Raw genomic sequence first — 220240 nt, 5'->3', positions numbered from 1 at the left:
CTATATTTTCCTGATGAACTAAACTTTTTATCAGTATAGAAGGTACTTATTCTATAAGGTCCCTCTTCTATAATGCTTTTCGTTGCCTAAAAGACTATTTTCATCTGATATGAATGCAACTTGGGCAACTTTCTTTTAGTTAGAATTTGCCTGGTATAGCTATACTTTTTCTTTCTTTCTGTATCCTTGTTCTAGATGTTTCTTATAAGCAGCATATGCTTGGACTCTTGTTTTTTAATCCACTTGACACTATTGGTCTTAACCAATACAGTGTGTAGTCTGTTTATATTTAATGTAATTACGGAAATATTGGTGTTTAAATCTACCATCTTGTTTTGCGCTTTTTGTGAGTCCTATTTGTTGCATATGATGTGTTGATTTTCATTCCATTCAAAATATTTTTTCTCTTGTGATTTCTTACCTGACTCCAGAAATATTTATATATTTGCTTAATATGCAAATAATTGGGTATTTTTTAGTTATCTTCTTACTGATTTCTTTTGTTTTGTTTTTGAGACGGAGTCTTACTCTGTCGCCAGGCTGGAGTGTAGTGGCACGATCTCAGCTCACTGCAACCTCCACCTCCTGGATTCAAGTGATTCTTCTGCTTCAGCCTCCTGAGTAGCTGGGATTACAAGTGCCCACCACCATACCCGGCTAATTTTTGTTGGCCAGGTTGGCCAGGATGGTCTCAATCTCCTGACCTCATGATCCACCCACCTTGGTCTCCCAAAGTACTGGGATTACAGGTGTGAGCCACCGTGCACAGCCCTTTTTACTGATTTCTAGCTTAGTACTTGGAATTATTTCTATCCTTTGAAATTTGTTGAGGCTTTCTTTTACCCATATATGGTAAATTTTGGCAAATATGCTATGTACATATGAAAAAAAACTCTAAGTTATTATCATTGGGTACATTGTTCTAACTTGTCAATTAACTTTGTTAGATATGTTCAGATTTTCTATATCCTTCCCAAGTTTTTATCTGCTTGTTTTATTAGTATTGTGTGAAGGGTATTAATTCTTCCACTGTGTTTATGGATTTGCCTTTTTCTGTCTTTAGTTTACTCAAAGTTTAACTTTATGTGTTTTAAAACTAAATTATTGGATATATTTCGATTTAGAATTACTATATCTTCCTCAAGGATTGACCCTTTATTATGAAGTGTATGTATTAATGCCGGTTGTTAGAGATGACATCTCTATCTGATATTAGTATAGCTATACCAGTTTTCTCTTGGTTATTGTTTCTTTTGATTAAATATCCTCCTCCACTATTTTACCGTCAACATATCTGTGTCTTTATTTAAGGTGTGTCCCTTATAAGCTGCACATATTTAGTGAGCATGTTTTGTAACTCCAGTCTGACAGTATTAGACTTTTCATATATTTAATCCATTTGAGTTAATAGATACCATATATTTCTATTTGTTTTCTGTTTCATTTTCATGATTTATTTTTTCTGTTTTTGCCTTCTTATGGATTAATTTAAAACTGTATGATTTCACATTTCTCCTCGTTACCTTTTTACTACCCTCCTAGTGAGTACCTTAGAAATTACAACATGCGGCCGGGCGCGGTGGCTCAAGCCTGTAATCCCAGAACTTTGGGAAGCCGAGGCGGGTGGATCACGAGGTCAAGAGATCGAGACCATCCTGTCAACATGGTGAAACCCCGTATCTACTAAAAAAAAATACAAAAAATTAGCTGGGCATGGTGGCGCGTGCCTGTAATCCCAGCTACTGCAGAGGCTGAGGCAAGAGAATTGCCTGAACGCAGGAGGCGGAGGTTGCAGTGAGCCGAGATCGCGCCATTGCATTCCAGCCTGGGTAACAAGAGCGAAATTCCGTCTCAAAAAAAAAAAAAAAAAAGAAATTACAACATGCATACTTGACTTGTTATTATTATTATTTTTTGAGATGGAGTCTCGCACTGTTGTGCGGGGTTGGAGTGCAATGGCGATCTTGGCTAACTACACCCTCTGCCTCCCAGGGTCGTGCGATTTTTCTGCCTTAGCCTACCGAGTAGCTGGGATTACAGGCACACACCACCACACCTGGCTAATTTTTTGTATTTTTAGTAGAGATGGGGTTTCACTGTGTTGGCCAGACTGGTCTTGAACTGCTGACCTTATGATCTGCCCACCTCAGATATTTGACTTATTCTAGTCTAATACAAATTATAATTGTACTACCCTCCAGATAATGCTAGACCTTTACAACATTTCTTTATTTTTCTTTTTTGAGGCAGGTCTCACTTTGTCACCCAGGCTGGAGTACAGTGGCATGATTATGGCTCACTGCAGCCTCAACCTCCCCAGGCTTAGGTGATTCTCCCACCTGAGCCTCCCAAGTAGCTGGGACTACAGGCACTTATCACCATGCTTGCTAATTTTTGTGCTTTTTGTAGAGACAGGGTCTTACCTTGTTGCCCAGGCTGGAACATTTTAATTCTATTGTATACCTTTCTTTTGAGTTATTGGTGTCATGTATTTTAATTCTGTATGTGCTTTAAACTCCACAAATATTTTTACTGTTATTATGTAATACCAGTATTCACCTTAAAAACACCTTTCTAGTGTTTTTGCTTCGTGTCTGCATTTTTGTATTTCCTTTAGGATAATTTTTTCTTTCTTCTGCCTGAATAAATAAATACTCCCTTTAGTATATTAGTTCAGGTCTGTTGGTAATGAATTCTGGTTTTGTGTGGATATAGCTTTATTTCATCAATATTTTGGAAGATGTTTTTTGTCTTTTCTTTTTTTAAAGAATTCTACTGTCAGTCTTATTGTTCTTCATTTGAAGATAACATGTTCTACCTCCTGCTATTTTAAGGGTTTTTTTTTTTTTTGAAACAGGCTGGAGTACAGTGATGCAATCACAACTCACAGCAGCCTTGAGCTCCCAGGCCCAAGTGAGCCTCCTATTTCAGCTTCCTGAGAAGCTAGGACTCTAGGTGTGTACCACCATGCCCAGCTAATATTTCAGGGTTTTTTTTTTTTTTGGTAAAGATGGGGTCTCACTGTATTTCCTGGGTTGGTCTTAAACTCCTGTAATCAAGGGATCCTCCTACCTTAGCCTCTCAAAGTGGATTACAGGTGTGAATCATCTGGACCACCACGCCCAGCAAGGATTTTTTTTTTTTAACTCTGATTTTTAGCAGTTTTATTATGATGATATGCCACACTGTGGTTTTCTTTTTATTTATACTTGAGGTTCTCTGAGCTGCTCGATTCTGTGTGTTGGAGGCCGATTGTGTTAATCTGAAAAATACACAACTATTTTCTCTTCAAATCTTGCTCCTGTCCAATTTTTCTTCTCTTTCTGGGCCTCCAGTTGTACATATATTGGACCATTGGGCCTTTTCACTGTGTCTCACATGTCCATTACACTCTTTTTCATTCTTACCATTTTTAGTCTCTGTGCTTTTAGCTTGGATCTTTGTTACTATCTTCCAATTCACCCATTGCTACTGTGTCTATTGTTATCTTTTGAGTTTTAATTTTAGTTATATTAGTAACATTTTTTAGTTGTGGAATATACATAGATTTTTAAAAAGTAAATTCTACTTCTCTGAGGAACTACTTCATCTCCATTTATTTTTATGTTCTCCTCTATATTCCAGAACATGTTAACCAGAGTGGTTTTAAAGTCCTTGTTGTCAAACTATAATGTCTGAGTTGTAGGGATTTCTCTCTGTTGCGTGCAGGCTCATTCATTTTTATTGCTGAGTAATAGTCCATTATATCCATTCACTGGCTCATGGACATTTGGGTTGTATCCAGTTTTTGGCAATTATGAATAAAGCCAATAAAAACATTTGCATACAAGATTTTGTCTAGACAAATATATTTTCATTTTGGAGGGATAAAACACCTAGGGATGAGATTGTTCTGTCATATGGTATGGTAAATATATCTTTAACTGTGTAAGAAACTGCCAAACTATTTTCCAAAGTTGCTGTACCATTTTTCATTTCCACTAGCAATGTATGAGAGTTGCAGATGCTTTGTATCCTCACCAGCACTTAGTCGCACCAGTTTTGTTTTGTTTTTAGTGATTTTAAAAGGTTAGACATTGTAGTTTTCACTCCTAATTAGTTTAATTCCTAATATAGTTTTAATTCCTACTCAGTTTTCGGTTCATCAGCTATCCTACTACATAGCTTTCACGACTTGCTGATGTTATTGAGCAGCATTCTCTGTGCTTATATCCTCTTTGGTAAAGTGTCTTTCCAAATTTTCTGTCCATTTTTTAAAATTGTATTGTTTTATTATGATTGAGTCAACCTTTTGTGTTTTGAATACTAGTCCTTTGTCAGATAAGTGTTTTGTAGATATTTGCCCAGTCTTGTCTTCTCATTTTTTAATAATGTCTTCCAAAGAACAGAAGATTTTAATTTTGGTGAAGTCTACATCAATTTTTGTTTTTATGTTTTGTATTATTTCCTATTGCTGCATAGAAATTCACAAACTTGGTGGCTTAAAACAACATAAATGCATTATCTCACAGTTTCCATGGGTCTGTTGTCCAAGTTCGCTGAATTCTCTGTTCAAGATCACACCAGGATAAAATCAACGTTCCAGGTGGGCTGCATTGCCTTCTGGAGCTCAGTGTCCTTTTCTAAGCTCTTGCGGTATTTGGCTGAATTTAGTTCCCTGTAATTGTAGGATGCAGGTCCCCGCTTTCTTGCTAGCCATCAGCTAGGGCTATTCTCAGCTCCCACAAGCCACCCACCATTTCCTGCTACATAGCGTCCTCCTCAACATGACAGTTGGCTTCTTCAAGAACTCCAGGAGAGTACCTGCTACAGCTTTGAATCTCTGACTTTTCTTGTCTCTGACCTCTAAAACTTCATTTAAAAGGGCTTACTACAGTAAGTCAGGCCCATCCATACTCAAGAGGAAGGGTTATTTACGGCATGCACACCAGGGGGTAGGAAAGCTTATGATTCTGACTACTGCATGGTTTATACTTTTTTGTGTCTTATCTGAGAAATTATCACCACCTTAAAGCTGTGAAGATTTCCACCTATTCTCTTCTAGATGTTTGGTAGTTTTAGGTTTTCCATTTACATCTATGGTCCATCATGCATGCTTGTCTATATGCATGTATACATTTCTTTGTTGATTGTATTGGCATAAAATTCATCTTTAAAGTATACAGTCCCATTTTTTTCTGTGTGTACAAATGCATCTTGGCTTACAACAGAATTATGTCTTGAAACCCATTGTGAGACAAAAATGTTGTTAAGTTGGAATGCATTTAATAAACGTAACTTACCAAACATCTTTCTCAGCCTACCCTACCTTAAACATGCTCAGGACACTTATATTTAGCTTATATTTGGACCAAATAATCTAACAGAAAGCCAGCTTTATAATGTTGATAATGAATTTTGAACCAAAATTTGAAGTACAATTTCTACTGAATGCATTTGGCTTTTGTATCATCATAAGCTAAAAAAAATAGTTAGGTTGAACCATCTTAAGTCAGGGATAGTCTGTATTCAGAAAGTTGTGCAACCACTGTCACTATCTAATTCCACAGCATTCTTATCACACTTACAAGAAACCCTGACTCCACTAGCAGCCATTCCTTACTTCCCATTCCACCCAACTTGGCAACTGCTGATTTACTTTCTGTCATATGAATTTGCCTGTCATGGACATTTTGTGTCAATATAATCAATAGAGTATGCAGCCTTTGTATCTGGCTTCTTTCACTAATCCTGATGCTCGCAAGGGTCATGTTGCAGCGTGTATTAGCACTTCATTCCTTTTTATGACACCACATTTTGTTTTTCCATTGATCAGTTTATGGACATTAGGATTGTTTTCACTTTTTGGCCTTTTTTTTTTGAGACAGAATCTCACTCTGTTGCTCAGGCTGGAGTGCAATGGCACAATCTCGACTCACTGCAACCTCTGCTTCCTGGGTTCAAGCAATTCTCCTGCCTCAGCCTCCCGAGTAGCTGAGGCTACAGGCACCCGCCACCACATCCAGCTAATTTTTGTATTTTTACTAGAGACGAGGTTTCACCATATTGGTCAGGCTGCCTCGAACTCTAGACCTTGTGATCCACCTGCCTCGGCCTCCCAAAGTGCTGGATTACAGGCAGGAGTCACTGTGCCCAGCCCACTTTTTTGGCTATTATAAAGAATGCTGCTATGAACATTTTCTTTCTTTTTTTTTTAAACTAAACTGAGAGGAAGTACCAACATCATTACCTTTTACCCTTAAATTTTTCAGCATGCATCTTCTAAGTACAAGTTTCATAACCACAGTGTAGTTATCACATTTAGAAAATTTATCATTGATAGGATACTGTTATCTAATATGCAATCCATATTCAAGTTTCACCAATTGAATTAGTTTTTAAACATGTAAGACAACTACCAGTTTTATTGAGGTGAAATTCACACTGTATAAAATTAACCAGTTTAAAGCAAACAATTTAGTGGCATTTAGTATTTTTGCAATGTACAGCCATCATATCTATTGTTCCAAAACATTTTCATCACTTCCGAAAGAAATCCTTTACCCTTTAAGCAGTTGCTCCTTAGTCCTCCGTCCCTTCAGCTCCTAACAATCGCCAATCTATGCCTTTTCTATAGATTTACCTCTTCTGAATATTTCATACAAATGAAATAATATATGTGACTTTTGTGTCTGGCTTCTTTCACTTATCATGTTTTTGAGATTTATCCACACTGTATCATGTTATCATTAGAGCATTACTTTTTAGGCAGAATAATATTCCATTGCATATGCGCAGTTTGTTTATGCATTAATTGACAGACTGACTATTTCGTTTTCTTTTTTTTTCCAAGATGGAGTCTTGCTCTGTTGCCCAGTCTGGAGGGCAGTGGTGCGATCTGGGCTCGCTGCAACCTCCTCCTCCTGGGTTCAAGTGATTCGCCTGCCTCAGCCTCCTAAGTAGCTAGGGTTACAGGCATGCATCACCAGGCCCAGCTAGTTTTTTGCATTTTTAGTAGAGACAGGCATGTTGGCCAGGCTGGTCTCGAACTCCTGACTTCAAGTGATCTGCCTGCCTTGGCCTCCCAGAATGTGCTGGGATTATAGGCATGAGCCGTGGTGTGCAGCCCTTCATTTCTAATATATATAAAGATATATAACTTAGAGGGTAGTGAGAGCAAATATTACTTTGTTTTTGGTTTCTAGTGTCTCAGCATTCAATCTTTCGCTACTAAGCATAAAGCTATCTGTAAATGTTTCATAAATGTACTTTACTAGGTTGAGGAAGTTCCCATTAATTCTGAGTTTACCTAGAGTTTTAAATCATGAATAGGATTTTAAATTATGTCAAATGCTGATAAGATTTTTTAAACACCTGAAATCATGATGTTTCTCACAATGGATGTCATAGTTCATTGGCGGGACTCTTTCATTTTTAATGGTGCATAAAATAATGTGTATTTTATAATTGCTACCATCATATATGTAATGAAAAAGCCCAAGCTGGAGTGCAGTGGCATGATTTCAGCTCAGAGCAACTTCCCCCTTCCAGGCTCAAGCCATTCTTGTGCCTCAGCCTCCTGAGTAGCTGGGACCATAGGCAAGTGCCAGCACATCTGGCTAATTTTTTTGTATTTTAGTAGAGATGGGGTTTTACCATGTTGCCCAGGGTGGTCTCCAACTCCTGAGCTCATGTAATCCGCCCACCTCCACCTCCCAAAGTGCTGGGATTACAGGCATCACCTACCACTCCCAGCCTGAAATGGCATCTTTTGATAGGTGATAGTGCAGGTGTTTTGTCTGTTTAAAAATTTTCCCGAGACAGGGTGCAGTGGCTCACACCTATAATCCCAGCACTTAGGGAGGCCAAGGCGAGGAGATCACCTGAGGTTAGGAGTTTGAGACCAGCCTGGCCAACGTGGTGAAACCCCATAACTACTAAAAGTACAAAAGTTAGCTGGGCATGGTGGTGTGTGCCTGTAATCCCAGCTACTCAGGAAGGAGGCTGAGGCAGGACAATTGCTTGAACCTGGGAGGCGGAGGTTACAGTGGGCTGAGATTATGCCACTGTGCTCTAGCCTGGGCAACAGAGCAAGACTGTGTCTCAAAAACCAAAACCCAAACAAAACCAGAACCTTATGCCTTATGGGATATGCAAAAAGCAGTAGTTAGAGGGTACTTTATACCCATAAATGCCTATTTTAAGGAAGAAGAATGATCTTAAATCAATAACCTAACCTTCAACCTCAAGACACCAGAAAGAGAAGAGCAAGTTAAATCTAAAGCAAGCAGAATGAAGGAAATAATAAAGATTAAGGAGGAAATTAACAAAACAGAAAACAGGAAAAAAATAGAGAATATCAATGTAATCGAAAGCTTATTCTTTAAAAAGATAAACAAAATTCATAAAACTAGCCAAACTGACCAAGAAAAAGAGAGACTTAAATCAGAATCAGAATGAAGGAGTAGACACTACTACCAACCTTCCAGAAATAAAAATGATTACAGAGAATACTGTGAACAATTGTACACCAACAAATTAGATAACCCAGATGAAATGGCAAATTCCCTGAAATATACAAACTACCAAAACTGATGCAAGAAAAAATACACAATCTGAATAGACCTGTAACGTGAGGAGATTGAATTTTTAGTCAAAAACTACCCAAAAATAAAAGGCCCAGATATCTATCTTCACTGCTAAATTCCATCCAACATTAAATGAAGAATTAATACAATTAATACTAATTTTTTTATGAACTCTTCCAATAAATAGAAAAGGAGAGAATATTTCATGGCTCTTTTTCTTTCTTTTTTTTTTTTTGAGACAGGGTCTCACTCTGTTGCCCAGGCTGGAGTGCAGTGGCACAATCTCCACTCACTGCAACCTCCGCCTCCTTGGTTCAAGTGATTCTTGTGCCTCAGCCTCTCAAGCAGCTGGGATTAAAGGTGTGCGCCACCATCCCCAGCTAATTTCTTTTCGTATTTTTAGTGGAGATGGGGTTTCACCATGTTGGTCAGGCTGCTCTTGAACTCCTGGCCTCAAGTGATCTGCACCCCCCAGCCTCCCTGAGTGCTGAGATTACAGGCATGAGCCACCACGCCCCGCCCACAAATGATATGAGGCCAGTATTACCCTGATGGCAAAATCAGAAAGTGACATCATAAGAAAAAACTATAGAGCAATATTTTTAATCAATATGCTAGCAAAAATCTTTAATGAAAACTATTGACTGGGTGTGGTGGATCACGCCTGTAATCCCAGCATTTTTGGAGGCTGAGGTCAGTGGATTGTTTGAGCCAGGAGTTCAAGACCAGCCTGGGCAACATGGCAAAACTGTGTCTCTACAAGAAATATAAGTTAGCCAGGTAGGCTGGACGGGGTGGCTGACACCTGTAATCCCAGCACTTTGGGAGGCTGAGGCAGGTGGATAACCTGAAGTGAGGAGTTTGAGACCAACCTGACCGACATGGTGAAACCCTGTCTCTACTAAAAATTCAAAAAGTAGCTGAGCATGGTGGTAGGTGCCTGTAATCCCAGCTATTTGGGACACAGGCAGGAGAATCACCTGAACCCAGGAGGCAGAGGTTACTATGAGCTGAGATCATGCCACTGCACTCCAGCCTGAGCTATAGAGTGAGACTCTGCCTCAAAAAAAAAAAAGAAAGTTAGCCAGGCATGGTGGCTCATGCCTGTAGTCTCAAGCTACCTGGGAAGCTGAGTTGGGAGGATTGCTTGAGCTCAGGAGGTTGAGGATGCAGGGAACCATGATTGAGCCATTGCACTCCAACCCGGGTGACTGACTGAGTGAGACCCTGTCTCCAAAAAAAAAAAAACACCTCAGAAACAGATTCTATTGATTTATTTACAGTGTTTGAGTACATTGCTTTGTATAGTTTGCTTAGATATTGTTGTAGGTATTACAATATATGTATATAACCTGTCCCAGTCTAATATATAACCTATCCAGTGTTTTACCAAGTTGAGTGAAGTGTGGAAACTTTTTTTCCATGTAGGTCTCTTTGTCCTCCTCACTTTTTAAATATAACTGTCTTAATATTTCCTCTAAATGAAGCTACTCCATTTTAGTGGAACTGGAAGTGTATATACTTGTCTTTTATCTGTCAACCTTACTAATTATTTCTTGTAATTCTTCCTTGAGTTGTCTTAAATTGCTATATATAGTCATATATTCCACAAAATGACATTTTTATCCCTTCCTTTCTTATGTCTATACCTTTTATTTTTCTCACTACAAGCAGAAAAAAATTGAGTATGGTTTTCTGTATCTTAATGTCCATAATAAATGTATGTATATTTTTTTACTTTTCTTATATACAATGAGATATTTACATTTTTTCTCCTTCCCTGCTTCTTAGTTTTTGTGACATAATCCAGATGTGTTATGTCTCCATTTTTATCTGACCATAATTTTCATTTTTTATATGATTTTCTTTTTTTGGAGACAGGGACCTGGACCTCTCCCTGTCATCCAGGCTGGAGTGCAGTGGCACAGTCATGGCTCACTGCAGTCTCAACCTCATGGGCTCAAGTAATCCTCCTACTTTAGCCTCCTAACTAGCTGTAACTACAGGCGTGTGCCACCACGCCCAGCTAAATTTTTTTTAAATGGAGACAGTGTCTTACTATGTTGCCCAGGCTGGTCTCAAACACTGGACTCAAGTGACCCTCCCACCTCAGCCTTCTAAAGTGCTGGGATTATAGGCATGAGCCACCATGTCAGGCCTGTTTTTTAATACAATCTATCTTTACCTACTTCTTCTCTCACTTTGTGTCCTGCTCTTCCCCTCATTCCATCTACTTTTAGCCTTAGTGGTACTTTTGCTCTTCCTTCAACAACATATCCAACATGCTGTGTCTCAGGGCTTTGCATTTGTTATTGCCTCTGCCTGAAATGCTTTTGCCCCTTCCCCCTAGATATGTATGTGTCTTTCTCCCTCACTTTCTAAGAGGTCTTTACTCAAATGTCACTTTCACAGTGAGATCTTCCCTGATCATCCCTCCAAAATTGTAACCTGTCCCGCCACCCATCAAATCCACCATTCTTTTTTCTGTTTTTCTTTTCATAACACCTATGATAATACAGCATATTATTTTATCTACTAACCGGTCTAGTTTATTTCTTTTTATTAGAATGTAAGTTCCATGAAGGCAAGAATCTTTCTCTGTTTTGTTCACTTCTTTTACTTCCATTGCCCAGAATGGAGCCTGGCACATATAGGTACTCAATAAATAATTATGGAAATAATTAATCTTTGTGTATTTAGTATTTTTCTTCCTCAGATTGGGACTACTGAGCTCCAAAACAGTGAATTTTTTTTGAGACAGGGTCTCATTCTGTCACCCAGGCTAGAGTGCAGTGGCACGATCATGGCTCACTGCAGCCTCAACCTCCTGGGCTCAGGTGATTCTCCCATGTCAGCCTCCTGAGTAGCAGGGACTACAGGTGTGCACCACCATGCCTGGATAATTTTTGATTTTTTTTTTTTTTTTTTTGGTAGAGACAGCGTTTTGGAACCATGTTGGTCAGGTTAGTCTCAAACTCCTGAGCTCAAGCGATCTGCCCTCCTCAGCCTCCCAAAGTGCTAGGATTACAGGTGTGAGCCATTGTGCCCAGCCAGCAGTGGATGTGTTTTATAGTTCTTTATACCTTTGTATGTAACTTTTTAGTTTTAATTCTTATTTATTTGTACCAGGTAATACTTTTCCTATGGTTGAAAATTCAAATGGCTTAAAAGGGTTGTGTACAAAAGTATTCCTTCCACTGTCATATTCAAACACCCCATTCCTCTCCTCAGAAGCAGCTAGCTGTGTCAGGCTATTTACTCTCCTTTCAGGGATATTCCCATATAACTTCCTGAAAAGTTGATACCAAGTTATACTATAGGACAAAGTCTTTTTACAATTATATCTGTCCAGAATAGTTTCTTGTTTTGTGTTTTGTTTTTTTTTTCTATGTACTGTTCAACCCTCCTTGGATACCAGCATCAACCATTGTTTAGAGAATGTTACTATCATACAAGCCATCAAGGGAGTGCTATAATGAAACACTGTTTTGCCCATGCCCTTGAAGTTCAAAATCTAGGTGGGATGAGAAAGTATCTACACTTAATAAGTAACAGAGGTTTTAAAAAGATCAAATAAACTATGAAATGTCACAAAACATTGAATAATTCATTGTTGAAAGAGATATAGGTAACCATGAAAGTTTATCAAAGCAGAGAGTGAGTATCATTTATCAGGGAATGTTTCACAGAAAGAGAAGACTATGATGGCTTTGGATAGTCTGAAAAGAATGTAGAAGGAAAGAAGTATATTTTACCTTCTGTGTGTTCACCAACGTGTGATATTGAGCAATATGATCCTACAAGAATATATTTTTTATGCCATAGGATTTGATAGGCGTATAACAAAGCCTTTGTCTTATAGAACAGAGACTATATATATATTTATAACAGAGTTGGAAGAAATACTATAAAGAGTTATTAGGTTCAATGAGGGTTCAGAAAGCAATCATAGGCAGTTGGGAAAACAAAATTTTTTTTAGGGAAAGTCATGTTCAAAATGGAGCTTAAGGTGGGGCACAGTGGCTCATGCCTGTAATCCCAGCCCTTTGGGAGGCTGAGGCAGGCAGATGGCTTGATCCCAGGAGTTCAAGGCCAGCCTGGACAACGTGGCGAAACCCCATCCACACACAAAGAAATGCAAAAATTAGCTGGATGTGGGTGGTGCACACCTGTAGTGCTAGCTCCTTGGGAGGCTGAAGTGGGAGAATCATCTGAGCCCAGGAGGTGAAGGCTGTAGTGAGCCATGATTGTGCTATTGCTCTCTAACCTCAGTGACACCATGAAATGCTGTCTTAATAAAAAAAAGATGAAGCTTGAAAGAAGACTCAGGATTTTTAATGGGCACAAATGGAAGGATAACATGGTGGCAGGGAACTACTGCCAACCAACTGTTTTTGTGAATAAAGTTTTAGTGGCACACAGCCATGCCCATTCATATATATTATCTGTGCCTGCTTTCATGCTACAGTGTCAGAGTTGAAACATTGAGGCAGACTATATGGCCTGCAAAGCCTAAAATACTATCTGGCCCTTTACAGGAAGTTTGCTGAGCCCTGCAAGTAGATAGGATGTAAGTAAAGCATTACTAATAAATATTGAAGAAAGGAAAATGAGATATTTATTAGAATTGGGGAGGTTCAGTAATAGAAGGGTGATTGGTTGAAGAGGAGGTTAGTTTTGAAGGAATATGATAGGGAGACCATTATAATAGAGAGGAAGTGAGGGGCCATTCCAGGCTGGACAGTAGTAGTTCAGTAAGGCACAGAGGTGGCTTACTCTTAATCATGCTTTTCTAATCTTTTCCCTGCTAGCCAAGAAGGATCAAGAAGGTGGAGAAGAAAAGAAATCTGTGCAAAAGAAAAAAGTAAAAGAGTTAAAGGTGTTGGATTCAAAGACCGCCCAGAATCTCTGTGAGTATCTCTTGATCCCAACTATTTGAAATGTGAAAGAGTTCTTTTAAGAACTTTCGGTTCCCTTGAATCTGTGGTCCCCTGATGTGGAACTTTAATTTGTTGAATTCCTGCTGTATGCCAAGCATTGCACAGAGAATATTCAGTATCTTATTTAATTTCTTCAGTAGCACTGCAAGATTTTTAAGTATCCAGTTTTATGTCAAGGAAACAAGCTAAGATTTTTAGGAATTTGCGTAGTCATAAAGCTAGTAAGAAGGAGGTCTGGGATTTGAGCCTTTTTTTTTTTTCCACTCTGTTGTTGCCCATGCTTGAATGCAGTAGTGCAATCACAGCTCATTGCCACCTTGGCTTCCAGTGCTCAGCTGATTCTTCCACCCCAACCTCCCAAGTAGCTGGGACTACAGGTATGCACCACCACACCCAGCTAATTTTTTGTAGAGATGGGCTTTTGCCATGTTACTCAGGCTGGTCTCAAACTCCTGAGCTCAGGTAATTTGTCTAGCCGAGCCTCTGACTTTCTTATTTCAAAGTCTTTAGTATGTCCATTGCATTCATAGGAAGTCTGCCACAGATGGTCTAGCCACTGTACATTTTCTCTTTCCCACTTTTGCTTTTTTATGAAATAAATAGAGAAGGTGTCTTGCCATGTTGCCCAGGCTGGTCTTGAATTCCTGGCCTCAAGTGCTCTCACCTCAGCCTCCTAATATGTTGGGATTACAGATGTAAGCCACCATGCCCAGCTTTCACTTTCTGATAAGTAAAGGTACTAGCTTGGCTTCGAATAAATCTAAAATTACTTTGTAATTTAAAATTACTAAGGTAAATCTTGTACTTCTCAGAGTAGGATCTGCAACTCCAGAGAGGAGTTCTGTTCTGAACTTTCCACCTATATTCATAACTGTTTGGTAGCAAAATTTCAAGTAAGAAATTCCTCAGCAAAGTTGTTACAGGCAGTACTTATTTGATGATCAGGACAAATGTTAAATTTTTGTTAATTTCAATTATTCATCTGCCTACTTCATACTGAGTAATATAGCCTTAAATATTTATTTGACAACTATTTTAGGGTCTGCTATGTTATAGGCTCTATTAGGCACATACTAGGTATGTGTTCCAGAGACGAAAGGGTATGTTCCATAAAACCTACTCACCGTCTTGTAATACAGTTCTTGTCCGTTTTTCCAAATGAGAAAACCAAAGTCGAAATGATGTGAAGTGCCCGGATCACACAGCCAATAAGTACACATACCCATAAGTAAAGTCCGTGATATAATGAGAGCAGTAAGCTGTCACACACTCTTGACTATATAATCTTAAATTATTGTCCACAACTATTACTAAATAGTATCTGTGGTGAAGTCCTTTTATGGAGACTAAAGTAGTGTGAGTCAGTTCCTCTTCCCAAGTGTATCTGTAGGAGCATAAGTTATGAATAATTGTTGTTTTAAAAAATGATACAAGGAAAACTATGGTGTAGGACATTATGATTTCTAGTGGAATGATATTGATATGGAAAACAGAATTCAAGAAAAGAAAACAGAAAGTAGTGTAGGGTAGGATGGTCTGGAAGTGGAATTTAGTGATTCAATGATGATTAAATGTCTCGCATGTGCTAATGATACAAAGCTGAATAAGACATAGTCCCTATTTGCATGAACCGTGTGCCTGGTAAAGACAGAAAGGCAGATGATAACAGCACAGATTGATAAATGCTATGATGGAGGTTTGCTAGAATGTTTATGAGAGTACTGGGAAAGGAGGCATCTAAATCAAGTGGGGGCAGTGTTGGAAGGGCAAATCCCTGAAGATATTCTGAAGAAGGTACTACTAAAAGTGAGTTGAAAGAACAATTAAGGATTTAAGGAGTCTGGGCTTGGTGGCTCATTCCTGTAATCCCAGCACTTTGGGAAGCTGAGGTGGATGATTGACGCCAAGAGGTCAAGAACAGCCTGGGCAACAAAGCAAGGCAACAAAGCAAGACCCCTTCTCTACAAAACATAAAAAAATATTAGCTGAGCCCAGTGGCATGTGCCAGCAGTCCCAACTACTCAAGAGCTGAGGCAGAAGGATCACTTAAGCCCAGGAATTTGAGGTTGCAGTAACCTGTGATTGTGCCACTGCACTGCAGCCTGGGCAACAGAGTAAGACCCTGTCTCAGAAAAAAGAATTAAGTGAAGGCGGGAGGGTTGGCTTGTTTCAGGAGAGGGATCAGCATGTATGAGAGCATGAGATAACATTGTGCACCTCAGGAACTGCAAGTTGTCGAATACAACTGAGTATACCTATGGAAGTTAAAAAGGGAATTTTAATCGGGAAAGTGAGTGAGATTATCCTGCGTAATTTTTAGGAAGGCAGCTGTGGCAGTGATTTTGAGGCTGGATTGCTAAAGTCAGGGGACACTAGAGGCAGAGGTGAGTTATGTCAGTGGTGAGACGTGATCAGGGACTGAAACTCAGTTGATGAGAATAAGAGAGGCAGAGGATATTAAGAAGGTGGAATTAAGCTAGGTACAATGGCTCATGCCTGTAATCCCAGCACTTGGGGAGACCGAGGCAGGTGGATCAGTTGAGGTCAGGAGTTCAAGACCAGCCTGGTCAACATGGTAAAACCCTGTCTCTACTAAAAATAGAAAAATTAGCTGGACGTGATAGAGCATGCCTATAATCCCAGCTACTCATGGGGCTGAGGCAGGAGAATCACTTGAACCTGGTAGGTGGAGGTTGCAGTGAGCCAAGATTGTGCCACTGCACTCCAGCCTGGGCAACAGAGGGAGACTCTGTCTCAAAAAAAAAAAAAAAAAAAAAAAAAAGCCAGATGTGGTGGCACATGCCTATAGTAGTCCCAGCCACTTGGGAGGCTGAGGTGGGAGGAGGATTGCTTGAACCTGGGAGGTCCAGGCTGTAGTGAACTATGATTGTACTACCACACTCTAGCCTGGGCAATAGAATGAGAAAAGGTAGAATTAATGGAGTTTAGTGATTGACTTGGGATAAAGGAGAAGGTGTTTTGAAGTTTAGGTCACTCTGCAGAAAGTGGTACCGTTTACCGAAATAGGAAAATTCAGCAAGAACAGATTGTCTTTTTGGGGAGGTAGATGTGAGTGAGAGGTAGCAGGATCGTATCTTACCTGAAGTATACACTTTTTAAGAGGCTGCCGTCTTTTCATTGACTTTGTGGCAATGGAATAAATCAGTCGTGTAAATGAGAGATAATAGGCTATTTTAGATTGCTATAAAGTGAAAGAAAGAGAAATGGGTAATTTAGAGAGGAACATGGAACATAGAGTAAGATAGGAAAACCTTGTTTATGCACATATGCTGAAGGGAAAGGTGTGTGGAGCTGCCTCTTCTGTTGACACATGAGGAAAGGATGAGTACATCAGGGTATATATACTTATACACAAATCCCTATATGAGCATATGCACCAATTAGCTTACAAAAGTGTTGGCATAGTTTTCTTCCAAGCCATTCCAAGAGGCTTATCCAAGTCTTTTCTAGTCTGATTCTAACCGAGAGCCCTAGTGCTTTATTTTTAAGTAGGATAAGAGAAAGCTGAGCAAGTAATTTGACCAGTGGCTTCAATTTTTCTCAGTGAAGAGGAGCAGAGTCTTCTTGGAACAAACGGGGAGGTGGTGGGGCAGTAGGGAAAATGGGAATATGTTGGAGGACCTGCCAAGAAGGGTAAGAGAAAGTGCAATAGAGCCACATGGAAGAGAATTGCTAACAGTGCTGAGGCCCCAGTTATCATTGGTGCAACTGCAAATTCATAGACTCCAGTCTATATCAGCCCAGCTGTCAGAGTAGGGAAATGAAATGGCTAGACTGACCAGGGACTGGAAGGTGAAGGAAGCAAAAGAACGGTAATAGTGGTAGTAGTAGTAATACTAATGGGAATCTTAGTAGAGAGCAAATGAAGTGATGGTATAGAGGGTCCTGATGAAATAGGAAAGGCAGAGTACAACTGATGTATTCACAGAAAACAGAACAGTCAGGAGAGTGGAAAGAGACGTCCTAATAGGGTTGAAGAGTAAAGCGAGAGATTAGAAAGGGAGAGCTGAGGGCTGGGCACAGTGGCTCGTGCCTGTAATCCCAGCACTTTTGGGAGGCCAAGACAGGTGGATCTCTTGAGGTCAGGAGTTCGAGACCAGCCTGGCCAACAGGGTGAAATCCCATCTCTACTAAAAATACAAAAAGTAGCCAGGCATGGTGGCACACACCTGTAATCCCAGCTACTTGGGAGGCTGAGGCAGGAGAATCACTTGAACTTGGGAGGTGGAGGTTGCAGTGAGCCAATATCATGCCACTGCTCTCCAACCTGGATGACACGAGACTGTCTCAAAAGAAAAAGGGTGGGGCAGGGGGAGCTGAAAAAATAGGAAGTGTTTATTAGGGGATAGGATATGGCAGTTTAAGGTCAAGGCAGCTTTGAGGGTCAAGTCCTGAGACTGGGGAACTAAAGTAGAGTGGGGTGAAAGTCTTTGATGTATGTCGACTTTTTGAGGTGGATCTCACTTGTTGCTCAGGCTGGTGTGCAGTGATGCAATCACAGCTCACTGCAACCTTGACCTCCTGGGCTCAGGTAATCCTCCCATGTCAGCCTGCCTAACAGCTGGGACTACAGGTGCACATTACCATGCCTGGCTAGTTTTTGTATTTTTTTTTTGTAGAGATGGAGTTTCACCATGTTGCCTAGGCTAGTCTCAAACTCCAGAGCTCAAGTGATCCAGCCAACTTGGCCTCCCAAAGTGCTAGGATTATGGGCATGAACCACTGTGCCTGGTCTAAAGGAGCCCTGTTAGGAAGATTATCCAGCATAGGTTTGCAGGATGGGTTGGAAACGGGAACAGACCGAGAAGAACATGTCTTACTATTTCATTTTCTGGCAGCAATCTTTTTGGGTTCCTTCCGCATGGCCTATCAAGAGATTAAGAATGTCATCCTGGAGGTGAATGAGGCTGTTCTGACTGAGTCTATGATCCAGGTAAGGAGCAAGGTGGTTCTGCTGGAGCGGGTTCTTCTGTGTAGCTGTGCACTGGCCTCATCTCTGTGGAGATGAAGAGGATCCTCCTCTAGCATTGCTCACTTATCAATGCTGTCTTTTAGAAACTGCCTTTTCTCTGGTGGTCAGGCTATTTCTGGCATATTTTGCAAAAGTCCTACCATTTCAGTGCTGCCTCTCCTCTCCCACCATGTTTCCTTTGTAATGGTCCTCGGGCAGTGTGTGGGACTGACAACAGAGTAAAAATTTTGTTTAGCGTTGAGTTGTTAGCAAATCCCTCTCCAACTGAGATGTCTCTTCTCTCTTTCAGAACCTCATTAAGCAAATGCCAGAGCCAGAGCAATTAAAAATGCTTTCTGAACTGAAGGATGAATATGATGACCTGGCTGAGTCAGAGCAGTTTGGTGTAGTGGTGAGTGAGGCCCTTCTCTGCCTCCCGTATTTCCCTCCCCTCTAGAGAGCAGCCTGGGCATTTGCTCCTTGCCTCTTGCCTGTTTTTGAACCTGTCTTAGTCTCTCTCTTCTCCCTGCTCTGGAGCTCTGATCCTCCCATAGGAAGCTCAAGCCTGTATCTTTTTCTTACTTCTCTGTGTTTTGACTGTAATGGAACTGCTTGTATTCTCTACTAGATGGGCACTGTGCCCCGACTGCGGCCTCGCCTCAATGCCATTCTCTTCAAGCTACAATTCAGCGAGCAAGTGGAGAACATCAAGCCAGAGATTGTGTCTGTCACTGCTGCATGTGAGGAGTTACGCAAGAGTGAGAGCTTTTCCAGTCTCCTCGAGATTACCTTGCTTGTTGGAAACTATATGAATGCTGGCTCCAGAAATGCTGGAGCTTTTGGCTTCAATATCAGCTTCCTCTGTAAGGTGAGCTAGAGTAGGACAACACAAAGGAGGCTACAGCCTCCAGGAGTTCAGTGTTGGCAGGAGGCCATCTTAGACATGTCAGGATTTAACAGTTTCTCCTCTTGCTCTAAGCTTCGAGACACCAAGTCCACAGATCAGAAGATGACGTTGTTACACTTCTTGGCTGAGTTGTGTGAGAATGACTATCCTGATGTCCTCAAGTTTCCAGACGAACTTGCCCATGTGGAGAAAGCCAGCCGAGGTGGGGCAGTTGGGGATGAAGTTAGAAGGTGGTTCTAAGCCCAAAAATCTTTGCATGGGGAGGGAAATAAGACACAGTCTAGATTTTAGAGCATTTTCAGTTCAGACTATTTCAAGTGGTTATGGGATAGGATTTAGGCATGGTGCCTAAGCCACAAGGCAGGAGTATAGGGCTGAGGAGACATCTTTATGTGTAGAAATGGGAAGCACACTTTCTCTTCCTAGGGGAACACCAAACACCAAAGCACAGCTAGAAGAGCAGGTGTTTTTAGTCTAGGTTAACAGTTCTCCTCTTTAAGAAAACAGACTAGATTAACAAAAATTAGACCTCACTGTCCTGGAACTAGACAAAGAAAAAGCAGCATTCATTGGAAATCAGAACAGATTTCTGCCCTGCCTCTATATTTCTATGTAAATCTCCTCCCTCCCAAACCCCGTTCTGTAAAATAAATCAGACCAAGATCTCAGGGGGTTTCATAGATTTGTGTTAAATTAAATGAAACCTCTCTTCTGTTCCTAGTTCTGCATACCTTGTGAAGGCTGGAGGTTCAATGATCAGATAATTTATAGTCTCACTGGAAAGGTGAAAACTTATGTGATACAACTAAAGTACATAGGAATTAAAATTAAGTTCCTAAATGTGTGTATAGACTGAAGCTGTGCTCCAAAGGGTGAAACTAAGGGGTATTGAGGGTGGAATTATTAGTAAGCTCTTGCTCTCTGCTTTTGTGGTTGTTTTTTTTTTTTTTGTTGTTGTTGTTTTTTAAGTCTCTGCTGAAAACTTGCAAAAGAACCTAGATCAGATGAAGAAACAGATTTCTGATGTCGAACGTGATGTTCAGAATTTCCCAGCTGCCACAGATGAAAAAGACAAGTTTGTTGAAAAAATGACCATATCCTCTCTTGAAAGGAGGGAGTTATTCCCTAGGAAAGGAAGAAAACTTCCTGTAATGGGGAGAAAACAGGATAGATAGGGCAATATACAACTTTTTCTCTCTTAAAAAACTCTTTTTCATTAAATACATAGTATTTTGGATTTGTAAGTATTTTGAAACAGGCTTTCACTGTGCCATCCAGGCTAGAGTGCAGTGGTGCCATCATGGCTTACTGCATCCTTGACCTCCCAGGCTCAAACGATCCTTCCCCCACCAGCCTCCTTGGCAGCTGGGACTACAGGCATGTGCCACCAGGCCCAGTTCAACTTTTTTTTTACATTTTTTTCTTTAGAGATGGGGTCTCACTTTTGTTGTCCAGGCTGTATAGTTCTTAGAGCATTCCATTATTGTGGAGTGGAAGCAAACCATGCAGATCAACTGAAAGTCTCCCCGATTCCCCTGCCTATACCTCATCTCTGCTGCACACAGTGCCTCCCTCTCCTTCCCTCCCCAAAGGTAACCGCCACCACTGGACTTCATTCTGATTTGTACCTCATACATTTATTTTCAACAAAAACTGCATTGTATTGCTTTTTGCACATAATACATCTTGGCCATGTTTCCGTAGTAGTAGTATTTATAGAACCCTTTTAAACTGCAGCCTTCTGTTTTATAGGTGTACCACAGTTCATGGTTTACTATTCCCCTAGGGTACCTACCTGGCTTTGTTTTTTGCTGTTATAAACAGTGCTATATTGAACATCCCCATGCATGCCAGTACTCATCTTTGAGTAATTCCTTGGGCTAGAGAAGTGGGTCTGCTTCTTGGTCTTGGTCCTTTACTCCTTGTCTGCACAGCTTTGTGAAGGATGCCCAGGAACAGTATAACAAGCTGCGGATGATGCATTCTAACATGGAGAGCCTCTATAAGGAGCTGGGCGAGTACTTCCTCTTTGACCCAAAGAAGTTATCTATTGAAGAATTTTTCATGGATCTTCACAATTTTCGTAATATGTTTTTGGTGAGCAAGGGACACTTGCTGACTGAATCTTTGGTGGGCATTTCTCACTGTCCACTGGGTTCCTGTTAGCTGTTGGTAGGTGTACAATGCCCATGTGTTCCTTCCTCCCCTTCCCTGCCCCAGCAAGCAATCAAGGAGAACCAGAAGCGGCGGGAGACAGAAGAAAAGATGAAGCGAGCAAAACTAGCCAAGGAGAAAGCAGAGAAGGAGCGGCTAGAGAAGCAGCAGAAGAGAGAGCAGCTCATAGACATGAATGCAGGTGAGGAGTGAAGAAGGGTTGATGGGTTGAGACAGGAACATTTGGAAGACTTCTCTGCCTAGAGTCTAGAGGCCAGAGAGAATAGCTCATGCCCGAACTCACCTCCTGGCAAATGATTTTTGACCATCTTCTACCTCCAAGATCCTGATGCTGGACTTTAACCCAATTCAGATATACACATTCCAACTTGCCCTGCTAAAATCCTTCTCTCTCCTTTGCTGGCTCTTGCATTCTGTCTCATCTCTCCTGTGATTTTAGTATTGCTGTGATACATACTCTTTTCCTTCTGCCTGTCCCAAGTTAGCTCTGGCCTGTTTTCATTCCCTCCACTAAATCTTTTGGGTTTCTTTCTCTAAAATATTTTCCTGACACGCCTCCTATCTTTTAATTATGGTGTGTTTCTGCTATGGCACAAAGTACTATGTCCCTAGTACCTTACTCCAGTTGTATACACAATTAGATTGTAAATGGATTGAACTTTTGGAGGGGGATGGGGAGCCGGCTACCCTCTTCTCTTTCTTCAGCAGAATCTCTATTTCACTACTAGAGCATGTCTTTGTTGAAACATATGGTTTCAATTACTGGCCCTCTATTTCCTGTCTCTGCTTCTTTCCTGCTGCCGATTCCCTACCCCTTCGCCCCCACTACTCTCTCTGTGGGCAGCGGAAATACAGCATATGCTGCTCACACAGCACTGAACTGATGCCACCCTCCTCCGAACCTGAGGGGCCACGAGTCTTCTGCAAATGGTGTTCACAGAGCTGCTGAGTTTGTTAGGAATCAGTATTTTACAAAGCAGAGGCACAAGGGCTGCTCTGGTACCTCTTGCTACCAGGAAGTTTTCTTTATATTTTTCTGGAAAGCAGTATCCTTGTCCTTATCCCAGTTGTAAGCCACAACTTTGTAATGCTATTAAAGCTTATACCAGATATTTTTCACCTTCTCCTGGGACTCCAGCATTTGTACCCGGGTACTGGCTAGGCTTTAATGGGGGAAGGTGGAATCCTGTTGACATGTGCAATGAAGGCTGCACCCGGCCAACAGGTGGCGTAATGGACCGTGCCGAGTTTACAGTACCCAGGTCAAGAAAATGAAGGTAGAATGTAGGTCAAATGCAATGGTGATGCTCAGCCAGCAAGTGGCGCTGGGAGCAGTGAGCCCCAGCCTTGAAGCTGGCAGCCTATCAGCTTTTTGGGATTTCACAGTTTCAGATTTCACTATCCTAAGCTGTTGCCATGGAAACTGAGCCAGGCTAGAAGAAGGATTCTACATTAACTCTTTGTATTCCAGCCAGGCTGCTCCTCTTAGATGCAGAGGACTTAGACATTCAGGAAGACATAGCCACAGGAGGCAGTACTTCGAGAAAGTGCCCTCTTGATCATTGGTCTTTCCTCAGCCCTGCTCTGAAGCCTAACCAGTCTTCATAACTGGTCTTGGAGTTGGACAGTTCTGTAATTCTGTTGCTAGATACTTTTCTGCAATTAGGGATGGGGTGGGGAGGATGGCATTGCAGAAAAATATTCCAAGGTTTGCACTGGATAATAGGCAATAAGATCTTTTGTTTTAACCATTTGTAAGCAGGTACAAGGAAACATGGGCTTGTGAGACTTAAGGTTAAGTTTTCTTTGTCTCTTCTTAGCTGCCAGCTGCTATGCAAGAAGGGAAACAAAGCAATAGCAATGCATTTAGTGTGAGGCTTGATGTTTGCCATGCTGCTCTGGCTGAAGAGTTCACATCTCCATCTTGTTCTTTATAACAGAGGGCGATGAGACAGGTGTAATGGACAGTCTTCTAGAAGCCCTGCAGTCAGGGGCAGCATTCCGACGGAAGAGAGGACCCCGTCAAGGTAAGTAAGCACATGGAGCTCATCCTGGGTGTCAAAGGGGGTGAGGCCTCTCTACTCCTGCCAGAAGTTTAGGAGTTTCTAAACTGCTTCACAGAAGATGATTAGAGCATCACTATTAGTCTCTGATCTGGAGCGGATTATCTAGTCCTCTTCCTCCCATGTTCAGAGTAGTGAGTTAGAAAACTGGGGTTTGAGGGACTGACAATAAATCAGTTACATTGGATTATGGCGTATTTCCCCCCACTTTTGAAGCAGATATTTGGAACAAGGGAACTGTGCTGCAGGACACAGGGATTTGAGTGGGCATTTGTGTGTATGAGCAAAAGTTGATCTAAATACAAAATGTATGTTAGGTATAGGTTGAAATTCAAAGACAAAATAAGTCAGAGTCCTTACTCTGCGCTTCACAAGCAGAAGACGTACATAGAGAAAATTAATAATAGAAAGTATAAAATTTCGTAGGGAGGTTAGGCATCATTGTTCCCAGGTAGAAAAATATAGAGGAGCATCTCACTGAAGGATTATGCTGTGTCTGAAAACTCCCTTTTTTCTTGAGTGCAGTTCTTCTGTTGCCTTTGCCTTCCCCCCTTCACTGTCCTGCAACCTCCTTTCACACGCTTTGGAAGATCTAAGTGGATTACACTGAGCTAGAGATTCTAAAAAGAATTATGGAGCTAGGACAGATGATCCAGGCATTAGTATGGGGAAAGATTAATGAATGAGTTTTCCTTGAGGGCAGCCAAGAGACTAGTTCAAAAGAAGGTGTAGCCAAGGCTGCCCCTCATGTGGAGTTGGCCTGCATCCTTATGTCTAGTGAAGGTCTTTTGGGGCTAGGAGTGGTGGCTTCTTTCCTAATTTGAAGAGTGGGAATTACAAAAAAGGCAGCATTGGCCGGGCACGGTGACCCAAGCCTGTAATCCCAGCACTTTGGGAGGCCGAGGCGGGTGGATCGATCACGAGGTCGAGAGATCGAGACCCACCTGGTCAACATGGTGAAACCCCGTCTCTACTAAAATACAAAAAAAAAAAAATTAGCTGGGCATGGTGGTGCGTGCCTGTAATCCCAGCTACTCAAGAGGCTGAGGCAGGAGAATTGCCTGAACCCAGGAGGCAGAGGTTGCGGTGAGCCGAGATCGCACCATTGCACTCCAGCCTGGGTAACAAGAGCGAAACTCCGTCTCAAAAAAAAAAAAAAAAAGGCAGCATTAAAGGTTTCTACTTCAGAGGGACTTAAATCTATGTTCCCTATTTCCTGGCTGTTGCACTATATAGGCCCATTTGATAGTGAGTTTTACTTTGAGATTATTGTAAAGAGAGGGAGTTATAGAGCTTGCTTTGGCCAGTGCTTAGCTATTAACTCAGTGGTATCTGTAGGGTGTGTAGTACCTGCCACAGCCTGGAAAGGGGGAACTTAGAGCATGTCAGCCTATATAAAGTCAGTATCCTGGCCCAACTGTTTTGATCAATGTGAGTTTCATTTGTAATGGCTGACTGCCCATTTCTACCTATACTCTGAATAACCAGAGTGATACTCCCTTCTGAAGGTTCTCCTGTAGGACTTCAGAACCTTCCCCAAACTGAAAGCTTGCAAGTCAAAATTCTTATCCATTTTCTGGCATTCTCTGAGTACAGGCTTTATAAAGGGAAGAGAAGTAGATATAAGAGCTGAGTACTCTCTGAACTAGAGCATTTAGTCTTATAGGTAGGTGTTTGCAAGGAGAGTACAGCTAGTTGTACTATTACTCCTGTATTTAGTCTTTATAGTTCTTACAGCATTGTTTCCTACCAGCCATATAAGGTGATGTGGCCTTAACACTAAGCATTTCTAGCCTTACAAAAGTACATTGCATCTCATTGTTTTTCTTGACCCCATCAACTAAGTGCTTTTATCAGACTTTTGGTGGGGAATTCCCTTTTAAGCCTCTTCCGGTGGAACTAGAATCCCAGATGCTTCCTGTATACAGATAGCCAAACATCAGTGGATTCTCTCTGCTGGGGAAGCCCCGTTCTTCACTTCTTTCCATGTGGAAAATCAGAACTCACAGGTGGAGGAGGGAGGGATTTTGTTGGAACCTAACCTTCCAGCAGAGGACTTGAATTATGAATTAGTCAAAGTACTCTTTCCCATGCAAGAGGGAATAGGAGGAGACTTATACTGGGAGATGTTGAACTGGAAAGTAGATGAAATGACAATTACATGTCTTTTAAGTGGCTCCAGCCTATAAGCTTAACTTTCTAGGCTCTGGGTTCACTAAATACACTTGAATATATCTGCAAGAATCGCAGGGGAGACATTCATACTTGTTCAGTAACTCTTTACACCTTGGTGCATTCACATCATGTAAAGTGATGTGATGTGGCCTCATACTAACATAAACAGGAGGATAGCCATCAGAGTAGATTACAAAGAACATAGGACTAGGTAGGGATCAAAAGTCACCTCTAGTTCTGATGCTGTCTGTGTTAGCCTAAGCAAGTCACTTAATGTTTCTTGGACTCAGTTCTTCAGGTATAAAATGAGTGCTGGACTAGAATGAATGGTCTCCAGGGTCCCTTCCAGCTCTAATATTTTTTTATGCAGTGACAATACGATTAAGAGGAGAAGAGGAGAGAGAGGCTGGGCTTAGATGGCCCCATTCTCTAACTACAAAGGCCCCAGTGGCTCTAGGTTTCTCTCTGTGGCTACTGGATTTGGCTGTTCCACCCCTTGCCTGGCTGTCTCTGACTATTCCTCCTGACTGATTGCTTTGAGCCAAAAAAACAGAGGCACTGTCAAGCATATCTGCCTCACAGCCCTCATTATTTCCAGAGAGGCAGCTGTCCCTATTCAAAGACACTAGCTTTTTACCTAGAATGTAAAGGAATGTTGAAATCTTCCGGTCTCTGGAGATCTCAGGGAGTGACCAGTATACAAAGACTCATTGAGGAGTTGGAAGAGGGGAGTTACTATCAGGGTCAGTTCATTAAAAGCAACATGTAAACTGCTGTGATCTGCAGGGTGTGGGAGAACAATGGTTTGAGTGTCAAGGGGAAGAATCCATGTGATTGTATTACGGCTACTATTTCAGGCCCATGATTGAGTCAGCTTGTGGTTTTAATGACTCAACTTTATCTCCATGTCTGAATTGTGGCCTCTTGTATACAAGCCATTTGCTCGCTCACTGGGATAAAAGCCAAGGGAAAAAAGAAATTCATCTCTTTCTTCCTTTCCTTCCCTCTACCATTTCCCAGCTTCCCTATAAGCTCCATCCATCTAATAGAACCAGTGTTGAAAAGACTCTAAAGACTTCTAGTGATTAGTATCTAACCTGCTCATAGGGGAAAGGAATTAAAACCAGATAAGGTCTTGCCCAGGTCTCCATGGCTGTCTAATGACAGAGCACTGTAGCCCACTTTTGTGACTCCCAGTCCAGGGCTATTTCCACTCAGCCTGCATGACTGGAGAGGAGATGGCAGTGACCCCTCAGTTATGGGCCAGAAATATTCTTTCATACAAGGAGCATCTTGGACATGATGACATTGCTTCAGGGAGGTTCTCTGATGACCACTCGTGTTAGTCTATTTTGTGTTATAAAAGAAATATCTCAGACTGGGTAATTTATAAAGAAAAGGGGCTTATTTGGCTGACGATTCTGCAGACTGTACAGAAAGCATGGTGCCAGCATCTGATGGTGAGGCCTCAAGAAGCTTCCAATCATGGATCCACCCAAATAGGGAACAGGTGTATCGCAGGGCAGGAGAGAGAGAAAGAGATGCCAGGCTCTTTTAAACATTCAGTGCTTATATGAGCTCATTACTGCGGGGGCACCAAGCCACTTATGAGGGATGCACCCCATGCCCAAGCGCCTCCCGCTTGGCCCCACCTCCAACATTGTAGGTCACATTTCAACATGAGGTCTGGAAGGGTCATACATCCAAACCATATCACCTCCTATCTAGAGAAGGTTGCTAAGAATATTTCCTGTACCACTACTTATTCTGCTCCCACTTTTGTAAAAATAGGACAGGACGCATAATTAGGAGAGTTTGAGACAATAATGAGTGATTTAATGTGGCAATGATTGCTCCATCTGTCCTAGTTTCCTCTTCCCTAAGGAAGCTTATTAATGAGAACACTTCCTCTTTAGTAATGGTTCCTAGCCTATGTTTTATAAAGGTCTTTTTTCAAGTTACTAACCTTTTTAAAATTCAGCTGCACTTACGTTATATGGTTGATTTTGCTGGTGTTTTTATCATAGCCCACCCCTAACTTCTAGGAATCTGGCCTGAGAGCTTTCAAACCAGTATCTCAAGATTGTTCCCTTTTCCCCTACGGCCTGTGGGACTATTTTGTTGGAGTTAATTATCCTCTCTGATCGCTTCTAGTCAAAATATTTATCTGGTTCTATGGCTACTTTTCAATAGTCTTAACAAGTGAGTAAGCTGGGGGAAGGGCAGAGGTGAGTTTTTCTTCATTTTTCAACCTGCTGAGCATAATGGTGACCGAGTAGAAAGCTGGGAGACCTGTTCCAACAGGAGCTTTCTCATCCTGACAGGCCACATCATATCCTCCCTGGCGTACAGGCTTTCAAGGCTTACAAGAGAAATTTTGATCTTCTCCCTACCTACTCTCTGCTCCTGGTTCTATGAAGTTTGTAATACCTCAGAAGTTTTTTGAGCACAGAAAAGTCTAGAAACACCACTTGGTAAAGCTGGGTGTGGTGGCTCACAACTGTAATCCCAGCACTTTAGGAGGCTGAGGCAGGCGGATCACAAGGTCAGGAGTTTGAGACTAGCCTGGCCAACATGGTGAAACCCCATCTCTACTAAAAATGCAAAACTTAGCCGGACATGGTGGTACATGCCTGTAATCCCAGCTACTCAGGAGGCTGGGGCAGGAGAATCACTTGAACCCGGGACTTGGAGGTTGCAGTGAGCCAACTTCACGCCACTGCTCTCCAACCTGGTGACAGAACGAGACTGAGTCTCAAAAAAACAAAAAGAAAAAAAAGAAACACCACTTGGTTAGGTACAACTGGTATCTTCTTATTTTTGGGGAAGAAGCCACAGAAAGAAGCAGCTTAAGACCTGCCACACAGGAACTCTGCTTTCTCCTGTGTTGCTCAGGACAAGTGGCCCAGTGTGTTCCTTTTCCCAAGGTCTGGAGTCAGGAGTTATTTCAACACATGTGCACCACTAGAGTCACACACACAGAGTTGCGGTGTCTTCTCAACTGCTGGAGACTGAATTCAAAGGAATAATAAAATGATACAAAACTACTACCCTTCTGGACATGAGAAATGGGGTCTAGAGTGGGAGTACTTCAGAAGAGAGTGGGAGCATTTGCAGGAGGCCTGAGGAAGATTCTGGTGGTAAGGACAGTATGAGAAATGTATACATTTAGACCATCATAGTCACACTCACGTGGTCTTCTTTTCCTCTCTTGTCAGTACAGAGGCAGTAGTTATCTTCATAATCCAATAAGTGGTTTTGTAAAATTCCCACAGTCTTGGTCACATACCTTTGATCTATAATTAGATAAGCCCTCTGGCTGTCAATCAGGGTCTTCACTATTCTTTCTCCTCTTAGTAGACAACTTCTTGTGCCCCTGGGAAATGGAGGAGGAGGAGGAGGAGGAGGAGGAGGGGGGGGAGGGGAAGGAAGAGGAGGGAGGAGGAGGAGAAGGGGGGAGGAGGGGGAGGAAGAGGAGGGGGGAGGAGGAGGGGCGGGGGACGACCTTTAAATTGGTAACCTGTGTGCACGCTGTGTGTTCCCTGCTTTAGCGATGGGCACCCTCTCCTGGGATGAAAACAGTAGCTCTGGGTCATGACTCCGCAGGGAAAGAAGGCCTGGTTAAGACTTGGGCTTTGGTGGGGCGTAGTAGCCCCACCAAAAAAAAGTTACATGTAAATCCCAGAACTTTAGGAGGCCAAGGTGGGGGGAATGCTTGAGCCCAGGAGTTCAAAACCAGCCTGAGCAACATGGAGAGACCCCATCTCTGCAAAAAATACAAAAATAGCCAGATGTGGTGGTGCATGCTTGTAGTCCCAGCTACTCGAGAGGCTAAGGTTTGGTGGATTACTTGAGCCCAGGAGGTCAAGGCTACAGTGAGCTGTGATTGTGCTGCTGTACTCCAACCTGGGCGACAGAGTGAGATTCCATCTCAAAAAAAAAAAAAAAAGCCAGGTGCAGTGGCTTACACCTGTAATCCCAGCACTTTGGGAAGCTGAGGCAGGTTGATCACCTGAGGTCAGGAGTTTGAGACCAGTCTGGCCAACAGAGTGAAACCTGTCTTTACTAAAAACACAAAAAAATTTGCTGGGCATGGTGGTATGTGCCTGTAATCCCAGATACTTGGGAGGCTGAGGCAGGAGAATCGCTTGAGCCTGGGAGGTGGAGGTTACAGTGAGCAGAGATTGTACCATTGCACTCCAGTCTGGGCAACAGAGCGAGATTCTGTTTCAAAAAAAAAAAAAAAAAGCAGGTGGGGTAGGGGGGCTGTCTGATCCCGTTTGGCTTCTGCCTACCTAAGGCTTTCTGCTGGTCCAACGAAGGCGCTTTGTTCCAGTTGTACAGCTGCCCCAGTCTTGGTCTTCATTTATGAGTGCTCAGCTCTTTTATCTGGTCCTGCTTCTTTAAGGTTCTGGTACTGCTTTCTCCACCTCAGCTTTCCCAGATCTCCAGGAAATCTTTTTTTTTTTTTTTTTAAATTGAGATACCATTTACATGCCTAAAATTCACCATATTAAAATGTACAATTCAGGGGTTTTTACATTATGCACAAGATCATATAACCATTGCTGCTATCTAATTCCAGAACATTTTCATCATCCCCATAAGAAAAACACCATAATACCCATTAGCAGTCACTTCTGATTCTCTCCTCCCCTTGCCTCTGGCAACCAGCAATCTGTTTTCTATCTCTGGATTTGCCTGTGCTGGACATTTCATAGAAGCTGACCCATAACATATGGCCTTTCGTGTCTGGCTTCTTTCATCCCAGACAGTTCTTTGTGTATACACAGTCGCTCCTATGCTGTTCTGGGACATGGGAGGAGGAGACATCATGAGATGGCATGGTCCCAAGGAGCTGCCTTCCTGCTGCAGATACTGGGGCCATAAGCCTGGATGCCATAAATGAATATGAGAATCTTGGGGATGAAACCCAGCAGTTAGAACAGAGACTCATGGATTGATTTGCTTCTTCTTTTCCAATCTGGGATGACAGCCAGAACGTGACCATCCCGTAGCCACATGGGCTGCGATTTCTTTGTAGGGGTCCTCTCCTGGCCATCCTTGATTCCAGTTCTCCTTCCCTGACATAGCTTTTATTACTACTTCCCCCCGTCCCCCCCGCCACATATTCTGCACGCCTTGTAGGGCCCTTGGCATTTGTATCACAGCTGCTACCTTGAAAGAAGTGGGAAAGAGCTAAGGTATGTGGGCATCTGTTGTTGGAGGAACACGTGGGAGTGCGATGCCAGTACCTGGCTGCTGTTCCTCTTTGCCGGGGTCCCTCCAGCCACCTACTGAAGTCTGCCTTTTGCTAGGGACAGCCCTCCCAGGGCTGACCGAAAAGTGTTTTGGTCTAGAAGTTTCCTGGGATCTGTCAAGCAAAAATAATACTGTGTACTAAGCTCAAGCCTATTTAATTCCAACATCCCTATGAGGAGAAAAGACTTGGAGTACTTCATCTCTCCCTAAGTCACGTGGCTAACACTTCAACCCAGTTCTGTCTGTCTAGGTGTGTTCAAATTTTTGTGCTGTTTGCACAGAGAAGCAAGGGGGCGAGGCTTGCTCTCCTGTTGCACCACCCAAAAGTATATTCCACATGCTGGATCTCTGCCCCTCTTTCTTCAAAGTAAAGGCCTCTGTGAACTGGGCAAGGTAGCCACATCTGCATGGCTTACAGCTGATTATCTTCTGTAGAATTTGAAAGAAATTAGAAACGAGGCCTTCCATGTACAGAGTCTCTCATGTCTTCTCCTGCAGCCAACAGGAAGGCCGGGTGTGCAGTCACATCTCTGCTAGCTTCGGAGCTGACCAAGGACGATGCCATGACCACTGCTCCTGCCAAGGTGCCCAAGATGAATGAGGCCGTCCCCACAATCCTTGAGGAATCCATGGAGTTGGTTGGCCGTGCAAGCTAATATGAGTCTGTGACCATGGCAGCTCCTCAGTGGAGCCCCAGACTGTCCTGCCCTGCAGCATGTGCCTAAAAGCTCAAGGGGATATTCCTCTGAGGCAGCCACTCCCACCACCCTGACCCTGTCTTTCTCTCTGGCCTGCTGCTCTCTGAACATCACATACAGCTTCAGCTTGCCTAGAGGCCAGAAGGAAAGGGCAGTGTGGGGGAGGCCTGAGACCAACCCAGCCAGCCCTGGCTGTTGTATTACCAAAGCAGGGTCCGTGTTTGCTGCCTTAACCCTGTCTCCTGTCTAATATTCAGAGGGCCTCATCTCAGACAAGGCCCAGCCTGCTTTTTTTCAGCCCTGACTTTTTAATGGGCTTTCTCCCTAGGTCAATCCTGCTGGATTTGTGCTTTTCTTTTGTGGTTTCTCTGGCCCTAAGAACAGCATGGAGCTTGCAAACCTTTGGGCTAGATCCTAACTTTCATTGCTGTCGTCTCTGCTCTTCCCTCTCCTGGCTGTGGTTATTTATTATTAGTGGTGTGGCACTGGGAGATGCTCCTAAGGAAGCAGGGAGCAAATCCCACCTTTACCCCACCTTCCTGGGAAAGGCCTCCAAAACAAAGGATCAGGACCGCTTTCCCTGTTGTTTTGTGACCCAGGCTAGAGCCTTTGGGCAGGCAAGCAGGGCATAGCGACGGTGTGGGACCTGCCCCCAGCGTCTGCCATGCTTTATGCCCTTGCCTCTCTGGACCCTCTGCACCAACCCCAGGCTACTGAGCCACGCTCCCTCCTCATGCCTCCCCTGGAGCTTTGGTGCATCTCATCTGGACTATGGGTTGTGTTGTGACCATCCCAACCCCTCACCCTCTGTCTACAAGGAAATGGGAGGTAGAGCCTCCTGGCTGAGAAATTGTTTTGCAAATGGATCTATTTTTGTATGAAAAAAATTTTTTTAAAGAAAACTCTTCCTTCCCCCTTTCCCTTCCATAATGTAAGAAGCTTTGGTGGCAGGTTCCAGAGTTCCTGGGATTTTTCCTCACAGGCCCAATCCTGAATGTGCCCCTGGATCTTCTGGACCCTTGAGGCCAAGGCAGATCTTCTCTCCCAGAGAATCTGGGGCAGAAGGAGCTTCCCCTTCTCTGGTTGAGCTGGATCAGGCCTAAGAGTAGCGGGAGCTCTAAGACCAGAGTTTTTATCAATGTATAAATGTATCAAGCCAAATGTGCAGATGCTAACTGAACGTTCTGGGGAAGTGGGCACCAGGAGTGCCTTTGTACACTGCACCCCAGCTCTCTTCTAAAAGAGAAGTGGGTGGGCACACTGAACTGTTTGGTGGCTCCAACATAGGAAGCTCCAATTCTCTGGCGTAGGGTGACAGTTTTGCCCTCCTTGTGCTCCTCTCAGCTTTCCATCCCTAGCTAGGAAGAAAATGGCACTCTTGGGCTTGGCCTAGAATTAGAGTTGTTAGGGCCAGAGGAAGCTTAGGAAACATGACGGTAACTACAGTGAGGCCTTACTGCCAGGAGCGCTTGTGTATAAAGGGGCAACGGCAGCTCCTTTGGGCTATTCCTGGGAAGACTCTGATGCAGGGCATCTGTTGCTCCCCTGGGTCACCTCCTTCTCCCTGCTCGCTGACATCTGGGGCTTTGACCCTTTCTTTTTTAATCTACTTTTGCTAAGATGCATTTAATAAAAAACATAAAAAGTGAAAAAAAGAGGGGTGGGGGACAAAATGCAAGTTTATTTCCCTTGCCTCTTAGGGTTCTGGATGTCATCACCTCCAGTTTGTTGGTTTTGTTTCCAACTGTTAATAAAGCATTGAAACAGCACTGCCTTACAGCTTCCTGTGTGAATTTCTGAGCTGTTTTCTTTTCTCTCTAGTCCAGGCTCCTCTAGTCTTTCCTGCCTCAAATCCCTGTTTGACCTGACAAATCACTATGCAGAAGCTAAAGGTGCCAGACACTTCGCTTGTGCACAGGGCTATAGATGATGAATACATGGTGGCTTCTGCCCCACCGGAGCTCACCTCAGGGCCGTTTGCCCACAGTAGAGGAGTAGGCACCTGGTTCAGCTCCCTGACTCTTCGACATTCCTGCTGCTTGGCTTGGAGCCCTTTTTTGGAACTCAGTTTTAACCCTTCATACCCCCAGATATCATACAAGGTTTCCTGGCAGTACCTGTGTCTCACTTAGGAAAGCATCTGACTCCCATTTTCCTGTCTCCTCTGCTCTGTTGGTGGCCACAGACCACGTTCCAGACTAGAGGGGCTAACCCTGGAGTGGAAACCTGAATCTGTCCAGCAGAGGTTGGGAGCCTGAGGTCATGCTCCAGATGACTTGCCACTTGGAGCCATACTTGTCTGAGTGCCTTGTGACCTACACATAAAGCCTGACCAGCAATGAGCAGGCCCAGGATAGACAGGGAGGGGCCGGGAGAGGACCACAAACCCAGTCAGACAGGCTCTGGAACTGGAAATAAAAGCCTTTTAAATAGCCCTGTACTAGGCAGCTGCTTCCCCAGTATGGCCTGAGGTGTGGGGATGGGCTGCCTGCCGCCTCCCTCCTGTCCCCCTGAGGCCACGCGTTTCTGGTTCAGAGCTTTATAGGCACACATACCAATTAGGGGACCAGCCACAGCTGCTCACGCGCTCTGCCAGTCTGCTGGCCGTGCCTGGAATAGAACCCAGGCGCCCGGCACCGCGCCCCTCCTCCGCCTGGCTTTGAGAAACAAAACCCTGCTTCCATCTCAGCAACCGCGCACACCACCCTTCCTCCCACGCTAGAAAGTCGCCCCCAGATTCTTAAGTTGGAAGGTTTGGTTTCCATGACAACAGATTTGAGCTGGCAGATTGGGTGACCTGGCTCTGGGAGGCTCCGCGGCGCAGAGGAAGTCGCATACCCTCGCTGACCGGCCAGATAACCCCAGTAGCTCTGTCTTTGCTTTCTTCGGTCCTTCCGGGTAATCCCCCCCGTTTAAGTCCCCCCTCCACCCCCAGCTGCAGCAACCTCGGAATCCCACAGTGCTTCGAAGAGGCAGGAGGAGGGGTCGGGGAGATGGGAGGGCAGGCGAGTGAGTGGAAAAGCACTGAGAGGAAGGAGGGGAGCTGAGTCTGCCGGCGATCCCAGTCCTGCACGTCCTTTCAGACCCTTTGACCCCCGCAAGAAAAGGATGAGCCCTCAGATTTCTTAAGCTTCGCTGCGGAGAGGTCAGGGGGGAGGCGAAGTCCAGATGGGGAAACTGAGGCTCGAGTTTCAGACTTGGCTTTCGAAGAATCGCCTCCCGCATTCCCTCCCACTCCCGCAGCGTTCCCAAAACCCCTAGGCAGCGGGGGTGGAGGTGCGGGGGCAAAGGAGAGTCTACCCTCCTCCCGCGAAGCCCTTCGGGGCGCTTCGAGGAGGTAATTTTCGTTGAGAAGGGGCTGGAACTAAGGAAACATCCTTTGCCACTCCCCCTCAACGCTGTTTGCCCGGCGCCAACCCGCCCCCGCTCCCGCCCGCGCCGGGGTCTCCTCTTCTGCCTGGAGACAGCCGCAAGCGTAGACTGCACACTCAGTTGCACACTGACACGCCTCAGATCCCCACCCCCACAGCGGACCCGCAAGCCGATCACACAACGGCACACGGTTCACAGATCCACAAGCACAGTTACAGTCAATCACACACTGTCTCATAGGCACAAGGGCATTGCAAGTATACGCAGCCATATTGCAGTCATACACACGCACACACACACAGGCAATTCGGAAACATTTAGACGCGCAATGACACAAAGTCACCTCCCGATTCCGCTCTTCTTCCAGCACCCACCTCTCAGCTCATCACTTCATGCACATATGCCAGGAGCTTCCATCGCTTACACAGAAACGTTCAGCCTTTCAGAAGAAACCTTTTTATTATGTTTTTGTCGAAGAAAAAAAGCCATATAAATATTAGAGTATAAAACTTGCGTGAGACACAGGAAGAGGGTGGGGTGGGAGCTACGTGACTATGCGAAGAGAAGTGCTTATAGGAGTGAGTACGGGGGAGGGGGTCGCCGCAGCGCGTGGACACAGCACAAAACACAACACGGGCCGCCGCGGGCAGATCGGACAGGCGGCTGCGCGGAGCCCGCCGCCCGCTGCCCACCCGCCATCACGTAAAAGCACACCGCACTACACTACTGGCTATTCTACACCAGCCGAAAGAGGGAAGGGGGGCTCTACACTACTGTAAGGGCAGGTCTGGGGCTCTCTGGCAGCCCCGCTGGATGGCCGGAGCCCCGGGGGCAGAAGCGGGTGGGAGAGGAAGGTCTATGCACAAGGAGGCACTGGGGAACTTTAACCAGGCTATGGCCACTAGGGGGCGCACTGGGGGCCTGGGCAGTGGCCTTCACGGAGAAGAAATGGCACCTGGTAAGGTGAAGGTCAGAGGCTTGAGGAGGGCAGGGGCCCTGTGGAGAAGCCCCATCCTGGACTGAGACTTTCTGTTCATTTGGTCCCTGCCCTAGCTCCCTGCCTCCTAACCCAGGGACAAAGAACGGCCTGGCCGGCCCACCCTTCCTGCTGGAGCTCCACTACCCCTCCACCAGTGGTACCTCTGGAGTACCCAGCACCCACAGAGGTTCCTCTGACCTCTCCAGGGGATCTGGTCCTAAACCTGCTTTGAGCTTCCTTATACTGAAATGCCAGTTTAATCCATTGGTCCTGGTAGCTCAGCCCAAAGCTGGCTGCCTGGGCTGAGCCCTATATGTAGTGGGGAGAGTCCAGCCTAGTTCTTGGTTTATGGCTGGAATTTGGAGGATCTTGTCAGTCCCCTGTGGACATACAGAGCCTCCTGCAAGGCCCTGATGCCGTGATGTGTCAAGCTTTGTCCATGCCCCCACCATCCACATCCACATCACTGCTTTATCTTACCACCCCATACTGTCTTGAAACATGCAGTCGAGTCCCTTGTTTGAGGAGGAGTGGGGGAAGTCACAGCATGCAGTGGGAATGTCAAACAATGAAAACCAAAACAAAACAGAAGACTGGTCCCCAGGCATTGGGAAGAGGCTTGGTAGCAAAATGCCCTCCCTAAATCCAGCAAGCATCTGTACCATGGGGATGGTGACCATGTCCTCCAAAACATGAGCATTGATCTCAGGCTCTGGAAGGAGGTGAGGGGGCTGGCACCAAACCATGCTTTGGGGGGAAGACTGAGAATCAAAAGAGAGGCCAAGAGGTCATGATGCCTTTCCGACTCTTCAGCACTAACAGCCTTGTAGGTTACCTGGTACCTCAACACCCCAACCACCTTACTCGAGAGAGGAACTGTTGGAGTGGGGTAGCGTGGGGAGAAGAGAGGCAGGGGATGGATGGGCCTGATTGATTTGGAAGATGGAGGAGTTCAGCTGTAACCAAAGGGGGTGTGGCAAATGGTTCTTGCTGTCTACACTAACCCCACTACCCCCATGGGTACAGCAATTGATTGGATGGGGGTTCCCAGCAGAACTCCCTTTGCATATTCAACCCCCTGGGGGTAAAAGGGGGTGGGTGTTGACTGGGCACTTGTTTCTGTTTCCCAAGGGGAGCATGACCTTGGCCCCTACCAGTTTTCTGGGGGTGAGCCCTGAAACTCTGAGGCCTGGGTACAGGTAAGGAGAAGCTGGGCTGGTTGGGGGGAGGCTGCCCTGTGGCTCTTGGCCTGGCCTCCACATTACTTCTTCTCCTTCTTGCCCGACTTCTTCTTGTTGCCATTGCCACCTGCTGGGGCCTTGCCATCCCGCTTGCCAGCTGCGTTGGTCAGTGTGGCATTGCTGCCTGGGATGTAGACGTTCTGGCGGTAGTCGGGCACATGCTGCAGGGTGAACTGGGGCCCATAGCGGGCGCTCAAGCCCATGGTGCCGGCACCCCCTCCCAGGGTGGAGCTCCCATCAGCAGCTTCTGCAGAGACAGAGGAAGATCAGGTGGGGGCTAAATCAGCGTTCTCAACAGTCACTTTCTTATACTCCCGCAGTTAATGAATGCCTACACGGCACCCTGGGCACTGACCATGCTGAGCTGGGAATACAGGGGTCACCAAGGTAGACTCTCTCCACAAGAGCTGAGGGTAGCGGTTAAGAGGCTCTGGAATGAAAAGTCTAGGTTTGATTCCTAGCTCCTTTCCTTACCCACTGTGATCCCAGGCAAGTCTACCTAACCTCCCTGTGCCACTTCAGTTTTCTCATCTGCAAAATGGGGATGATAATGGTCACCACCTCTTCTGGTTTTAGGGAAGGCTGAGTAAGAAAATGTATGTAAAGTACCTAGAGTAGTGCTGGTGGATGGAAGTGCTCAAAACACATTCGCTAGTATTTCTCTCAGGGCTGTGACACAGGCTCTCAGTTCCTTGCCCTGGTCCTTCTCAAGGGAGCCTCTGATTTCTCACACTAGACCACAGGCTCCTGGAGGGCAGCAACCATGGTTTGTACATGTCCCTAGCCTTTGCCAAGCAAGGCCTGGCACGGAGTGGAGATTCAGTAGTTCTGTTAGTAATTGTGCAGGGTGGGGGTGAGGGGCATTCTTCCAAGCCTCCATTTCAAAACAGCATTTTTTTTTGGATACAAGGAGTCCTGCTCTGTCACCCAGGCTGGAGTGCAATGGCACAATCTCGGCTCACTGCAACTTCCACCTCCCGGGTTCAAGTGATTCTCCTGCCTCTGCCTCCTGAGTAGCTGGGATTACAGGCAAGCGCCACAATGCCTGGCTAATTTTTGTATTTCAAAACAGCATTTGACCGCCTACCCTGTGCCAGGCACTCTGCCAGATGCTTCACATGCATGATCACTTTTAACCTCTGCACCACAGCCCAGCCAGATATGTGGTATGACCCCCATTTTACAGATGAGGGAACCAAGGCTTAGAAGGACCAAGGCCATACCAGGCAGCACTTGTTAAAGGGGGACTCGGGCCCAAGTGTACCTAAATGCATGCTGGAAAGGACAGTTAGTCACCACTACTAGGAGCAGCTTGGACCTTATCCCTGCTCTGAGTGAATAGGAGATAGACAGAAGATGGAGAAGAGTCCTGTTCTATGAAGCTGAGGAGATGATGCTCTCGGGGACTAGACATCTCAGGAACACTTTAGGCACAGGCTCAGAGTGTCACAGCTAGGTGACATCAGAGAGCACCTCAGGCCCAGCGTCCCACTGTACAGAAAAAGAAACTGGGGGCCAGAGAAGTCCACACTCTGGCCCTGGCTCAGCGTCACCCAGGAACTTGTTTAGAATGCAGCCTCTCAGAGTTGCCAGCTGATTCGTATGCACTGTAAAGGCTGAGACGCACTTTACTACATGATAGGGTTGCTGTGAGGACTGAATGAGACGTGCTTTGTCCTGTGCAATACACCATCATCACCATCATCATCCAGCATGTCATCACCTCTACCCTTCACCTGCCCTGACTGGGTGGGGGTGGGAGAGGAGGACACAGGATATTGCCTCCTTGGGGCTTGCTGCTGGAGGCCCTGAGATCCTCTGTGGCTGGGATGTAGTTAAAACCTCAGGGATGCCCAGGCCAGCCCAGGCCTAGCTGGCAAGAGAGCTTCCCTCCCAGCCTCCCTCTGCCCCCACCCTGGACCCTGGGAGTGCGTACAGAGAGTGACTAAAGCCGGAGAGGCTGAGTAATCCTGGGACATCAACCAGGGATTGAGAAATAGAGAGACAGGAAATATTTTCAAGCCAGCATAAGAGGGGGAGGGCACATGGGAGGGGGGAGCCGGGATGCGCCTCGCTTTTCCTCTTCCACGCAGGAGCGCTCGGTTTCTCCAGCCTCCATTTCGTGTAGCAAATCCCCGGAGCTGAGAGCCTTCTGGGGGCGGCGGGGAGAGGGGTTGGGTGGGAGGGAGCAGCTGCCCACTTCCTCCTCTCCTACCCCAGCTGGCCCCCACCCCTAGCCCTTTCATTCCGAAGACATTTCTCTGTTTTCCCTAATTAACTCCAAAAGGGAGCCAGGTCCACCACCACCCCGCCCCCTCCCCTCCTGCCGTCAGCCTCTTCCAGCTTCTCCTAGCCGGGGAATGGAAGGGGTAGGGGAGGGGTCCAGATCTGTCTTCAAAGAGCCAGGATTCCAGAGTGATTTAGGGGCTAGAGGGGAGACCTCGGAGGCGCCAGAGAAAGAGGAGGGGTGGGGGGTGGGGTAGTCTCCAAGCACACAGAAAAGAATGAGGAGGAACTTGGAGAAGCAGGGAGAAGGGAGGTAGAAAAAGAATGACAAGGGCCTGACTTGAGTAGCTAAAAGCTCGGCCCACCCACATCCTATGTGCACCCAAGGTCTCTGAGAAGCACCCCAAATGGGTGAAAATGACAAAGGCATCCCCCACCCACCTCATGGTGGATGCCCTGAAGTCAGGCTGGACTAGGAGGGAGAGAAGATATGGAAATCAAGAATGTAATAGAAAGAGATATCTGCCCTGCTCTGCCACTAAGGACCTGTGTGACCTTGGTCAAGGCCCTGCATGGCTCAAGCCTGTTTCCTCATTTATGAATTTGAGGGGAAGAAGTTGGATTGCAGTTGTCCAGTTCTCCAGTGCCCCTCCCTCTACACCCCACTCCCTGAAAGGCCCACCTTGGTCAAGGGCTGGGATTTTCTCTTGGTCCAAGGAGAGGCAGACTTAGGAGAGCCTCAGAAAGCTGGACATCTTCTGGCCTGGACAAGCTGGGGGTGATGCCTCTTCTCCTGTGCCAGCCTCTACTCAGGGAAACTCAGCTCACAGCTCCCTGACCTCCCAGTGTCCTCTTAACCCACCCCAGCCCGGGGCTGAGGAAGCAACTCCAGAGTAGCCCAGGGAGGCCTGATTAGCTGGAACACAGCTGGCTGGGCTGCAAACCGCAGCCTACTTAACAGCACCTCTCCCCCAGATGTTTATTTTAAAAGCCTCCTCCCAAGTGTTAGTTCTTGCTCTCACTCTTACTTAGCCCCCCTCAGCAGCCCCACAGGCTTGGCAGGGTTGGACTTCAGGAACCTCTCCAGTTTCAGGGCTAGGAAGCAGTGTGAAAGTGAGAGCAGGGCCTGACCCACCACCTCCACCTCCCCCAGGGCCCAGGCTTAGACGAGGGTCAGGCCCTGTGTGGGCCAAAGGAGTGAGGCCTTGACAGGGGAATGAGCTGCATGACCCGCTGGAAGGGTCTGGGGCCATAAATACTGATTTCACTTCTGTTTTTAACATCTGGATTTAGGCTAGAAAGCTGCTTCCTGGCCTCAGGGCGCAAGGCCACAACAGCTAAATATACCTGTTTATTTCCCTCAAGAGCCCAATTTGGCATCTCCTGAGACCCAGCTGCCTGCCATTTCATACTCAGTCTCTGGCCTCTCTGGAGTCATAGCCCCACCAGACCTGGGATAGCTCTGCCTCAGGAGGCTGGCAGTCCCTGCCACCTCTCTCCATCCCTCCATCAGCCACAGGCCTGGCCCCACTTAACCTCACAGACAGCTGGGGTAGGGTTGCCAGATTTAGTAAACAAAAGTACAGGGCTCCCAGTTAAATTTGAATTTCAGGTAAACAATGAGCATTTTTTTTAGAATATTATGTCTCATGCAACATTTGAGACTGACTTATGCTAAAACAGTACTTGCTGCTTATCTGAAATTCAAATTTAACTGGGCATCCTGTATTTTATCTGGCAACGCTGATCTGGAAGAATAAAGCAGAGCTTGAGGAAGAGATTAGCCTCCAGCCCTGCTCAGCTAATAGGAAACCTCAGGCTAGATCTAAAGGCAGTTGCAGTTCCTATAGCAGAAAGGGCATAAACTTGGAAGTTGAGCCAGGTTAGAACCTCAGTTTGGCAGCTCAAAACTGGGGACCCTGAGGCAAGTGCCTTCTCTGTTCTCTCATCTGTTAAATGTGAGAAATCAGACCTGCCTTGAAGAGCTATTGAGACGAAGCCCATAAAGTTTGTTTAGCTTGTGCCCAGGTGTGATGACAGTGCCTCTTGTGATTTCACCTGGTTCTCTACCCACCAGTCCTCCAGTCATGCTGGAGGGCAGGGTTCTCAGTTCACAATACAGGGCAATGCCTTAATCCTCTGCCAGCCTCCCTATAAGCCCAGGATTTGCTGCTCCAGAAGCTAGTCTTTATTAATAGGCATTATTCTAATTCTGCTTTTTACCCAGTAAACAATGGGCTTGGGTCGGCAACAATAATAATATATTGCACCCTTACTTTCTGCCAGTCCTGTGCTGAGGGCCTTGCATTTGGCCCTGGTAATAGCACAGTGAGATTTGTTAATACTGTGCCCATTAATAGTAAGTGAAACTGAGGGGTTTAATAACTTCCCTAAGGACTCATTGCTAAGTGGTGGCACCAGGATTTGAATCCAGATTGGCCTGCCTCTAAAGCCTGTGCTCTGAAGCAGGAATGATATTCTTCTTCCCCTGCTCTGAGCCCTAGTGACTTTTCAGGGACAACCACCATTGGCTGAATCTCTGTTATGAAGGAAACTCTTAGTCAACCTTACGGGAAAACCAGAATCCTACCCTGGAGTTAGGGGCAGCAAAAGAGGAGCCTTGCATGAAGAGGAGGTGTTCTGGCTGCTGAAGATTTCCACACCTACTTTCATTGCTTGAAGGTTTGTAAGCACCAGGCCCAGAACTCTATGGTGTGGCCTTTGTGCTAACATCTTATTTAATCTCTACAACAACACTTTGGGGTCCCTGTCCCCATTTTTTAGGCTGAGGAAACTGAGGTTTAGAGAGATTGAGCAAATTGATACAAGTCCCAAGGATAGCAGTAGTAAGTGGCAGAGCTAGGACCCAAGCTACGTTATCCCATTCCAGAGTCAGACTTGTGACCACTGTTCCCTCCATGAGTCTTTCCTTGTTTGCTCCCTTCCGGGTATCCCAGGACCCCCAATCCCTTTGCTATTCTTTAGCCACAATTCCAGGCTTTATGTTTGGAATCGTGGGTCCTCTCAGACCTGCCGAAAGATCTGGAGAAACTACACAGGCTTGATATCCAGTCTGAGGGCATGGTGGCTGTGGGATGTACCCCAGAACCCAGGTCTCCCACTCTCCCATGCACACTAGCACCACTTACCACTGGCGGACGCCAGGATCATGGCTTGCAGCATCTCTGTGTCGAACTGGTTGTTAGGCCAGGTGCCAGTGTCATCGCCATTTTGGGAGCTGGGGAGAGAGTAGGATGGTGAGCACAGACTCCCAGGCTGGCACGGCTCATGCCCCGCCTGTCCTCTCCCAGGGCTCCCAAACCTAGTACCCTATCCCTACCCCATGCTTCTCTCAGCAAGGTAAGAGGCACTTCTACAATCCTTCAGAAGCCAGAATCCCACAAGTCAGTCCCCCAAACCAGCTCTTTACTGTCTCTGATGCATTTTTTTCTTTTTTTGATTTAGGGTCTTGCTCTGTCATCCAAACTAGAGTTCGGTGGCACAGTCTTGGCTCACTGCAACTTCTGCCTCCTGGATTCAAGCGATTCTCATGCCTCAGCCTCCTGAGTAGCTGGAATGACAGGCAGTTTTCACGATGCCCAGCTAATTTTTGTATTTTTAGTAGAGATGGGGTTTCACCATGTTGGCCAGGCTGGTCCAATGCACTTAACATGGTGCATTTCTCCACCCACCATCAGACAGCCTGGCTTTCTGTCACAGGGAGATCAGACCCTCTCCAGAGGACTGTGAAGGTGGGAAATGGAAGAGAATGTTCCAGAGCTAGAGAAAAAGTAGGGACCTAGGAACTACCTAGGGGGAGATTTAGGAGGCCCCAAGAGACCCTGGAGCAGGGAGAAAAAATTTCTTTTCTTTTTTTGAGACAGAGTCTTGCTCTTGTTGCCCAGGCTGGAGTGCAATGGCACAATCTCGGCTCACTGCAACCTCTGCCTCCTGGGTTCAAGCGATTCTCCTGCCTCATCCTCCCAAGTAGCTGGGACTACAGGCACGCACCACCACACCCAGCTAATTTTTGTATTTTTAGTAGAGACGAGGTTTCACCATGTTGGCCAAGATAGTCTTGATCTCCTGACCCTTGTGATCCACCCACCTCCGCCTCCCAAAGTGCTGGGATTACAGGCATTAGCCACCATGCTTGGCAGGGAGAAGAAATTTCTAAAATTCAGTGGATTTCTAAGCCTGCAGAATAAAATCCACAGGCATATAAGAACCTGCCCCTCCTATTTTATAAGAACTTCCCAGCCCCACTCTCAAACACTCTATCATCAAACCTTCTCCCAGGTGCACTTTCCTATCCCTCAAGTTCCCTCTTGCTGCAGATCCTGGGCAGACGGTGTTCCCTAAAATGCCAGTCCGCCAACCTTTGCCATGGTGATACAAATAAAATTTATTAGAGGGGATCTCTAAATCTACCCAGACTGGGCAGGTGCCTCCCCTGTACTCCCACCCCACTGGCTGCCCCACGTGGCACTAGTCACACTGCAACTGCTGTCTGCTCCTCCACCACACTGACCTCTGTGAGGCGGGGACTCCCCCTGCTTCCTACCAAAGCATCTAGCACCAAGCCTCGCACTTGGACCTAATTGAAACTTTTGGAAACTCTGAGTGTTGAAAAAACATGAAATGATTTATAATTTTTTTTTGAGACAGAGTCTTGCTCTGTCACCCAGGCTGAAGTGTAGTGGCATGATCTCGGCTCACTACAACCTCCACCTCCTGGGTTCAAATGATTCTTCTGCCTCAGTCTCCTGAGTAGCTGGGACTACAGGTACACACCACCACGCCTGGCTAACTTTTGTATTTTTAGTAGAGACAAGGTTTCACCGTATTAGCCAGGCTGGTTTCGATCTCCTGACCTTGTGATCCACCCACCTTGGCCTCCCAAAGTGCTGGGATCACAGGTGTGAGCCACCACGCCTGGCCTGATTCATAATTTAAAAAAATACTAAACTGTAAGAAGAAACCTCTACTTCTCAGAAGGTTCAACTCTACTTGGGTATTTCCCATAGTGATAATTTCCATGTTTTTTGAATTTCCAAGGATTACATTATTTCAATTTTCAGGGGAGTGTTGGTGGGAAACAGCCCTAGCACAAACACACAGTCTGCCCTTTAGGTAACTGTTTGGCACCATCTAGCTCAGAGAAGTTTTTCAATAAATATTTTTTGCCTGCATGAATGGGAAGAGGCTAGCAGAGATAGTTATGTGACTGTAAGGTAAGTAGAAGGGTTTGGCACCATGGAAAGGGCTGGAGGATAGGTCTTGAAGGCATGAAAATGTGTGTGTGTGTGTGTGTGTGTGTGTGTGTGTGCGCGCATATTTTGTCATGGTGAGTGAGCACAACCAAGAACTGCTTTACAATTTTTCAAAGGTCTCTCCCTGCTTTTGGTTTTGCCCAGACTGGGATCCCCATCCCTAAGTAGGTGAATTCAGCCTAAGAACAGACACAAGGCTGCCATGGTGACCTCTATACCATCACAACGAACACAAAGCTACGGCTGAAGGGGAAAGCAGGAATCTCAATTCTCCTTCCCCAAAGTGGGAAGAGTTTTAATTCTGTTTCCATTGATTCAACAATTATTTCTTGAACAGTTACTATGTACCAGACACAGAGCTAGGTGCTGGGGTAATGGCTGTGAATACGACAGAAATAGTCCATCTTTATGGTGCTCATGGTGGCACTGAGAGGCTGATATTAAATAATTACACAATACGGTAATTGCAATTGTGATACTTGCCATGGGTTGTGTCAGGAACTACCAGAGGGTATAAAGAGAGGTGGGGGCCGAGCATGGTGGCTCACGCCTGTAATCCCAGCACTTTGGGAAGCTGAGGCGGCAGATCACCAGGTCAGGAGATTGAGACCATCCTGGCCAACATGGTCTCTACTAAAATACAAAAAAAAAAAAAATTAGCTGGGCATGGAGTCATGCACCTGTAGTCCCAGCTACTCAGGAGGCTGAGGCAGGGGAATCCCTTGAACCCGGGAGGTGGAGGTTGCAGTGAGCCAAGATCGCACCACCGCACTCCAGCCTGGTGACAGAGAGAGACTCCGTCTCAAAAAAAAAAAGAGAGAGAGGTAGGGTAAGCAGCTTGGCCAGTCTAGGCTTCCCTGAGGGAAAAGACAGTGCATTTAAATATGAAGAAATTATCCAGGTAGTTTTCAGAAGAATACCAGCAAATATATGTAGAAGAAACGATAGAAAATCACTGATTTGTAATTGCTAATGTTGAAACAGACACAGGCAGGGATCATCAGTGAATACTAAAATTGCATGAAGGGCTGCCGCCTATCTCAAAGTATCATCTACAGATTACTTCATCACAAATATTTAAAAATATCTTTATAAAAATGCATTTTTATAATGGAGAGATCTGGGACACTGTTTTTACCACGTGGACAAACTCAGCATCACTCGTAGTGTGACAGGCGACGTTAGATGAGTTCCAGTGTAATGCTGCGGGAAGGATTCCTACCAAGGTGTGTAACCTGAATCTAACCATCGGAGAATAGCCAGCACATCCAGATTAGGGGACATTTTAAAGGACAACTGGCCTGGACTCTTTAGAAATAACCATGTCATTAAAAACTTATAAAGACTAAAACCTGCTCCAGATTAAAGGAGAGGAAGAGGCGTGACAACCAAATGCAATTTATGCTCCTTGATGAAATCCTGTATTTTTAAAAAAAAAAAAGGCCAGGCATAGTGGCTCAAGCCTGTAATCCCAGCACTTTTGGAGGCCCAGTGGGCAGGCCATGAGGTCAGGAGTTCCAGACCAACCTGGCCAACATGGTGAAACCCCATCTCTACTAAAAATACAAAAAAATTAGCTGGGCATGTTGGCATGTGCCTGTAATCCCAGTTACTCAGGAGGCTGAAGCAAGAGAATCGCTTGAACCCGGAAGGTGGAGGTTGCAGTGAGCCGAGATTACACCACTGCACTCCAGCCTGGGTGACAGAGCAAGACTCTGTTTCAAAAAAACAAAGACAAAAACAAACAAACAAAAAAATAAAACAGGATAAAAGAATACACAGAGAGCATTTATGAAAATCTGCTGGTGGATTTTATATTATTGTGTTAATGTTAAATTCCTCAAATGTGATCATTCCTTTGTGATTATATAGGAGAATGTTGGCCAGGTGCTGTAGCTCATGCCTGTAATCCCAAACACTTTGGGAAGCTAAGGTGGAATGATTGCTTGAATCCAGGAGTTCAAGACCAGCCTGGGCAAAATAAATAGTGAGACCCTGTCTCTACAAAAAAATAAGAAATTACCCAGGCGTGGTGTTGCGCACCTGTTATCCTAGCTACTCAGGAGACTGAGGTGAGAAGATTACGTAAGCCCAGGAAGTCAAGTCAGCTGAGATCATACCACTGCACTCCAGCCTGGGTAACAGATTGAGACCTACACACACACACACACACACACACACACACACACACACACACACCAGAGGGGAGAATGTTATTGTTCATAGGAAACATATACTAAAGTATTTCAAATGTTACGATGTTTGCAAATCACTCTTAAATGGTTCAGGAAAAGGACTCTGTGTGTGTGTGCTCGTGCACATGCACAGAGGGAGAGAGAGATAAAGATAAAAAGTGTGAAATATTAACAATTGATGAATCTAGGTAAAAAGAGTAAAGGTTACATATTTGGATATCTATCATTCTATTTTTCAACTTTTCGATGGGTTTGAAACATTTCAAAGTAAAAGGTTAAGGGGTAAAATTAAGTTACCCAGGAGAAGTGCAGTGTTGTGGGAGAGGGCTTTCTGGGAAGGAGTAACAGTCCCAGGCCCCTGAGGCTGGAAGGAGCTTGGTGAGTTCAAAGGACTAAGAAAGTCAGGTGGCTGCCACAAGGGGAGGTGGTGATTTTGGTGTCATCTCAAGAGCTCTGAGAAGCCACTGAGTTATCTGAAAAGGTGGTTGTCATGACTGGATTTAAGTATTTAAAAATCACTCATGCTTCCATGAAAGGATGAAGGGTGGGAGTTTCTATGGGAGAATGGCAGCCTCTGTCTCCATGACTATTACTTCCACCTGACTTGAACTCTCTCTGGGCCTAGCTGAGGATGCAGGGCCAAGGCCAGGTGGTCCCAGCCCCAGGGGAAGAGGCCTAGTGGGAATAGAGTGGGGAGAGCAGGCAAGCAGGGATGGGTTGCTGGGAGGAGAGTGCAGGTGTTGTCAGGTAGACCATGGAGCCAGATGCCACAGGTTAGGGGGATGCCCTGTCATGGTGGGCAGTGGTGTTGAGGGAATAAAACTGAGTGGAAAGGTGGGCTTGGAACCATGACAGTCAGGACTGTAAGGAGGAGTCCTCGGAAATGGTTGAAGGTTGAGGGCCAAACACGTGGGTGGGCTGCCAACTATGTGAAGCTGGGTGAGATGAGCAGAGGGGAGAGACAGAGACCTCTTTTTTAACCATTTACTGAGCTTCCTAGTCTAAGCTGACTGGGTAATGTACTTGTCTTTTTTTATCCTCAGAACCACCCTGAAGATAAATTATTATGATTATCTATATTTTCCAACAGATGAAAACAGGGCTTAGCGAGGCTGAGAGACTATACCAGAGTCACACAGCTGAACCTAGCAGACTTGCAACCTGAAAGCCAGCTTAATATGACTCCAGAGCCTATGATCTTTTTTTTTCTTTTTGAGCTGGAGTCTCACTCTGTTGCCCAGGCTGGAGTGCAGTAGCACAATCTCTGCTCACTGCAACCTCAGCCTCCCAGGTTCAAGCAATTCTCCTACCTCAGCCTCCTGAGTAGTTGGGATTACAGGTGTCCACCACCAAGCCCAGCTAATGTTTGTATTTTTAGTAGAGACGGGGTTTCACCATGTTGCCCAGGCTGGTCTCAAACTCCACCTACCTCGGCCTCCCAAAGTGCTGGGATTACAGGCATGAGCCACCACTCTCCACTGCCTATTATCTTATATACAACAACATACTGGGCTTCAGCAGGGAGGCCTTGGAGCCCCAGCAGCAGATATAAGGGACTCTTCCAGGATTTGGGGAATAGTGAAAAGTAAAAGTGGAAGAAATGGACTACATTTAGTCAACCATTTACCAAGCACCTACTATGTGCCAGTGCCTGTGACAGGTCCCAGGATTTAAGAAATGATAAATACGGTTCTTGCCCTACTGGGTTTAAGGTGTGTGTGTGTGTGTGTGTGTGTGTGTGTGTGTGTGTATCAGGGAGTATCCCATAGACTGGGTTATAATAAAATACTCCCTACATCATGCTCAAAAAAATCTAGGAAGTCACGCTGACAACAGCCTGAATTTAATTGTGTTAAAATGTAAATGAGGCCAGGCGTGGTGGTGCATGCCTGTAATCCCAGCACTTTGGGAGGCTGAGGCAGGCTGATCATGATGCTGACAAATCGAGCCCATCCTGGCCAGCATCATGAAACCCCATCTCTACTAAAAATTAGCTAGTCGTGGTGGTGTCCGCCTGTAGTCCCAGCTACTCAGGAGACTGAGGCAGGAGAATCACGTGAACCCTGGAATTGGAGGTTGCAGCGAGCCGAGATCACACCACTGCACTCCAGCCTGGAGACAGAACGAGACTCCATCTCAAAAAAAAAAAAAAAGTAAATTAATGTGTATGTTTTCTAATGTAGCAAATGCCTATTAGCATTAGAAAAATAATATGTATATTCATATGAGGGGTTCCGCAACAATCAAATGACTTTTGAAGAATTTCGAAAGAAATGGGGGACATTCTCATGATACACTGCAAAGAAGAAAAAAGCTGTAATTCTGATGGACAGTATGGCCTCAATTGCTACTAAAAAAAAAACAACTGGTAATAAATGTACCACCTGACTGGGAATAACAGTTCTTGACATGTGAATAAAGTGTCACGTAAAAGTGTGACATGTTTGTGAACAATTTATTTGTGAACAATTTATCAACATGTTCTTTGATTACACAAAGAGTTTATAAAGACATATATGAAAAGGTAATGATTCAACAAATAAATTGCAAAAATGGAAGATGGAGGGGAAGTTTTTTACATTAAAAGAGCTTAAGATACTTAAAAGACACACCCAAATATAAAATGTGGACCTCATAAAGCAATCATCTGACTGGGCATAGTGGCTCATGCCTGTAATCCCAGCATTTTTGGAGGCCAAGGAGGGTGGATCACTTGAGACCAGGAGTTCAAGACCAGCCTGGCCAACATGGCAAAACCTTGCCTCTACTGAAAATACAAAATATTAGCTGGACATGGTGGCATATGCCTGTAATCCTAGCTACTCGGGAGGCTGAGGCATGAGAATCATTTGAACCTGGGAGGTGAGAGCCGCAGTGAGCCAAGATTGCACCAGAGCCTCAGCAAGAGAGGGAGACACTGTCCCAAAAAAGAAAAAAAATCACCTGTTAAAGATAGTGGAGACCCAGATGAAATTAGACGTCTGAGATTTGCTTCAGAACAATCCAAGGAGAGCATAAAGGTAGGGTTATGGGGGAAACGAGGTGAGGCATTAGTTGAAGCTGGATGGTGGCATCATACAGGTTGACACCATTCTCTCTACCTGTGTACATATTTGAAATGTTTCATATTAAATTACTAGTTGGTGGTGGTTCTCCCTAGATTGTAGAATGATAGGTGGTTTTCCTTTTAATTTTTTTTTTCTATTTCTCATGTTTCTGTAATAAGCATGTACCTTTTTTTTTTTGAGATGGAGGTTCACTCGTTACCCAGGCTGGAGTGCAATGGCGTGATCTCGGCTCACCGCAACCTCTGCCTCCTGGGTTCATGCAATTCTCCTGCCTCAGCCTCCTGAGTAGCTGGGATTACAGGCATGTGCCACCATGCCCAGCTAATTTTTTGTATTTTTAGTAGAGACAGGGTTTCACCATGTTGACCAGGATGGTCTCGATCTCTTGACCTTGTGATCCACCCGCCTTGGCCTCCTAAAGTGCTGGGATTACAGGCTTGAGCCACTGTACCCGGCCACATGTACTATTTTATAAGCAGAAAAAAATTAAGTTGCTATTTGTTTGTTGAATGACTGCCCAAACAGAGAGAGAGCAGGGATATTGTCTCTCGGAGGAGGAGGGATGGTATTGTGGAGCCACCAAAGAAGAACAAGCTGGGGACCGGGGGAAGCCGAATGGAGACTTTGCGCAGAGGCTGGGGACAGCTGCAGGACAGGGCCAGGGTAACAGCCTGAGAAGGGGGAAATGGTTTTTTGGGCTCAGAGCTTGAGACAACAGCTATTGGGATCAGATGCCCAAAGGATGACCTGAGAAGGGATAGTGGTGGGGAGGAGAAGCATGCGGCAGGCAGGGACTTAAGAATATAAGTCTTCTTCATTTCCCCCCCTTTACGTTTCTTTCTTTCTTTCTCTCTCTCTCTTTCTTTTTTTTCGAGATGAAGTCTTGCTCCGTCACCCAGGCTGGAATGCAGTGGTGCGATCTTGGCTTACTGCAACCTCCACCTCCAGGGTTCAAGCAATTGAACCTCAACCTGCCTCAACTTTCCGAGTAGCTGAGACTACAAGTGTGCACCACCATGATAGGCTAATTTTTGTATTTTTAGTAGAGATGGGGTTTCATCATGTGGGCCAGGCTGGTCTCAAACTCCTGACCACCTCAGTCTCCCAAAGGCCAGGTCTTCTTCCTTCTGTCTAGGTGGTGTGACCCAGTACTGACTTGAACTGGAACCAAGGTTACTGGAGAACTCAACACCAGCCCTGCTTTGAAGCTGGTGTGCCTGACCAGACCAGGCTGGAGGGCAATGGGCAATGTGGTGGGGACGGAGTGAGTCAGGGAAGCAGCAGAAGGCTGGAACCAGGGTTACACTGAATAAAACAAACCTCTCCTCTTCATCCCTTCACTTCAATGGCAGCAAAGAGAAAATTCCCTGTCATTCTCTTGATCCCAGGGGGCCTCACCACAGAGCTTTTGCATAGAGTTTTCCCCCCATCTGGAATGCTCTTCCTTCTGTGTCGGCAGTGTGACCCAGTGCTGGCTTGAACTCGAACCAAGTTTACTGAAGAAGTCAACACTAGCCCTGCTTTGAAGCTGGTGTGTCTGACCATCTAGAACACTCTTCCTTCTTGTCTTCAGCTGGTTTATTTATATTCATCTTTCAGATCTCAGTACAACTTCATTTCCTCCAGGATGTCCTCCTACCCCCTAGGTCAAATACCTATTATACGTGCTCACCACCAGGTACAATTCTTCCTAGTGCTTATGACAGCTTCAGTCTCACACTTATTTTTGTTATTATTTGGTCAATATTCATCTCCTTCAATGCACTATAAACTCCTTGAGGGCAGGGGCCTCCCACATCGAGAATACTGCCTGGCCAATAGAAAGTGCTGACTGACCATTTGTTGAATGAAGGAAGGAGAGAAGCTGAAGTTACTGGACTAGATCCTAACACTTATTTCACCTTGGCCACTTTGGAGCCACTGAATCAAAAATGTTGCAGCCAGGTGCGGTAGCTCACGCCTGTAATCCTAGCAATTTGGGAGACTGAGGTGGGTGGATCACTTGAGGTGGGGGAGTTCGAAACCAGCCTGGCCAACATGGTGAAACCTGTCTCTACTAAAAATACAAAAATGTACTGGGTGTGGTGGTGTATACCTGTAGTCCCAGCTACTCGGAGGCTGAGGCAGGAGAATTGCTTGAACCTGGCAGGCAGGGGTTGCAGTGAGCCAAGACTGTACCACTGCACTCCAGCTTGAGTGACAGAACAAGACTCTATCACAAAAAAAAAAAAAAAAAAATGTTTGTTGCATCCCCCACAAGTTAACTAAGGAAGCAGAGAGGGGAGAGAGAGAGAGAGAGAGAGAGAGAGAGAGAGAGAGAGAGAGAGCGCGAGAGAGAGCGAGAGAGTCCACACCTTCTCCTCCATATCTCCAAGAGCTCCCACATGTATTCCAGGCCACTAAGCCTCTCATTTGTTGAAAAGGGAGTTGAGACATGGGTAAGGTGCTCACCCCAGAGGACACATGAGAGGCAGTTGGTGGGGCTTCCAGGTTCAGCAGTGAATTCTGCTTCAAAGACAGTGTATGGCCTGGGGTGGAGGTAGGTAGGGGGAAAATAAATGGCCTAGAACTTCTCATTGTCACCCCCTCCTAGAAGCCTTCCCTGATCCTCCTCCTCATTACACTCACATTGTTCTCTGCCTCTCAGAACTTACTATGATTTATAGCTAGATTCTTTTTTTTTTTTTTTCATGATCTCAGCTCACTGCAACCTCTGCCTCCCCGGTTCAAGCAGTTCTCTTGCCTCATCCTCCTAAGTCGCTGGGATTACAGGTGCCTGCCACCACACCTGGCTAATTTTTAGTAGAGATGGCGTTCCACCATCTTGGCTGCCAGGCTGGTCTCGAACCCCTGACCTCAAATGATCTGCCCACCTCAGCCTCCCAAAGTGCTGGGATTATAGGTGTGAGCCACAGCACCCAGCATTTGTGTGTGTGTGTGTTACTTGTTGCAAATTTTCTGTCTCCTCTGCTGGCCTAGAAGCCTATGAGTTCTGGGATCACATCTACTTGCTCACTCTTGTTTATTTTGTTCTTGTTGTTGCTGTTTTTGAGATGTAGTCTCACTCTGTTGCCCAGGCTAGAATGCAGTGGCACAATCTTGGCTCACTGCAACCTCCGCCTCCTGGGTTCAAGTGATTCTCCTGCCTGAGTCTCCCCAATAGCCGAGATTACAGGCAGACACTACCATGCCCAGATAATTTTTGTATGTTCAGTAGAAACAGGGTTTCACCATGTTGGCCAGGCTGGTCTTGAACTCCTGACCTTGTGATCCACCGCCCTGGCCTCCCAAAGTGCTGGGATTACAGGCATGAACCACTGTGTCTGATCTACTTGTTCACTCTTATAGCCCAATGTTTAGCACAGGGCCCTGCTCATAGTAGATGCTCGATAAATATCTGTTGAATAAATGAATACATTAATGACTTAATGGATAACTTATGAGAAGGTTGGCAAGGCCAGCAGGGAGAAGGGCAACAGGTGGGGTCAAAGGAGGGGCAAGGGCAGTCCAAGACTTTTGATCTGCTGCTTTGTAGGGGCCTTCTAGAGAGCACCCTGCATTCCTAAAACCAGTGACAGGACTGTGCATGCCCAGGAGCTGCAATCTCTGCCATACACCAAGGGCTCCTGGATTCTTGTGGCAGCAAAGCTTTGGTTGGTTGTGGAATGGGGAGAGAAGATTCTTGGACGCTCAACATCTATAGTAACTTGGCAAATGTGGACAGCAGTACTCAACCATCGAGGAGGTAGGGTAAGGTGGCCTAAGCTCCTGCTTCTCTCCCTGGCTCCAGGACTCCTCCAGGCTCCTGACTTCTATCTGGGAGGCCTGGCCCAGAGCCTATCCCACTCTGTTCAGACCAACTGAAGGTCTTTCTGCTAAGTTTCCCTCCCCTTCAGCCCGCAGGGGGTTCCTGTCTCAGCAGGAATTCATACCAGATTGAAATGAGCAGCTGGGGCTGCCTGGATGGGAGGGTGTGTGGTAGAGAGCTGCGATCAAAGGCTCTGTGTGTGAGGGGCAAGGGAGGGAGAGAGTGTGGTGGGGGTGGGTGTGTGCTAGCTTGCCCACAAGTACAAAAAAATTAGAGACAGAGACAGAGGCTCAGAGAAAAAGACATGATAAAAGAAAGAGAGAGATAAAGAGTAACAGAGAAAGAGGCAGAAAAAGACAACAGGCACAGAGACAGAGACAAAGAAAGAGACGCGGCAAGGCTGAGGACAGAAAGGAAAGCAGAAATAGTGAGACGGAGAAGCACAGAGGCTGGAGATGGAACACAAGGGCACTGCTAGGAAATGGCGAAAGGAGAAACAGACAAGAGGTTCAGGACAAGGACAGGGAGGCAGAGACAGAGAAGGAGACTGAGTCTGAGTCTCGTGTAGCCACTCACTCCACATGTATTGAGCACTTATGCCATGGTGGGCACAGTGGGCAGCACAGATCAATGCAAGTAGACAAATGACAGGGATGGAGGGCACAGCAATCAGGACGGAAGCTGAGACAGAGATAGAGAACAGCGGGAGAGGCAGAGACTGCAAAGCAAGATAGAGACTGAAGGAAGGACCCAGAGGTAAGAGAAAGTGGCAAACACAGAAACTCAAGAAAAAGGGGCAGAGACATGGAGACCTCGCAGACAGAGAGGGCAGGACAAGTAGGGGTAGAGGACAGTGGGAGCAGGGCCAGATGAGGGAGGCCTGCTCCGTGCCCCGCCCAGTCCTTCCTCAGTCCTGTCCCCAGCTGTGCTACCTCCACTCTACCTGGGCTCTCGGCTCTGGAGGCTTGGGAGGAGGTGCCGACTGCGGACGTCCTCCTTAGGTCAAATGTTTTTCTGCCTGAACTGGGGGTCAGAATAGAGCCCAGCTCAACTCAGAGGAGGGAGTTAGGCAGTACATGGGTATAGAAAGCCTTGCTTTCACCCAGAGACCAGCTTAAGACCATCCTTTGGTTCCACAGAGCCCTCAGGGGATAGGAAAAGGTGCAGGTGGTGGGGAGGAGGGAAGGGGCAAGTGTGTGAGTTGAGTTCCAGAACAGTCAGGGCAGGCGCCTCTTCCTCCTGGGGTCTGTGTGTCAGCCCCCCACACACCAAGATCTCCCTGGGATCTCAAACTGAGAGATAAGCCATTTGTGGCAAATGCTGAGCCCTCCCCCCATCTCCTCCCACGTCATCCCTGAGAAAATGCCGCAGAGAAGAGGGTGGGCTGGAGAATCAGTCACCTACCCGCTGGTGCCGGGCCTCTGGGCCTGAGAGAAACGCCAGTCCGTGTTGGGCGGGGCTTGCTGTGGAGAAAACAGAGGGAAAGGGGCTAAGTACCTGTGAGAAGTCAGAATGTCACCCGAGCCCCTGGGGATGGGCTGGGAGAGAAGGAGGGGAGAGGGGCACAGAGAAGAAAATGGGCTAAGAGAGGGCAAGGGTGGACTCATCTCCAAAGACAAAATGCATCTCAGGTCTTCGTGGACTGAGGAACCAGAAACAAAGAGATAAATCACATTTCATCTGACTACAGTGAGAAAGCTCGGGCTCCTTCCCTACAGAAATGGCTCCTTCCTCCCTGCCCCCAGAGTCAGAACTCCTGAGCCAAAATTCAAGGACTGAAGGCATCTTCTGTGGAACTAGGGGAAAAGATGCAGAGAAAGTCCCCTAAAGTGGCAGAGGAGGCTTTTCAATGAGAATTCCACCAGCCCTAGAATGAATTTATTCAACTCCTCAGCTGGGAACAAAGCATCCTCTGCAGCAAGATGGCTGCTGCTCCGGGTAACCCTTTTGGTGCCAGGTTGTGCAGTGCCACATTCAGAGGGACACCTCCTTCAGCCCCTTGGCTCTCAAGGATCTCTTCCCACAGCTAAATACATTATTAATTTAGGAGTCATGCCAGACCGGGCTTTTGCAGGGCATCCAAGTCCCGGGACACTTCTCACTCCTAGAACTCTGTGCCAGACAATGGTCTGTGACTAAGGAGAACAGAACAAGGCTGCTCTGTCTGAGACAGAGAAAAATGGAAGGGCTGCAGAGGGAAAGGATCCAGCTCCCACAGCCTCCAAGCAGGGCCAACTAAGTCTCCAGGGGTCCCAAGAGGCTGATTTGTGGCCATCTCCCACCTAGCTGAAGGTGCAGGGCTCTGGCCAGCCACTTTATTCCCAAATCCCTCTGGTCTTTCCAGGGGATGTGTTATCCCATCACATTCTTATGGAGCACGGTAGAGCCATCTCCTCACTGGTTCTGCTGTGGGCTGGTAATTAATACTCACACTTGCTCCCAGAAGCAGAGAGTGTGAGTATCTCAGATTACTCCAGGGAGAAGGAAGCTCCAGAACTGCCAGTGACTCACTGTAAGGCTCACAGGTGGCAGTGATGTGAGCAGAATCCAGAAACCTGGCATTCCAGGTGCATCAGGAGTCACCAGCACCATTCTGGGGCTGCCACGGAGAAAAGCACAGGGATAGCCAGCCCTCAGCCACTGTATTCTTAGACACAGCAGAATCTAGAGATGCAGCGATTGTGACAGCAGGAAAGGGAGCTGGGGGAATCTCAACCTACATAAGGACAACTGGGCCAAGTTTGCGCTTCGAGGGCTGCTCAGAAATGAGGAACCACAGAAGACTTTCCCCACAAGTGATGTCCTAAAAGAGAAGGAACTCCACCCTTGCCCCCTCCCAGCAAAAGCAAAATCCCAGCAGAGGCAAACCCCCTCCTCTCCTGTCCTTGAGCTTTTAAAGTTCCAAGTGCCAAGAAATTCAAAGCACAAATTCTGGAGTTAGACAGGGGTTAGATTTAGATTCCCTCTTACTTGTTCTGTGAACTTGAGCAAGTCACTTAACTTCTGTGAAGCTGTTATAAGAGACAGATGTTAGTATCTAGCCAATAGCAATGCTAGGAAGAGCAAATGAGATGAGGCTCTTAAAGGAGTTGTGTAGTAAGTTTCTCTCAATCAGCTATCAAAATCACCTGGGGGTGTTTCAGAATACAATCCGGATTCCATAGGGGCCGAGTTAGGCATAGATATTTTGAATAAAAGCTCCTGGAGTTGGGGAAACTTGTGATTTTTACTATTATAGTTTTCTCACACATAAGGGCACCCTGGCATCAGGCAGAGCCTGTAGCTTTCCATCTGCCAGAGGAGACAGGACTTGTTAGAGTCTCAGATACTTTTGGTCACCTCCAAATCTCTGACCCTAGATCGCTGGGCACATTGTAATCACGACGGCGCCAAAAGCCTGTATCTCTGGGCTTTGAGAGCCAGGGCGCTCCAGGTTTCCACTTCATAGAGGAAGGGGCCGCTGGTGCCACTGGAGTCCCAGGCCTGCTGTCCTATAGAGACTCACTCACTTGCCCAAGACCAAGCCCTGCCGCACCTCGGGCTACCGGGCACCTCTGCCTGTCCGCCTGCTAGAGGCTTCTGGGTTGAGGGGTCGCCACCCTCGAGAGGAGCCCCGGGCTCACCTGGACCTTGGGTCGTAGAGTCCTGCCCGGCAGGCGCTTAGAGCGCTTAGTCGCTCCAACGGTCTCAGCGCCGCGCCTTGCTCAGGCCGCCTTCAGGCGACCCAGCCCAGCCCAGGGCGCGGGTGGGAGAAGTGAGAGACTCTGGAGTCCTCACCTGGACCTGGGCAGCCGCCGATCTGGGACCCTCACTAAGGCGGGCACAATCAGCTATGAGTACCCCTGAGCCCGGCGGAGGGAGCGGCGGAGGGGAGCTGCAAGTGGCCAGGGACAGGCCTGTGAAGTGGGCCGCGAGCAGGTGGGAGTGAAAGCTGGTATTCGGGTAAGCCCAAGTGCGACGGGTGTGTGCGTGCGTCCGCGCACGTTTGACGAGGCGTGGCGAGCCTGTGCACCGTGTGCGGGCCGTGGGAGTGGCCTGCAGGGAGGACGCGCAGGAGCCCCGCGCGCTCACCTAAGTCCTGGAGACAAATGCAGTTGGGTGATGCAGCGACAGGGAGGGTAACGGCGAAATCACAGATGCTGGGAGTTGGGGAGAATCCGAAGAGGAAATCTAAAGACCCTCAAGCAAGCCGGAGCCGGAGCCTAGGAGGCTGGCTGCCGGGGTAGAGAGCCTAGGAGGCTGGCTGCCGGGGTGGATCTGTGACTGCCTCCTCCCGGGACCCCCGACACCCGCGGAAATCGCCTGAAATTCATCGGAAGTTCGAAGGAGTCCCCCGCCTTTTCTGAGTGTGAGAGTGGGGGTCAGTCCCACCTCCCCTCACCCATAGTCGCCACCACCCCCCGGTGCTCGGAGCCCCATCCCTAATTCGCCACTCCTCTGGTTCCGCGCAAACAGTCCAATGGTCCCGAGAATCGGGTGGAGCTCAGCCAGCGGCCGAGCAGGCCGGAGAGGAGTGGATGCAAGTTCAGTCCTTTAAGAGGACGGGCGGCTTCTCCAGTGCCGCCCCCAGGGGTCGCCCGGGGCGGCGCCGAGCCCCTCACCTGGCTCCGCTCCCGCAGCGTATTAGAGCGGGACCGGATGGCGTCAGGCTCCAGCGCCAGAGCGGTGGGCTGCTGAACGCTGAGAGGTCTTAGAAAAGTGAAATCACTGCCGTCCGAGGCCGGTGAAAAGCACGTCCTGTAGCAGTGGCTCTGCGAGTCTGTGGGCCGCAACGTCACCTCCATGTACTTGAGCGTGCCGTCCGAGCTCACCTGCAGGTTGGGGCTGGACTGCTTATAGAAGTCCCGGGACGGTGAGTCCTGGCGCCTGCAACACTGCCCTCCACCCCCGTCCTCCTCTGCGTGCCCCTGAAGGCACTTAGCTGACAGAAAGGTGAAAGTGACTAGGGATAAGAGACTGACGGTGGCTAGAGCCACAATGAGGTAAAGGGTAAGGTCTGAACGCTCAGGAGGGTGTATGAGGAAGTCACTGGATTTGGGCATTTCCCCAGGGTCCTCATCCTCCAGAACCAGCAGCACTGTGGCTGTGGAGGACAGTGAAGGATCACCATTGTCCCTCACCAGGACCACCACTTGCTGGGTGTCAGAATCATCCTCCAGTAAGGCCCGGGTTGTGCGCACCTCACCAGTGTGTGTAGACACAAGGAACAGTCCTGGGGCTGTGGACTGTGGCAACAGTGAGTAGGAGAGCCACGCATTGTGGCCTGCATCAGCATCCACAGCTGTCACCTTGGTGACCAAGGAGCCAGCGGGAGCAGAGCGAGGGAGACGCTGAGGGGCTGAGTGTTCCCAGCCTGGCCGTGGGTGCAGCACAGCTGGGGCATTATCATTCTGGTCCAGGACAAACACGTGTAGAGATGTGTTGGCATGCAATGGTGGAGAGCCGGAGTCTCGAACCCCCACCACAATCTGCAGCATCTGCAGCAATTCATAGTCAAAGGTACGCTGGGCAAAGACCCGTCCATCCTCTGGGTTGACATACACAAAGGAGGAGGCTGGGGCTCCCTGAATCTGATTTCCTACAATGGAGTAGGTGAGCCGGGCATTATCCCCAGTGTCTGGATCTGAGGCAGCCACCGTGCAGAGAAGGGAGCCTGGAGGCCGGTTTTCTGGGATGTAAGCAGTGTAAAGCTGCTGGTTGAAGCGCGGTGCATTGTCATTAACATCTGAAATGTTGAGCCTAATGGTGAGACGTTTGTGCAGGGGAGGTGAGCCAGCATCGCTGGCCAGCAGCTCGATGATATAGTGGGATGTGGCCTCCCGGTCCAAGGGCTGGCTGGTTAGCATCGAGTAGTGGTTCTCAGAAGGCTTAATCTGAAATGGCAGGTCCGGAGAGATATCAAGGCTCACTTCACCATTTCTACCTGAGTCTCGGTCTCGCACATTGAACAACCCCACTACTGTGCCCACTGGTGTGCTCTCTAGGACAGGGTTGGCCAAAGAGGCTAATAGTACCTCTGGGGCATTGTCATTGACATCCCCCACATCCACCTGAATCACACAGTGGCCCTCCATGGCAGGCTGTCCCTGGTCACGGGCTCTTGCATGAATTTCATAGAAACTCGACTCCTCAAAATCTATGGGACCCAACACATGGATTGCTCCACTGCTGGGGTCTAGGCCAAAGAGGTTCCGCACTGCCTCAGATGTGTGGTCTCCAAAAGAATAGTCTAGTTGGCCGTTGGTGCCCTCGTCTGGATCAGTGGCATTGAGGCGGAGCAGCAGAGTACCAATGGGTGCATTCTCTGGGATTCCCACACGTAGAACTGAGGATTGGAAGACTGGAGCATTATCATTGATGTCCAGCACAATGACAGAGATAAGGGTGGTTCCTGAGCGAGCTGGGGTCCCCCCATCCACAGCAGTAAGCACCAGCTGATGTCTTGCCTGGGCTTCACGATCCAGCTGCTGCTCTAGCACCAGCTCTGGGAATGGCTTCCCATCTTTTAGGGTTTTCACATTCAGAGAGAAGTGGCTGCTGGGGCTCAGAGTGTAAAAGCTCACAGTATTGGTGCCCACATCCGGATCCTGGGCACTGTCCAGTGGGAATCGTGCCCCAGGTGCCGCTGATTCTGATATGCGCATCTCTCGCTCAGGGGTGGCAAAGCTAGGAGAGTTGTCATTGAGATCCAGGATCTCTACCTCTACACGGATTAGCTCCAGGGGGTGTTCAGTAACCACCTGTACTGGCAGCAGGCAGCTGGTGCTGGCTCCACATAGGCTCTCTCGGTCAATCTTTTGATTCACTGCCAGGGCACCACTCATCAAGCTCAGGGAAAAATAGCGCCCATTCTCCTCAGAGCCCAACTGCAGCCGGCGGCTCAACAGATCTGTCATCTTTAAGCCCAGATCCTCAGCAACATTCCCCACCAGCGTCCCCGGCTCAGACTCCTCCATCACAGAGTAACGAAGCTGCCCAGACACCCAGCCCCAGCAGCACAAGGACAACATGCACAGCACTTGCCATTTCCCAGCGAGCTGTGGGGGTGTCTTGGGCCCCATGACCCAGAAGTCCCTTCCTGGAGAGTAAGTCTGTGCTGTCCTGTCTCCAAGGTAGACCCAGGGCTTGGAACACAGCAGCTGAAGTCTCTTATGTCTCCTTCTAGCCTCTTAAAAACTGCTCGGAGGTTTGCCTGCCTGCAGCAGTTCTTCTTAGTCACTGAGTGGCGGGGGTGGGCAGGGGGGAGGGAAACTGAATTTGAGTGGAGCTGGGGAACTGGAGGAGGAGAGGCGGGCTGGAAGAGCAGATCTCCCACCTTGGCTCTGAGTCTGATTGGCCAAAAAGTCTGTTTGCTTTCAACCAATTATGAAGTCTCCTCAATCCTGGAAACCTTGGGAACACAAGCTGCAAATCTGTGTCACAGAAGCTTCCTACCTCCCCACTCATTTCGTGCTGCAGGTTGATTCAGCCCCCTTGGCAGCAAAGTTTGACAGCTCAGATGGTGCTCAACAGGGAAGACAAAGTGATACAAAACTCCTCAGCGTTCTGTCCCAGCAACCTCCTGCATGACTTCAGAAGCTTCCACCACTTTGCTTGAACCAGCAAAATCTTGTCCTTCTGGGAGAGGCAAAGCCCATTTATTCCCCCTCCCTCCTCCATCCTTCTGAATGCTACTAAGGTGAGAGAAAAGATTAGTAAGACCTTCTAAAGTCTTGCCCTGACTCTCCAGCAATGCTTTGTGGAAATCTCAATGTGAGCTGTCATAAGACAGCTTTTCTGACACCCCAGACTCAGAATGTGGAATGAGTGTTAGTTTTTGGGCTGAATCAGGTCACCCAGGAGGGTGGTCAGAGGCCAAGCATGGATGGTCTCTAGATTTCATGGTTTCACCAAATTCAGGAGAACTCTACTTAAAGATGCACAGAGTGGCTCTTTCTATGAATTAGCCAACTATAAACCAGTTTTCTGGCATAACTGATTTCACTTACTGCTTTTTTCCAAAGGTAATGACTAATCCACCCCAGCCTTCTAATGTACATCTAGTTCAAATACCCAGTAGGGACTTGAGCGGAGTCCTAAAGACCCAGACCAAAAGATCTGTGCTACCACTCTGATGTGTGCCTCTCTATTCCCTTAGTTCTCTCCTCTTTCTGCTCTCTGCTATGTTTCAAATACAGAGGTCCCTTCACAGTGTACTAGATACTGTGAGACAAAGATTTTAGTTCCCCTCAATCCCTAGGGAATTGGTAACCTAGAGTTAAGGTACTTCAGACCTGATCCCATCCTTCAGGAAGAGTAGAGAAAACAGACACCTTTGTCCAAGTGATTGCCTGGTGCACTGTACCCTGTGCACTGTAGCCTTCTGTGCTCCCACAGTCCATCAGCATGCTTCCACAACAGCCTGACTCTTGATCACCAATTTCATTTCTTGCTCAGATATGGGCATGGCCCACCCCCAATGCTAAATTGTGACAACTCTGGTTAATTCAGAAAACAGTTACAAAGCACAGCATCTACCACATAGTTACCTCTCACAAAAATGGTGACATCACTATGGGCTCTTACAGAGAGGCCAGTACTCTCTAGGAAATGGCCCAGCCCTATGCCTGGATCAGAACAACCCTCAAGCATTGGCTGAGCCTGCAAAGGTCTCACCTCTAGCCCATAGAGAAGATCAGAGGGTGGGCAGCTTGGGCGAACAGGCTCCCCTGCCATAGGTGCACTGGGTGACTTCACCATCATGAAGCTATCACTCCGAGTGGGTGCAGAAGCCAAGGGTGTACAGCCATGAGAGTGGCCTCCCACATCAACAAACTTGATAGGATCATCTGACCCTAGCTGGATTCGGAGGATCCCATTGGAAGGGGGAAGCCCCTCCCTCCTTCGAGATCTGGTGAGACAGGCACAGGTCCCAGCAGGAAAGCAGGTTACTCCACAGGCTGCCCCACGAAGACACTTAGAGAGTAATGCCACGAATGAGCCAAAGGAGACGAAGCAAATTGCCACTAGGGACACAGCCAAGTAGAGGGTTAGACGAGATTCTCCTTCCCTTGGAGCTGAAGATTCTCGAAGATCTGGGACAACTGGATGAGTGTCTTCCTCTAAGGACACTAAGAGAGTAACAGAGGTAGAGAGTGGTGGGCTACCACTATCCTTTACCACAATGACCAGCTTCTGCGGTGGGAGGTCAGCTGGGATGGGAACAGCTGTCCGCACCTCCCCAGCATATCGAGAGACTGCAAACAGGCTGGGATCTGGGGCCTCCAGCAGCTGATAGGAAACCCAAGCATTGTAACCTGAATCCAAGTCCACAGCAGTCACCTTTGTGATTAGGTGGCCAGCACCAACCGATGGAGGCAGTGCTTGGGGACATAAGGAACCAGGCCGGGCTCGAGGACGGAGCACAGCTGGGGCATTGTCATTGAGGTCCAGCACGAATAAACGAACTGTCACCGTGCTGCTAAGGGGTGGGTTGCCCCGATCCCGTGCCTGCACCTCAAACTGCAGTGTCTGGGTTTGCTCATAGTCAAAGGATCGAGTAGCATGAACAGCTCCTGTCTGGGGGTTCAGAGAGATGAAGGAGGAAGCTGACACATCTCGATTCCTGGGCTCTAGGAGTGAGTAGGAGATAAGTGCATTCAAGCCAGAGTCTGGGTCAGAGGCTGCAAGGGAGCAAAGCAGGTCCCCTGGGCGATTGTTCTCAGGAACAAACACCTCATGTGACCTCTGAAAGAAAGAGGGTGGATTATCATTCACGTCTGAAATATTGAGGAAAATAGTTCTGTGGGTACTCAAAGGCGGGTTTCCGGCATCAGAAGCAGTGACCATGATGTCATAGCTAGATTTGGCCTCTCGATCCAAGGGTCCAGCAGTCACCAGGGAGAACTGGTTCCTGAAGGCGGACTTGAGGGCAAATGGCAAGTGGTCAGGAATGCGTAGGCTCACATCTCCATTTGACCCTGAGTCTGGATCCTGCACACTGATAAGTGCCACCACAGTGCCAGGTTCTGCACTCTCAGGGAGGGTTCCAAGCTCTGAGGTCACTGTGATGTAGGGGGCGTTGTCATTTACGTCCAGGAGATCCACTCGAAGGCTGCAATGTTGCTCCATGGCTGGAGAACCCCCATCTCGAGCCCGCACATCAAATTCATAGTAATTCTCACTCTCAAAGTCTAGTGGCCCCAAAAGAGTAAGCTTTCCCGTAGTGGGGTGCAAGCTAAAGAGGTTTCTCACACGATCAGGGGTATGACCACTGAAATAAAAGGTGACGTTACCACTGGGACCCAGGTCTGGGTCGGAGGCATTGAGCTGGATGAGCACCATGCCCGCTGGTGCGCTCTCCAACACACTAATCCTGTAGCTGGATTGCTGGAAGGCTGGGGCGTTGTCGTTTACGTCCAGCACGGACACCCGGAGCTCTGCGGTGCCAGATCTCGGCGGGTTCCCTCCATCCACAGCAGTCAGCACCAGGCGGTAGTCTGACTGCTTCTCCCGATCTAAAGGCTTCTCCAGGAGTAGCTCTGGGACTAGGCTGCCGTCGCTGCGCTTCTTCACATCCAGGGCAAAGTGTTCATTGGAGCTCAGCCTATAGCTGCTAATGGAATTGCTTCCCACATCTGCATCCTGAGCCTTTTCCAACGGGAAACGCTGTCCTGGAGGAGCTGCCTCCCCAATTTCCAAGTCCAGCTGCTGCCGCGGAAAACGGGGGGCGTGATCATTCACATCTACGATCTCCACCTCTGCTCGGTACATTTCCAAAGGACCTTCCGTAACAAACTCCAGGGGCACGATGCAGCTGGCACTGAGCCCACACAGTGCCTCTCGGTCGATTGGGTTCTTGATGAGCAGGGCTCCGCTGTCCAAATCCACACGGAAGTGTCTTTGGTTCACCTCTCCAGCGACCTGCAGCCTGCGAGCTGACAGACTGTCCGTATCCAGCAGGAAATCTTGGGCGACATTCCCTACAAAAGTCCCTTCCTGTGACTCCTCTGGGACCGGGTAGCGGATCTGCCCACAAACGTAACCCAGGTGGTAAAAGAGGAACAAAAGGGTAGCCCCCCGCCAGATTTCTGCCCAGCTTCTCACCTTGCGGAGCATTGCTGCCGCCGCTAATTCTTTACTTGCTCCTGAGACGCGGATGAAGCCGACCCGCCCCAAACAGCCACAGCAGCTGGAGACACCTATCTCCCTTTCCCAGCGCCAGCTCTGGCGCGGCTCGGCCGGCGCCGTAAGGGTTACGCGCCGTTTTTGCTGGTGGCGGGGTAGATTTGTCTGCCTTTCACCACCGGATTGGCAGACAGCGGCTCCCGGGCTCAGCCAATAGGCTAAGGAGAGAACGTCCCAACAGCAGCAGGGTTAATGCGTCGCAGCACTGTGGGGGGAAAAGCCCACCCTATCCTCCTCGCTCCTCCACCCCCCAAAAAAAACCCAACCTATCTTTTCGCCTTCCTCCCGCTCAACGGCATGTTTTTTTACGGATTGTTACCTCTGTGGAGAGGCAGACAACATATATGGGTTTTTCTTTTTTTTTTTCCTAACACACCAACTGACCCCGCCCCTTTTCGGCGGGGAAAGCAGCCACAGCCTGAGCCCTAGCAACCTGCGGCCCACTGAGAGAGAGAGAGAGTAGCCATTGGAGAGTGGTCACTTTGTACAAGCCAGTGTTGTCATCAACCAGTATTCTAAATGAGTAGCTTCCGTCTCAGTCCGATTGTATTGGAGCAACTGCTAATTAGAACCACTGCCATATATTCAAAACTCTGCCCTTCTGCATATTATTCAAAAACGGATCCATCTCTTTGCAGAAAAGGCTTACACATTAATGTAGATCATTAAATTTATGCAGTACAGGTTTTCATTGTAACAGGAGGCACGGTGGAAACCAAACCTCTCTTATTTAGACATTTGCTAGTGATACTCTGGATACACTAAATTACCATTCATTGATTTCAAGGACAATATAGCACCACGGTGAAGGAAGCCGTGGAGGGAGATGTTTCAAAACAGTAAAGAATCGGTGTGTCTGTCTAGGAGGTGCTAAGGACCAGATCTCATTATCTGGCAGAATGCTAATGTTCACAGATTTAACAGCTTCCTTGAATGATTGAGATCAGCTACTAACAGCATCGTGCCTACAAATTCCCTTAATTTGACACCAAGGTATTCTTGATATGTTGTTCATTACCAATGGAGACCGTTTCAAAAAAGCAAGCTTTTCACTTCGCCCCACGGGACCTCTTGGAGCTGGAGACTTGATCTCACCCCACCCCCACCCCCATCCAGACCTCCCAGCAGCCTAGCTACTCCCCTGCACAACAAGCACAGAAACAGCACACTTCACACTGTAGGTATGTGCAAATTGCAATCTGAGTGGCAAACACACCAGAGCACACACAGAGAGAAAAATCCAGCCCGATCTGGAAATGAAATTTCTTAATTCAACCAAGTCCTTACCTAGGTCACACTGGCTGCCAAAAACAGCAGCAACCACTGGAGTTCTTATCTTCCCCCATTTTTTTTCAAGCCCTGGATCTTCAGGAATATCCTTTTGACTATGGTGGGAACCAACATTCTGGTCTCAAAGAGAGGGATCTGGTTTTTTTGTGTTCTTTTACACACACACACACACACACACACACACCCCTAAACCTTCTCCCATGGGAATAATGGAGATATAAACCAGCCTGATCTATTAGGTGTTTATGCCAGAATTCACTATCTCTATGAATGGCCCTGTCATCTACCCAGCTGCCTTAGTCAGAATTTAGGGATATCAACCTTGACTCATCCCTGCTCCTCACTTCCTATATCATGTCAATCAACAAGTCCTGATGATTTTATTGTAGTCATCTCCCTTCATCTGAACTGCCACTGTGCTGGTTCAAGCATTTATCAGTCTTCTCTTCAAATATCGCAATAGCTTTCAAACTGATCTCTTTGCCTCCAGTCCCAATGTCCCCAGTCCATTTCACTTATGACTGACAGAAAAATCTTTATAAAACAAACAAAAAACCCTGATGATATCATATATATGTCAGTTCAAAATTCTGCAGTGACTAGCATCTATATGGAATAAAATAAAAACTCCTTGGGATGGCCTAAAAGTAACTCAGGATCTAACTCCTGCCTACTTGCTTTATATCATCTCCTACAAAGACTGTCTGTTTTACACACACACCTTTTTTTTTTTTTTTTTTGAGATGAAGTCTCATTCTGTTACCCAGGCTGGAGTGCAGTGGCATACTGGCTCACTGCAACCACCACCTCCTGGGTTCAAGTGATTATCCTGCCTCAACCTCCCAAGTAGCTGGGATTACAGGCAGCTGCCACCATGCCTGGTTAACTTTCTGTATTTTTAGTAGAGACGGGGTTTCACCATGTTGGCCAGGCTGGTTTCAAACTCCTGACCTCAAGTGATCCACCCACCATGGCCTCCCAAAGTGTTAGAATTAAAGGCGTGTGCCTGGCCACACTTTAAGGCTCAGTGATACTGAGATATCATAATCATTCTGCATGGAATTTCTTGCAATGGCCCTTCCCTGCATTGTCCTTTCCCCTTTACTATTTGACAAACTACTACTCAACCTTTAGTTCATAGCTCAAGCATCACCACCTCTATCATTTCTTCCTGATTTCCGCAGGCTGACTTAGGTGTTTCTTTCCTTTTGGTCCCACTGCATATCTCCATTATCTTTTTTATTTTTATTTTTTGCATGTCTATCTCCTATGGTATTCTGGGTACCAGAATGACGTCTTTTAATTGTTTACAGTGTCTGGCACATAGGGATACCAATAAATGGTGAATATTGATATTATTTTTAGTTCAACAAATAGTTATTGAGTACTTGCTCTGTACAGGCACTTCATACGCATTACTTTTCACTCTCACAACAATTTTGCAAAGTAGATATCCTCTTTATTTTATAGGTGAGGAAACTGGAGTCTAAAGAGATTAAGAGACCTATCTAAAGTTAAACAACTAATATGTGCAGTACTATAATTATATTAGCAAGTACACATCAAAACAAGTATCCAGTCTGTTTTACTAGAACTGAAGCATCATAAAGCTTTAATCCTACATATCTTTGACTTGACCTTTTTTTATTTTTATTTTTTTTTTTGAGACAGAGTTTCGCTCTTGTTACCCAGACTGGAGATCGTGCAATGGCACAATCTTGGCTCACTGCAACCTCCGCCTCCTGGGTTGAAGCAATTCTCCTGCCTCAGCCTCCTGAGTAGCTGGGACTACAGGTGCGCACCACCATGCCCAGCTAATTTTTGAATTTATAGTAGAGACGGGATTTCACCTTGTTGACCAGGATGGTCTCCATCTCTTGACCTCGTGATCCACCCACCTCGGCCTCCCAAAGTGCTGGGATTATAGGCGTGAGACACCGCGCCCGGCCGACTTGACCTTTTTATGCCAGCCATATGAAGCTCTCCTCTCTAGATTTTTTAAAAATTTTTTATTTATTTATTTAGAGATGGAGTGAGTTTTGTTCTTGTTGCCCAGGCTGGAATGCATGGTATGATCTTGGCTCATGGCAACCTCCTCCTCCCAGGTTCAAGCGATTCTGCTGCCTCAGCCTCCCAAGTACCGGAATTATAGGCACCCACCACCACACCTGGCTAACTTTTGTATTATTATTATTATTATTTTTTAGATGGAGTTTCGCTCTTATTGCCCAGACTGGAGTACAACGGTGTGATCTTGGCTCACCACAATCTCCACCTCCCAGGTTCAATTGATTCTCCTGCCTCAGACTTCCATGTAGCTGGGATTACAGGCATGGGCCACCACACCCAGCTAATTTTTTATATTTTTAGTAGAGACAGGGTTTCTCCATGTTGGTCAGGCTGGTCTTGAACTCCTGACCTCAGGTGATCTGCCCACCTCAGCCTCCCAAAGTGCTGGGATTACAGGTGTGAGCCACTGTGCCTGGCCAACTTTTGTATTTTTAGTAGAGATGGGGTTTCGCCATGCTGGCCAGGCGGATCTTGAACTCCTAACCTCAAGTGATCTACCTGCCTTGGCCTCCCAAAGTGCTGGGATTACAGGCATGAGCTAGTGTGCCCAGCCCCATCTCTAGATTTTTATTGAGACATAATTCACATACCATATACAAAGTGTATATTACATATTTAAAGTGTAAAATACTGGTTTTCAGTATATTTACATATACCAAAACGATGCAATCATCACCACAATCTAATTATAAAACAATTTTGTCACATGCCTCCAAAAAGAACGCAATACCTATTGAACAGCTGTAGATGTTTAGAGAACAGTTGCCCAGGTGCTAGTGGTTTAGGAAGGTTTTTTCTCTTTAGATGACTGAAATACCATTTTATGTTGTCCTACAGTGATCTTTTAGAACTATTCTATGTAATACTTTAAGGCTGGGAGACATTACCATGTTTTTAAAAAAAAATTGGGCCTGGTCCAATAAAGTTGGATCCTGGTTCTATGAATACCAGAATAATACTTTGCTTCACAAATATGCTAAATGATGGATTGGCAGGTTCTAGAGTAGTGATTTTCAAATTTGTCTGCATATTAGGACAAATGGGGGCCTTCCAAAAATTATGATGCCTATGTCCCAACCCAAGAGATTGCGCTTAATGGTGGGGGGGCGGGTAGCATGGATTTCAGAATTTTTGAAAGGTCCCTAGGTGATTTTAATGTGAAACCAAGTTTGAGAACATTGTTCTAGGAAAAAGGCCAGTTGTTGTCAAGGCTGACCAAAAGAGCAGCAGCTGTTTCTTGCTGGCTTTCATCCTTTTTTAGCCTTTTCATATGTGCTTCTATTTTGGCATTTTTGGTTGTTTTCATATGCTTATTTCAAGGTGTGTTTAAGATTTTAGGTGGGTGAAGAACTACTAAAAATAAAAATAGTAATAGTTAATAATTTTTTTTTTTTAGACAGGCTCTCACTCTATTGCCATGGTTGAAGAGTAGTGGTACAATCACAGCTGACTGTAGCTTCAACCTCCCAGGCTCAAGCAATTCTCTCACTACAGCCTCCCAAGTAGCTGGTACCACAGGTGCATGCCAACACGCCCAGCTAATGAAAAAAAAAATTTTTTTTTTGAGACAGGGTCTCTGTCACCCACACTGGAGTGCAGTGGCGCGATCTTGGCTTACTACAACCTCTGCCTCCTGGTTCAAGTGATTCTCCTACCTTAGCCTCCTCAGTAGATGAGGTTATAGGCACATGCCACCATGCCTGGCTAATTTTTGTATTTTTAGTACAGACAGGGTTTCACCATGTTGGTTAGGCTCGTCTCGAACTCCTGACCTTGTGATCTACCTGCCGCAGCCTCCCAAAGTTCTGGGATTACGGAAGTGAGCCACCGTGCCCAGTCCCCAATTTTTTTTGTTGGGGGGGAGTAGAGACAGGGTCTCACTATGTTGCCCAGGCCGGTCTTGAACTCCTGGCCTCAAGCAATCCTCCCACCTCAACCTCCCAAAATGCTGGGAGCTGGCCAATAATTTTTTAACAGTTACGACATGCCAGGCATTGTGCTAAGCACTTTGCATACATACCATGCATTAATCTTATAAAACACTTATTATTCCCTTTTGCATTTTTGGAAGAGACTTAGAAAGGAGATCAAGTAACTTGGCCACAGATTCATAGTATAGTTGTTAAGTGGTAGAACTTCATTTATCTAACTGCCAAATCCAAGAGTTGATAGCAATGATGCACTGAGTAATAAAATAACAGTGGTTCTCCTATAGTTGAGAGTATGTTGAGTATGTTTAGGGTTCTCTCCAGGGCAAAGGCCTTGCAGTCACCTTGCAAGAATACCGAGTCTTGGACGGTATCCTTGCATACCACCCTAAATGAATGCTTTCCCTTTCTAAGGATATGAATTTATCCACCTTTCACATTGTACATATACTTAAGAAAAACAAGGCTGGAAGGACAGGGACTGACACTGGAGGCATCAAAAAGACTCTCCTTTGTAGTTTCTGGGTTTTTTTGTTGTTGTTATTGTTAAAGAGACAGGGTTTCCCGATATTGCCTAGACTGGAGTGCAGTGGCTATTCACAGGTGTGATCCCACTACTGGATAGCACAGCAGTTTTGACCTTCTCCATTTCCAGCCCAGGCCAGTTCATCCCCTCTTAAGCCACCTGATGGCCCTGCCTTCCCAAGAGGTCACTGTATTCATTCTGAACTTAGTGCAGACAGTGGATTGATCAATAGATCAGCATAGTGCACCACATCCCAGAACTCCTGGGCTCAAGCAGTCCTCCCACCTCAGCCACTGAGTAGCCGGAACTACAGGTGTACACCATTGAGCCTGGCTACTTTGTGCTTTTTGTGTGTGTGTCATCCAGATTTATTTTCAAAATAAATTATTATTTTTATAATTAAAAGTGGTTATCTTTGGGTTCGGAGATTATGGTTTTAATTTTTTAAATACTTTCTGTATTTTCCAGCAAACATGCATCACTGTTATAAGGTAATTTGTAAGTAGGGTGCACATTATTTCCAGTAGAGTACTTGAAATAAAATTTAAAGGATGCCCAGAATTTCATTTTGTTCATAGAAAATTATCTGAGAATGAGATACAGGATCTGTGTAAACAAAGAAAAATTATTAAAAACTATTAGTTTTAATACAAACATCACAATCACTTGAAAGGTGGGGGAATGACGTGGTTTTTGTATTCCTAGAAGCTGCCACCGGTTAGAGGTATCCAGCAACTTATTTAATTTAAACTATACCAAGCCAAACTCTGATCGCTGAGATCTTGTGTTTGGCTGAACCACCCCTTAGCAAGATTGGACAGTCGTGATAGCAAATGAGTGCTGAGGATATGAATTGGGTCCACAGATGAGTCAAGTATCTCCCACTGAAATGCAGGCCACCATTTCACAAAGGCACTAAATTTGATCTAGGAAAAGTCAGGTGAAAGTGTGAATGCATAATCAGCAAAACCTCTTCATCGCTAAAAAACAGCTCCATTCCTTCCTCAATATGATGTAGAAATCTAAAAGCACTAACAGGGTCAAGCATGACTTGCTAATCCTTACCTGTCCGGGAGGGGCGCTCTCTGCACCCAACACCTGCCTATAGAACACCGGGTCGCAGCTCCGCAGCGTGTTCTGGCGGCTGGCCAGTGGGCTGGCTGCACCAGGTTTCTTCAGCAGCGGGTCGCTGCGGCGAGAATCCGTGGTGAGATACACCTGATGGTAAAGTTGCGGCGACATCAGGCCTCCCCGCACGGCGTCCGCGTGCAAGGAGGGCCCTGGTGTTCGGTACAGTGAGCTCACCGGGGTTCGGTATAGGTCTCTAGACTGCTTCCACTTGTATATTTTGAATATGATTACTCCGAACGCTGTGACCACGAACCCCACAGAAACCAGGATTAGAGAAAGAAGTAGATAAAAGGTGAGATTTTTGTTCGGCTCCCGGGGGGCAGAGCCAGAGGGGAACTCGGCTCGGGCCTCAGGAGAGTCCTCGGTTACTGACACAGTGAGGGTAGCAGTGGTGGACAGCGAAGGCTCCCCATTGTCTTTGATCAAGACCGTGAGAGTCTGCCTGGGTGAATCTGTGTCCTGGACTGGACGGGCAGTGCTGATTTGACCAGTGTGGAGCCCTATGGCAAAAAGGCTCTGGTTAGGGGCTCCCAAGAGACTGTAGGAGAGCCAGGCATTGTGCCCTGCATCTGCGTCCCAGCCTACCACCCGTGACACTAGGTGGCCTGCTGCGGTACCTCGAGGCAGCATCTCCACCGAGCTCTCACCTGGCCGAGGATATAGGACCTGGGGGGCATTGTCATTGCGATCAGTGACAAATATGTTCACGCTGATGTTGGTGGCCAGGACCGGGGTGCCCCCATCGCTGATATGAGCTGTTAATTCAAATTCCCGTCGATCCTCGTAGTCTAGGGGCACTAAGGATGACACTATGCCATTGTCACGATTTATTGTGAAATAGCGACCCACTAGTCCGGTTTCAGCTCCTTTCTCCAAAAGAAAGAAAGAAAGCCGAGCATTCTGCGGGGCATCGGGGTCCCAGACACTAAGGTTTAGTATTGGAGCCCCTGGGAGGTTGTTTTCTTCAATGTAAACGTCGTAGGAAGATTGGGAAGATTGAGGAGGGTTGTCATTGATGTCGGACACTTGAACACGCACTACTGTAAGGGCTGAGAGGGAAGGAGTTCCCGCATCTCGGGCGGTGATGCTGAGGTTGTATTCTGGCACAGTCTCCCGATCCAGGTCTGCACTGGTTTTCAAAGTGAAGTAATTCTTGAGGGAAGAAGTAAGGCTGAAAGGTAGACCTGGTGGAACCTCGCAGGTCACCAGCCCGTTCTCGCCAGCATCAAGGTCAGTCACACTGAGCAAAGCGATGACAGTTCCCAGAGGGGCATCCTCGGGCACTGGGCTATACACGGAGGTGACTGTGATTTCCGGGGCATTGTCATTCACATCCACAACTTCCACCAACACTTTGCAATGTGCTCCTTCGGGATTGGCGCCCTTGTCTTTGGCCTGGATGTAAATCTCATGGAGTTTGGTGTCCTCGAAGTCCAGTCGACCCTTGATTGTCAGAACGCCGGTTACAAGGTCTAAGGAGAATAGTTCCCGCACGCCGGCGCGGTTGTGGCTGCCGAAGGAGTAAATAATTTCACCGTTGGGGCCTTCATCCAGATCCGTTGCAAGGACTTGCACCACGCGCGTGCCGGGGGGTGCATCCTCCAGGACGCGCGCCCGGTACAAGGACTGGTTGAAGACAGGCGCATTGTCATTCGCGTCCAGCACCGTGATGTGGATTGGCAGGCTGGCGGAGAGAGCCGGGATTCCTCCGTCCAACGCGGTCAATACTAACTGGAGACTAGGCTCTAGTTCTCGGTCCAGGGCGCGCTCCAGCACCAGTTCCGCGTACTTGGTGCTGTCCTCCCGCGTCTGCACGCAAAGCGCAAAGTATTCGTTTCGGCTCAGCTCATAGGTTTGTAAAGAGTTGCTTCCCACATCGGGATCGTGCGCGCTCTCGAGCGGAAAGCGCGTCCCCGGCGCCATGGCCTCGCTAATCTCCAATTTCATTTCCCGGGTAGGGAAAGCAGGATTGTTGTCGTTGATGTCCTGGATCACCACTTCCACGCTGAACAGCTCCAGCGGGTTCTCCACTACCAACTCCAGAGTTACAGTGCAAGAGGGCAGTGTCCCACACAGCTCCTCTCGATCCAGACGGTCGTTCACGAACATCTCTCCGGTCTCCCGGTTCACCTCAAAGAATTTTCGGCTAGCTCCAGACACCACCCGGAGCCTGCGAGCTGACAGGCTACGGAGATCCAAACCAAGGTTCGCGACCACATTGCCCACAGCGAAACCCTTCTCTCTTTCCTCCAGGATCTCATAGTGAATGACGGTGGAAGCCTTGTTCAAGGCACTAAGCAGAAGCAAAACTCCCACTACCCTCCCGGTGCTTACCAGTCCTCTCCTCCAGGCCTCTGGGACCATCTCACTCAAAAGTAGTTCCTCTCAGCGGGGTCCAGATCGTCCCTGCTGTGTCGCTGAGAAACTTTCAGCGGGTTAGCGCTTGGGCGCTGGGCGCCGAGTCCGACATGGCTTTCTGGATGCCGTTGATTTGCTCGCCGGCTGTTCAGTCTCTGCCTCATCCCGGGGCGCAGAAAGGGGACGGGCCGGGGCCCGATCTCCAGCGTCTTCATTGGCCGACAGCGGCACACAGAGTCCCAGCCAATAACTGCACGAAGAATGAGCTAGCGCCGGGCTCTCTGAGCAGGACACGCGCTAGCGCCAGGAACTTCACTTTCCTTTGGCTTCTTTCCAGAGTTTCCAGTCAAAACGCCTTGCCAGCATCTGTGCACAGGAAACCTACCTTAGGGAAAGCCAGCCGCGGGGCAATGAGGCTAGCCGTTCTGCAAGTCTCCAGTTCAAATCAAGGCACATTAAACACTTGAATCGCTTTCTTTGACCACAGGAACGGGGATAGAACCAAACCGAAAACGACACAACGTTGTCTGGGAAAACATCAACAAATCTGGTTTGGTGGAAGACAGACCATTAGCCGAACCCTATCTGCAAGGAGGCATTTAGCATTTCCGTGGAGACATTAATAATTTCAGTTTTATCTCTTACCAAATGAAACTAGCATTCCCTGTCATTTCCTCACTTTCTGGAGCTACTATCAAATTAACAGGAGTTACTATCTATTGGTTTAACTCTGTCTTATGAAATTTAAAAGTACAACTCAGATTTTATTTCTTTTAAAACTGGATGTCATTGTTAGCTCTTGGTTTTTAGGAACCAGGGAGAAATTAAAATTTTCCCTACCCTGTCTTTCACAAGGAGCATGATCTCAATCGTAGAGCATAATCTGTTGTTTCCCTTTACTTGATCAATCCTTTTCCCAAGATCTTGGATACTATAAGCCACAAGAAGTTGCACTGCTAATGAGGAAGAAGACAGAGAAGATTAAAAAAAAAAAAAAAGCCCCACCTATTTACCACCTAGGATCTTTATAAAATTATTGAAATACTGGCAGCAATCTTCACAAATCTTTAGAGAAATACAAAGCCTTTAGCCACAGAATAAAGAGCCTTGAGTTTTCTGGATTTAGAACTGTAGTCACCAAACAAAATGGCAGTGATTAGGATAGTGAATAAGAGTCCAATGTGATATAAGCCAGAGTTGAGATGTGTATCCTTGAACAAGAAACTAGCCTCTAAGGGTTCCTTCTATTAAATGAAGAAGTCAGGTAAAGAGCTTGGCACAGAGTAAGCCTCAATTAATGATGCAAACCACCCCATTAGATGTAAAGTGTTAGAGCCTCATACTATCTCTGTATACTTGTTTGGACATCACTTTGATTGCATAGAGTCCTTTTGAAGTATAACAGAACCTTGAACAGAACCTTGAACGTAGGTGGAGAGGTAGGCACATAGGTTAGGTAGATAGATAAGAAGTAAGGATATATAGGATATTTCTCGAAGAGATAAAAAGCCATATGTGATCTATATTTCCACGTCTTTAACACTTCAATTCATCTCTGAAAACCCCCAGGTTTAAATGCTCAAGTTTGATAATTAGCCAGACCACCAAGAGGGCTGATAGGCATCAGAAGATAGAACACATTTAGAATTTAGAATATAGAGTATAGCCCAGTCACTTGCTACTCAAAGTGTGGGGACCAGTGGTCTAGGCAACAGCTGGGGAGCTTGTTAGAAATGCAGAAATGCTCTCCTTCAGACCCACTGAGCCAGGATTTACATTTTAACAAAACACCAGGGTGATCTGAAAACACATTAAAGTTTGACAAGCACTGATCTAGTGGGTTATTCAGAGATACACTGGTTTATCAATCTTTTTTTTTTTTTTACCCCATTCAGCATCACTTAATTCACAATCTGTTTTTTGAAAATCAGCTTTTAAAAGTGTAAGCAGTTTTCTCAATAATAAGGCCCGTCATTTTCTTGATAATAAGACATGTAGTTTTCTGAGGCTTTTGTTGTTGCTGTTGCTTGTTTTTTTTTGGTTTTTGTTTCGGAGACAGGATTTCGCTCTGTTGTCCAGGCTAGAGTACAGTGGAACAATCATAGCTCACTGAAACCTCCAACTCCTCGGGCTCAAGGGATCCTCCTACCTCAGACTTCTGAGTAGCTGGGACTACAGGCATAAGCCACTGCACCCATATCATCATAGTTTTCCTTTTTAAATTTTAATTTTTTTTTTTTTTTTTGAGACGGAGTTTCGCTCTTGTTACCCAGGCTGGGGTGCAATGGTACGATCTCAGCTCACCGCAACCTCCGCCTCCTGGGTTCAGGCAATTCTCCTGCCTCAGCCTCCTTAGTAGCTGGGATTACAGGCATGCGCCACCATGCCCAGCTAATTTTTATATTTTTAGTAGAGACGGGGTTTCACCATGTTGACCAGGATGGTCTCGATCTCTTGACCTCATGATCCACCCACCTCAGCCTCCCAAAGTGCTGGGATTACAGACCAGATCATAGTTTTCTTAAGACCTCTTCATGAACCAACAGAACCCTTGTGTATCCATTCTCCACAATAATGATGTCGATATTCCTAAAATTTTAATTGGCTCACACAATTCTCCAGCTACTGCTCAGTACCATCATATTGCTCTTGAATTAAAATACCAAATCCTTTGCATAGTGTCCAAGTTCTCCTGTCTTCTCTGTCTCTCTCACTATACTCCATTTCACTGCTTTGATTGTGGTCAGAACCCCAGCCCTTCCCTGCCTCAGGGCCTTCACACAGGCTATTCTTTGGCCAGGAAAGCTGTTCTCCTCCCTCCCTTTGCTTTGCTAATTTCCACAAATCTTTCCTGTCCATCGAACTTGGCACAACTTTAAATTTTATAATTATTTTTGCTTAAGCAAAATGTCTGCTTCTTCCACTGAAAACGAAGAAAAGATGCTCCAGGAAGGCAGGGACCATGCTATTTTGGCGGCCACTTGTATCTCCACAGTCTAGCACAGGAGGTACTTAATGCTTATTAACATAGCAATCTTTATGCTAATGGCATAGTATAATAATCGTAGCATACACTAAGGACTATATATGTATTCATTTGTGTGGACTCAATCTCCCTGGAAGTAAGCATTTTTCTTTGTTTTGTTTTTTGTTTTGAGACGGAATTTCACTCTTGTTACCCAGGCTGGAGTGCAATGGCACGATCTCGGCTCATCGCAACCTCCACCTCCTGGGTTCAAGCAATTCTCCTGCCTCAGCCTCCCGAGTAGCTGGGACTACAGGCACACGCCACCATGCCCAGCTAATTTTTGTATTTTTAGTAGACATGGTGTTTCACCTTGTTGACCAAGATGGTCTCGATCTGATCTCTTGACCTCGTGATCCACCTGCCTCAGCCTCCCAAAGTGCTGGGATTATAGGCGTGAGCCACTGCGCCTGGCTGGAAGTAAGCATTTTTGGAAGATACATTTACTCCCTTAAGTTACCAGTGGGCCTAATGAAACTATTTCCTAGCCCTAATGATCTGAAGAGATAATATAGTTTGCCAAAGAGCCAAGTAAAGTGTGGTAATACAACTCGCAGTGGATAAGAAACAAAGATGCCACAACTTGTTGTATCACTTATTTCTAGGGGAAGTGGAAGGACCAGTATACAGGAATTATATACTGATTCAACACAGTTTCCAAGTCTTTATCTTTTTTCTTCTCTGTTTTATAATTTCAAGAGAGCTTCTGATCAATGGGATGCAGCATGTATAATATCATTTTAAAATAGAAAATGGATATATTATATGATCGAGGTAAGGTCTTAGTGTCAAAAAGATTCAAATTCCAATACTGGATATTACACCTAGTAGCTATGTAACCATGAAACTTTTATTTTTAGTTTCTCTTTTATTTTCTTTATCTATAAAATGGAAATAATAATGGGACTCATTGATATAACCGTAGACATGTCAATCATTTAAAAAATCTTTTAACAGTTTTCTACATACAATATAGTGCCTGTATACAATGCAGGGATTTTTAATAAATTTATACAGTAATGCAACCAATCCCACAATCCAGTTTTGGAATATGCTCATGACCCCCAAAATTTCCCTCATGCCTGTCTGTAGTCAATCTTCCTGCTTTCAGCCTCAGGCAACCAGAGTTTTGCTTTTTCCAGATATTTTATTAAAAAGGAATTACAAAATAGGCAGTCTTTTAAATGACATAGCATGATGTCAAACTCAGCTTTTAACCACACCCTCAGATGTGTTAGGTCTCTAACCTTCCTCACCTGGTAAGTGGCACTTCTATTCCAGCCAGAATTTCAGAAGTAATTTTTTTATTTTTCTCTGCATCCCCACATCCAGTAAATTATGAATCCATATCAATGCTTACTACTCCCAAAATATATTTTGAAACTATCAATAACTAACCCTCTCTATTGCCATCCCTGTTCAAAGCCACCTTAAATGCTGTCATAATTTCCTTGGTGTTATTCTTACTCCCATTTTTGCATTCCCTAAATTCCATTTCACATGCAGAGACCTGAGTAATCTTTTGAAAATGTACATGAGATTATATACCTTCCTTGCTAAAAACATAACTAGAACTAGCTACATAACTTTTAAAATGAGTGCAAAATAAAAATAGGGGGCTTGGAGGCCGGGTGTGGTGGGTCGCATCTGTAATCCCAGCACTTTCGGAGACCAAGATGGGCAGATCACTTAAGATCAGGAGTTTGAGAGCAGCCTGGACAACATGACAAAACCCTGTCTCTACTAAAAATACAAAAAATTAGCCAGGAGTGGTGGTGGGCGCCTGTAATCCTAGCTACTTGGAGGTTGAGGCAGGAGAATCACTTGAATCCAGGAGGCAGAGGTTGCAGTGAGCCAAGATCACACCACTGTACTCCAGCCTGGACAACAGAGGGACACTGAGAAAAAAAGAAAGAAAGAAAGAGAGAGAGAGAGAGAGAGAGAGAGGGAGGGAGGGAGGGAGGGAGGGAGGGAGGGAGGGAAGGAAGGAAGGAAGGAAGGAAGGAAGGAAGGAAGGAAGGAAGGAAGGAAGGAAGGAAGGAGGGGGCTTGGGCTCCTTATTAAAAATAATTGAGCAGGCATGATGGCTCATGCCTGTAGTCCCAGCACTTTGGGAAGCTGAGGCGGGAGAATCATTTGAGGCCAGGAATTTGAGAGAAGCCTGAGCAACACAGTGAGAGCCCATCTCTACAAAAAGAAAAACGAACAAACAAAAAACTTATCTGAGCATGATGGCGTGTGTTTGTTGTCCTAACTACTCAGAAGGCTGAACTGGGAGGATCACTTGAGCCCAGGAGTTCAAGGCTGTAGTGAGTCCACTGCACTCCAGCCTGGGTGACACAGCAAGACCCTGACTCAAAAAAAAAATATGAAAAATTTCAAGATGGTAACAACAGAGCCCTAACCAAAGGGTAGGGACCTTAGAAGCCAGGGGTCCCCATCTAAGCATGAAGCCCCGTATCACTGCACAGGTCAGATGCCCATGAAGCTGACCTTGGAAACTCTCAATAAATATTACCTAATATATATTTTAACATTAGCTAACTGTCTAATTACCAAATATTATTCCCAGAGAGTTAGTAATATCAGAAAATCCTATTCAAGATGCTATTAAATTATTGCACATAAGGAAAAAATATATAAAATCCTCTTAAAATCCTAAAATCATCTAGCAGTCTTTTCATTCAATCTAATTTGTCTATTTGAACAGCATCCTAAGGTCAAATTATGGGATCATTTGAGGAAAAATGGAATAAAAACAGTTAACCAATAAATCAAACAAACATGTTTCAATTTAGTCAAGTGGGACATTCAAGGATTTGGTGAAGAAGCTGAATGGTTTAGCCTTCATATTTATCTGAAGTTTACATGAAAATTTTGCATGCTTTGATTTGATAAGATGATCTGTGAATCTTTTTTTATCGTTTGCTTTTTTTTTTTTTTTGTTTATTTGTTTTTGAGATAGTCTGTTGCCCAGGCTGGAGTGTAGTGGCATGATCTCGCATCACTACAGCCTCTGCTTCCAGGGTTCAAGTAGTTCTTGTGCCTCAGCCTCCCAAGTAGCTGGGATTACAGGCATGCCACCAGGTCCAGCTAATTTTTGTATTTTTGGTAGAGACAGGTTTTCACCATGCTGGCCAGGCTGGTCTCGAACTCCTGACCTCAGGTGATCTGCCTGTCTCAGCCTCCAAAGTGCTGGGATTACAGGCATGAGCCACCACACCCACTCTGAATCTTAAAAATAAGTTTTATATGAACCTCTATTCTATCTACAGTATTTTTTCAATTACAAATAATGCTGTAATCAATAACCTCGTATATATGTATTTTTGTAATTTTTGAGGTGTATATTTATGTTAAATTCCTAATAGTGTGATTGCTGGGTCATAGGACAAATGCATATGTAGTTTTGTTAGAACAAGAAGAAATTATGCCATCAAAATATTTTGGAACTTATTTAGTTACTTATTTATTTCTGAGACAGAGTTTCACTCTTGTTGCCCAGGCTGGAGTGCAATGGTGTGATCTCGGCTCACCGCAACCTTTGCCTCCCAGGTTTAAGGGATTCTCCTGCCTCAGCCTCAGAGTAGCTGGGATTACAGGCATGGCCACCACACCCAGCTAATTTTGTATTTTTAGTAGAAACGGGGTTTCTCCATGTTGGTCAGGCTGGTCTTGAACTCCTGAACTCAGGCGATCCACCAGCCTCAGCCTCCCAAAGTTCTGGGATTACAGGTGTGAGCCACTGTGCCTGGCTCTATTTTTTTACTTTTATTTTTGTTTATTTATTTTTGAGAAGGAGTCTCACTCTGTCACCTGGCGGGAATGCAGTGGCGCCATCTTGGCTCACTAAAACCTCTGCCTCCTGGGTTCAAGCAATTTTCCTGCTTCAGCCTTCCTAGTATTACAGGCGGGTGCCACTATGCCCAGCTAATTTTTGTATTTTTTAGTAGAGATGAGGTTTCACCATGTTGGTCAGTATGGTCTTGATCTCTTGACCTCATGATCTGCCTGCCTCAGCCTCTCAATGTGCTGGGATTACAGGCGTGAGCCACTGTGCCTATTTTGTTTTATTTTTTGAGAAAGGGTAATTCTCTGTTGTCCAACCTGGAGTGCAGTGGGGTGATCATGGCTCACTGAAGCCTCTACTTCAAAAGGCTCAAGCAATTCTCCTGCCTCAGCCTCCCGAGTAGCTAGGACTACAGACATGTGCCACCATTTCTGGCTAATGTTTAAATTTTTGTAGAGAAAGGATCTTGCTTTGTTGCCCAGAATTGTCTCAAACTCCTAGGCTCAAGCAATCCTACTACCTTGGCCTCCCAAAGTGCTGGGATTACAGGAGTGAGCCACTGCACCCAGCAAAAACAATAATTTTGTAGGTCAAAAGCCTAAGGGGGAAAAAAAAGAAGTTTACACCATTGCCCATTTTAGTGCTATTCTCTTCTAGTCTTAGATCAAATTAGTACCTTCTTATTGCTTATCATATCACAAAGGTTAAACATGTCGGGAAACTACCTGTAAAAAATTTACTAAATTTGTCCAGATGAAAATCTTCCATAAGACCTACATTCTCCTCAGAAAGAATGTGTTTCAATTTTGCCCCTCTATTTTTCTATTACATTGCTATCTAACTTGTTAGTTCTCACCAAATGGGTAGCCTTGTATGGCTATTTATTTATTTATGAGATGGAGTTTCCCTCTTCTTGCCCAGGCTGGAGTGCAATGGCATCATCTCAGCTCACCACAACCTTTGCCTCCCAGGTTTAAGTAATTCTCCTGTCTCAGCCTCCCAAGTAGCTGGGATTACAGGTGCCTGCCACCACACCCAGGAATTTTTTTGTTTTTAGTAATGACAGGGTTTCACCATGTTGGCCAGGCTGGTCTCAAACTTCTAACCTCAGGTGATCCATCTGCCTCAGCCTCCCAAAGTGCTAGGATTACAGGCAAGAGCTACTCTGCCTGGCCTATTTTTTTCTAAATGAAGTAATTCACTTCAACATATAACAGAGGAAGAAAGAATTGTGGCTTTCTGATCATTAAAATTTTCTGGCAGCCGGGTGTGGTGGCTCACAGATGTAATCCCAGCACTTTGGGAGGCTGAGGTGGGCTGATTGCTTGAGCTCAGGAGTTTGAGACCAGCCTGGGCAACATGGTGAAATCTCATCTCTACAAAAAAATATAAAAATCAGCCTGGCATCGTGGCATGTGCCTATAGTCCTAGCTACTCGAGAGGCTAAGGTAGGGGCACTTGAGCCTGAGGCAGAAGTTGCAGTGAGCTGAGATTGTGCCACTCCAGCCTGGGCAACAAAGCCAGACCCTGTCTGAAAAAAAAAAAAATCTTCTGGCACTATAGAAATTTTGTACATGATAAAGATTCTATCTCAAATCACTGAGACAAAGATGAAGTCCTAAATAAATGGCATTGGGACAACTGGATAGCCATTTGGGAAAAAAGATACAATTAGACCCGTATCTCAGCACATACAAAAATAAACTCCAATTAGATCAGGGATCTAAATGTGGAAACCAAAGACCATACAAGTACTAGCACTGGAAGAAAACGATGATGAATATTTCTATAACCTAGGTGTGGGGAAACGTTTCTAACTATTACTCAAAACCTAAATGCAATATAAGAAAACATTGATTCGGCCAGGTGCCGTGGCTCATGCCTATAATCCCAGCACTTTGGGAGGCCAAGGTGGGTGGATCATTTGAGGTGAGGAGTTTGAGGCCAGCGTGGCCAACATGGTGAAACATTGTGTCTAGTAAAATATAAAAATTAGCCAGGCATGGTAGCATGCGCCTATAATCACAGCTACTCAAGAGGCTGAGACATGAGAATCACTTGAACCTGGGAAACAGAGGTTGCAGTGAGCTGAGATGGCGCCATCGCACTCCAGCCTGGGTGACAGAGTAAGACTCAGTCTCAAAAAAAAAAAAAATTGATTTATTTCATTACACAAAAACAAAGGGGAAAAAATTGCATTGCAAAAAAATACCAAAAGGCAAATGACAAGCTGTGAGAAAATATTTGCAGTCTATTTCTTTTTTTTTAAATTGCATTTTAGGTTTTGGGGTACATGTGAAGAATATGCAAGATTGTTGCATAGGTACACACATGGCAGTGTGATTTGCTGCCTTCCTCCTCATCACCTATATCTGGCATTTCTCCCCATGCTATCTCTCCCCAACTCCCACCCCACGCTGTCCCTCCCCTATTTCCCCCCAACAGACCCCGGTGTGTGATGCTCCCCTCCCTGTGTCCATGTGTTCTCATTATTCAACACCCGCCTAAAAGTGAGAACATGTGGTGTTCGATTTTCTGTTCTTTTGCAGTCTATTTAATATTCCTAATACAAGGAGTTTTCAAAAAGTTCATAGAAAATGCATATTATGAAAAAAATGCATGGATTTCAAAATATTTCTTGCACCAAAATAAACCCATACTAACTTCTTATAACATGTCTGAATAGGATCTAGTTTGGGGCACTAAGAATAAGATATCAGTTTGAAAAGAGCCCCTATAAGAGTAACATGAATTCTGCTAAAATGGAAACAAGAAGAGACATCACATTTATGATGAAGCTTGAGTGGAAGAATGGTGAAATCATTGGTGTTTTGTGAAAAGTTTATGGAGACAATGCCCCAAAGAAATCAGCAGCTTACAAATAACTAACTTGTTTTAAGAAGGGATGAGACAATGTTGAAGATAAAGCCCACAGCAAAAGACCATCTACATCAATTTCGGAGAAAAAAAAAAAGAACTTATCTGTGCTCTAATGAAAGAAGACCTACAATTAACAGCAGAAACAATAGCCAACACCATAGATGTCTCAGTTGGTTCAGGTACACAGTTCTGACTGAAAAATTAAGGTTGAGGAAACTTTCCAGATGTGTGCCAAAACCATTACATCTAGATTAGCTGCAAAAAAAATTAGCCAGGCATGGTGGCATATGCCTGTAGTCCCAGCAACTTGGGTGCCTGAGGTGGGAAGATTGCTTGAGCCCACGAGACCAAGGCTGCAGTGAGCCATGATGGTGCTCTGCTACTCCAGCCTGGTAACAGCAAGACTGCGTCTAAAAAAATAAAAATAAAATAGATCAGCTGCAGTAAGACTAGAACTTTCAATTGAAATTTTAAACAAGTGTGATCAAGATCCTGAAGGGTTTCTTCAAAAGAACTGTAACAGAAGATGAAACATGGCTTTACAGTATGATCCTGAAGACAAAGCACAAGAGGCAGAAGTGGTTCAGTCAATGCAAAAGCAGACTGGTCAAGAGCAAATGTCATGGCAGTGGTTTTTTGGGAAGCTCAAGGCATCTTGTTTGTTAACTTTCTGGAGGGCCAAAGAGTGATAAGATCTGTTTTTATGGGAGTGTTTTGAGAAAGTTACCAAAGCTTTAGCAGAAAAATGCCTGGGAAAACTTCCCCAGAGTCCTCCTTAACTATGACAATGCTCCTGCTCATTCCTCTCATCGAGCAATTTTGTGAGAGTTTTGTTGGGAAATCATTAGGCACCCAATACATTCTTGATTTGGCTTTTTCTGACTTGTTTTTATTTCCTAATTTTTAAAGTCTAAAGGGCACCCATTTTTTCTTCAGTAACCAATATAAAAAAGATTGCATTAACATTGTTCACTTCCCAGGACCCTCAGTTCTTTAGGGATGAACTAAATGGCTGGTATCATTGCTTACAAAAGTGTCTTGAACTTGATGGCACTCATGTTGAAAATTAAAGTTTATATTTTTATTTTTATCATTTAATTCAATTTTTTCATAAGCATTTAGAATCCCTTTAGAGATCCCCTAAACTTTTTTACAAATTTAGGCTGAAACACTAAAAAAAAAAAAAAAACTACTAGAAAAATGAAAATAAGACATGAAGAGACAATTCAAAAAAATATACAGGGTCATTTGTGGTGGTTCATGGCTGTAATCCTAGCACTTTGGAAGGCTGAGGTGGGAGGATCACTTGAGGCTAGGAGTTCAAGACTAGCCTGTGAGACTCCCACATCTCTACAAAAAATAAAAAAATTAGCTGGGCATGGTGGTGTCCATCTGTAGTCCTAGCTACTTGGGAGTCTAAGGTAGGAGGATTGCTTGAGCCCAGGAGTTTGAGGCTGCAGTGGGCTATGACTGCATCACTGCAATTTGGCCTGGGCAACAGAGCAAGATTGTTGTCTCTAAAAAAACAAAAAAACATAAAAAACTGGCCCCTAAACATATGAAAATCTATTTAACCTCATTCATAAGAGAAATTTGAATTAAAATGATTTGAAGATATCGTTTTACCCATCAGATTGGCAACAATTAAAAAGCTTGACAGTATACTCTGCAGAGAAGACTGTAGGACAATGGACATTCTCATCTATTTGTAGGAATGCAAGATGGTACAACGTATACAAAGGGGAATATTTGACAATAGTTATATTTAACATTTATATTTATTTATTTATTTTTGAAACGCAGTTTCGCTCTTGTTACCCAGGCTGGAGTGCAATGGCGCATTCTTGGCTCACCACAACCTCCGCCTCCTGCGTTCAGGCAATTCTGCCTCAGCCTCCTGAGTAGCTGGGATTACAAGCACATGCCACCAGGCCCAGCTAATTTTTTTGTATTTTTAGTAGAGACGGGGTTTCACCATGTTAACCAGGATGGTCTCGATCTCTTGACCTCGCGATCCATCCACCTTGGCCTCCCAAAGTGCTGGGATTACAGGCTTGAGCCACCACGCCCGGCCTAACATTTATATTTAATAGTTATATATAACAAAACTACATATGCCTTTACCCTATGATCCAGAAATCACAATATTAGGTATTTATTATGCATACTTACCTCAAAAATTACAAATATATATATATATATATATCAGGTTCTTCATTAGCATTTATTATAATTGCAAAAATATTGGAAACTACTTAAATGACATGTCAAAGATGGGTTGAACAGATTACAATATGTGCACATACAGCGGAGTTGGTTTTCTTTGTTTTTGTTTTTGTTTTTTTTGAGACAGAGCCTTACTCTGTCGCCCGGGCTGGAGTGCAGTAGTGCGATCTAGGCTCATTGCAATCTCCACCTCCTGGGTTCCAGCGATTCTCCTGCCTCACCTCCCAAGTAGCTGGGACTACAGGCATCTGCCACCACCCATGGCTAATTTTTGTATTTTTAGCAGAGACGGGGCTGGCCTTAAACTCCTGACCTCAGGTGATTTATCTGCCTCAACCTCCCAAAGTGCTGGGATTACAGGCATGAACCACCACACCCAGCCTTACAATAGAGTTTTATGAAGCTATTTTAAAAATGAAGATTTCTATAAATTTATATAGAATTTTCCAGGATATATTATTAGTGCAAAAAGCAAAGTGAAAACTTTTCCTTTCAACCATGTGAAACCAGATATACCACTATAACAACTAGGAAGTGGATCAAAATGTGTGAAAAAAGCTTTTAGACATTGGCTCAAAAGACAGTGCAGAATTCTAATCCGTGAGAGAAGAGAAGCAAATGAGGATATGCAAACTAGGATCTCCAGGTTTTTGCCTGGAGACAACTTTCAGACGGTGGGGCAGGAAAGGGGAAATTCAAGAATCACACCATGGTTTTGCTGAGTTGAGAAACAGATATTAGGGTTTGGGGAGATTGAGACAGCCAGAAGTTATGGGACAGAGTACTGGAGAGAATGGAACTACACAAAGAACTCCAGAAATATGAATATGGATCCCCAAGTCTTTGGCTAAATAATAATCTGAGCATGCACAGAGTGCACTGACACTCCTCTGCAGCTGGGCAAAGAACAGCTGCCAGGGAGCTATTAGCTGAAGAATTATTGGTGGTTACATAGGGCTGGGAAATGTTTGAATTCCATTTAGCCATAATAAAGAGATCCTGCTGAACACTTAGATTAATCAAAAAAATCAGAATTAAGTGGTAGGTCTAAACTAGCCCAAGGCAAAAGTTACTATAGATCTGTCCTAACAGAGGTTAAAAAAGTAAAATAAATAAATTAAAAACAAAACCAAAGAAACAAAAAAAACAAGCCTTAAGGCCAGGTGTGGTGGCTCACGCTTATAATCCAGCACTGTGGTAGGCCGAGGTAGGCAGATCACGAGATCAAGGGTTCGAGACCAGCCTGGCCAACCCAGTGAAACCATTTGTACTAAAAATATAAAAATTAGCTGGGTGTGGTGGCCGGCTGTAATTCCAGCTACTTGGGAGGCTGAGGCAGGAGAATAGCTTGAACTCAGGAGGCAGAGGTTGCAGTGAGCCAAGATCGCACCACTGCACTCCAGCCTGGGCTAGACTCTGTCTCAAAAAAACAAAACAAACAGAAAAACAAAAAAGCCTTGAAAAGATCAACCTGATCTGCAAAAAACATAATAGCTTTCCTGAACAAACTGCAATACTTCTTAAAGAAAGACAAAATCCAAACACTCAAAAGTATAACATTTACAATGTCTGCTGTCCAATAAAAACATTAATAGATATGCAAATAAGCAACAAACTGTGCTCCCAAACCAGGAAGAAAATCATCACTAGAAATTACAGAGGTGACAAAATTAGCAGATAAGGACTTTGAAACCTCCATTATAAAAAAATTGAAGAAAAAAATAAATCTTTACTTTTCATTAAATCAAAAATTTAAAGAAAAATATGAAGATACTGAGGAGAGAAATGAAAGAGTCAAATGAAACTTCTAGAAGTGAAAAATACAATATATGAAATGGAAACTTCACTGGATGGGATTAGCAATACAGTAAACACTGAAGAAGAAAAGATCACTGAACAACACTGTTACTAATTTGATCTAGTTCACAATTATAGGATACAACAACCACTAGTAGCAGAGTACAATTTCAGAGTTACACAGTTGTGTGTAAGCAATACTCACCAAGATAGATCATATTTTGTGCCATAAAAGAAACGTTAATGGGCTGGGGGCGGTGGCTCATGCCTGTAATCCCAGCACTTTCCGAGGTTGAGGCAAGTGGATCGTCTGAGGCCAGGAGCTGGAGACCAGCCTGGTCCAACATGGTGAAACCCAGTCTTTACTAACAGTACAGAAATTAGCCAGATGTCGTGGCAGGTGCCAATAATCCCAGCTACTCTGGAGGCTAATGCAGGAGAATTGCTTGAACCCGGGAGTTGGAGGCTGCAGTGAGCTGAGATTGCACCACTGTAATCCAGCCTGGGCAACAGAGCAAGACTCCATCTCAAAAAAAAAAAAGAGAAAACATATAACATATATTTTTGGATCACAATACAATTAAATCAGAAAGCAGTGACAAATATATCTTTGGGTAATATTTACAGATTTGGTGACTAAACAATACACTTTAGGCCAGGCGCAGTGGCTCACGCTTATAATCCCTGCCCTTTGGAAGACCAAGGTAGGTGGCTCACCTGAGGTCAGGAGTTTGAGACCAGCCTGGCCAACATGATGAAACCCTGCCTCTACTAAAAATAGAAAAAAATTGGGCCTGGGTGCGGTGGCTCATACCTGTAATCCCAGCACTTTGGGAGGCTGAGGCGGGCAGATCACCTGAGGTTGGGAGACCGAGACCAGCCTGAACAACATGGAGAAACCTCATCTCTACTAAAAATAGAAAATTAGGTGGGTGTGGTGGCGCATGCCTGTAATCCCAACTACTCAGGAAGCTGAGGCAGGAAAATCGCTTGAACCCCTGGAGACAGAGGTTGCAGTGAGCAGAGATCATCCAGCCTGGGCAACAAGAGTGAATCTCCATCTCCAAAAAAAAAAAAAAAAAATTAGCCCTGTATGGTGGCATTCACCTGTAATCCCAGCTACTCCAGAGGCTGAGGCAGGCAAATCACTTGAACCTGAGAACCAGGATCATGTCACTGCACTCCAGCCTGGGCAACAAAAGTGAAACTCTGTCTCAAAAAGAAAAAAATGCACTTTAAAATAATCCATGGGTCAAAAAAGAAATCACAAGGTGTATTAGAAAATACTTTGAACTAAATTATAATGGAAATATAACATCCAAAATATTATCATTGCAAACTACACATCTGACAAAAGACTGATATCCAGAATCTACAAGGAACGCAAACAAATCACCTAGAAAAATACAACACAATCCCATGACAAAGTGGGCAAAGGACATGAATAGACATCTCTCAAAAGAAGATATACAAATGGCCAACAACATATGAAAAAATGCTCAACATCACTAATCATCAGGAAAATGCAAATTAAAACCACAATAAGATACCACCTTACTCCTGTAAAAATGGTATTATTAAAAAGTCAAAAAATAAGAGATGTTGGCATGGATGTGGGGAAAAGAGAACACTTAGACACTGCCAGTGAGAATGTAAATTAGTACAACCTCTATGGAAAATGGTATAGAGATTCCTTAAAGAGCTAAAAGCAGATCTATCATTCAATCCAGCAAGCCCACTACTGGGTATCTACCCAAAGGAAAAGAAGCAATTATATGAAAAAGACACTTGGACGCATATGTTTATAGCAGCACAATTCACAACTCAAAGATGTGAAACCAACCTAAGTGCCCATCAACTAATGAGTTGATAAAGAAAATGTGGGATATATATACTATATATATTCCTTTTCATAATCAGCCATGAAAAGGAATAAAATAGTGTCCTTTGCAGCAACTTGAATTGAACTGGAGCCATTACTTTAAGTGTGTGTATATATGTATACACACATATATATACTTCATGTGTATATATGTATACATACATATACAATATGTATATGTACACACACACACACATATATATATAATGTGTGTATATAAAGTTACAACAACAGTTTATTCATTCAACTGTTGGTGGATATACAGATACAGTAACTGTGTTTACCCATATGTAACTGTCATCTGTATCTATATCTATCTAACACAGAGTCCAGAAAAAACCCACACATACATATGTACATGGCCAGATAATTTTTTATTAAGGTACCGAGATTATTTAGTGGGGAAAGGATAGCCTTCTCAGCATACTTTTCCAAAGAGACAATTGGATATTCCCTCAGAAAAAATACGAATCTTCATTGTTACCTCACACCATACACCATATATAAACATCAACTCAAAAAGATTCATAGACCAAATTACAAATGGTAAAACTATAGAACTTCTAGAAGAAAATCATCATAAATTTTTAGCAGGCAAAGAGTTTTTGAATAGGACTTAAGAAATACAAACTATAAAAGAAAAAAATTAATTGGGCCTTATCAAAATTACAGATTCTGCTCTTCAAAAGACACAACTAAGAAAGTGAAAAGACAAGTCACAGTCTGGGATAAAATATCCACAAAATATGTACGTGGCAAAGAGCTCACATTAAGAATATATTTTAAAACTCCCATAGCTCAATTTTAAGAAGACATTCAACTCAGTTAAAGATGAACAAAACATAGGAGCAAATACTTCAAGAAGATACACAAATAGACAATAAACACATGGAAAGATGCTCAGTATCTCTAGTCAACAGGGAAAAACAGCTGAAACTTCAATGAGATTACACACCCACTAGAATTGCTAAAATTTGAAAAATTGACGTAGGAAGCATTGGTGAGAAAATGTAGCAAGTGGAACTCTATACATTGCTGATGAAAATGTAAAGTGATATTACCACTTTGAAAAATAGTTTGGCAGCTTCTTATAAAGTTAAGCATATACTTCCCATTTCATATGACCCCAAAGCAATTCTGTTTTTGGGTATTTGTCCAAGAGAAATTTAAAAAATAATATGCCTACAAAAATACTTGCACATGGTTGTTCACATCACATTGATTCAGAATAGCACCAAACTGGACACAACTCAAATGCCCACCAACAGTTGACCGAATAAACAAATTCTAATATATCTACACAATACAATACTGCTCAGCAATCAAATGGTACACACTGCTGATACACACAGCAGCATGAATGAATTTCAAGAACTTTTGAGCAAAAGAAGATGGATACAAAAGAGTACACGTTATAGGATTCCATTTAGATGAAATTCTGGAAGGGGCAAAACTAATTTGTAGTGACAGGAAGCAAATCAGTTATTGCCTGGAGCTAGAGAAGTAGTGAATTGATTGGAAAGGGGCACGAGGGAACTTTTGAAGGTTATAGAAATGTTCTACATTTTGATTGCATAGTGGTTACACAGATGTAAACATTCGTCAAAATTCATTGTACTGTATAATTTTAAAAAGTAAATTTTATGGTATATAAATTAAACTTCAACACAGCTGGTAAGGCTGGATATGGTGGCTCATGCTTGTAATCCCAGCACTTTGGGAGGGTGAGGCAGAAGGACTGCTTGAGGCCATGAGTTTGAGACCAACCTGAGAAACCTAGTGAGACCCCATCTCCACAAAAAAAATAGAAAAAATTAGCTACCCATGGTGTACATGCCTGTAGTCCCAGCTACTTGGAAAGCTGAGGTGGGAGGATCACTTAAGCCTAGGAGGTCGAAGCTGCAGTGAGATCTGATCACACCACTGCACTCCAGCCTGAGTGACACAGCAAGACCCTGTCTCAAAAAACAAAACCAATAGCTGGGCATGGTGGTGCACACCTGTAATCTCAGCTACTCGGGAGGCTGAGGCAGGAAAATTGCTCGGACCTGGGAGATGGAGGTTGCAGTGAGCCAGGTCGCACCACTGTGCTCCAGCCTGGGCGACAGAGTGAGACTCCGTCTCCAAACAAACAAAATAAAGCTGATAAGTTTTAAAAGCAAAGTGTGAAAGAGTATGTACAGGCAGTCCTCCCTTTGGGCAATTGTATGGGACCTTAAAAATTGCTAATGCAGGGGACCTCCTCTTTTGGCGTTGGAGCCCCCTCACTCCGTCACTGTACCAGGGAGCTTCTTCTGTCTTCTCCCCTCCTTCTTGCTTATTAAACTCTCCACTCCTTAAAACCACTCCACGTGTGGCTGTGTCATTTTATCTAAATCAGCATGAGGACCAAGAACCCTGATGTTCCTCCACTCATCGGAGCAGTATCATTTATGTGCATGGGCCGGGAAAGGAAATTCAATCATCAGACTGAGTCAAGGAAACTTATTTTAAACTATTTTCGGCCTTTAATAATTAAGAGAGGTAGGCCGTGAGCTGTGGCTCATGCCTGTAATCCCAGCATTTTGGGAGGCCAAGGCAGGTAGATCACCTGAAGTCAGGAGTTTGAGACCAGCCTAACATGGTGAAACCCTGTTTCTACTAAAAATACAAAAAGTTAGCTGGGCGTGCTGGCATGTGCCGGTAATCTCAGTTACTTGGGAGGCTGAGGCAGGAGAATCACTTGAACCCAGGAGGCGGAGGTTGCAGTGAGCCCAGATGGTGCCACTGCACTCCAGCTTGGGCAGCAAACTCCATCTCAAAATAATAATAATCATAATTAAGGTATACCACTGTGAACAAAATTTGGAGCCTGTTCATTTTTCTCTGCCTCGTTCCTGTAAAATTTGGAGACTATCTGTAAGTACTCTTAACTTAAGGCAATGCAGTAGTTTGCCTCAGTACAATAAGAATCCATTTTTCTTTGTCAATAGAACACAAGTGGCAAAACTGATTATTTTACCAAGGCTTTAACTGAAAGAGTATGTTTCCTTTTAAGGAATCAAGCTTGATATGCAGAGCCAATAAAAGCCCCTTGGCGAGAACTGGCCTCATACCTTGTCTACACAGTCCCTGCACAGTGTTCCTAACCTGTAGTCAGTAAAGAATGTCACTTTCTAACAGGTCTGGAAGCTCTGAGTTTATCTTGGGACCTCAAGAGGAGAGGATGACCCAACTTACAGGCATTAGAGGATACAAATCCATGGCTGGGCTTGGCTTTTTAAAAAAGTGTTATCTGAAATTCCTTGTGGAAGAGTTTCAACAAAGCCAATCCAAAAGGCCTATGTAGAAATAACCGTTCTTGCTCCACTTTATGCAAATAATCAGGCCAAGTATAAGACTAAAGTTCATTCATAATTAGTTTTTACCAAAAATGAGGACTGGAGAGAAAAATTTTGCTCCAAAGCTTATCATACATGTCTCATTAAATCCTAGTCTCATTAATTGTTTTTAAGCTTTTTACCTATTTTGCTTAAGTAGTATCCTTATAGCAGGGATAACAGTGACTGACAAAAAGGAAGCATGAAAGTTTTAATATCACTGAGTCAGCTAGGACTTTTCATTGGGTTTAGTAATGCAGGTTTTTCATTTGTTTAATTTTATTTTGAGACAGAGTCTTGCTTTGTTGCCCAGGCTGGAGTGCAGTGGCACAATGTCAGTTCACCTCCCGGGTTCAAGAGATTCTCCTGCCTCAGCCTCCAGAGTAGCTGGGACTACAGGCTACAGGCACATGCCACCATGCCCAGCTAATTTTTTGTTTGTTTGTTTGTGTTGAGACCGAGTCTAGCTCTGTCGCCCAGGTTGGAGTGCAGTGGCACGATCTTGGCTCACTGCAACCTCCGCCTCTTAGGTTCAAGTGATTCTCCTGCCCCAGCCTCCTGAGTAGCTGGGATTACAGGCTCCTGCCATCACCCCCAGCTAATTTTTTTTTTTTTTTAAGTAGGTACAGGGTTTCACTGTGTTGGCCAGGCTGGTCTATAACTTCTGACCTCGTGATCCACCCACCTCAGCCTCCCAGAGTGCTGGGATTACAAACCTGAGCCACTGTGCGCGTAGCCAGTTTTTTGTATTTTTAGTAGAGCCGGGGTTTCGCCGTGTTAGGCGGTATGGTTTTGATCTCCTGACCTCGTGATTGCCCGCCTCGGCCTCTCAAAGTGCTGGGATTACAGGCGTGAGCCACCACGCCTGGCTACTTTCAGCTTTAACGGAAACATGCTGCTTTTGGATTATATCTTTAGTAGAGTAAAATCTACAGGTACTTAAAAATCAAGTTAAAATTATTGAGAGGCTCAGGGAAAATGCCAGCTTCAGCCTCGAGTGGCTACAGTTATTTTTTAAATAAATTCCAGTCTTCTTTATGGAATTGGTTAACCCCTTTATTAAGCACTCTGTTGCTTATATGTCTTGTGTTGATATTCGGACTCTGCATACTCAATACTATAACTTGAATTGTTTATTCTCGCCTGGAAGCAAACCAACTCCAAAAATGGTGCGGTAGACTGAACCACACAAGGACACCCATTCTTCCGAGGACCCTTAGATCGACCCCAGGAGGAGCCCTAGGTACTGTTCCCCGATTCGCTGCTCCTTTTCAGCAGGAAGTAGCCAGAAAAAGTCATTGCCCAAACCCCCCTAACAGTCGTTAGTGTGATATGGCCAGAGGGGGTAATGTGGTAGGAGTTACTAAGAACTTATTTTAGGCAGATAGACAGGAAAAAGAGTCCTTGGGAAGTTTTCATTTTTAAAAACATCTCCGGAAAGGTTTCTTGTAAAGCCTCAGCTCTTAAACCAGGCCGGTAACCTTTGATATGCAAATGCAGGCCATTAGAAACTGGATCCATTCAACATGGCGATTCCCCCAGCCTTCTTGCCCTTGCCCCACATGTCCCTGGCAACATGGCCGCCTCACATATCTCTACATGTGTAGAACATCCTTGGGGCCCTACATTTGCATATTAAAAGGCTAGGGTGGGAGGGCCAGCATTTTCTCAAGCTAAGTGAATCACATTTGGTCAAACCAATCTCCTGAGCCCAATGCAGATAAGACATCACCTCCTCCATCTGGTATCCAAGGTAGGTGGGGACCTCCTCTTTCAGCTTTGGAGCTACCCTCCCTCAGTCTCTGTACTGGGGAGCTCCTTCCTTCTGTCTTCTCCCTTCCTTCTTGCCTATTAAACTCGTCCCTCCTTAAAACTACACACACACACACACACACACACACACACACACACATTGCTAATATAAAACTATGTAAAGTGATCTTAATAATCAATGAGAAAAAATGATTGTTCTATGACCTTCAAAATTTTTTGTCAAAACATAAAACCCCTTTTATTATTTATTGTAAATTTATAGGAAAATAAAAATATAATAAAACTAATATTTATTTATTTATTTATTTTTGAGATGGAAGTTTCACTCTTGTTGCCCAGGCTGGAGTGCAATGGTATGATCTCGCCTCACTGCAACCTCCACCTCCAGGGTTCAAGTGATTCTCCTGCCTCAGCCTCCTGAGTAGCTGGGATTACAGGCATGTACCACCATACTTGGGTAATTTTGTATTTTTAGTAGAGACGAGGTTTCTCCATGTTGGTCAGGCTGGTCTTGAACTCCTGACCTCAGGTAATTCTCCTGCCTCAGGCTCCCAAAGTGCCGGGATTACAGGCATGAAACACCACGTCTGGCCTAAAACTACTATTTATTTACTACAGTGTAATTTAAAGCATTAGAACCATGCAGAATTAGTTCCTTATAAAAAAATATATCAAGATGCATTTGGCCTCTTTTCATCCTATAACTTATAATATGGAATAAGCACCTTTTCTTCATCTTGACAAATTGCCATATTCCTTTCTAAGTTTGGATCAACTTCCAACATTTTATTTATTCTTGGAGGTTTCAATGTTGTGAATTATCTGAGAGTTCCTTTAAAGTGAGTTTTTGCTGGCATTACTTTCTCTGGGACATCGTCATCCTTTTCATCACATCTACTTTTCTCATTCATGTGAATAAATTCACCTTCACTAAGCACCTCTGGCTGCCCATCTAGAGATTCCGGAAAGTAGCAGTGTAAACATTCCCATGGCCAGCTATTTCTTCTATAACTCCATTTATGTTCAATTCAAATTTCACTGAAAACATTATCATTTTTGTTTCTTTGCTGCACTTTTATCTTTTTTGGCCAATTCTTGATACATTTTTGTAAAATGTTATGTGGGTTTATCACTGGGAGGCAACATGACTACATGCTTTGCTGTCTGTGCATGAACTAAATAATAGGCACACAGTGACTAATCACTGACATACTTTGAAAGAAGTCATGTGATTGGTCACATTATTTTGCTCATGTGTTATTTTCTTTCTTTCTTTTTTGTTTTTATTTTTTCAGAGTTTTGCTCTTGTTGTCTGGGCTGGAGTGCAATGGCGCTATCTTGGCTCACCGCAACATTTGCCTCCCACGTTCAAGCAATTCTCCTGCCTCAGCCTCCCAAGTAGCTGGGATTACAGACATGCACCACCATGCCCAGCCAATTTTGTATTTTTAGTAGAGACAGGGTTTCTCCATGCTGCTCAGGCTGGTCTCAAACTCCTGACATCAGGTGATCTGCCCACCTCAGTCTTCCAAGGTGCTGGTATTACAGGCATGAGCCACTGTGCTCAGCCTTATCTGTTATTTTCAAAGTGATCTGTGGACTGAAAGACTAGGACCCAAGTTTGTCCTATATGCAACTACTCAAAGTTAATATGCCATGGAAACTAAAATTTGAATTATTTTTAGGAGACTCATGTTATTTAAGCTGTAGTAAGAAATATTTTTATATTTAAACTGTTTAAAGCCAGAACTATCTGCATAGTATGTTACCTTTTATGTAAGAAAGAAGAGGACATAAGAATATATAAATATATGTAGATTTTGTTTTTGTGTTTTGCAAAAAGAAACACAGGGAGAATAAACCACAAACGAATGAAATCGATTATCTACAGAGTGTGGTGTGAATGAGGCAGAAAGTGAAGAGGAGGAGTGACAGTTTTCTGAGTACACTTTTTTTTTTATAATTTTGACTTTATGTTAATGCTTTACATATCCAAAAAAGAATACTAGGCTAGGTGTGGTGGCTTATGCCTGTAATCCTAGCACTTCGGGAGGCTAAGGCAGGAGGACCACTTGAGCTCAGGAGTTCAGGACCAGCCTGGGGCAACACAGTGAGACCCCATCTCTAAAAAAAAGAAAATTAAAAAATTAGACAGGCATGGTGGTGTGCACTTGTAACCCCAGCTATTTGGGAAGCTGAGGTGGGAGGGTCGCTTAAGTGCAGGAGGTTGAGGCTGCAGTGAGCTGTGACTGTACCACTGCACTCCAGCCTGGGTGACATAGCGAGACCCTGTCTCAAAAACAAAACCAAACAAAAAAATCAACAGAAAGTTTACTAACCAATCGGAGTGTGGCAAAAGTCTAAAACTGCACATAATAGAAACACGCTTTAATGAGTCACATAACTATACTACAAGTAACTTTTCAAGACAGTACTTTGACAATATTCCCTCAGTTTAAAGACAACCAACTGTAAGCAAATCTTGCACTCTATTGGTTTGTTTTTCTCATTGATGTTGTTATTACAATTCTGAAACTACTTTCTGTGTATTTTAGGATGGAACAAATGAGTAAATATATATAGCATTGGGAGCCAGGATTCTTACTGTTGGAAAATAAAAATACAAAGATGGAAGGGGGAAGGCTAGGAAGAACCAGAACTGGAGGTATCAACATGAACTTATGATTATGAGGGAGTGTGTGTACAATATAGATATGGGTGTGTTTGTGTGTGTTTTTCCTAGGTCTGTCTGCTGACAAGGCCTAGAAACAGTGACAGCCCATTAGCAGTGAGCATACCTCACACCCAGATCTTAGTTTCTAAATACTATTCCGTACCAAAAAGAAGCAAGGCTTTTGGACAAATGGTTCATCTCAGAACCAGAGCAAGGAAAGTATGAGTCTCTAGTATCTTCTTTTATTAGAAAGTAAGAAAGGGTTCAAGAAAATGAGAGAGGTATGGCAGGACACAAGAACCAGCTTGAAGAGGTTCTTATTGGTAACATCTACAACAATTTGAGGTCAAAATTAAAAATGGCAGTAATGGAATATATAACTCATTGCAAAAAACATATGAGCCATACATAAATAAATGAGAAAAGAAAAGTTCTTTCTTACTGTAAAATGCCAACTAATAAAAGTAGAATAAATGATCACAAATGGAGTTAGAAAATCACCTCCCCTGAGAGTGGGCTGGACCAAGTGATTTTGCTTCTAATGAACAAACTACAGCAAAAATGATAGTATGTCACTTTCTTGGTCTTTCTTTCTTTCCCTCCCTCCCTCTGTCCCTCTGTCCCTCTCTCCTTCCCTTTCTCCCTTCCTTCCTTCCGTTCTCTCTTCCTCCCTCCCTGCTCCTTCCTTTCTTGGCAGGGTCTCCTTCTGTGGCCTAGGTTGGAGTGCAGTGGTGTGATCTTGGCTCACTGTAACCTCCACCTCCTGGGTTCAAGTAATTCTCTGGCCTCAGCCTCCTGAGTAGCTGGGCTACAGGTATGCACCACTACACTGCCTAATTTTTGTATTTTTAGTAGAAATGGGGTTTTTGTAATGTTGCCCAGGCTGGTCTTGAACTCCTGGGCAACATTATAGGCATGAGCCACCATGTCCAGTCTGGTATGTCACTTTCAAAATTAGTTTTATAAAAAGATTGTGGCTTTCAGCACATTTGCCTTCTGGCATTCTCCTTCACTTGCTCTAACAGAAGCTGGTTGTTCTATGGAGTTCCATATGGCAAGGAACTGAGGTAGACTTCCAGCTCACAACCAGCAAGAAATTGGAACCCTCATTCTAACAATCCACAAGAGACTTAATTTTGCCATTGACTATGTGAGAGAGATTAGAAGCTACTGATTCTTTAGGTAAGACAATAGCCCTAGGTGACACTTTAATTGATGCCTTGTAAGACTCTGAAGCAGAGGCACCCAGCAAAGCTATACCAGTCCTGATCCAGAAAAATTTATGAGATGATAAATGCTTCTTTTAAGCCACTAAGTTTTGGGATAATTTGTTACACAGCAATGGCTAATGAATAGACTACCAAAAAATGTCTAGTTTAAATATAATCATGAGGGCCAGCCACAGTGGCTCAGACCTATAATCCCAGCACTTTGGGAGGCTGAGGCAGGCTGATCATCTGAGGTCAGGAGTTCAAGACCAGGCTGGCCAACATGGCAAAAACACCGTCTCTACTAAAAGTACAAAAAGTAGCTGGATGGGTGGTGGGCATCTGTAATCCCAGCTACTCAGGAGGCTGAGGCAGGACAATTGCTTGAACCCAGAAGGCGGAGGTTGCAGTGAGCCAAGATTGTGCCACTGCACTCCAGCATGGGTGACAAGAGAGAGACTCCATCTCAAAAAAAAAAAGTGTGTGTATACACACACACACACACTCACGAGGGAACATAAAACAAATATAAATTAAAGGCATTATACAAAGTAAATGGCTTCTAGTCTTTACAAATGACAGTTTCATATAAACAAAGCAAGGCTGAGGAACTGTTTCAGATTAAAGTAGATTAAAGAGACATGGCAACTAGGCCAGGCATGGTGGCTTATACCTGTAATCCCAGTACTTAGCTGAGGTGGGCAGATTACTTGAGGTCAGGAGTTCAAGACCAGCCTGGCCAACATAGTGAAACCCTGTCTCTACTAAAAAATACAAAATTAGCTGGATGTGGTGGGGGTTTGGTGGCACATGTCTGTAGTCCCAGCTACACGGGAGGCTAAGGCAGGAGAATCATTTGAACCTGGGAGGCAGAGGTTGCAGTGAGCCAAGATTGCACTGCTACACCCTAGCCTGGGAGACAGAGTGGGACCCTGTCTCCAGGATCCCGTCTCCAAAACAAAAACAAAAACAAAAAAGACATGGCAACTAAATGCAATATGTGATATTTTAGACTAAAAAAATTACTATAAGGATATAGTAAAATATACTACAAGTTATGGTAAAATTTAAATATAGATTATAGGCTAAATAATTACATTGTATCAATGTTAAATTTTCTGATTTTTATTATTGAAATTTAATTATATAAAAGAATGTCCTTGTTAGGAAATACACAATGAGGTGTTTAGGAATAAAGAAACATGATTTCTACAACTTACTCTCAAATGGTTCATAAAAATAAAAATATGTGTGTGTACATACACACAAATATATATATGTACACACTTGGTGGGTATGCAAATATGTATATATAGATACATCTCTTTTAAAAACTTAAAAAAAATTTTTTTTAATTTTTTTGAGAGTCTTACTCTGTCACCCAGGCTGGAGTGCAGTGGCACGATCTCAGCTTACTGCAACCTCTGCCTCCTGGGTTCAAGTATTTCTGGTGCCTCATCCTTAAGTGTGTGCCACTATGCCTGGCTAATTTTTGTATTTTTAGTAGAGATGGAGTTTTGTCATGTTGGCCAAGCTGGTCTTGAACTCCTGGCCTCAAGTAATTTACCCACCTCAGTCTCTCAAAGTACTGGGATTACAGAAGTGAACCATGCATCTGGCCTATAGATACATCTACATAATACATGTATATACATATATATATATACACACACACAAAGTGATAAAGGAAATTCATCAAAATATAAAATGTTAACGATAGGTGCATCTGGGTAAAGAAGATACAGTTCTTTGTACAATTCCTGCAACTCGAGCTGGGTGCAGTGGCTCACGCCTGTAATCCTAGCACTTTGGGAGGCCAAGGGGTGTGGATCACCTGAGATCAGGAGTTCAAGACCAGCCTGGCCATCATAGTGAAACCCCATCTTAAAAAAAAAAGAAAAAAAACAATTCTTGCGACTCCTCTGAAGGTTTGAAATCATTCAAAACAGAAAGTTAAGATGAAAATTCCTTTTAAAAATACCTATCAAAATTACATCTATTTACTCTTTGACACAGCAATTTCAATTTCATTTCTGGAAATTCATCCTAAAGATATAATGCATATGTAAAAATTGATCTAGGTACAGAGCTATTCAACAGAGCTCGTTTATAAGAGACTAGTGAATAGTCCAATGAAATACTAAGCAGCTGTTAAAAAAAAAGCTTTCTATATATTAATATGGAAATATATATTTTTAAAATTTTTATTGCCACCTTCTCCTCCACCCCCAATATGGAAATATTTTTAAAGGCTATAGTGTGAAGAAGGGAAGACACAGAGTGATGTATGATATTTTATCTTTTTGTAAAAAAAAGTGTGAAAATAAAAAGATATGTACATATTCGCATAAAGAAATGCTGAAAGGATACTTAATAAAGTTATAAAATGTTTACCTACAGAGACAGGAGGAAGCAAGGGTGGAATAGGAGTAGGATAGGGATGGGAGTAAGACTTCTCAATATATACATAGTATATTGTTTTGATTTTTAAACCATGTAAATGTATTTCCTATTCAAAAACAAAATAAAGAAAACTACTAAGATGGAGGTAGATGGCAGATTTATAAAGATTCAAAGGAAGGATCACTTGAGATATTAAGTGGAAAGAGCAAGTTGCACAACAGTATATATACTGTAAAATAATCCCTGTTGTGCAAAGAAAACCCCACAAATACATTTGCATACACATAGAAAATGCTTGTAAATGTACATAAGCAGGTATTAAGAGTAGTGATATTTCAGGGGTGAGTCTGAGGCATGGTGAGGGTGGGGAGGATAACTTTATTTCTTTTTAAAAGAACTATTATTATTATTATTCTGAGACAGAGTTTCGTTCTTGTCTTACCCAAGCTGAAGAGCAATGGTGCAATCTCGGCTCACTGCAACCTCTGCCCCCTGGGTTCAAGTGATTCTCTTACCTCAGCCTCCCGAGTAGCTGGGATTATAGGTGCACACCACCATGCCCAGCTAAGTTTTGTATTTTTAGTGGAGACAGCGTTTTGCCATGTTGGCCAGGCTGGTCTCAAACTCCTGACCTGATGATTCACCTGCCTTGGCTTCCCAAAGCACTGGTATTACAGTCGTGAGCCACTGCACCCAGCCTATTTTATTTTCTTAAATTTATTTTCAATTAAAATATAATTTATATACAGTCAACATGCAAAACTATTAAGTTCAATGAGTTTTGGAAAATGTGTACATCCTTATAACCCATCCCTCTATCAAGATATGGAACATTGCTAACTTCCTGGGGGAAAAAATTCTACCATCATTAATACTGTTGGTTTCAACGTTAAAATGCTGAAGACTCTATAGGATGTTTAAGGTATGTGTGGACATAGAATCCTCCAAGTGTACTCATAACATTAAAACCCAACAATTTTGTTATGATTATTATGCATCTTTTATCCTAAACATTTCTTCTATGAAGTTTTACAGATGGTGAAGAAAAACTGAGGTTAAAAATGTCCATGGAGCACATACAATCATGTGAAAGTAAATTAAACAATAAAAATTAAAACAGCCTGAGAATTCCAGACACAGAAAAAAAAACTGAACACCTGGACTAGTCTGAAGAGTAGAGTATGAATTAGACAGCAAATTTTCCTGGGTGCTGGATATTTCTTACAGTGAAAAAAAGACCAGGAAGATAAATAAAACACAAAAATATCTCAGCCATGAACCCCGAAACATCCCAGTGTAGAGCTATCAGGAAGCTTATTATGCTCAGCCTTATAAGGATCTACCCATCTGACTAGATTATCACAATGGAAGAACTCAGAGTAAAAGAATGGTGACCACATGTCTAACCACACACTAAATATCTGCACTGTTTCAGATCCTTCAAATGAATATGCCTGCAACTCAACTCGATTTCTCTTCAATCCACCATTCTCTAGTCTTTCACTGTCACTAAATGGTAGCTTTGTTTATCCAGTTCCTTAACATGGAAACTCAGGAATCATTCTTAATTCTTGCTCCCCATTTATGCATTGTATTTATTCAGTTAATAATATTTCACTGAAGATCTACCACTTGCCAGGCAAGACAACAATCCTTGCAGACACCCAGGAATATAATAATAAACAAAACAGCCCCTGCCCTCATGAAATTTATATTCCATCTATTCCATTATTAAGTCTTATTGAATCCATTTCCTAAATATATCCACAATTCATCCATTTATTTCTACATTCACTGCTTCCCCTTTAATCCAAGCCAACTCTTCTTTCATTTCTTACCAGGAATACTGCCATAGTCTCCCATCTTGTCTTCCTATTTCTATTTACAGCCCTCATAAATCAATTCTCCATATAGCAGCCAGGGTAAGCTTAATAATTCAAATATCGTGTCACTGCCTTGTTTAAAATGTTTTAATAGCTCCTAAGTACAAGGGTATTTAGAACAAAATCCAGAATTTTAAGTGTGATTTACAAGGCACTCACTGCCTTATTGGATAATTTATTTTCTGTTTCTAGCCTCCCTGCTCTTTTCAATTGCTTGAGTCACACCTTTTATTTTATTATTATTATTATTATTATTTTTGAGATGGAGTCTCACTTTGTTGCCCAGGCTGGAGTGCAGTGGTGCAATCTCAGCTCACCACAACCTCTGCCTCCCAGGTTTAAGCAATTCTCCTGTCTCAGCCTCCTGAGTAGCTGGGACTACAGGTGTGCATCACCACAACTGGCTATTTTTTTTTCTATTTTTGGCAGAGATGGGGTTTTACCATTGGTCAGGCTGGTCTTGAACTCCTGAGCTCATAATCTGCCTGCCTTGGCCTCCCAAAGTGCTGGGATTACAAGCATGAGCCACTGCACCCAGCATTTTATTTTATTTTTTAAAAAGACCTTTATGCTATTTCCTTTGCCTGACAATTTCTTTTTTACTCTCCTTGTTACCTAGATAACTTCTACTTTTCCTACACATCTTTCTAAATACCACTTTCTGGGGGGCGGGGTGGGGAAAGCCTTCCTTGACCTTTGGATTAGGCCAGGCTTCCCTGCTATAAGCTTTCTCTTAGTGCGTTTTTTTTTTTTGTTTTTTTTTTTTTTTTGTTTTTTTGACTGAGTCTCCCTCTGTCACCAAGCTGGAGTGCAGTGGCAAGATCTCGGCTCACTGCAGCCTCGGACTTCCTGGTTCAAATGATTCTCCTACCTCAGCCTCTGGGGTAGCTGGGATTATAGGCATACACCACCAGGCCCAGCTAATTTTTGTATTTTTAGTAGAGATGGGTTTTCACCATGTTGGCCAGAATGGCCTCGATCTCCTGACCTCATGATCCACCTGCCTCGGCCTCCCGAAGTGCTGGGATTACAGGCGTGAATCACTGCGCCCAGCCTCTCTTAGTGCTCTTCTATTTCTCCCTGTTGGTTTTTATCAGACCTGTAAAATACCATGTATTAGAATGGCGCCCATTATCTCAGGAATTGTATCTGCCTTGTTCAATTGTATATGGGCTCAAGTGAGCCACCCTCCTTGGCCTCCCAAAGTGCTGAGATTATAGGTGTGTCTGGCAAGACAAGCTCTTTGTACTATAGAGAATGATGCAATGGACATGGGTAGGGAAATGAAATGCGGTATAACTTATGGTATACTACATACTGCAGATAATGGAAGCCTGAACTTATGAAGACTAGTTTCAACTTATATTCTCACAAAATATAGTGTAAGAACAGAGAACCCTGCATCTCTTATTTTTCAAAAGCATATAAAATACACAAAACAATGGTTTTTCTCTAAACTAGAAATGACAATTAGAAAATACAATTTAAAAAATACTATTTACAATAATATTAAAAAACATCAAATATATAGGGACAATTTAATGAAAGCTATACATGACTTCTCTACACTGAAAACTATAAAATATAGCTGAGAGAAATTAAAAAAGACCTAAGTAAATGGAAATATATACCATGTTCATGGATTGGAAGTGTCAATATTGTTAAGATGATCCTTATCCCTCCTTCTCTCTCTCCCAATAAAGCTATAGACTTAATACCATCCTATTAAAAAATCCTTACAGGCTTTGTCCTGCTGAGAACTGACAAGATGATTTTCACTTATTTAGAAAGAAAAAGGACCAAGAATAGTCAAAACAGTAGTGAAAAAGAAGGAAAAAATTGGAAGACTTACCTACCTGACTTCAAGACTTATGATAAAGCTACAATAATTAAGACAGTGTGCTATTAGCAAAACAATAGAAAAATGAAACATGATCAAGAAATATAGAAATAGAACTACATATATCAGTGAAATGACTTTCAACAAAGGCACCAAGCCAATTCAACAGAAAGAGGAAAATTTTTTCAATGAATTGTATTGAAAAAAATGGGAAATAAAGAACTTCAACCCCTACCTCAATGAATTGCTGTCTCATGCCAGATGCAAAGATCAGTTTTGTTTTGTTTTTATTTTTTTGAAAGAAAGAGAAAGAGAAAGGGGGAGAGAGAACAGGAGTCTTGTTCTATTGCCCAGGCTGGAATGCAATCTGAAAATAGGTATTAAAAACCTCTTTTATGCTGATAATTGTGCTTAACAGTGGAGACAGGAAGGAATAAAAGAAGAAAATAACTAACAAACAGCCAACCAATATTTCATTTAAGTTTGTGAAATGCTATGCAAATGCTGAAGAGTGATTTACTTCCAATTATGTGGTCACTTTCAAAATAGGTATAATGTGATACTGAGAAAAATGTATGTTCTGTAGACCTGGGGTGAAGAATTCTATAAATATTCACTGAGTTTACTTGTTCCAGGTCTGAGTTCAAATCATAGATGTTCCTGTTAATTTTCTATCTTGTTGATCTGTCGAATATTAACAACGTGGTGTCAAAATCTCCCGCTATTATTGTGCGGGAGTCTAAGTCTCTTTATAAGTCATTAAGAACTTGTCTTATGTATCTGGGGGTTCCTATATTGGGCGCGTATATTTTTATGATCATTGACTCCATCAATGCAACTAACTGTTGTTGCATTGATCCTTTTACCATTATGTAATGTCCTTCTTTGTTTCTTTTAGTCTTTGTTACTATTAAAGTCTATTTTGTCAGAGACGAAAGTTACAACTCCTGGTTTTTTTTTTTTTGCTCTCCATTTGATTGATAGATCTTCCACCAACCCTTTGTTTTGAGTCTTTGTGTGTCCTTGCTTATAAGATGGATCTGGATACAGCGTACTGATGGGTTTTGACTTTATGTTCAATTTGACTGTCTGTGTCTTTGATTGGGGCATTTAATCCATTTAAATTTAGGATTAATATTGATATTTGTGTGTTTAATATTGTTGTTTAATGCTAGCTGGCTATTTTACCCATTAGTTGATATAGATTCTTCATTATGGAGATACTCTTTACCTCTTGGTAAGTTTTTGGGATGGCAGATACTGGTTATTCCTGTCTGTGTATAGTGCTTCTTTCAGAAGCTCTTGTAAAGCAGGCCTGGTGGTGGTGAAATCTCTGAGTGCTTGCTTATTTGTGAAAAATTTTATTTTTTCTTCATTTATGAAGCTTAGTTTGGCGGGATATGAGATTCTGGGTTGAAAATTCTTTTCTTTGATGATATTGAATATTGACCCCCACTCTCTTCTAGTTTGTAGGGTTTCTGCTGAGAGATCTGCTGTGAGTCTGATAGGCTTCCCTTTATGGGTAACCTGACCTTACTCTCTAGCTGCCCTTAGAATTTTCTCCTTTATTTCCACCCTGGTGAATCTAACCATTATGTGTCTTGGGGTTGCTTTACTTGAGGAATATCTTTGTGGTGTTCTCTGTATTACCTGGAGTTGAGTGTTGTCCTGCCTTACTAGGTTAGGAAAGTTTTCCTGAGTAATATCCTGAAGAATATTTTCCAGCTTGGGTTCATTCTCTTCATGACATTCAGGTACACCTATCAAACGTAAATTAGGTCTTTTCACATAGTCCCATATTTCTTGGAGACTTGCTCATTCCTTTTTACTCTTTCTTCTCTAATTTTGTCTTCTTGTTTCATTTCATTAAGTTGGTCTTCGACCTCTGATATCCTTTCTTCTGCTTGATCTATTCGAGTGTTAAAACCTGTGCATACTTCGTGGAGTTCTCATATTATATTCTTCAGTTCCATTAATTCACTTAAATTCCTCTCTAAATTGTCTATTCTCGCTAGGATTTCATCAAACCTTTTTTCAAAGTTCTTAGTTTCTTTACATTGGGCTAAAACATGTTCTTTTAACTCACAGAAATTTCTTATTATCCACCTTCTGAAACCTTATTCTGTTAATGGAATGCATTCGTTCTCCATCAGGCACAGGGTGTGTCCTGGATGCTGAGTCCCAAATCCTTGGCAAGGTTTCCCACCACCAATCTCTTGGTCAGCTCCTCTGGAACTGAATAACAGATCTGCATAGAGAATCCCCAGCAGGACAGAAATGGCAGGAAGGGAATCAGTAGTTGCCTTGCTTCCACCCAGTCTGTCAGTCCAGCACCATTTCCCATCTCTTCCACAGTTGGGGTTGCTTCTGCTCCAGACTAAATAAGCCCCTTTCCAAACTATCCTTGGATTATAGTCTCCAGCCAAGAAGAAGCTGAACTCATTGCCTGTAAGTCTGTTCTGTTGCTGCTTATAATTTGTAGAAGTAGGAGCCATAATAGGAATGTTGTGGGTTTGCTCTTGGATTTGCATTCCATGAAATTAGAAAAGCCACCAAGTGGGAATGTTTGGAGATCAGCTCATTTATCTTTGTTTCCACACTGGCCAACAGTGGCACTCTGAGTCCCTACTCTAGAACTGCAGCCTGAAGAAATGAGATCACACCGTTCTACAGAGTTAGTTGAGAGCAGAGAGAAAGATGTTTCTCACTGGAACTTGCAAGCTGAAAAGGCAGTAGTACAGTCTTGCTCCGGCAATGAAATATTCCTGGGAGTTTATAACCTCAGGGATGTCAGGACATGAAGCCAAAGTGATGGCTTATTTTTATTTCTTCTTGATGTTTGAGTATTTGTAGGCTAAGAATCTTTCTTTCTTATCTCCACCTCCATGCCTGGGCTTTAATTTTTACATGTAAGACAGTCTCAGAATGAACTGTTGGCTGAATCTTCAGCTGAAAATATATAGGAAGCTTTTAAGAGGTTTCCCAGTATGGAAATCTTATAAACTGAGGCACTTATTTTCAAAATTTAACAAACAACCAGATCTTTAGCCTTTTAAAATAAATCAGACATTTGGCTCTTATTTGGGTTTTGAAATAGAGGAAAAGTCCATGTAAAATCATCCGTTTTGCACTATGATTCTTTTTTCTCCAAGAGACCACTTTCCAATCATTGAACTCAAGCATTGTATTGAGTACTTAGAAGGTGTACAAACTACTGTGTGAAATATTACAGAGTGAATATTACAGATGAACTAAGAAAATTATACCTGCCCTCAATGACAATACACAGAGTAGATCCTTACATGACATGTCTAAGAAAAAGTATGGTGGTACCAACTTCTTTTGCATACAGATTAAATTATTTGTTCTAATTCTATGGTCTCTGCAACGGCAGTTTTTAAAAAACATTTTCCTGAACCAGAGCCCTTCCTATATGATATCCAGAAGTCTCAGCCTTTATAAAATATTTTTTTTCCAATTAGCTTTGCCATAGGCTGGCTATCTTTTGCCATCAGTATTTTAGCAATGCATCCTAAACGGTATGCCCTGTTATTGGTAATTTTTCATTAAGAGTGGTTTCTTTCTTTCTTTTTTTTTTTTTTGAGACGGAGTTTCGCTCTTGTTACCCAGACTGGAGTGCAATGGCGCGATCTCGGCTCACCGCAACCTCCGCCTCCTGGGTTCAAGCAATTCTCCTGCCTCAGCCTCCTGAGTAGCTGGGACTACAGGTGCGCACCACCATGCCCAGTTAATTTTTGTATTTTTAGTAGAGATGGGGTTTCACCTTGTTGACCAGGAAGATTTCGATCTCTTGACCTCGTGATCCACCCGCCTCAGCCTCCCAAAGTGCTGGGATTATAGGCGTGAGCCACCGTGCCCAGCCTAAGAATGGTTTCTTAAAGGTGAAGTCAAAGTGTAACATTAGAGAATAACTATGTCTCTTTCTTGAGATTTAGCCTCATCAGTTTGATCAACATCCCTTTGAAACTATGTGTTTGCTTTTTTGAACCTAACATCTTATATGAGGATAAAGCAGATTTTGTACCACAACTATTCAATTCATGATCATAGTTATACTCTGTTACATGTCACGAAGAAAACCGATGCAGTTCGCTCATTTGTCATTGGTTTTATAGTTCACTGAAAAGTGATGTATGAATTGTATGGTCTCCTCAACATTCCTAGGCTGTTGCCGCTTCAAATAGCATAATGCTTCTGGAATGAAAGTAATAGAAGAATGTCCTCTGACTAATTACATTCCAATTTTAGGTGTTATAAAACGATGATGCTACAAGTTTTGAATTATAGCTGAACACTCAACTTATTAGATAGAATGATGCATACTCACCTGTCATACACATAAGAAGCCAATGAAAGTCCTTAACATAATTTTATGACTGGAATCAGAATATAAACACATCCACACCCATTGCCCAGCTAGTCTCAGAAAATGATCAACAAATATGTTAATTATCAATCCTAAATTATCAACAAGTATCCTAAAAATCCTAAAGCTAAGCCATTAGCTTCAATTCTTATATGGCCCAAACCAAATAACAATCATCAGCCTTCAGGTTTCAGTGATCCATTTTCCAGTGAAATTATCTAAGATCCCATAGAAGTAAACTGCTTCTTTAAAATAGGTTTTGGCTGGGCGTGGTAGCTGACGCCTGTAATTCCAGAACTTTGGGAGGCCAAGGTGGATAGATCATGAGGTTAAAAGTTCAAGATCAGCCTGACCAACATGGTGAAACCGTCTCTACTAAAAATACAAAAATTAGCCAGGCATGGTGGTGTGTGCCTGTAATCCCAGCTACTCAGGAGGCTGAGGCAGGAGGATCACTTGAACCTAGGAGGCAGAGGTTGCAGTGAGCTGAGATCACGCCATTGCACTCCAGCCTGGATGACAGAGCAAGACTCAATGTCAAAAAATAAATAAGAAGAAAATCTAGGCAAAACCATTCAGGACATAGGAGTAGGCAAGGACTTCATGATCAAAACACCAAAAGCATTGGCAACAAAAGACAAAATAGACAAATGGGACCTAATCAAACTCCACAGCTTCTGCACGGCAAAAGAAACAGTCACTAGAGTGAAGCAGCAACCAACAGAATGGGAAAAAATTTTGCAGTTTACCCATCTGACAAAGGGCTGATATCCAGAATTTACAAAGAACTCAAACAGATTTACAAGAAAAAAAACAAACAAGCCCATAAGTGGGCAAAGGATATGAACAGACACTTTACAAAAGAAGACATACAAGAGGCCAACAAACATATGAAAAAATGCTCATCACCACTGGTCATTAGAGAAATGCAAATCAAAACTACATTGAGATACCATTTCATGCCAGTTAGAATGGCGATCATTAAAAAATCTGGAGACAACAGATGCTGGAGAGGATGTGGAGAAAATAGGCATGCTTTTACACTGCTGGTGGGAGTGTAAATTAGTTCAACCATTGTGGAAGACAGTGTGGCGATTCCTCAAGGACCTAGAAATATAAATTCCATTTGACCCAGCAATCCCATTACTGGGTATATATCCAAAGGGTTATAAATTGTTCCACTATAAGGACACATGCACACGAATGTTCATTGCAGCACTGTTCACAATAGCAAAGACCTGGAACCAACCCAAATGCCCATTGATGATAGACTGGACAGGGAAAATGTGGCACATATACACCATGGAATATTATGCAGCAATCAAAAATGATGAGTTCGTGTCCTTTGTAGGGACATGGATGAACCTGGAGACCATCATTCTCAGCAAACTGACACAAGAACAGAAAATGAAATACTGCATGTTCTCACTCATAGGCTGGTGTTGAACAATGAGAACACATGGACACAGGGAGGAGAGCACTACACACTGGGGTCTGTTGGGGGGAAACGGGAGGGACAGCAGCGGGTGGGGATCTGGGAAGAGATAGCATGGGGAGAAATGCCAGATATAGGTGAAGGGGAGGAAGGCAGCAAATCACACTGCTATGTGTATACCTATGCAACTATCTTGCATGTTCTTCACATGTACCCCAAAATCTAAAATGCAATAAAAAAAAGAAAAAAAAGGAACCCAGTGTTAGCACACCAGATTTGAAAAAAAAAAGTTTCATAGAATCCTTGTTTAGATTACACTATGGTTCAGACAAAGAAAAAGTAACACTCACAAAATTATCTCATACAAAAAATATGTCCTCCATCTTTTATGGATTAAAACTATGGCTTCTCAATCAAGAATGTGCCTAGGCACCTAAGATTTTTAAACTAGCTTTCACAACAATTTTAGAACAGTTTTATTTCCACCCACAAATTATTCCATTGTACCACCTGGAGAAGGACAAAAATTATTTTTACTTTTCCCAACAGGATGTTGAGTGTGCTGGCATTGAAAATTTAAAACCTTTTTTTGTCAAACACTAAAGATTGCTACTGTTAATTAATTATATGTTGTGAATCAGATGATATTTTTAGCCCTAGTCATCATGACGACCTTTCAAATTAAATATGATTATTCCTACTTTGCTGAAGCTCAAAGAGATTCAATAACTTGCTAAAGGTGATACAGTTAAGAAGTTATGGAATTGCAAAGTTGCTGTCCTTCTATGACACATCCGAAAATTCAGAATGCTGGTATCAGGTAACCCCCAAAATACATTATTTGTTTATTCATTCATTCATTCAACAACTATATAATAATGCCTTTTCAGCTCAAACTGGAAACAGAGTTGATTTAGATCACTTATATTTGAGATATGGTCTAAAGATGTTGACTACTCATGCTCTCACTCTCAATGATTTGTTCCTAAATCAAGTTAGGTGAACAGAGGTTAGAATAATTAGACCATGTTAGTTTAGCTTCCAAATTATTTTGTCTTTCTTTCTATTTGACTACATATGAGAACGGGCCATGTGATAAACATTTACAAGACAATGGGGGAGGAAGGGTTAATTGTCCTCTATTTCTCTCAATATTACTTATAGAATACTGTACTTATTAAATTCTATTTGAAAACTGATGTAAATAGAAATTTAGTATTTTTAGATGAACTCAAATACTTTCTTTTAAAAAAATCAGACAAGCAGAACCACGACTCTGTATTCCTCCCTCCCCACCACGCTTTTGGTCTCAGAAGCAACAACTGCCTCAATTTAGAGCCCTTGGATGTCTTTCACTCTCCAAGTGGTTTCCATCCAATCTCTTTTCTAAGTCTGGGTTTTAACTATTGTATCTTTCAAAGTACATAAGAAGCAAACAAAGAAGAAAGGAAAAATAATTGGGATGTTATGGTTCCCTACACCGTTACAGAATTCACCACAAGAAATCAGGCAATGCTTTTCAAAGAGTATTACACTTTAGCATTCGATAGCTGTAAACACTCTACAATAAGCATAAAGTTCTCAGATAACTTTGTGTACATTTCAGAAATTTTCCTATACTTGTAAAAGTTACGGGGAATTTAATGTAGAAAACAGAGGAAATCACTGCAAATTTGCCACAGTACCAAATAAGTATTCAAAACACATTTTGTTATTTTGAATATTACACAAAGTCATCATTAATATCATTAGCGTAAGAAATGGGCAAAATAAATGTCTAACTTGGAAACACATATAGATATTGTATTACTGAAATGCATAACAGAAGTAAAAAATAGTCTGTTTTGCTGTTTTTTCTCATGGCAATACAGTATACTGTATATTTAAGTGATAAACTTTTAAATGCAGAAGAAATAAATTCATATTTGGAAGTTCATGAATGACTTAAAACCATGAAATGACTTGGGACACTGAGAAAGTATAAATGGATATATCCCTAAGAGCAGAAAGAACTGCCCTATGAAAGAAACTAAATTCAGTTCATGAATTTGCTAGCACTCTCAAGTGTAGTTAAAAGGCACTCTATTTATAAAAGTTTACTAGTATTTTTATTTATATTTTCCGTTGAATTAGAGTTCTCCCCTCTAGTTAAACCGATCAGTTGCTATCAGGTGCTCTACACAAAACTGTTGCTTGGTCAATGGGCAAAAAATTAAAAGCGGGAAAAGAGCATTATCCTTGATAATTTAGAAAATGATACAGAATATTAACAAAGTAATTTGTAAGTTGTTAATAAATTGTATCTATTATATAAAATATATGTACATGATATATAAATCATTATAAATAAGGTATGAGGGAAAGTGACTGGATTGTTTTTGGTGTCCATCATATATATATAAATTTATTGATGTCTGCTTTATAAATTCCAGTTGTACTAAGGAATATATTTTTCCAGGCCCAGAAAAGAATATTTGACAGGGCTCAGCATTGTGGTTCACACTTGTAATCCCAGAACTTTGGGAGGCTGAAGAAGGAGGCTAGCCTGAGCCCAAGTTCCAGATCAGCCTGGTCAACATGGTGAGACCCCTTTCTGTACAAGAAAGTAAAATAAAATAAAATAAAAGTAAAGTAAAAAGCAGGGAGAGGGCTTGCGCCTGTAGTCCCTGTTACACGGGAGGCGAAGGTGGGAGAATTGCTTGAGCCTAGGAGTTTGAGGCTGCAGTGAGCTACGATTGTCCCACCGCATTCCAGCTTGGGCGACAGAGTGATTAAAAAAAGAAGAAATAAAGAATATTTGGTATAAATTTTGATATAAACTCACCTGAATTAATGCATGACTGTCTTTAGAAAATACTGAATCACCTGACAGCAAAAGGGGCTCGCTTTTCTCACAGCTCTCCTGGCTAATGAGCGTGTCTGCATAGTTGGGCTGGGGGAAGATCAGGTGACTCCTCCGAGAGTCCGCGGTGAGGGAGACCTCGTGGGAATAAGTCTGCAGGAAAGCCCGCACCCCGTCCACGCCCACAAAGTGTGACGCCGGCGATCCTATCAAGCCACCTCCCGAAGCCTGCAGCTGGCGTGACTTGTGCCAGCGCCGCAGCTTGAGCGCCAGCAACACGATGATGAAGGCCAGGAAGACGCAGGAGACCGCGGCCACCGATACCACCAGGTACAGCGTGAGGTCTGAGGTTTCAGAATTAGCTGGAAACTCGAGGCTGCTGAGGTCCGCCAGGACTTCGGGGATGCTGTCAGCCACGGCCACGGTGAGCGTGACAGTGGCCGAGAGAGGGGGTTGGCCGTGGTCCTGGACGGCCACCACGAGGCTCTGCTTGAGCGCGTCTCTGTCCAGCAGGGCCCGCGCCGTGCGCACCTCGCCCGTGTGCAGCCCCACCGCGAAGAGTCCAGGCTCGCTGGCCTTGAGCAGGCGGTAGGACAGCCAGGCGTTCTGGCCCGAGTCTCTGTCCACCGCCACCACCTTGGTCACCAGGTAGCCGGGCTCTGCGGAGCGGGGCGCCAGCTCCACTCCGGTGGAACCGTCTGTGGGGAGGGTGGGGTACAGGATCTCGGGCGCGTTGTCGTTCTGGTCCAGCACGAACAAGCTCAGTGACACATTGCTACTGAGGGGCGGGTCCCCGTTGTCCCGCGCCATCACTTTCACTTGCAAGTCCCGGAACTGCTCGTAGTCAAAGGAGTGCAACGCATACAGTACCCCAGTGTCGGAGTTGATGGACACGTAGGACGATAGGGGCGCCCCTTGGATGGTGTCCTCAGCCAGGGAATAAGTGATCTGGGCATTCTCCTCACAGTCGGGGTCGTGGGCGGTCATAGAGACGAGAGAAGCGCCTCTGAGATTGTTCTCTGGGATATAGGCGGAATAGGAGGCCTGAGGGAAGACCGGCGGGTTGTCGTTGGTGTCTGCCACGTTCAGCGAGATGTGAGTTTCCGTGGACAGGGGTGGGGTTCCCCGGTCAGTGGCGGTCACTGTGATGTTGTAGCTAGGAACCTGTTCCCTATCCAAGACTATGTCTGTGACTAAACTATAATAATTTCCGTAAGATTTTTCTAATTTAAAGGGCAGGTTTCCTTGGATGAAACAGATCACCTGTCCGTTTTCCTCAGAATCTTGGTCGTTTACATTTAAAAGGGCAATTAATGTCCCTCTGGGAGAGTTTTCAGGAACGGAGCTGGTGAGAGAGGTGAGGACCACTTCTGGGGCATTGTCGTTCACGTCCAGAACAGTGATCAGGACTTTGGCTCGTGCAGAATATCCTGCGTTATCCATTGCTTGCACTTCCATCTGGTAGAATCCTGACTCCTCGTGGTCCAACTCCGCTATTGTTGATATTGTCCCTAAATTATAGTCTAGTTTGAAAACTTGGGCCGCCTTGTCGTCCACATACCGGAAGGAATACCTCACTTCCCCATTGACTCCTTCATCAGGGTCGGTGGCGTTGACTACCAGCAGCTGCGTGCCCAAGGCCACATTCTCCGGAACGCTCGCGCGGTACTCGGACTGAGCAAACGCTGGTGCGTTGTCGTTCACATCCATAACCATCACGCGGATGCGCGCGGTGCCTGTGCGCACCGGATCTCCCCCGTCGGAAGCCGTGAGGACCAGGTGGTGAGCGGCTTTTTCTTCGCGGTCCAGGGCGCGTTCCAGCACCAATTCCGGGTACTTATTGCCGTCGGCTCCATTTTGCACGACCAGGGAGAAGTGAGTATTCGGGCTGAGCTCGTAGCTCTGGAGAGAGTTCTTCCCGATATCCGGATCCCAGGCGTGGGGTAGAGGGATCAGCATCCCAGTGGCTGCGTTTTCACTCATTTTTATTTCTAATTCACTTTCACGAAAGTAAGGAGCATTGTCGTTAATGTCCTTTACTTCTACTTCCACTCCGTATATTTTCACTTTATCCTCCATCAGAATGTCAAGATTTAATTGACACTTGACAGCCCCCATACAGAGCTCCTCCCGGTCTATCCTGCCTGCAGTGACTAAGCTGCCGCTGCGTGGGTTCAGGGCAAAAAGCTGCGTCCTACCTCTGGGGACGATGCGGACTCCGCGCTCCGCCAGCTGCTGAGGCTCCAGCCCCAGGTCCCTGGAGATGTCGCCCACCCTAGAGCCTTTCTCCAGCTCCTCCGGAACTGAATAGCGTATCTGGGTGCATCCAGTCTCCCACAGGGTCCCCAGGAGAACTCCCAGCAGGACCAGCCCTTTGCAGTCCCCGTGCAGTCGCGCAGGAATCATTGTCACCTTCCTCCAGAATTATTTTCAATTCTGCCTTTAACCACTGAAGTCAGGAGCAGTTCTTTCGCCCCTAGAATGGGGCAGTTGGGGAGTCAGAGCTCCTCCTTTGTTTCCTCATAGTCCCAGAGATGGTTCATTCCTATCTGCTTTGTGCTTCGGGCGCGTGCAAGGCGAGCAGGATCTCCACTTTTCTCTCCCGGATTGGTGAACAGCGGCGCTCAGAGTCGTAACCAATTACTGCACAATCTTGAACTCCCAGAAAGGATATTTCGTTTTTATACCTCAAATAGCTCCACCTACTGTTCTACAAAAAGGGATGGAAATCTACAGTATTCGCTTGAGTAGAAACTTTAGTGAGGTTTTCTTTTTATTCTTCCAATGAGTTTTTTCCCCCCACTGGGCTTTTAAATGAATTTGAAGTTTCTATAAGCAATAATTTTTATTTTAGAATTTTAGTGCATCTGCTTTGAGAGTATTGTTCCTTCAATACACCTATTATGGGGGAGGTCTCCCTAGGAGTTCCTCATTTTGACAAATCATATAATATAGTAAGCTTTCTAATTCAGCTATAATTTGGGCAAATATTTTTCAATAGATTCCTTGAATGACCCTGAATGGAAAAATTAGTTTACCAGGTGGTCGACATTTAACGCTTAAAAATCAAATTTTTGTGATAATATGAAGACCCAAAAATGACATACGTGATTGTATACATTATCAGAATCACATTTAACAAGAATCCAAGTGAAAAAGAAACATTAATACTTTTTAGCATAAAGTAGAGGCATTCCAACTTGCATTACCTGGAAAGAATGGTAGTACTCCATGATTCTATTAATACATTATATTTCAAAAATATTTAGTGTGGAGGAAATGGGTAAAAGAAAATTGGTGGTCCAAAGAATATTACAGACTTACCTTTTCCTGGGTAACTGACCTAATTGTAATTATTGAGAATTACTGGTAATACTTTTGGAAGCCCATTAAAATATAGGGAAAAAATTCTCCTTAAGAAACAACTGGCTACTGTACTTTTATAAGTGTAAATATTTATACTCTGAGGATAAGATGTCTGATAGGCATAAAACAAATTAATATATTTATTGGGAAGAAATATATAGGTAGCTATGAGAAAAGATCAGACATACAATTGTGTTTGCTCAGATTACAAGAATCACAGGTAAATATACTTGAATATTATTATCAAATAATTACCATGTTCTTATTTTTTAAAGCTTTTTTCTCTACCAGTGCCAGGCAACTCTAGCCTCAGCTACTCTGGAGACTGAGGTGGGAAGATCACCACAGCCTAGGAGTTTGAGTCCAGGCTCGGCAACACAGTGAGATCTTCATCTCATTTTTTTTAAAAGCATTTTCTCATGAATTTTCCTCAAAATTTATAGTTAATGGATGAAAGAAAAAGCCTTATATACTCAAGATAATGATGTCCCAAGAAACATCATAGAAAAAAATTTATTCTTCAATTAAAATATCTCAATGACAGCAGTATCATAGTACTTCTCACATGTGTGTGTTTGTGTGTATAAAGAATGTCTTGGGTAAAAATGGTTTAAATGTTTCAAAAATATATTAAAGCTAATAATGAAGTTACCGGTCAACACAGACAGGAACTGGAAATATTAAGAGTAGGCCAACAAACCTGAGGCAATAGTAGATATAAAATGTTTAAGATTTTCTTGCCAAAATATTGGTTTGAAAATTAAACCACACTCATTTGTAAATGAAAAACATTCACTGGAACTCACGTGAGTAGGAGCGACAGAGTTAGAGCTTATCTTGTTATTCTCTTCAGTGACATCTGCTACTAGAGAAGCTTCATTAGAAATATCTCGTGGGGGAACCATTTCCGGCTTCATGGTGAGAAAATTAAATCTTGTTTTTTGAGAATCCGAGGCAACATACAGATTGTAGGAATAAGGCAAAGTTCCCTCGTTGTAGTTGAGAGAAACCCCTGGTCTAGTCTTAGAACAGAGACCAGTCTGAAAGCAACCACAGGCAGAGGGGCCGGAGGAGCGTCGCAGGCGCAGAGCGACCGCCAGAATCACTGCTAGGAAGAAGAGCACAGAAATCAAGGCCAAGGCCACCACCAAGTAAATCTGCAGCTCTGTCTGGGAATTAGAGGGCACAGGACCGTCACTGAAGTCTGGCAGTGCCTCCTGCAGGCTGTCTGCGAAGACCAAATGAAGCGTAGCGGTGGCCGAGAGTGGCGGCTGTCCTCCGTCACGCACAGCAACCAGCAGGCGCTGTCGGGAGGAGTCCCTGTCTCCCAAGGCACGTGCCGTGCGCACCTCGCCAGTGCGCAGTCCCAGGCTGAAAAGCCCAGGCTCGCTGGCCTGCAGCACGTGGTAGGACAGCCAAGCGTTGTGTCCCGAATCTGCGTCCACCGCCACCACCTTGGTCACCAGGTAGCCGGACTCTGCGGCGCGCGGCACCATATCGAAGAATGCGGAGCCATCGGGCGCCAGCGCGGGGTACAGCACCCGCGGCGCATTGTCATTCAAGTCGCCCACCAATACGCTCAGGCTCACGTTGGCGCTGAGCGCGGGCGAGCCGTGGTCGCGGGCCTGCAGCGTGAGTTCGAAGGCGCGCAGCTGCTCATGGTCGAAGGAGCGCTGCGCGAACACCACCCCTCTTTGTGCGCTCACGGACACGTAGGACAACAGTGTCCGCGGCTCCAAGTTACTGGCAACAATGGAGTAGGAGACTTGGCCATTCAGCCCTAGGTCCTGGTCAGAGGCGCTGACTTGAGCGATGGAGGCTCCGGGAGGGTTGTTTTCTGCCACGTGGACCATGTAGGAGGCCTGGTGGAAAACCGGAGCGTTGTCGTTGACATCACCAATGCGTAGGGTGACGCTTGTGCTGGATGAGAGCGGAGGCTTGCCCCTGTCGGTGGCAGTGATGGTGACATTGTATTCCGGAGTCCTCTCCCGATCCAGTGTCCCATCTGTTACAAGCTTATAGTAATTATTGGTGGAAGATTCTATTCGAAAAGGAACTCTTTCGTTTATGATGCATGTAACCTCCCCATTTTCCCCTGAATCTTTATCATGTGTTTTGAACAGAGCGATCACCGTCCCAGGTTCTGCATCTTCAGTTACAGAACTGGACACCGAAGTAAAAACCACGTCTGGGGCATTGTCATTCTCATCTAGGATTTCTAGTATAATTTTACATTGGCTGGTCATGCCTCCACCGTCCTTAGCTTCTATGCTCATGGTATAACTGCTACGAATTTCAAAGTCTATAAAGTCTTTTGATTTAATTTCCCCATTTTGATTGTCTAGCACAAACAGATTTCCAATATCATCTCGTAGGGATTTGAAAGAGTAGGTGATCTCTGCATTGATACCTTCATCCTGGTCAGATGCTGTCACCTTTAGTACAGAGGTGCCTGGGGGCACATTCTCTCTAAGGCTGACTTTGTACACATCCTGACTAAAAACTGGGGCATTATCGTTGGCATCAGTGACCTCAATTTGAATTGCAGTAGTGCCAGTTAGGACTGGGTCACCCCCATCCATTGCTGTCAAGACCAGGAGATGGAAGCTCTGTTGTTCCCGGTCCAGGGGCTTCTCCAACACTAATTCTGGAGCGTTCTTGCCTTCAGTCTTATCCATCATCAGAGAGAAATGCTCATTAGAGCTGAGTTGGTAACTCTGGAGAGAGTGATGCCCTACATCCGCATCTGTAGCAGATTCCAGGCCAAACCGAGTGCCTGGAATTGCTAGTTCATTGATTTGTAAAACAATGCTATTTTGGGGGAAATGAGGTGGATTATCATTTATATCTTCTATCATCACATTTATGTGAAAAACATTTAGAGGATTCTCTGCTACAATCTCTAAGGGTATGACACACAGAGGATTTTGAGGACAGAGTGACTCTCGATCTATTCTGTCACTCACAAGTATGTTCCCATTCTTAGTGTTCATGGTAAAGTATTGTTTCTCTGCACTAACTCTAAGGTTTCGGGCCAATAAATCCTGAACATGCAGCCCCATATCCTCAACAAGGTTCCCCACCACTGAGCCCCGGACCATTTCTTCTGGAATAGAGTAGCTCAGCTGCTCCGAGAGCGCCCCGCAGAACAAAGGCAGCAGGAAAGGAAAGAGTACTTGCCGCCGCCGGGTCCTGGTTCTCTGCTTCACCCTGTTTCCCATCCTTCCCGTGCGTTGCTGCAGTCTCCGATGTTAAGAGAAAACGTTTCGCAAACTGCTTTTTAAAATATTTAGTTCCACGAACAGAAAACTCAATGATCCCAGTGTGAAGGCATTCCAATCCGTATGGAATCAGATTTGCTGGAGCAGAAAGCCCAAGTCTGGGCCACTCGCCTTTCGACTTGCTTCTGCGACTAAACAGAATGTCGTCCTGGTAGATCCCAGGCTCCAGTTCTTGCAGCACATTGGCCAACAGCGGCGCTCTGAGTCTATTTAGAAAACTGCAGCCAGAAACAGTTGCTAATTCAATAGGATTTTCAGAATTTAGACAGATATGTTGGACTAATGTATAGGAAACTAGACACTTTATGAGTTTTGGATGTGACTATTTTCCAGTGTTTACTACCAAAGAATATTCCTTAGAGACAGGATCATATACAACAGCCATTAACCCAGTAAAGGAAAGTTAAAGTTTTTTCTAACCAGAAGCAATGCATATATTGGAGGAACTAGGCAAAATCTTGTCTCCTGATGTAGAACCAAAACCATGTGGGAAAACATCCCCACCAAGTGTCATGGGAAAATTTTGACCACTATGAGATATATGCAGTATTTTTTTCAATCTGATGTGCAGATAATTTTCCTCCTATTTTATCAGAGAAAACTGGAGGAGCACTGAAAACTATATAGGGCAGATTCAGAGTAAAGATAGCCAAATCTTTCTTATTACTTACAAAAGAGGTTTCTGAAGAGGATTATTAAGTGTTTTACACTTTCATCATAAAGAGAATATAAAGGTATAGCCTAGTAGGTTGCCATAGGAATAACATGAAAAGTGAGGGTATTTTATTTTTATCCTCTATTTAATGGGACTATATGTTATACCTGAACAGAACTTTATCACTACCTCCAAATCAAAATAACCTTAATAGCATGTTTCAAAGCCAACCCATCCTTTTTGTTCTCCAAGATCTTGGATGCAAGCTCCTAGTTGGTTTAGATTATTAGGTTTTAAAATATGGAACAATCTCCTTTTCCCTGCCAAATGCCTCATATCATTTTTATTTAATTCCAGTCCAAGTACAATACCTTACACCATTTTTCTCAGTTTAGAATTCCACAAGTATAAATCCTATCCCCAGACGCTCAAAATATACCAACATTTTTCTGGACTTCAAGACAATTTAGGCCTCTGTTGGATGATTTGCCTTGCCTACAACTGAAATTATTTTTGTCCAAGCACTAGTCAGTTTACAACTAATGGCATAAGGTAAATTCCTAAATGAGAAAAATAAACTTGAAAGAGAACATTCAATATGCAAGTAATTTGGGACAAATATCTATAAGTGATGTGAGACTGTTGACGGAATTGATTCTGAAAGTGATTCCTGTGATCAAAAACTCTGGATAAGTCTCATTTCCTCATTTGGCTTTCCTAGACATTGCTTCAGATAACATGTACGTCAGGCAACTATCAAGCTTCAATAACAAGTTGGTCTGAATACAAGAAGTGAATGTACTATTTGCCATAAGAATGACCTTATAAAAGAAAGAAGGAATCTATGACTCCCAGATATATTGAAAACGAGCAAAAAATAGCCAGAATGATACTAGCTAAATCAGTCTCATGAAGTCCAAATGCCTACTTTCAATATTATATATTCACAAACTACTCTATTTGTAAATCTGTAGACATCTTAAGTACATTTGAAAACAGCTTTTTGAGAAGCACTGAATCAAAATCAAGTTATTTCTATATGTGCATTTACTACATTAAAAAATCCTTCCATTCATACAAACACAGACACCAAAGTAAAAGAATAAAAGGAAAATAAAATAAAAGAATAAAAATTTAATAATTCAATTATTTTCTCAGAATAGTCACTGTAACTTCACTACGGTAATGGAAAAGATATCTAAAACTTAAGAAAAAAATGTGATATAAATTTTATCTCCCAAGGAAATGCAGTAGTTAAAAGCCAGTCAATAAGTCTGTTTTGACAGGATGAAGAAATGAGACAAAGTTCAAATAGTCAACAGGATCTAAGCATACTACCAGCCACCAAGAATCAAAATAGAATTGCTCAGAGAAAAGCTTACATGTGTAAGTGTGTGTGTGTGTGTGTGTGTGTGTGTGTAGATAGATGAGAAAGAGAGCTAGAGGAAGCATGTTATTAAATCAACAGGATCAAAATTTGAACATTAGCAGTAATAGCAAATAATGGTGGAATATAACTACAAATCAGTGGAGGCACTGCAAAATTGAAATTGAAATAAAAAGTTTGTAAATCAATTTGTATCAAAAATATATAATAAATTTATAGCTTCATAGACTGATAATAGAAAAATAATACTAAAATTCAACTTACTCCAAACCAAATCAACATAGTTGAATTGCCCCTTTGAAATCACAAGAAAATATTCCAGGGCTGAAAAATGACTTTCACAGAAACGTTCTGATAGATGCTGGTAATCTCATGAAAGGCAAAGTACAACTCACATGTATTTCTCTAAATATATATGAAGTAAATAAATGCCCCTACCAAACCAGTTTTCAAAACAGGCTCAAAAAACATCTCCTTAAAAGACTTGTGCCAAGATATCACCAATTAGGAGGCAGAGAAATAAATCTCACCTGATTACTTGTTGGGTCACATTTGCCTAAAACGATAGCTGAGTCTTCGGCTATTAAGAGTGGCTGGCTTTTCTCACAGCTCTCCTGGCTAATGAGCGTGTCTGCATAGTTGGGCTGGGGGAAAATCAGGTGACTCTTCCGCGAGTCCGCGGTGAGGGAGACCTCGTGGGAATAGGTCTGCAGGAAAGTTCGCACCCCGTCCACGCCCACAAAGTGTGACGCTGGCGCTCCTATTAAGCCGCCTCCTGAAGCCTGCAGCAGGCGTGACTTGTGCCAGCGCCGCAGCCTGAGCGCCAGCAGCACGATGATGAAGGCCAGGAAGACGCAGGAGACCGCGGCCACCGCTACCACCAGGTACAGCGTGAGGTCTGAGGTTTCAGAATTAGCTGGAGACTCAAGGCTGCTGAGGTCCGCCAGGATTTCGGGGATGCTGTCGGCCACCGCCACGGTGAGCGTGACAGTGGCCGAGAGAGGGGGCTGGCCGTGGTCCTGGACGGCCACCACGAGGCTCTGCTTGAGTGCGTCTCTGTCCAGCAGGGCCCGCGCCGTGCGCACCTCGCCCGTGTGCAGCCCCACCGCGAAGAGTCCAGGCTCGCTGGACTTGAGCAGGTGGTAGGACAGCCAGGCGTTCTGGCCCGAGTCTCTGTCCACTGCCACCACCTTGGTCACCAGGTAGCCGGGCTCTGCGGAGCGGGGCGCCAGCTCCACTCCAGTGGAACCGTCTGTGGGGAGGGCGGGGTACAGGATCTCGGGCGCGTTGTCGTTATGGTCCAGCAGGAACAGGCTCAGCGACACGTTACTGCTGAGAGGCGGGTCCCCGCTGTCATGTGCTATCACTCTCAGTTGTAAGTCTCGAAACTGCTCATAGTCGAAGGATTGTAGGGCATAGAGAACACCAGTGTTGGAATTAATAGAGATATAGGAGGACAGAGGCACCCCCTGGACAGTGCCATCCATCAGAGAGTAAGTGACCAGGGCATTCTCTTTGCTGTCCGGGTCCAGGGCGGTCACTGAGAAGATGGAGGCACCTCTGGGGTTGTTTTCGGGAATGTAGGCAGAGTAAGACGAGTGAGGAAAAACTGGAGGGTTATCGTTGTCATCTGCCACATTCAGCCAGATGTGAGTTTCGGTAGACAAAGGCGGGCTTCCCTGGTCTGTGGCTGTCAATGTTATATTGTAGCTCTGGACCAACTCCCTGTCTAGCACTCTGCTTGTTTTCAATTTGTAATAATTTCCATAAGTCTTTTCTAATTTAAAAGGCAGGTGGTTAGGAATAAAACAGGAGACCTGACCATTTTCTCCAGAATCTTGATCTTGCACATTTAGAAGAGCAATGACTGTACCTGGAGGGGAGTTTTCCATAATTGAATTAATAGAAGAGGTGATAGTTATTTCTGGAGCGTTATCATTCACATCCACAACAGTGATCAACATTGTCGCGGTGGTAAAGAGACCGCCACCATCTTGGCCTTGAATTTCCATCTCATAGAATCTATATTTTTCAAAATCCAGAGACCCCCGTACTAGAACTTCTCCAGTTTGTGAATCCAACTGGAATATTTCAGAAACCTTGCTTTCCATGTTCCGAAATGAATACATTACTTCCCCGTTGATTCCCTCGTCTGGATCCGTTGCGTTTACCACCAGCACCCGAGTTCCGGAGCTGAGATTTTCTGGAACGCTCACGCGATATACGGACTGTGTAAACATTGGGATGTGGTCATTCACGTCGAGGACCACCACACGAATGGGAATCGCGCCCTTTCGGATGGGATCACCTGCATCTAAAGCTGTGAGGAGGAGGAGGTGAGCAGCCTCTTTCTCTCGGTCCAGGCTTTCCTCCAGTACTAGTTCTGGATTTTTGGCCCCATCCGTTCTGTCCCGCACTTGCAAGGAAAAGTAACTATTAGAGCTGAGCTGGTAGCTCTGGAGGGAGTTCACTCCCACATCTGGATCCCTAGCATTAGGAAGAGCAAATCGCGCCCCAGGAGTTGCATGCTCACTAACTTTTATCTCCACTTCCTCTTCCTGGAAGCTGGGGGCGTTATCATTAATATCCCTTATTTCCACCTCCACTCCGTAAATCTTCAAGGTGTCTTCCACGAGAATCTCCATATTTAAAAAACAGGAGGACACCGTCTCACAGAGCTCCTCCCGGTCTATCCTGCCTGCCGTGATCAAGCTGCCGCTTCGCGGATCCACAGCGAAAAGCTGTGTCTTCCCTCTGGAGACGATGCGGACTCCGCGCTGCGCCAGCTCCCGGGGCTCCAACCCCAGGTCCTTGGAGATGTTGCCCACGAAATAGCCGTTTTCGGTCTCTTCGGGCACCGAATATCGGATCTGCCTGGCCCGGAACCCCCGCAGCATCCCCAAGAAAATGCACAGCAGCACCAGCCGACTGCGGTCCAGGCGCAGTAGCCGATTTGCCATCGCAGACTCTAAGGCGATATTCCGCGGTTTCTGGAACTAGTGTGTTGTGAACCGGCTGATGTATCTATGAAGTCCCAGACCGACTGCATCCAAAATATATCAGAAAGCGAAGGAAAGTACTTTTAAGTTTCCAGTGTCAGGATCTGTGAGTATCCATCTCATTCGCTTTGTGTGGTAGAGGCGGAGGGAGGGACTAGATAGAGCGCAGCTTCCCATTCCCTGATTGGTGAACAGCGGCGCCTAGAGCCCATTCTTATTATTGCAACGACTAAGAAATTCCCGGAGAAATGATTACTCACCTCATCGTTAATCGCACGTATTTGTAGAGCTTAAAACAACCACAATAATCATAATGTGATGTTAAAATTTTACCAAGAACACTCATGAAAGGAGTATAATTACTCAGTTTAATAAAGGGCTTGCTTAATTTTTAAAATGTTTTCAAAATATATTATTGGAATTGAAAACTTGCGGGTTATAGTTGGTTCCAGCTGATTTTTACCGACTGAAAGGAGCGACATTTCTGGAAGTGGAATAACACGGTCCCGATAAAATCATCACGTAGGATGCCTAACCATAATTTTTACAAGTGTTTCTTTATTGAGTAAATGAACATGAAACACTTAAGAAAAAATGAGTAGCATCAGGATTTCAATTAAAATACCATGGCATAAAAGTATACCTGTATTTTATATTTTTAACCAAAAGGTATTTTATTTCATGAAAATTTCATCTGAGATTATCCATGTAGTTTGCTTTAAAATGTCTTTGAATAGTAGGAAGATAGAGGCATTTTATTTAAACTTTTAACAATAACCATAAATTTCACCTATATTCTGGGGGCCCTATGAAGAGGTTATCTAGAATCTTAAAGTAATATAACTATATTGAAATATATTGGCATATTGTAATGTAAAAAGGAGTGAATACATTTTTAAATACTTACCTGTTTAAAAATCTTCTTATCTGTTTCAACACCAGGAGTTAGAATGCTAGCCAGTAGCACGGAAGAGCTATCTTTGTTGAGGTTATCTTGTGTGGCTGGACAAAGATCAACAGACGTAAGAAAATTAAATTCTGGATTCATTTGATCCCCAGGTACACTAAAATTATAGGCATAGGGCAACGTTCCCTCATTGTATTTGGGGGGAACCACAGGTCCGGATTTGGAGCAGAGAACTGACTCAAAGCAGCCCGGTCCAGTAGGGCTGAAAGACTGTCGTAGGCGTAGAGCAATCGCTAGAATCACCGCGAGGAGAAAAAGCGCAGAAATCAAGGCCAAGGCCACCACGAGGTAAAACTGCAGCTCGGCCTGGGAGTCAGAGGATGTGGGACGGTTGCTGAAGTCCGGCAGCACCTCTTGCAACCTATCCGCGAACACCAGGTGCAGCGTGGCAGTGGCTGAAAGGGGTGGCTGTCCTCCATCTTTTACAGCGACCAGCAGGCGATGGCGGACCGAGTCCTTGTCACCCAAAGCACGCACCATGCGCACCTCGCCCGTTCGCAGACCCAGGCTGAAGAGCCCGGGTTCACTGACCTGCACCATGTGGTAGGACAGCCAGGCATTATGCCCCGAGTCGGCGTCCACCGCCACCACCTTGGTCACCAGGTAGCCTGGCTGCGTGGCCCTCGGCACCGTGTCAAAGAGCGCGGAGCCGTCGGCACCCAGCGCAGGGTACAGCACCCGTGGTGCGTTGTCATTACGGTCGCCCACCAACACGCGCAGGCTCACATTGGTGCTGAGCGCCGGCGAGCCCTGGTCGCGAGCCTGCAGCGTGAGCTCGAAGGAGCGCAGCTGCTCGTGGTCGAAGGCACGCTGCGCGAACACCACCCCACTCTGCGCGCTTACCGACACGTAGGACGACACCGTTCGTGACTCCAGGTCACTGGCAACGATAGAGTAGGAGACATGGCCATTGGGCCCAAAGTCCGGGTCAGAGGCACTGACTTGCGCTATAGAGGCACCTGGCTGGTTGTTTTCTGGCACGTGGACCAGGTAGGCGGACTGTCCGAAAACAGGCACGTTGTCATTGACGTCAGTGATGTGCAGGGTGATGGTTTTGCTGGAGGAGAGCGGAGGCTTGCCCCTGTCGGTGGCTGTGATGGTGACGTTGTACTCTGGGGTCTGCTCCCGATCCAGGGCCCCATCTGTTACTAGCTTGTAGTAATTATTAGAAGAAGAATGAATCTTAAATGGAACATCTCTACTTAAACTGCACCTGACTTCCCCATTTTCCCCAGAGTCTCGGTCCCGTGTTTTGAAGAGGGCAACAACCACTCCTGGAGGGGAATCCTCCATAATCTGATCAGAGAGTGACGCGATGGTTATTTCTGGGCTGTTGTCGTTTTCATCTAGAACTTCTATAATTACTTTACACCGTGTCGAGAGAGATCCTCGGTCTTTTGCTTCTATGTTCATCGTATATCTTTCCACTTCTTCAAAATCCAAAGGCTGCTGAGTTAGAATGCTTCCTGTAGTGTAATCCAGAGAGAATACGTGCTGAGCTTTGTCAGCCACACCAACGAAGGAATAAGTGATCTCCGAGTTGATGCCCTCGTCCTGGTCAGTGGCCTTCACTCTCAGGACGGAGGTGCCTGGAGGCACGTCTTCCCGAAGGCTGATCCTGTACACGTCCTGGCTGAACACTGGGGGGTTGTCATTGGCATCGATCACCAGAATTCTTATCTGAGCAGTACCGCTTCGGGGAGGGGCCCCACCATCTAAGGCGGTCAGTACCAAGTGGTGAGCGCTCTGCGTTTCTCGGTCCAGAGTCTTCTGCAGTACTAATTCTGGATATTTGCCACCATCAGGATTGTCTTTCTCCACCAATGAGAAATACTCGTTAGGACTTAGTTGGTATTTGCTCAGCGAATTCATACTAATATCAGGATCTTCTGCAGACTCAAGAATTGTTCCCAACCCCGGGCTGACGGATTCACTGATTTCCAAGTTTATTTCATCTTTCTGGAATTGAGGGGCGTGGTCATTAACATCCTCAATCATTACAATGATATGAAAGATATTTAAAGGATTTTCCACCACAGCTTCTAATTGCAGCTCACATCTTCTTCTCTCTTTGCATATCTGCTCACGGTCTATTCGGTCCTTCACTAGTAAGTCCCCGCTCTCCGCGTCTATGCTGAAGTGCAGCTTCTCCGCGCTAACTCGCAGCTTGCGAGCCGACACATCCAGGACACTGAGCCCTAGATCCTTAGCGAGGTTCCCCACCACCGAGCCCTTGGCCAGCTCCTCCGGAATCGAGTAGCGGATCGGCTCACACAGCGCGGGGTAGAACAAAGGCAGCAGCAAGGGAAATAATACCTGCCGCAGGCCGGCCAGGCGTCTCTGCGCGCAGCTCCCTCCCATCGTTCGCTCGGATTCTCGCTGGGTCCTAGCTTTTCCAGTTGGAGAAAGTGCACTCTACCGTGCTAGAAGACCATTCGGCCCAGGACGGGAGGAGTCCTGGGTCTTGGGGCTGGGAATCCGGTGTGCTGGGTAGGGTCTGCGCAGCCGGGAGCCTGTGTGTGTGAGCTGGTTTTCTTCTCTCTGTTGGCTGCGCAGGGAATCCCAGGCTAGAGGCTGAAGGATCCCGGGCATCAGCGCCTGCTCTGAACTGGCCGACAGCGGCGCCCAGAGGCTTTATGTGGGACTGCAGCTTGGCTTTTCTCCATCTCTTTCAATGATTTTTTAAAAAATACAAGTTGGCAGCCAAAATATTTGAATCTTCTTCCTCAGTGATTCTTTTTACAGCACGAAATATATTTCCACTGGTCATACTACCATATCGTTTTACGTACGAAAATTTACATATATCTTAAATAAATATTTTCTTCAAATTTCAAAAAGGCACAAAAGAATATAGCATGAAGGTTTATAGGTCTCCTATCCCATGGCCCGTTGCTATCCAATTCCTCCATCCAGAAGCAATCATTCTTGCTCCTTTTAAGAGTAATTATCCATGAAGCTGGAAGTACTGAAGATAAGTCATAAACTTTTTTTGCCTTCCATTCTAGCCTATATTTAGCTAGAAAGTAATCATTCCTTCTTTCAAATTTAAGTACTGGAATAAAACCATTGCCATAGTCATTACCATCATACAGGGTGTCCTGTATTGCTTTTAAATACTTATATTTTACAATATTTTCTTACATGTCCAAAAAGTAGTTTTCAAAAAACTGTATTTTTCAAAATTATAGAACTATTTGAGATGAACGCACAACTTTGAATCTCATAAACAGAAATATAATAGTTTCAATGACTTAATGGTTAATAATTGTGACCCTAAAGAGTGTGCTTTCCTTCCACCTATCGTTGAAAAAATGTTGACTGACATGAAGAAAAGTCATGGTCTTGTAAAGGTCTTGAGAAACTTTGGAATGATTTTTGACTTTATACACCACATTTTGTAGAATATTAGTGATAAAATTAAGAGATCAACTTAATACATCACTATCTTCATTGAAGTAAATGGACTCATCAGTACCTCTTCTGATCCTTTGTTTAGAATAATTTCCCCTACTTCTTTGCAAATATTCTTTCCTTTTTTACAGCTGTGTTTGTTGGTGCTTATATTCTGATCTGCAGAAATGGCATTTATTTCTTGGCTCTAAGTTTATTTTCCTTCTCAATTTCAGAGTTTTCAGAGTTTCAGGTATTTGCCTCCCTATACATTAAAGAGCCACCGAAAGAGCTTTATCATATATCTCTTGCTCCTGTTATTGGGAACATGTACAAATTTATCTGTCTTCCCAATTTATATTTACTTTCAGCTTTAGTAATTAAAAAATTTAACAAAAAAGACAAAAGCAGAACCCCCAATGTTCTTAATTTCATCCTCTATACCCTCTTTAGAATCCCTATTGAACAACAAAAGTTAAATTAAAACGCTATATCTTCCACATAGTAGTGCAAAATTAGACAGTTACATGCAAAAAGGATGCTGCAGTGTTATCAGGTATAAACAGGACTGGAAAAATCTAAGCATATATTCTTATAAATAAATTAATTCAATATTGATGAAAATTTAAGTATATTCAACTACAACTATCACCACAAAGTATAGATTGAAAAATGTGTAAAATGAAGTTTGAAAAAGTACTACTGCTCTTCTCCTTGGGAAGAACTGCATGAGTAATCTCGGATTTGGGTTGTATTTCCTGAGACCATAATGCATTTCTTTCTGATACGTACCTATTCTTACCAGACCTGCCTTCAGAACAAGAGGGTTGCTTAAGGGGCTGGAGTTTCGGTATGTGATCACCCAGGAGGAAATATAAATTGACAGGTACTTCTGTATGGAAGTCTGTCTTAGGAATTGCCAATATTATATTCAACAACACAGTAAACTATAAGGTTCTGCAGAGCTAATCGTAACAAAGCCTTATGACAATAGGCCTTGATTGAGACTAGGTGCATTTTACCAAAAGATATATTTAAAAAAAACCTGAACAAACATCAAATTCTACTCATCAGTGTTTTAGCATTTACACTTTCCACCTTCATGCTGCAAATTAAAAGTAAAACCAATCATAACTTTTTAAACAAGAGACAAAGAGGAAAAATAAAATAAAACTCACTGGAACCAAAGGGGTGTCCTCTATAGGAAACTTCGAATCATCTAATAAAGACAAAGGATCCTTTTTCTCACAGCTCTCCTGGCTGATGAGCGTGTCTGCATAGTTGGGCTGGGGAAAGATCAGGTGACTCTTTCTCGAGTCGGCGGTGAGTGAGACCTCGTGGGAATAGGTCTGCAGGAAAGCCCGCACCCCGTCCACGCCCACAAAATTCGAGCCAGGGACGGCTGTCAAGCCGCCTTCCGAAGCCTGCAGCAGGCGTGACTTGTGCCAGCGCCGCAGCCTGAGCGCCAGTAGCACGATGACGAAGGCCAGGAAGACGCAGGAGACCGCGGCCACCGATACCACCAGGTACAGCGTGAGGTCTGAGGTTTCAGAATTAGCTGGAGACTCAAGGCTGCCGAAGTCCGCTAGGACTTCGGGGATGCTATCGGCCACCGCCACGGTGAGCGTGACAGTGGCCGAGAGAGGAGGCTGGCCGTGGTCCTGGACGGCCACCACGAGGCTCTGCTTGAGCGCGTCTCTGTCCAGCAGGGCCCGCGCCGTGCGCACCTCGCCCGTGTGCAACCCCACCACGAAGAGTCCGGGCTCGCTGGCCTTGAGCAGGCGGTAGGACAGCCAGGCGTTCTGGCCCGAGTCTCTGTCCACCGCCACCACCTTGGTCACCAGGTAGCCGGGCTCTGCCGAGCGGGGCGCCAGCTCCACGCCAGTAGAACCATCTGTGGGGTGGGCAGGGTACAAGATCTCTGGCGTATTGTCGTTCTGGTCCAGCACGAACAGACTGAAAGACACGTTGCTGCTGAGTGGAGGATCCCCACTATCGCTGGCTGTCACCTGCATCTGTAGCTCATGAAACTGCTCATAGTCAAAGGATCTGAGTGCATACAGGACGCCACTGTCTGAGTTGATGGATATGTATGAGGACAGAGGTGCCCCCTGGATGGTGTCTTCAGCCAGGGAGTAAATAATCCGGGCGTTCTCTTTGCTGTCCGGGTCCAGTGCTGTCACTGAGAAGATGGAGGCACCCCTGGCGTTGTTCTCTGGGATATAGGTAAAGTAGGAGACATGAGAGAAGGTAGGTGGGTTGTCATTGATATCTGCCACTTGCAGCATAAATTGAGTTTCCGTTGATAGAGGTGGACTTCCCCCATCTGTGGCTGTTACTGTGATATTGTAAAAGGATACCTGTTCCCTGTCAAGGGCTTTGTGTGTCACCAATCTGTAATAACTATCAATGGACTTTTCTAATTTAAATGGTAGATAGGCCAAAATGGAACAGGTTACCTGTCCATTCTGCCCAGAGTCTAAATCATGCACATTTAAAAGGGCTATGACTGTTCCCAGAGGTGAATCTTCAGTCACTGGACTAAATAGAGACGTGAGGGTCACCTCTGGACTGTTGTCATTTACATCTTCTACTGTAATCAACACTTTCGCAGTTGCAAGATACGCTCCTCCATCTTCTGCTTGTATTTCTATTTCATAGAAATTTGTTTCTTCATAATCTAGATTTTCAGATATTTTTATTTCTCCAGTATATTTATTTAGTTGGAACTTCAACAGTTGCATGTCAGGTAATTTTCGGAATGAATATGTCACTTCTCCATTGGCACCTTCGTCCCTGTCGGTGGCTGTGACCGTCAGCAGCTGAGTGCCCACAGGCAAATTCTCAGGAACACTCACTCGGTATTCGGGCAAGGTGAAGACCGGCGCGTTGTCATTTGCATCGAATACGGTCACACTGACGAGGACAGTGCCAGATCGTAGAGGGTCACCTCCGTCGGAGGCAGTGAGGACCAGGTGGTGAATGGCCTCTTCCTCGCGATCTAGGGCACGCTCCAGTACCAGCTCCGGGTACTTGACGCCATTGGCGCGGCTCTGAACTCTTAGGGAGAAGTGTTTGTTGGGGCTGAGCTGGTAGCTCTGCAAAGAGTTCACACCCACATCCGGATCAGTAGCTTCCGGGAGAGGAAAACGCATTCCCGTAGCGACATTTTCATTAATTTTTACGTCTAGATTTTCTGCTTGGAATTTTGGGGCGTTGTCATTGATATCAGTTACTTCAATTTCTATCCCAAAAAGTTTCACCCTATCTTCCACAAGGATGTTAAAACTCACCAGGCACCGCGCGCTCTGAGCGCAGAGCTCCTCCCGGTCTATCCTCCCCGCGGTGACCAAGCTGCCGCTGCGCGGGTTCAGAGAGAAAAGCTGCGTCCTACCTCTGGAGACGATGCGGACTCCGCGCTCCGCCAGCTCCAGGGGCGCCATCCCCAAGTCCTTGGAGATGTTGCCCACAAAGGAGCCTTTCTCTAATTCCTCAGTAATTGAATAGGAGATCTGCCGGGCTCTAGCCTCCCATGGAATCCCGAGGAAAAGGCAGAACAGGACCAGCTCCCTGCAATCCGGGCGATTCCTTTGAGCGGCCATTGTAGTCTGGTTACAGAATTCTGCAAAGTCCTCACTGGACACTTTGTGTGTTTCAACCGGTTCCTTTTTCTTTCTGTGGCTGCAGGGTGTCTCTGTAGCCTGCGCACCTTAAATTCTGGAGTGAGCTTCCCTGCAGCCCAGCAGCCGGTTTGTGGGGCTTTGTGTAGTTAGAGAATCCGGATTGAGCTCTGGCTGCGTTTTCTCTCCTAGTAGGTGAACAGCGGCGCTCAGAGTCCTGAGAAGTTACTGCACCCAAGTGATACATGGAATGGAAAGTAAACTCCATTCTGTTGGATTATTTTATTTTACATAGATTCTTTGTTTTTTTTTTCCCCCACTCCTATCTTTAAATCATTTATTATATGTAGGTTTCTTACTGGAGGTGTGATAAAGTGGAATGAAAATACTGTAAATATCACATAACAATGTTTGGTTAAATATATATTTGCAACATGTTTTCCCTACAGAAATGTACATACTTTAGTAAAAGGTAAATAATGCTTATTTTAGGTCATATGAGTGTCTAGGTATATTCAGAAAAGTCTTAAAATTTTATTTGAAATTGTGATTTAAATAGTCCTTGTTTTATTTAATATACATTCATACAAAGACTATATTAAACTTCATGAGATAACTCACTCTGAAGCTTTATAATTTTAACTACTTAATTCACTAAATTATTTAGCTTAGGATTGTGTAAGAGATTTTCAAAGTAACCTCCTAGAATAGGTTTACTGAGCCTTAATGAACCGTTTTGTGGAAAACGTACTTTAATTTATAGGCATACAAGTTAAGTGGACCCATTTAAATGAGCAGATAACAAACTAAAAAGAACATATATTACAGTTGCAAATTAAAATGTTTGCATTGTAACAAGAAAAGAAATATGTAGAATTTGAAGTACTAAAGATTTTAAAAAACAAAGTTAGATGTAGTGATATAGGTTTTTAACCAATAAGTGTCTATGTCAACCTGTTTTCATCAGAGCATTAATACTAACACAAATATTCTCTTCTTTCAGGCAGTTTGCCTGAGAGGCCAAAGTCAAGTAGTTCACATATCTTCAACTGTGTGTGCCCATCAACCCCACAGCAATCATTCCCTCAAATGTAAAGACTATAGAAGTTCACTTCTTTCACACAGAGAACAGGATGTTCAGAAGTGTTTATGTCACTATGCCTCCCCAGTATAGAACTCTTGAAAGATTTTAACTTTTTTCTTCAAAAATCTTCTATCAGAGAATCAGACAGAGACTGAGAGCAAAGGCAATAGCATTTCATTTGATTTTTTGGAAATGTCTTTTTTTTTTGAGGCAAGGTCTTGCTCTGTCACCCAGACTGGAGTGCAGTGAAACAATCACAGTTCACTGCAGCCTAGACCTCCTGGGCTCAAGCGATTCTCCCACCTCAGCCTACCGAGTAGCTGAGACCACACGCACATGCCAACACTCCTTGCTAATTTTTAAATTTTCTGTAGAGATGGGGTCTCACTGTGTTGCCCAGGCTGGCCTCAAATTCCTGGAGTCAAGAGATTCTCCACTTCCACCTCCCAAAGTGCTGGGTTTACAGCACACTTGGCCCTGCCTCCATATTTATTTATTTGTTTTAGAGACAGAGTCTTGCTCTGTCACCCAGGCTGGAGTGCAGTGGCAAGATTGGGGCTCACTGCAGTCTTGACCTCCCAGGATCAAACAGTCCTCCCAGCTCAGCCTCCCAAGTAGCTGGGACCACAGGGGAATGCTACCATATTCTGCTAATGGTTTTGTTTTTCGTTCTTGTTTTGGTAGAGATGGGGGTCTCCCTATATTGCCCAGGCTGGTCTCCAACTCTCCGGCTCAAGTGATCTTTTCCGCTTCAGCCTCCCAGAGTGCTGTGATTATAGGTATGAGCCACTGGGCCTGCCTTCTGAATAATTTTAGGCCTTAAAAACATATAAAGAAGATATGGCGAATTCACTAAGTCTTAGCACATTTGAATAGACAGGTTACTTGTTTATTTTCTTAGATGCCAAGACCACTGCTTCTGTTCACCAGTCAGAACTTTACATAATATGGTGGCTCATACTTGCACTCCCAGCAGTTTGGGAGGCCAAGGCAGGTGAATCACAAGGTCATGAGTTTGAGACCAGCCTGGCCAAAATAGTGAAACCCTGTCTCTACTAAAAATACAAAAAAAATTAGCCAGGTGTGGTGGCAGGCACCTGTAATCCCAGCTACTTCAGAGGCTGAGGCAGGAGAATTGCTTGAATCCAGAAGGTGGAGGTTGCAGTAGGCTGAGATCGAGCCCCCGCACTCCAGCCTGGGCGACAGTTCAAGATTCCATTAAAAAAAAAAAAAAAAAAAGAAAGACTAACTTCAATCTGCTGACATTCTTTCACAAAAAGGTAGAGCAACTTACGAACCAAACATGTAGTGGAAACTATAATTGACAAAATGTTGAGAAAAGATGATAAAAAGCTATGAATTTAAAAATATAATTGTAAAATGAAAATAAGGCAGTATGCCTAAAATATGAGAAACAAGTAGACTATTAGAGAAATCACACACAAAAAAAGAGAAACTCACCGAAGTTAGAGTCTCAGGATGTGAAGTCAAATCTTCCCCACCATGAGATGGAATTAAGGCTCCAGGAGAATCACTGCAAACCATGTCTTCATTGGAATGTAAGGGCGCACTACATTTTAGGAAATTAAACTCTTTTGTACCTGTATGCGCAATGCACAGATTGTAAGAATAAGGCAAAGTCCCCTCACTGTAGTTGGGGGGAACTACAGGTCCAGACTTGACACAGAGACCAGGCTGGAAGCAGTCCCAAGTAGGGCTGAGAGAGTGTCGCAGGCGCAAGGCAATGGCCAGAATCACAGCAAGGAGGAAAAGCACTGAGATTAAGGCCAAGGCCACCACCAGGTAAAACTGCAGTTCAGCCTGGGGGTCAGAGGGTACAGGACGGTCACTGAGGTCTGGCAGTATCTCTTGCAAGTTGTCTGCGAATACCAGATGCAGCGTGGCGGTGGCAGAGAGTGGCGGCTGTCCACCATCACGCACAGCGACCAGCAGGCGCTGGCGGGCTGCGTCCCTGTCGCCTAAGGCTCGAGTCGTGCGCACCTCGCCCGTGCGCAGCCCCAGGCTGAAGAGCCCGGGCTCGCTGGCCTGCAGCACGTGGTAGGACAACCAGGCGTTGTGTCCTGAGTCGGCGTCCACCGCCACCACCTTAGTCACTAGATAGCCGGGCTCTGCAGCGCGAGGCACCATATCGAAGAACGCGGAGCCATCAGGATCTAGAGCTGGGTACAGCACCCGCGGTGCGTTGTCATTGCGGTCGCCCACCAACACGCGCAGGCTCACATTGGCGTTGAGCGCTGGAGAGCCATGGTCGCAGGCCTGTAGCATGAGCTCAAAGGCGCGCAGCTGCTCGTGATCAAAGGCGCGCTGCGCGAACACCACCCCGCTCTGCGCGCCTACGGACACGTAGGACGACAGCGCAGAGGGCTCTAGGTCACTCGCCACGATAGAGTAGGAGATGTGGCTATTGAGCCCCAAATCCGGATCAGAGGCCCTCACTTGCGCGATGGAGACTCCTGGAGGGTTGTTCTCGGCCACGTGAACTAGGTAGGACGCCAGGTCGAAAACTGGAGCGTTGTCGTTGACGTCAGTGACGTACAAGGTGATGGTTCTGCTGGAAGAAAGAGGTGGCTTGCCCCTGTCAGTGGCTACGATGGTGACATTGTATTCTGGTGTCTGCTCTCGGTCCAGGGTTCCGTCTGTCACCAGCTTGTAGTAGTTATTGGAAGAAGAATAAATCTTGAATGGAATGTCTGTTTCTATATTACACCTGACTTCTCCATTTCCTCCGAAATCCAGGTCTCGTGTTTTGAAGAGGGCAACGACCATTCCTGGAGGGGAATTCTCCAAAATCTGATCAGAGAGAGAAGTGATGACTATTTCTGGGCTGTTGTCATTTTCATCGAGGATTTCTATGATTACTTTACACTGGGTAGAGAGACCCCCTCCATCCTTCGCTTCCACTTCCATGGTGTATCTTTCTACATCTTCAAAATCAAATGACTGATTATTCTTAATCATACCTGTTTTCTCATCCAATGAGAACATATGTCTTGTGCTCTGGGCAGTGCTTCGGAAGTAGTAGTTTATCTCGGCATTGACCCCCTCATCCTGGTCAGTGGCTGTCACTTGCAACACAGGGGATCCAGGGGGCAGATTTTCACTAAGACTAATTCTATATTCATCTTTGCTGAACACCGGGGGATTATCATTGGCATCCTTGACAGAAATTTCTATGTGAGCAGTGGCACTTCTTGGCGGGTCCCCTCCATCCAAGGCCGTCAATATCAAGCTGTGAGATCTCTGTTCTTCCCGGTCTAGGGGTTTCTCCAGAGATAACTCTGGGTATTTGCCACCGTCGGAATTAACTCTAACCATTAATGAAAAATAAGGATTAGGGTTTATCTTATAATCTTTAATTGAGTTTATGTTTATATCGGGGTCCGTGGCAGGGTCAAGCGATATTCGTGCACCAGCAGATGCAGATTCGAAAATTTCTAAATGTATTTCCTTTTTATCAAACTGAGGGGCGTGGTCATTAACATCCTCAATCATTACAATGATATGAAAGATATTTAAAGGATTTTCCATCACAGCTTCCAATTGCAACTCACATCTTCTTCTCTCTTTGCATATCTGCTCACGGTCTATTCGGTCCTTCACTAGCAAGTCCCCGCTCTCCGCGTCTATGCTGAAGTGCAGCTTCTCCGCGCTAACTCGCAGCTTGCGAGCCGACACATCCAGGACACTGAGCCCTAGATCCTTAGCGAGGTTCCCCACCACCGAGCCCTTGGCCAGCTCCTCCGGAATCGAGTAGCGGATCGGCTCACACAGCGCGGGGTAGAACAAAGGCAGCAGCAAGGGAAATAATACCTGCCGCAGGCCGGCCAGGCGTCTCTGCGCGCAGCTCCCTCCCATCGTTCGCTCGGATTCTCGCTGGGTCCTAGCTTTTCCAGTTGGAGAAAGTACACTCTACCGTGCTAGAAGACCATTCGGCCCAGGACGGGAGGAGTCCCGGGTCTTGGGGCTGGGAATCCGGTGTGCTGGGTAGGGTCTGCGCAGCCGGGAGCCTGTGTGTGTGAGCTGGTTTTCTTCTTTCTGTTGTTGGCTGCGCAGGGGATTCCAGGCTAGACACTGAAGGATCCCGGGCGTCAGCGCCTGCTCTGCACTGGCCGACAGCGGCGCCCAGAGGCTCCGTGTGGGACTGCAGTCTAGTTTTTCATTTTGAATTCGGTCTCCAAAATGTATATATTCTTTGAAAATGCAGGGGTACATTTTTTCCAAATTTTTCTCTCATCACAATATTATAGGATATATTTATATGTTTTGTGTTTTAAATAAACTTATTATGCACAATTTCAAACTTATACGACAGTAAGGAGTATTATATAGTGAAGCTTCACATAGCCATCACCCACCTTCAACAGTGATCACCAAAAAGCCAATCTTTGTTAAACATAGGCGGTGCTCCCCCATTATTTTTAAGTAATACAAGATATAGAATGTCAATCAATGCTTCTTTTTAAGATGAGACATCAAGGTCAAGAATTTTATATTTCAGCTTATGTTCTACAATCTGTTACCAATGCACAAGTTAAGTCCTACATAGTTTAAGAATAATAGAATTAAACATTTCCATACTCTACTCAGTCATCTATCTGGTGAGCCTTGTGTTATGGTTTTAAGGGCAAGAGACATCTTTGTGGTATCGAATAATTACCTACCATGACATACAAGCCTTCATGGATATCTGTTATGTTTTCCCCAGATTAACATACATTTAAATATTTATAAATAGTAAGTAAGAAGGTTATTTCTCAGAACAGAAGCTGTAACAATTTTCTTGTTTCATGGTTAAAAATATGAGCCTGAAGGATGCTTTATTTATTTATTTTTTGCTACCAGCTTAAGGGAGAAAACGTGTTTGAAATAATTAAAATGTCTATATGTCATAAAGGATTTCCAGGCATTTTAGCACTTATTTTCTTATATATAAACCAATGGAAATCCAATTAGTTACAAACAAATAAAAACTCATTTCCATAGAAATGGCAGCAGTCATCAATGTATCTATGGATCACATGTTTAGCACAGAATTTTGAGTCAACCTCAAAGCTTATTTTTAAATGTCTCATGAAATGTTATTTGCTACTTGAAATGACACTATGTTTAAAATTCATTAAATACTATATTATTTTCTTCCTTATAGCTAAAAACAGTAAGATATTTTTAGAATCTTCCCAGCAGTTCCTGAAAATATTTTCTTACATTATATCTGAGATGAAAGTTCATTTCTAGCCTCAAAAGTTGGAGAATTAAGCCAGAAATAATATATAAGTGAAAGAAATATTTTTAATTCCTTGCTTTGTCATTTTACAGTGACCAGTCTTAGAAACGTCTCTTGAGAAAGCGTATACTATAGAAAAGAAGAATGTCCAACTATTCTCCATAATGTACATTACAGCATTAGGAAATTAAGACCTTTGAAGATATGAAAATAAAGGATGTTACAACCATTAAAGGGGAAAAATGCTTTACTAGGGTTTGGAAGTGGATAAATGAAGTTTGAATCTTCCTCAAAAAATATCTATAAATACAAACAGACTTTATACACTGTGATCTGAAAAATATCACCTCAAAGGGGGTGTTTCCCTATCAAAAAAATGGAAGAGTAGAAGCAATAAAGCTGGACTTTCAGCTGTTTCTCTAAGAAGAATACATTTACTTTATCAATTTACCCTTAAAAACATAGTATGACCTGCAGAAATGATCTTAGGAGTAAGAATTTGCTGAGTGAGGTGGCTCACATCTCACCAGTGTTTTGGGAATTGAAGCAGGAAGATTGTTTGAGATCAGCCCCAGCAACATAGCTTGCTAGTCCTCCCACCTTAGTCCTAGCTACTCTGATAGCTAAGGTGGGAGGATCGCATAAGCCTAGGAGGTTGAGGCTGCAGTGAGCTTTACTCACACCACTTCACTCTACCCTGGACAACAGAATGACACCCCTCATCTCTTAAAAAAATAAAGGGGGAGTAAGAATTTTATGATGTGAGTCCACTGCAACAATCAAGCAACCTTACTCAAAAGCCCACATCAATGCAGCTGCCCCATGAAGAATGGTTTATATTGATGGTAGATTAATTATTATGAGAACATGAACGTTATTATCAGCAAATATAATTAATAAATGCCTCCTTTAAATGTTGGAGCAAATATTAGGCTCAGTGAAAAATGACAAGACAAGAAATATCGACTTATACTACCTTAAGTACAAACAGTTAAAGGGAAGCCAACTACAATAGAAAGTAAAGGGCCAGGCACAGTGGCTCACGCCTGTAATCCGAGCAGTTGGAAGTCTGAGGTGGGCAGATTGCTTGAGGTCAGAAGTAGCCTGGCCAACATGAAACCCTGTCTCTACTAATAACAACAACAGCAAAAAACTAGCCAGGAATGGTGGCACGTGCCTGTATCCCAGGTACTTTACTCGGGAGGCCTGCAGTCCCAGCTACCCTACTTAGGAGGCTGAGGCAGAAGAATCGCTTGAACTTGGGAGGTGGAGGTTGCAGTGAGCTGAGACAGCACCACTGTACTCCAGCCTGGGCAACAGAGTGAGACTGTGTCGAAAGAAAGAAAAAGAAAGAAAGAAAGAAAGAAAGAAAGAAAGAAAGAAAGAAAGAAAGAAAGAAAGAAAGAAAGAGAAAGGAAGGAAGGAAGGAAGGAAGGAAGGAAGGAAGGAAGGAAGGAAGGAAGGAAGGGAGGGAGGGAGGGAGGGAGGAAGGGAGGAAGGGAGGAAGGGAGGGAGGGAGGGAGGGAGGGAAGGAAAAAGAAAGAAAGAAAAGAAAGAAAGAAAGAAAGAAAGAAAGAAAGAAAGAAAGAAAGAAAGCTAGCTCACCTGAACCAAAGGGGTGTCTTCTATAGGAAACTTGGAATCAACCGAAATGCACAAAGGCTCACTTTTCTCACAGCTGTCCTGGCTGATGAGCGTGTCTGCATAGTTGGGCTGGGGGAAGATCAGGTGACTCTTCCTTGAGTCAGTGGTGAGGGAGAACTCCTGAGAATAGGTCTGTAGGAAAGCTCGAACCCCATCTACGCCCACAAAGTGTGAGGTGGGCACACCAGCCAACCTATCACTTGTAGCCCGCAGCAGACGTGAGGAGTGCCAGCGCCTCAGCCTGAGAGCCAACAGCATGATAACAAAGATGAGGAAAACACAGGAGACCACTGCGACAGCCACAACGAGGTAGAGAGTAAGGTCTGAGGCCTCCAGGTCTGCAGGGATCTGAAGACTGCCCAGGTCAGCCAGGATATCTGGGATGGTGTCGGCTACGGCTACTGTGAGTGTGACAGTGGCCGAGAGAGGGGGCTGGCCATGGTCCTGTACAGCCACCACAAGGCTCTGTTTGAGCGCGTCTCTATCTAGCAGGGCCCGAGCTGTGCGCACTTCACCTGTGTGTAGCCCCACAGAGAAAAGCCCTGGCTCACTGGCCTTGAGTAGGCGGTAGGACAGCCAAGCATTCTGGCCCGAGTCTCTGTCTACTGCCACCACCTTGGTCACCAGGTAGCCGGGCTCTGCAGAGCGGGGTGCCAGCTCCACACCTGTAGAACTGTCAGTGGGGAAGGCAGGATACAGGATTTCAGGGGCATTGTCATTCTGGTCCAAAACAAACAGTCTCAATGACACATTGCTGCTAAGTGGTGGGTTTCCATTGTCACTTGCCCTCACCTGCATTTGCAAATCTCTAAACTCCTCATAGTCAAAGGAGCGCAGTGCATACAGCACGCCAGTGTCCGAGTTAATAGAGACATAGGTGGAGAGAGGAGACCCTTGGATGGTATCGTCTGCCAAGGAATAAGTAATTCTAGAATTCTCATTGCTATCAGGGTCATAGGCAATCACTGAGAAGATGGAAGTACCTCTGGCATTGTTTTCCGGGAGGTAGACTGAGTAGGAGGCTTGAGAGAAGGCAGGTGGATTATCATTGATGTCAGTCACTTGCAGGGTGATGTGAATTTCTGTGGACAGGGGTGGAGTTCCTCTGTCTGTTGCAGTCACCGTGATATTATATTCTGAGGCTTTTTCTCGGTCAAGAATTTGGGCCGTCAACAATCTATAATAATCTTCTTCTGAATTTTCTAATTTAAAAGATAGATTCTCCTGGATAGAACAGACAACTTGACCATTCTTCCCGGAGTCTCGGTCATGAGCATTGAAAAGAAGAATTACTGTTCCCTGAGGTGCATCTTCTCTCACTGGGCTAAAGAGAGAGGTAACGGTCACTTCAGGTCTATTGTCATTTACATCTTCTACCGAAATGAGCACTTTTGTCCGCCCTTTCAATCCTCCACCATCTTCGGCTTGTATTTCCATTTCATAAAACGAACATTCTTCGTAATCCAGACTTTTTGCTATTGATATTTCCCCAGTATTTTCATTAAGCTGGAATAGCAGAGACTGCTTTTCATTAATTTTCCGGAATTTGTATGCCACTTTTCCGTTGGTTCCCTCATCCGGATCGCTGGCTGTTACAGTAAGCAGCCGGGTCCCTGGGGGCACGTTCTCAAGCACTTTCACTCCGTAAATCGGTTGAGCAAAAACCGGGGCATTATCATTTGTATCCAACACTGTCACATGGATGCGCACTGTGCTGGAGCGACGAGGCTCGCCGCCATCCGAGGCCGTGAGGACCAGGTGGTGAGCAGCCTCTTCCTCCCTGTCCAGGGCGCGCTCTAGTACCAGCTCTGGGTTTATGGCTCCATCGTCTCCGGTCTGCACGTCCAGGGAGAAGTGGTGATTGGGGCTGAGCTGGTAGCTCTGGAGGGAGTTCACGCCCACATCCGGGTCAACAGCTTCTGGGAGTGGGTAACGTGTCCCAGGAACCGCGATTTCATTAATTTTTACTTCCAGACTTTCGGCCTCGAATTTTGGGGCACTGTCGTTAATATCAGTTACTTCTATTTCTATTCCGTACAGTTTCACTCTGTCTTCAACCAGGACTTTAAAGTTAACCAGACACTGCGGGCTCTGAGCGCAGAGCTCCTCCCTGTCTATCCTCCCCGCGGTGACCAAGCTGCCGCTACGCGAGTTGAGAGAGAAAAGCTGCGCCCTACCTCTGGAGACGATTCGGACTCCGCGCTCCGCCAGCTCCCGGGGCTTCAGCCCCAGGTCCTTGGAGATGTTGCCCACAATATAGCCCTTTTCTGTCTCTTCAGGCACGGAGTAGCGAATCTGACTGGCCCTGGCCTCCCATAGCGTCCCCAGGAGCGAGCATAGCAGGACTAATCTTCCGCGTAGCTGGCATCTGGTTGGAGCTGCCATTGCTGCCACGCTTTGGAATTTTGTCAGAATGTTCTCTGTGCGCGCTGCTTCCCCAGGTTCTTTCTTCCCTCTTGCAAAGTATGGTGATCCTTTTCCTCAAGAGAAAGCCAGAATACCCTAAGTTAAGAGGCTGAGTTTTGCTGCAGCCTGGGAGCCGGTTTGTGGGATCCGCCGGGTTTTGTGTAGTCGCAGGACTGGAAATCCGGATGGAGTCCTGATTTTTGCTTAGAGTTGGTCAACAGCGGCGCTCAGAGTCTTAAGCCGTTACTACACCCACTGATACGTAACAGTATTGTATCAAATGGCCGATAAAGAAAACACTACTCTCTTCTAATTATGATTTTAGATTTCTCCAATTGTTTCTTGCATTTGTATTTCAAAAGCAACCTATTTTTAAATATCTGAGTTGTAAATAAAGTGGAATAAAATTTCTGTAAGTGTATTATTAAATTACAAACCATCGCTTAAAATTAATTTACTTTTCTTGCTAGAATTTTGCACTCTTTCTGATATGTAAATTATAATTTCCTTTTTATGATGCTTCAGTTTTTCTGTATATCTTAACTATCAATTTTCTGAAGTAATATATATGTGCAATCTTCTTTGGAAATATATTTATTTTAAATTATTATACCTATATTATATATTTGTAAATGTAAAATATATAATTGTATTGAATACATATATAAGGATAGATTATTCCCTTTGAAATTATTTTATGGGGTTAATTTATTTTAACGGTAAAATTCCTGGAGAAAGGTTTCTTTTACATTTTTGTGTTATAAAAGTAATGTTAATTCAGCAATCGTTACAGATGTTCTCACCTAATATTGCTAAATATTAATGGGATTAAGGTCGGAAATTTTTACATTTTGTGATTGCTTAAACTTTTATGCTATTTCAAAAAATGTTTAGTTTTTTAATGTGAATACATAATGCATGCACAGACTGTTTCAAATATTCAAATGCTTATAAACTAAAAAGCAAGTTTATATTTTAATCTTCTATCAATAAATTGTGCAACTTTAAAGTGATCTTGTTTGTTTGTTTGTTTCTGAGACAGAGTCTCAGAAACTCTCTGTCAGCCAGCTGGAGTGCAGTGGCAGGATCGTGGCTTACTGCAACCTCCACCTCCCGGGTTCAAGCGATCCTCCTGCCTCAGCCTCCTGAGTATCTGGGATTACAGGTGCTCAACACCATGCTCGGCTATAAAGTGACCTTAAACTTATTATTCTATGGGTCACTTAAATTTATGTAATAATTTGGAAAAAAAGAACACAAAATAAATAACAAAGATAACTATTGAAAGGTTAAAAGTAAATGGTATTATAAGAAATCTCAGCACTTTGTAAGGAACCTATTTACTGAATCACACACCAAGAGAAACCAAGCAAAATACTTATACCACGTAATGGGAACTTTGTATGTACACAAGTCTAGTAGTGTTAGCCTTAAAAATGGAATAATTCTGCATTTTCCTTCCCTCCTACAAGGATGTTGAGAAAACATCCAGTCATTTATGTTTAGAGCTCCAAACGGTAAGACAAATCCGGTGTCTTTTTCCCCTTTTTTCAAGAATATTTGTCAGGATTCTGAGCAAGAGAAATTGAGGCAATAGCATCTCTTTTTCTTGCAAGTTTCTTCTGGTAATTATATAGAGGTAGAGAAGGATTTTGCCTCCAAGAAAACCTGGATAAACTTAGATAATGATTTGAATGATTTGGACCTTCTGAGTTCAGTGAGTCAGTCTCTCTCTTTTTCTCTCATACACAAAACATATAGTATTTTTAATAAAATTTTAGGAGATTCTAAAAATCATATATCCATTAGGTAGGGATAAGAAAGTACATGTGAGGAATTAGCATGATAAAGAGATGTAAAGGACCAGTGAAATCAGAGAAGAAAGGCACCTACTAGCAGTTTCTTTGCTTTAAAAGGTGAATTAAATGATTATATACTTTAAATTTAATGTTCACCTACATATAATAAAATATAAACCTGTTAAAGAATGGGACAATCAATGGGTAAATTTCATTAGCTTTGCAAAAGAGGACCAAAAAGTCCCAAATGTTTTTGCTAGGAAGCGAAGAGCAAACTCTTACCACTTTGTAAATCTATAAGGCTACTTCTTCAATGTGACATAGCCACTCATAATTCACTGCTGCTCTTAAAGAATGATAGGACACCTTTCGGACCAGCTATAACTTCCCTAAGACAACTCATTAGGCCTGAAAATATATGGCAATTTCATGTAAATACAGAATATTGAGTGGATAATGAAAAAGACTAGACATAAATCAAACTCACCAACTCAGGATGGGAAGTCGACTCACTGGAATTACAGAGTGGAAATAAAGCCCCAGATGAATCACCACAAAGCATGTCTTGTCCTGAACTCAATTGCTCACTACATTTTAGGAAATTAAACTCCGTCTTTCCTGTATGTGCAACACATAGATTGTAGGAATAAGGCAAAGTCCCCTCGCTGCAGTTAGGGGGAACCACAGGCCCAGACTTGACACAGGGACCAGGTTGGAAGCAACTCCAGGCGGCGGGGCTGAAGGAGCGTCGCAGGCGCAAGGCAATGGCCAGAATCACTGCCAGGAGGAAGAGCACTGAGATCAAGGCCAAGGCCACCACTAGGTAAAACTGCAGCTCCGCCTGGGGGTCAGAGGGCTCAGGGCGGTCGGTGATATCCGGCAGCACTTCCTGCAAGCTGTCGGCAAAGACCAGGTGCAGTGTGGCGGTGGCAGAGAGTGGCGGCTGTCCACTATCACGCACAGCGACCAGCAGGCGCTGGCGGGCTGCGTCCCTGTCGCCCAAGGCGCGCGCCGTGCGTACCTCGCCAGTGCGCAGCCCCAGGCTGAAAAGCCCGGGCTCGCTGGCCTGCAGCACATGGTAGGACAGCCAGGCATTGTGTCCTGAGTCTGCGTCCACCGCCACCACCTTGGTCACCAGGTAGCCAGGCTCTGCAGCGCGCGGCACCATATCGAAGAGCGCAGAGCCGTCGGGACCCAGCGCGGGGTACAGCACCCGCGGGTTGTTGTCGTTGCGGTCGCTCACCAACACGCGCAGGCTCACGTTGGCGCTGAGTGCAGGCGAGCCGTGGTCGCGGGCCTGCAGCGTGAGCTCGAAGGCGCGCAGCAGCTCGTAGTCAAAGGCGCGCTGAGCAAACACCACCCCGCTCTGCGCGCTCACGGACACGTAAGAAGCCAGGGCCAGAGGCTCTAGATCGCTGGCCACGATGGAGTAGAAGACTTGGCCATTCAACCCCAAGTCCGGGTCAGATGCACTGACTTGCGCGATGGAGGCTCCAGGAGGATTGTTCTCCGCTACGCTGACCAAATAGGAAGGCTGGTGGAAAACCGGAGCGTTATCGTTGACGTCGCTGATATGTAGGATGACACTTATGCTGGAGGAGAGCGGCGGTTTGCCCCTGTCAATGGCTGTGATGGTGACATTGTACTCCGGGGTCTGCTCTCGGTCTAGGATTCCATCTGTTACCAACTTATATGAATTTTTGGACGAAGAGATAATCTTAAAAGGGATTTCACCTTCTAATCGACAATTAACCTCCCCGTTTTCCTCAGAATCTTGGTCATGTATTTTGATCAAAGCAATTAGTGTTCCAGGCACCGCATTTTCCAGAATCATTTCAAGTAGAGAATGGAATGTAACTTCCGGGCTATTGTCATTTTCATCTTCAATGTTAACTTCAACTGTACATTGTGCAACAAGTCCTCCACCATCCCTCGCTTCTACCACCATTGAATATTCCTTGATTTCTTCAAAATCCAGTTTCTTTTGAGTTGTAATTTCCCCGCTCTTTGAATTCAGACCAAAGATTTGCCCGGATCTGTAGAAGGAATAAGTAATTTCTGAGTTGATGCCCTCGTCTTGGTCGGTGGCTGACACTTGCAGCACAGTGGTACCTGGTGGCAAGTTTTCCGGAAGGCTGACTCTGTACACGTCCTGACTGAATACAGGGGGATTATCATTGGCGTCAGTTACCTGGATCCGGAGCTCAGTGGTGCCGCTTAGGGGTGGATCTCCACCGTCCAGGGCAGTCAGGACTAAAAGATGGTAACTCTGTTGTTCCCGGTCTAGGGTTTTCTCCAATGCCAGTTCCGGATATTTACTACCATCTTGTTTCTCCTTAATTATTAATGAGAAACTTGGGTTAAGAGAGAGTTTATACTTCTGTAGAGAGTTTAAGCCAGTATCTGCATCTTCTGCTACTTCTAATATAAATCGTGTGCCAGGCTGTGCAGACTCGCTTATTTGCAGCTCAAAGGAATTTTGCGTGAATTTTGGTGTGTGGTCATTAATGTCCTCGATCTCCACATTCACGTGATAAAAGTTCAGTGGATTTTCAGCAACGGCCTCAAATTCCAGAGCACAAGTTGGATTCTTCCCGCAGATCTCCTCCCTGTCTAGCCTGCTGCTCACAAGCAAGTCCCCGCTCTCTGCGCTCACGGTGAAGTAAGGCTTCTCCGAACTGACGCGCAGTTTTCGAGTCGGTAACTCCTGGACGCTGAACCCCAGGTCCTTGGCGAGGTTCCCCACTACGGAGCCCTTGGGCATTTCCTCGGGAATCCTGTAGTGGATCTGCTCACCGAGGGCGGGGCAGAACAAAGGCAGCAGGAAGAGAAAGAGCCCAGGTCGCCTCTCAGCCCGGTCCCGCTCCCCGGCGCAGCTCCCCATCCCTCTTGCTCTCCTCAGCTTGCTCACCAGCTTGGAGACGCCGGGTTACAAATAACCTCTGTATTGCAGATTTTCGGATCTCCGAAGGAACTTTAGTCCCAGTTCCAGTTCAGGAAAAGATTCTTCTTTTTCCGAGGAGGAAGCGGTGTAAAGGCTGGTGCTGGTGAGTCTGAGCTGGGGCTGCCCTGGAAAGTGCGCTGCGGCTGCGCGAGGAGATCTGAAGCTCCAGGCTCTCCACTTTGGCCAACAGCGGCGCCCAGAGTCAGCACTAGGAAACTACAGCCTCTGCTGCTTCAGTTTAACCAGTGCAGTAATTGCATTTGTGTGCCTAACTCAACAAGCAAAGCTTTTACCTTCATATATTTAATAACAAATTATAACACCCTCTTTAAGGTATCTTTCTACTTTCTCCAAATTGTTAGAATTATCGCATAGAGTTTTTACACAAACCTGCGTACATTGGTCCATTCTTCCACCATTCTGCAAACATACCTTGAACTAGCTAGAGCTAAGTATTGCCCTTGTCACTGGCAATAAAATGATGAATAAGATACAGGTCTTGCTCTCAGAGAGTTCATATTATGCGGATTTCAAAAAATCATTTTTCTTTATTAGCTATGATATGTGGAAACAATTTTATCATTCTTCTGTTCATTTCTACAATTTCCACCACTCAATATTTCTGTTTTACATTACACATATTAGGGAAATCTATACTATTTAAAACTATTTTGTAAAGTCGTGGCAATTTTGTACCAATCCCCAAACATCTCCTCTTCCTGACAATATTAATATCTTTAAAAAATAATGTATCTTTACTCTTCTTCTTCAGAAAATATTCCTCCAAGTATATTGCCCATATGATGTAGCCAAGAAATGATATACACTACTATGTTGCTCTTCTTCATATCCCAAAATACTTGTCTTATGTCATGTCTTTTATAGTACATAAATTCATTCTTTTTTTTTTTTTTTTTAAAGACGGGGGTTTCACCATGTTGGTCAGGCTGGTCTTGAACTCCTGACCTCAGGTGATCCGCCTGCCTTGGCCTCCAAAGTGCTTGGATTACAGGCGTAAGCCACCACGCCCAGCCCATAAATTCATACTTAAGAGTTATCGGGGAAATGCTTATCTATTCTGCAATACAAGGTACAAAGGGATATTCTAGTGGACTGCATCATTACCCTATCTATATACCACCATTTACTGAAGAAATAACTTTGGAATTGAATAAATTAAGCTCATAAATTTATTTGCATACATTTGTAGAATATGGTGACATTGGTCAACCTTTTTTAGTCCATTTGTCAGATGAATAAAAACAACTAGCCAACATTTTTAGGGAGAGTAAAAATGTTCTTTCCTACCAGGGCAACTTTCATCACAGTTTTTAAAATTGCATAGTGTCAATGATATATTGTCCTCTCAAATGTGCATCCAAATGGTACACAAACTATGAGGTTAACTCCCATTCCACTGAATATGAACCAATCAGTAGAACACTACACAATCCTTAGGAGATATCCTTTTCATTACTAACAAAAATGTATTGGGTCATCTTCTACCTTATAATAATTCAGGGATTAGCTTTATTCAAATGCTACAAGAAGGAATGCAGCATAGACTGAGTTATTACTTTTTTTTTTTTTTTTTTTTGAGACAGAGTCTCACTCTGTCACCAGGCTGGAATGCAGTGGTGTGTTTTTGGTTCACTGCAACCTCCAACTCCCTGGTTCAAGTGATTCTCCTGCCTCAGCCTCCCAAGTAGCTGGGATTACAGCCATGTGCCACCAGGCACAGCTAAGTTTTGTATTTTTAGTAGAGACGGGGTTTCACCATGTGGCCAGGATGGTCTTGATCTCCTGACCTCGTGATCTGCCTGCCTCGGCCTCCCAAAGTGATGGGATTACAGGCGTGAGCCACTGAATTTGGCCCTGAGTTATTACTATTAATGTTAGTTTTTTAAGAGGCAGGGTCTGGTTTTGTCACTTAGGCTGGAGTGTAGTGACATGATCATAGCTCACTGCAGTTTCAAACTCCTGGGCTCAAGTAGTCTTCCTGCCTCAGCCTTCCAAAGTGCTGGGATTTCAGACATAAGCCACCGTGCCCAGTCAAGACTGAATAACTTTAACCGAATCGATCAGCTTATTTAGAACATGTGTACCTGAAATGTTGGTTCTTAAAATCAACATTCTCACCATTTTATATGGATGTACAACCAAACCAGCTCATTGGAATTCTATTGAAATATATTCTTACGTATTTTATGAAAGTCACTTTCAACAGTTTAAAACCACATTTTAATTCAGATCTAATGTTTTGCTTTTGTTTTGTGTTTGGTGGAACAATGGACATTCTAGGCTTTTAGATTTCATGTCTCCATGGGCATGGAGCCCAGGTAACCATTGTCACACATACTTAACATTTAGTAACCAGTCTTATCTCCCACCAAGATCCATCTTTAAATTTTGTTCATGTTTTGAAAGATGGTAAGAAGTATTAAAGTTTTGAGGGGCACTGGTACAGAAACAGGGCTCAGAGAAGAGGTTCAAAATGAAGAAATCTACAACAGCATAGTTATAGGTTCAAATGCTAAACATAACTAAAAATTCTGAGATACATTTTACTTTTACTAAGCTAATACAAGGCTTTAGATTTCTTGATAATTTTCTGAAGTTCTAATTTAAGATACATAGACACATACATGCACACACGAACAGTAGCAAAATTACCAGTATGGATGAGTAGGTACTTCTTAAGTGAATGAGTGATAATAGAAATAAAATACCGGAAGGCTTAAAATTGTTGATCAATCTTTTCCAAGCTGTTCAAAAGCAAACGAAACAACAACCTATGACTATTAGAGTTCAGTGTTATAGTAATCCCACCAAAATAAACCCAAAACTCTGTGATATGCCTTAAAAATTATTTTCAACTATCTTCACAATGTTTTTCAAAACATAATTTATGCCAAATAAAATTCATCTGGAAATTAAAAGCAAGCAAAAAACTAAACTCACCTGACCATGATCAGCTTCATTCTTACATTCATGAAAATCTATGGGTGTTAATAAAGAATCATTTTTCTCACAGCTCTCCTGACTGATGAGAGTGTCTGCATAGTTGGGTTGGGGAAAGATCAGGTGACTCTTTCGCGAGTCTGCGGTGAGGGAGACTTCGTGGGAATAGGTCTGCAGAAAAGCCTGTACCTCCTCAACACCCACTAAATGTGAGGCAGGCACGCCCGCCAATCTGCCACTGGAATCCTGGAGCAGGCGTGACTTGTGCCAGCGCCTCAGCCTGAGCCCCAGAAGCACAACAACAAAGGCAAGGAAGACACAGGAGACGGCAGCCACCGCCAAGACGAGATAGAGTGTGAGACCAGAATCGTCCGGGTCCACCGAAGGCTTCAGATTGTCCAGCTCGGCCAGGACTTCGGGGATGCTGTCGGCCACGGCCACGGTGAGCGTGACAGTGGCCGAGAGAGGGGGCTGGCCGTGGTCCTGGACGGCCACCACGAGGCTCTGCTTGAGCGCGTCTCTGTCCAGCAGGGCCCGCGCCGTGCGCACCTCGCCCGTGTGCAGCCCCACCGCGAAGAGTCCAGGCTCGCTAGCCTTGAGCAGGCGGTAGGACAGCCAGGCGTTCTGGCCCGAGTCTCTGTCCACCGCCACCACCTTGGTCACCAGGTAGCCGGGCTCTGCGGAGCGGGGCGCCAGATCCACGCCAGTGGAACCGTCTGTGGGGAGGGTGGGGTACAGGATCTCGGGCGCGTTGTCGTTCTGGTCCAGCACGAACAGGCTCAGTGACACGTTGCTGCTGAGGGGTGGGTCCCCGCTGTCGCTGGCTGTCACCAGTAGCTGGACGTCTCGGATCTGCTCATAGTCGAAAGATTGCAGTGCATACACGATACCGGTGTCAGAGTTGATGGAGATGTAGGAGGACAGAGGCGCCCCCTGCAGCGTGTTCTCCGTCACAGAATAAGTGACTTGGGCATTCTCCTGGCTGTCAGGATCGTGTGCAGTCAAGGAGAAGATGGAGGCTCCTCTCGGGTTGTTCTCTAGGATATAGGCTGAGTAGGAGGCATGAGGGAAAGTAGGAGGGTTGTCGTTAATGTCTGCCACGTGCAGGGTGATGTGAGTTTCAGTGGACAGAGGCGGTGTTCCTAGATCTGAAGCCATCACTGTGATATTGTAGATAGAGACATTTTCTCGGTCCAAATATTTCCATGTCACTAACCTATAATAATTATCTATTGACTTTTCTAATTTAAAAGGTAAATTATCACGTGTGTAACAGACAACATGACCATTCTTTCCAGAGTCTCGATCATGCATACTCAAGAAAGCAACTACTGTCCCAGGAAGGGAATTTTCTAACACTGGGCTAAACAAAGACGTAATGATCACTTCCGGTCTATTGTCATTTACATCTTCCACAGAAATGAGCAATTTGGTCCTCCCCAGAAGTGCCCCCACATCTTCGGCTTGTATTTCCATTTCATAAAACGAACATTCTTCATAATCCAGACTTTTTGCTATTGATATTTCCCCAGTATTTTCATTAAGCTGGAATAACGCAGATTGATTTTCATTAATTTTCCGGAATTTGTATGCCACTTTTCCGTTGGTTCCCTCATCCGGATCGCTGGCTGTTACAGTAAGCAGCCGGGTCCCTGGGGGCACGTTCTCAAGCACTTTCACTCGGTAAATCGGTTGAGCAAAAACCGGGGCATTATCATTTGTATCCAACACTGTCACATGGATGCGCACTGTGCTGGAGCGACGAGGCTCGCCGCCATCCGAGGCCGTGAGGACCAGGTGGTGAGCAGCCTCTTCCTCCCTGTCCAGGGCGCGCTCTAGTACCAGCTCTGGGTTTATGGCTCCATCGTCTCCGGTCTGCACGTCCAGGGAGAAGTGGTGATTGGGGCTGAGCTGGTAGCTCTGGAGGGAGTTCACGCCCACATCCGGGTCAACAGCTTCTGGGAGTGGGTAACGTGCTCCAGGAGCCGCGATTTCGTTAATTTTTACTTCCAGCTCTTCCACCTGGAATTTTGGGTTATTATCGTTAATATCAATTATCTCTATTTCTATCCCAAATAGTTTTCCTTTATCCTCGACCAGGATGTTAATATTTATCAGACACCGCGAGCTCTGAGCGCAGAGCTCCTCCCGGTCTATCCTACCCGCACTGACCAAACTGCCGCTGCGGGGGTTCAGAGCAAAGAGCTGGGTCCTACCTCTGGAGACGATGCGGACTCCGTGCTTCGCCAGCTCCCGGGGCTCCAGCCCCAGGTCCTTGGAGATATTACCCACGAAAGAGCCTTTGTCTGTCTCTTCTGGCACGGAGTAGCGAATCTGTCCCCTCCCGATCTCCCACAGCGTACCCAGCAGCGCGCACAGCAGGATCAGCTCGCCGCGTCTGGGGCGATTCTGTGGAGTGGCCATTGTTGTTTTGTTGCAGAATCCTCTCAGAATCTTCACTGTGCCTAAGTGGGTCTTATTTAGTTTCTTGCCGCAGCTATGGAGATGATAATCCTCCGGAAACCTGGAGTGCCTCCAAACCGAGGTGGGGTTTCACCGCAGTCCAGCAGTTAGTTTGCGGGATCTGCGGGTATTTGTGAGGTGTAAGATTTGAGTGTTTTTGGTTGTATTTCTCTCCTAGTAGGTGAACAGCGGCGCTTAGAGTCCTAAATAGTTACTGCACTGAGATACAGATTACTTCTCAATGCAATACTCTGCTAGATTACTGAGAAAAAAAATGCCATTTGCATATTACTTTGTTTTGAATTTATTTGATTGATCCCTAAACACATATTTTAAAGGAAACAGCCAAAGAATGAGATGAATGTTTTATTTAGTGTTATTAAATGATCACATTAGATCAGAATGATCAGATTGTAGCATCGGATTACTCACATTTCTGCAATACATTTGGTCTTCAAAAAACTAACATGATACTTTCATTTCCCATTGTGCTCTAAGCTTTACTGTAAATGTTTCCAACATATACTAAGAAATAATTAAGAACTTCAGTTGTCACAAGAAATAAATTTCTAAGACTAAAATTAACCTGGAGATGACTGACTCAGAAATTGTTTTATTTGGTTTGAACTACTTAATCATATAGAAGCTTTCTATAGAGTTGTTACTGTTAAATTATCCTTCAACATGCCACTTGAACTACACATTGATAATGTTTTCAAATAAAAATGGTGAAATTTCAATAGGATAAATACTTTTATCATTGAAGTTTTATGAGATATTATTTTGTTTTACTATTTTATTTACATTGTTTATATTTTTCTATTTGAATATTTGAAAGGTACAGATGAATATACAATAAAAGCAAAGCTCCATCCCATCCCTTCTACCAAAGAGATGACTACATTTTAAAGCAGACTTCACTTTTTAGGGTAGACATATATTCTAAAGTTAACTTTACCTACTTTGATCTAAAGACCTTCAAAAAGTAATGACTACATAATGCTTCCTAAGAAGTCAAATAATAAATGTGAATACAAAAAAGTCTCTTTCCCTTCAAGACCAGCCTGAGCAACACAGATCAGCCTACTTCACCCTTCCTTTGAAGAATGGTATAACAGTTTTTTAACTGACTAAAACTTCCCTAAAATAATTCATTATATCTGAAAACTTTATATTTTTCTGTGAATATATTTTCTTATGCATATGGAAAACTGAGTAGAAAATGGAAACTATACCAGTTAAATTTGTGAAGGAAAATATTGTCTCTATTAAAAATAGAAAAATTAGCCAGGTCTGGTGGCATAAGCCTGAGTTCCAGCTAGTCAGGAGGCTGATGCAGAAGGACTGCTTGAGCCCAGGAGTTTGAGGCTGCAGTGAGCTATCACTGTGCCGCTGCACGACAGCATGAGTGATAGAGAGAGATTTTGTCTCAAAAAAAAAAAAAAAAAAAAAAAGGAAAAAGAGAAAAAGAATCGAAAGAGGTCTCTTTACTTCAGCAAGTTGTAAAGTGGACGTTAATTGAAGCAGTTGCTTAGAGATATCTAGCAAAAGGCACATATGTTCCTTGGTATTTTGTATGCACATCAGATTGGCAGTTTTGTCTAAAAATTTGAAAAATTCAAGACTATATTTATCTCCCAGAGATAGCAGAATGATTAGAAGATCTCTAGTTATGTTAGTGTAGGGCTACAGAAAAGGCAGTTATACATCATATATTAGGGTTGTGTGTGAGAGGAACAACAGACATAAAACGTTGTCTTTTCTTTGATGGAGGACATAGAATGAGCTTGAATACAGTCTAATACTGAAACTCTATGTTGCAAGTAAGGAGAATCTGCTTTTGATCTTCTAATGAGCATGGAAGACCTTTTTCTAAGTAAAAGGATCTCTCTCTCTCTCTCTCTCTCTCTCTCACACACACACACACACACACACACACACGGCATACACTGCGTACAACCACAAGGGGTCCATGGACATAAAAATCCAGCTGAAGACTCCTTACTCTAGGAACATTTGAAACAAAAGGGAAGTTAACACAAGAAATAAAACGGTCGACTAGTATGGATTTACCAGGTAAATTAGTGAAGAAAAGTACTGAAGTTTAGCTTCTTTGCTTAATATTTTTATATTTATGGTATGTCCAAGCTGAAGAAAGTATTCATCATATATTAGGCAACAAGAAGGAAAATGTATGGGAATATCTCATTCACTTTTTAGGAGAGTCAACAACTGTCTAATATGTTCACTTTGTGGTTAAAACCACACCCTCATTGCTTTGTAAACTTAAGCTCTGTTAAAAAACAAACAAATGTTGGGCCACACATTGCTCCTACTTCACTCCTCCTTTGAAGAATGGTATGATAGCTTTTTAACTGACTACAACGTTCCCAAAATGATTCATGAGATCTAAAAATTATATATTTTCCTGTGAATATATATATTTTCCTGTGAATACGCAGAAATGGATAGGCAATGTAAAGTAAGTTATACTTAAAGGAAACTCACCTGATGGGAAGTCAACTCGCTGGAATTACATAGTGGAAATAAGGCCCCAGATGTATCACCACAAAGCATGTCTTGTCCTGAACTCAATTGCTCACTACATTTTAGGAAATTAAATTCCGTCTTTCCTGTATGTGCAACACATAGATTGTAGGAATAAGGCAAAGTCCCCTCGTTGTAGTTGGGGGGAACCACAGGTCCAGACTTGACACAGAGACCAAGTTGGAAGAAGCTGCAGGCGGCGGGGCTGAAGGAGCGTCGCAGGCCCAAGGCAATGGCCAGAATCACTGCCAGGAGGAAGAGCACTGAGATCAAGGCCAAGGCCACCACTAGGTAAAACTGCAGCTCCGCCTGGGGGTCAGAGGGCTCAGGGCGGTCGGTGATATCCGGCAGCACTTCCTGCAAGCTGTCGGCAAAGACCACATGCAGTGTGGCGGTGGCAGAGAGTGGCGGCTGTCCACCGTCACGCACAGCGACCAGCAGGCGCTGGCGGACCAAGTCCCTGTCACCCAAGGCACGCGCTGTGCGCACTTCGCCCGTGCGCAGCCCCAGGCTGAAAAGCCCGGGCTCGCTGGCCTGCAGCACATGGTAGGACAGCCAGGCATTGTGTCCTGAGTCTGCGTCCACCGCCACCACCTTGGTCACCAGGTAGCCAGGCTCTGCAGCGCGCGGCACCATATCGAAGAGAGCAGAGCCTTCGGGCCCCAGCGCGGGGTATAGCACCTGCGGGGCGTTGTCATTACGGTCGTTCACCAACACGCGCAGGCTCACGTTGGCGCTGAGTGCAGGCGAGCCGTGGTCGCGGGCCTGCAGCGTGAGCTCGAAGGAGCGCAGCTGCTCGTGGTCGAAAGCGCGCTGCGAGAACACCATCCCGCTCTGTGCGCTCACCGACACGTAGGAAGACAGCTCCCGAGGCTCCAGGTCACTGGCCACGATGGAATAGGAGACTTGGCCATTAGGTCCCATGTCGGGATCGGAAGCGCTGACTTGTGAAATAGAGGCTCCAGGAGCGTTGTTCTCGGGCACATAGACTATATAGGAAGGCTGTGAGAAAACCGGAGCGTTGTCATTTACATCGCCAATGTGCAGGGTGATGCTGGAACTGGAGGAGAGGGGAGGCTTGCCCTGGTCTGTGGCCGTAATAGTGATATTGTACTCTGGATTCTGCTCGCGGTCTAGAACAGCATCTGTCACTAATTTATACGTGTTTCTTGAAGAAGTTAGTATTTTAAACGGAACATCACCTTCCAATTTACAAGTAACTTCTCCATTGTGTTTGGAATCCTTGTCACGCACTTTCAGCAAAGCAATATGTGTTCCCAGCTCGGCATCCTCCATAATCAGGTTGGGTAGAGATTGGAATATCACTTCCGGGACGTTGTCGTTTTCATCTATGACTTCTACCTCCACTGTGCATTGCGCAATCATTCCTCCACCGTCCCTTGCTTCTAAAACTATGGAATATTCTTTGACTTCTTCAAAATCTAATGTATTTAAAACAGTTATTTCCCCGGTGTTAGAGTTCAGGTCAAATTGGGTGATCTGACTAGCTTCACTGAAAGAGAAAGTGATCTCAGCATTGACACCCTCATCCTGGTCCGTGGCAGTCACCTGTAGCACGGTGGTCCCCGGGTATACGTTTTCCGAAAGTCTCACCCTGTATACGTCTTGACTGAACACTGGAGCATTATCATTAGCATCAGTCACTAGAACCCGTATTTGTGCAGTGCTGCTTAGGGGTGGCGCCCCAAAGTCCAAGGCAGTTAAAGTCAAATGGTAGGATTTCTGCTTTTCTCGGTCCAAAGGTGTCTTCAATACCAGTTCAGGGTACTTACTGCCATCTGATTTCTCTTTATGTGTCAATGAGAAATGATCACTGAGACTGAGTTGGTAACTCTGCAGTGTGTTGCTACCAATATCTGCATCATGGGCAGATCCTAATATAAATCGTGTGCCAGGCTGTGCAGACTCACTTATTTGCAGCTCAAAGGAATTTTGCGTGAATTTTGGTGTGTGGTCATTAATGTCCTCGATCTCCACATTCACGTGATAAAAGTTCAGTGGATTTTCAGCAACGGCCTCAAATTCCAGAGCACAAGTTGGATTCTTCCCGCAGATCTCCTCCCTGTCTAGCCTGCTGCTCACAAGCAAGTCCCCGCTCTCTGCGCTCACGGTGAAGTAAGGCTTCTCCGAACTGACGCGCAGTTTTCGAGTCGGTAACTCCTGGACGCTGAACCCCAGGTCCTTGGCGAGGTTCCCCACTACGGAGCCCTTGGGCATTTCCTCGGGAATCCTGTAGCGGATCTGCTCACCGAGGGCGGGGCAGAACAAAGGCAGCAGGAAGAGAAAGAGCCCAGGTCGCCTCTCAGCCCGGTCCCGCTCCCCGGCGCAGCTCCCCATCCCTCTTGCTCTCCTCAGCTTGCTCACCAGCTTGGAGACGCCGGGTTACAAATAACCTCTGTATTGCAGATTTTCGGATCTCCGAAGGGACTTTAATCCCAGTTCCAGTTCAGGAAAAGATTCTTCTTTTTCCGAGGAGGAAGCGGTGTAAAGGCTGGTGCTGGTGAGTCTGAGCTGGGGCTGCCCTGGAAAGTGCGCTGCGGCTGCGCGAGGAGATCTGAAGCTCCAGGCTCTCCACTTTGGCCAACAGCGGCGCCCAGAGTCAGCACTAGGAAACTACAGCCTCTGCTGCTTCAGTTTAACCAATTCAGTAATTAAAATTGTGTGCCTAACTGAAAGTACAAAAACTACGTGGATACGTCTATATATTTAATGATGTCTAAAGACGTAATCTTAGAAATGCATTCATCCTAACTTTGAAGATTTTTAGGCAAATCATGTGGATTCAATAAACATCTGTTTATTGACATAAGCTTTCCCGAATCTTCAAACATGCACTATCTATACAAAGCTAGCCATAGCACAGACTTGGCCTAAACCACCTCAGAGCAGAGTAATTTTGCATACTTACCCATTAGCAATATACTGGATACATTTTATCTTTCTTTCATTGTTCCTAACATTTTCTCACTTTTCTAAGTATCTCCAAATTTATTTCAACATTTTTTTTTTTTTCTGGAGAGTATCATTAAGTCCCAAATTGCCTTTTAGAAGGTGCAATTTATACTTATTTTCAAATACATCTCCTTTCCCAATAGTTTCAGTGATTTCATTGCGGGAATATGTGATTCTCATTTCAATTATCACAGGCAATAACCTATTCCTCTCCTACTCATTACACAATTATTTTCCTGGTTACAAAATACAACATTCATTTTCAAAGTTATCAGGGGGATAATATGCAGCATCAAAACACAAAGTCATTGAGGTCTGCTGCACTGAAGCACTGCTTCCCACCTCTGCACTTACATTCTTTGTTGACCTCAGAATTGAAGGAAACCATCCCTGGAAAGTTTGATTACAATAGCTTACTGAGTTTAGGGATTGTCTCTCCATTGCCTAAAAATAATTTTATGCATCTAATAAATTTTGGTCTGGAGATTTTCTTCTTTTTTCTTTTTGAGATGGAGTCTCACTCTGATACCAGGCTGGAGTGCAGTGGCACAGTCTCAGCTCTCTGCAACTGCCGCCTCCCTGTTCAAGTGATTCCTCCACCACAGCCTCCCGAGTAGCTTACAAGTGCACCACCATGCCCGGCTAATTTTTGTATTTTTTAGTACAGATGGGGCTTCACCATGTTGACCAGGTTGGTCTTGATATCCTGACCTCATGATCCACCCGCCTCAGCCTCCCAAAGTGCTGGGATTACAGGTGTGAGCCAATGCACCCTGCTCAGGAGATTTTCTTTTACAAAATTGCTTATAACCATATTTCTGCCATAGGACCTTCCCTCGGTAACATTGATAGTGTCAACAACATTGTCTTCTACCCCAAGTGATTTTACATCTGAAACGTAGACACAGCAGAACTTGTAAAATGTATCCCCCACCACCACTATTGTACAGTCGATCAAGTTCAAAGTACCACCAAATACAACATTAGTCTAAAAAGAAGTCTTTTTTCTTTTAAGAGACAGAGTCTTGCATATTATCTAGAAGGGCCTCCAATTCCTGGGTTCAAGCTGTCCTCTTGCCTCAGCCTCCCATTCAGGTGGACCATATCCTGTAACCATATCTGGCTAAAAGTGTCATTTTAATTAATTCTCAAAGGTCTCTGAAATCAAGATTACCTTGTCATCCACCCCTTCTCGCTGACAATCACTTGATATAGAAAAGAACACGGAAGTAGTTAATGTTATACAAAATAACACAGAAGTAGTTAATCCCAGATCGGGTTACTTCCAATTGAGTTTTTCAATATACTTATGGAATAAAACCAACTACTGGTCTAGGACCTGTGTACATAAAATGGCCTAGGATTTGAGTACACGAGACAGTTGAAACAAAGCCAGCATCCCCAATCTCCCACTTTGATATCCCACAGACACACTGCACCTAGCTATTCCACTAAAACAGCAAATTGGAATTATATGTTAAAACATGTAACTGCCTATTTCACAAATGCCAATGACAACACTTAAAATGACATTTGACATAGTAGAATGGTTTGGTCTGATGGCCTTTAGTGTGGCATTAGACTTGATATCTGTCTTTGATGTAGATCTTAGTGAACTGTGATACACACACATTTCATTCTTTAGGCATAAATCTAACCTTCCACTACCATCCCATTAATAGATGATTATACTTTATATAGGTCAAGAAGCAATTAAGATTTTTTAGGACCCCCAAGCTGAGGTACATGAAGGCAGAATCAGGCACAGAAAAGTCTTCACATGGAAGAAATATTTCAGAACCTGTTGTATATTTGAATGCCAAAGAGAATCCTAAGAAGGCAGCTGAGATCTGTTTTATTCCTGCTAACCTGGTGCAATAGGAAAGACTCGATTCATTCTCATTTGAGAAAGTAAGTTGGAAAACAGATTGGAAAGTATGTGGAAATTATAAAACGCAATAGTCCACTTATTCATAATATTGTCCATAGCCTTTCGCTAAAGAAATGATGCTATCTCCTATGTGTTCTACATTAAAGTATCACCACTGAAGGAAACTGGGAAACTTATTTTTACCTCTATAAAACTTTTTAAATCCTTATTTTCAAAACACTGGTTTTGCAAAATAATAGAGAAATATCATGCAAATAAATTCCTCACAGAAATAAAGAAAGGGTTGGGCTCACCTGAATACTTGGCACTTCCTCTTTGCATTCATGAAAATCTACGTATGTTAGCAAATCGTTTTTCCCACAGCTCTCCTGGCTGATGAGTGTGTCTGCATAGTTGGGCTGGGGGAAGATCAGGTGACTCTTTCGCGAGTCAGCAGTGAGGGAGACCTCGTGGGAATAGGTCTGCAGGAAAGCCCGAACCCCGTCCACGCCCACAAAGTGCGAACCCGGCATGCTCGCCAAGCCACCTTCGGAAGCCTGCAGCAGCCTTGACTTGTGCCAGCGCCGCAGCCTGAGCGCCAGCAGCACAATGACGAAGGCCAGAAAGATGCAGGACACCGCGGCCACCGCCACCACCAGGTACAGCGTGAGGTCAGAGTTATAAGGACCGTCGGAGGGCTCAAGGCTGCCCAGGTCGGCCAAGACTTCGGGGATGCTGTCGGCCACGGCCACGGTGAGCGTGACGGTGGCCGAGAGAGGGGGCTGGCCATGGTCCTGGACGGCCACCACGAGGCTCTGCTTGAGCGCGTCTCTGTCCAGCAGGGCCCGCGCCGTGCGCACCTCGCCCGTGTGCAGCCCCACCGTGAAGAGTCCCGGCTCACTGGCCTTGAGCAGGCGGTAGGACAACCAGGCGTTCTGACCCGAGTCTCTGTCCGCCGCCACCACCTTGGTCACCAGGTAGCCAAGCTCTGCGGAGCGGGGCGCCAGCTCCACACCAGTGGAACCATCTGTGGGGAAGGCAGGGTACAGGATCTCGGGCGCATTGTCGTTCTGGTCCAGCACGAATAGGCTCAGTGATGTGTTGCTGCAGAGAGGTGGGTCCCCGCTGTCACGTGCGGTCACTCTCAGTTGCAGTTCTCTCAACTGCTCATAGTCAAAGGATTGCAGTGCATACAGGACTCCAGTGTCAGAGTTTATGGAGACATACGAGGACACTGGTGCCCCCTGGATGGTGTCTTCAGCCAAGGAATAAGTGACCTGGGCATTTTCCTCACTGTCGTGGTCCTGTGCAGTCACCAAGAAAATGGAGGCCCCTCTGGGGTTGTTCTCAGGAATGTAGACTGAGTAGGAGGAGTAGGGAAAGGTCGGTGGGTTGTCATTGGTGTCTGCCACCTGCACGGAGATGTGAGTTTCCCTTGACAGGGGAGGAGTCCCACCATCTGTGGCTTTCAGTGTGACATTATACATAGAAAGTGTTTCCCGGTCCAAGTTTTTGGTTGTGACCAATCTATAATAATTATCTATTGAGTTTTCTAATTTAAAAGGTAGATTTTCTGGAATGGTGCAGGTCACCTCACCATTCTTTCCAGAATCTCTGTCTTGCAGGTAGAAAAGAGCAATTACTGTCCCAAGAGGTGTGTCTTCAGGGATTGAGCTACTTAAAGACGTCACAGTCACTTCTGGAGCATTATCATTCATGTCTAATACTGTGATCAGGACTTTCGCCTTTGTCAGACTACCAGGACCATCTTGAGCCTGAACTTCCATTTCATAGAAGGCAGTTTCTTCATAATCTAATCCTTCTAAAGTTGATAATTCTCCAGTAAGTGAGTTTAGATAGAACATCTGTAGAAGTTTAGGGGTTATTTTCCGAAAGGAATATGTCACTTCCCCATTGACTCCCTCGTCCAGGTCGATAGCATGTATTGTGAGCAGTCTTGTGCCCACTGGCACATTCTCGGGGACAGTTACTTGGTACTGAGGCAGAGAGAAGACAGGCGCGTGGTCATTCACATCCACCACTGTTACCTGGATGCGGGCGGTGCTGGATAGGGGTGGGTCGCCGCCGTCAGAGGCTGTGAGGACCATATGGTGAACCCTCTCTTCTTCCCGGTCCAGCACTCGCTCCAGTACCAGTTCAGGGTACTTAGTTCCGTCGTCTCCACTTTGCACAGCCAGGGAGAAGTGGCGATTGGGGCTGAGCTGGTAGCTCTGGAGGGAGTTCGTGCCCACATCTGGATCCCCAGCCTCACTTAACGGAAATCGAATCCCAGGAGCTGCAGTCTCCATTATTTTTACATTTATTTCTTCCGTCAAGAATCTTGGAACGTTGTCATTAATATCTATTATTTCCACGTCTATAGGGTAAAGATTCATTTTATCTTCCATCAGGATGTTAAAGTTCACCAGACACCGCGGGCTCTGAGCGCAGAGCTCCTCCCGGTCTATCCTGCCCGCAGTGACCAAGCTACCGCTGCGCGGGTTCAGGGCGAAAAGCTGAGTCTTACCTCTGGAGACGATGCGAACTCCGCGCTCCGCAAGCTCCCGGGGCTCCAGCCCCAGGTCCTTGGCGATGTCACCCACAAAGGACCCTTTGTCCGTCTCCTCCGACACGGAGTAGAGAATACGTCCTGCCCAGGCTTCCCACAGGGTCCCCAGGAGGATGGAGAGCAGAACGAATCCTCTGCAGTCCCCGCCCCTCGGCTGAGCCGCCATAGTCATCCTGCTCCTTTTGCTTAGACGCCCGTCTCGGGAAGTGCTTCTGAATGCGTGCCGGTGTGTCCTGGTGGACCCCTCTGTCTTCGGAAAGGGAGCTCAGAATCCGCAGGATAGAGGCTTGAGTTTAGTGCAGCCTGGGAGAGGGCCTACCGCAAGCTCTCCTTTCTCTGTGCTGTAAAACTCGGTGGTTTCTGTGGGATCTCTCGCACCATTTTTCCCTGGTTGGTGAACAGCGGCGCTCTGAGTCCTTACTAAGTTACTGCACCAGATTGATGCACAATACACTGATTTCATAGAAAATGGTTTCATCTTTCAAAATTTCCCTGTTAAATTTCTTTACTCTAGATATCCCTGATAATTTAAAAATCCATTTTAAGACACTGAATTAATGTAACAGTGTTTATGGACAGGTGTTTGATAATCTTAGATAATTTTTTTAAAACTCTGCTTTGCCTTGCAACTTTCAAGTGACTCTTTTGGGCACTGACTTACACGTTATTGCACATAGGAAAATCAGCCATTGAGGGTAAAAAGGTAAACTTTGTTTAAATACGTATGAAAGATTTTATGTAGAAAATATTTACATCAGTGTATATACATTTTAATTAATTCAATATTAAGTGAACACATATATCCTAGACACCACCATGCAAGATTCAGAAAGTCAAAATTGTTGTAAAAGATATAGACATATTTTAATAAATTTTTGATTGTATAGAACCTTAGAGATGGTCTAACACCTTTATTTTGGCCATTTAAAAAAATGAGAGAGAATTGCCTTGTTCCTGATTATATAGTAGTAGAACATTGTAGGAATCCAAATATTCTCATTCCCAGTCTTGTGAGAAAAGAAAGAAATCACTGTTGGTCTTGGCTATAACAATCAGCTATAGAAGCAACCCATTTTCTACAGAAGGCAGAAATCTGCAGAGATCCTAATGGGCTGTGAATTCATAAGAAAGTGAATAATTGGATTGGCTGATTCTTTTCATTATGCAATTCAAGTCTTCATCTTAGCATGCAATTCAAATCTTCATCCTACCCTATTCTAGGGTAACTGAGAAAAAAAGGATCTCTAGACAGCATTTGAGCAAAATGCAGGACTGTCTTGAGAGGATCCTTAGAGGTACTCATTTCTCCATTGATGTTGATGGAGTAAAACTAAATTATCGACAGTTCCGAGGCTACCCTTTGCTAGCAGAAATAAAAGAAAGTTCCTTTCACACATTTGCAGAATAAAAGAGAATGACATACTCTGGAATAAAGACCTGGTAAGAAACAGTCTTGCTTTGTAAATTATTTTAGGTCCTGGAGAGTAGCTGGTGGAACCAGGAGGAGAACCCAGAACACAAAGAAAGCTTAACAGTTTTGTGGGAGGCACCTAAGTAACCTATTTATGCTTTCTGGTGGCATTGCTCCAGAATACAGGGAATACTTTGAAGGAAATTCTTCTTTGATCAATCAAAATAATCCATAGTTATGTTTGCATTCACAAAGTAGATAAGTTTTTTTTTCAAATCTTAAAATTTATTTTAATGTATTTTGGTTGTAAAATCTGACTAACTTGAACTTAATTAACCATTGAAACATCACTTTAACTAATATAAAGATATGCATATTCTTCACTTACCTGCTTAGCATTAATATTTATACTTTGTATTCCAGTATACAATTATAGGGCACTATCCTAGGCTTAGAAGGGGTATTATGTAATATACACTACATGCCCTGTATTGACTTTGTCAAATTGGAAGACTATTGAATGAAAGTAGATAAGTTTAAAAGAACTAACAGAGGTATTATAGATGAATTCTATAAACTGGAGTTAAATTCTATTTGTTTAGTAGTACTTTTTAACTTCTTGTTGAAGCAAGCAAAGTGTAGGGTCATTAAATAACACAAATACTTGCAGATCTTTTCAAACAAACTTCATGTTTGGAGGTTACAGCTCTCAATGTGTTGATCCATTTCTACCTGATGCCTCAAAATTCATAGTTTCATCTCACATCTGTTTCTTAGTCTATTGTTTTTAAAAAAGTCTCAATTAACTTATTGTGTCTTGGCACCTTCTTTGGAAAGAAAGAAATAACATCTAGTTAAATTTAGACTACTCTGAACACAAAGCATACACACCTTAGCAAGTAAGTGTCTTCATTCTCTCTAGCATTCACATTTTATGAGTTATCACACATCATAAAATTAAATATTAAAGATCTTTACTAAACCACCAAGATATGTTTAATAAAAATCTAACATAAGCTCATCATATCAAATTGAAATCATTTCATAATTTAAAGAGGGCATATTATTATTGACTAAGATATTGGGAAGAATCCTCACCATTTGTTTGGTTGCATTAAAAAAAAAACTCTGATCCTGAAAGACCAGCTTCTCCTGGTAAAAAAAAAAAAAAAAGGAAAAAAAATTCTATGTAAAATGTACTTGGCTTCCCAGGCATCAAATTGATTATCGTCTTTCTTTTCTTTTTGGGACATTTTTTAAAACTAAAACAAACAAGAAAGTTCTTTGAAGTTCCATTTAGATATTCATTCTCAATCAAAGATATAGGTATTTTCCAATGATTCTCCTCTGAAATTTTACTCCGTCCTCTTTGACAATTGCCACCTCAACAGGAGTTTGATCAGAAATGAATGGCGTTTAGGCCAGGCTCGGTGGCTCTTACCTGTAATCCCAATACTTTGGGAGGCAGAAGTGGATCCCTTCAGGTCAGGAGTTCAAAACTAGCCTGGCCATCACGGTGAAAGCCCATCCCAATTAAAATACAAACATTAGCTGGGCATGGTGGCACGTGCCTGTAATCCCAGCTACTCGGGAGGCTGAGGCAGGAGAACTGCTTAAACCCAGGAGGAGGAAGTTGCAGGGAGCAGAGATTGCATCACTGCACTCCAGCCTGGGAGACAGAGCAAGACTCTGTCAAAAAAAAAAAAAAAAAAAAAAAAAAGAATGGTTTTCACAGACGATAAAATAATCCAATAATTTGATAGATTTTTTATTCCCTGTGCTTCAGAATTCCATACTGAACTCTCAAATCTCAGACAACCTATTTTATTCTTAATGATCTGTATTGCAGGTGGATCAAAGAAACTCACTTAGTCAGAATTTAGCCAATCCCATGGTTACCAGGATGTTTAATAGTGAGTCAGTCCACATGAATGAATGAGTTTTGTGAAAGTAGAAGTTGGTAGTTTTTCCATCAGTGAAATGTTTTATTTGTTTAAATGAAACAGTCACAGGTAATAAGAGAATAAAGTAAAACAGCCTGAGATCCACAAAAAGTAGTTAGTGAGCTTTGCCTATAACAACAAATGTTTAAGATGTAGTTTAACATCCTCAATTGGTGATATAGTAAAATAACATTCGTACGCTCAGATTTATGAAATAAATCATCATATGTATAACAGGTCGCCCAAATCATGAGACTAATATCCAAGATTCAAGTTGTTTAAAATTGTTATTTTGTCAAATTATATAACAAATGTATGAGCAAATTAGATTTGAAAATGTGGATGATTTGAATTCTTGGTTAGGTATATACATTTGGAAACTTGAAATTAATAATTCTATAATAATTCCTTAAATGTAAATGCCACAATATTGGTTTAGAAAAACATGTATTATTCTTAGCACCTTATTTAAAGAAACATCAACTCAATGTTATCATTATGAAGACTGACAAAGTCAGATTACAAAGGAGGTTCTCATTTATTTTCAAGATAGTTTCTCAATTACTTTTTTCTTACACATGCATAATAAATTTAGATGCACAAGTGGCCAATCCATTCTATAATAACACCAGATTGGAGAATCTTCCAACTCATGACTGGAAAAAAATCTTGACTATAATGTAGTTCAACAATTCATCAAATTATAGAATCCCCTGTGCTCCATTAATTCCAGGGCCACCAACTTAACTTCTGAAGACTGCTGATAACAGAATCTCCTACCTCCTTAGTGATCCATTTTCTTTTCTTTTCTTTATTTTCTTGAGACAGAGTTTCGCTGTTGTTACCCAGGCTGGAGTGCAATGGCACGATCTTGGCTCACCACAACCTTCACCTTCTGGGTTCAAGCAATTCTCCTGCCTCAGCCTCCCGAGTAGCTGAGACTACAGGCGCCCACCACCATGCTCAGCTAATTTTTGTATTTTTAGTAGAGACAGGGTTTCACCTTGTTGACCAGGATGGTCTCGATCTCTTGACCTTGTGATCCACCTGCCTCGGCCTCCCAAAGTGCTGGGATTATAGGCGTGAGCCACCGCGCCTGGCCGATCCATTTTCTTTTCAAACATCATTGATAGTAAACAACTTTGCTGTTTTCTGTTCATGAAACAATGATCTTGTTTGCATGTTTCAGTCATAATAAATAAGACTAATCATTCTTCTAAATGATAGTCCCCTTTTTCTTGAAATATTTCAATAAAGAGTTTCTATGCGATGGGAGCCTTATTGTCTGGGTTAAAATGTTGAAATATTTAAGTTTTTATTTGAACCCCATTAAATTTGTTCTCCCATTTGCCATTCAGTCATCTATTTTTAGAGATACTCCCTGTAAGCAGGCACTACCAAGCATGACTTAAAATTAATTTTTACTCTTAAATACTATCAGCCACACAGTATGCAAAAGACATTATAGCAGGCACACAGCATTGGGTACTTACAGTTATTTGTTAACAACCCAATAGTTATAATACTGGTGATGTCAACAAATACTTTTTCACTATACTGCTTTATAGTTTGAAGGAAGTCTTATAAAATTATTTTCTTAGAATCTGAGTTAGATACATAAAGAAAGTCTTGTTTTAAAAGATAATATAAGTAGAGTTTATTTGGGTCAAACTTGAGGATTGCAACCCAGGAACATAGATTCAAGTTGCCCTGGATACACACTCTATGAGCAGCAGTTACAAGTGGATTTCACTCCAGCCTGGGCAACAGAGGGAGATCCTATCTCGGGTAAGTCTTTTTAATCTTGATTTTAATTGGGAAGATAATAGTGATTGTAATTGGCCCAAGTAAATGACAGATAATTCTAACACCAAAAATCAGGTGTTCCCTGCTGCAGTTTTCAATGATTCCTATCTTTTTAAAAATAATTTTGATTTCTAAGTAGTAAAGGTGAAACATCTGCCATATGAACCTCTGTCGTTTATAATTATTAAGTAACACTGAGAAAAAACAAAATATTTTTTTTTTCTTGAGAGAGAGTCTCATTCTGTCTCCCAGGCTAGAGTGCAGTGGCACAATTATAGCTCACTGCAGACTCAGAACCCTGAACAAGGACCCCTAAACAAGCCTCCTGTCAGAGATTCTCCAGTAGCTAGTACTACAGGCACATGCCACAACATCTGGCTAATTTCTTTCTTTCTTTTTTTTTTAATAGAGACAGTCCTGCTATGTTGCTCAAGCTGGTCTCAGACTCCTAGCCTCAGAGGATCCTCTCGCCTCAGCCTCCTGAGGAGGTGGGATTACAGGTGTGAGCTACCACTCTACCTACAACCAAGATCTTGATCTTCTTTAATACAGACCTAAATTAAGGTTATTTTCCCACATCAGAAAAAGAAAGAACCTTACAAATATCGCATAGTAGGAAAACCCTAAGAAACGAGATGTACTCAAGCCGAGACACAGCTTGCCAAGAAGAGAAAGACAAAGAAAAACTGGGACATGCATTATTTCCCCCCACAAAATTAAGACTTAAGAACAATCTTTTCTTATGAAAGAAAAACATTAAAATTTTGTGATTCCCTGCAAAGGACTAAGAAAACTAAGCACTAATCAAAGATAATTTTTAATCCTCATCAACCAATAAAAACAATACCCTCACCTGAACAAGGGAATCTTCCGCTTTACAAAATCATGAATCTTCCTGTACCAAAAGAGGTTCACTCCTCTCCCAGCCGTTCTGGCTGATGAGCGTGTCTGCATAGTTGGGTTGCAGGAAGATCAGATGACTCTTCCGCTTCTGCGGAAATAAACTCACCTGAAGTTGCTTGGGGTCTCCTTTCGTTTCAAGTAAATCCTGAGTTATCAGAAGAGGCTCGTTTTTCTCACAGCTCTCCGAGTTGATAAGCATGTCTGCATAGTTGGGCTGGGGAAAGATCAGGTGACTCTTCCGGGAATCCGCGGTGAGGGAGACCTCGTGGGAATAGGTCTGCAGGAAAGCCCGAACCCCGTCCATGCCCACAAAGTGCGAACCCGGCACGCTCGTCAAGCCACCTCCTGAAGTCTGCAGCGGGTGTGACTTATGCCAGCGCCGCAGCCTGAGCGCCAGCAGCACGACGACGAAGGCCAGGAAGACGCAGGAGACCACGGCCACCGCCACCACCAGGTACAGCGTGAGGTCTGAGTTGTGAGAACCGTCTGAGGGCTCTAGGCTGCCCAGGTCGGCCAGGATTTCGGGGATGCTGTCAGCCACAGCCACGGTGAGTGTGACGGTGGCCGAGAGAGGGGGCTGGCCGTGGTCCTGGACGGCCACCACGAGGCTCTGCTTGAGCGCATCTCTGTCCAGCAGGGCCCGAGCTGTGCGCACCTCGCCCGTGTGCAGCCCCACTGTGAAGAGTCCCGGCTCACTGGCCTTGAGCAGGCGGTAGGACAGCCAGGCGTTTTGGCCTGAATCTTTGTCCACCGCCACCACCTTGGTCACCAGGTAGCCGGGTTCTGCGGAGCGGGGCGCCAGCTCCACGCCAGTGGAACCGTCTGTGGGGAGGGCGGGGTATAGGATCTCGGGCGCATTGTCGTTCTGGTCCAGCACAAACAGGCTCAGTGACACGTTGCTGCTGAGGGGTGGGTCCCCGCTGTCGCTGGCTGTCACCCACAGCTGTAGGTCTCTCAACTGCTCATAATCGAAGGAGCGCAGGGCGTACAGAATGCCAGTGTCAGAGTTGATGGACACGTAGGAGGACAGGGGCGCCCCCTGGAGGGTGTCTTCTGCCAGTGAGTAGGCGACTCGGGCGTTCTGGTCCACGTCAGGGTCCAGTGCATTCACAGAGAAGATGGAGGCGCCCCTGGGGTTGTTTTCAAGGACATAGACTGAGTAGGATGAGTGGGGGAAGGTGGGTGGGTTGTCGTTGGTGTCTGCCACATTTAGGGAAATGATTGTTTCTGTAGACAGAGATGGTGTTCCTTTGTCTGTGGCTGTCACAGTGATGTTGTACAAGGACATCTCTTCCCGGTCTAGAGCTGCATTTGTCACCAATCGATAATAATTGTCAACTGATTTTTCCAATTCAAATGGGAGACTTCTCGGGATGGAACAGGTTACCAGACCATTCAGTCCGGAGTCTCGATCGAACACTTGAAAAAGAGCGATTATTGTTCCTGGAGGGGCACTTTCAGCAATTGTTCTGCTTCCAGATGTAACAACCACTTCTGGCACATTATCATTGACATCCAAGATAGTTATTAAGACTTTGGCTCTGTCTCGAAGACCTGGCCGATCTCGGGCTTCAACACCCAGCTCGTAAAAGCTCAAGTCCTCATAGTCTAGATTTGCAGAAGTTGAAATCTCTCCAGTCAAAGCATTCAAACAGAAAATTTGTGAGATCTTTTCTGTAATCTTCACAAAGGAGTAAGTTACTTCCCCGTGGACTCCTTCATCCCGGTCGGTGGCATTTACTGTTAACACTGGTGTGCCTACTGGCAGGTTTTCAGGAACACTTACGCGGTAGACAGGCTGAGTAAACACTGGAGCGTTGTCATTTGCATCTAGAACTGTTACCAGAATTCGGGCGACGCTTGAGCGGACAGGGTCACCGCCATCCATGGCAGTAAGGACCAGGTGGTAAACGGCTTCTCCTTCCCGGTCCAGGGTGCCCTCGAGCACCAGCTCCGGGTACTTGGGCCCATGGGCTTGGCTTTGCATGTCCACTGAGAAGTGACTATTGCTGCTGAGCTTAAAGCCCTGAAGGGAGTTCTTTCCTACATCAGGGTCATAGACCTCCATTAGTGGAAAACGAGAGGATGGAGCTGCGTTTTCGAGAATTTTCACTTCCAATTCTTCCTTTAAGAATCGGGGTGTATTGTCATTAATGTCCACTATTTCCACTTCCACGGGATAAAGATTCAGTTTATCCTCGACAAGAATGTTGAAACTCACCAGACACCGCGGGCTCTGAGCGCAGAGATCCTCCCGATCTATCCTGCCCGCAGTGACCAAGCTGCCGCTGCGCGGGTTCAGAGAGAAAAGCTGCGTCCTACCTCTGGAGACGATACGAACTCCGCCCTCCGCCAGCTCCCGGGGCTCCAGCCCCAGGTCCTTGGCAATGTTGCCCACGAAGGAACCTTTCTCCAGCTCCTCAGGAATAGAGTATTGGATCTGCGCTGCCGCAGCCCCCCACAGCGTCCCCAGGAGCGTGAGGAGCGAGAGCTGCTCGCTGCGCCGCGGGCGCCTCTGCAGAACCGCCATTACTGGCTTGTTAGAGACTTCCTTGGGATTAAGGGGAAGAACAGCTCCGCATCACTTTTGCGCTTCTCAGAAACAAGGGTGAAGGTCCTTCAACAAGCAGAGATCAGGTGCGAAGCATTTCAGGTCAGAGTTTGTGCACAGCTTTCCTGCTTTCCTGTCTGATTTGCTTTGTGGCTGGAGAATATAACTCGAGTTTCGTTGATTTTTCTTGCCCGGGTTAGTGAACAGCGACGCTTAGAGTCCTAAATTAATACTGCATTGTTTTGTGAAACCACCATATAGAGAATTTTATTTTTGCTAAATCTGCAAAGGTGACACTCATAATATTTCCTTCACCAAGATGACGAAGCATTTAAAAGAATGCCAGAGATTATTTCAAATAAAGTTTAATGTTCTCTGAAGTTTACCATTCATTTTTGTAAAAATATCTTTGAGGACCTCGGGGAACAGAAATAATATTACAATCTTCTGTAAATCTTGAATGATCACAGTCCACCATCATTTACGTTAGTCCCATTTTCAAAGGGAACAAATACATGTTTTAGAGACAAAGTCTCCCTTTGTCTCCCAGGCTAGAGTGCAGGGGCACAATTATATCTCATCGCAGCCACAACCTCCTGGGCTCAAGGGATCCTCCCACCTCAGCCTCCCAAGTAGCTGGGACTACAGGCATAAGCTACACAAACACATTTTGAACCAATTCACTACAGTGCCCATGACAAGAGTTGCCATTTTAGATGCCATTATTTCTTTTGATTACCATAGAAATTAAGAACTGCCCTGACATAGGCAACATCCATGTATACATTTAAAAACATGCAAAGGGAAGTAAAAGTATTATATACAAGTTACATAAAATGTCTTAAGATATATATTATGTTTTATATATTTTAGGATTGACTGCATCAAAACTAAGCAAATTGCTTAATTGTGCATATTTGTGTCTAATTCTGGATAGATATGTCTGAAAATGACAGCGTGAGACAATACTGTGTTAAGAATGTTTCTGGGCCTGGAGCCGTGGCTCATGCCTGTAATTCTAGCACTTTGGGAGGCCGAGGTGGGTGGATCACCTGAGGTCAGGAGTTCAAGACCAGCCTGGCCATCATGGTGAAAATCCATCTTAAAAAAAAATTTCTGATTATAGCATATTAGGATTAACAAAATGTTCAAGACTATCAAAAGGAGGGTATCTACAACCACAACACAGATAAACCTGCAAAGAAATGCCCAGACACCCTACTCTACACCCAGAAAAATCAATAAAATAATGTAATCAGAAAATATTTACTCTGTATACTTTTCATCTCTAAATCCATGAATTGAAACCCACTTACATTTATGGATGGAAAGGTTTGAAGAAACTCACCTGTTGCAAATTGCCTGAACTAGAAGGCATTTTTGGATTGTCATTACTAGCACTTTCAAACCAAGATGCTTCATCACATAGAAGATCTTGTGGTGCAGCATCTTCAGCCTTTATATTGCGAAATTTAAACTCGGTGTTTGAGGAATGTGAGGCAGCAGCATAAAGATTGTAGGAATAAGGCAAAGTCCTTTCGCTGTAGTTGGGGAGAACTCCAGGTACAGTCTTGGAGCAGAAACCAGGCTGAAAGTAGCCCTCAGTGGCGGGTCTGGAGGAGCGGCGCAGGCGCAAAGCAATTGCCAGAATCACCGCGAGGAGGAAGAGCACAGAGATCAAGGCCAAGGCCACTACTAGATAAAACTGTAGCTCCGCCTGAGGGTTGGAGGGCGTGGGGCGGTCGCTAAGGTCAGGTTGTATCTCTTGCAAGCTATCCGCAAAGATTAGGTGCAGCATGACGGTGGCTGAAAGAGGTGGCTGTCCTCCATCACGCACAGCGACCAGCAGGCGCTGGCGGGCCGCCTCCCTGTCACCCAAGGCACGCCCTGTGCACACCTCACCGGTGCGCAGCCCCAGGCTGAATAGCCCAGGCTCGCTGGCCTGCAGCACATGGTAGGACAGCCAGGCGTTGGGTCCCGAGTCGGCGTCCACCGCCACTATCTTGGTCACCAGGTAGCCAGGCTCTGCGGCGCGCGGCACCATATCGAAGAGCGCAGAGCTGTCGGGCCCCAGAGCTGGGTACAGCACACGCGGCGTATTGTCATTGAGGTCGCCCACCAACACGCGCAGGCTCACATTGGCGCTGAGAGCCGGTGAGCCCTGGTTGCGGGCCTGCAGCGTGAGCTTGAAGGCGCTCAGCTGCTCGTGGTCAAAGGCGCGCTGCGCGAACGCCACCCCACTCTGCGCGCTCACGGACACGTAGGACAACAGCTCACGTGGCTCCAGGTCACTGGCCACGATCGAGTAGGAGACTTGGCCATTAGGTCCCAAGTCGGGATCCGAGGCGCTGACTTGCGCAATGGAGGCTCCTGGCAGGTTGTTCTCAGCTACAGGCACCATGTAGGAGGCCTGGTGGAAAACTGGAACATTTTCGTTGACGTCAAGTATGTGCAGAGTGATGGTCTTGCTGGAGGAAAGCGGTGTATTGCCTTTGTCGGTAGCTGTGATGGTCACATTGTATTCTGGGATCTGCTCCTGGTCCAGGGCTCAATCTGTCACCAACCTGTATGTGTTTTTGGTATCTTGAATAATCTTAAAGGGGAACTTTCCTTTTAGTTAGCATAGGATTTCTCCATTAAAGCCAGAATCTAGATCATGTGTTTTGATCAGGGCAAAAGCAATCCCCAGCTCAGCATCTTCTCCTATATGTTGAGATTCAGAAGCCACGGTTATCTCCGGGGCATTATCATTTCATCCCAAATATCTATTTATATTTTACAATATGCAGTGTGATGTCCACCATCCTTTGCTTCCTCCCCAATTGTGAAGCTATCTTTCTCTTCAAAGTCCAGTTCTCCAATAGTGGTGAGTTCCCCCGTTTTACTATCCAGCTTGAACAGTTGTCTCACTGCCTTACCAATATTGATGAAGGCATAGGTGATCACGGCATTGGAGCCCTCATCCAGGTCAGTGGCCAGCACTCTTAATACCGAGGAGCCAGCAGGCAGGTTCTCTGCAACACTGACCCTGTACATGTCCTGAGTAAATACTGGGGGGTTGTCGTTTGCATCTGCGACAATTAATTACCCTGACCTGGGTGGTACAGCTTCCAGAGGGCTCGCCCCCATCCACAGCTGTGAGGACCAGGTGGTGATGTGGCTGCTTTTCCCTGTCCAGGGGTGCTTTCAGTACCAGCTCTGGGTACCTACTGCCATCCAGGTTCTCCTTCTGAGTCAAAGAGAAGTGCGGATTAGGGATGAGGTAGAACTGCTGCAGCGAATGGACACCTACATCAGGATCTTGCGCAGATTCCAGGGCAAAGGTGGCTCCAGTGAGCTCCAGTTCGCTAATTTCCAGCTCAGTGATATTTTGGCTAAAGGTCGGTGGGTTGTCGTTAATATCCTGGATCAGCACAGTTACATGAAAAAAGTTGAAAGGCTTTTCTGCAACCATTTCGAATTCCAAAACACACGCCAACTTCTTGCCACAAATCTGCTCTCGGTCTATACGGTCGCTCACAAGTAAGTCCCCATTTTCGGTATTCACGGTAAAGAATTTCTTCTCTGCACTAACCCGCAGGTTCCGAGTAGGTAAATCCCCCACGCCAAGCCCCAGGTCCTTGGCGAGGTTCCCTACTAGCGAGCCCCTGTCCAGCTCCTCCGGAATAGCGTAGCGGATCGGTTAGGACAGCGCTTGGCCTAACAAAGGCAGCAGGAAGAGAAACGGCATTCGCCTCCTCCCTGTTGGGCCCCTCCATCCCGAGCTGTTTTCCATCCCACTCTCTGCGCCTTTGCCTTTCTAAATCCGAGGAGAGGAGATCGTTAAATAACCCCAAGAGTTGTCTGAGCAGGACCAACTACTTGCTTTGTCTCGTTGCGTGGGTTCTCCAATGACATCTCCGCTTCAGGAAGCCGGATATAGAGTGCACTTTTCTTCCGAGTTGGCTGCGGAGGGAGGAGCCAATGCTTTGCACAGCACTAACCCGCAGCGGCACCCTGCGCCTCCGCTGCAGAACTGCAGTAGTGGTGACTAAATCAGCTCCAAATGGGCCAGTTAGGAAAAATATCTGCAGCATACTGATAGGGACACTCATTCTTCCCATTTTAAAAGGACTTTTGAAAAACATTAAAATATTTACTACATCTTTAGTCTGTTATTTCTTTTAATTTGAGCTTTATCCATCCAAGTCAAGTGCCTTTTACTTGTCAAAGGGCAAAGACAATCTTGCTCAATCTCGTCATGCTTTTAGTTTCCATTTTCATGAAATGGTCATAATAACATCTTCTCTGCTTACTTTAGTAGAAATGAGGACCAAATACTACATAGAAAATCATACAAATGAAAGCTATTTTTGGTGATGGTGTAGTATAAAGATGCTTGAAATATCAGCTTCATGAGTATTGTTATTGCATTCTATTTCCTTTTCTTCTAACTTTTTAAAAGTTATAATCTCACAGCTTTTAGTTTTATTCTATGTTTTACTTTATTCTCTTTTATCTTTATCATATTCCCTCAGAAGAAGTTGTACGTATAAGGAAATGATTGCCCTTATTAAATGAAAGTATAGTAAGAAGCAAGAGGGTCTCTTTTCCTTTGTTTCCAAGTGTCTACTTTGAATTAAATAAGTATGATTGAAAACTTTTTTTTCTATAGCGGTGGGTCTCACTATGTTGTCCAGGCTGGTGTAGAACACCTGGTCTTAAGCAGTCCTCCCACTTCAGCCTCTGAAAGTGCTGGGGTTACAGGCATCAGCCACCCTGGGCCAGATGAAAAACTTTTACAAAGGATGTTTTTACATACTACATCACAATGGTCCTGAACTGTACTATTTCTTTTCAAGTAGCCTAACAATGAAGAGTTATTAAGATTGGGGCATGAATCTTAATTCATATTAAGATTAATAATTAATCTTAATATGAACTAAGATCATTATTAATCTTAATTTCGAGGCTTTATAATTATATTATTTGATTATATAAGTAATCCTTCTGTCCACTTTTACTTGGTTCTCAGTTTACCATCTCATCATCCCACCCTTTTGTTACTTATGCTTTTCCCTGGTCAATAACATGCCATTTTCCATGTTTCTGACAAGTGTCAGACAGTTTTAATTCCATTTCCAAACCAGAAAATCTTCCTAAATAATGTTAACCCTACATAATGTATTGTTATTCTAAAACTAGGCAGGTGTGCAGCAATAAGCAAAGAGTTCCACACTGAACTTACTTTATAGTGGAAAAGCATTATAGCTTCTTAAACTACTCATGTATGGTATCCAGAATTCTAGACAGCCACTCACTGGCACCTTTACACAAACATTAAAACATAACTGACTCAAGAATTTGCTCCAAAACATGCCAAGGCTAGTGCCTTTCAACATACTGCCAAGTGTTTATTGTATGAGCCCTTCAATTAGTATGGAAAATTATCCTTCAGAACACATATAAAACTAAAGATTCACATACTTAAAACTATATAGTATATATAGTGGATACATTCAGAATGTATGGATCAAGCATTTTATAAAGTCTCTTAGTAGTTTATAGAGAGTTTAAAGATATTTTTCCATTGTAGACAAAAAGTTAACTCAGAGGAAATGTACCCAAATCTATAGCCTTTACTTTTTCCCAAATGCTCTACTCTGAGAAGCATATAACACTTTCTTAAAAAAAGAAAAATGGAAAAGCAAGTTTTCACATAGGAGTGAATGATGTCAGCACCTATTACATAAATTCTCTTGTTACTCTTTGGATGCATTCACTATTCAGTGAGTCTGTACATTTTACATTTTTGTCAGAATGTCCATGTGTGTATATAGGTGTATATATATATATATATATATATATGGACATTCTGACCAAATAAAAATCAAGTGGTCTTAGTTTGTTTAATGTGTCAATTAACCTTTCATGTGGTATCTTACTATCCCATTTGTAATATTTTATTACCTTTTCCCCTTATTTAGTCATTATTTGAAGCTGATGTTCAAGGTGTTAAAACTACAAAATTTGAAGGATTAAGAATATTTTAATGAGAAGCATCTGAAAATCATCTTCAGCAAATCAGATGCAGAAGGGAAATCTAGTAGTTCTTTCATTACACAAGACATCCTCCTGGAATTTGAGGCACATAGACTAGTATTTCATTAAGGCAAATCTATTAATTTAAGATGAGCACATTACTTAGAAATAAAATTTAAAAATCTGAACCATCCTTAAGTTGAATTGTTTTTTCAAATACAAACTTAGACTCAAGTAATAAAGGATAATTGCACCTACACTGAAAGAAACACTAACATATTCAGTAGGTATTGATTCTAATAAGTGAACAAATTATCTATACTAGAAGATCCCCGTGTGTGACATATTTATATTTACTGAATGCAGTAGTATGAAATTCTTTGGAGACTTTACATTACAGAATGAAGCCTAATTTTAAGGTTCCTTTACACTGACTTCTTCTCTCAACAAGCCCACATATCCAATAATTACATGGCTTAATACAAACTCTCCAGATTTTAGAATGCTACATGTTATCATCATTATAAATTCAATCTACTTTTCTGATATGTATGATGCAGAAGTTCTCTGTACCTTTCCACTGATTTATTTAAATACTGTAAATTAGTTCCTTAAACAAATTTCAGGTAGCCTAAAACATCAGTCCTACACATTATCCTTTCAAAACACTCTCACTAATGGTGTCTAGGCAGATATTTAAAAGAGAACAAATACATCTAACAATCTGAGTTAATGAAACTTCTCTTCTATTAATAGAACTGCAGTTCCAATATAACAAAATTTTTGGGTAAAGTGATTATATTTTACCACTGTCTTTGAAGGCATATTTTTCACTTAAGTCTGTAGATATCAACTAGATTTCCCAAAACAGAATTTAAAAACAAATGGAGAAAGCATAAATTATCAAATAAAATAAAATTAATCTCCAATACAGCAAATAATTTTCCACTATTTATGTAGCTGGCTGATTTTGAATATGATGGAAACATGAAAGAGGAAGCAAATGAAAATGTTCCAGTCATCCTCATCGAAAGAGAAAACTAACCTGAACTCGTCGTTCTTCTTTGTTTGCATCCACCTTATCTGATATCAGAAGAGGCTGGCTTTTCTCACAACTCTCTTCACTAAGGAGTGTGTCTGCATAGTTGGGCTGGGGAAAGATCAGGTGACTCTTCCTCGAGTCCGCGGTGAGGGAGACCTCGTGGGAATAGGTCTGCAGGAAAGCCTGAACCCCATCCATGCCCACAAAGTGTGAGGTGGGCACACCCACCAATCTGCTGCCTTCAGCCTGAAGCAGGCGTGACTTGTGCCAGCGCCTCAGCCTGAGCACCAGCAGCACGATGACAAAGGCTAGGAAGACACAGGAGACTGCAGCCACCGCCACCACAAGATAGAATGTGAGGTCCAAATCCTCAGGGTCAGTGGAGGTCTTAATGCTGCCTAGGTCATCCAGGATGTCAGGGATTCTGTCGGCAACAGCCATGGTGAGTGTGACAGTGGACGAAAGAGGGGGCTGGCCATGGTCTTCAACCGCCACCACGAGGCTCTGCTTGAGTGAGTCTCTATCCAGCAGGGCCCGCGCCGTGCGCACCTCACCCGTGTGCAGCCCCACCGTGAAGAGTCCCGGTTCGCTGGCCTTGAGCAGGCGGTAGGACAGCCAGGCATTCTGGCCTGAATCTTTGTCCACCGCCACCACCTTGGTCACCAGGTAGCCAGGTTCTGCAGAGCGGGGTGCCAGCTCCACGCCGGTGGAACCGTCTGTGGGGAGGGCGGGGTACAGGATCTCGGGAGTGTTGTCATTCTGGTCCAGAACGAACAGAATCAGCGACACATTGCTGCTAAGTGGAGGGTTCCCATTGTTGCTGGCTGTCACCCACAGCTGTAGCTCTCTCAACTGCTCATAGTCAAAGGATCTCAGTGCATACAGGACACCAGTGTCAGAGTTAATGGAGACATAGGAGGACAAGGGCACCCCCTGAAATGTATCTTCAGCCAGGGAGTAGGTGATTCGAGCGTTGTCACCACTGTCGGGGTCATGGGCCATCACAGAAAAGATAGAGACACCTCTGGGGTTGTTTTCTGGGAGGGAGGTGGAATAGGAGGTTTGAAGGAAGTTGGGTGGATTGTCATTGACATCTGCCACTTTCAAGGGGATGTGGTTTACTGTAGAGAGGGGTGGGGTTCCATGGTCAATGACGGTTAAAGTGATATTATAATCTGAAGTCTCTTCTCTGTCCAGGTGTCTAGTTGTTAATAGGTGATAGTAATTGTCAACTGACTTTTCCAATTTAAAAGGCAGGTTCCTAGGAATAGAACATGCAATCTCACCATTTTCTCCATAATCATCATCATGTACGCTAAACAGCGCAATTACAGTTCCGGGAGGACAGTCTTCAGAGAGGGAACTGGTGAGAGAGGTGAGGATCACTTCGGGGGCATTATCATTCACGTCCTGTACTGTGACCAGCACCTTAGCGCTGGCAAGAAGAGCACCTCCATCCTGAGCCACCACTTCCATGAAGTAGAATCTGGATTCTTCATAGTCCAGTGATTGTATAGTTGAGATTTCCCCCAGGTTGGAATCAAGTTGGAAAGTCTCTGAAATTTTGTCTTCTTCATTGCGAAAAGAGAAGGTCAGTTTCCCGTTTATTCCCTCATCTGGATCCGTGGCGGTTAGCGTGAGCAGCCGAGTGCCCACAGGTATGTTCTCTGGAACACTCACGCTGTACTCGGATTGAGTGAACAGGGGAGCATTGTCGTTTGCGTCGAGGACCATAACACGGATGTGCGTGGTGCCGGAGAGTACCGGGTCTCCACCATCTAAAGCTATGAGTAGGAGGTCGTGAACAGTCTCTTTCTCGCGGTCTAGGGCCTGTTCCAACACCAGCTCCGGATACTTTTGTCCATCAGTTCCGCTTACCACATCCAGAGAGAAATGCGGATTGGAGCTGAGCTGGTAACTCCGGAGGGAGTTCACACCCACATCCGCATCGCGCGCGAAGGGAAGCACTAAACTGGTTCCTGCAGCAGCATTTTCATTAACTTTTACTTGTAACTCTTCATCCCGGAAACGGGGGAAGTTATCATTAATATCGATTATTTCGACTTCTACTCCATAAATTTTCATTTTGTTCTCAACCAAGATGTTAAAGTTCACCACACACAGCGGGCTCTGAGCGCAGAGCTCCTCCCGGTCTATCCTGCCCGCGGTGACCAAGCTGCCGCTTCGCGGGTTCAGGGCGAAAAGCTGCGTCCTACCTCTGGAGACGATGCGGACTCCGCGGTCTTCCAGCTCCCGGGGCTCCAGCCCAAGGTCCTTGGCGATGTTGCCGACGAAGGAGCCTTTGTCCAGCTCCTCTGGCACCGAGTAGCGGATCTGCCCGGATCCTGGCTCGCACAACGTCTCCAGGAGCGTGAAAAGCAGCACCAGCTCTCTGCAGCGCCAGCGCCTCGGTGGACTCCTCATTGTCTTCTCTCGGCCCAATTTTCTCCTAGTCCTGTTTCAGCCCGCTGCTTCCTTATTTATCTAAAGCCTATGGGTACATATTCCCTGACGAAAACTGGAGTGGAGGGTTGGCTTTTCGTAGGAGCTTGTCTGGTTTGTGCGTGTTTAGTATGGAGGGAGCAGAGTCGGGTCACCGCTGCAGCTTCTTTCCCACTTTGGTCAACAGCGACGCTCAGAGTCCTAACAAGTTACTACACCAAATTCCATTTTTATTTCTCCTAAATTTAGTTATATTTTTATTTCTAACAATGTTGCTATATCCTTAATGATTAACTGTGGAGCACTGTTTATGACAGTTACGCTTTAATTCTGAAACATCAAGAATTCCACAATCCCTGAGATCAATATGATTATTAGATTCCAATACCTTACAAAAGTTTTATTTAATTCACCACTGAGCCTATGTCCTTTATTTACCTCTTACCTATATTTAGTCCATTAAATTAGGATGTTCAAATACTTACCTTTGCAGGGATTCAAGATTTCATCTTTTTATTAGGATACATTTATAAAAATATGCTTAAGACTGCCAAGGAAACAAATCCAGTTCTTAATGGACCTTTCCAAAAAGGTCTACTGATTTATGTAAGTTATATTAGCTGTCATGTGCAGAAAAAAAGATCTTTGTTACTTGTGAGGACTTTCAGAAAGTTTCTGCACCATCTCAAACAGCGTTTGAGGTGGATTAACTATGTGTTTTTATGTTTTTCTATTACCACGTTCAAATATTTGTAGTTCCAGTGACAACCAGTATAGCAACTGTGGAGAATGTGGCTTTACTTCATCATCCATGCAGGAAAGCATGACCAGATACTTATCATTGAGCAGCACTGAATGGCCTTTCTATGTTGAGACAGATATTTAATGCTATAATCTTTACATGGCAACAGAAATAGAAAAACCTCATGATTGAAAAAAATGGACATTTCAGAAAGTCATTTTATTTAATGACACTTTCATAGAAAACCAAGAAAATAAAAAATTCTATATAATTAGGAAATTCAAAAGCAAAGTTTTAAGTAATATTTGGTAGAAAATGATGTGAGTGTAGGTTGTAAGATTTTTCTCAATATGCAATTTTTCTAAAGAGCAATTTGTTAATATGCATGTTATAGAATGATTTCTCACATTTGTTAAATGCACTCTTTGTAGCAGACACCTCAGTCCTCAAACATTGCCTATCCTTTAAAAATAGATTTGTGATTCCAAGATATTTAGCTTATCAAATCTTCGTCTTCAACTTAATGGGACAACGTCCTACCCATGCCCTGTGGTTAAGAAGCCATGCCATTATATAAAAGTCTTTCTTCTTTGGTTCCCAATTTCCAAGAACAAGTAAAATGAGGATCTCTTTACTCTGAAATACTATGGTTCTAAGAGGAAGTAAAACTGAAATTCGAATAACAAAGAGCCTGAAGGTGAAAGAAATTGCTTAAAATCCCAATAGTAACAAACTTTCAGAGAGAAGTAGTGTAAAGATGAGGAAGAAAACGAAATACAGTGCAAATCTCATGCAGTAAAGGTTTGCAATTATGGGTAAATAAATTTCACACTTCAGACAGAAAACCCTTAAAATTCAGTTAGATAAGATTAAGATAATTAAGGCACAACATTGACCAAATCTAACTCGCAAATATGCAATGGAACTTCCTACCCAAGTTAGGTGATTTGCTAAGAAGCAATAAAACCAGAAGTGAAAATAAATGAATTAAAGCTCACCTTTAAACTAGTATCTGAGGGAAAGGGGACCCCAGCGTCTCCACGATTTGCTTCTGGTTCCCAAGAGGCATTATCACAGAGGAGATCTTGTGCGGAAGGCACTTCCGGGGTCACGTTGAGAAAATTAAACTCTGTCTTGGCTGTTTGTGAGGCAACACACAGATTGTAGGAATAGGGCAATGTTCCCTCACTGTAATTGGGGAGAACCCCAGGTCCAGGCTTGGAGCTGAGACCAGGCTGAAAGCAGCCCCAATCCTCTGCCCTGGAAGAGCTTCGCAGGCGCAGGGAGATTGCCAGAATCACCGCGAGGAGAAAGAGCACTGAGATCAAGGCCAAGGCCACCACTAGGTAAAACTGCAGTTCTGCCTGGGGGTCAGAGGGCTCCGGGGGGTCGCTGAGGTCTGGCAATACCTCCTGCAGGCTATCCGCGAAGATTAGGTGCAGCGTGGCGGTGGCGGAGAGTGGCGGCTGTCCTCCATCACGCACGGCGACCAGCAGGCGCTGGCGGGCCGCCTCCCTGTCACCCAAGGCACGCGCTGTGCGCACCTCTCCGGTGCGCAGCCCCAGGCTGAAGAGCCCGGGCTCGCTGGCCTGCAGCACGTGGTAGGACAGCCAGGCGTTGTGTCCCGAGTCTGCGTCCACCGCCACAACCTTGGTCACCAGGTAGCCGGGCTCTGCGGCGCGTGGCACCATATCGAAGAGTGCGGAGCCATCGGGCCCCAGCGCGGGGTAGAGCACCCGCGGCGCATTGTCATTGAGGTCGCCCACTAACACGCGCAGGCTCACATTGGTGCTGAGCGCAGGCGAGCCCTGGTCGCGGGCCTGCAGCGTGACCTCGAAGGCGCGCAGATGCTCATGATCGAATCCGCGCTGCGCGAAGACCACCCCTGTCTGCGCGCTCACTGACAGGTAAGATAAAAGCTCCTGTGGCTCCAGGTCGCTCGCTACAATAGAGTAGGAAACTTGGCCATTGGGGCCCAAGTCAGGGTCAGAGGCACTGATTTGAGCGACAGAGGCGCCAGGAGGATTGTTCTCTGCCACGTGAACCATGTAGGAATTCTGCTGGAAAACAGGTGCATTATCGTTGATGTCGGAGATGTGCAGGGTGAAAATTATGCTCGAGGAGAGGGGCGGCTTGCCCCCATCGGTGGCTGTGATGGTGAGATTGTATTCCGGGGTCTCCTCTCGGTCCAGGGCACCATCTGTCACTAATTTGTAATAGTTCTTTGAGGAAGATTTCAAAATAAACTTGGCATTTCCCAACACTTGGCAGTAAACTTCTCCATTTTCTCCAGAGTCTCTGTCTCTCGTTTTTATCAAGGCGATGATTGTTCCTGGTGGCGAATCTTCTGGTAGGGGAGTAAATACTGAAGTCACAATAACTTCAGGTGTACAATCGTTCTCATCAAGAATTTCAACTTGGATAATGCAATGGGCTGCTAGATCTCCAGGATCTTTTGCTTCAATACTGAGAGTGTAACTACTTGCAATCTCAAAATCCAAATCATCCTTTGTCTTGATTTCTCCTGTTTTTTCATTTAAGTTAAAAAAGCGTTTCACTTGTTCGTCCACATTATGAAAGGAGTAGGTGATCTCCGCATTTATGCCTTCATCGTCGTCGGTGGCCGTCACTTGAAGCACAAAGAAACCTGGGGGCACGTCCTCCCTCAAGGTGACCCTGTACACATCCTGGCTGAACACCGGAGGGTTATCGTTGGCATCTGTGACTTGGATTAGGATTTGGGTCTTGCCACTTTGAGGTGGGTCTCCACCATCCAAAGCTGTGAGGACCAGTTGATGGAAAATGTGCTCTTCTCTGTCCAGAGAATGTTTGAGAATTAACTCAGGATATTTACGTCCATCTGGAGTCTGTTTCTCAGCGAGATCAAAGTACTCGTTGTCATTAAGGTGGTATCTTTGTAGTGAATTAGGACCAACATCTGAATCCAGGGCTGGGTCAAGTGGAAATGTTGTACCTGGCTTAGTGGATTCGACAATTTTTAAATCAATCTTACTCTGTTTGAATAGCGGGGTATTATCATTTATATCCTGCACAATTACTGCTATGTGGAAAATATTTAGTGGGTTTTCAGCGACGGTGTCGAAATCCAGAATGCACAGAGGCTGCTTCCCACATATCTGCTCTCGGTCTATTCTGTCACCCACAAGTAAGTCCCCGCTGTCTGGGTTTACTGTGAAATATTCTTTCTCCGCGCTAACCCGCAGCTTTCGGGCCGGCAAGTCCCGGACGCTGAGCCCCAGATCCTTGGCGACATTTCCTACGACCGAGTTTTTGGCCAGCTCCTCTGGAATTGAATAGCGTATCTGGTCTGGGAGAGCTCCGGGAAACAAAGACAACAGGAAGGGTAACAGTACCTGCAGCCACTGCACCAGCCTGCGCCTCCCTGCGCTCGCCTTCATCCTCTGTCTCCCTCGGGCTCCCTTTGCTCCTTTGCCCATAGGAGAAATAAGCCTTACGTGGATGGCAGAATCCCGGCTAAGCCTTCCGTAGATGGCAGAATCCAGACTAAGGTTACTTTTCCTGCTTTTGTTTTCTGTTTCCAAATCGATACTGGCCTCCTCTGTGTGGTTGGTTTGTGCAGTAAGTTCCCCTCTAAGAGATTCCCAAGAGCTTCTCTGCTGTCTTCTCTTCGTTCTTTTGACCGACAGCGACGCTCAGAGGTTTCCTCAGGAAACTGCACCAACGACTTGGAAATGTTTGCTAAGAACTTTCTTTTTTTAAAATTTATCAAGTCTTTATTTGTTTTTAAATAGGCGAAAAATTCATATAGTTCCAAATTCAAAAGGTGCATTCAACATAGGTTTTTCACCGCTTTTATCCCGGCTTTTGATGAGGAGAAATGCTTTCACAGGGGAAATGAGTGTTAATGTTTCTTGGGTATCCTTCCAGAGACATGTTTTGTATAGTGAAAGATTTTTGTAAATGTTCTGTCTCCCCCCCCCTTTTTTTTGACTATTACAAAAGTTTATTTAACAAAAAGTCTAATATGAAAATGTACATGACTTAATTTTTACATCATAGTAAAACAGGCCCTATGGAGAAAGGACATGGGTTTTTCCGCTAAAAGCCATTATTTATACTCGTTCCAAGGCTTCTAACATGATACTACTTCCTCATATTACCACCATTCCAATATTGTTCTGTTGTCTGCTAGTCACCATCTCCACACATTCATCTATTACAAGATTCATAAAGGGATAATCCCCGGAATATTCCTTGGACATGTCTGCCACCATTTAATTACAATGATAACTTCTTGTCCATAAATTTTTTCAACTCGGGAGGGTGAGCTTTGCTCATGATGGCTACTCCGCGGGCACACAGAGCTCTGTCTCCCTTTTTTACACTAATGTAAGCATACAACATACCATGTTCTGCACATTGCTTCTTTATTTGTTATATCTTAAAGATTATATTAGTACACAGAGAGTGTTTCCTAGGCTACTAGATAACTATATTATGAACTCCATAATATGAATATACAGCAATTTGTTTAATCAAAATTATTATTTGCTAAAAGAAACTCACTGCCCATTCTAACAAAGACACATTTTTAAAAACATTTAATTTTAGGTTGTAAATTATCTGCTGCTTTCCTAGACCTTTAAAACATGGGCCACTCTCATTCTGGAATATATTCTTAATGCCATGTGAATCTGCTTAACACAATTTCAGGCCAATTGAGCATTTCCAAAGTACATTTTATGGCTTAATTACTTTAAACAATCTCTCCTCAGATGTGAGTTGTCTCTCAACATTCACTTGTTATTTCCACCTCCTGCTCCCCAAGCCAGGTAACTGCATCATATCATAGTCCAGTTTACTCTATGTATTGCACCAGAACTTTCTATGAATATGAAACCATGTAGAAACTAAAACTCTCCTTTGTAAGTCAAACTGAGGCATATTCCACAGTCTATCGCTACAACTTTCAGATATCAAATTACACTAATTTGTATACCCATATGCATTCATGAATTTTGAATTAACTCACAGAACTAAATGAAAGCACAAAGAACAAAAGAGTTGCATATCCCCTAAACACGAAATATTTTCCCCCATATAAAATAATCCCAGAGTCACACGGTGAAATATCTGAAAGTAATTTGTAGGAATAGGGATGAGGCCAACTAAGCAGCACAAATCATGTCAGTCCAGAACCAGTTACTCAACCTTCGCCAGAGGTTCACATGATGAAAAGAGAAAAGTCTCCAGAAATTTACGTTTTTTTCCAAAATCAAGCAAGTCTCAATAGTGACATCATAATAGACAATTTAAAAATTATTAAAGTTACTCCTACAATTTACTTAAATCTGAGTGAAATTAAATGGGAAAAATCCCTGATAATCACAGGAGTGCACCAAAGGAATCACCCATAGTCACTGCTAGTGCATCTCAGAACAGCAACAACAAAATGTTTGAAATATACCAGTCCATTGAGAACATAACCCATTAAAGTTATATCTAAAAGTTAAATTCATAAATTGTCAGTATTTTTAAATTGTTGTTTTCTAATTATAATAAATACCCTTTCAAGGAAGGAAAAGTAAACTTGAAGCAAAGCATGTACAGTGTAAAAACAGGAAATTAAAAAACCCTCAGTCCAGAGCCAACAATAGCTTCATGAGAAGGAATAATGTAAATGTGAATTTACACAATCACCTTCTATTTCACAGGTCTCTTGTATCTTTTCAGTAACATCTAAAGGAAAGGACATTTATTTATTTATATTTTTTATTTTATTTTACTTTTTTGGAGACAGAGGCTTGTTCTGTTGCCCAGGCTGGAGTACAGTGGTGTCATCTCAGCTCATTGCAACCTCCGCCTCCCAGGTTCAAACAATTCTCATGCCTCAGCCTCTCAGGTAGCTGGGACTACAGGCACGCACTGCCATACCTGGCTAATTTTTTTGTATTTTAGTAGAGACTGGGTTTCACCATGTTGCCCACTGGTCTCGAACCCCTGAGCTCAGGCAATCCACCCTCCTCAGACTCCCAAAGTGCTAGGATTACAGGTGTGAGCCACCTCGCCCAGCTGGGAAAAGGAAATTTAAGGAAATGAGGTGGCTTAGAGTTGTAAAATTAGAAAATTCTGGTTGAAACTACAACTGAATGAAGACCAAAAAGGATAACTAATAAACAGTTTTTTGCGTCGTAAATACTATTGGTTATTATTAAAAGGTCATCCACCACTCCTCTTTAAAGCAATAAAATATTAAAAGAGGTGTTTTTATTTGATATATTACATATATAATTGCAGACATTTACACAACTCTGTGTCTATATTTCAGCATGGAATGATCTATTATAAGATTGACTCACCTGAAGATTAGAGTCTCCTTTTGTTTCAAGTAAATCCTGAGTTATCAGAAGAGGCTCACTTTTCTCACAGCTCTCCTGGCTGATGAGCGTGTCTGCATAGTTGGGCTGGGGGAAGATCAGGTGACTTTTCCTTGAGTCCGCGGTGAGGGAGACCTCATGGGAATAGGTTTGCAGGAAAGCCCGAACCCCGTCCATGCCTACAAAGTGGGAGGCAGGCACACCCGCCAACCTTCTGCCTTCAGACTGAAGCAGGTGTGACTTGTGCCAGCGTCTCAGCTTGAGTGCTAGAAGCACCATGACAAAAGCCAGGAAGATGCAGGAGACAGCAGCTACTGCCACCACGAGATAGAGTGTGAGGCCCGAGTCGTCTGGATCTGTTGAAGGCTTGAGGCTGCCCAAGTCAGTCAGGACATCAGGGATGTTGTTGGCCACAGCCACAGTGACTGTGACAGTGGCCGATAGAGGGGGCTGGCCATGGTCCTGGACAACCACTACCAGGATCTGTTTAAGCGTGTCTCTGTCCAGCAGGGCCCGCGCCGTGCGCACCTCACCTGTGTGCAGCCCCACTGCAAACAGTCCTGGCTCGCTGGCCTTGAGCAGGTGGTAAGACAGCCAGGCATTCTGGCCTGAGTCTCTGTCCACTGCCACCACTTTGGTCACCAGGTAGCCGGATTCTGCAGAGCGGGGTGCCAGCTCCACTCCAGTGGAGCCATCTGTGGGGAAGGTGGGGTACAGGATCTCAGGGACATTGTCATTCTGGTCTAGCACAAAGAGGCTCAGGGACACGTTGCTGCTGAGTGGAGGGTCTCCACTATCACTGGCTGTCACCAGTAGCTGCAGGTCTCTAAACTGCTCATAATCGAAGGAGCGAAGTGCATACAGGATCCCAGTGTTGGAGTTGATGGAGACATAGGAGGACAGGGGTGCACCCTGGAAGGTGTCTTCGGCCAGGGAGTAAGTGATTCGGGCATTGTCACCACTGTCAGGGTCTTGAGCAGTCATAGATAAGATGGAGACTCCTCTGGGGTTGTTTTCAGAAATGTAGGCAGAATAGGAAGCATGAGGGAAAGTAGGTGGGTTGTCATTGATGTCCATCACCTGCAGTGAAATATGAGTTTCTGTAGACAGTGGAGGAGTTCCCTGGTCAGTGGCAGTTACGGTGATGTTATATTCTGAGACTTCTTCCCTGTCCAGTGTTGTGTGTGTCAATAACCGATAATAATTTCCATAGGTCTTTTCAAGTGTGAATAGTAGATTATCTGGAATAGAACATGTGACGAGGCCATTCCCTCCTGAGTCACTGTCATGCACATTGAAAAGTGCAATCACTGTACCTGGGGAAGAAGTTTCCTGGACTGAGCTGGTGAGAGATGTAACTGTGACTTCTGGAGCATTGTCATTTACATCCAGAACGGTCACGAGTACCTTGCTTCTGGCTCGGAGACCAGGCCCATCATGGGCTTCCACATCTATGTCATAGAATCCAGAGTCTTCATAATCTAGATCCCCCAATATTGTTATATCCCCACTCAGAGAATTCAACTGGAATAGCTGGGATATTTTGTCTCTTACTTTTCGGAAAGAATATGTCACATCTCCATTGGCTCCTTCATCTGGATCAGTGGCTTTTACAGTGAGTAGCCGGGTGCCTACAGGAACGTTCTCACTAACACTTACATGGTACTCGGGCTGAGTGAACACGGGGGCATTATCGTTGATATCCACAACTATTATGAGAATCCTGGCCGTGCCAGAGCGAACCGGGTCACCTCCGTCGAAGGCGGTGAGAACCAGGTGATGAACCGCCTCTTCCTCGCGATCTAGAGCGCGTTCCAGCACCAGCTCTGGGTACTTAATCCCATCGGCCCCGCTTTGCACATCCAGGGAAAAGTGACCGTTTGCGTTGAGCTTGTAACCCTGCAGGGAGTTTACCCCTACATCCGGATCAAAAGCTTCAGGAAGAGGAAATCTTGTCCCAGGATTTTCACTTTCAGCAACTTTTATTTCCCTCTGTTCTGTCCCAAAACTGGGCGGGTTGTCATTAATATCGATTATTTCCACCTCTACCCGCAAAATCTTCACTGTATCTTCTAGGAGAATCTCCAGGTTTGTCACACAGTTTGAAGATCTGTCGCAGAGCTCCTCCCGGTCTATCCTGCCCGCGGTGACCAAGCTGCCACTGCCCGGGTTCAGGGCGAAAAGCTGCGTCCTACCTCTGGAGACGATGCGGACTCCGCGCTCCACCAGCTCCCGGGGCGCCAGCCCCAGGTCCTTGGCGATGTTGCCCACCGCTGAGCCTTCTTCCTGCTCCTCAAACACTGAGTAGCGGATCTGTTCGGCCCTGATTTCCCCCACAACCCCCAGGAGAAGGCAGATCTGGAGCAGCCAGGTGCGGTCTGGGCGAGTAGGAGGCGCCGCCATTACAACCCCGCCGCGGAGTCGCCTGTGCTTCGGTTTTCCCTCTGTGGAGGCCTGAGGAGCCCCAGGAGCTTCTGGGTCCAAAATAAAGTGTATTCACAGCCGGAGATCTCAGGGCTTCAGCTTGAAGCTTTCGTAAAGCTCCAGAGCCAGTGCTTTGTGCTGCAGAAATCTTGTGATTCTGATTAAATTTCTGGTTTGTCTTTTCCCCCTGATTGGTGAACAGCGACACCCAGAGTCTTAACATGTTCTGCAATTTATTCTTGGTAAATAAAGTATATTTTTATACTTTTCTATTCCTATTTCTCCCAAGATAATAAAAGTCACATTCCTGTTTTTGATTTGCAATGAAAATTCAAGGATAATCCAAACTTTCCTGTACAATAAACTTTATAAAGTTATTTATTTTCTTAGAGAAAATATGACTTTTTTCTTTTTTTGGCTAAGAATGTGCTCTCTCTCTTTTCAGTTTTCACATTATTCATCCCCACAGCCCATTCTCAGTACAGAACACTGTGTGAGGGACATATTTATCCCTCCTAAAGACAAAGGTGGACCTGAGAAATGGAGGAGAGAGATAGGTGAAAAGACAGTGGGACAGGAGCTTGGAGGTCCGGCTGTAGTCCCAATTTATGCAGTAACAAGTTTCCTTCCATGAGTTGACCCTCTAGAACCTGGAGCAATGCTTCAATTCCCTTGCAATAAACCCACCTACTGTTCAAGAGTTAGCCTTACCCCGGTACAAATGAGATTTGCAAATGAGATTGATAATAGGTTTGGGAAGAGAATTTGCTCATTAATTTTGTATATAGTAAATTTTTAGTCACAAGCTATGCATATGACTACCTTGTTCACAATGTGTCCTCAATCTTTAGAACTATACTTCTCATAGTACGTTCCATGAAACCTTTTGTTCCATGAAACCTTTCAGTGTTTCAGGAATGACCAGTTCAAATGCAAAGCCTAAAACAATGGGTAATTAATTCTGATCTTAAAAGTAAAAAAAGAAATAAAAAGAAACTTTAGACTGAAGATCTATAAAGTTCAGATAATAGTTTAGTAATTTTTTCACATGACACATTCAGTATTACTTTACTGTAATTCCTAACTTTAATTTAGCTCTCATCTTAGAAATAACCAGTAAAAGGAAATGTTTAGGTAGCTGAACGTGGATTATCATTACATGCACCATCACTTTCTTGCTTATGAACATTTAGAGTAATTTACTAATCTGAGAAAATTTGAGATAAAGCAGTACACCAGTTCTTCAGCTTATTCCTCATTTAACAATAGCAATAGAAATGATTCATGCAGATGTGCATTAGCTATACAGAATTTAAAAACCCTCAGACTTTGAGTAGATTAAAGGTGTTTTTCACAATCTCGAAGACCTCATAAACTGCAGATGACTAAGAGGTGAAATAAGATATTTGGAAATACATCTGACAGCATGCATTAAAAATTCTCAAAATGTTTATAGATTTAACTCATTCTTCAGAAATCTACACTAAAGAAACAAGAAGTATGGAAAATGCTTTATAAACCCAAATGTTCATTACATTCCTTGTTTCAATAGAGACAAAATAGAGCATAAAAATAAATAATTACGGAATGGTTAAGAAAATTATGAAATATCATTGACTGAAATTATAGAGTGGGAATAATACTGACCCAAAGTTAGTGATACAAACGTAAAATTGGACAATATCTGCTACTCGCGATGAGACAACCATTAAGAGTCTTAATGATTGGAAGACTATGTTAAATATACATATTGCTGCAAAAAGATAAATTAGAATGTAATTGATGAACATAAATATTAACGTGGGTGGGAAGAATTATAAATACATATATAAAGAGCTAAGAATAAGATGACTAGAAAATATAGTATCACATATGAACTAAGAAAAGGCACTGCTATTACTAAAGGTATTAACATCTACGAAACAGGTCCCTTTAGCAAAATTTGCCAACCATACAGAAATGTCAAAAGACTGAAAATTAAATTGCCAAGAATACTGAACAATCAAGAAAGCAATCTCTACCTATCTAATACACCCCTCTCCCACTAGATACCATCACTAAAACAATAAAAGACAACCAAAATTACCTATGCACCAGTGAGAAGAAAATGCGATATATAATTTTTTTTTTTTTTTGAGACAGGGTTTCACTCCCATTGCCCAGGCTAGAGCACAGTGGCATGCTCTTATCTCGCTACAACCTCCGCCTCCCCGGCTCAAGCGATCCTCCCGTCTCAGCCTCTTGAGTAACTGGGAGTACAGGCGTGTGCAACCACACCCAGCTAATTTTTGTATTTTTAATAGAGACGGGGTTTCACCATGTTGGCTCTGCTGGTTTCAAACTCCCTACCTCAAGTGGTCCACCTGCCTCAGCCTGGTTAAGTGCTAGGATTAAAGGCTTGAACCATTACGCCCGACTGCAATATATAAAATTTAAACAGATATGCAGAAACTCACGTGAGAAGAAAAAGAAGGGTCACAAGCGATTATGTGATCTTCATTACTGGCACATACAACCATAGAAGGATCATCACACAGCAGATCCTCAGGGGGAGCCATTTCCGGTGTAAGGTTGAGAAAATTAAACTCTGTCTTTGCAGAATGAGAGGCAACACAGAGATTGTAGGAATAGGGCAAAGTTCCCTCGCTGTGGTTGGGAGGAACCCGGCGCCCAGACTTGGAGCACAGACCCGTTTGAAACCAGCCTTCAGTGTCGAGGCTGGAGGAACGTCTCAGGCGCAGGGCGATAGCCAGAATCACCGTGAGGAGAAAGAGCACTGAGATCAAGGCCAAGGCCACCACTAGGTAAAACTGCAGTTCTGCCTGGGGGTCAGAGGGCTCCGGGGGGTCGCTGAGGTCTGGCAATACCTCCTGCAGGCTATCCGCGAAGATTAGGTGCAGCGTGGCGGTGGCGGAGAGTGGCGGCTGTCCTCCATCACGCACGGCGACCAGCAGGCGCTGGCGGGCCGCCTCCCTGTCACCCAAGGCACGCGCTGTGCGCACCTCTCCGGTGCGCAGCCCCAGGCTGAAGAGCCCGGGCTCGCTGGCCTGCAGCACGTGGTAGGACAGCCAAGCGTTGTGTCCCGAGTCTGCGTCCACCGCCACTACCTTGGTCACCAGGTAGCCGGGCTCTGCGGCGCGTGGCACCATATCGAAGAGTGCGGAGCCATCGGGCCCCAGCGCGGGGTAGAGCACCCGCGGCGCATTGTCATTGAGGTCGCCCACTAACACGCGCAGGCTCATATTGGCGCTGAGCGCAGGCGAGCCTTGGTCGCGGGCCTGCAGCGTGACCTCGAAGGCGCGCAGCTGCTCGTGGTCGAAGGCACGCTGCGCGAACACCACCCCTGTCTGCGCACTCACAGACACGTAGGACAACAGCTCCCGCGGCTCCAGGTCACTGGCCAGAATAGAGTAGGAGACGCTGCCGTTGGGTCCCAAATCCGGGTCGGAGGCGCTGACTTGTGCAATAGAGGCGCCAAGTGGATTGTTCTCAGCCACATGAACCACGTAGGAGGCCTGATGGAAAACAGGTGCATTGTCGTTGATGTCGGAGATGTGCAGGGTTATGCTTGTCCTGGAGGAAAGGGATGGCTTGCCCTTGTCGGTGGCTATGATTGTGACGTTGTAGTCTGCTGTCTGCTCCCGGTCTAGGGCCCCACAAATCACCAGCTTGTAATAATTCTTTGAGGTGGATTCTAATTTGAAGGGAACTTCTTCCTGAATATAGCATGTCATCATGCCATTTTGCCCAGAATCCTTGTCTCGCACTTTTATGAGGGCTATTACAGTTCCAAGGTCTGAATCCTCCGGAATCTGATTAGAGAAGGACATCAAAGTCACCTCTGGGGCATTATCATTCTCATCAACAATTTCAATTTGAACATTACAGTGAGCTGTGTGTACTCCTCCATCCTTGGCTTCTACACCCAATACATATCTGCTTGTTTCTTCAAAGTCCAATGTGCCATTTGTTGTAATGTCACCGGTATTTGGATTAAGATTGAAGAAGAGGCTGGTACTTATTGGGGAATTGAGGAAGGCATAGGTGATCTCTGCGTTAATGCCCTCGTCCTGGTCTGTGGCCATCACCCGCAGCACAAAAGTTCCCCAGGGTACGTTTTCTTGGAGGCTAACCCTGTATACATCCTGGCTAAACACAGGAGCATTATCATTGGCATCAGTGACTCGGATCTTGATCTGGGTGGTGCCGCTTAGAGGCGGGTCCCCGCCGTCCATGGCAGTCAGGATTAAGCGATGGGAGCTCTGATGTTCCCTGTCTAGAGGTTTTTCCAGCAGTAATTCTGGATATTTACTTTCATCAGGACTTTCCTTCGTTGACAGAGAGAAGTGTTGATTGGGGTTGATGGTGTATATCTTAAGTGAATTACCTTCCACATCTGCATCTTGTGCAGAATCCAGAGGGAATTTTACCCCGGGTAAGGCTGACTCACAAATTTCTAAGTCAATGCCTTTTGTAGCGAAACGTGGTGCATTATCATTAATATCTTGGATTATAACAACCACGTGGAAAACATTCATTGGGTTTTCAGCAACCGTTTCGAATTCTAGTGCACACTCAAGTTTCCTTCCGCAAATCTTCTCTCGATCTATCCTACCGTTCACTAACAAATCCCCGCTCTCCAAACTAACGTTGAAATAATCCTCTGCACTAACCCGCAGTTTTCGAGCTGGCAACTCCCGGATACTGAGCCCCAGATCCTTGGCAAGGTTCCCCACCCGTGAGCCCTTGGCTAGCTCCTCTGGAATCATGTATCGGATCTGCTGGGAGATGGCCCCGGAGAACAAAGACAGCAGGAAGGGAAACAGTACCTGACTTTTCATCCTTTCGGCTTCTCTGGCTCTCCTCTGCATTTCAGAAACTCTCCGTGGAGCTTCTTTTCTCTGGGATTGTTTTTAAAAGCAATGACAGCACCCTGGACTTTGGTGATTTGAGTGTAGGACTTACTTATTAGGCGGTTGAGGGTGCACAGGAGCAGCGTCTGTGCTCTGAGGTGCACCGGACAAAGCAGGAAGGCACCCTGCCTGACGCTCAGGCAGAATTGAGAAGCCTTCACTTCCTTTTGGTCGACAGCGGCGCCCAGAGGTTGTCTTAGAAAACTGCACAATGTCCAGCTATTTATCCTCAAAGCGCAACCTCTTGAATCTATGTACCCTGTCTTTAATTTGCTGGAAGAAAGCAAATACTCACATTTTCCCCATGTTTGTCATCACCTCCTAAGGGTCTTCATCATTTTGTATTCTTTTTTCATTTAAAAAATTCACAAGATACACAGCCATTTTTTTAAGTTTTGGGGGGCAAAAAAATCTTCAGTGATTTCACTGTATTTATAAACTCTGGCATGACTGGTGTCTCCAAATAAGTGAATGGATAATTTTTATTCATATTTTTAGTGAACTAAAATACTTATCTTTCTTAAATTCATCAGAATAAGTTCCCTTATCTAGTATTTTAAACCTCTCCACATATACATTATCAATTCAGTAATTCTTTTCAAAGATAGTTTTTGCAAAAAATAATCACAGCCTTACAATTATGTTAATATATTTCTCTTCTTTTTAAAATACAGATAACCATTCCAGTTAAGTAGGGCAAAGTCTGATATTTTGTTAAAAGGGCCAATTTAGTATAGGATACACATACATGCTTTTATAAAGTGGACTCTCATATAAGGTATATTTATTTTTTATGAAAATAGTGCTTCTTTTTATATGAATGTATATGAAATACTCTAGGCTGGATGCAGTGGTCTGTAATCCCAGCAATTTGGGAGGCCAAGACGGGCAGAACACAAGAGGTCAGGAATTTGAAATCAGCCTGGCCAACATAGTGCAACCCCATCTCTACTAAAAATACAAAAATTAGCTGGGTGTGGTGGCAGGTGCCTGTAACCCCACCTACTCAGGAGGTTGAGGCAGGAGAATTGCTTGAACTCAGGAGGCAGAGGTTGCTGTGAGCCGAGACCATCCCACTGAACTCCAGACTGGGTGACAGAGCAAGACTCTGTCTCAGAAACATTTCTGGAGCTGCCAGTTCTCAGCTCCAGCTGACTTATACCATTAATTAGTACAACGAGTTTGATTTGACCACCAGTAAATATTGGAGAGGTATTTAGAGTTCTTAGACACCCAATTTTGGAACTTATTCTGTAGATCCAGGCTTGGAAGCAGTCTTGGTTCAAAGCAAATCCCTTTATTTCAAATGCATTACCAAATGAGATCCAACTCAACAATTTATTCTACTATTTTGCAGTGCTCACCCATACTCATACTCCAGTCAAAACAGCCTGTTTTCTTAAGATATCTTTTCTCTTGTTTCCCATGTATCATGCCTTTATACTTTCTGTTTCTTTTATCATGAACTTCTCCTTTCTGTTGTAATGAATTCTTGCCCATTCTTAAAAAAAAAATCCTTCTTAGTGAAAATGGGATGTCTTAGACCTTTCATTACCTGTACCAGTAGGTGGAATTGCATTGGTTCTGTATTCTCAGTGTATTTTCATGACACATATATGGCTATGTTTCATATAGAATTCTTAGAAAATTCTCTTTAAGCATCCATATTTCCTCTGGCAGTAGCCAATTAATTTTTTTCTCCTTATAGAGGAAGTGATACTGATAGTAAAACTTTTTTTTCCCTAAAAATTATATGTCAAAAGTTATGTGCCTTTTTCATTTGAGACAGGGTCTTACTATGTTGCCCAAGTAGGTCTCAAGTCCTAGGCTCAGAAGTCCTCCCCTGGCTATGGGCCTTTTAAATTCTGTGATGTATTTGCATGTTTAAATGAGAATACACTTTACTTACAGCTTTTGTGTTCTGGCCCTGTTGTCTCATACATTTAACGGTGCCTATTCCTAATATATTGAGGGAGGAATCTATTCTCTTTTTTTTTTGAGTTCTAATAAAATATTCTTTGGTCTAATTTTGAACTTATGTGACTTCATGAATGAAAATAATTTCCTAAATTGCAGAATAAGCCAAAAACTTCTGTCTCAAGAAAGTTGTAGAACATGACAAAAGAAGGGACTTCTATTCCATTGCTGGAAGAGATGGTCTGGAAATCTCCTGCAGAGGCTAAGACATATTCCCCTACATTCTTTTAACATTCTCAAAGGCAAGAAATACCACTTCGAAGCTCATGATAGTTTAGGTAGGTGAACTTTCCACCCTCAGGCAAAATGTTGAAATCAATATGAACACACACATAAACATATACTTTAGGCATACATAACAGGCACTATAGGTAAAACCATTTGACCTGCCTCTACATTTTTATTCTACAATTTTTATGTTATTGAGATGAAAAGAATGACAGGCTAGACATGGTGGCTCATGGCTGTAACCTCAGTACTTTGGGAGGCTGATGTGGGCAGATCACTTGAGCTCAGGAATTTCAGACCAGCCTGGGAAACACAGCAAAACCCCATTAAAAAAACATAAAAAAATTCACAAACAAAAAAGTTAACTGGGTGAGTGACTTGTGCCTGTAGTCCCAGCTACTCAAGAGGCTGAGGTGGGAGGATCACTTGAGTCTAGGAGGTTAAGGCTGCAGTGAGTTGTGATCATGGCACTGCACTCCAGACAGTAAGATCCCATCAAGAAAGGAAGAAGGAAGGAAGGAGGAAAGAAAAAGAAAGAAAGAAAGAAAAAAAGAAAGAAAGAAAGAAAGAAAGAAAGAAAGAAAGAAAGAAAGAAAGAAAGGAAGGAAGGAAGGAAGGAGAGAGTGCTGCCTTGGAAGGAGTCAAACATAATTTAATTTCATGGGTGCATAAAATTTCTTTTTACTCATGTGTATTTTTACTTGTATGTATCAGGATAGGCTCTATAGTCTGGAATGACAAACTCCAAAGCACAGGGATTTAAAATGAAGAAGTCCTATTTATCACAGGTATACAGACCAGTGTTGTGGTTCTCCCATCATAGTTACTCAAGGACCCAGGTAGAAGGAGCAGTTACAATTTCAAACAGTAACTTAGAGATCTGGAAATTCTCACAAAGGCAGATTCCTCTAGGAAGTGACACACCTTACTTCCACTCACAATGTATATTGGTTCTCTAAGCCCACTCAGCCATAACCAGACCAGGGAGAACAGTCCTACTACAGGCCCAGAAAAAAAGGGGCACAAATATTTAGCCAACAGAACTAATGGCAACCTCATGGCTTTATTTTTCAAATACATATGTGTTAAAGCTTTATAATAACAAAAATTTGCACAATCGTTCTTCATAATAGTCAAAGAAATAAACTCACCTGAAGTTGCTTGGAGTCTCCTTTCCTTTCAGATAAATCCTGAGTTATCAGAAGAGGCTCGCTTTTCTCACAGCTCTCCTGGCTGATGAGCGTGTCAGCGTAGTTGGGCTGGGGGAAGATCAGGTGACTCTTCCGCGAGTCTGCTGTGAGGGAGACCTCGTGGGAATAGGTCTGCAGGAATGCCCGCACCCCATCCATGCCCACAAAGTGCGAACCGGGCACGCTCCCCAAGCCACCTTCCGAAGCCTGCAGCAGGCGTGACTTGTGCCAGCGCCACAGCCTGAGCGCCAGCAGCACGATGACGAAGGCTAGGAAGACGCAGGAGACTGTGGCCACCGACACCACCAGGTACAGAGTGAGGTCCGAATCGTCGGTTTTGGCAGAGGGCTCGAGGTTGCCCAGGTTGGCTAGGATGTCGGGTATCCTGTCGGCCACAGCAACAGTGAGCGTGACAGTGGCCGAGAGAGGAGGTTGGCCGTGGTCCTGGACGGCCACCACGAGGCTCTGCTTGAGCGCGTCTCTGTCCAGCAGGGCCCGCGCCGTGCGCACCTCGCCCGTGTGCAGCCCCACGGTGAAGAGTCCAGGCTCGCTGGCCTTGAGCAGGCGGTAGGACAGCCAGGCGTTCTGGCCTGAGTCTCTGTCTACCGCCACCACCTTGGTCACCAGATAGCCGGGCTCTGCGGAGCGGGGCGCCAGCTCCACGCCAGTGGACCCATCTGTGGGGAGGGCAGGGTACAGGATCTCGGGCGTATTGTCGTTCTGGTCCAGCACGAACAGGCTCAGCGACACGTTGCTGCTGAGTGGAGGGTTCCCGCTGTCGCTGGCTGTCACCAGTAGCTTCAGGTCTCTAAATTGCTCGTAGTCGAAGGAGTGCAGCGCATACAGGACGCCAGTGTTGGAGTTGATGGAGACGTAGGAGGACAGGTGCGCCCCCTGGAGGGTGTCCTCGATCAATGCATAAGTGATGCGGGCGTTGTTGTTGCTATCTGGGTCCTGGGCTGTCACTGAGAAGATGGAGGCTCCTCTGGGGTTGTTTTCTGGAATGTAGGCGGAGTAGGAGAACTGAGGGAAGGTGGGTGGGTTGTCATTGATGTCAATCACATGCAGGGTGATGTGAGTTTCCGTGGACAGTGGGGGACTTCCTCCATCTGTGGCTCTCAGACTGATATTATATTCTGACATTTGTTCACGGTCCAGGGATTTGGCTGTCACTAAGCGGTAATATTGGTCTATTGATTTTTCTAACTTAAATGGCAGATTTCCCAGGACAGAAATTGCAACCTGCCCATTCTGCCCAGCATCTCGGTCATGCACATTGATAAGTGCAATTTCTCTTCCAGCAGTGCCCTCTTCTAGGACTGAGCTTGTTAGAGAAGTGATTGTAATTTCTGGAGCATTGTCATTCACATCCAGAACCGTGACTAGAATCTTGGCTCTTGAAAGAAGACCTGGTCCATCCTGTGCTTCAATTTTAATTTCATAGAACATGGCATCCTCATAATCTAGACTTTCTAATATTGATACTTCTCCAGTCACTGAGTTGAGATGGAAAATCTCAGAGATTTTCCCAGGCATTTTATCTAGAATATAAGACACTTGAGCGTTGAATCCCTCATCAGGGTCGGTGGCATTCACCGTGAGTAGCCAGGTACCCACTGATGCATTCTCCCAAACACTTACACGGTACTCAGTCTGAGTAAACATTGGTGGGTTGTCATTTGCATCCAGGACTATCACTTGGATGTGCAAGTTGCCAGAGTGGACAGGGTCACCACCATCAGAGGCAACCAGGACAAGCTGGTGAATTTCTTTTTTCTCACGGTCCAAGACCCGCTCCAGCACCAGTTCCGGATACTTGGCCTCCTCAGAGACGCTATTCACAGCCAGGGAGAAGTAGTCACTGGGGGTAAGCTTGTAGTTCTGCAGGGAGTTCGTGCCCACATCTGGGTCAAAAGCAGTTTTAAGTGGAATTCGGGTTCCAGGAATGGTTAGTTCACCAATTTTTATTTCCAATTCCTCTGTTAGAAAATTAGGAGCATTGTCATTAATATCTTTAATTTCTATTTCTACTTCAAAAATTTTCAATTTGTCCTCAACCAGGATGTTAAATTTTACCAGACACCGCGGGATCTGAGCACAGAGCTCCTCCCGGTCTATCCTCTCGGCGGTGACCAAGCTGCCGCTTCTCGGATTCAGAGAGAAAAGCTGCGTCCTACCTCTGGAGACGATGCGGACTCGGCGCTCCGCCAGCTCTCGGGGCTCCAGCCCCAGGTCCTTAGCGATGTTGCCCACGAAGGAACCTTTATCTAGCTCCTCAGACACCGAGTAACGAATCTGCCCGGATCCTGTTTTGCACAGCGTCCCCAGGAGCGCGCACAGCAGGGCCAGTCCTCTGCCATTTCGGAAACTCAGGCAATTGGTCATTTCCTTTTCGGTGAATTGCTTTCTCTGAATTCGGTTCCAGTTTCCCACGATGGACTCCAATCTTATTTTCTCAAGAAACGAAGTCTTTCGCGGGCCTACTTCACAGGTCAAACAGACGGTTGACTAAGGGGTGAGGTAGGCAGCCGCCCCGGATCTTCTGAGTCTGATTCGCTGGTTCTTTGCATTTTAGGGGCAAGGAAATGGTGAACTCGTTCTCCAGCGGCAGGCTCCTTCTCGAGTGGTCAACAGCGACACTAAGAGGCCTAACCGTTTACTGCATCCTCTCAGGCAAACACGAATTATTATTTTTGACTTATCCAACACCTGAAATCCTTCTTGTCAAAGATAAGGGGACTAGTGTTGATTCAAAATAATTGAATTGATGTACAGTGTTGACTTCAAGTTATCTTTCTTGGGACTCCATGCACTAACCTTACTGCAGCCGGTATTGCTTCAAACATAGTGGAGTTACTGTTTTGAAATGTTCAGTTTAAGAAACACACAGTAACAAAGACCTGGCCTTAACGACCAACACAACTATTAAAAGACATGACCACCACTTTTCCTTTCCCCACTAAACCTTGAACATGTATTTATTGTTATACTTACTACATTTATCAGGGTTATTTAATAAGATAGACACCTCCTCTTACACCTTTCCCTCTCTATACTCTTAACTCTGTAAGAGCTGAGACAAGGAAAAAAAGAAAAAAGCAACACACAGAAATATTAGCCATATTTATACATTATATTTCATTAAGTTTGTTCTCAGCAGCCAGATAACTTAGTCTCAATATTTATTGTTGTTTAATATTCATTAAGCAAACACAAAATTAGGTGTCAGACAATATGTTAGTCTGGGGACTTCAGGTGAGCAATGTAGACACAGTCACTTCATTCACAGAGATTATAAGGATATAAAAGCAAACATGGAATTGGAGCATACTGAGATAATTGTCATAATGGGGGAAGCCAAAGGGGTTGGGGGGCCTTCAACTGGGCCTTTGAGGTTAGCAAAGGCTTTCCCAGGAAACATGAGAGGAGCGGATCAATGAAAAGTCCTGGATATGAGAGAAAACAGCATGACAATGCCTAATGTGAGAGAGAAATCACAGACCCTCAAGGGGGGTCTGTGAAAGTTCTCTTCGTTTAAATCGAGACAATAATGATGTTTTTTCAAAACCCACAACTGAAACTAGTATAAATAAGCTTTCATGTTCCAGAGTCTCTTTCCCTGCAAGTTTCCAATTACAGAAATATAAACACATTTGTCATTTCAATCATGATGCATTACATATCTATGCATAAGGTGTTTATTCTTGTGGAGTTACTACACACGGTATAAATAACTTTGCTTTGATTTTCCTGTTTATACTTTATTATTCACTTACAAGTAAAGATATTATGACATATTATTCCACAGTGAGTTCCAATTTTACTCATAGAGAATTATGTAATAGTAGTAACCAACACAACACGTTGTTTCAGAAAATTTTTCCTTAATCAGATGCAATATAAAGAATCACAGCACTTTGAGAGATACGGTATCATTAAATAAAAGCCTCAATTAGTGTATGATAATTCCAAAATAAAAATTTAAAAATGATACCAGTTACATAGAATATTAGTGGGTTTATTATTTTCTGTTATAAAATACATAACCAACATACTAAAAGCCAATATAGGAAGAGGAATGGAAAAAGAAAATTGGTCAGAGGGGCACTGGGATTGGGTGAGGGATTGGGAGCACTTCTAGCAGCTGCTGTGAGTAGGAAACCTTGAGAAGAACAAAGAAGATCTTTATGGGCAACTGTATGATACAAATTTTTGTATTTGTATCTTTTCTTTAAGTAAAACTATATTGAGGATATATATTATTTTAAAGATTAAAAGGCAATATGGTTCCCACATATGAGAAAGATAAAAAAAAAAAACAAAGAAGAGAAATCTGTTTACTATTACTCTACAAATTTATTATAGAACACATGATAAATCAGTTGCTTCTTCAAGGAACAGATAGCTTAGAGGCTAATGTGATTTTTAAAAATAAGCCAAGATAACATGACATACCTTCCTGAAACACTGTAAAGAATGTATATTTCTACATTTCCATCTTTTTTGATAGGGAAGGACATGGAACTTAAGGAAAACAACTTCACTGCCAAACTGAAAGGAATATATTAAGACCAAGTGAGAAAGAACTAACCAACTAAGGTGTTTCACTGTTCATACACAAACTCAAATATAAAATAAAAGTCCTATTTTAAAAGAAGAAGGGACCTGGGTAAGCATCAATTCCAAACTTTATATTTTTAACAAAGAAAAGGTTGTTGATCCGGTGGATGAGATGATTTGCCCAGCGGTGGAGAAGAAAGAATGAGAAACCAGACACCCAAGTTACTAATGCAGTGCTCTTTTGATAATCATCTATTAACTCCTGGTTTACATTCATGGAACAGTGATTCTAGCCTTTTCTTCCTCTTACAGCCTGTGAACATTAAGACCTACCAAGAAGTAATTCACCAAGACTCACTTCGTAAAACTTGACTATACTTTCAAGAAAATTTGGGGAACAAAATTGATATAGTAAACAGTGGAGGCAAGTAAGTGAATTATTACAGCAAACTAGCTTGTATGTATATTGTTAAAAGATAGATTACCTGAGAAAATGTTTCTTCTCTTTCATCTTCGAGTAGAGATTGAGGTGCTGATAAAAAATCCTTTTTCTCACAGCTCTCCTGGCTGATGAGCGTGTCAGCGTAGTTGGGCTGAGGGAAGATCAGTTGACTCTTCCGCGAGTCCGCGGTGAGGCAGACCTCGTGGGAATAGGTCTGCAGGAATGCCCGCACCCCATCCACGCCCACAAATTGCGAATTGGGCACCAAGCTGCCTCCTGAAGACTGCAGTATCCTCGACTTGTGCCAGCGCCGCAGCCTGAGCGCCAGTAGCACGATGACAAAGGCCAGGAAGACGCAGGAGACCGCGGCCACCGACACCACCAAGTACAGAGTGAGGTCCGAGTCGTCCGTTTTGGCAGAGGGATCGAGGTTGCCCAGGTCGGCTAGGATGTCGGGGATCCTGTCGGCCACAGCAACAGTGAGCGTGACAGTGGCCGAGAGAGGGGGTTGGCCGTGGTCCTGGACGGCCACCACGAGGCTCTGCTTGAGCGCGTCTCTGTCCAGCAGGGCCCGCGCCGTGCGCACCTCGCCCGTGTGCAGCCCCACGGTGAAGAGTCCAGGCTCGCTGGCCTTGAGCAGGCGGTAGGACAGCCAGGCGTTCTGGCCCGAGTCTCTGTCTACCGCCACCACCTTGGTCACCAGATAGCCGGGCTCTGTGGAGCGGGGCGCCAGCTCCACGCCAGTGGACCCATCTGTGGGGAGGGCGGGATACAGGATCTCGGGAGCATTGTCGTTCTGGTCCAGCACGAACAGGCTTAAGGATACATTGCTACTGAGTGGAGGGTTCCCGCTGTCCCGCGCTATCACACACAGTTGCAAGTCTCGGAAATGCTCATAATCAAAGGAGCGCAGTGCGTAGAGGACCCCAGTGTCAGAGTTCATAGAGATGTAAGACGATAAGGGTTCCCCCTGAATGGTGTCCTCCAAGAAAGTGTAAGTTATGTGAGCATTGTTGTTGCTGTCGGGGTCATGGGCGGTCACTGAGAAGATGGAGGCTCCTCTGGGGTTGTTTTCGGGAATGTAGGCGGAGTAGGATGTGCGGGAGAAGGCGGGTGCGTTGTCGTTGATATCTGCCACCTGTAGCAAAATGTAAGCATCTGTGGACAGGGAGGGGTTCCCTTCATCTTTAGCAGTTAGAGTGATGTTGTAAAAGGAAAACTGTTCCCTGTCAAGGGCTTTGGTTGTAACCAATCGGTAGTAATTGTCTACTGACTTTTCTAACTTAAAAGGAAGATTATCGGGGAGTGAACAGGTGATGAATGCATTCTGCCCAGAGTCTCTATCATGTACATTAAAAAGCCCAATTATGGTTCCTGGAGGAGAGTCTTCAGAAACTGAGCTACTAGCAGATGTCATGTAAAATTCTGGAGCATTGTCGTTCACGTCCAGAACTGTGACGATAACTTTCGTTCTGGTCAGAAGGCCCGGACCATCCTGAGCTTCAATATCAATTTCATGGGATGTAGCATCCTCATAATCTAGAACTTTTATGATTGTCAGATCTCCAGATGTTGACTTAAGCTCAAATAGCTCTGAGGTTTCTCCAAGACTTTTCTCTAGAAAATATGCCACTTGAGCGTTGTACCCCTCATCTGCGTCAGTGGCAGTCACCGTGAGTATCCGAGTGTCCACGGGCGTATTCTCCAGAACGCTTACGCGGTACTCGGGCTGTGTAAAAACAGGCGCGTTGTCATTCACATCCAGGACCTTCACGCAGATGCGGGAGGTGCCAGATAGCACTGGATCACCCCCATCGGAAGCTACGAGAACGAGGTGGTGAACAGCCTCTTCTTCGCGGTCCAAAGCGCGCTCCAGCACCAGTTCTGGGTACTTGTTCCCATCAACTCCGCTTCGCACGTCCAGGGAGAAGTGATCATTTGGGTGGAGTGCATACTTCTGAAGGGTGTTCTCGCCTACGTCCGCATCATGCGCACTCTTAAGAGGAATCCTGAATCCTGGCGTAGTGGTTTCACTGATTTTTAGCTCCAGTTCTTCTACTCCAAAGCGAGGAGCATTATCGTTAATATCTGTTATTTCCACCTCTACTGAATAAATCGTCAATTTATCTTCCAGCAGGATGTTAAAATTCAACAGACACTGCGCGCTCTGACCGCAGAGCTCCTCCCGGTCTATCCTGTTCGCAGTGACCAAGCTGCCACTTCGCGGGTTCAGAGCAAAGAGCTGGGTCCTACCTCTGGAGACGATGCGGACTCCCCGCTCTGCTAGCGCCAGGGGCTCCAAACTCAGGTCCTTGGCGATGTTGCCTACGAAGGAGCCTCTGTCGATCTCTTCCCGCACAGAATAGCGAATCTGCCCAGCCCTGGCATCCCACAGGGTCGCCAAAAGGAAGCACAGCAGGACCAGCGTTCTGCAGTGTGGCAACTTTTGCAGAGCCGCCATTTCCTTCATGTCGCTGTTTTCTCCGAGTCAGCTTCCAGCATCCAGTGCGGATTCCAATCTTTATCCCTCAGGGTGTGTGATGACCAGCATTCACGGGACCCAGGTCCCTATGGAGAGAACTGGTGGGCTGTTCGACTGAATTTCTCTGGTACCCTGAAGTTTTAGGGCCAAATCTCCAGCCCCTTGTTCCGTGGGAGCCGTATTGCTGGATTGGATGTCTCGCTGCTTTTTACTCCTTAGGTGGTCAACAGCGACGCTCAGAGGCCTAAATAATTTCTGCACCTTCTCAGGAAAACCTAAGTTACTTCTTGTTTGTTTGCCTTTGTTGACTTTCAAGTTGCTTTAAAGAATTTTGCAGCTCTAAGATACCCCAGGAGTAGATCTTTCAAAGCATGAATCTTTTTATCAGGATTAATAAGAATACTATAAATGAACAAGATCTTGATAATAGTTGCTAGAAAAATATTATTGACTGCTCAAGACATTAATAAATGCCACCACTGCCCTTGCTCCAAACATCTTCCATCTCTTATTGTGTAGTCAGAAGCAGTAAGATCAATTAAAAAACATTAGCTGCATTTTCTTCTAAGGTTTATATCTTGAACTCTTGTGGTTGATGGCTTTAAAATCTGCCTTTAAGTTACTGAATCATCAGACAATTAGGTACACATGCCTCACACTTTGCATGATTGGGGCTGGAGATAGAAATGGTGAATATGATAAACACTGGCTCTGCTCTCAAGCATGAAGGATGGACAAGAACGTAAGAAAGTAAAGAGAGTGTAATAGAGTATGGCAACTGCTGTGACATGAGGTGGGAAATACTGGGTGATGAAGGAATACCTAGGAAGGGTATCCAGTCTAGATTTGGGATCAGAAAAGTCTTTTTGAGGGTATAATTGAAGCTGAATCCTAAAAAGGAGGATTGAATCAAGAAAAAGGCTGGAGAAGTGCTCTAGAACCTCAGAACAAATGCTTGAAGGTGAGAGACAGCATGGAACATTACAGAAACAGAAAGCGGGTCTATTCAATAAAGCTAGAGCCAGAAAGGGCTTTTCACCACATTAGGAATCAGTCCTCAAAATTGTTTGAGGTTGCCAAGTTCTCTTTCTGATACTTATTTTCCAAGGGTGTAAAATACAGTGCAGTGCATGTCTTCTTACTCCTGTTTCATCTTTACCATTTTGACCAATGTTGAGCATACAATTCTGTGACATTAAATACATTCAAATTAATTAATATAATTATAATAAATATAATTGTATTATAATTAAATTCAATTATATTCTGGTATGATCATTACCACCATCCATCTCCAAAACTTTTTCATCCTCCCCAGCTGAAATTCTGTAATTATTAAATAGTAACTCCCCATTACTTTTCACCCAGTGCTTGGCACCTACCATTCTACCTTTTGTGTTTATGAATCTGACACTACTCTAGGAACTTCATACATGAGGAATCATACAGTAAATGTCCTTTTGTGACAGGGTTATTTCACTTGACATAATGTCTTTGAAGTTCCTCCATATTGTAGCATGTGACGGAATTTCCTTCCTTTTTAAGGCTAATAGCCCATTGTATGTGTGAACCACTTTTTGTTTACCCATTGATATGTCGATGGACACTTGGGTTACTTCCACCTTTCAACTATTGTGACTAATGTTGCCATAAACATGGGTGTACAAACGTCTGTTGAAGTCCCTACTTTCACTTCTTTTGGGTAATAACCAGAGCAGAATTGCTAGATCATATGGTAATCTTATGTTTAAATTTTTGAGAACTTACCATATCATTTTCCACAGCAGACGTATCATTTTATATCCACCAACAATACACACAAATTCCAATTTCTCCATATTGTTGTTAACACTTCTTTTCTTTTATGACAGCAATTCTAATGAATGTGAAGTAGTATCACACTATGATTTGAATTTCCCTAATGAATAGTGATGCTGAGTATCTTTTCATACACTTTTGTCCATTTGTATATCATCTTTGGAGAAATGTCTATTCAAGTCTTTTGCTCATTTCAACATCCAATTGCTTGAGATTTTTTGTTGTTGAGTTGCGGGAGTTCTTTATTCTGGATATCTATTCTTAGATACATTATTTGGAAGTATTGGCTCTCATTATGTGGGCTTCATTTTCACTCTATTGATGTTGTTCTTTGCTGCACAATAGTTTTTAATTGTGATAACGTCCAGTATACTAATTTTTTCTTTTGCTGCTTGTGCTTTTGGTGTCATATCCAAGAAATTATTGCCAAAATCGATGTTATGAAAGTTTCCTCCTGTTTTCTTCTAAGAGATGTATAGTTTTAGTTCTTAAACATAACAGGTAAAAGGATTTTGTTGCTTCTGAATTTTGCTTCTTTGATCCATTTGCATTAATTTTTGTATGTGATATAAGTGGAATTGCCCATTTCTGGTGACACTTTAGTCTGTTTGCCTTTTGACTCCTTCCTGGTTGAAATTTTTTCATTTTTACTTTCATCCATTCCTCTGAGAACACTGAAGAAAAATGTATTGTGAAGAACTGATATCAACTCACCATGCTTTCTTGTAGAACTACCATGGTATATTTTGCTTTTGTTTTTCATTTTTATGTTTGTGTTTGTGTTTGTTTTATTTCATAGAGAATGGGTCTTGTTATATCGGCCAGGCTGTATTCAAACTCCTGGATTCAAGCAATCCTACTGCCTCAGCCTACTCAGAAGCTGGGATAATATGTACCCCACTGTGCCCAGCTCTCTTACCTGAGTCCTAACATTAGACTTGACAGAATTTTCATTTTCTCCCCACTGGTTTTATAACATCTATTTTCTACTTCCATTACTTAATCCTCAGAATCCTTCCTTGGTTACATTTCAAAATGTATTTCTGTTATTTTTTCTTTCATTTTATTTTGGTTTATACTCATTATATGTTTTTTATCTTCTTGAACGGCAAGCTAATGTATGTATTTTAAATTACTTTGTTTACTTTTCAAAAATTATTGCATTTGTCTATAAATTTACTCCTAATTAGTTTTAGCTGCATCTCACGATTTTAAATAAATAATCTTTAAGTCCTTTTCTGAGTAGTTTTCACTGTCATTGTGATTTTTGAGATCCAAGAGTTATTTAAGGGTAGAGAGGTAAATATCCAAACATTTTTTCCCTTTTCTATTTATAAATGTTTGCTTTGTGATTTAAGTATGTGTTATAAAGCATGTGTATTATTGGTACTTTAGGATTTTCTGAGCCCTTTTTTGTGATAACTAGGTAATAAACTGTTGTAGATTTTCTATCTGTTCAAGGATGGCTATTCCATATTTGTTATGTGTAGAACAGATCTATTAGAATCCTAATAGATCAAGCTTATAGATTGTGTTCAAATCTTCTTTATGTTGACTAATTTTCTGCCTCTAGGGTCTATTATTTCTTATGGAATTATGTTAAAATCCTCCGGAATTTTCTAAGCTATATTTTTGGTAATAGAAGCTCATATTTTTATATCCTTTTGATCATCTGTTCTTTTTACCATGATAATCAGTTCATTTTTTAAAATCACAATTTGTGTTTGTTGCCTTAAATACTACTTTGTTCAAGCTGGGTGTGGTGGTGCGTGCCTGTAGTCCCAGCTAATCGGGAGGCTGAGGTGGGAGGATCGACTGAGCCCAGGAGTTCCGACTGCAGTGTGCTATGCTGATCGGGTGTCCGCACTAAGTTCAGCATCAATATGGTGACCTCCAGGGAGCGGGGGACCAGCAGGTTGCCTAAGGAGGGGTGAACCTGCCCAGGAAAAAAACAGAGCAGGTCAAAACTCCTGTGCTGATCAGTAGTGGGATCGTGCCTGTGAATAGCCACTGCACTCCAGCTTGGACAACATAGTGAGACCCCATCTCTTAAAAAAATAAAATATACATAATTAAACAAAAATGAGAAAGGGCAAGCAATAATTTTGCCACATCTCCAAATTTTAGTTAATTCTTTTTGTATTTATTGCTGTTTTTTTTTTTTTAATTCATTTTTCTTTTTTTTTTTTGAGACAGAGTTTTTCTCTTCTTGCCCAGGCTGGAGTGCAATGGTGCAGTCTTGGCTTACTGCAACCTCTGCCTCTTGAATTCAAGAGACTCTCCTGCCTCATCCTCCCAAGTAGCTGGAATTACAGGCATCCACTTCCATGCCCAGCTAATTTTTTTGTTTTGAGACAGAGTCTTACTCTGTCACCAGGCTGGAGCTGGAGTGCAGTGGCATGATCTTGGCTCACTACAACCTCCATCTCCTGGGTTCAAGCGATTCTCCTGCCTCAGCCTCACGAGTAGCTGGGACTACAGGCGCTTGCCACCACACCCAGCTAATTTTTGTATTTTTAGTAGAGAATCGCTTTCACCATGTTAGCCATTATGGGCTTGATCTCCTGACCTCAGGTAATTCACCCGCCTCAGCCTCCCAGAGTGCTGGGATTACAGGCGTGAGCCACCATGCCTGGTCTTGTAATTTATTTTTTCCTATCTTTTTTTAAATTGTTTTTGTCTAGTGGTGTTATGCTTACCAAAGTTCACTATATGTGTGTGCTTATGTAAATATGTATGCATATGTATATATATTCACCTTTTTTGTATTATATGGTTTTATTTTTGAAATTTAACTTGTAAACCATTAAATATTTTATTTATCAGAAAAAATACTACTTTGTTGTTATAGTAATATTAACATGACTGCTTTCTTTGTGTGTGTGTGTGTACATATACATTTAGTTTCACTGTTTCCGTGTATTTTCATTTTAAGCATGTGTTTTCTTAGATACAGATTTTAAAAATCAACCAGTTTTGTAATCTTTGTCCTTTAATAGGTAAATGTAGCTCATTTGTATATAAACAGAAAAAAATTAAAATTATAAGAGCTGAGAAAGTCCAGAACTGAGATAACTTAGTTATCAATTGAGAGTATACTCTTGGTACCAAGCAAAAAGTAAAAATAAAAATGCAACAGACATACAGCAAGAATGAGAGAGAGTCTTCAAAAGTTATCAGAGAAAAAAACAGAGATTACCTTCAAAAAATAACAATGGGTTGAAAGAAATTTTCTCGCTGGCAACAATAAATTCTACAAGACAAATGTTTTGAAATTTTGGTTTGTACAGTTATTTGTAGTGGAACAGCTTTTGTTTGTTTTGGTTTTAGTGTTTGTTTGTTTTTTTTCCTGTTCTACGCTATCTCCTTCTCTCCTTCTCTGCTTCCCTCCTGGGTTCAGTGCTCATTTCTAATGGTTTTGAAACAGTTTCTATCTGACCCCAGGTCCCAGGCCATAACTAGGTCTCTTAATGACCCTTTAATGACGCCCAGCGGTAATATTCTGGATACCACAGCTCACATCTGAGAGACTTGGTGTCCGCTGTCTCTAGCCAGCATCCATATCTATCTCTCTTACTTGGTCTACACGGCTTACAAAAACAAGTTATAACCCCAGGAATTGGTAGGCAGCTTTTATTATTTTTTTCTTATTTTTATGTTGTATGTATGTATGTATTTAACATGGTGTCGCTCTGTCACCCAGGCGACAGTGCAGTGGTGCAATCACCCTTCACTGAAGCCTTGACTTCCTGGGCTTAAGCGATCCTCCCAAGTCAGCACCCGCCCCGCCCCAACCCCAAGTAGTTGGGACTAGCAAATTCCAAAGTACCTGTCTGACTGGTCTTGAACTCCAGGGCTCAAAGGATCCTTCAGTCTCACCCTTTCAAACTGTTGTTATTACAGACGTGAGCCACTGCCCATGGCTAGACAGCATGTTAATACATCTTTCTATCCCTTTGTAACCAGCAGAAGGCCCTCATTACTTATTTTGGATTCAGGTGGTAAGCGTGGTCAGGTCATTTATCTAGTCTGAAGCACTTGTACCTAGTACATTGCTGGAGTCAGTTTCCTAACCTTCAATTTCTGCTTTTAAGTCCAAGACTACAACTCACATGGCTTAAGACCAGCTCACCACTTTGTTTTTGCTTTCCTCTTCTTACATTTTATGTATCTTTGTATTTTATTGAAGCAGAGTAAATATATCAAAGCATGGACTTACTCCCCTACTTACTCCCATTTTTTTTTTCCTTCTGAAGAGATAACACATATTAACACAGGATATATACTTGATTTTTGTTAGTCAGTTTCGTTACAAGTACAATATATAAGTCAGGAAGCTTCAAAACTACTTCTCAAGTTGCATAATAAATTTTCTGTTGATCGTTTCGTTACTCCATAAATTACTTAAATATATGTATCCTTCAGTACAGGCACCACAGCTCATGCCTATAATATCAACACTTTGGGAGTCTGAGGTGGGAGGATTACTTGAAGCCAGTGGGTAGAGGCTGCAGTGAGCCATGATCACACGACTGCACTCCAGCAATACCCCATCTAAAAACAAAAATATCTGATATATCTGATAATATAGAACAAAGGGCTAAGACATTCAACAATAATTTAAAATTACAGCTTATATAGATTTCTATAATTTTTTTTTTTGAGACAGAGTCTCACTCTGTCACCCAGGCTGGAGTGCAGTGGCACGATCTCAGCTCACTGCAAACTCTACCTCCCAGGTTCCAGATATTCTTCTGCCTCAGCCTCCCAAGTAGCTGGGACTATAGGAACGTGCCACCACACCCAGCTAATTTTTGTATTTTTAGTAGAGATGGAGTTTCACCACATTGGCCAGGCTGGTGTCGAACTCATGACCTCATGATCCACCTGCCTCAGCCTCCCAAAGTACTGGGATTACAGGTGTGAGCCACCACCCCCGGGCAGATATTTCTATAATCATATATGAACACAACTAAAACCACTACTTCAGACAATCTTCACCTCTTCAAATGTCCCCAAATAAAATATCACAGTGTCCTGATAGATGATATCTACATTAAATTGAGGGGTGAATTAGCAGATATTTATAACAAGAAAAATTGAAAATAGTATTAGTCATTTAAATATTGGTGAGCCTTTTCTAATCAAACCCTTCCAGATAAGATGATGGCAAACCCATCATTTTATGGGTTTAGCCCAGAGGCAAGTAAGAGAATGTTAGAAGCTAGAACTCCCTGTTTCTAATGCAGTGCTCTTTCCAAACAGAGATGGCATCTCACACATGCCTTCAACCCAACCACCTACATTATGATCACATTTGAATGCAAGAACAATTATAAATATCCCTGCATATGAACGTGTAGACTCATTTAGTCGTGATTTTCCAGGACTTGTAACAAAAAGCTACAAAGATACATGGGTTGGAAGAACTGTCTGTAGTAAAGAGTGAACGCAAGTAAGTAAAATCAAGAATTATTATCTACATAGCTTATACAAAAGTTTACCTGAGAAAATGGTTCCTTTTTGTCTTCCAGTAAGGACTGGGGTGCTGATAGAAAATCTTTTTTCTCACAGCTCCCCTGGCTGATAAGCGTGTCAGCGTAGTTGGGCTGCGGGAAGATCAGGTGACTCTTCCGCGAATCTGCGGTGAGGGAGACCTCGTGGGAATAGGTCTGCAGAAAAGCCCGAACCCCATCCACGCCCACAAAGTGCGGGCTGGGCCCGCCTGCCATCCCGCCTTCCGAAGCCGGCAGCAGGCGTGACTTGTGCCAGCGCCACAGCCTGAGTGCCAGCAGCACGATGACGAAGGCCAGGAAGACGCAGGAGACGGCGGCCACCGACACCACCAGGTACAGAGTGAGGTCCGAATCGTTGGGTTTGGCTGAAGGCTCAAGGCTGCCCAGGTCCGCTAAGATGTCGGGGATCCTGTCGGCCACGGCCACAGTGAGCGTGACGGTGGCCGAGAGAGGGGGCTGGCCGTGGTCCTGGACGGCCACCACGAGGCTCTGCTTGAGCGCGTCTCTGTCCAGCAGGGCCCGCGCCGTGCGCACCTCGCCCGTGTGCAGCCCCACCGTGAAGAGTCCCGGTTCGCTGGCCTTGAGCAGGCGGTAGGACAGCCAGGCGTTCTGGCCCGAGTCTCTGTCCACCGCCACCACCTTGGTCACCAGATAGCCGGGCTCTGCGGAGCGGGGCGCCAGCTCCACTCCAGTAGAACCGTCTGTGGGGAGGGCGGGGTACAGGATCTCCGGTGCATTGTCATTCTGGTCCAGCACAAACAGGCTCAGCGACACGTTACTGCTCAGGGGCGGGTCCCCGCTGTCCCGCGCCATCACTTTCAGTTGCAAATCCCGGAACTGCTCGTAGTCGAAGGATCGCAGCGCATACAGTACCCCAGTTTCGGAGCCAATGGACACGTAGGACGACAGGGGTGCCCCCTGGATGGTGTCCTCTATTAGGGAGTAAGTGATTTGCGCATTCTCATTGCTGTCTGAGTCGTGGGCCCTCACAGAGAAGATGGAGGCGCCTCTGGGGTTGTTTTCAGGAATGTAGGCAGAGTAGGAGTCTTGATGAAAGACTGGAGAGTTGTCATTGATATCTGTCACTAGCAGTGAAATGTGAGTTTCAGTAGATAGAGCTGGAGTTCCCTGGTCTGTTGCTGTTACTGTGATGTTGTACCCAGAGATAAGTTCTCTGTCCAGTGTTCTTTTAGTCACTAAACGGTAATAATTATCAACTAACTTTTCCAATTTAAAGGGTAGATTTCCAGGAATGAAACATGTGGTGTAACCATTGTCTCCTGAGTCCTGGTCAAGCACACTTATAAGAGCAATTATGGTCCCAGGAGGAAAGTTTTCTGGAACTGCAGTGGCGACAGAGGTGATGGTCACTTCTGGGGCATTATCATTTACATCCAAAACTTTAATCAGTACCTTAGCTCTAGCCATGAGCCCCGCACCATCCTGGGCTTGAACTTCCATTGAATAAATTTTGTATTCTTCGAAATCCAGCGGTTCTTTATTTGATATTTCTCCTGCATAAGAATCTAAATGAAATATTTGAGCCACTCTGTGATCTGCATTATGAAAAGAGTATGTTACTTCTCCATTGGCTCCCTCATCAGGGTCAGTGGCATTTACTATGAGCAGCTGAGTGCCCACCCGCACGTTTTCAGGGACACTGATATGGTATTCTGCCTGAGTAAATGCTGGAGGATTGTCATTTGCATCTACCACCTGAATGCAAATTCGGAGAGTCCCTGAACGGACTGGATCACCCCCGTCAGAAGCTGTGAGGATGAGGTGGTGGACAGCTTCTTCTTCTCTGTCTAGGGGACTCTGCAGCACCATCTCTGGATGTTGGGGTCCATCGGTCCCCTGTGGCACATCCAGGGAGAAATGAGGGTTAGAGCTGAGTTGGTAGCTCTGGAGTGAGTTCAGACCCACATCAAGGTCTTGCCCAAAAGGCAATGGGATCCTTGTACCTGGAGTAGTTATTTCATTCATTTTAAACTCCAGTTCCTCTAATTGGAATTGGGGAGTGTTGTCATTAATATCAATTATTTCCACTTCAACAGGGAAAAGCTTCATTTTATCCTCAACAAGGATGCTAAAACTCACGAGACATGGCACCCTCTGAGCGCAGAGCTCCTCCCGGTCTATCCTGCCCGCGGTGATCAAGCTGCCACTTCCCGAATTCAGAGCGAAAAGCGGCATCCTACCTCTGGAGACAATGCGGACTCCGCGATCTGCCAGCTCCTGGGGTTGTAGCCCTAGGTCCTTGGCGATATTGCCCACGACAGAACCTTTGTCTGTCTCTTCTGGCACTGAGTAGTGAATATTCCCAGCCCCAGATTCCAGCAGTAACTCCAGAGAAAGATACAGAAGCATCAGCCGGCTGCAGCTGGTCAGCTTTTTCTGAATCTTCATTGCTCTCTAACTTTGTAGTTTTCATCCAGTCCAGTACCAAGTTTTCGTTTCTGCTTTTCTGAGCTGAAATTAACCCAATTTTCAGGAGAATTCTGAGTGGAGAGTCATCCAGAAGTAGGATTTAGACAGTCTTGGACAGTCTGTTTTCAATCTGACGGTGATGGAGGTTCTAAGAGGGCTTTTTTTTCCTCCTCCTGACGTGTGTGTACTGCCTGTATCTCCCAGATTGGTGAACAGCGGCGCCCAGAGTCCTAACCAGTTACTGCATTCCTAGAAAATACTTAAAACTTTTTCATTAACCTGGTATTTTCTTAAGTTTTAATCTATTGTCAAGGAAATAATTCTACAATATATGTATGAAAAGGAGAAACTATATGTTCACTCCCTTAAATGTGCCTAAATGTCACAAAATTACAATAGACAGGAGAATCTCAGTATTCCCAAGCTATCTGCTTTCCTTGTTTGCTATTCAGGAAATGATAGTGAAAACCTAACATCCCAATGAGAACAAAATCATCTCTCCACTTTTTCTGTAGTAAAGCTTGACCACTTGATAATTTCCCAGGCCACATATGGCAGCTCCCCTTGGACTGGAGGAGGAAAAGTATTGGAGGGAAAAAGAATCTTTTAGAATATAAGCAGACTTTAAAAAATTGTACCATCCATTTCGTTCCAATTATGATTTGAATATTTATCAGAAACCTTGGGATTTTGAAGGGCATGGTTTAACTCTATCCTTATTTTTCCTCTTTTTCTTGAAGTGTCTTTGCATTATGTAGGTTTTTAAAAATTCTTAAGATTTACCCAAAGGTAATATATTTTCAAACAAAACAAAACATTGAGCTCTTGGAATTTCATTGAAAAGCCACATTAATATATAATTTAAATTTCAAATTTCAGAGACAAAGTCTATGATATTATTCCTCACAACTGAAAAGAAAAACAGTCTCATCTTTATTTTTAGACAGGCTCTTATAGTATGTATTCCCCTACAATCAAGCTTAATATTTTCTCCAAGAGAAGTTGGTTTTCTTAAATCAAAGTATTTTTTAACGAGTAAGACGAGAATGTGGCCTTCCTTTTTTTTTTTTTTTTTTTTAAGATGGAGTCTTGCTCTGTTTCCCAAACTGTAGTGCAGTGGCATGATCTCGGCTCACTGCAACCTCCACCTCCCTGGTTCAAGTGATTCTCCTGCCTCAGCCTCCTGAGTAACTGGGACTACAGGCACATGCCACCAAATGCCCAGCTAATTTTTGTATTTTTAGTAGAGACAGGGTTTCACCATGTTGGCCAGGATGGTCTCGATCTCTTGACCTCATAATCCACCCGCCTCGGCCTCCCAAAGTGCTGGGAACAGGTGTGAGCCACCATGCCTGGCAGTGGCCTTCCTTTTTTTTTACTCACTGCAATATTAGCAAAGGTTTACTAATTAATATGTCTTAGGCTGAGTGACTTACTTATCTTTACCCCAAAATTAGAGAAGCACGCTATCTGCACTCCAGGATCTGATATTTTCAGGAACAAATTGAGTCAGTCAACCCATGGACACCATGACTGAGAAAAGTTAAAAATGAGGAAAGAAAAAAACAACAAAAGGTCTCAAGAATAGTTTTTGGAGAGAGAATTTTAGTTCTTATATAAACAAATCTACAGTTTATCAGCTTCTCAAAGACAAGTATATGGAGCCAAAGAGTAGAAATTTAAAGATGCAATAAATCACCTTCAATATTGCAAGGAAAAAACTCTTTAACAGAAAACATAACTTTTCAGAACACACAGTAATAGGCACAAACTTTTCCCCAAAGAAACTGTGAGCTAATGAGGCAAACTAAAGTATACATAAAAACTAGCAAGTAAACCTGTAGAGCTCCCCACTCTCAACAACCAAAAACATGCAGGAGTGATTTATAAAAGTATGATAAGTATAAAATAAAAATGTTAAAATATCACACAAATACATTTGAATCAAAGGTAACATTGAAAGCTTCATTGCTGGCCGGGCACGGTAGCTCATGCCTGCAATCTCAGCACTTTGGGAGGCTGAGGTGGGCAGATCACTTGAAGCCAGGAGTTCGAGACCAGCTCGGTCAACATGGTGAAATTCTGTTTCTACAAAAACAAAAACAAAGTTTCACTGCTGGAACTGCAGAGAATATCTGGTTGAAAGCTCTTTCTTGAGTTTAAAGAAATCAAGATTTTTAAAATATCTAAAGCCATACACATATTGTAGGAACAGGGCAAATCTCTTTCATTTAAGTTGGAGACAGCTCCATATCAAGGCTTGGATCAGAGAGCAGGCTGAAGGCAGCCCCTGGAAACGGGGCTAGAGGAGGCATTGCAGGTTCAGGGAGATGGCCAGAGTCACACTGAGGAGAAACAGAATGGAGATAAGGCAAAGGCCATCACTAGGTTAAACTACAGCTGTTGGGTGCTGTTTGCTGCCTGCTGTTGGGTGCTGGGTGATTGCTGAGTTCTGTCAGCAATTCCCGCAAACTGTGAGCAGCAACCAGGTGCAGCATGATGATTCATCATTGACCATGTCGACCAATAAACCTTGGCAGGTTGCATTTCTGTCAACCACAGTGACACAGCACACATTTAGCTTATGCACATCTCTAGTTTGAAGAGCCACATTAGCTGGCCTTTGTGCCCCAGTTGGTGTCCACTTTGGTGATGGGATAGCTGGGTTGCATTGTGAATGGTGCAGCATCAAAGAGGGGCCCACTTGGCCATAGGTCCCGGCATAGTTTCCTTGCATTTTCTCAATGGTCATCTGCCATCACATGCAGGTTCTGGATGACACTGAGCCAGTTGAAGCCTGATCACTGCCTGCAGAGTCAGTTCAGAGAGTCTGCATGAACACCATAGCATTCTGCACTCACTGACACGTAGAATGACAGTGTTCACAGTGCCAGGTCACTGGACAAGAAGAAACAGGAGGCATGTGGGACCCTAAGTCAGGGTGGGAAGTGCTAAAGTATGTGATGGAGTTGCTGAGCAGTGTGCCCAGTCACCCAAAAGAAATAGGAGGCTTGTTGAAAAACGAGCATTTTTGTGGATGCAGATGGGATGCAGGGTGATACAGGAGAGGGAC

At 44.2% G+C, this 220240-nt stretch overlaps 2 protein-coding genes and 1 pseudogene across 32 annotated transcripts; 1 reads left to right on the top strand and 2 right to left on the bottom strand.

Annotated features, from left to right (window-relative positions):
- The first annotated feature begins 13376 nt into the window (after positions 1-13376).
- On the top strand, positions 13377-33528 carry LOC144576574 (protein diaphanous homolog 1). Its single transcript, XM_078361691.1, has 10 exons — positions 13377-13477; positions 18367-18461; positions 18790-18891; positions 19108-19347; positions 19459-19588; positions 20356-20481; positions 21320-21483; positions 21607-21742; positions 23502-23588; positions 31560-33528. Exons 2-10 carry the CDS (start codon positions 18390-18392, stop codon positions 31715-31717), a joined length of 1215 nt encoding a protein of 404 aa, XP_078217817.1. The 5' UTR covers positions 13377-13477; positions 18367-18389; the 3' UTR covers positions 31718-33528.
- A 2043-nt stretch (positions 33529-35571) lies between these two features.
- Positions 35572-217317, bottom strand: LOC100401450 (protocadherin gamma-C4). 31 transcript variants are annotated; one of them, XM_054250064.2, is made up of 7 exons: positions 206533-207536; positions 202573-202578; positions 199881-201460; positions 194068-195423; positions 55326-55384; positions 42727-42815; positions 35572-37598 (listed from the first exon to the last, which is right to left on the bottom strand). In XM_054250064.2, the coding sequence occupies exons 1-7, from the start codon at positions 207389-207391 to the stop codon at positions 37372-37374; spliced, it is 4176 nt and encodes a 1391-aa protein (XP_054106039.2). In that variant the 5' UTR covers positions 207392-207536; the 3' UTR covers positions 35572-37371. The 31 variants fall into 31 exon arrangements, with proteins under 31 accessions (XP_054106039.2, XP_078217650.1, XP_054105924.2 ...); XM_078361524.1 differs by lacking the exons at positions 199881-201460; positions 202573-202578 and having other exon boundaries at positions 204965-207594; XM_054249949.2 differs by lacking the exons at positions 202573-202578; positions 206533-207536 and having other exon boundaries at positions 199881-202463.
- LOC144580928 (small nuclear ribonucleoprotein G pseudogene) lies at positions 186776-187345 on the bottom strand (annotated as a pseudogene).
- Positions 217318-220240: the final 2923 nt, after the last annotated feature.

The sequence above is a fragment of the Callithrix jacchus genome, chromosome 2 (assembly GCF_049354715.1).
Source record: "Callithrix jacchus isolate 240 chromosome 2, calJac240_pri, whole genome shotgun sequence".
Classification (NCBI taxonomy): Eukaryota; Metazoa; Chordata; class Mammalia; order Primates; family Cebidae; genus Callithrix; species Callithrix jacchus.
Note: the sequence above shows the minus strand (reverse complement) of the source record. Positions and strands in the feature narration are given on the sequence as shown.

Excerpts from the sequence above, each read along its gene's own strand:
- LOC144576574 (XM_078361691.1), top strand. The coding sequence starts at position 18,390 with ATGGCCTATCAAGAGATTAAGAATGTCATCCTGGAGGTGAATGAGGCT. Across the intron at positions 21,743-23,501 it reads GCTCATAGACATGAATGCAG|AGGGCGATGAGACAGGTGTA; the intron begins GTGAGGAGTGAA and ends TCTTTATAACAG. Across the intron at positions 23,589-31,559 it reads GAAGAGAGGACCCCGTCAAG|CCAACAGGAAGGCCGGGTGT; the intron begins GTAAGTAAGCAC and ends CTTCTCCTGCAG.
- LOC100401450 (XM_054250064.2), bottom strand. The coding sequence starts at position 207,391 with ATGAAGGAAATGGCGGCTCTGCAAAAGTTGCCACACTGCAGAACGCTG. Across the intron at positions 195,424-199,880 it reads GAGACTCCAAGCAACTTCAG|ATTCCGGAGGATTCAGACCT; the intron begins GTGAGTTTATTT and ends TTCTCTAATCAG. Across the intron at positions 55,385-194,067 it reads ACCCTTCTTTTTCTTCTCAC|CAAGCCCCGCCCAACACGGA; the intron begins GTGAGTTTCTGC and ends TTTTCTCCACAG.